The sequence below is a fragment of the Xyrauchen texanus genome, chromosome 29, assembly GCF_025860055.1.
Source record: "Xyrauchen texanus isolate HMW12.3.18 chromosome 29, RBS_HiC_50CHRs, whole genome shotgun sequence".
Taxonomy (NCBI): domain Eukaryota; kingdom Metazoa; phylum Chordata; class Actinopteri; order Cypriniformes; family Catostomidae; genus Xyrauchen; species Xyrauchen texanus.
The window spans coordinates 18706660-18995017 of NC_068304.1; the positions used below are offsets into that span (position 1 = coordinate 18706660).

Consider the following 288358-nt stretch of genomic DNA (forward strand, 5'->3'; position numbering starts at 1 on the left):
CTTGAGAGGAGCCCTGGGAGGCTTGGGAGGAGGAGCCTTGGGAGACTCGAGAGGCGGAGGCCACGAGGGCTCTGAGGGGCGAGCAGAGGCTGGCAGAGCCGTGGAAGACTCTGAGAGCGGAGCAGAGGCTGGCAGAGCCGTGGAAGACTCTGGGGGCGGAGCAGAACCCGGCAGAGCCGTGGAAGACTCTGGGGGCGGAGCAGAACCCGGCAGAGCCGTGGCTTCGGGGCTAGGGCCGTGTCAGGCTTCGGGGCTAGGGCCGTGTAAGGCTTCGGGGCTAGGGCCGTGTCAGGCTTCGGGACTAGGGCCGCGACAGGCTTCGGGACTAGGGCCGTGACAGGCTTCGAGACGGGGGCCGTGGTAGGCTTCAAGACGGGGGCCGTGGTAGGCTTCAAGACGGGGGCCATGGTAGGCTTCAAGACGGGGGCCGTGGTAGGCTTCAAGACGGGGGCCGTGGTATGGAACGCTGGTTCAGTTTCTGCCTCCCCCACAGTAAACGAGGAACCAGCGTACAGTAGGGTGAGGTCAATAAACTGAGCCAGGTTGAGAGAGCAGCGACCACCAGGCATGAATGATGAGGCTGGCTCATTCAGTCCAAATTGAAAAATGTCTTTCAGAGCCACCTCATCAAAATTCACCTGGTACGCCAGGGCACAAAAATCCATAATATAAGCCTCCAAGGGTTGGCTCCCCTGGCGCAAACCCAAGAGTCGGGCCGCTGGCTCCATAATGTCAAGGACGGGGTTATGAGTTACATAACCACTGCCTTGCACGGAAAAACCTTGGTTCGCGTCCGATGAGCCATAAAACCTCTCCGGGATGGAGAGCTTACGGCGCTCGCGGATGCGTGGAAAGCATCAATGGGCTCAGGGGCAGACACAGGTGAAACAGGGTGAAAAATTTCAGACATAGAACATACCTGCTGCCCCTGGGCCACGAGCGCTTGGTCAAGTTTCCACACCATAGCTCCTCGCGCTGAATGTGACGTGTTCCTCCGCTCTAGTGAGCTGCACGAATCCTCAGCGCGACGCATCGTGACTGTCTTTGGTGAGGTTGGTTATTCTGTAACCCGCACAAGAAGAGACAGTCACAATGTAAGTCAAACTGCATTTTATTGCAGGCAGGCAAAAGTACAATCAAGGGGCAAATCCAGTGAAGAATGGTCAGGGTGAGCGTTAAATCGAAGCCGGGGAATCAAGATAGGGTAAAGGGGCAAATCCAGGAGAGAGTGGTCAACGAGAGCGTAGGGGGTCAAAGCCGGGGTAATCAGAATCAGCGAGACGGGACTAGAGGGAGCAAAAGACAGGGGAACAAGGGGACCTCGAAAGCCGGGGAATCAAGAGGAAAATGACGAGACTAGTGGGAGCAAAAGACAGGGGAACAAGGGGAGCTGGCAAGCTAAGAGGTGAACGAGAGGAGGTCAAAACTAGACGAGACTAGCGGGGGCAAAGATACGGAAACTAAATACAATAACCAACAACCGTGAGACGAAAGGGTAGTGATATATATAGGGGCGAGTGCAGGTGTAAACCATGACAGGTGATGAGACGAGTGCAGGTGAAACTAATGTGCAGGAGTGCAGATGACGTGAGTGCAGGTGGTCATAATGTTCTGGGGGATTGGAAACGCGTGAGAAACTTCGAGGAAGGGAGATTGCCTACGAGCATGTGAGCGAGTAGGAGCAAAGTGGGCGTGAGGGCTCGAGCGAGCAAAAAGAGCGTCTGCGAGCTCGAGGGCGGAACGAGCGTGGAAGCTCGAGGGGCGGAGCGAGGAGCGGGTTCGTGACAGTACTCCCCTCTAAAACGGACGGCTCCTGACGGCCGCACTCGGTTGCGAGGAAGTGGTGCTGGACGAACCCAACAAACAAAAACCCTGAACAGACAACCCACAAAACACACAAACAAAATTGAGGGCAGTCCAAGGGGCACAGAGGGAAATGAGACAGTCCATGGGGTCAATGGGCAGTATCAAGGCAAGGTCTGGGGAACATAGCGGACAGGCGGGTGGTCGGGAGATCTAGGGGGCAGCCGTAGGGGCAGAGACAGGGTCAGGGGGTCTGGAAGGCTGACTGGAGGACAGGGACTGGGTCCGGGGTCTGGAAGGTGACCAGCGGACAGGAATAGGGTCCAGAGGCCAGGGAAGAGGCCACAGGACAGGGAGAGGGTCAGGAAGTCCCGAGGCTGACGACCTGGCAGGCTCTGTAGTCTCAGGGGGTAGAGCCGTAGGAGGCCCGAGAGGCGGAGCCATAGAAAGCTCTGGAGTCTTTGGGAGCAGAGCCGTGAGGGGCTCGGGAGGTGGAGCCGTGGGAGGCTCGGGAGGCGGAGCCATAGGAGGCTCGAGAGGCGGAGCCCTAGGAAGCTCTGGAGTCTCTGGGAGTAGAGCCGTGAGAGGCTCGGGGAAAAAGGTTGTGGAAGACTCGAGAGGCTCTAGAGGTGGGGCCCTGGAAGACTTGAGAGATGAAGCCCTGAGAGGCTTGGAAGGGGGTGGAGCCCTGAAAGACTCGAGAGGAGGAGCCCTGAAAGACTCGAGAGGGGAAGCCCTGAGAGGCTTGAGGGGGGGGAGGAGCCCTGAGAGACTCGAGAGGAGAAGCCCTGAGAGGCTTGGGAGGGGGAGCCCTGAAAGACTCGAGAGGAGAAGCCCTGAGAGGCTCAAGAGGAGGAGCCCTGGGAGGCTTGGGAGGAGGAGCCTTGGAAGGCTCGAGAAGAGGAGCCCTGGGAGGCTTGGGAGGAGGAGCCTTGAAAGACTCGGGAGGAGAAGCCCTGAGAGGCGGGCTCTGGGAGGCTCGAGAGACTTGAAAGGCAGAACCCTGGGGGGCTTGGGAGGTAGAGCTCTGGGAGGCTCGAGAGGAGGAGCCTTAGGAGGCTCGAGAGGAAGAGCCCTGGGAGGCTTGAGAGGAGCCCTGGGAGGCTTGGGAGGAGGAGCCTTGGGAGACTCGAGAGGCGGAGGCCACGAGGGCTCTGAGGGGCGAGCAGAGGCTGGCAGAGCCGTGGAAGACTCTGAGAGCGGAGCAGAGGCTGGCAGAGCCGTGGAAGACTCTGGGGGCGGAGCAGAACCCGGCAGAGCCGTGGAAGACTCTGGGGCGGAGCAGAACCCGGCAGAGCCGTGGCTCGGGGCTAGGGCCGTGTCAGGCTTCGGGGCTAGGGCCGTGTAAGGCTCGGGGCTAGGGCCGTGTCAGGCTCGGGACTAGGGCCGCGACAGGCTTCGGGACTAGGGCCGTGACAGGCTTCGAGACGGGGGCCGTGGTAGGCTTCAAGACGGGGGCCGTGGTAGGCTTCAAGACGGGGGCCATGGTAGGCTTCAAGACGGGGGCCGTGGTAGGCTTCAAGACGGGGGCCGTGGTATGGAACGCTGGTTCAGTTTCTGCCTCCCCCACAGTAAACGAGGAACCAGCGTACAGTAGGGTGAGGTCAATAAACTGAGCCAGGTTGAGAGAGCAGCGACCACCAGGCATGAATGATGAGGCTGGCTCATTCAGTCCAAATTGAAAAATGTCTTTCAGAGCCACCTCATCAAAATTCACCTGGTACGCCAGGGCACAAAAATCCATAATATAAGCCTCCAAGGGTTGGCTCCCCTGGCGCAAACCCAAGAGTCGGGCCGCTGGCTCCATAATGTCAAGGACGGGGTTATGAGTTACATAACCACTGCCTTGCACGGAAAAACCTTGGTTCGCGTCCGATGAGCCATAAAACCTCTCCGGGGATGGAGAGCTTACGGCGCTCGCGGATGCGTGGAAAGCATCAATGGGCTCAGGGGCAGACACAGGTGAAACAGGGTGAAAAATTTCAGACATAGAACATACCTGCTGCCCCTGGGCCACGAGCGCTTGGTCAAGTTTCCACACCATAGCTCCTCGCGCTGAATGTGACGTGTTCCTCCGCTCTAGTGAGCTGCACGAATCCTCAGCGCGACGCATCGTGACTGTCTTTGGTGAGGTTGGTTATTCTGTAACCCGCACAAGAAGAGACAGTCACAATGTAAGTCAAACTGCATTTTATTGCAGGCAGGCAAAAGTACAATCAAGGGGCAAATCCAGTGAAGAATGGTCAGGGTGAGCGTTAAATCGAAGCCGGGAATCAAGATAGGGTAAAGGGGCAAATCCAGGAGAGAGTGGTCAACGAGAGCGTAGGGGGTCAAAGCCGGGGTAATCAGAATCAGCGAGACGGGACTAGAGGGAGCAAAAGACAGGGGAACAAGGGGACCTCGAAAGCCGGGGAATCAAGAGGAAAATGACGAGACTAGTGGGAGCAAAAGACAGGGGAACAAGGGGAGCTGGCAAGCTAAGAGGTGAACGAGAGGAGGTCAAAACTAGACGAGACTAGCGGGGGGCAAAGATACGGGAAACTAAATACAATAACCAACAACCGTGAGACGAAAGGGTAGTGATATATATAGGGGCGAGTGCAGGTGTAAACCATGACAGGTGATGAGACGAGTGCAGGTGAAACTAATGTGCAGGAGTGCAGATGACGCGAGTGCAGGTGGTCATAATGTTCTGGGGGATTGGAAACGCGTGAGAAACTCGAGGAAGGGAGATTGCCTACGAGCATGTGAGCGAGTAGGAGCAAAGTGGGCGTGAGGGCTCGAGCGAGCAAAAAGAGCGTGCGAGCTCGAGGGGGCGGAACGAGCGTGGGAGCTCGAGGGGGCGGAACGAGCGTGGAAGCTCGAGGGGGCGGAGCGAGGGAGCGGGGTTCGTGACAATTCCCACCAATGTTTTGCCCTTTTCTTTGAGTGTCTCATACCTTCCGAAATGTTTTATTCTTCTTAACAAGAAAAGGAGAGTGGTTTATTTGGTCTGTGTGTGTTACAATAGATTAGATGCATTTGTTGTTCCACGTTATGTTATTACCTTTATTAGCAGCTTTCAAAATGATTAACTGATATTAAACTTCAAATACACTCTGATGTAAACTGTTTGCTCCAGTTGACTTAATACAACATGGATTTGTCATCACTGATTTGGTCACTAGAACTCTAGAGAAATGTGCTTTAAGATTGTTTGTGTAAGTAGACACAGATTTTTCTGTTATTTGTAACCATGAGTAACATACCTTAACATTCCTTACTCTTTGACTTATCCATCATGTTCCTATATGAAGGATAAAAACAAACAAAAAACCCCTGTGAAACAGACTGGCAATGTTTGGTACCAAACACAATAAATAAAATCAAGTCCAACAATGTTTCCACAAACAATGTAATTGGAGTTTTGATCGGGGCTCTTGATGCAAAGAAAGTAAAATCATTCACAGAGCTTCGCAAATCATGCACTGGGCTTTGCTCTGTTTGCTATTGACTTATCAATTTATGTCAAAAGCGAATATATATTAATAAGAAGAAGATGTTTGTAGAATAATTAATTTTGGTCATTCTATTTGGACATTTGCTGTTTGCCAGGTATTTTTAATCTGAAGGACCATTAATTCATAAGAAAGTCCCGAGCAACATGGGTAAAATGTTTAGACAGCGTATTGCATATATTAAATGGAAAACAGTTTGTTACACAAATTCACAAAGAACATACTACTGTAATTATACAGCAGCCATGTGATCAACATTATCAAAATCCAGGAGGAGCTACTACCTTCAAGACAACTCTTCTAGATCTTCAATGTTGCCAAGGACCAGCAAAAGCATTACAAAAGCCTAGCTACTCAAAAATTTGGCTATTATCAGTGTATGGTTTTCTTACCCTACTTCCAATTATTTCACTTATCAACATACTGTTATATTAATATTATATGATGTATGATCTCTGTAACATTATATAAAGTTGTGTTGCAATAAATTCTGTTCTATTATAATCGCATGCATCTACCCAACATATATTTATCAAGAGATGCACTTTATGTTGAATATAAAACCACAGACGGTGTTCTTAATCCCTTTGCCATTTATTACACATTCCATCTGTTGTGACATCGCCACTCTTGATGAAAGTCCTCTAATAAATGCCGCCATCTGGTGGTTTTTCTTCAGTATTCTTATTCAACAGTCATTTCAAGTTGCTATGTTCACTGGTATGGCTCATCCTGTGTGAGACCACAAGCTGATTTCGTTCATTTTAGTTGTCACGTCTAGTCTCAGGCTGGACTGAACATATAAAGTAAAAAGCTCCATATCTTTCGAGTGCCCTTAACAGATCATCAACATTTTTTATGAACAGTCATCATGAGTACAATATACTGAGAGCGTAGTCCATAAACACCACATTTCAGCATCATGAAAACAGCTAAATAGGTAATATTCCAAAAGTTGCCATATAAATACATACCAGTGACATACCACTGACTATATATATATATATATATATATATATATATATATATATATATATATATATATATATATATATATATATATATATATATTTTAACTTGCCCCTCCTTTAAAAAATAAATACAATTAGGGCCAATTTTTGAACGTTAAAATACTCACTTTTTCAAAGGTAAAGCCACAAGACATATATGCAATATTCTTGTAAACATGATTTTAGTGTGATAAAATCACTTACTGACAATTTTTTGTGTGTAAAGTCAGAGAATATTTAGCAGAGGCGGGTCACTTCTATTAGAATGAATTAGAACCAAGAAGCTCGCGCACAACGGTCAACGCAGAGCCATATAAAGAGAGAGTTGCGACAACTCCATTGACTCCAATGGAACGTTTTTTTTACAGCAATGGCGGCTCGTGGAGCCTCTCAATAGTTCCCGGAAGTAGCAGCAAACACCGTAGAGATGCATCAGAACAAACCGTTTGCGACGCACTTTTAAAAGGTGAGACGTTTAAAGAATAATATTATCTTATTCTGTATATTATCAGTACATCTAAATAAAAATAACTTGTAAATTAAAACCTTATAGTTGAGTATTACTCATTAAATTAGGAGATAAGGGATGTTATCGGATAACTAACAGATTAGGCAAGGATTGGAGCTGGATAAAGTTAGTAACTGAACACCCTATTAATTGTAAAATCTTTGCAAATACCTCACACATTTTTTTGTTGTTGTAATTTTTATGTATATTTAGATTGCTCCTGCTGACTTGAGCCAACCATTTTTTTCTCCTCTCCATGTCAGTGGGGAAGCCATACATTCGCACACCTTTCTCTGAGCGATTGGAGCATCCCCATGCAGCACAGCAAACCATGGTGAAGACTATGCAACGACAACATGAAAGAAAGGACACATACAAAATGCTTGGCTTGCTATTTAATTTATTAGAAATGTATTCATGAATTGCTGTAAATAGTTATTGCATTTATTTGAATAAAAATACAAAAAAGTAATATCGTAATATATTATTACAATTTAAAATAACTGTTTTCTATTTTAATGTATTTTAAAATATAATTTACTCCTGTGATGCCAAGCTGAATTTTCAGCCTCATTACTTTTGAACGGCAGTTTATATACGAGTATGCTTAAGTTGTTTTAAAGCTGAATATATTGTGTATATGAATAAGTATTGTAAGAATTATACATTAGATATATAATATTTATAATACATAAATAATTATATTACTATATATAGAATTGTAAGAATTGTAAACAATAAGCTTCATTTCACTAAATTTTACATTTACGTAACTGCTGCTAATAGTTAATAGTTCATTGACCCATTGTGCGGTCGCGAGCTGGAAATCACCTGTCACCAGCCTGTCTCTGTACTATCTGAAAAGTCATAAATATGACATTAGTTACCATGAGATTAGTGAAAACAATGAACATGAGGTAACATAAAAAGGCAACAGAAACCCTAGCCTGAAATAAGTTTAGGCAAGTAACGGTAAGCGAACACTAATCCTCAAATATTAGCTGATTTGATCTTTAAAAAACAACATCGCTGTAACAACATACTCATGCTACATACATATGTCGGTGTGTTACATAAATATATAAAATAAATGCATTTATTGACTACTATTTACCAGAAATTGCAGTTCTGTCACACTACTCTAACAGTTTGGAATGACCGCAAAAGCACTTCCTGGAACTATCTGAAGTCTACGTGAATCACGTGACGATCAAGCATTTAGAACTTCTGTTGTCGCAACTCTCTCTTTATATGGCTCTGGGTCAACGGATGTAAAAGTCCCGCCTCGCAGGTAAAAGAGCCAATCACCTTTTAGATACAGACATTGCATGTCAATCAACTCTAGAAGGAGCATGCGCATTAGCTATACATGCCGAGAAAGGTTTGTTTAAATATTTTTTTTAAATATAAAATTAGGTAAAGAAGCACAATTTATTATACCAGTGTTGTCAGATTTTACTTTTGAATTAAAATAAGTTATTTTATCGTAATTCTGATTTATTCTTTTTATTTTTTTTTTTTGATTTTGGTCTTTCTCCATTCCAGTAGATAAGTGCCTCACGGTCATGACTGGAAATAGCCTCCCGAAAGTGTTCCAAAGATGGCGGACAGTGGACTGACCAGCTAGAAAGAAAGTTATTGAAAATTTTTTACAACGTCGTTGCCATGACGATGTAATGTAAACAAACTCTAAAATGACTGTACATGATTTTACAGCTCAAATAACATGCTTTTTAACAGAAGGATTAATGGAAGTGCGATTATAACATTATAAGCTTCACATTTCTGAGTTTAAACCCTCCAAACTTGTCCCCATTCACTTCCATTGTAAGTGCCTCACTGTAACCTCAATTTTCACATTGGGGATGAGGAGGAATGAGTTAAAATTTAATTTGTATTGAACCCAGAATATTCCTTTAAGACTCATATATTTATGGATATAAATAAATAAAAATATAAAAATAGATATATACAATAAATATGTACATATACAACACACACACATAGCATTTTCTGTTCAAGATTTGAGTCTTTTATTTTGAAAGTAGCATTCAGGAAGTGCTGTTCGATCACAGAGGAAGTTGAATTATCAGCTGATTGTGGTGTTTTGGATGGAAGTTGCTTTTGGCACGGAGGGTGCTCTTTCTTTATCATCTTAAGCAAGCGTATCATTAGAAAGACACCAGAAAACAAGGCTTCATGAAACCGAGCGTCATCCCCGACCAACGAAACGGTGGAACCCGGAGAAATCCGCGCGATTAGGAATAGAAAAGGATCATAATTTGTGATCTGTTTGGCTGCAGTTGAATCATCGCAAAGAAAGAAAACAGCGTCAGGCGAGGCTCGTACGAGTCGGCGATAGTCTGATATGTGTGAATTGACTCACCTCGCCTTGACTGTGGCAAAAATCGATATTTAATGATGCATTAAATGTAACTGGCAGGACAAGAAATAATCTTCGTTAGTTGTAATAAACGGTAGTTTATGTGTCTTATGCCATTCAGGAGTAAGTTAAATGTCTGACCAAGTGTTAGGTTTTTATTTTTTTTAAGTTAGCAGTAGAAAAATAGTTTCTTGGCTGGACATCTGCTTATGAATTGCATGATATTTAAATATCTTTAATTAGTCATGTTTATTTAAGTATGTGAAAGAGCAGCAACCTGTAACCTGACATTCGTGTGCTGTGACTGACATAGTTTACTTGTAATTTATTTGAGCTTTGTCAAGCTTATATAAGCTTTGTGATTTGTATGTTTGTGTGTAAATCGTTAACATAAATCGTTTTATGTTATTATTTATAAGCATGGTGACAGTGGAATGCATAGATAGCTGTATTGCAACACTTGTGTTTTTACATATCTGACGTAACGAGCGTCGCGTGTCACTCAAACTGTGAAGAACTTTAAGCGTGTGGGCTTTGTTAGCGTAGTACTTTGTTGAAGTCGGACTACATTGAGGAAGGTTTGTTGATTTAACGGTGGATTGTTCAAGATTCTTCGAGAGGGACGATCCCGATCTGGCGCGGTCAGAGATCCTCGTTGATATTCCCAATTTCTCCCCGCCAATGCTGGATCTGGAGGTCGTTCCTGAGCGATCTTTGGGAAATGAACAATGGGAATTCGCATTAGGTGAGTGTTTGTGTGAGAGAAGGTCAGGGGCGAAAGTAACCTGTACATACAGGGCAAGGGTTGAATTAGCTAATGTCACTCTATTTGTACTTTGATGACAGGATGAATCCTGACCTTCTGAATTGGAGCAACAAATTTGCTATAATAGTCAGTTACCATGCGGATTTCACAATTTCATCACATGTTGTTTGACTTGTTCAAGTCTGAGGTCTCTGTTACACTCTTATGATTTGCCACTCCAGCTACTGCTAGTGGAATAATCTACATAAACATGCTATTATTTTAATTTGTAGACACCATCAGTCTACAAATATTTACAATGACAAGTCATTCTTTATTGCAAAATTGACACTAAAAGTGTTTTTGTTGGTTTTTTGCTCTGTAATTATCATGTTAATGTGTTATTACTGCAGCAGTCACTGCAAAACTACAGATGGCCTACGAATTAACCCTTGTGTTGTTGTTTGTACACCACTTTGTATTTGTCATCATGTAAATGTGATCTTAACACAGGACTAACTGGCTATTTGTTTAACCTGATTTGATTTCAGGGATGCCATTGGCCCAGGCCATTTCCATATTGCAGAAACATTGCCGAATCATAAAAAATGTCCAGGTGCTCTACAGCGAACAAGTAAGGATCTGCCATATGTGTAAATGTTTGTGTATACAACTCTGACTATAGAATAGCCTAATCAGCAGTCAGAAAGAAGTGGACCGATATATCAGTTTTACCAATTAATCAGTGCCAATAGTTGAATTTTAAAACTCTTTATTGAGAAGTCGCTGTTGCATCACTGTAGTCATCCAAGTCTGTCTCTATAACTCAGTACGATAGGGTTTTATATCTTTCAAGGGTGAGGGGACTTGATTATACATAGAGGTGGAGACACTCTGAAACAAAGCATGTAAATGAGGTACAGGAGTCAACTCGTTACAGGAAATTCTCCAGCCCTGATCTCATCAGCATAACAGTGTGATTCGAATGCACAGAAATTAATCTAATCAGCCGGACTATTCAACGACTGGGTCAGGGGCTCCAAGAGTCATGTAAAGACAAAAGGTGATAATCTCAGCAATCCGACTAATTTAACTTACAATAGAGAGATCAGGACAGGCAGGAATCTCCTGCTGGAAACCCTGACTATACCTCAAATACTAAATTCAATCTACTAAACTTTCTCAGTTTATAAACTAATGTAATGGAACCTAAATTAAACATTTAATAAATTTGTAATACAACTAATATATATATATATATATATATATATATATATATATATATATATATATATATACACACACTGGCGCCAAAAGTTCACATATTTTGCTGTTTCGGAAGGAAATTGGTACTTCAGTTAACCAAAGTGGCATCAGTTCAACTGATCACAAAGTATAGTCAGGACATTACTGATGTAAAAAAACATCACTATTTGAAAAAAGTAATTTTTGACCGAATCTACACAGGTCCCATTTCCATCAGCCATCACTCCAATATCTTATCCTTGAGTTATCATGCTAAATTGCTAATTTGGTACTAGAAAATCACTTGCCATTTTATCAAACACAGTTGAAAGCTATTTGGTTTGCTAAATGAAGCCTAACATTGTGTTTGTTTTTGAGTTGTCACAATATGCAATAGACTGGCATGTCTTACGGTCAATATTAGGTCAAAAATGGCAAAAAGAAAGCTTCTCTAGAAACTCGTCTGTCAGTCATTGTTTTGAAGAATGAAGGCTATACAATGCTTGAAATTGACAAAAAACTGAAGATTTCATACAAAGGTGTAACTACAGTCTTCAAAGACAAAGGACAACTGTCTCTAACAAGGACAGCAAGGGATATGGAAGGCCAGATGTACATGTAAGGCGGGCGCCAGTGAGTCTGGGCTACTCCTCGAGAAAACAAAAGGCTCTCATGAGAATTAACATCTGAACTCTCTCTTGCATATGCAACAGCAACATCCGAGATGCAACAAACTGTGCAGCTAACACCTCCCTTCTAAAGTCTCTTCATCTCACTCCTCCTCCTCACTTAAAGCTCACTAAAAACCTATGCAATGTGAAGTGTGTACAAAAAAGTAACTAAAACATGTTTGGTATCATTTAAAGTCTGTCAGTGTGCCTGGTAAACTGGTCTCATCCTCCCAGCCATAATGAAAAGCAAGAAGTAGTAATAAAATATGAGAACTGTGGTGTGCCCCTTAAAGGTGTGCCCTCCCCCAGATCCTCCATACCTCCTGTGTGTAAATCTACAGGAACCCCCTCAATAGGGGACCACAATCTAATTATAATGACAGACACCACCATTTGGTAAGCCTATTGAATTATCTGGGTATTTAAGGAGATGTGACACATTGTTCATGGTTCTCTGTAGTCAGACGATCCCACACAGTTTACTGTGTGTAATTTATATCAGGTGATTGCAATTCGAATTTCTTAGGTTTTGATAAAATGTCTAAATTTGACTTATCACTGTCTAATTGGAATTGATGAATTTATTATGTTCCTGATCAATAAATTGTCAACATTTGATTTTATTCTGACTGACTCTGACATAGTGTTTGCCTAAACAGATTAAACGATTCGTATGTTACCGCAAGTCTGCATCAGATTAGTGATGACTAATATTTGGCATCAATTCAAGTGTACTGGTTTGCAAAGACAAAAAGGGAATTTCTGTTTAGAACAGCAAATGCTGCTTGACCAATCTAAATTCGGATGTGTCTTACCTCTGTTTTAATTTGATGTTTTTCCAGATAAGTGTACGTGGGAAACCACGCATGGCCAATCCAAAGCTATTACAAGAGAAGTTATGTTGGTCAATTTACATCTGTAATAGTGGCCGTGACCTCTACTGAAGAAAACGTTAAGTTAAATTCAAGTGTATGCAATTCCATGGGGCTATACTGAAGTATCTTTGATTGTGTGAATGTGACCGATCTCAGGTATATAGCAATTACCTCTGTTTGATGATCCAATACTGGCCGCTTGTGATCGTGAGACTGGCAGTGTAGAGAAAACACGCAAGGACCTCAAAGGGACATAGTTTCCTAATCTGAACGGGTAAAATATAATTAAAGGAGTTAAAAAGAATAATCAAACATTCGCTCACTTTTAATGATGCTCAGATATCATTAAAACCCTTTGCATTCATGGAGTCAGATGAAATAACGAGGTAATACATAAGAGAAAATGTATTTCATTTAATCTTGTTGTGTTGCGTAACAAGAAAGACCTTCACCCGTATTATTGGAGACCGCCATTGGACCGATAGACGGGCTTACATACAACTAAACAAGAGGATAAGTACATCAGAGTCTCTAGTTTGAGAAATAGACGCCTCACATGTCCTCAGCTGACAGCTTCATTGAATTCTACCTGCTCAACGTCAGTTTCATGTACAACAGTAAAGAGAAGACTTAGGTGTGCAGGCCTTATGAGAAGAATTGCAAAGAAAAAGCCACTTTTGAAACAGAAAAACAAAAAGTAAATGTTAGAGTGGGCAAAGAATCACAGACATTAGACAACAGATAATTGTAAAAGAGTGTTATGGATCTTAAACCCATTGAGCTTGTGTGGGATCAGCTAGACCAGCGTTTCTCAACGTGGGCGGTACCGCCCCCTAGGGGGCGTTTGGACAGTGTTGGGGGGCGGTGTGAATGAGGCAGCAGAGAGGGGGGTGCTCAGGCACAAATGGGGGGCGTTGAGGTACTCAACAGGCGGCCTGCGCAAAAATCTTTTCAGCTCTTCTCCTTAGCCTATGTCTTCGTCTTGCTCGGATTACTGCTGCCACTTCACCAGGAGGATATGCCAGGAGAGCCGCTTCCTAAGTTACACATGCTTTTAAGAGGCGAAGAATTTTCAGCGCAAAATAGAGGCGCGCTTTCACCGGCTTTTTCTGTACATAACGTGGAATACATAATTAGGCGCATAATTAGTGCTCAGGGCTCACACTAATGACCGTAATTAATAAAAAAAAAGTGGCTGTTTTTGACGTCGTTTTTTCTTCGGTTCAGTTCAGGTGGCCGAGCTGTTGTCGTCTTTGTTCGTCATTTGAAATCAAATGACCGTTTGTAGGCTATTCAAATTTGAAGCCTAGTATATATTGCCTAGGCCTAATTGAGTGCGCAAACGACCGCTGCTTTTTCATTGGCCATTTAGGTTAGTTACGTTATTGTTCACGTGATTGGTTCATCTTAAAAAAAATTGTGTGTGAGCCTGAATTTGTTTGAATTTCTAAATACATTTGCAATACCTTTCAAACAATCCATGTGTTTTTGCATTTTTTTCAAAACACAATATTACTCAACTTGAGGCTTTTACATGTAGTTTAAATACAATAAGAAACTTCTGTTTCAGTTTTTTTTTTTTTACCAAAAACTCAGGCTTCAGGGCGTTAAGAGGATCATGAAGAGGTCAGGGGGGCGTTTGTTCAAAAAAGGTTGAGAACCACTGAGCTAGACTGTAAGGTGTGTGAGAAGTGCCCGACAGGACAGCCACATCTATGGCAAGTGCTACAGGAAACGTGGGATGAAATGTCATCTGAGGATCTGGACAAACTGACAGCTAGAATGCCAAGGATCTGCAAAGCTGTCATTACTGCATGTGGAGGATTTTTTAATGAGAACTCTTTGACGTAGTTTATGAAGTTCTAAAAAACATTTGTGAAAAATTGTTATTAATGTCCTGACTATACATTTTGATCAGTTGAATGCCATTTTGGTGAATAAAAGTTCCAATTTCTTTCCATAAGAGCAAAATCTGTACAATATTACAATCTTTTGGCCGCCAATGAGTGTGTGTGTGTATACATATATATATATATATATATATATATATATATATATATATATATATAGAGAGAGAGAGAGATTGAAATCACCTTTATTTACAACATTTAGGTAACACCAAGTCTGTTACCACTAACAATCTGCGTTACAAAGTCTCAATTACAAATGATGCATCCAAAAATATATATATTTTAAAAACAACACGATGACTTAAAAACTCAGCAGTAAATCATCATTTTCATTAACTGTGCATAACACTCCATTTATGGCCCAAGTATTCACAAACACTGGTAAGCACCCAACCAATTTATAGTATGCATATTCTATCCTGAGTCTTGATGCTACCAGACCCTTGAACATCGGCAAAGGATCTAATGTGTCTTTACCAAGCATCTTATTTTTTCTTGTTTTCCAAATAGTGAGTTTGGCAGTTCCAAACACCAAATTTAGTAAAACCAAAACATGTTTATGACTTGCGAAATACTTCGGCCCAAAGATAAACAATTGAGGAGATAAATCTTCACCTAAAGATGATAACCATTGAGATAAAAAGGAGAACAAATTACCCAACCGTACACATTGCACGAAGAGATGAAAAATATTTTCGTTTTCAGAACAAAATAAACAACCCACTTCTACATTTGGATTGAGGTGCACCACATGTCTGGTCGTAGCTATTGCACTGTGTACTATCCTCCACTGTAAATCACCAGTCCGTTTATCAATGGGGCGTTTGTACAGTGACCGCCAGCTACCTTTGGGGGAGATGTTCACTCCAAAAAAATCAGTCCATTTAGACGACTTTACTCCGGAGAGAAGATGTGCATTGGTCACTTTCACACAAGTCACATACAGAGATTTTTTCCCAACAGACTCAAAAGTATCCAGCTGGGGAGTTTTGAAAGACAATATAAGATTTTCCTCCTCATGCCATTCCCTTACACCAGCAGCTATCACCAAGGATGGAAAATCATAATCACGTCCAGCCATCCACTCTTTAATATGACTGGAGTTATTGATAAAAAGTGTCTGATCGTAATTCAGCTCTCCAAGCACCTCATCAGTAAGTTGTTTCAAAAGTCTATAAGATTTTATCCCAGTTCTCTTACTCAGGGTCTCCGTACTGATGCTTAGAATATGTCCCAGTTTTACACATCCAGCAGCTATCAGCCGTGATGACAAATTGACAGAAACCAAGTGTCTGGAAGGCAAAAAGGGGTTCTGGAACAATGGCTCTTCCATCAGCCAAAAACCTGCATGTATTCCAGCAGGTCTTGAGACAGAGAAAACTTTCCAGGCTTCCATCACAGATCTGTAGGAAGGAGTCAAATCTTTTAAAGTTGTTTCATTCAGATTCAAAAAAAAGAGATGTTTGTCAAGTCCCATGTTGCCTGTTTTCCTCAAGAGTGCGCCTGCAGTGTTGGACCAAGCAATATCACCATAATACAGCAGTCTCTGAGCAGCTTGCAGACGAAAGGCCATAAGTCTTGATCTGATGTCCACAAGACCTTGCCCCCCTTCTTGCACTGGCAAAAAAAGGACAGCTGCTCGAACCCAATGCTGTCCTGACCACAAAAAATTCACCAGCATCCTTTGAATATCTTGAACTAGTCCATTGGGAGGCTGTAACACAATAAATGTATGCCACAACGCAGAAGCGGCCAAGTTATTGGCAACTAACACTCTCCCCCTATAGGATAACTGGGGTAGCAACCAGTTCCATCTAGACAATCGGGTGCACACTCGCTCCAAAACTCCCTCCCAATTTTTCTTCTGAAACTCTTCTGATCCCAAAAACACACCAAGTAATTTCAGCCCCTTTCTATTCCAGTTTAAAGTACCTGGTAGTTGTGGGAGATTTCCTAAATTTCTTTGACCTGACCAAAAAGCTTCAGTCTTATCCCAGTTTACTTTAGCTTCATACAACTCAAGTGATCTAGACAAAGCTTTTATATCATTATTGTCACTGACAAAGACCGTTACATCATCAGCATAAGCAGCAATTATAGTTCTTGAATGTTGAGGCATTGTGGGTATTGATAAACCATTTAGAGTATTTCTTATATTAAAAAGTAAGGGCTCAATAGCAATACTATACAATTGCCCTGATAGAGGGCAACCTTGTCTGATGCCCCTTGAAACCACAATAGGCCGACTTAGGCCACCCCCCCACCTTAACCATGCAAGAAGCTCCAGTGTACAACAAACGTATCCATTTGATAAAATCCTGACCAAACCCGAATGCAGCAAGTAAATTAAAAAGATAGCTATGATCAACACGATCAAACGCCTTTTCTTGGTCTAAAGCAATCAATCCAACCTCTGCATTAAACATTTTACAAATATCTAAGGTATCTCTCACTAAAAAAAGATTATCCATTATAGATCTTTTTGGAATGCAATAGGTTTGGTCTTGATGAATTATCAAATGTAAAAACTCCTTAAGCCTATTAGACAGACATTTGGACAAGATTTTATACTCTGTTGTTAATAAAGCAACAGGTCTCCAGTTCTTTAACAGAGTCAAGTCTCCCTTTTTAGGTAATAGGGACAATACAGCACATTGACATGTAGCAGGTAGAATGCCATCTTTATAACTTTCACAGAAAACTTCATAAAGGTCCATTCCAATATATTTCCAAAAATGTTTATAAAATTCAGAAGTCAACCCATCAATTCCAGGAGAGCGTCCGGATTTCAACTGTCCAACAGCAATAGTGAGTTCTTTAAAAGTAATTTGTGTGTCCAAAGCAGTCTTAGAACCAGAGTCTATTTGAGGAAGTTCATGCAAAAGTTGCGCTGCACAACTAGAGTTGCAATGATCAGCTTTGTAGAGAGAAGAATAAAAACCAACAGCATGACGACGCATTTCTATAATGTCAGTTGTAATCTTCCCATCTGGAAGACGTAAACATGTCATCTGCTTAAATTGTGCCACTGAACGTTCCAAGTTAAAAAAATAGGCACTTGGGGCATCCATCTCAGTAACTGATGTAAAACGTGACCTCACCAAAGCAGCCTTCACCCTCTCATTCAAATGACAACTTAGCTGTTTCTTCTTCTGTTGCAAGTTGTTGATAAAAACTGTGTCATGTGTTCTTATCATTTCTGTCTCTATAGACTCTATTTCTCTTTCCAGGGCTTGAAGTGTTTCTCTTTGAGTAGTCGTACAATATGCAGTATACTGTTGACAGTAAAGTTTTATTTGAGTTTTTCCAACCTCCCACCATTGTTTTAGATTTTCAAAATCATTTTTCTTCCCCTTCCAATGATTCCAAAATACCACAAAATGTTCGGAAAATAAAGCATCCTGTAACAGTTTAGCGTTAAAGTGCCAATAAGAAGATTTTCTTGGAAATTGTGCCATATTTACTGAAATAAAAACCAGATGGTGATCAGAGAAACCTACAGGAGAAATAAAACAATCAATAATCCTGTTATTAACATTTTTTTAAACATAAATTCTGTCTAAGCGAGCAGCGCTTACTCTATTGTCAGAAATTTGAACCCATGTATATTGTTTGTCTACCGGATGCTTGATTCTCCACATATCTAAAAGTTCGGCCTCTTTCATCAATCTTGACAAATAGTTGGATGAAAGCATATGAGGCTCTTCATTATTGCGATCAATATTGAAACATTCTGTGCAATTCTAATCTCCACCAATAATGATTTCTCCATCACTAAAATACTGTTTTAAGACATTATTTAGCATTCTAAAAAACTGTAATCGCTCATTTCCCACGTTTGGTGCATAAACATTTATAAAATAAATTGTCATCCCTTCAATAATAGTTTTGACAAGAACCAAACGACCTTTTACAAATTCTTCACTTTTTTCTATGCTAACTTTTATTCCTGGAGAAAAAAGGAGAGCAATTCCAGCACTCAGATTTGTACCATGGCTAAGCACATGTTGACCTTTCCACCACATTCCCCACTCTACTTCATTATCAATATCACTGTGTGTTTCTTGCAATAAAATGACATGTAACTTTTTATTTTGCATGATTTCAGACACCAAAACTCGTTTATGACTATCCCTCCCTCCATTAATATTTAATGAGCCCACCCTCAAAAGATCCATATAAATTTAGGGAGAAGAGAAAAAAGACAAAGGCAGAACAAACCAGAAGAAATAAAGAGAAGAACACCGCGTGATGCATGGCTAAACATTTATAAAAATGCTTTTAGCCTCTTTTTTTATCCAACATTCTACATTTTCTGATAACTGTAACATGTTTTTTTAAACGAAAACGTTTCTTTTCACTCAGCTGATCAAGATTTACAGTCTTTTGAAGAACCGCCACTGACCTCTCAAATTTTCCTATATCAGGAAAAAATTCTTTAATGTTGACTTGTTTTCCAAATGTCTCATCAAGAAAACCATTAATTTCCTCTAATGTATACAAAGAGGGATCTTTAATGGACATATCTTGAGAATCACCCTCAAGTCCACATACAGACCCTCCTTGGGAGTCACATTCGTGATCGAGAAGAGAAACATTTTCGATCAGATGCATCATCATCTACTGCACTGCCATCATTACTGAAACACAACTCTCTCTTTCTTGTAGCCAACCAACCAGACTCACACCTGCTTGGCCCTGCAATTTCCACACCATCATCTTGCTGCTCATCAGTATTGATATTTTGAACAGTATTTGCAGTATTTTCATTTTGCTGACGCTCATAAACATTAGTATTAGTCACAGCATTCTCACGTACTTCACTAGCGGATCGGCGCCGCACCAGATTCAGCTCACCTCTTCTGGGCCTGTGTGTTCCTCTGGAGCAGCGCTCCTGCACCACCGCATCTCCCTCTCCTGAGACAGGAGGCCTGTGCCTATCCTCTGGTGCTGGCTCTCTGTGTGGGCATGCAAACTTTTTATGCCCTAAATCGCCGCAATCGAAGCACCTTAAGCTACCAGTGCTTGCGTACACCATATCCGTTTTTCCTTCGTGTCGTACTCGGAATGAAACATCCAGCGTGTTGTCTAGAAACATAAACACCTGTCTTCTAAAAGATTTGACGTGTTTCAGAGACGGGTGTTTACAGCCTAACGTAATTGGTTTAAAGACACTGGCAAATTTGCCAAAACGTACTAATTCCCGTTCCAACGCTTCATCCGGAATGAAAGGTGGAACATTCGATACCGTAATTTTCACTGTCGGAGCGTATAACGGGGTAACCTGAACAAAGTTGTCATTTATACCCGTGCTTTCCACCAAATAATACAAAATAAAAACAATTCTGGTCATTATTGGTATTTTGGTCACACAATAAACTGCTTTTGGGATTTTATTCATTTGTACTCGTTTAGCCTCTATGTCTTTGCCAGATATAGTAAGGAAAGAATAAGATCATTTTTACCATGCTATAATTCGATTTTAAAAACTATCCACAGATTAATCGGTTATCTGCCTTTTCCAATACCTAAATTATCAGTATCAGCAAAATCCACTGTCGGTCGACCTTTACTGCATATGGATTTATTTGTGTCTGCCCATCTGTTTCTCTACCCTAAATAGATGCCACTCTGCCATGACCTCATTCTCAATTTGACTCAGGATGGAATTAAACTGCTGTTTGATGCTTGCAATCAGAGACTGAAGGTAAGAGGTGACACTGGTTTTTGTAGGTTTGGACTAATTTGTTTAGATTTCTTGTTAAACTTGATACCTTCTTGTTACATCACAATGCAAAGATATCTCTATTGAGTCAGTTTTGTTTTTGCAGGTAATTGAAGTGTACGATTTGATCAAAGTGAAACTGAAATACTGGTAAGTGATCTTATGGTTTACCACAATAGGTGTAGAAGTGTCTGTGGATGATACTTCGATAAAGCCTGTTATAGATTTTGTAGATATTAACATTATAAATATAAAAATACCTTTATTTATTTATTTTTGGTATTACCGTGGTGTTATTTAAAACACCTTGGCGTACCATGTAAAATATCTGCTGGTATATGTTAAAGAGATAGTTGAAATTAAATTCTCTCATCATTTACCCACCCTCATGCAATCTCAGATGAGTATGACTTTCTTTCTTCAAAACAACACAAATGAAGATTTTTAGAAGAATATTTTAGCTTTGTTGGTCCATACAATGCTAGTGAATGGTGATCAGACCTTTGAAACTCAAAAAAGATCACATTAAGGAAACGTAAAAGTAATCCATAAGACTCCAGTGGTTAAATCCATATCTTCAGAAGCGATATAATAAGTGAGGGTGAGAAACGGAACAATATTTAAATCATTTTTTATTTTAAATCTCCACTTTACCTCTTTTAAAATCTGAAAGTCACATGTGGTGCCTGTTTAGTTTACCTTTCACATCTGAGGTGATTTAGAGTAAAAAAAAAAGGACTTACATTTTGATCTGTTTCTCACCCACACCTATTGCATCGCTTCTAAAGAAATTCATTTAACTACTGGGGTCTTATGGATTACTTTTACTTATCCTTAATGTGATTTTTGGAGCTACAAAGGTCTGTTCACCATTCACTTGCATTGTATGGACCTACAGAACTTAAATATTCTTCTAATATTTGTTCTGTTGAAAAAAGAAAGTCATACGCTTCAGGGATGGCATGAGGATGAGTAAATGATGAGAGAAATTTCATTTTTGTTTGAATTATCCCTTTAATCACTTAGTACCATTGTATCAAAACACCATGTTATTACTTTCTGATACCACCACTATACCATGGTGCCATTCTTTGTAAGAAACCCACAGGGGGTGCCTAATAATTCTTAATAATAATAATTAACCATGATCAATGATTTCACTTAATAAATAATAATTACTTAATAAAAAGCTACTCCTACTGACAGGTATTTAAAAAAAAGAGGATGAAAAGCTCTGTTGCTTTGTGTTGAGCAATGTTTATTAATTGTTTGTGTGCTAAATATTTCAATGTTAACAGTATGCCTCAGAAATACAAAATAACACATTGTCTCTGTGCATTGCAGTGGAGTACATTTTAACTCTCAGGCAATAGCACCTACTATTGAACAGATTGATCAGTCTTTTGGCGCTACTCATCCGGGAGGTAAGATGCATTGTCAGGGAGTGTCAGTTATATGTAAAAATATATGTAGACTTTGTAGTATGTGTGTATTTAATGTGGTTTCATGCTCTCTCTGTGTCCAGTCTACAATGCTGCCGAGCAGCTTTTTCACCTGAACTTTCGTGGGCTTTCCTTCTCCTTCCAGCTGGACTCTTGGAGTGAAGCTCCTAAGTATGAGGTGAGACTTTGCCTGCTTCACATGCTCATGGACTCTTTCTTTTGCATAGTGTGTGAGTAAGATCCAAAGAAGTGATCGAAATAGTTGAAAATGAATGTGTGTTTTGCATCATTAGATCTGATTGCTTTTAAACAAAAAAGATTTAAAGGTGCCCTCAGTAATTTTAAGTTTCACTGTCATCTTGGATTCACAGTACAGTGGATTTATATCATTTTAGAAATGCCCTTTACAGGCATATATTTCACCTATTATTAATTTATTCTGCAAGTGAAAGAGTCTGATTAAAGGTGGGTAAAAGAGATTGAGAAATTGAGTAGTATTTGGCATGTCATATAATCTCATATTCCGAGTGAGATAATGTAGATTAAAAATGTTTTTTGTTTTTTCAGCCTTTGAAATTAATTAATTTTATGTGAGAGTACATTATTTTAAACTCGTTTTCCTAAAGGACTGTTCATTTCCTTAGGTTTCAAACTTTTTAATGTGGAAAAAAATAACTGAATACACCTTTAAAGCCTCGTGGGCTTGTTAAAACATCCAAAATTAGGAATTACTGCATGTAAAAAAAAAATCTGTGGTTTTGTTCCTAGATTGATTTTGTAAGTTTATAGAGCCAGTACTGCTTTGAAAAGAAGTTATTGTTAAATCTATAGCAGCAATGCATCCTTTTATACATAAATCTGCTGCAGTTGGAAGCGACACCTGCACAGACACCTCATTCTACTCCTAGTTATTTTGCTTTGACAGCCTAACTTTGCCCATGGCTTGGCCTCCCTGCAGATTCCCCATGGGGCCACTGTCAAACGGATGTACATTTACTCTGGAAACAACCTTCAAGAAACCAAGTAAGTGCTGGGCATGTGTTCGGACTGGTGCGTGTGGGTGTTTGTAACTGCTAAAATGCTGTGTCATGAATGTAAGCTTACAACTGCAAATTAATATTAAGCACAGATTTGATTATTTACAAGGCCTAAAATTTAAAGTTATTGTCTCATTATGTCCATTTGTAATTCTTGTGTTCCAGCTTAATCTGCCTTAGTCTGAAACTTTGGGCATCTTTGATTGTTTAGGGTTGCATGTGATGCATTCCTTCTGACAGCAATCATTGTAAATTAAACATTTCTCCTCAGGGCTCCGGTGATGCCTCTGGCCTGTTTCCTTGGTAATGTTTATGCAGAGTGTGTGGAAGTTTTGAGGGATGGGGCAGGACCACTGGGTCTTAAAATCCGTCTCCTAACTGCAGGTATTACTGGCAGAACACATCCATGATGTTTCTTTTAAAAATGCATGTAACTAATAATTCTTTTTAACCATGCACACCTTCTAATACTCTAAAATGTTCGCTCCAAAGCATAAATAAATTGCTCAAAATGTGGTCATCTCAAGTGACAGAGAGTGACTGCTCAATACACAGAATGGAGAGTGTGAAGTATTCCTAGAATGCACAGTATACTGATGTATGGGATTTTTTACATGCCTGTATGGAATAGCTGTGTGCTTTTGAGAGTAAACATGAAGCAGTTTTACACCTCTGATTTTGCTGTCACCATACAGCATATCACCCCTCACCCTGTTCTCTGTAACCCTCACAAAAATAAACATAAACAGACTTCCTGTATAATGTACATATTGTTTATTCAGTTCTAATTCCTTCCATGCCCAGACTAGGGACATCGCTAGACTTCAGTGTCATCCGGGGCTTAGCCTACAGACCATATTATAATATAAACTTAAGAAGAATCCTTCCTTCCATGACTTAACAAATGACCACCCTACCTGTCAAATAATAATTATATTAAGCGTCCGGTGCATTGTAAACGGATCAAACACGTTTTAATTTAAATTTCGGAGGATCAAAGCGATAATTACTACTTGTCAGCTCATTGTGCAGAAATAAATGAAAAGAAAGCCTAAGCATTATGAGATTAAAGTTGTAATATTTTGAGAATAAATCAAAAGGAAATTAACATCAAAGTGATGTGGTGGACAACAGCAAATTGGAGCATCTGTGTCGTTACATATAACACCACTAACCAGGGAGATAACAGCTATGCAGCAGAGCTGAATTTGTGTGAAGTTATTGCAAGCTGTCTGTTCTTGAATGAGGTTTGCATTAGTACATTCATTTTCAAAATGTGGGCACCTGTCAAGGGAGGAACGAGTTTATGCTAATAACTCTGTGCTGATGAACCAAAAGACCAAGGATTTCTTTATTGAAAAATCATATCCTCAAGTATGATTCATCTACATCCTCCACATCCATCACTTGCATTAACGAAGCTGCTGGCTCGTCGTCCATACTATCATTTTATTCTAATGTTCTCATAATGCTACTTTATTCTCGTAATTTGTACTTTTTGCAAAATATTACAACTTTATTATCGGAATCTTAATTATTTAATTTGTTTTATGTAATCGTGCAATAAAACGCCATAGTGGGATATCCAAGTAAAGTTAAAAATAAAAATTGTTTTTATAAACGCGTCTCAAAACACCTGGCTTGCGTTTCATCCTCCCCAATTTGGAATGCCCAATTCCCAATGCGCTCTAGGTGCTCGTGGTGGTGTAGTGACTCTCAGTCACACCACACTGTAGTGACCTCAATCCAGGTGGGTGAGGATGAATATCAGTTGCCTCCGTGTCTGAGACCATCAATCCGTGCATCTTATCACATGGTTTGTTGAGTGCGTTACCGCGGAGAAATAGCGCATGTGGAGGCTTCATGCTATTCTTCATGGCATCCACGCATAACTCACCACTTTCAACGTTTGATAAACGGTAAGAGAGTGTTTTTCTTTATTCCTGCGTCCCGACAATCCTGAATAACTTAACAAGATGACTGGTGCATGCATTAAAATCTACTTGGTGTATGGATTGATTAAAAACAAATAAAGATTACAAATGAGGCGTATAGATTAAATATTTAGGAATAAGGCTTGCATAATAAAACTTCAGTGCCTCTGATACAGAAAAGCTGCACACCCGTGAGAGAAAACAGAAAGCTACCACTCTAGGCATTCATAACATGTCTGATGAACTTGAGTACGAACAGCAGGTAAAAGTCAAAGTGCGAACTGAACGGAATTCATTTACATTTGAAGCCAGAATTGAAGCCTGTCTTGTTGCTTTTGTACCCTGATATATTTAACATTAAGCCGTACCTTTTTTTTTTTTATCTCATCCAAAAAAACAAACAAAAAAAAAACACATCAGGGGCTATTAACAAAAGATCCAGGGCTAAAGCCCTATCAGCCAGGGTCTAACTACGTCGCTGGTCCAGACTAAATAAGTATCTTTATAACACTGCTCTCTGGGATGTTTGTGTATTTGTGTAATTACATTGGTATTGCCTTTACTCACTCCTCACAATAGGGATCAAGTGTGGTTTTCACAGTAACAAAATTCATAATTTTGATCACTTTTTCACAGTGTGTTTTTGTACTTTCTCAGGATGTGGCCCGGGTGTTCTGGCTGATGCTAAATTACGGGCACTTGAGAGGAATATTTACTTTGGAGACTCTTGTCAAGATGTATTGAGTGCTCTTGGCTCTCCACATAAGGTTTTCTACAAGTCAGAGGACAAGGTAATAAGAACCTCTCATCATTCAATCACCTTCATGTAATCCCAGATGTGCGTGTTTTAAGGGCATTTAACACTGCACTTAACCCTGGGTTACCTTCATTCTAAATCCCACTTTTAATCCCGGGTAAAGCGATGTTTCACACTTGTAATTTCGAAAGGGGGTTGGCACGGCTTTTTACTCGGGTGTTATGAAACCCTGCTCCAGAGCAGGATTAGCACCACATTGGCGGGGTTAACCCAGTATTGCGGTGCCAAATGTATGCAGTGTGAAACAATGCAGTGTTAGAATGTTTTAGAAAGTTGCTTAGCAACTGACAACCAATCATATAATGCCTCAGTGCTTACCTCATGAAATATTATTGCACTTTGTACAGTCATTGAAACTTTCATGCACTGTTTACGTTCTCTGTCTCGGGAAAAACTAGCCAGTGTCAAACAGTGGTAGCAAATGCAATAACAGGCGTCATGAAAACACAGTTTTCCGTGTTTTTGTGGCATATTTCCAAAGATGAAAGACAAACAGAGCTGATTTTCTTGGTGACTTTCCACGAAAGAGCAGCTCCATTTACAGGTTACGTGTCCATCGCGAGCTGTATTTGTCCATTCATTGTTATTTACATCGAAAATAAGAACGTTTAACCGGGGTTTGCGAATCTACTGTGTGAAATTTCGGAACATGTAAACCCAGGATTAATTATTAACCCAGTGTAAAATATGAACTGTGTGAAACATCAAACAGGACAGGAAACCCCAGGATTCCATTTACCCAGGGTTAAGAAAAACCCAGGGTTAACTATTTCGAGTGTGAAAAGCCCTTTTCTTTCATCTGCAGAACACTAATGAAGATTTTTAGAAGAATATTTCAGCATTGTAGGTCCATACGATGCAAGTGAATAGTGGCCAGAACTTTGAAGCTCTGACTGGATTGCTTCAGAAGACATGGATTAAACCACTGGAGTCTTATGGATTGCCTTTATGCTGACTTTATCTCCTTTATGGAGCTTTAACTTGCATTGTATGGACCTACAGAGCTGAAATATTCTTCTAAAAATCTTTGTTGTGTTCTACAGAAGATAGAAAGTCATACACATCTGGGATTAAAGCTTTGAAGGCGGAGCCAGGTTTGCATGGTAATTGGGGATAATTAGCAGGCTTATGGCTGCTTCCGTGCTCTTGTTAAAAAGTAAATGATGAAAGAATTTGTATTTTTGGTTGAACTATCCCTTTAAGTTACATTTATTCTCAAGAGAAAATTCTCAATGAAAATCAACACATTCCCTTAGTCTCCACATTTACTCAGTCAGATGTTTTCTTTTGTTTTGTCTCAGATGAAGATCCATTCGCCCTCCCCTCACAAGCAAGTCCCATCCAAATGTAATGACTACTTCTTTAACTACTATACTCTGGGAGTGGTGAGTATCAACCTTACTTGCTGCATTATTGACATTATTTGTCATTTTGACTTTTCTGTTAGTTTGTATTTTTACTATGTAACCATGACAAATCGGCAATATCAATAAATCCAATAAACTGTAAATATTTCTTTATTTCAGTTCTGTTTTTCCTCTCATGCTCTTTTTCAGGATATGCTGTTTGACTCTACAACCCACCTGGTGAAAAAATTTGTCCTTCACACCAATTTTCCAGGCCATTACAACTTCAACATGTGAGTCTCTTTTCTACCGGCTCCCCTCTGCTGTTTTATGTATGGTAGATATGTGGTTTTATAACTCTTTCCAATAGTCATTGCTGTTGGGAAGGTTATTCTTGATGGTGTTGCACAGCTGCCTGGGCATATTGATTTAAAATTGATTTTCACTGACATAAACGAACAGCAGAATAACTGACACTCTCCTATCTTAGATATCACCGATGTGATTTCAAGATTCCACTTACCATTAAAAAAGGTCAGCATTGTTCATATAAATTGTTACTCTTCTATCCTTGTGGTCATTTTATTTTCTGTTTGCATTAGCAGTTATAACTGAAGAATGTTTTTGTTATGTTTTCTAATTTTGTATTATGTTTCAGATGGAGCAGATGCTCAGAGTGAGGACTGCATCCTTACCACCTACAGCAAAGTGAGTACATGGGCTGTGCTGTAACAAACTTGTTATAGCCTACACATGCTTAATGGAAAAAAGTTTCATTAGATTAGATTAGTGATTCTGTATAAATATGTAGTCATGACTGTCCCATGTCTTTTAAGTGTTGCAAACTACTGGCTATTGTATGCTTTAATACTCAGTGGGAACAGATTCAAGACTTACTTGGACACCCCATGGAAAAACCAGTTGTGCTTCACAGGTAAGATCCATAAAGGTAGAAAATGTTTCACATGACCATGGAGAGAGATTGAATGGCAGATAAAGAAATAATGAGAGGTAATTGAATAATAAAAGAAAGTTAAAAAAAAAAACCCTGTTCTTTTAATTTTGGATTGCTTGGTTCAAAGATAAAAAAAGAAAGGTTTAAAGAAGGTTTAGTTTACTCAAAATTTGTAATTCTGATGAACACAAACAAAAATATTTAGAAGAATATTTGTGTTCTGCATAAGAAAGAAAGTCATACACATCTGGGATGGCATGAGGGTGAGTAAATGATGTGAGCATTTTCATTTTTGGGTGAACTATCCCTTCAGTGTCATTGCACAGAATCTAGTATGAGTGTGTAATAACTGTACTCACTAACATGCATTTGGCAAACCAAATAAGAGCATAACACTTAGTGATGCTTAGATCAAGAGAGCAATATTAAAGTAAAGAGTTCAGCTAGACACCCCTGTTTATTCCAGCCTAATATTGTTTTTTGGTCTTAGCTGGTCTCCCAACGTGTTTTGGCAAGTCTATTTGATGTTTTAGAGGAGTTTTGGTCATTTTTCAGCTGGCCAGGCTCGAAGACCATCTAGACCAAAAGCTTGGATAGGCCGTGAGACCAGTTTAAAACATATTAAGACCAGCAAACCAGCTTAAGCTGGTTTAAGGTGTTTATTTCAACAGGAACGAAACCGTGTTTTAATCAATTTGATTAAGTGATTAATTGTGTTCTGCACTCCAGGTCATCATCTGCGAACAACACCAACCCCTTTGGTTCCACGTTTTGTTTTGGACTGCAGAAGATGATATTTGAGGTATGTGACAGCCCAGCATCCATCTGTGTAAATTTTTACTTGGCCAACATGTAAAAAGAGTTACTATTTTACTAAATTGTAAATGAATAAATATCTCCAAAGGCAAAATTTGGTATTTACAAGGCAGTTGCAGCTGTGCCATGTCCACACTCGAGTGAGAACCTAATTTGCAATACACAACAAAGGACTGTTTACTACTGGATGCATCTCACTACCTCATTGTTGCTATGGTTTCAGGTCATGCAGAATAACCACATAGCTTCTGTGACTCTGTACGGAGCACCTCGTCCCGGTAGCCATGCCCGTGCCGAGCCAAGTGCCCACTGAGGAAGACACCCATGGCCACGTTGCCTGTCCAGCCTGGCAGAGCCTCTGAACTGACCAATAGAGTGTGTCTTCACTCACTGCTGCATCACACAAGCTAAAGCAAAAAGCATGCTGGGAGTTTCTCTGGAGTTTCCTCAACTCATCCCCCCACACCATGTTAGAGGCCCCAGTTCTGTCTTTTTAACAAGAGCACGGAAGCAGCCCTAAGCCTGCTAATTATCCCCAATTACCATGCAAACCTGGCTCCGCCTTCAAAGCTTTAATTCAGACATTCATCAGTGTCCGCATCGATCGTACTTGTGGATACACTGTGATCCATTTCCACTCACACACTTATGCATACACATGCACATTTGTTTATTCATGCATTGTCAAATGTTGCCGGTGCATTCATTTTTATTATCAAAGAAGCCATTTTTTGCCTAACCTTCCAAATGTTCCATACCAGATGCACCAAATGGCATACATTTGACCTCTGCACATTAAACACTTAAACAAAACACACATCCATTCAACTTAATTTGTTTTCCAACAGATGCAGAGGATGCATTCAGAACAAAGTCAAACATGGACATTGATTGCACAAGTTAGAGTGACGAGTGTGTTTTGTATGCAGTTGATCTATGTAAGATTACAAGCACAAGCTAACACAGTGTGAAAGCGCACTGGTGGATTCAGTGCTATGAGCATGTTCTCTTGGCACATGAGCAGGCTTGCACATACACACAGACTTACACTCATAAACATACATAAACTCATGCCATTTCATACCAAGTCAGTAGTACAGATTACCTCCCATTTCAATGCCGTACAGTGCAACCATCCGCTTGTCTTTGAGTTGGTATTGTAGTTTTTTGAAATAGGCTTTTCTTTCAAAGAGACATGTGCGCATTAGTTTTTAACATTTGCACTAAAATGCACCTACTTTACTTGATAATTGTCTCCTGTCCACTGAGGAATGTTTTAATTGTTGAGTCTCCGAGAGACAGAGGAAAGAGCGGGGGAGTGCATGACGACGTGCAACCTGGATTTCAGAGCTCTGAAAGTAGCACTCCTAACCGGAGAGAAAAGCCATCCATCCTTTTATTTATCCATCCTGCTGGATCACATGGCATCACATCCATTAGCATCCTCCTTTGCACTTTCTTTTGTCCATGGTAGACAGACGTGAAGTTTATCTCTTACCTTATTCAGTATCTTAATGTCTTAACGTCAGAATTTGGTTTCTGTCATTTGATTGCCAAAATGCAGCCAAAGAAGAAGCAACAGTCAGTTCTCTTGTCATTTTAAATATTTCATCATACCACAGCATAAGAACATTCCCTCTTAAATTGGATTCAGACAGTCCCTAATTAGTTTTAGCATTCAATTTATTGATTGATTCTTGCATTTTGAATTGTCTCACTTTCTACTCTACGGAGTTTGATGGCGGTGTTTCTGTAGCAAGTAGGTGTGGTGCTTTCTGCAACACTCTCCGCTGGTGTGTTCATGTCTGTACAGATCTGTAAATAGTGTGCAGTTTCTTTTGTCTCATTGGTTTAAGCTAATGGTACAATAGTGGATCAGCTAAAGTCTGGAACTCTCCTACACTGCAAACATGGTCATGATTATCTTAACTGACATTGGTGGGGGACTGATTTAAATGGTAACTCCTCCACAACTGAGAGTTTCTGGACTTTCTTCTGAGTGCCCTTGAGGGACACCATAGTAGCATCCCTCCACTGTTGAGCTGGATGGAGCTGCCTATGTTTGACCACTATTAGGAGAGGATCAGGACTTGTGATTTTAACTGAGATAAAAACAGTGTTTAAGTTCACTAGATGGTTTATAGAGTTCACCTCAAATAGCTACTGTTCATTGCTATACTGCCCTTCTTTTGTGTTTTAAACATATTTCAGAGGGACTTGTAATGTGTGCAGTGGCAGCATTGCCACCCATAGATGTCAACCTACTCTCACTCCTTTGGTGACATTCCCAACTACTTTCAGGCTTCTGCAGTGTGCAGTGCAGATTTATTTGTGCATTTAGATCTCTTTTACATGTACTTTTCTCATAAACTGTGCTGGGAAGGTGTTAAAGATGTTTTGTTATATTTTACCCTTGGCTGTGGGTGATTTAAAAAAAGGAAAATATGAATAACATTGTGCCTCATCTCCCACCGAGCCTATCTTGACTTTTCTCTGTAAATGAAATCATTTTAACTGCTTTGTTTTTGTCTGAGCATGTAAAGCTAAACTGATAGATAGTCATTGTCCTTTTGTTCCAAAAAATTTACCTAAACAATTTAAGAAATTATCAAGAAAAAACAGACTCAAGGTTGGGTCTAGAACTCTTGTCATTAAGGGCTTGTTTACTGGATGTTCAAAATGTTATTGATCATCATTAAATCATCATTTAATTGATGATTTAACTCTGCCTTTTATGTACAAAAATAAAGTTATGCTGTTTTATAATGGCAGTCAATAAAGTCATGCATAGTGACTGTTTTTTTTTATTGATCCTTACATGAAATTTGGGTTTTACTAATTCAAATCTATTGTGTCGAACATGCAGGTTGCCCTCCATGATTTGAGCTTCACATTGTTTTTGTGATGTTTCTAGAGAAATACAGCTAGTACTTTGTTGAATCTCTATGAAGTTCGATTTTAATTACTTTAGGGTCAAGTATATAAGGTTAGATCTTTGAGAAAACAAAAAAAACAGAAACAAACATTTTAACTGTTCTGGGCTAAAGATCTAGTCTAGATGCACAATGGGAACCACAATTAAGAATTTGTCCGTTGTTAATGAAGAGCAACGCAACCACTGTTTTAGTGTCATTTAGGGAATGTTACTGTGGGGGAGTTTGGTCTGATGGGCTGATTGCCTGCCCAATCTCAGGTGGTTCTTTTTAATTGCAGGAGCAAGTGAATGCTTTCATCAAATGGGTTTTGGCCGTATTGTTCCATCTTCAAACTTTCTCATATATTTGCATCGTAATGAATGAATGATTGATTGTCATGGGGATTGTATTTAGAAATGAGCAACCCCCATTCAGTGTAATGCGCATATTGTTGCTATGTATTGTATTCCTCTATATTGTATGTTTTTCCCCCATCCTCCAAAGTAAATATTTTTTGTGGATTTATTACATTTCTGGAAATGGGACTTGTTCTCAATTAAAAAAAGTGTATATCTAAATTTATTGCAACGTGGTGTTTTGTATCTCAGATATTTTTACTTCTGTAGATTAAGGAACATGCACACAGAAGATTGACATTATCAGGCAATTATTTTTGTTTGTTTCTATCTTTTGTTTTTAAACAATAACCATAGCACCGATGGACTGTAGATTGGAATGGTCTGATATGCAGTATGTTCGTAAAAAGCTCAGAAATGGTGCAAAAATGCTGTGACAATTGGATTTTTAAGTTTTCCTCATTGCATCTACTGAAAGCAATTTAACAAAATTTGCCAAATCTGCATTTTGTGCATTAAAACTGTTACAGTGTGTTCAACATACAAATAATCAAAGAATGGATGTAATAAATATTGAGGAAAAGAAGTTGTCTTTAATATTGTCTTTTTTTTATTATTCTATTTTCAAGACCAGCTCAAAGCATAGTAGTACGTTCATATTCACAGCAGTCTACATTCAGAAGTGAAGCATAGTTTTCTGAAATTCAGTTCAATATTAATAAAAAAGACAGCAGATGATCCAAAACAATGTAGCACATTAATAACCCAAAAGAGAGAACAAAATAGTACTCTGTGTGATGAATAGTGACACTTATCTAACTCTGTAGAAAAGGACATGTAGTTGTATTTAGGTCTTTTTCATTTTATTTTCACCTACAATCATTTTGATTTGGAGTCAATGTTCCACAAACACTTTCATTTCATAATCGTTGTTACTAAGCTCCCCTTTTGCCTGGTTCTTTGTATTCTTGGGGACGTTGTTTCTCCACTTAAAGGGAAAACTTGTGTGACCCTGACTGCTATGACAGTGAAGGTTAGGGTCGTGCAGGAGGTTCCACATGAGCCAGATCTGTGGGACTGTCAAACTGTGAACCACCATCAGTTCTCTGTAGAAGCAGGGGTCAAAGACCTGCAGGTGGGGTGCTGCAGACGGTTTCACAATCCCAAAGGTTCGGAAGCCCTCATGGCGAGTTGGCTGAAGGCCAATCCTCAGGAGACACATTCCCAGAAAGACATCATCAATGGGAAACAGTTCCACTTCTTTGCAGGCAAGGTGCAGCCTCAATGCAGTATGTCCCGACATGACAAAGCCCCCTCCACCTGCATATGAAGGGTAGATTCCTTGGCCATAAATAAACTCAGGAACAAAGTATTTACTGTTGCGTCTGTGAATTGGTTTTGCATGGACAATGATGTCTCCTACAAAAAGATCCTTATCAATGTCTTTACCATCAAGCATCTCCAGAATGTTGTCAACGTTCACGTACACATCTGCGTCACCCTTAAAAATGAACTTTGCTTTGGAGCAGCTCACATTGACCCACTGCAGGAAGTGGATTTCTTTTAGTGTCAAGTTAAAAAAAGTGTCTTCAAAGTCCCACAGGAGGATGTCATGATAAGTTTGGCTCTCATAAGCCAACAGCTTGTCCCATAGAGGGAGCGCTGTTTGATTTTGGGGCACGCCAAGAAGAAAAACTCTCCTGACATTCACTCCTTTCTGGAACACACCTTCTTGTCCCCAGGTGCGTCGAACCACTTGTCGTTTATCAAAGTCCATTGCAACTGATTTAATGGCAATAAGCATGTAGGGTGCATTTTCTGGTCCAGAACATTTCTCTGGTTGATCAATAAATAGTTTGAAGTGTCGCTGGTCTTTCTTTCGAAGGTAATCCTCAAAGTCAAATGGTGTATGTGTAAGTAGGAGACTGGATGTTGTTGAGGCCTGGTGAGATTCATCCTTTTGCTTTAATTTAGGCTTTGCTTTAGTCCTTGTTTTAAATTTACTCTGAGATTTTGACTTTGATTGTCCTTGGGCCTTAGTATTAATCTGAACCTCAGACTTGCATGGTGGTATATCTTGAGGTTTAGAAGGTACTGGATTTGTTTGTTGTCCCATTGATACTCCTCCAAGGAGGGTTCTGGAGCTGGTGGACCCCTGTTCAATGTGCAAAGTCGCGCATACAGGCGTCAGTCTTTGGTGGGCATAGAACAGCAGACAGAGCAGTATCAACAGAATCAAGGAGCAAAGTACATCTCCCTTTATATAGATCCTCCTCATGCTGTCACAGGTTTCACTAGTTTGTCTTTTGCTTCCAACCCAGCAGTTATTTGGATTTCTTCACAGCCATTAGGGTTTCTTCTAAGTGAAAGTACAAAATAAATTAAATAAACAGCACTTGCTTAAACTAAAGACATTTTCAAGATGCCATCATTCATTTTTGCATGATCAGTTGTGCACATTTTTTTTGGTAAATTTGCTCCTAAGAATAAAATAAGACATTTCACACCATGCTTAACGCGGGATCAGGCATTTTCACACTTATAATTTTAAAAAGACATTAGCACCAATTCAAACCCTGATTTATGAAGTCTTGCTCCAGAGCAGGGTTAGAACTGCTTGAACTGCATGGCCAAAGGTATACAGTGTTAAAAACTAATTCAGGGTTAGGGGCAGTGCTAGAGAACTTTGGTTTTTAGTGCTATGGGGATGCCAGATCATTGACAGAGGGAGCAGAGTTATGATCACTAAATATGCACAAATTAAACTAGGCACGGACATGCAATTTTTATATCTGTTTGCACAATGTGACTAGAAATCACTACTCCACTACCTGTCTGTCACTCAGTATAACAGCCAACACATTTCCAGAGGAAAATGTCCCGCATAAAGAAAATAGTGAACTATTATTGTCTAGGGGGTCCACGGGCATGCTCCATAAAGATAATTGTTATTTTTTTTTTTTTTTGTAAAAACAGAACTAAGGTGTTTAATTCTAGAGAATTTGGGAGCAGCATTTATACATATTCTTAAGTACCATTGTGTAGCATTAATGTATGGGTTAAGCAACTGCAGTACAACGGTACAGTGATGGAATCAGATGGCAATCATGGTATTTATAGTAACCCAAATGTAGCCTACATGTTCAAAAACCATGCCAAGATACTTTTTGGTACTTTAAGTGCTTTCATGCACTGTAATGTTTTGATCCTCTTTTGTTTGGAAAATGTTTACCTTGTGTTTTACAAAAGCTGCACAAGTAGGCCTTAATTAATAACTGGACGCATTCGCAGGTCAAGTTTCAATTTATTGTATGTATATATCCAATTCATCCCACACTCTATTTGCTGTTTCCGTTATTCCCTTGTATAAGTGAGCAAAAACCAAACCACTCCTAATGTTTCCACGCATGAGGTGTCCAAGGTATTCACAGACTGAATTTGATTCTAAACAGCTGACAGAAATACAGTAGCCTACACAGGACATGATTGTTGAAAAACAATCATGGAAAATGTTTCTCATCTTTATGGATAAACTAACAAAAATGTGTTGGGTGTGCTATGGACTTTCTTTGGTAGGCTGAAGCACCTGTAAGTCCCTCCCCAGCACCAACCCATGTTCAGGGTAAAGTATAAACAGTGTAAAACATGGACAAGTACTTCTTTAACACAGGATTAAATTAAACCAGGGATAAAAATTAGCATGGGTCTAAATTGTGAACAAGTTTGAAAAGCCCAAAAATCAACTGACTAGACTTTACCTTTTAAAACAACTATATTTGTAGTTATAGTTGTAACGGAACCTTAAAATGTACACTCACCTAAAGGATTAGTCCCTGTTCTCCCTAAGGCCAGTCCGCCCCTGCTTCAAATTGAAAAACTGAAAGAAAAAAATAAGAAAAATCTCCACCTGTTGAGACTTACTATATTGCATTATCCATTGAAATAAACCACATTTAAGTGATGACAACATTTGCTTATCCAACTCCTCTTCCATTACAGATTTTTATAGGAGACAACAAAAATGCTGTCTAACAATGCTACATGCGGTTCCTGCTGGACATCCATCTTCCATTAGGCAAACTTAAGTAATGTAGACTCGAGTCTACATTAATTACGTTTATCTAAAGGAAGTTGCAGCACATTAGACATATACATTTACCTTTTGAAATGTCACTAGACCCTGCCCTGTGCAGACATGCCCATATGCAAACTATACCTGAAACACTGGAGCCAACAGTAGCATATGTAAGTTAAAAAGTTGTTGGATTTTCTTTTCGATTGCATTCTCGAGTTTGTCAGGGCTAATGTACATTTTGGTGTCCAACCAACCTCATATAGGTGGTCTTTTAATAATTTTACTGATTACATTATGTCTTTAAATAATTTCTAACTGTCTCAATTAAAGCAAAACTACAAGACTTACCCAGTTGAAAGCCTACCCCGATAGCATGACACCGCTAAAGCCAGTTCCAAACATCTGCTTCCACTATTAAAGTTGCTGCACGCTCAGAGTTCTGCGTGCATGGAAAAACTTGTCCAGCCCTTGCAGACTCGTTCAAGCAATAAGCCACCGAATTAATTGCGATTCCGTTAAATATGAGCCATTTTGCGTTTAAATGAACAGCAGTTACAATTAACAAGCACAAGAGATTGTTTTTAGACGCAATTGTTAAAGAATATTTTTTCTTCTGTCACGTGACAGCACGGAGATCTGTGGATGCGTCGCGCGCCAGATGCCAGCGCAGCAACTGAGACTCACGAGCGCCGGGAGCGAGAACGCGCAAGTCAATTACGAATTCAACGGACTCATATCCCGTGTACTAATGCATCACATGTGCTCAATAGCCATTGCTATTCTTGTATATGGAAGCTCATAGTGGAAGAAAGAGATGCAGTAATATGCTGTTTACCGTTAAAGGGAAGCATGAAAACAGACACATATCGTCACCTTCCTAAAATAATTGCCTAAGTCATTTTTTGACAAAAATGATTTTTTTGCATAAGTCATCTGCTCATGATGCTGGCCACCTTTGGTAAAATCGCCCACATCCTCAGTTGAACAGATCACGCAATTCTACCTTTTTGAGTGACATTATCAATAAATATCATATATTCAATTATTGGTTCAGTGTTTTGTGTTTTCTGAGAAAAGTGAAAAAATGACTTAGGCAATTATTTTAGGAAGGTGACGATATTATATAATAATTTAATTTAATCCAAGATCTTGCTCATATACAGTTCATTTCAGTCAATTTACACACATTTCCTTTGTAGAAAAAAAATAAAAGTCTATTTTTTGGCTATCACTTAAGGCATACCATTGTCGAGAGGCCCACTTAGTTTTTCTCTATGCAAAACTTCTGCCAATATGAGGTAGGGATTAAAAACATATCTTCATGCACACTTTTCCATTTCCCAACAGATTACTGGACTCTGTCTCTTTCTCTGCCTGTTTTTTGGAGTCTCCCCCAGGGGCATTGTCTCATCTGATCTTGCATACTTCTCTGCTTAAAGGTAATTTAGGCTCAGAACATAGCTTCCTCAGGATGATGCAGTCCCAGCTTTCATGATCTTGAAAAGAGCATTTATGTTGTTGTTCTTGATGGCATCTCGACAGGCAGTGATGACCTGATTTTTTGGCTTTCCCACTGAGAGACAAGAAAATATTGCAAATTAAATATGACTCATTATAACAATTAAATGCAAAAAAAAAAAAGAAAAAAGAAGAAGACCATGTAAAACACTAATACATCTATTCCATTGATGGCCATGGATGGAGCACTAGATTCACTCTCATTATAATTCACCCACCTCTTAATCTCCCTGCTCTTTGGATGGCCTGGTTAACTGATTTTAGGCATGCAAGGAGGGCATTGTGATTATTGGACCTGATTTTATATTCGTTTATCAAATCTCTGTTGAGGTCGTACAGCTCAATGTAACGCTTCTTCATGGTTCTCCTAGAAAATACAATATAATACAAGAATGAGAGAGGTCTGGACTGATTAATCATAATAAGATACTAACCAATCACCCATGAGTCTGGCATCTTCTGCCTGCACAAGCATATTTCTTATGTAGTTGGAATTATCTGCCATTGCTGCTGTAAGCTTTTGATGCACGGAATGAAACTCATCCACCTAACACAAACATAGAAGGTTATGTACAACGAATAGGTGTGCTATAAAAGATAATAATGTGACCATTTTCAAAGTTTATAATGAATCTATTGGTGATGCTTTTATTGCTAACCTCAGTGAGAGTGGCTCGCAGCTCTTTGAAGTAGGCGGGAAAATCTGCGTCAGCTTGTAAATCTTCTATGGCCAGAAAAGAGGCAAGCGACTGGACCAGATCTCCAGCTAGATCGATGTCATTTGTGCTCAGTGTGATCTAATAAGACAGAACAAAGTAAGAGTTAGAGATTTTTTTTATTAATGTAAGAATGTTAATTCTTGAAAAAAAAAGAAAAGAGCAACCGGTAGCTCTAAAATGACATAATATTGTCTCTGAAAATAAACACACAGGTGCAAATAATGGCAGTACCTCTCCACTGGGTTGCATGTTGATCCTTAAGAGACCTCCACTACGCAGTGCAGTGAAAGTGATGTCTGGACTATCAATGCCCTCGGGTAGCAGAAAGGTTTGGTTTAGCCACATGACCACCTGCAGACAGACCGCACTGCTTTATGCATGTCTTTTTGCTTATGTACTGTACTGTGAAAAGAGGGTGAATCATTTGCACCATGTGGTAGTAATTACATACGTAATTGTGTATGTATTTGTGTTGTTTTACCCTCTGAGTCCTGTCATTGATGCTGAATGTGACTCTTCCAGTGGGTTGAGAGGCCGAGGGGTCAACATTAATGTCATACATGGAGAAGCGAGGCACTTGACGTGTAATCTCAAACACATGAAACTGTGTACTGTGGAAAAAGGGGAAGAAGAGAGAAAATACTCATGACCATTGATTTGAAATGCTTCCACTCTACTGGTTGTCCATGACAACTTATGTGCTTTTTGGAGCTTCAAAAATGTGGTCACCATTCACTTGCATTGTGTAGATCTACAGCTCTGAGATATTCTTCTTTGTTTGTGTTTTGCTGAAGTTATACACATCTGGGATGGCAAGAGTAAATGATGAGAAAATGTTCATTTTTGTGTGAACTATTCCTTTAAAGGAAGGTTCCGGGTTCAATACAAGTTAAGCATAATCAACATAATTTTTGGCATAATGTTGATTACCACAAAAATGTATTTAGAGTCGTTCCAACTTTTCTTAAAAAAAAAAAAGAAGAATCAAAAATCAAGGTTACAGTGAGGCACTTGCAATGAAAGTGAATGACATTTTTGGAGCGTTTAAACAGAAATTTGAAGCTTATAATCTTATAAAAGCACTTACATTAATTCTTCTGTTAAAACGTGTAGATTATTTGAGCTGTAAAGTTGTTTAATTTGTCATTCTTAGTCAGTTTTGGGTTTGTTGACATTACATCGTCATGCAACGAAGTTGTAAAATTGGCTTTAACTTTACACAGAAAAGGTCAGTAAGTGATTTTATCACACTAAAATCATTTTTGTCTTGTGGCTAAACTTTTGAACAGTATTTTAACCTAAAAGAATTGGCCTCCATTTACTTCCATTGTAAGTGCCTCACTGTAACCCAGAATTTAGCTTTTTTAAAGAAAAAGGAGGAACGAGTCAAAATAATTTTTTGTGGCAATCAACATTATGCCACAACTGCTTTTGATTGATCTTAACTTGTATTGAACCCAGAACATTCTTTTAATAACCATAATTTTTCAAAGTCTTTCTCCAGAGAGATTTTGTCAAATGAATCCTCAAAAAACAAAACAAATATATTTTTTTTGCAATAGTTATGATGCTATTCTGCAGATGTGTACCTTGTCTTCCCTCCCACAAAAGCTTTGATGTGAAGGTCCACTGGAATGTCTTTTGGAGGATTGATGGGGACACGGACACAGCCAGAGAGATTTTGAGCACTAGGGTGAACCACGTGACTCTCGCCTTCATAAATTCCTTCAGCAAATATCAGCACGACTCTAATGATTGTTTCTGAGGGAAGACAGCACAAATAATGTGATGATACTACAGTGTGAGACAGCCAGTCTGAAGACTTTGTCAAGACTATTTTTAACAACTTTATTAAATGCTCCGTAAACAGTGGCAACAGTAATGCATGTGCTTATCCCAGAGTATAATTTTTTCATTTTTAAGAAATGGACTGAGAAAGCCTGTACTACTGAATAAGTTGTAATTTTCTAAGGTTTATACCATTTGGGGTGGAGATGTTAAGCTCTATATGTGCTCTCTGGCTCTCTGTGGCTCTTCGCACAGACAAGGCTGTCTGGAGCTGTGTGTTGGCTGGAATTACACCCATCTTAGCCTCCCGCTCCGAGACACTAGGAGCAGCCTGTGTCAAACAAATATTGACTGTTATTCAACGACATCCAAAAGCATCAACAGCTGCAAAAGTGTGGCACTGTGTTACATCTCCATATACAACCTTGGTGTTTTCCTCATAGTTTCATAATTCCAACAACAGGTTTTGTTTTCGTTGGCTCAGCTCCCTGACCAGGTCTTGTGGTCAGGGAGCTTGCATCCATCAAGTTTCCCTTCATCTCCTTGCTGGCAGGCAGGTAGCCACGCACTGCGAGATGATACACATAATAATTATGAGCCAATTATGAAAGACAACAGTCATGAATTTACACCAAAAAAAACTCTTCATATCACCTTCTCCTTCCACAGAGGTGCAAATTAACTGTATATGTCCATCCATGCGATAGTCTCCCTCCACCACACCAGCCACAGAGGAGGAGAAGTTATCCTTGAAGATCACCTCACCTGTGCGATCACTGCGAGCATCAATCTAGACATGGAATCACAGGGAATGTGCTTATAGAAATTTTACCATTAAGCTTTGATTGGCATTGCTACAACATCCAGTTTTGAACACCTGATTTCACACTTAAAAATGTCTAAACATTAGTCATTACATTAGATACAAAATATCAAACCAATTGGGTACGCCACGCAAGGAGCAGACGTGTGAGCGATGAGCTCTGTGCACTTTGCTAGTTTTTAATTATGTTCATGTTATAATACAGTGAGATTCGATACACCCAGTTACATATTAGTTCTTTGAGGTAAACATGGCTCTTGAGATATAAAAAGACACTTAAGAGCTCAAGATGAAACCTCTGATGGGCCTGCAGACTGGGGACTCAATTTGGATGGCGCAGCCAGGGAAATTCAGTGTCAACAGTCCAACATGTCGGTGATGCTGACGAAGTTTGTTGCTGACTTGGAGGATCTTTCTGTAATATGTCAATAGATTACGGCAATGGAAACAAAATTCTCTGAGTTGGTTACAAGAGTGGCAGATGACTTCAGATTATCTGGAGTCATCAGAAAGTGAATAATCCGCTAGTCAGCTCGCGACCAAAACAGACAAGGAAAAATCTTTTGAAAACTGGAAGATCTCGAAAATAGGATCCGAAGAAACAACGTACGGATTGTTGGAATTCCTGAGCATGAAGAAGGCAGAGATATGGGGAAATTCCTAGACAAGCTCTTTCCGAGTCTGCTCAACATAACAGGCCATAAAATGGAAATCGAGTGAGCTCACAGAGTCCCGTCTCGCAGATTTGCTAAGGGAAACAGGCCCGATCAATTCTGGCCACATTTTTGAGATCATCCAATAAAGATCTCGTGTTGCGCGAGGCGAGGAGCAAAGATCTAGGAGCGAGAATCACCATATTTTATTGTTCCTGGACTTTGCGAATTCGACAAGAGAGAAACGTGATAGATTCAAGGAGATTAAGAAACTCTTGCATCAAAGGAAGATTGCTTTTGCACTCTGGGGCCAGATGGCTTTGCCACTGAATTTTATTGATCTTATGCTACAGAATTGGCTCCACTTTTGTCAGAAGTTTATACGGAATCATTAAAGAATGGAAAGCTTCCCCCAACCATGACACAAGCCCGGATCAGTCTGATTCTCAAAAAAGGACAAAGATCCAAGTGAGTGTAAAAGTTACCATCCAATTTCACTGATCCAGCTAGATGTAAACATTTTGGCTAACCGATTAAGTTATGATATCTCTTATACATTTAGATCAGGTGGGATTTATTCGGGGCCGTAGCTCTTCTGATAACATTAGGCGTTTCATCAATATCATGTGGTCAGTAGCGAATGATCAGTCTCCGATCGCTGCCATCTCACTTGACGCCGAAAAGGCATTTGATGTGGTAGAATGGGATTATCTTTTTAAGATTTTGGAAATGTATGGGTTCGGGAGTACATTTATTGGTTAGATTAAGTTACTTTATAGACACCCTGTAGCAGTGGTACAAACAAATAGATTCATTTAAGATTGTTTTACTCTGAATAGGGGCACTCGGCAGGGTTGCCCTCTTTCCCCATTATTGTTCTGTCTTGCCCTGGAACCATTAGCAGCCGCGGATGATTATCCAGGGGTCATGGCGGGAGGTGTGGTGCATAAGCTTTTGCTTTACGCAGATTATATTTTATTATTTGTCTCTGACCCTACTAGATCTATGCCTTGCCTCCACAGAATTATTCATTCCTTTTCCAAGTTCTCAGGATACAAAGTCAATTGGTCTAATTCCAAAGCTTACTCTGACAGCGTACTGTCCAGTAACAGCCTTCCAGCCGGGCGCCTTCCAGTGGCCCAATCAGGGCATTAAGTATTTGGGCATTTTATTCCCAGCAAATTTTTTTTTTTAGTTAATTTTGAACACTTAATAAAAAGATTTTTGAACAATGTGGGCAGGTGGGCTTCATTACATTTATCTATGATTGGGACAGTTAATGTAATTAAAATTAATTGTATTCCAAAATTCAACTACCCGTTACAATCTCTCCCTGTAGATGTCCCCCTCTCTTATTTCAAGCAATTTGATAGCACAGCGAAGTCCTTCATTTGGAATGGTAAGCGTCCCAAGTTAAATTTCAAAAGGTTTTGTAGGGGGAGGGGTTATAGTAGGGGTTTAATGTTAAAAGTGATTGATTCATTATATATGTTGCTTTTTCTTTGATTTAACTTATGAATTAATAAAAATGTTAATTTCAAATATAAAAAATATATCAAACCAATTGGGATCTGCAAATAAATGATGCTAGACCTTTTCTCAGAAATAACTTCACCTTTATAAGCCCCTTTTCAAGTACTTATACCTAACTGCCCTCAAGGTCATTTTTAGTGGATGTATGAAATCAGTTCAGCTCAAGATCACACAGACTAACCACAGGTGCAATTCATCACATCAACTATGAACATGTTCCAAAACATTTGACAACCAGAAAGTGTGCAATGCAAGTACTTTTTGTCTTAATTTTGAACAACATATCTATTGACTTCTTTTTATTAAATGTTTTGATGGAAAAGTGTGTTTGTGCTACATTTCTTTAAAATAAATGACACTTGCTTTGATTTTCTGTTACATATTGTAAATACATTCATACATTTCTATATGTGTCTAAAGTGTCGAATTCGCAAGGGGCACTGTACACTCACCTTTCCATTGGACCACCCAGTTATTAGCTCAACAACACCATCAGCATTAAGATCAAAGGCATGGATGCTCATGGCGTGGTTTTTAGAATGTGAGAAAAAGAGAACAAAGTAAGAAGAGAGGAACATGAATAGCCCTGTTTTAGACTTATTAATAGTTATGAGTAATCATGTTCTCAGAGGATGAATTGATTCATTTTCGATTGTACTACCTTGATCCTCCAGTAGCGTGCAGTGCGGTCATATACTCCAACTGTTCCATTAGCCAATGCATAACCAAATCTGCTGCCATGCATGTGACAAAGTGATGTGACTGTCTGAGAGGAATAGAAACTGCATAGATAAGAAGAATTTGGCCCCCCAAAACATTACCTGCCTTACTATTAAACAGTTCTGTTATTGTCATACCTCATTTTCTGCAATCTCAGTAACTAGTTCATCTTCTCTGAACACCCTGATATCAAAGTCCTCTGACCCAACAAGAAGCTGCATCGGAAGGATAGAATATGAGGAGAATAAAAAATATATATATTATTATAATAACTGACAAATTAATTTTATAATTTTGGTTATTATGAAGTGGACATGAAAATTATAATTCTTCACCAAACCTCATTTTTGCCATCTCCAGTAAAGTCGCAGAGCACAAGTGATCGTACATTATCTCCTGTGACCTTTAAAAAAAGAATTCATACATAAAAACCTTTTTGTCTTATCTTTAATACATTTGAATGCAGCAAACCAATAGAACGAAATGATCTTACCGTCCAGAACTGGTCATTTCCCTCATAGTCAAAGCCTTGCAGAGCACAGTTTCCTCCAATGATGTGAGGGGGGACTGGTTATCTCCTAGTTTTCCGAGGACAATTGCATTGGCCCCGTCGGTCACCTGTTATGTAAAAAAGCATTAGTCAAACATTTTAGTCTCATCTGAAGGAGACCCATTCATAAATAATATTTCCATTGATCTCTGATGTCCATGACATACTAAACCTTGTACCCTTTAAAATGTTTATATGAATAAAAAAAAAACATAACAGAGCTTTCATTCATATACTGTAAGACAACCCAGACTTACCTCCTTGTAGAAAATATCAGCGTTGTCATGCACATCATATGCCAGCAGGTTAGTTTGAGAGCCCACGAGCAGTGTATGACCTGTGGTTTTGGGTCCCAGAGTACCAGCCATAAGGCAACTGACTGCCTGGTTGATATTGAGAAGTGATATATCAGAATCCTGGGTACTTTGACTCAGCCGGTGGGCTGCTGGCCTCTGACCTCGAGCGTGAGGGTTATGGATAAACACCTGGATGGATTTAGAAGTGGATATTATTATGTGAAAAAACACAATGGATAAATAGGCCTTCTTATGTGGAAGATACTTCATTAGATCACTAGATGTGTTTAATATATTATTTAAAAAATGTATTGACAAAATTACCCCTTTGTTGTTTAAAAATAGAGAGGTTTTTTTTATTATCAAAAATTATTTAATCATCTAAAAGGCCATGCTAAATATGTCAACAAGATACATCATGGGTTCATTTTGAATCATTTTGAGTTCAATTGCTATATTGCACAAAAAATATCAACAACTTATTAACAAAAACGACACATCAAATCAATCCTGCTCTCATGAACACACTATCTGTCGTTGAGATAAAATTGTTTTGGGGGGGGGCAGAGGCACTGCTTACCATTTCTAGGAACACTATAAAGCAGGGATAGAAAAAACAGTTCATGGAAGGAAAAACAAAAATATTATTATTTTTTTTGGCAGAAAGAAACCGAAAGCAAGAACGAAATCCCTTTTAATTGTTCCGGAAAGAAACCTGTATTTTTAAATGCTGGTAACCTGTTAATAACCAGTTAATCTTGTTCTGATACATTTTTCATGAAACCAAAGAGGCTTCTAATTTTAGTAGAACATAAGCAGGAAACCCTTATAAAATCAAATCATGCCGCCCACATAAGGTGACGTTTATTCCAAACGCACCCATGTAGCGTTTGCGTGCAAGCAGGAGAGAATTAGACTATTAATTGATTTTAGGTGGCCAAATAAATATTTGAAATATTTTTGAGGATATCCATATTTAATATGAAAAATATGTTTATTTAAAATACATTATTTTATATAGGCAACTGTATACTATCATTGCCAGCTGAAAAAATAAATGACAAAAACTTAGTGACGAAGAATGCAACTTCAACAATAGCCTAGTTTCCATCCACTTTTCGCACTATTTTGTTATCGACAAAGTGAAAATGCGTAAAACAAATTTTGCTGTCTTGCCTCTTTCCATTCAAATTGCCTTTTATTGATAAAAATGGTGTGCGTGATGACGTCACGCCTAAATAACACTTAAGCTGTGTCTCGTTTTAAAGGCTGCGTACTATCTAGGAAACACGTCCTTCGAAGGCCGTGGTATACCGATCGCCCTCCTTCAAACAAGCATCATTTAAACGAGACGGCCTTCGTAGGACAAACGGAAACAGAACTTATCATTGCTATGACAGCACGCCACTCTTTAACAAGCGCGAGTGCTTTGAGTGAGAAGGGAACAAAGTCCCTTTAGAAGAGAATGCATGAGGTACATTTTAGGAGAGTTATAATGATGTTATATGTGATTTTACAAGTGTACTTTTAGTCTAATACTTTATTTTAATTATATATTAATACAATTATACATATTATATACTCTGCACTCATCTTCAACTTGGGAATTATAATTCCTTTTTACAGGCAAATTGGTGTCATTTATTGTTTTGTTTTTAAAATTTCTGTTCAAGCAAAGAATTGTAGGTTGTGAAAACCCACGATGAATATACCTCATGCATCCTCCGAATTCCCGTGAAAGAAGGTCGCATTCGAAGTGTCCTACTCGCTTTTCTGAAATGAGGCAGCCTCGATCACATATGCAGCCGACAAATGCGACCTCAGGAGGATGCATCCTTCCAAATAAGACACAGCCTTTGTTGCATACGTTTTTGTTTATCGCAAAAGACATATGCCCTTAAGCTGTTTTCTTACAGAAATGTGTGTTTATCGCTAGTTCGCCTCCCAGATTTTTTCCTCCGAAGTTTTGGTAAAACTGGGAGAGTTTTGAGACAATTCATTGAAATTAGACAGTTTCCTTTCAAAAATAAAAGCAATCAGAAGAAGAGGAATTGCAATCAAAAGGGAACAGCTGCCCTTCTGATAGGACTGCAATATTGGTCCTGATGTTGCACCTATCACAGGTTGCCACCTGTTCGGGGTTTACATATATGATACATTCCTGATATTCAATAGACTATTTTGAACAATCATCTAAAGCATCGCCATCACAAATGCATTATGTCCAGCATATTTGTCCAGCAACTTTTAACGACCAACTGAACTTGTTTGTCATCACAAATTAATTTAAGCATCATAATGCAATTTACATTTTCTGAAGATGCTCAGCAAATGCGATCCGAGGTAACGAGGATTAGATTTTAAATGTTTTTTTTAAATGTTCAAAAGCTTGTTTTCTGAAAGTGAACTCATTGTACAAATAGTTCTGATAGTTTATAGTTTTGAAAAAAGTGTAGAACATTCTGAGAATGTCATTCAGCCGACATTTTTTATCTACAGAACAGGGTAAGGCTAATTTGTATGTCGTCATGATTAACATAGGCTAACGATTGGGGGTAAACTCTGTCATGTGACACAACATTTTTGCGTTAATGCCAATTTTCTTGACAAAAAGTGTTTCCAACATTTGAAGCATCGACATAGAGTTTATACAGATCTATTAAATGGAAAAATATTATGTTGACACTTTTTTAATGATAATTTGCTTTATTTTGATGCATTCAAACTTATTTAGCAAAAAATCCTTGGATGGAAACATAATTAATGACACTGTTTTGAATGAATATACCTTCCCTGCTTGTGTGGCTGCAGTGAGGCATGGATGAATCCCATCATATTTTCCGACAGCAACCATTCGAGGATTAATCTTATGGTTCAGTTTAAGGGTGAAGATCGGCACTAACATAGTGACACAGCTCAACAGCAAGGGCTAGTCTGTTATGTTTCTGAATGACAACCTGTGAAAACACCACAAACATAAATGTTACAGGAATTACTTGGTGAGCATTCACTAAACATACCAGAGATCCTTCCACACTTTTAAGAGGCTATTAGAAAAACACAAGGCAGTTATCAACAACAAATCAATAGATCAATTGATTTAGACCAGCTGACTGTATGTAGGGGTTAGCAGTGCACCCCTTCTGTCTGCGTACTAGAATAAACAGTTACTGTGCTTCTCGCCCGCTAGTGCTTCGTTGCCTAGCAACAGTGGGCAGCTTGTTACGGCATTATCAAGCCACTTTTGCTGGCATGCTAGTCTGCTAATCCTTTCAGTTTACACTTCTGCTCGTCTCGTTTTTAACCAAATAATGATTTACGGTGTATTTCTGATTTTACAGAGTGTCTTTTCGATTCCAAATGAAGCAATGTATACTTAGTGCTATCGAGGAAATGTGCTAGCCTGAGATGCTACAGAAAACTAAATGTATTCTCTATGAGCTGGCAGGGTGTGCTAACTCTGCTTAGCTGAATGGAAAAGTGCAGAACCACTTTATACAGTATTAGCAGATGCTTAAAAAAATAAATCACTTTCTGTAATAAAGTCTATTAAAAAAATGCAGTGTCTTACCGCAATCGCTGGTTTGTTCCCTGCCAGATGGTGCGTTCAGGCTATTACCTAACTGGAAAGACTGATGCCCATAACTGGAAGAGGATTGTTTTGTATTTGAGCAATGAGTATGCACAGAAGTCCTGATTACTGAAGAACATCAATGAAGTGAACGGGTGATGGTAAAATGATATAATTTTATAATAAATACAAATAAAAAGTCGTGGTTATTGTACAATGGAAGGAAACTCAAAGTATTGCCACAATATGTAAACATTATGTGTGTTAATGTGATTTTAGTGTGAAAAATATTGTCTAATAACCTTATCTGTGTATTACTTTATATCCAACATTACAACTTTGTCGTAATAGAAATATGGTGGTAAACCCTGTTCTCTTATGACTCAGTACACTTGACATTGTGTTTATTAATGCAGATGGGGAGTGCCTTCTTACACTACCTAGTTGAAACCTCTACAAAAATGCCAATATTCTAATATTGGCTATGGTGTTTGAGCCCTGCCTGTTTTGGTGTGAAACTGAAGATGTCATTCTGTAAGTGTTTCTTGTGCCAGAGGCACATCCTGCTGTCAGATCAGCATGAGAGACAGCTTTCATGGAGACAGACTGTCCTAACTGTGAGTCTCAAGATGTTTCGCTTGCGAATCTCCCTCGTTCTGAGGGACGATTCAGCCTCATGCGCCCTCCCACCCACCCCTTCTGTGATACCCGAGGATTCACACGAGGAGGCACGTCAGGGCTGTGAGGTTGAGCAGGATCACTTTGAGTTGATCCTCGTGGGCACACGCTCCACAAGTCTATCAATCTCTACGAAGTGCATGTTTCCAGATACACTATGTGTGAGACGATCGAGGGCCTTCTGAAAGAGCGAGCAGCCTTGTCTCGTTCAGCGGTTCTGACGCTGGGGATAATAATGATGATGTAATTTTTCTCGCTGCATCATGTGATGCTTCCTTTCTGGGAGGTTATGTTGTGTAGTGCAGTGTGCAGGGATTCTGTTCACCGTATGCATTAATAAACACAATTTCAAGTGTGCTGAGTCATAAGGGAACATCTCGGTTACATATGTAATCTCGGTTCCCTAAGACAAAGGGAATGAGACATTGCGAATGCTAGGTGCACTACAAGACTCAGAACTCTTGAGGCACAAGTGATGCGCTCCTTGTTCTCAGTCAGAATTTCTGAGGAAATGGTGTTTGTGCACAAATTTTTATTGTGGACAGTTTCACGCCAAAACAGGTGGGACTGAAAAACCATAGCCAATATTAGAATATTTGCGCTATCGTAGAGAGGTTCAACTAGATTGTGTAAGAAGGCACTCCCCATAAGCGCTAATAAAAGCAATGTCTCGTTCCCTTAATTTCAGGGAACCGAGGTTACGTATGTAACCAAGACGTTCTCTGGTAATCACAGTAACACCGGTAAATCCCTAATTTTATCACAATAAAATCATGTTAACGTGCATAATGTTTACTTTTTTAGGCTATCATTTTCAAATAGTATTTTAACGTTTATAGACGTTTTATTTATTATAAAGTTTTTTAAATAAACATAGGAGGATGTAAAATAATACAAGGAAACCAGCGTCAACTTAAAGGGTAAGTCTTTTTTAATCTTTTCTTTAAAGGGGTATGCAGAGACAGTCTTGCTTCTCTTTTTTTTTCGTGCTCCGTCGCTCCTGCCCTTTTTATGCCGATCTCCTCATGTTACTGCAATCAGACACAGGTGTTAGTCATCATTTAGCTCAGGTGTGAGCGCCGCTTTTCTCTCCCGGACGGGCGCTTGACCACGCCTCCGCTGCCACATACCCCCACCGCCCGACTCAGGCCGGGGCGTCATCCGGCCTGCCTACCACTCCCCCCCCATTTCTGGAGAGGAAGTCAGCGGCAGCCATCTGCACCCCGGTCTGTGGACCACCTTGAACTTAAAAGGCTGGAGGGCCAGATACCAACGGGTGATCCGGGCGTTCGTATCTTTCATGCGGTGGAGCCACTGCAGTGGGGCGTGATCCGAGCAGAGGGTGAAGGCTCGCCCCAGCAGGTAGTATCGGAGGGTGAGGACCGCCCACTTGATGGCCAAACACTCCTTCTCTACGGTGCTGTACTTAGTCTCCCTCAAGGAGAGCTTCCGGCTAATGTACAGCACCGGGTGTTCCTCTCCATCCACCAACTGCGAGAGCACGGCGCCCAACCCTCTGTCTGAAGCGTCCGTCTGCAAAACAAAAGGGAGAGAGAAGTCAGGTGCATGCAAAAGCGGCCCCCCACAAAGTGCAGCTTTAATCTCTGTAAACGCCTGTTGGCACTGCTCTGACCACTGGACCGGATCTGGAGCCCCCTTTTTAGTAAGGTCAGTCAGCGGGCTGGTGACATCCGAATAATTAGGTACAAACCGTCTGTAATAGCCAGCCAGCCCCAGGAACTGCCTCACCCCCTTTTTGGTCTTGGGTCTAGGGCAAGTCGCAATCGCCGCGGTCTTGTCAATTTGGGGTCGCACCTGGCCATGACCCAAGTGGAACCCCAGATACCGTACCTCCACACGCCCAACCGCGCACTTTTTCGGGTTTGCCGTGAGCCCCGCCCGCCGCAGCGATCTCAGGACGGCCCTCAGATGTTGCAAGTGCCGCTGCCAATCATTGCTATAAATGATGATATCATCTAGATAAGCAGCGGCGTAAGCAGTATGCGGTCTGAGGATCCTATCCATGAGGCGCTGAAACGTGGCTGGTGCCCCGAACAAACCGAAAGGAAGCGTCACGAATTGGTGTAATCCGAACGGCGTGGCGAAGGCCGTTTTTCACGGGATATTGGTGTCAAGGGGATCTGCCAATAACCCTTCGTTAGATCCAAGGTCGAATAAAACCGAGCAGAACCTAACCGATCGAGCAGTTCATCAACACGGGGCATTGGGTGCAGCGTCAAATTTAGACACCGCATTGACTTTTCTATAATCCACACAGAAACGTACAGACCCGTCGCTCTTGGGAACAAGGACGACCGGGCTGGACCAATCGCTGTGAGATTCTTCTATTACTCCCATGTCCAGCATCGCGTCCAATTCTTCCCGAACTATTTTCTTTTTATGCTCGGGCAAGCGATAAGGGCGACAACGTACCACTACGCCCGGCTCGGTCTCGATGTGGTGTTGTATGATGTCTGTACGGCCCGGTAGAGGAGAGAACACGTCTGCAAACTCCTTTTGTAGTTCGGAAACCTCTGCGAGTTGGCGTGGTGAGAGGTGGTCTCCACAAGGAACCGGGGTGTTAGGATCGCAGGCTTTGTTTACCTCCGGTCCGAGCTCCGCCCTCTCCGGAACTACCGTTGCCAACGTCACAGAGGCCGCCTCTTCCCTCCACAATTTCAGGAGGTTGAGGTGATATATTTGACGCGCGCCCCTCTATCGGTACGTTTAACTTCATAATCGAGGTCCCCTACTCGTCGTGTGACCTCAAAGGGTCCTTGCCACTTGGCGAGTAAGTTTGAGCTTCGATGTTGGGAGTAATACAAGCACTTTATCTCCCGGTGCAAATTCCGTAGCTGAGCACCCCTGTCATACAGCCGGCGTTGGCGTTCTTGAGCCTGGAGCAAATTCTCCTGTGTTAATTGCCCCAGTGTGTGGAGTTTTGCTCGAAGATCAAGAACGTATTGAATTTCATTTTTGGCACTAGAAGGTCCCTCCTCCCAAGTTTCACGGATGACGTCGAGGACCCAGCGTGGGCATCGTCCGTACAGCAGCTCAAATGGGGAAAATCCCGTGGAGGCTTGCGGGACCTCTCGTACTCGCGAATAACAGGGGGTCCAGCCACTTATCCCAATTCCTAGCATCTTCGTGCACGAATTTACGAATCATATTTTTGAGTGTTTTATTAAATCGTTCCACCAGCCCATCCGTCTGCGGATGGTACACGCTAGTGCGAATCGACTTAACGCCCAATAATTCGTAAAGTTCGCGAAGTGTTCGTGACATAAACGTAGTGCCTTGGTCGGTGAGGATTTCTTTCGGAACCCCCACCCGGGAGATTATCTTGAAGAGTGCCCCGGCAACACTGCGTGCTGAGATGTTGCTCAGAGGCACTGCTTCCGGATATCGCGTTGCGTAATCCACCAGGACTAACACAAAGCGATGTCCGCGTGACGTCCGTTCTAATGGCCCGACGAGGTCCATTCCAATTCTTTCGAAGGGAACCTCGATCAATGGAAGGGGTGCAAAGGCGCTTTTGGGGTGGCCGGTGGGTTTACCAGCTGACATTCGCGGCACGCCGCACACCACCCGCGGACGTCGCCGCCAATGCCCGGCCAATAGAAACGGGCTATTAGACGGAAAAGTGTTTTCCGTTCCCCTAGGTGACCGGCCATAGGATTATAGTGAGCCGCCTGGAAAACCATTTCCGGCGGCTCCGTGGGATCAACAATTGTGTCACCTCCTCCTTTGTTTGAGCGTCCTGCGTCACTCTATATAACCGATCTTTAATAAGCGAAAAATACGGATATGAAATGGCGACACCCGGCCGGAGTTGTTGACCATCGATTACTCTCACTTGGTCAAAGGCGTGCTTAAGGGTTTCATCCCGCGACTGCTCCAAGGGAAGTCCCCCTCAGGGAACTCCCTGAGAGGAGGGGTGACCCCTCGCCCCTTCCCTCGTCACTCGGAGCAGCCGAGGGCGGTCCCGGCTCCGCCTCCCCTGCCAAAACATCGCACATCACACACCTCTTCACTTTCATGCAGGACCCATCCGCACAAACTCCCTCTAATACATTTCTAAAATTCGGCCAATCAGTACCCAAGATTAGCGGATGGGTGAGGCGGGAACTAACCGCTGCCTCCACACTATGTTTTTCTCCCGAATTTGATTGCTAAAGTCACCATGGGGTACTTGTGAATATCCCCATGCACACACCTCACCCTCACCCGTTTAGCTGTGCCCAAAGCCCCGGGTTGAACCAAGCGTTGGTGGATGGTGGTCTGATTACAGCCGGTATCCATCAATGCTTGGTATGTACCCCCCTGGATCCTTACCGGGACGCGGTACGCTCCAGCCCGACCGGGGGCAGCCTGCGGGACATCGGAGACCCGCACCACCGTCCCCACCTCCATCAGCGGACACTGATCCCGGAAGTGGTCCGGGTCTCCGCACCTCCAACAGACCGGCCCAGGCGCCACGGCCGCACCCGTGCTGGCGGGCGCCACCACCTGAGGAGGAGAGGGGCTGAAGGACGGGGAAGGGTTAGGCGGGTTCTCCCACGGCCGGGAAGTTGGCCTGATGTATCCTCCACGCCTGCGGGGGGCAGGAACGGGCCCTGGGGAGAGAGCAGAGCGAGAGGGAACAGGGGGGTGGGGAACAGGGGAAGACACAGGGGAAGGGGAGAGAGGGGGGGAGGGCTCATCTGCCCTCGGCATCGCCGCCAGGTGGTCCTCCGCGAGCTGAACAGCTGCCTCCAGCGACGCCGGGCGGTGGCACTGGACCCATTCCGCCGTTCTCCTGGGCAGTCTTTGCGTAAATTGCTCCAGTACCACCTGATCGATGACTCCCTCGACATCGCGGTCCCCCGCGAGCAGCCACCGCCGACAAGCGTCCCGGAGCCGTTGAACAAACGCAAACGGGCGGTCGGACTTCTCCAGCTTCATGCTCCGGAAGAGCTGGCGATTCTCTTCCGGGCTCCGACCAACCCGCTGCAGAATGGCCCTCTTCAGGTCAGAGTAAGCCGGGAGGTTCGTCGCTGGCAGTTGTTGTGCCGCGAGCTGTGCTTCCCCGGACAGGAGAGGAATTAGACGGGCTGCCCACTGTTCAGGCGGCCAGCCCCAGATTTCAGCCGTCCTCTCAAACAGGTCGAGGAAGGCCCCAGGATCATCTGCCACCCCCATCTTCTGTAACATGGGCGGGGGCAGCGTAGCGTGGGTGTCCGGGGTCGCGGCTGGGGCTGACGCAGCCTCCTGGCTGAGGAGGCTCCGGATAGCGAGTCGGTCCTCTGCCTGAGCCCGCATGATCTCGAAGAACCGCCGATCTTGATCCTGCCGGAGCTCAAGCAGGGATTGTTGGTGGCCTTGATGGAGATTAGCGAGGGACTGGAGGATTTCCGCCAGCTGGGAGGACTCTATGGGGCGACCTTGTTCCATCACAAAAAAAATGGTCCCGGGTTTCGGCACCAATGTAAAATAATACAAGGAAACCAGCGTCAACTTAAAGGGTAAGTCTTTTTTAATCTTTTCTTTAAAGGGGTATGCAGAGACAGTCTTGCTTCTCTTTTTTTTTTCGTGCTCCGTCGCTCCTGCCCTTTTTATGCCGCTCTCCTCATGTTACTGCAATCAGACACAGGTGTTAGTCATCATTTAGCTCAGGTGTGAGCGCCCTTACCGCTTTTCTCTCCCGGACGGGCGCTTGACCACGCCCCCGCTGCCACAGAGGCATATAAATTATTTATTTAATTAATGATTGTGATATTCAAAAATATGCCACAATTGCTGTCAATTATATTTAAAGGAACAGTTCACCAAAAAATTCATGTGTATGAATTTCTTCTGCAGAACACAAAGATTTTTAGAAGAATATCTCAGCTCTGTAAGTCCATACAATGCAAGTGAATGATTGTAAGAAATTTGAAGCTCCAAAAAGCAAATAAAGGAAATATAAAGGTAATCTATAAGACTCCAGTGGTTTAATCCATGTCTTTTAAAGCAATCTCATTAGTTCGGGGTGAGAACAGACCAAAATGTAACTCCTTTTATCACTCTACATCTTATCATTGTAGTCTCTAGGCACAATAATGATTTCAAGCTCGATTACACTTCCTAGTGCTTGACCCATGCAAAGAGCGCTAGATGGCGCTAGGAAGTGTCATCGAGCTTGAAATCATGATAACCAAGCAGACGGCTGATGTCAAGATCTATAGTGAAAATGGAGCTATAATTTGGTCTGTTCACTGACATGGATTAAACCACTGAAGTATTATGGGTTACTTTTATGCTGCCTTTATGTACTTTTTGGAGTTTCAAAGTTTTGGTCACCATTGACTTGCTTTGTGTGGATCTACAGAGCTGGGATATTCTTTAAAAAAATATGTTTGTGTTCTGCAGAAGATAAACATTAGTACACCTTGGATGGCATGAGGGTGAGTAAATGAGACAATTTTCTTTTTGGGGTGAATTATCCCTTTTATTATAAATTAATTTGCATCCTTTTTGTTTCCTTTTGTTCTCTTTGAATTTGAGATTCTAACAAAAGCTGGGAAATATAGGTTACTAATAAGGAAAAGAAAAAAGTTTTTAACGTTTAACCTGGTCAAGAAGTCCACTTGTTGAGTAGACATATACTCAAATGTTCAAATTAATGCCAATTAATAATTTATTAGAATTTGTCTTTAACCCACTCTGCACTCATCACACCAGTTGGGTTTCATAGTGTATTCACCAGGGTGACGCATAGTGGAAAATTACCCCGTGTCAACAGTGAGGGATGTACTGGACGGGTGCAAAACAAGTCTTTTATTTACTCTGGTCTCGCGCTCATCTTCGCCGAGTGCAGACAGGGGGAGCAAACAGAGCACAGTAGTTTAGTGCCGTGTGCAAAAGAGTTTCAAACTGGTGGCAAACAATTGAAGGGGGATAGAATTGAAAGACAGGAAAAAAAGAGCTTTTATTAAATCAAAGTGCTTCAGATTCTTGGGGATGTCCACCATATCTGCGGAATAATAAAACCTATTTATTCTCAAAACCGTGTTATTTCTTCAATATTTAATATGGTTGTTCTACATTCCTCACGTCGATCTAAAACACGAATGAAGCTTAGACACTGCTAAGACAAGCGAAATGTTTTAACAAGCTTCATTATATAAACACGTAAACAAACTAATCATTATTGAGCCTGTGAAGTGAATATGTTAGTTATATAATCTTGTAAACAAAACATTCATCTAACAGTGTGGGAGGGGTAATTTCTGATTGTTTGAAGGTTTGCACCCAGTTGCATTAATGAGTCACACCGCGCGCAGGCTGAGGCGGGCTTTGCACTTTGCACTCCCCCGAGCTATATAAAACCAGTGCGCGCGGAGTCTCCAGTAGGCTACATACCTTCCACATCAAGTGAAGATATTCCAAAGGAACTTTCGTGAAGCTAAAGGATATTTTAGGCAAAATGGATCCTTGTGACTGCTCAAAGAGTAAGAATGTTCGGCTATTTTTAAATTATATTTGGGGGAATTTTGGCTGCTCGGAATCGAGTAACCACAAACTTGCTGAAAGTGTTTTTTTTCTACTATAAATTTCTCATTTGCTCTCTTGTAGCTGGAACTTGCAACTGCGGTGCCACCTGCAATTGCACTAATTGTGCGTGTACAACCTGCAAGAAGAGTACGTGGACTCGTTTGGCTTTTTGCGTCATTTGTTTTGTATGTCAGGCTGAGATCCTGTCTATGATCATTATTTCATTAATTGTTTTACTTCCCTGCCGTAGGTTGCTGCTCCTGCTGCCCATCCGGTTGCAGCAAGTGTGCTTCTGGCTGTGTATGTAAGGGCAATTCCTGCGACGCCAGCTGCTGCAAATGAGGTTAACTCGTTTTCTACAATGTGAATTAAAAATGGTCTTCGCTATGCATAGCATTAATGTTGTCTTTACGAGATACGAAGTCTTGACTCATGTTGCATATGTATTTGTGACCAGGCTAAACCGGAAAAATGCACTGATTTGTATTGTTGCAAAAGATTATAACATGTTTGTTCTATATAATTGACACTTGCTGTCCTTTTGTAATTATTTTTTTGTATTTTTTTTTTCTCTCCACAATCTGTAATGTAATCTGTCCACAATACAAAAGTGTTAGCAGTTCTTGTGGTGTCTCTTCATTTCAACTTTGTCTGCTTTTGTTCCTGTGGTGTAGAGCAATTAATACCTACACAATGAAGTCTAGTTTGTCTAAATTACCCTTTTTATCCATGAAATAAACCTAATATTAATCATGATACTGCAGTACTGTTTTTGGCATTGCCACATGGTACTTACCCCCTCAATGGGGCTAAAGGCACAATAAATCCTGATCACAGAGTATTGGGGGGGAGGGCATTACAAGCAACATTTGTGAAAAATGGTTTTGATTGAAATTCAGTATTTCTAAAGTAGAGTAAACTGATATGGTTCTTAGATATCAGGCAGCAAGATGCTTGTTCTGAGTAACGATGATACTTCACAATAACTATTAACCCCAAATACTATCATTTTGCTTATTGGGCAGTTGATTTTATTAACTTAAGGTGCAATATATATGTAACATTTTTCATGTTATTTTTGCCAATGTGAGCGGCTTGTAATGCAACTTAAGCTGGGAAAAGCCAAAGGGAGTGTGTTTATGTGCACCCCCGAGAGCTTTGCCTCTGTGCTTGTCTTCAAACGCATCAATAGACCATCTACAACACTAGGTAACATTATCTTAGAGATGGAATCCAGCACAACATGGACTACTACACAAACTCCTGAGTAAGCAATCCCATCTGGCTTAGCGGAAACTTGATCTTGGTCTAGCAAAAACTAAAGTGAACACATCAGCAGGGCATTGGATTCCTGGAGGGACCTTAGTTTGGTTTTGGGGAACAAAACTGACCCTGAATTGGCATTCTTATTGGACAGGTAAGCTAGCATGTGAAATATAGTGCCATAAGGATTGTGTAATTTTAGCTAAATTGATCTTGCTAATGCTGACGAATTGCAAGCTACCTTCATGTCTTTCAAAATAGTTTAAACAATCTTCTCTTTATACTAAAAGTCAGGTTAATGTCAATATTAATCTGTAATTATTCAGCGAGGTAAACTACAATAATACATGAAATGAATGCTAGACAATGTTCAAGATAAGGCAAAAATACCTATTCATTAGTGTAATGTAACTTGGTTATACAGAAAATATATACAATCTATTATTATAAAACAATAGTGCATCGATGTATAAAAATTTAATTTATGATGGAGTCAAATCAATACTGAATTGTGTCAACATATTTATAATGTAGGCTACAGTCTATTTTATAAACAGCTACTGTCATAATCCACCAAATTTAGCTAACAGCTATTAATAACACAAACATAGGCAATCAAAATTCAGTCAATGTGTCATGCAAAGAAAAGTGTTTACTTCAAACTACAGTCTCACATAGTCAGAACTATACCCACACTTTGTTTTAGCCCTGTCCCAGCAATGGAGAGTCAAATATAATATGCAGTCTCAAAGTTTGTAGTACAACAATCATAACTGTGTAATTTTAATTATGTTATCTCATCTGTCAGCATGATGCCAGTGCATCATGTTCAGCCTCTTTGTACGTTACATAATTGTTTTGGTCGATGCTGTGTCCCTGGAGTGTGCACGCGATCACGAGCAACAGGTAGCTGGCTGCAGTTCACTTAACGGTCACAGGTGTCATTGATAGCAAGGGTTTCTGAATCTAATACATACTGCACTTTTAAGCAAAACTAAAAAAAAAATTTTTTATATAGATTTAGGGATTTTATTAAACTATAATTAAATAGATCAAATCGCCTTCAAATCAACTTTTAGACATTACACGCGATAATGTCGTTGGCTAGATCAGGAATATTTTGCAGTGCATAGTGACGAACAGTTGTTTAGAAAAGTGCTGTGGTAGTTTTTGTTGCTATTTAGTGTTTTGAGAGAAAGAAAGTCTAATTTGACTTTTACCCCCAGGGCCTTTAGGCCCTTTGTACCCTACTTTAAATGTATTTTACACATACATTGGACATGACCACTATGGTAGCCTTCGTATTTGTTAAAACTGAGTCAATGTTTAAGATGGCATACTATCATATTAACTATTTCTGCAGTGCAGTGGTTCGCAACCTTTTTGACCCCAAGGCCATTGTCAAAGAAAATATAATACCCTCATCCTATGGAAACTAGTAGATGAATATAATATAATATAATTAATTTTGTGATCTTGAAATTTCAGGAACTATCCGTTTATAATTTGTAGGCTTCTATCTTAAAATTTTTTAGCACTTCAATTATGTTAATTTTATTAAGTGCATGCAAATGATCTGTGGCATGGAATACCCAGATGAACTGCTACAATTGTCAAAACATGCAGTTTGCAACAGAGCACACTGCAATATAACTTTACTGATTTGAACGTTTATCATTGGACAATGCGTTCTGTTTAAAAAAAGCATGCCGTGTACATACTGCGCAATATTCGGCTAATTAGTATTCCATTACTAACTAATGTGTTCTTGTAGCTAATGTATTTTTCCAGTATCTTACGGAAATTCTGTCTGACCTGATGTGCTCAGTAGTGACCTCTCTATGATCTTTGAACTCATATACTAACAAACGTTTGAATTCTCTGGACGCCCGAGCGCCTCTGGGAAGACCGCTTTGAACCAATGAGCGCCCGCTCTAAGTGGAACCCGGGAGTTCACGAGGAGGATGTGTTTAGCATAGCGGCTAACTGGAACCCATCATCTCACAGCTGTTATAAGGACTCCCATTCAGCTGTAAGGTTGTCACATGTGCGCTTACTAATAACTAGTTTATAGATACTTAATTGTTGCAACATTTGACAAGTGTCTGTTCGGGACTTGTTAGCATGTCACATTCAATTCTATGGACTCACAAGCAAAACAATATTGATATTCTTCACATGTATTACTATAATCGTCACCGTATTCAATATTATATGCATGAAAATGTCGATAATGATTTAAGTTTTTATACAGCGCATAAATACGTTTTCATGGGCTTTCTCCATTTCGTAATTTTCTGTCATACCAATTATATCGTGATAATTGTATTTTGCTGCCAAATACCATATCCATTACAGTTATTGTTACTATTGCCAAATAATATTAACTTAATTACTTAACCGCTTTTGTAATCCTGTCATTTTAGTTTATTTTAGTTTTGTTGAAAACAGTGGTGAGTTTATTGCACTTACAAGACCAATAGTCATTATGGAAGTCTGGAAACTATGGTGACTGTGTTAGGGAAAGACATTCTGAATACAAATTATGTGCATTGCACCATGTAAAATAACACGCCACTCCTGTGTTGCTGTCAGGTGGAACAGGTTGCTGGACATGGATGCTGAGGGCTTTGGAGAACTCCTGCAGCAAGCCGAACAGCTTGCAGCAGAGACAGAGGCAGTATCTGAGTTGCCCCACGTCGAGCGAAACTTACAGGAGATCCAGCAGGCAGGAGAGCGACTACGTTCCCGCACTCTCACAAGAACCTCTCAAGACACAGCTGACGTAAAAGCGTACGTTTTTATATTTCAACCCCTTGTGTCTCCATGTCACAGTGTGTTGCAGTGGAGACTTCTTTTTTTCTGACCATGCAGTTGAGCATTCAAGGTGCACTCAGTAATTTTCAGTTAGTGGTCTTGTGGTGCATTCAAGTCCTACTGGGAAGATCGGACTTACGAGGTCAGAAATCGTAAGTATGATGTGCTGTGCTTTCAAATGATTTTAGTTGGAAAGAATGGACCCATTTTGCAATTTTATATTTCTATTCCTCTTTTTCCTCTTACAAGCAAAGTCAAGAAACATTTTCAGCACCAATGCAACAAAATGAAGAGCGAAGCAATGCATTATGTGTGTAATTAATGTTTTATCTATCTATTTTATCAAACTATTGCAGCCACATATGATGATGGGAAATGTAGTTTTCTTACAAACACTTATGGCTGCATAAACCAGTAAATTTTTTTATCATGATCCTTCCATAACAGTATGAAAACTGCATACAAACTAAGCTTCACAGTAAAAATACTAAATTAAAACAAATGTATTACCAATCATAATTAGCTTCCGCCATGATTCTTAAATTGACACTCCCCAACTCAAAGGCTGGGCTCAAACAATATCCAGAGTTTCCCCCTCTTATGGTGCCATTCATGTGCGCTCAACTTGTAAATACAATACTTTCAACATGACTTGAATGCACCATTGGACACTGACACCTAGCATCATTCAAACACAATAGTTTTCAGTTACTGATGCCATTGTATAAATTTAGTTAGCCACCCTTGATTCATTTTATATAACACGAGTTTGCAATAACACAGCAGTTACAGAGAGCAAGTAGTATTCGGCTGGTCACGTGATCCTAGCATGGCATTCCCCAATCAGGTCACCCTCTCCATATAGATTTCAACAGTTTTATAAGATGATATTTTTATAAGATTACTAATATGACTGGAGTCCTCATCTCATGTGAGTGGTCTTTTTGGTTTACACATGTTTTAGAATAACTTTTTCTTGCTTTAGAAGTAAAACTTTAATGAAGAAAAATTACTGAGTGCACCTTCAATTCTCCCTTAATTTGAAGGTATTTGAGTCAGCATGCTGTTTACTGCTTGTATTGTCCTCTTCAGCTCCATCCTCTTGGGCTCTCGGGGTCTGGACATCTTCCATATCTCCCAACGTCTGGAGAGCCTCAGTGCAGCTACTACATTTGAGCCTCTAGAGCCAGTCAAAGACACTGATATTCAGGTTAGTACATGCTTTGTTTGTGTGGGATGTGGAAAGCATGGCATTCTGGTTGCTCTTGATTTGCCTCCCACCTTCATACCTCAACCTGGCGCCTCACACTTTTTTTTTTTAGCGTTTTGTACTTTGATTTTTGGGGAAAACTTGCAGAAATGTTGTCTTGCTTTTACACCGAGCATAGTTAGAACTGGTTGAAATTAATGGCAAAGAAGCTATATCATTATTATTGCATTTCATTGGACTGTTTACATGTTTACAATTTTGGGATTGGATTGGATTGGAGTGAAGTGGTTATTTGGTTCAAAGAGCAGTAAGAGCTGTTATAGTGTTTAGCTTACATAGAACACCAGGTTATATCATTAGTTTTCATTAGCATTCAGCTATTTTTTTTTGACTGCTTCTGTTCTACTTTGTCTTTCTCTTTTTGCATTTTATTGGCCATTTATTGGGTAAGGCTGTATGGTATAATATAATATAGGCAAGCTTTACAACACATTAACAAGTGTGGTTGTCAAACAAGTCTAAGCTTATATTGCAAGCTTGCTTTTAATATAAAGCACCTTGATGTGTTCATTTGTTCTGGATTTCAGAATGCTTTAATGATTATTTGCCATGGACTTTAGAGAAAACCTAGAAGCTGAAGTGTGTATATTCTACACCAATAGCCTCATAAAAAGGAACTACAAAAATTAGACTAACAGTGTTTTAAAACAGCTTTACCTGAATACTCAGAAAATACCAAAAATATAATCCTGCCCCAAACCTACGTCATTGGTTAAATCAATGCTGCTGGTCTGAAACACTCTAAACACTCACAGAGCAAGCATTTAATTAGGAACACTATGGTCCTAATAAAGTGCCCGACGTGGTCTTTTGCTGTTGTAGCCCATCCGCTCAAGGTTAGACATGTTTGTTTTGAGATCCTATTCTTTCTGCTCACTACAATAGGTACAATTGGTTATCCGAGTTGCCGTGGCCTTTCTGTCAGTTTGAACCAGTCTGGCCATTCTCTGTTGATCTCTTTTGGTGGAAATTCACCTGTAAAATGAATCGGACCACTACAGTGGTAAAGCTTAAACAAAGTAAATCTTTATTTACGAGCCCGGGCAGCCTCTGCTACTACCAAGTGTACCACAGAGAGCTACAAAGATTAGTACCAAAATACAGAATATTTATCTAACACAATCATACATATTAATTTTTCCAGAAGACAAAGAATCAACTTGGGTTGGCTAAATATAAAAAGTAATTACCATAGAACCTCCTATCTTTCTTCACCTTACAAGGACAGGTTCCTGTCCTTAAATGCTCTTTTCTTCATCCACACTAGTCTTCCTCAGCACATTTCATAATAATAATATGTTTTTCACTCTTTGGCTGTGTCATCTGATAAGACATGCATCCCTTTTGCTATCTGACCTTGCCAGAGATGGCTGTACAAAGAAACTCATTTACATGATTCATTTACAGAAAGCAATTTACAATTAATGAGAAATCATAGAAAAGAAACAGCATAATGAGGATTAATACAAATGTAATTTCCACTCTCTCATCAACAAGGTGTTTCCATCTGCAGAACTGCCTCTCACTGGATGTTTTTTGTTTTTGGCACCATTCTGAGTAAATTCTTGAGACTGTAGTGTGTGAAAATCCCAGGAGATCAGCATTTACATAAATACTCAAACCAGCCCAACTCTGGCACCAACAATCATGCCACAGTCCAAATCACTGAGAAAACATTTTTTCCCTCACACAAATGGGTGATGTGAACATTAACTGAAGCTCCTGACACATATCTGCTTGATTTTATGCATTCCACTGCTGCAATACGATTGGCTGATTAGAGATAATCGCATGAAAAAGTAGGTGTAGAGGTGTTATTAATAAAGTGCTCGGTAAGCGTGGGCTGCAAATGGTAATGGCAATTTTTATTACAATGAGTGATTTTACATAAAGCTGTTGTCAATGCATATTTAATTTGAGCAAAAGCATTTGTGGATGCGAGTGAGCCAGGCAAAGATTTGTATGATACATGACTCGGGTTGTTTGTTTCTAAAGCTGCAGATTTAAAAACAAGCATTGCAATCACCTAGTTAACAGCATTAAAAGTTCAGTGATCTTACAGAAAGCTGCCACAATAAATTTAACCAGTTAAAATCCACGATCCCGGATCCGGGATTTAAAATTACGTCAGTAATAATGTACTTCAAATTTTAAATGTATGCGGAGGAGTTATGAGCTCATATCTGGTACCATTTGAAAGCTTAGAATGTCTACTTTCTTGAGATATGCATCACTTTGGCATTTGTTTTACACTAAGTAACTTATTTACAATAAATTACATAGTTCCACCCATCAAAAGTTGTGTCATAATTATGTGCGTTTTTGAATACATATATGTCTCATATCGCTCAAATATGACGCACATGTACAAACCATGTATCAAATGAAAGCTCTCATTGCCAGTAAGAAGTTCCAATAAGTCTTTTTATTGAGGTATAATCACATATCTAATACACTTCGAATGAATCATGAGGTATACAATCATACAAGTGAAATTATTGAATATTTGCCGTGGTACTCGCACTAGACAGCACAGTTAGCCACAAATGCTACATAATCCTTTACCTTAGGTTATTCTCTGCAAAATGAGCCGTTTTTCAGTGTTTTCTGTGGTTGTGTGCCCAAGTAATTCCTCGATATGTCACGCGAGTGCAGAAACACCACAAAGTAATGTTATATGATATTCAACAATCCAGGAAAATATGTAAACATCCGATCCGGATAAAGCATATATTGCCGTAAAGCTTAGACCCTCCTCTTTCCGGCAATGTCTCTCAAGATCAAATAGACCAATCAGGGGCTGTGATATTGCATCCTGACTGTGAAGTGATCACTAGGTAGGTTACGTGCACAAAACACACAGACGCCGTCTCACCAGACACCTGAGCGCATATTTACCACTTTCAACAGTGTTTTATGTAATGACAAAGGGTTTTCTGTAAAATTACACTGGGATTTTGCATTTATAGCACTGTATATGGGTATGGGGAGACTTTAGATTTGGGTAGGCGGAAAGTACACCAAAAAAAGGTAATATTCCTCCCTTCAGATACATTTAAATAGATATTAAATAAAACATGATACAGACAAAATTCCTTTTTCATGTATTTGCTGACATCTAGTGGAAACAGCCAAAACTGTCTGCATGCTGCTATGGCAAACAGGGCTTGAGTTATACACTTTCAAAAATGAATTTATATAAAAAAAATCAAAAAGCGGCTCTTTTTTTAGGAGGGTTATTACTGTTCAGACAACATATATTTAATTTTTTTTTAATTTTTAGCAGTGTTTTATGCAACTTCAAAGGGTTTCCTGTAAAATGACACCAAAACTGTGTATTTAGGCCAAAGTATGTGGGAATGGGAAGCTTTTTAATTTGGGTAGGCCAAATCCAGGCGGAAATCCCCAAAAATGGCAAGGATCTTATAAGTAAATGAGCAAAATGAACAAGTGGAAATCTGCATTCAAAATGCATTGTTTATGACAAATTAAAGGAAGTAGTAACTACACCCCCCCTGTGGTTGCTTTTGACTAAGGGCACAGATTGTTAAATAGGCTAAATAAATCTGCATTCATAAATTGCTAATGGCTGCTTTCAAATGTTCTTTTACACATTGTTGTGCCATGCCAACTTTTCTGAGGCTTCAAGCAGTGGACATGGTTCAAAAGCACCAAAAGGGACTTAATTGTCCAGCATGTTAGTGATGATACCTCAGAGAGTGACAGAAGGGTGATACTGCGATGATGGCATTATGACGCAATAAAGTTAGTGAGTTAAAGTGAGCTCACCACAGACGGGAATCAACAATGATTATAGCTGTTAACCCTGAATCTCACCAATCATCGGATGTCTCGTGATCATGTATAACATTCTTAAATGATTTATACATGGCCTTTATCTATCTAAACAATGCTGCACTTCCAGTTTTAGAGATTACCAAGATTTATTGTACAAATTATTTTAAGCCACTAACTGGAATTGTGTTGCTAACTTGCTACTAATACCATTACCAACTATTAAATGGAAACATTTAGCCATAGTGCTTGCATGTGAGTAGAGAGGGTAGATGGAACACCTCTGACTATACATTTGGACCAAAATATATGCAGAGTGTCTTTACATTTTACAGATCTACCATGATTAAATATATCTTTATTTAATCATGGTAACCATCAGTTTGTTCATTAAAGTTTCTTTTCCACACCATTCAAAATAATAGATGGCAGTCATGGAATTAGCCCACAATACAAAAAACATAATTTCTGTGCACAAAAATGTTTTAAATTAAAAATAAAAACAATACTAGGAGAAAACCTTCGATGTGCTTCTTCGGAACACTAACATATAGCCCAATTCTATAAAATTAGCTTACTTTTGAAACAGTTTATTAAATTAAATAAATTACCAAATGAAACAATTATATTGTTTGGTCTATATAGTTGCCTTTTCTTTACATAAATATAAATTAGCCTTACCCTGTTTTGTAGATAATGAAGTCGGCTGAATGACATTCTCAGAATGTTCTGAGAGTTTTTGAACATTTTATGTAAATATTATGTAAATATTTTAAATCATACCTCGGATCGCATTTGCTGAGCATCTTCAGAAAATGTGAATTTCATTATGATGCTAAAATTAATTTTAGATGACAAACAAGTTCAGTTGGTTGTTAAAAGTTGCTGGACAAATATGCTGGACATAATGCATTTGTGATGGTGATGCTTTAGATGATTGTTCAAAATAGCCTATTGAATATCAGGAATGTATCATATATGTAAACCCCGAACAGGTGGCAACCTGTGATAGGTGCAACATCAGGACCAATATTGCAGTCCTATCAGAAGGGCAATTGCTCCCTTTTGATTCCAATTCCTCTTCTGATTTAATTTATTTATGATTTTTTTTTAATATATATATATATATATATAGTTTTTGTTATTTTCTCCCCAATTTGGCAATTCCTAATGCGCTCTAAGTACTCGTGGTGGCGTAGTGACTCGCCTCAGTCCGTGTGGCGGAGGACAAATCCCAGTTGCCTCCATGTCTGAGACAGTCAACCCTTGCATCTTATCACATGGCTTGTTGAGCGTGTTACCGTGGAGACATAGCACCTGTGGAGGCTTCGTGCTATTCTACACAGCATCCAGGCACAACTCAACATGCGCCCCACCAAGAGCGAACCACATTATAGCGACCACGAGGAGGTTACCCCATGTGGCTCTACCCTCCCTAGCAACCGGGCCAATTTGGTTTATTAGGAGACCTGGCTGGAGTCCCTGGATTCTAACTCGCAACTCCAGGGGTGGTAGCCAGCGTTAATACTCGCTAGGATTGCAGCGGTATACCGATTTCATAGTATACCACAGGATGAAAATGTATGGTTTTAATACCATGTACATTTGCTTATCTGCAATATGGAACCAGCTCACGATAATGAGCTATGCTTCTCTCTGGCATGCGCGTGCAACAACCGGGCTTCCCTCGATATTGCGGAGCGCAGACCTCAAAACTGATGTGACCAATTAAAATTTTAGTGAGACTTTTCTTGTTTAAAGCGTTACGGAGATAGCTTTAAACAAGTAGGCAGTCTTGACATGCCAAACAGCACTGAGGAGGAAAAAAGCAACACTTTGCTATGCACTAATGTTTTTTTTTTTTTCATTACATATCATCACCTTTACAAAATTGTTTCACGATTTTACATGAGTAACTGTTATATTTTGACAAAATGTTATAGTTTCATATGAAATAAAGGTAGAATCTATTAGACCTCATTTTATATCAACAGTGGCAGTTGTAGTAAAAGTTTCAAGATGTGTTTCAGCTAGTATTTATTTTTCATAAATACATTATTATTATTATTATTACTATTATTTAAGACTAGCACACTGACCTAACCATGGTAATGAGGAGCCTTTCTTCCTGTGTAATATGTATATTCTGTTTGAATTATGTTTGAAATTAGGAAACAAACGGGAAAATAATGGGCTCATATAAGTAAATATGCTATTCAGTTTTTAAAAGGGGGAGAGACAACTTCCTGTTGCTTTTGTTGTTGACATCAACAACAAAAATAATGTCACTTGATGCATGTCCTTGTACTTTAAAACCATGAACAAAACATGCAACATAAAAGGAAATACGACCCAGGATACGTTAAATACAGGTTACGTGTTTACTATGGCGGGTCGCCACTTGATTTCCAAAGTAAAATATGGGTCCTTAAGCAAAACCAGTTGAGAACCACTGAGTTAAAGGTACAGACAGGACCAGTCTGGCTGTGCTGTTGTACACCTACAGTATGTTAATTGTTAATAATCATAGAACATTACTTTAAAAGCTCACACAGCTGATTTTATTTTAGTTAATTTAACATGCTATGCTAACATGTAAACTAACATGCTTTAGTTATATAGCGTAGTAGAGTTACATGCTATTTTTGTTTTATGTTTTTAATTTGGTTAATTGTTATGATTCTGTTAGCTTTCTTATTTATTCCATTTATTTTCAATAAATAGATAATTGTTTTATTTTATTGTCACTGCCCTATTGTTACTACTACTTTTTCAGTTCTAGCCATTCTGGCCATTCTCTGTTGACCTCTCGCATCAACAAGGTTCATTTCTGTCCACAGAACTGCCCCCACTGGATGTATTTTGTTTTTGTTTTTCTAGAGACTGTTGTGTGTGAAAATCCCAGGAGACCAGCAGTTACAGAAATACTCAAACCTGCCAGTCTGGCACCAACAAACATCCATGCGATTATCTAATCAGCCAATAGTGTGGCAGCAGTGCAGTGCATAAAAATATGCAGATACGGGTAAGGAGCTTCAGTTAATGTCCAAATCAGAATAGCGGGAAAAAAATTATCTCAGTGATTTGGAGCATGGCATGATTGTTGGTGCCAGATGGGCTGGTTTGAGTATTTCTGTCTATGTTAACTCAGATAACCGCTCTGTACAATTGTTGCAGGTTGGTGCTGTTTTGGCAGCATGAGGGGGACCTACACAATATTATGCAGGTGGTTTTAATGTTGTGGCTGATCGGTGTATAATAGAAAGATTAAATTGTTTGACATCATAAATGTTTGATTTGAAAACCATAATTCACTTATGTTCTACTGAATTTATCCAATATATTACCATTTTTTTTCCAGTATTAAATGTACTGTCCCTCTGGTGACTTTCAATGCATAAGAAGTGCATAATAAACTAAATAATAAATAATAAAACACTACACACTTTTAATGATGGCCTCGGTCTATGACAAAGACATCAAATATATCTTTAAAAGAGATTGAACTAAGTTTCAAATATTAAAACAATTATTAAGCTTTCCATTAAGAAAATGAAATTTAACTTCATTCTGTGAGGAAGTTGATGTAAAGACCATTAAGTAAATAAGCCATTGTTATTTTTAAAATAAGGATTATTTGTACCTGTTCATCATCAAAAACACAGATCCTTAGGTTCCATCTGTTCTTCAGTTCTGGTGCAGTATTGTGATATATTTAGTTAGAAATTCTGTCATTCTGTGTGATGTAACAGCACCAGATGTGAGGTCATGCTGCATTAAAAAAATAAAAATAAAAGCAGTAATTTTATCCCAACATATACAATTATAACTTTTGCTTGTATTGATATCTATTTAAAAGAAAAAGGATTATTGTGATTCATTCTTAAATGTTTCATACATTTAATAAACATGTTTAGTTGATATTTAATTTAAAAGTTATAAATAAAAGCTTACTGTAATTTCTTGATCCTTCATCAATTTGTCAACCAAAAGTCCTTATTTCCAATCTATGAGTGCGATGTAAAATAGACATTTACATCACTTAGTAGTTCCACATGTTCATATATGTGATCATATATTTGTGTCATGGCTATGTTTCATACGTTTCATAAGAATTCTCTTCTGTTAGATTGTATACAAAGCAGAAGTGTGTCACTTCAAATTTTTGTCCATAAGTCATGGAGACACCAAACGTGGCAGGATGATCCCAAATCTGACCCAAGGAGGCGCTATGATAATTATGTTATGTTTTGGCTCTTATCTGTGCAACCGTAAGGCTAAAATCTCAGATTTTATTTCCGTCTATAATCTGATTGCCATGCAATTTGATATACATCATCTACAGACCCCCCTGACAAAAGGTTATCAAAATAATTTTGATGCTAGGGGGTGCTATAAATTAAGACAATCCTATTTTTGTTACTGTCCTCAAAGCAGGTGAAATGTCACACCAAAATAGCTGCCCACACCATCCACAGGATCTTTTCTGTCAAATTTGTTTGTTTTGGTCATCACACCATATGTACTTGGCCCCCGACAATAGTCACTTTTGTAATATTTGTAATTGGAATAGCAAAATAAACTGCATCTGGGATTTCACTCAATTTGCACTCTTGTAGTCTTTGTGTCTGGGCCATCTAGTCACAGTAAAGAAAGACTACGATTTTTTTAAAGGAGTGTGAAACATACGAGATAAAAGGGGAATGCAAATTTGTGCAACTATACAGTATATGTATATTAAACACCTGATTAATGAGTTATCAGCTGTCTATTTAGTCTCAAGCCCTGGTGAACATGCAGCAATGAGTGAAAGATGTGCATGTTTCATATGTTTAACATACTGTTCCTAAAAAACTAAATTTATTGTTGAGTTTATATTATTTACTGGAGAGGAAATCCACGATAGCCAGATGCACCCCTGACCTGTGGACCACCTCCACTTAAAAGGCTGTATCACGTTAGTATCCTTAATGCGGTGGAGATATCGGAGCGGGACATGATCTGAACAGAGGGTGAAGGCTTTCCCCAACATGTAGAAATTAAATGTGAGGACGGCCCTCTTGATGGCCAAGCATTCCTTCTCTACTCTGCTGTACTTAGTTTCTCTCAAAGAGTGATTCCAGCTAATGTACAGCACTGGCCGTTCCTCCCCCTACAGCATCTGCAAGACCCCTGCCCCCAACCCTGTCTGAAGCGTCCTTATGTAAAATAAAAGGGAGCGAGAGAGAGAGAGAGAGAGAGAGAGAGAGAAGTCAGGTGTATGTAAAAGCAGCCTGCCACAATTTACAGCTTTCAAGTGCATAAATGCATGTTGACACAGCTCTGTCCACTGAACCAGATCTGGTGCTGCCTTTTTAGTAAGATCAGTCAGCAAGCTGGTGACTGCCAAATAATTAGGTACAAACCTACGATAGTAGCCAGACAACCCCAGAATCTGTCTTACCTCCATTTTGGTCTTGGGTAAGCTGCAGTCACTGCGGTTTTATCAATTTTGAGCCACACCTGCCCGTGGCCGATGTGGAAGCCCAGATACTGTACCTCAACCCACCCAATTGTGCATTTGTTTGGGTTTGTCATGAGTCCCGCTCGCTTCAATGACCTCAGGACAGCCCTCAGATGAGCATAAGCAATGTGCAGTCTGAGGACTCAGTCCGTGAGCTGCTTTAACATAGCTGGAGCCCAAACAAACTGAATGGAAGCATCACAAATTAGTGTAAACCGAATGGTGTGGAGAAGGCCGTTTTCTCAAGGGATAGTGGGGTTAAGAGGATCTGCCGACCTTTGTAAAATCCAGTGTCGAATAAAAACGAGCTGTGCCTAACCGATCGAGCAGTTCATCAATACGAGGCATTGAGTATGCATCAAATTTAGACACTGCGTTTACAGCACCACCGAGCTGGACTATTCATTGTGGGATTCCTCTATTACTCCCATCTCGAGCATAGCATCCAATTCTTCTCGTACCACTTTTTTCTTGAGCTCAGGAAGATAGTAGGGACGAGTACGTACCAATACCAAGGGCATAGTCTCAATGTGGTGCTGTATGAGGCTTGTACGTCCAGGCAGAGGAGAGAACACGTCTGCAAATTCTTCTTGCAACTTGGCAACCTCTGTGAGTTGAGACGGCAATAGGTGGTCCCCACAAGTGACCGGGGTGAGATGACTTGCTTTTAAGTTCACCTCCGTCCCGAGCTCCGCCCTCTCCGGAACCACCGTTGCCAACGTCACAAGAACCGCCTCCCCCCATAATTTCAGGATGTTGAGGTGGTATATTTGACCAACGTCACCTTTATCTGTTAGTTTTACCTAATAATCGATATCTCTCACTCATCGTGTGACCTCAAAGGGCCCTGGGCACTTGCCGAGTAATTTGGAGCTCGATGTTTGGGGTAATACAACACTTTGTCTCCTGGTGCAAATTCCTGTAGCCGAATGATCCTGTCATACAGTTGTCGTAAAGCGTGGGGTTTTGCTCAAAGATGAAGAACTTACTGAATTTTGTTTTTACTGTTTGAAGGTCCGTCCTCCCAATCTTCCCCCATGACATCAAGGACGGCGTGCGGCCGATGCCCATACAACAGCTCGAATGGGGAAAACCCTGTGGAGGCTTGGGGGACCTGTCGAACTGCGAATAATAGGGGTTCGAGCCACTTATTCCAAATACCAGCATCCTCATGCACGAACTTACGAATCATATTTTTCAAGGTTTTATCGTTCCACCAACCCATCTGTTTGCAGGTGATAAACACTGGTGATAAACACTGGTGTGATAAACAAAAGTGCTGTCATTGATTTCTTTCAGAATCCCCACTCGGGATTCACAGCATGCCGCATGCCGCACACTACCTGCCGACATCCCCACGAATGCCCGGCCATTAGATTACGATGAGCCTTCTGGAATAGCATAGAGATCTAGAGAGAGAGAGAGAGAGAGAGAAAACGAGGGCTCCTCCGCCCTGGGTACGCCTCATATGGTGCTTAGCCAGATGGATGGCCTCTTCTAGCACTGGACCTATTCCGCTGTTCCTGTCGGAAGACAAAGGACGAACCACTCCAGCACCACAAGATCAATGACTTCCTCTGCATCGCGATCCTCCGCCAGCAGCAACTTCTGACAGAGCCGTTGGGTGATGCAAACGGGCGCTCGCTCAGCATTAGCGAGTGGAAGTCATTGTTGCTCTTGGCTGCCACCAACCCATTGCAAGATGGCTTTCTTTAAGCCCTCATACACCAGGAGGTTCGTAGCAGGCAGATGTTGGGTCATAAGCTAGGTTTCCCTGGACAACAACAGAAGAAGGCAGGCCTCCCACTTTGACTTCAGCCATCCCCACAGTTCTGCTGTTTGGAAATACTCTATGAATGCCTCTGGTTCCTCTTGCGGGCCCATTTGGGGTGAGTGGGGGCATGGAAGCTGTTGGGTCCAGGGTCACTGCTGAGCCTTGCTCCTGGTGTATGAACCTCCAGAGCACCTGCTGGTCCTCCGCTTGAGCCCGGAGAATTGCCTGGAAACACTGGTCTTGGTCTCAACATAGCTCAAGCAGGGCCTTGTGTTGAGCCTGGTGCATGCTGGCAAGGGATTTGATGACTTCGGACAGCGGCGAGAACTCCATGACAGCGTATTGTCTTCCTCAAGATCCTGGGCTTTGGCACCACTGTAACAGGACTGGTCGGTATGGGAATGAGGAAGTCATTAAAACATATTTTTTAACCACTTCACAGATTTAATATTAGCAAACTAGGTTTAGCAAGTTGTTTAGGACATCTACTTTGTGCATGACATGAGTAATTTTTCCAGTGATTGTTTACAGACAGATTGTTTCACTTTTAATTGACCATCACAATTCCGTCACAAGTTTACATACACCAAGTTAACTGTGCCTTTAAGCAGCTTGGAAAATTCCTGAAAATTATGTCAAGCCTTTAGACTATTATCTTCTGATAGGAGGTGTACTGATTTGGAGGTGTACCTGTGTATGTATTTAACCTGTTGATACGCAATATCCCCAATATTGTACGATTAAATGTCAGGAATTGTCTGTGTTTAAATGTATTTGGCTAAGGTGTATGTAAATGTGTGACTTCGACTGTATCTTCAAACACTTTATTCACAAAATAAACACTCTAACGTATGGGTAAACACTCTAACTCGTCGCACTCCTGTGCATCACTCTCTCCCTGGACCATAGCGTGAGCTCCTTATAGCTCTCCATGGATTACTGTTACAAGAGACAGCAGTTAGACCTAATTATCACCCAGGGATGAATCCTTACCGCTTCCCCTCTCCCCTGGCGGATGCTCAAACATGCCCGAGCCACAATGACAAAATTAAATCTTGCATAATATTGGCTTCAATCTTGAGATATTAATTGCTTTAGCAATGTGTTGGCTATAACCCATAGGTCTAATGGTATTTGAACATACTGTTACTGAAAATGAGTAACTATGTTCTGATTAAAATTATTTTTATTAAAAAACAAAATTACATTACAGTAACTAATTTGGCTACTTTGTAAAAGCATTACACCCAACACTGCTCATAATATATGAACAAGTTATAATAATAATTCATATAATTTATCACTAACCTATGACAGTGAAGATCTGGATCGGGATGAAGAGGTTTGGTAACAAAAGTATGAAGAAATTCATTACGGACAAAGATGAAATCATTTGCGGGGTAGTACAGTAAAATACTTCACATTGCAAGGCATCAGGTGTATACAGATCCAGGCAATAGTTTAAATTTACCTCCCACATTTTTAATCATGTTTTGAAAGGCACCACTTTAAGGGGGTGGAGTGACACACTGTTGCTGTGGTCACTATTTTCTGCCAGTTGGGATCAGGTAGGCTATTCCACTGTTTTAATGACAAGATAATTCCATTAATGTCTTTAATGCATAAGAATAGATGTAGAAGAAATTATTTTGCTCCTTGTGAGGGATAGTGGAAGGAAGCGCATAAAAATCTGTTGTTGTATTAAAAGCAATAGCGGTGGGATGAACTGTGACTAATCAGCACAAGCAGAAAATGTATGCCAGTTGGGATCACTGTCATTAGACAGCTTTAATGGCAAATAAATCCAGACAGGATGGCTTTAATTCATAAGAGTATCTCTATACGAACAAATGTATATTATTCTTTGGGAGTTATAATGGAAGGAATACGGCAAAAAAACAGGCTGAACTGACTGACCAGTGCGAGTGGCTGTTTCCTACCAGCTGCGATCATGTACATTAGACAGCTCATATAGCATATACATTCCTTAAAGATGCTTTAATGTATAAGAATGTATCCATATGAATACATTTATGTAATTCCTTTTAAAATCCTCATATATCCGACAAAGGTTCCAGCCATTTGCCGAAGTGGCTGGTCACCTGACCTGCCAGCCATTGAACAATTGAACCCCTACTGTACAAGGTACTGTACCGAGGAGCAAATATTCATTGATATGAGTCAACTTATCTACGTTCACATGCAACCAAATAATTTGTTTATATTCCGACTGATAGCTCAATCAGATTGAAAAGCCTTCATGTAAACACCTCAGTCTGGAAAAAAATATCAGGTTGAGCTGGATCTGAAGTAAATTTCCATATGATTGAAAGGGGTGGTGTAGATAAAAAATATTAATTTAAAAGAAAAATTTGCATCCGACTACTTTCTCAACCCAATCCTAAAATACCTTGCGCAGAGCAGTAGTGCTTATGTTTATACATTCGTCACAGGAATCTAATTTATACAGTGACAACACGCATTATTAAGGGTAGGGGTCTCACACTGAATATTCTCCAGAGCACATTCTATAATGGCTGGTCACTTAAACTGCCACTAGGTGGCTGCCAGCTGGTCACCTGACAAATAGCAAAAAATAACTTTGTTGTCTGATCCCATTATTGCATTTCTCTATCGTTTGTTTATTATATAAATTATAACCCAATTTGTTGTATATTTTCCCTTTATTTAGAAATGTATTTGTAGCTGTAATAATTACTTATTGATCAGGGAGACAAATAGCTTCTTCTGGTCAATGACCACGAATAAACATGAAAGTAAACCCTATTCAAGGGAAATCTCTATATGCAGAATGAGGTCCTTTGTGGAAAAAAAAAAACTGAATGTGTGGTGTTGGGATTTCACGGTGTGAATTTTTGATGGTCCGATTTAAAAAAAAATCACGATTTTCACGATTATCTAAAAACTTGCCTATTATGCAACAATAAAACCCTCTACAAACATATCACAACTTACGTTTTATTGCAGCATTCATTAGGTTAGGACATGCACTTAACATATTCCTACTTCGAAGTTGAAAACAAAAAGTAGGTGCAATTTTCTGCCCTTTCTCTATTTGTGAATAAAAGTTAGTAAATAGGGTCTTGGTTAGCGAATATCCAGCTTAGTTAGCCAAAGGTCGGCTGCAGTCAAGTAATGTGCAGTCAAGTAAGGAGGTTTTATGTACACGAGCAAATGAATGGGCTAATTAAGTTATGTGAGGTGCTCAAATAACACGCGTTAACTTAACGCGTGGCAGCGTTTCAAAAGCTTATTACGGCTATACAAAACAATAGAATTTTGACTCCTATGGCTTTCCATAGAAAGTTCACGTTCTGCACGCGCCCCTCCTTACCTAGACAATCGCCTTGTGAACTATGTTACCATAGTAGCAGCCTGACAGACCAGCCAGGCAGAGTGCAGGGCACACGCAAATTTTCTTTTTTTTTTAAATAGACAACATGGTTGTTTTTTTTCCGGTTTTTAACTGCAGAGACTTCTTTATTGAAAATAATCCAGAGCAAGAGGAACCACAAAAGAAACAAGACTAAGACTCATACAATAAGAATACAATTAACAATGCAAGACAAAAGACAGGGAGAACACAAGGTCTATATATACACCAAACTAAATGATACAAATTAGAAACACCTGTAAAAATTAGGAAGGGAAAATGAACAAAGACAAAGCAATAACATGAAAATAAAATTTCAAAATAGAAGTCCAGCCCTCTAGCCACCCCTACTGGCCACTAGGTAAAGTTATACGTGACAGAGTCCCCCCTTTAATGTGCAGCTCATGACACCCAACACAAAAAAAAAACAAACAAGAAAGAATGGGTAACTGTGGTTTGGGTGGTGGCTCCAGAAAGGGGGCAGGGTCCAGAGGCCAGGGAGGTGGTGAGGCGCACTGGTTAGACGGAGACTAGCACCAACTGTGAAATTTGGTGGAGGATCGGTGATGAGCTGGGGGTACTTCAGCAAGGCTGGAATCAGGCAGATTCGTCTTTGTGAAGGAAGCATGAATCAAGCCACATACAAGGTTATCCAAGAAGAAAACTTGCTTCCATGCTCTGACACTTTTCCCCAACTCTGAGGATTGGTTTTTCCAGTGGGAAAATGCTCCATTCTACACAGCCAGGTCAATCAAAGTGTGGATGGTGAACAACTGGATCAAGACCCTGTCATGGCCAGCCCAATCTCCAGACCTGAACCCCATTGAAAACCTCTGGAATGTGATCAAGAGGAAGATGGATGGCCACAAGCCATCAAACAAAGATGAGCTGCTTTGAATTTTGCTCCCCAACAGCAATGTGAAAGACTGGTAGAGAGCATGCCAAGATGCATGAAAGCCGTGATTTGAAAATTATGGTTATTCCACCAAATATTGTTTTCTGAACTCTTCCTAAGTTAAATAATTAGTATAGTGTTGTTTAAAAATTAATATGAACATGTTTTCTTTGCATTATTCAAGCACTGCACTGCACATCTTTTTTTGTTATTTTGACCAGTTGTCATTTTCTGCAAATAAATGCTCTAAATGACAATATTTTTATTGGGAATTTGGGAGAACTGTTTTCAGTACTTTATAGAATATTTTTTCATTTTACTCAAACACATACCTATAAATAGAAAATCCAGAGAAATTGATAATTTTGCAGTGGTCGATTATTTTTTCCAGAGCTCTATGTATGTGTATGTATATGTGTATATATATATATATATATATATATATATATATATATATATATCATACATACATACATACATACATACATACAATTGAAGTCAGAAGTTTACATACACCTTAGCCAAATACATTCAAATTCAGTTTTTCAGTTTTCAGTATTTAATCATAGAAAATATTCCCTGTCTTAGGACAGTTAGGATCACTACTTTATTTTAAGAATGTGAAATGTCAGAATAATAGTAGAGAGAAATATGTTTTTATTTCTTTCATCACATTCCCAGTGGGTCAGATGTTTACATACACTCAGTATTTGGTAGCATTGCCTTTAAATTGTTTAACTCGGTCAAACATTTTGGGTTGCCTTCCACAAGCTTTGCAAGCAAGTTGCATTCCACAATTGTTGGAGTTTTGGCCCTTTCCTCCAGACAGAACTGGTGTAACGGAGTCAGATTTGTAGGCCTTCTTGCTCGCACATGCTTTTTCAGTTCTGCCCACTAATTTTTTATCTGACTGAGGGTCAGGGCTTTGTTATGGTCACTCCATTACCTTGACTTTGTTGTCCTTAAGCCATTTTGCCACAACTTTGGTGGTAAGCTTGGGGTCATTGTCCATTTGGAAGACCATTTGTGACGAGCTTTAACTTCACACATTGTGCACCGGTGTGTCCCATTAAGCTGTTGCTTCAATATATCCACATCATTTTCCTTCCTTGTGATGCCATACATTTTGCACCAATCCCTCCTGCAGCAAAGCATCCACACAACATGATACTGCCACCCCCATGCTTCACAGTTGGGATGGTGTTCTTTGGCTTGCAAGCCTCACTCTTTTTCCTCCAAACATAATGATGGTCATTATGGGCAAACAGTTAAATTTTTGTTTCATTAGACCAGAGGATATTTCTCCAAAAATTAAGATCATTGTTCCCAAGTGCACTGGCAAACTGTAGTGTGGCTTTTTTATGGCAGTATTGGAACAGTGGCTTCTTCCTTGCTGATTTTACTTTGGATGTAGGTACTTGTCTCCCTGTTTCCTCCAGCATCTTTACAAGGTCCTTTGCTGTTGTTCTGGGATTGATTTGCTCTTTTCACACCAAACTACATTCATATCTAGGAGACAGAATGTGTCTCCTTCCTGAGCGATATGATGGCTGCATGGTCCCATGGTGTTTATACTTGCATACTAGTGTTAATACAGATTAACGTGGTACCTTAAGGTGTTTGGAAATTGCTGCCAAGCAAGAACCAGACTTGTGGATCTACACAATTTCTTTTCTGAGGTCTTGGCTGATTTCTTTTGATTTTACCATGATGGGGAAAATAACACCTTTCACAACACGCATTGTTTCAAAGCAGGTTTACAGAAGATCAGGCATTAACAGAAGATAAAAATGTAATATCTATAATGTCTTAGTCATCATTGTGTAGTTTGATAAAATACGATTGCGAATTGTGTTTAAAAATAAGTAATTCAATAATAATTGTATTTATAACCCCAGTGAGCAAACCGAAGGTGATTTTGGCAAGAAACACAAAACTCCATAAGATGTTGGTTAATGGGAAAAAATAACCTAGGGAGAAACCAGACTCACTGTGGGGGCCAGTTCCCCTCTGGATAACATCATGAATATAATGGCAATATTACTTCTGTATAGTGCAATTCTTAGTTTAAAATTATTATACTAAGTAAGTGTTAAGGGTCAGTGTTTAAACAAAGATTTTATATGAACTGTAAGATTAATGACTAATGTCTTTGAAGTCCATCCTAGAATAACTGCAGAAGTTCACATAGATGTAATTGTCCTTGTTGGTTGGCTGATGAAGGGATTTGTTGGCAATTAAATTATAGTCTATGTATTCCATTTCAAGAGTGTAGTCCATCAATAGACCGAGGTGATGCAGGCAGAGATCAGTGAGGTGCATCGCAGTTCAACCTGGATGGTATTTGTGGTGGGGCCTGTCCTAAGTCCAAGGTTCAGGCAGGGGCATATGAAGTATCCCATGTCTTATGGTTGGATTTGGCAGCAGACTGAAGTGATGTTTGGCTGGCATCAGCTGTTATTAGTCATCATCACACAGCAACACGTAGCAGTGGAGTCCAACATGAAGCAGGAATGGAGCTGGATCCAGCCGGTTCTGGTGACCTCAGGATAGGAGTCCCGATGTTGAGACAGGAAATTTAAAGGTGCTGAGTTTGAAGGTAGGCCTTAAAAATGCATCCACTGGTACACCTTCAGTTCAGTACACCTCATATCAGAAGCTAATTTTCCAATTGTCTAAAGGCTTGACATAATTTTCTGGATTTTCCAAGCTTAATTCCCAAGTTGAAGCACCTCATTAGATGGGTGCAGAGTACATAATATGTATTATTATAGTAATATATAATTAAAATAAAGCATTAGACTAAAAGTACACCTGTAAAATATATTTTCTTTTCTCTTTACATCATTATAACTCTCCTGCTTGGGCAGAGTAAAGTTTACATGTGCATCTTCACTACAGATCCATTTTCACTTGACCGAGTTATGAATGGAATGCGTCTCAAACCACCTCATGAAGTGGTTTGAGCGATCTGATTTTGTTCCGTAGAAAAAAGTCAGTCATGCATGTTTGGAACAACATGAAGATGAGTAAAAAAAAAAATTATTTTTAGGGGGAACTATTTTCTGAGACTACACTACCCAAAAAACACATCCTCACTTACTTCTAGCCATACTTTTAGCCTATGTGTTTTCCTTGCTTGACTGCTATGGATGTAGATTGCGTTTTGACTCATCAAATTGTGTAATGATCCACTTGGTTTTCGTTTTCTGAAGGTTTGAAGAAGCCTACCCCCACCCATCTTTTCCTCTGCTTATTGCTTTTTTTCTCCTTCGCCCTCCTCTCCTTCATTCTGTTTTTTTTTTTTTTATCAGACATATTTTTGTGGTGGGCCTGCCAGAGTGCATCTCTCCTCTTACTGGAAGTGCATTTATGTACACTATCCTCACCTCCCTCCCTGTCTGGGTGTGTGCATGTGTATGCATATCTTTTTAACTATGATTGACTCTATGGGTTCTGAGTTTTAATATGTTCCTTTCATCATTTAACTTGTGTAGATGCTCTTTCATTCAGCATCATCTTCATTCTCGTTATGTATCACCTGTGTCTGCGTCACACCTCGCACAGATTGGTCTTCCATTGATAAGACGTTCAGATTTATATTAAACGTGCTGTTGAATTAAACAAAGATGCTGCAGGTGCCTTGCTCACAAATGCACTATTGCAACTATTGCTTGTATGTGTACACATCCATATGTGCCTAAACCCTGTGAGGCAGCTGTAGCATGTGTGTATATTGGATATTGTGCGTGCTCCATAAGGCTGCTGAGCTGCCTGACTGAAGACAAAGGAAATACACGCTGCTGATGAGGCGTAGTCTCTCCTGCTTTTCTTTCACTGTTTGAGTGTGTGGACAAGCGTGCAGCTTCATGCATTTTCAAACTTGCATGTATTTTACCTAAATAAAGCATGTATGTTTTTATTTTATCATCAATATATTGAGACAAACAAAAACAGGAACGCTTTCTTTTCTTTTCTCTTTTCTGGAGCTCAGAGAGACTGCAGACGAAAAGGCGAAATGCCTGAAATTATCGATGGACAGAAGAAGATGCACATGGGATCGGCAGGGATCAAGCTGCCCTTTTTGTTTTGTAGGAAAATGTAGGAAAATTGAGCATTGCATATTGTTTTACTGTTTTTTTTTTTTTACTCCCACTTCTGCTTACTTCCATCAATTTTGATTTCCTGTTTTGCAACGTCCCTACTTTGCTCTTTCTCTATTTCATTACAGTTGTTTCTGTTTTAACAATGTGTTCTCAAAGCACACGCGATGGTAGGTGCACGATAATTGTAAATAGCTCTACATGTGGAGTCTGTTCTCTGGTCAGTGCAATCGCCTCATTAACTAAACATGACTCTTAAGAGGATTATTAGCCCAGTTTCTGGACAGGATGTCGAAAGCCATCAGGGGAGTGGGGAAAAAATCCATTACCATAATTGCATTGCGCCAGATGAAGGAGGAAGCAAAAAGGAAGGATGCAGAGATGTTTAAAAAAAAAATGAAGAAATGAGTGAGAGTGAAAGAGGAGGCTGCCAGGGATGCTGGAGGAGAGACAGTGGAGGAGGGGTGGATGCCTGATAGTGCCCAGCGCACAGCTGAGGTTGAATAATGACTTCTCCTCAGATTCCCCCCGTGTCTGTGTGCTGACTTGGTATGCTCCTCCGATAATAAAGCAGCCCACCGTAACCCTGCTCGTGGCTCATATCTAGGTTCAGACAACTGGGCCACCATGAGGTAAAGAGTGCATGTGGCTGACACGGTGTGGGCCTCTGGTAAGGGAGGTCAGAATCGCCCCAGAAATGAACTGGCCCACTTCTGCAGAAGAAGATGATGAAGGCGGCACAAGCAGGGGACAGGCACACTGTTCCCAGATACTTTCACCTCCTGGCAGCACTTTGCCAGCAGGTTAAGTAACAGCATGAGTGAGTATCACCTACACACACTGGCACACATACGCATTTGCACATGCATTCGACACGCTCTCATCTATACATGTGAAATGTACGAACACGCTTTGCCAATTAGTTTATCTCAGAAGATGAGACCGTCCTCTTCGCCAAGGGGATGATGAAGATGGCGAGGATGAGGAGGAAGGCTTGTCTGTCACACAGGAAGTGGTGGGGTTAGGGTGGGGTTCCTTCACTCCTTCTCATTGTTCACAAGTAAAGGGAATGAAAAAGAAAATTATGTCTATAGAATTTAATCACTGTATTGTTGTGTCAGATCTGGAAAGACGTATTTTATTACAAATCGAATGGCATTTATTCAGTTAGTGCATGTATGTCTTTTGTCCAGCTTGTGCATTCAATGCCAATCTGTGTCATATTTCTAGCTTTATATTGTATTACATTCACCTTATGTTACATGTACTGTGACTGCCATTATGTGTGCATTGCATTGTACTTAAAACAATTGCTAAGAGGAGTTTAAATGTGAGTATATACCCAAGAAAGTGTATGCATTATAAACGTAAACGTATGAAAGGTACTCTTTTGTTAAATATTTCATATATATATGCACTACACTATAAGATCTATATGTAGAATTCTAGAAGTTTTATTGTAATGATTTATGTCTTTTGTTCACCTTTCTGTGGTTTGCACACAATTTAATCTAATTCAAACTCAATATTGGCTATGCATTGAATCTTCCAGAAATCCATGGCGCTTATGTCTATGTGTTACAGTAACCCCCCTTTCAACCTATGTGATCTGCTCTTTGTCTAGCTGCTTTCATGACAGTCTAGGCTTTTTTTCCTTCTTTCTTCCTTCAGTCACGCATTTGTATTTCAGCATGGTCAGATTTGAATGGTTTGATGTAGACATAGAGATTCAGATCTGCATGGTTCTTGGTACAGATGACACGTATCATCTTTTTGGACATTGTATTCTCCCGATGTAAATTATAATGTGTGAAAATGGCACATGTGGTGGTAATACAGTTCACGGTGTGTTGTAAGCATGTACCCACCTAAGGCATGACCCAAATCCCTCCATGTAAAATGTGTCCCTTTTCTCAGATGGGTAGAAGTGTCTGAAGGGGGCACTGTTCTCTTCTGTAACTGTGGGTTGGAGAATAGAGGCACAGTGACTGTGCAAGAAATATGATGGGCAAAAATTCAGCTAGAGATTGTTTTAATTCGTTTAGTATTTGCTAAGTATGAAACATTGGCAAAATCATCAGCAGTTGGTTGTGCAAAGCTCCATTGCTCCCACAGCCCAACCCCCTCAATGCCGCCTCCAGTTTTCATCTCTGTATACATCAGTACCACTTGTTCATTTAGATGTGTTATTTTTACTTTTGTTTCTCAAATCAGAATAAATTAATCCTGATTTACAACTGTCAGTCAGTGTGGATGGTGATGGGGGTTGTACGGAGGAAGATCTCAGGAAGATCACTGGTGAGAGGGGTGGACAGACTTTAACTCAGTCCTAAACACTTAGAAAAGAGAAGGGTGTGAATGGAGATAGGTGGCTGTATTGCTAAAACTGAATGATTTAAAGATTTTGTCAAGGAAACATCTCGAAAGAAAATCTTGAGACATCTGTGGTTTAAAATGAGGATGACAGACATTGTGGCGGAGTTATTTTTATTTTTTTACAGGGGCGTGGTGTTTGAATATGTGATGTGTTTTGTAGAAATCTAACGAGAGATGGGAGAAATATAAGGAATAGACTCAGTCACTGATGTTGAACGTTCCAACAGATCTTCCATACTTTGACATTGGGTTTATAGTGGTTTGATGATCCTCCAAACCTACTAGAACCAGCTTCCCCTATTCTTCTGTCATGAACCACTCCCTCTCCCAACCCCCATTCGGAGTGTGTGTGTGCTGCGTATCATTCCAGTGGCTTCTCTGTCCTCAGGATCAGCTGCTGGAATTTTTCTGCTCTGTTTGATCAAAATAAATACTAGTGTGTCGTTTACTCTGTACATCAAGTACAAGTGTTCGTTGCACATCTATACAGGATGCCATAGCTGCATAGCTGCACACTCTAAATGTAGTCAGATATTACTAAACGTAGCTTCTCGATCAGTGGAGGCTGCTGATGTTTCCATTTTCCATCTGTGATGAACAAAGATGACGTTCTAGGCAAAACCGCGCCGATATTTTACTGAGATGTGGACACTGATGGCCCGTAATTAGATTACCATTTGTAATGGATAACATTCTATCCAGGTTTTAGGCTGGTTTGATGTTTAAACTGGGTTTGTCAGTGTAATATGAGGTCATAGCAGGTATTCAAAATAGTCGGATAGTGTCTCGCAGATTTTCTTCTCTGCACATGTAATTGAGATTTACACATGTTTTCCAAATCCACCATGAGCCCTATGTAAACTACTTTGTATATTTGCATCAAGCTGGGTTGTCTCACATGCGCAGCACTTTTAGAACTTTCCAGAACATAGTGTAGCTCCACAGCTTTGTTGAATCAGCTCTGACCAGTCGAGAGCCGCCATTTTGGGCAAGCGATCTGACAGTGTTGCACAGGGTTGATTCAAAGCTCATTTTTAGCAGTGATTGTGATAATGATGGCAATTCTACATCTTCTGGCCTGTGGCACTTTCGTCTTGGAAGAAGTATGGAGGGAAAGAGAGCGAGAAAGGGAGAGAGGGTGTGTGCTCTGAATGCAGAAAAAGGGAAAGTAGGTTGCAGTACGTTTAACCTCCATGTCTTGTCTTTTGTTCCAGGGCTTTCTGAAGAACGAGAGAGACAATGCACTGCTGTCTGCCATCGAGGAGTCACGCCGCAGAGTGAGTGACTTTCCTCAACACATCTATCTATATCCATCTATATCCATTTATTCATGTACCACTTAATTTATAAAAAAACATCTCTCTCTCTATCCAGTGTATTTCTCCATGCACAAACCCAGCCCAGAACCTACAGACACCTTCTTTTAGTAATCAGGTTTCCCGTGGTCATGGAAAACCTTGAAACACTGGGAATTAAAATAAATTGATTTCCAGGCCAGGAAAAGTCACGGAAATTGATACAATCATAAAAAGCCATGGAAATGTCTGTAGATACCATCCATTTTTCTAGTTATGCTTAGATTTCAAATGTTATTTTAAATATGTCAGCTAGCGTTAGCTCCTGTGAGTGCAATCTCTATCAAATTATTTGTAAAAGTATTTATCAAGTAATCCCAAACCAGCTAAATTAAGCTAATTGGTAGCAAGACTTTGGAAAAATATTAAGTGCACTACATCCTATATTGCCCAGACATTTCTGTTCTTCCCAATTCTGTCTGCTCCCATAAAAGCTGACTTCTTTTTCTTCGTAGACAGGCTAAGGGTTTCCAGAGGTTGTAGTTCTCTCTGTTTCAGGTCAATGCCTCTTCAGCCACTGTCAGAGAGGTAAAAACAGGCCCTTTCACCTGTTATTATCCCACTCTCAGCAAAAGAGAGCTGCCCTCTGCCAGGTCAATATCCCCTCTATCTGTCCTCTCAGTCTAGTCATCAAACCTCTTACTGAGGAGGGATGTCAGTGTACAGATGAACCGAGGACAATTTCCCCACAGAGGAAAGAGGTGTTAACCTAAAGACACAGATGGCTGCTGTATGACAAAATGTCTGTGGTGAATTTTTTTGATTCATGAAGAGTTTCCAAGCACTTCAGCAAGATTAATTTATATTGCAGACATGGTCCAAAATTAACTGTTTGCCACACCTGTTTATTGTGTGTGAATTGAGAAAATTTGCCAAACACAAATCTTTTCCTATTGGCCATATTTGTTTTTATAAAAACAAAATAATAATTTCATGATGACTGAACTATTTAGCTGTTTTCCTTGCATATTTGTGATAAATGGCTCAGGTTGTTGTGTCACTTGCAGAGTTGCAACATACAATACACAAGATATACAAAATGAACCGGTCTTCAACTCCCTGTAAAATGGCAACTGTCACGTGAACGTGAAGACTCAATGTGATTTTATTCCTCTGTTTTAGTTTTGTTGGATTAATGTGAGGAATATTCCATCACAACAAAACAAAGAAACCTTCGGGTGTCCTCAAAATAATATCTGATGGTATATTTTCCACTGAGGAAAAAATTGTTAGATGTGTGAGTTGCAACAGAATGTTCTTATGAGTTATGTTTCTTTGAATATGTCCCTTACATAAGCGAGAATCAGATAATAATTCTAACCGTTCAACTTAAATTATTAATAGCAGTTCCTAATACCGGCGATTAATGTATTTACTAGCCAAATGTTTATTGCATTTGGCACTTGGTGAGTGTTCATTTTAAACTCTGATAAAGAATTAAGTAAACTGCTGGATGATTAAATAGCTTCTTTTTTCTTTTTTTTTGTTGTTGACCCAGCAAAATAATTCAGGGTAAAGTTCTTAAGTAATTGATAATGCTGTGCAATACAGTTTTTTTTTTTTTTAAACAAGAAACCTCTGCAGTCTTTTCCTCTAATTTTTTTTTACCTGATTCACATTAACTTCAGCATATCCTGCTGATATTATCTCACTCCATTACATTTTGTTCCAAAGTTTCTTCCTCCAGAGTTCATAAGCCTTTTTAATTATAGCACTTGCAATTATCACACGTTGATCCATCGGGACATTGTAAAATAGTCTAAAGGTCTTTAGATTCAATCAGGGTATGGGCTAAATCGGTGGTAAGCGTAAAGTCAGACCCAGATAACGGCATAGTTCCATTAGCACAGCCTTCATGCAGCCAGGCTTTAGAGGCCCAGACCCAGTTTGTGCTCCCTAGACCCAGCTTTTTTTCCGTTCCCCTCGGAGCGATGGCTGGCCTGGGATTGGGGGGGTAGGGTGGAAATTGTAGTGCCCGTTAGCTCTTATTTTGCACAGCCTGCTCCCAGATCCAGCATGCACTCTTCTTACTCCACCAGCTATTTTTAATGCGTCACATGTTGTGTAACCTATATATTCACTTATAGGTTTGTAGTTTCTTTCTTTTACATACAGTATTTACTCTTTATTCTATGGGTGGATATATATTGATATCTGGGTCACAATGCGATTAGATTTTCTTGTTTAGTTGGCATGTGCCAGTATCAGATTTTCAAATGGTGACTATTGCTGAAGCATTTATGTGGTGTTATCGTGATGTACTCTATTACCGAATACCGGCATATGTGTATTTATTTAGTGTATAGTTATTAAAAAATTTGATTATGTGATCATTCACTTTCAGTGCTTTGCACAGTTACGTTCTTTGCATGTTCTGCGTATGGATTTTGGTGAATATCAATTAATTGTGTGTTGACCTAATGCTACAGTACATTTCGCTTCTCATAAACTTACTCTAAATAATTGCTTCTTCCCTAAAACATTTGAAAAATATGATGTGAAAAATGTAACTAAAAAATTGATTCTTGGCATGATACTATTACTACATTATGGTATTCCAAACCCTGTTCTCTGTCATTCCGTCACACTGTCTCGTTCGGTTTCTATCACAGACATTTCTGTTGGCGGAGGAGTACCACAGAGACTCCATGTTGGTGCAGTGGGAGCAGGTGAAACAGAGAGTGTTGCACACCCTACTGGGAGCTGGAGAGGATGCATTGGACTTCAGCCAGGATGTGGAGGTCTGAGGAGCAACACACCATATAAAACACAACATACACACAGGGCAGAAATGATATGCATCTTGTATGATAGACAATATGATAGCAAACAATTACCTCATACATGTAATGTTGTGCAGTGAAGTACAAATGTTCTCATTTAGCATATGAGCAGCTTGTGTTCAGATCTCTTGGCGTGTTGTAAGCAGCCTGTGGCTACGTGTGGCCTGGATCTTGGCGTCAGTGAAATCTTACCTGGCAACAGCTTTACTTTTTTTTTTTTTTTTTTCAAACCTCAGACCAGTGTGTATGTGCAAAATGATTCACACGAGAGGCCGAATAGGACATTTACTCATTTGTAAATGCATACTTACCAACAAAGCCAAAACACAGTAACTACGCTATTGCTAAAACTGATCAAATGTTTATTTTTTATGTCTAGTCAAATATGGATTATAAAATCCACGTTTTTTCTTAATTTGAGCATAGTTGAGTCAAACCTGTCTGTCACAGGACAGATCATAGTCTGAAACCTGATTTCGGTTCTCAGATTATTATAGCTACTGCATTCAATTATGTTGGTAGTTGCATTTTATTGATTGCATTTACACATTATATTTAGTAGTTCTAATAGATGGCAAACAATTAGATATAGAAGTTTTCAAAGGACCTCAAAGAGAAACAGACAGAATGCTACGGACGTAGCATGCAGAAAAGAAAAAGTCAGTCAGTCCTGCAACAGTAGGATGAGATGACATTGGCTGCTTTTAGAGGGTATTATTCATAAAAAAAAGCTTCTTGTGGCAGCTTTGCTCTGATCTTCGCTGTCAAAAATGGAGAGGTGAGCAAAAGAGAAGGATGAAGAAAACATCAAACACTGAAGATGACAAGCACTCCTCCTCTGAATAATATATACATATGTTTCTCTTTTGTGTCCTCAAGTGGATCAATAGTGTGTCTATGCCAAAAAAATTACAATCTTTTTGAAAATGGAAAAAAATAAGAAGAATATATTTGAGTCTTTCTGCCTGACATGTCTTTTGTTTGTCTTAGAACAAGACTAAGGTTGGTGTGTGTATTTGGGCACACATGCATTCGTGTTTGCATTCTCTAGGAGAATTTTGTCTGCTGTCCTGCTGCTTTAATTATTAAACGGTGGTTAAATTTTCCATGTGTGACCTGCTGCTCACTTTCTATGCCAGAAGCTCTCTCTTCACTGTACCACCAGCCTGAGTCGCCCCTCCCCGTCACATAGTCACAAAAACTACACTGCCTCAATGGCTTTCTTGCCAGGCTATTCATGGAATTTGCCTACCTGGGAGTGCGTGCGTGTGTGTGCGTGCATGCGTGTGTCAGAGTGTGTGTCTAGTGTGCATGAGTGGGTGTATGCGCATTAGGTTTTACCTACATCGTGGGGACCAAGGTTCCTGTGGTGTTTAGGTGTAGGGGTAGGTTTGGGGATACAAAATAAATTCAGAATTTCAATTAAAGAACCAAAGGCTTTATTTTGTTTTTAATAATTTTCAGTAAATATGTTTCCATTAGAAAGTCTAAGTTCATTTTCATATACAAGAGTTTAGGTGTGTACAGAGTTAGGTTGCTCTCAAGCGCAAGTTATGTTCTCGACAATAGCTTCACGCTACATTGGTCACTGTGTTGGATTAAAAACAACACTCGGAGATAAACGCAGGCTTGTGCACTTGTCAAACCCACGCTTTTAAAGGCGCACATATGCACACCTACACTCAGAGAATATTAATACTGTCTTGTTGTGTAGACATCCTTGTTTGCGTGTTAGCAGAACTGTTGCTCTGTGTTCTCCCAACAGCCCAGTTTTGTAAGTGAGGTCGGAGTTCCTGGACGCAGTGCGCTGGACAGTGTGGAAGTTGCCTATAGCAGACAGGTTTGTAGATAGCCATAAGTAAACAACATATATATACACACACATATTAAAGACTGTATATGTCTTTGTATAAAAGCATTTCCACTGAAAATGTAGCTTAATTCAAAATATCTGTACAACATTAAGTATAAATCAGTATAGTAATTCTGGCTATTACAGCCTGTAAATACTTTTATGCTATGGCCAGTAACAAAAGATTGGACGATATTATGTATCTAATTTTTAATAATAAATCAAGATAATTTCGAATAAATCGAAATTTGATTATAAATAAATCGTAAAATGAATTTGAAATAAATTTATATTTAAAATAAAAAAGCTGTTCTGTAAAATTATGCATGCTATGGCATGAGAACAATATATTGTACAGTAGAAAAGATGTATCACTGTTCAGTACTTTTAAACATGACATTGAGAAATATAAATAGTTAAAATGGAAAGAAATATGACCTGATATCATCTGCTTCCAGTATCAACCTCATGCCAACAAAAAGAAGAAACTTTATCAATATGGTGACAATATATATTGCATCCCTTCTTTTAAGATATGTTTTATAAACACAGATTTTACAGTTTCTTTATTTAAGTTTTGCTTGGCTCTCGGCTTTAGTTACTCTCGCTCAGTTAGCTAGGCACAAGAATAAATAGGTCATGTTTTGCGAGCCAAGCACGATCGATCCAAAAGATTGATTGGCTGGAAAGAAGCATGATGGGTGCATGATGACTCAATCTATCCACAAAGGGAAGGGCCATTTCTCCCTCTCTCATCCTTTGTTCTTCTTTTTTGTCACATTTCTCTTCTATTGCCTTGATTTCTTCCTTTAATCATGTGTCGTCACATCGCCTGCGGAGTCATCCTCCTTGTCTTTGTGCTGTTTTTCGAAGACCTTCTGAACATTTTCATCCTGTTTGTTTTGTTTTTCGTCATCCATCACTTCACCACCAGATCCTAGCACATCCTGCTGACTAGAGCTTGTTCTTAGACACCAGTTATTCAGTGACATTCTCCATTTGCATTTCCCCTCCTTCCTTTAGATCTATGTCTTCAATGAGAAGATAGTAAATGGTCATCTTCAGCCCAATCTGGGAGATCTTTGTGCCTCAGTGGCTAACAGTCTGGATGATAAGGTACGTCACATTATTATTATTATGTCTATCTGAATGGCTTTAGCATTCTGTCTTTGTGTTCTTATTGGACTGGACGGTATATCGAATATTCACAATATGCTTGTGATGGTGGCAATAAAAAAAGTATTTTTATGTGCTTTTTATTTGGTGATTAGATTTTTTTGAAGATTGATATTTTCACAGTCCTTATATCATATTAAAGGGTCAGAAAAATATGTTTTAATAGCAACTCCGATTTTAACAACAGGACAACGGCTTTGGAGTATGCAAATGAATCCATTCAAACTGTCAAAGTGAAAAGTTTAAAAACGAATTTAACCAATTGTTTGCATCATCACTCAAAAATATTCACGAAAGTCTCCCTTTGTGCTTGGCTACATTATCCAAGTTTCCAGCTAAAAAAAGATCAAAAATCTACATCTAAACATCTCTCTGTGCTATATTTCCCCGAGAGCCCTCCAAAAACGGCAACCTCTTGCCACACTTCCCAACAAACAAATCCAAATTACCCATTCTACTAAATATAATTTCCTCATATGCCGCCACCCTCCACATCTCCGTGCTCCACTCCTGAAATGGGGCACTCCAGCCGACTTCCATTCCCTCAAAACAATCTATCTGGTAACCATCACACTGGTCAGAACCCAGTTCTTTATGTTTTTATTCCCCACATCGATGATCTCTCCATCGCCCAAAACACAGAGTCTGGGGCAAAACAAAATCAGAGTGCCCAACACGTCACACAAAACACTCTGAACCTTCATCCAAAACCCCTGGATCTCAGCACACCAGCAAAAAATATGGACCATGTCTCCATCCTCCGATTGGCATCACCAGCAGGTGGGTGTGTCTTTAAGACGAGCCTATAAAATCTAGAGGGGGTCCAATAGAATTGATGTATATTCTTGAATTGCATAAGGTGCACCCTTGCATCTATAGATGCAGAATTGACATTATTAAAATTCCTAACCCACACTCCTTCCTCCAATACCAAGTTTAAATCTTCCATAATCTCTTGATAGAAGTTAAAGCTCCGTCTCCCAGACTCTGAATTAGCAGGGGCCAATTCCTTTTCTTAACTTTGTTTTCCCTCCTATACTTTTTTTTTTTTCTTTTTTCCCCGAGTTGATAAACTAGCTAGTGATGCTTTAAAGTCATTTATGCATGTGTTTGTAGAATGTGTCAGACATGTGGCTCATGGTGAAGCAGATGACAGATGTTCTCTTGGTTCCTGCAAAAGACACACTGAAGAGTCGAGTGTCTGTTGACATGCAGATGGCCTTCGTCAGACAAGCCCTGCAGTTCCTGGAGAATAGGTTAGAGAAAGGGCAGAAACTAATGAAGAAATGCAATGTAGTCTTTGTTGAGAGCAGGGGAATAAATGCGTTAAAATAAAATATGATATTAAGTTATTAGTACCTAGTTCAAATGTTTTATTGTCCCAGTTATATTCAAATCTATTAATTTGTAATAAACAAATATATCTATATATACAAAGCCTTTTTACATCAATTAAGTTTTTTTATGGCTTTAAAATATAAGCATCATAACAATGTATGTAAATACATTTAAATGGTGCTATACACATCTTTTTTACCATGTTCTTTCTTTGTTTCTCTGTCTACCAAGGCCCACCATTATGGAATTTGACTGTAATTTTTTTTTATCCCATGAATTCCCTTGTGTCTAATCTGACTGTTTGTGTCCCTTTTTTGCAGCTATAAAAATTACACTATGGTGACTGTATTTGGGAACCTGCACCAAGCTCAGTTGGGTGGCATACCTGGCACTTATCAGCTGGTATGCAGCTTCCTGAATATCAAGCTGCCGACCCAATTACCTGGCATGCAGGTACTGCAGCAAAATTCCTCCACACCACACAGCTCATGCAGCACTGCGTCAATCTAGACATCATTGTTGCAGATACTTTAGAGTGAACTACTCTGAGTGTGGCACAGTGTAGTTTAGATAACAGCACTGGATTCTCCCTGCATGGAACAATACACTGCTTATTTCAAGCTTGGAAGTAAAAAGGGGATAAATGAAGGTGTGACCTGATAAACACTGCTGTATGTGTGTAACAGGACGGCGAGGTGGAGGGACATCCGGTGTGGGCTCTGATCTATTTCTGCCTGCGTTGCGGAGACCTTCCTGCCACCATGCAGGTGGTGAACAGGGCTCAGCATCAGCTGGGTGACTTCAAGATCTGGTTTCAGGAATACATGAACAGCCCTGACCGACGGTGAAAACACTCATACACACACACATCTCATAAAATCTAGATTACACCATGAGAGGACTATTGCTCCTCTGTTTTTGGTAACTCCCTCTCTTTCTTGTGCACTTGACTCAGCTTGTTCTGGCTTCCTCTGTCACACGTACCCCATAGGTTGTTAAATGAATCTTTCTCTACAGTTTGCACTGAATGGCTCTACAAAAACCTAGTGAGCTGCTTCCATAGGCAGCATTTTAAGGTATCATTGGAGCGCTCTCAATGCTAAGGCTGTTTCAAAGGCAAGAATTATTCTGGTATCAATATATTCTGCTATCAATTATTTCAAATATTTCACTTACGAGGTTCCATCCGAGTATGTATGCTGCCATAGAAGGCAGCTGCTTATGTAGACATTAGGCAACGAGGCAACTTGCTAGGGTTTGGAACAGAGCTATTAATTTAGTTGAGTACGTCTGTTATATACTTAGGTAGTGTGCCATTTTCTTCAGTCTGGCTCCAGCTACAGAGAATAAGCTGCGGCTTCATTACCGCCGTGTGCTGAGAAACAGCGCCGACCCTTACAAGCGCGCAGTCTACTGCCTCATCGGCAAATGCGACATCGCTGACAACCATGGAGAGGTAGCTGATAAGACGGAAGACTACTTGTGGCTCAAGGTGAGAGGTCCTCTGGTCACAGATATAGACTTTGTGGTACATCTGAGCCTTCACACACAAAAAATACAAAGACAACCATCCTGTGGATGTATATTTTCTTTTCTACAGCAGATATTGTTGTTGCTGAGTTTTCAATTAGTTTTTCCCGGTTTGACAAATAACTGAGCTCTTAAGAGATGCTAATAGGTTTAGCATTGATTCCACAACTGATTGTTTTGAACTGACCTGTTTAACTTCCAGCTGAATCAAGTGTGTTTTGATGAGGACGGCAGCAGTTCACCTCAGGACAGAATGACTGTGGCTCAGTTTCAAAAGCAACTACTGGAGGACTACGGTGAGATGCAGTCATTATTTTTACAGTAAATAATAGTAGAAAATGGGGTTTTGTTAATGTTAATATCTAGTAGCGATGGGTGAAGTAATGCCTATGAACAGTGAAGTTCAATGAGTCCACATTGAAAACCTGGGATACAAAATCTAAATGATAAGCAAAATTATAGAATTTTGAAAAATTCAAAAAGAAACGTAATGACGAAATAACTACAAAATATTTAAGAAATGTTCAGATCACTAATCAAATTTCACTAAGCTAATTTTTGAAATTTTGTCTTTATTGAAATAGTTTACTCAAAAGTATTTTAAAATAATTTACTATTTCTACTCTACAAAAATAATTGAACTCAAACAGTGTGATCTATCCATTGACATTGCTGTCAGTAGATTTCTTCACTGACACAAGTGGAATTAAAAACTTTATTGTGAACCAGGCACAGTTATCAAATACACAGCCAGGCCATAGAGTATATAGTAGATACTAGTGTTGTCACGGTACCAAACTTTCAGTAGTCGGTACCCAATACCATTTTCGGTACCAAAGCAAAAACAGGTTACTGAACAACATTCTTTTCTTAACAAAGTTAACAAAACATTAGCAGCAAAACTAAGAACAGAAATATGCCATTGAGCAACACTTTAATTTAAATATATTATTTTGAATTATAACTGTACAATGTATGCTTGAAGTATTTTTGAACACTTATATAACATTTGCTTCAACCTTTGCAAATTTTAATTTAAGTTTTTACCAAGTACGAAAAAAAAAGTAAATAAACAAGCATACAATAGAATGAATAAAAAACAATTTCCAAACTAATGTGCAAAGTGCTCTCATATTAATAAAGCTGCATATTGCCATTTTTCTTCACGATAAGAAATGCATAGTGACATATATTATGATCTAGCTGCATTAAGCGTGCAGGCTCGAGGGATGAGCTTCCCCGAGGCAGAGTCTCTCTCAGCCAGGTGCAGTTTCAATCTCTCCCCCTTAGATAGAACTCATTGAATTCAGAGCAACTCACTTACCACACAGAGAAATGCCAGTTTCTGAGTTTAAAGTTATTAACATGACCTGCTTCTGTATTATTTGAACTTTAATAAAGCTATAACTGCATTTGTAACGCCGGGATGTTTCCTTTAAAGAGCTCCGGCTCCACTTATTCCACAACTAGACTGCTTCTGAATTAACTTTTATTTTTAGTTTTTATAATTCCCTAATATTTTGGGATCTACATAAGAAGCTGTGAAAGTTTAGAGTGCATCTGGACTGTGATCTGTGTAATTCCTCTCCTCTGTCAGGCGTGAACAGTATAGTTTAATGTGATTTCATGTTACGTTAAATGAGATCAAACGACTATTCGACAATGAAAATTTTTCTCGGATTTTTTTTTATTTTCGACGTTGTCGATAATGTCGACTAATCGTTTCAGCCCTAATGCAAAGGATAATATGCTTTTAAACTAACCTGCTTTGGTTGCTTGAATTAATCCGGGTGTCTTGTCTTTCAGGTGCTTTATGAAGTTTGATGTGTTTCCTCCGTTCGTCAGAAAATTGCGAAAGCAGCGTTTACAAATAGGTTTTTGCTGATCTATGATGTTTCCCTTTTCATCAGCCTCAAATACAAAGAATTTCCAAACCTGGCCTTTTCCACTTTTCTTTTCGACAAGATTCAGTTGAGACTCCGCAGCAGCTTTGCTTGTCGCCATCTTTTGCTTGTTGTGAGTGTTCAAAAGTTCCCGACTCTGCATGGTACTCCGGTACCTTCAGAATTTCTGGTATCGTAAACATTTTTTGTTTCAATACCGACTTGGTACCGGTATTTTTGACAACACTAGTAGATGCAGGTCAATTAAATTAAAATTAAAGGGAGAAATTGGAATGCCCATAAAAGGAGCTCTCGTGCCCAACAGTCAACGGATGTAGAAAGTAAGTCCTGCTGTACAGATGAAAGAGCCAATCACCTTTTCATCTCGAGAACTTGCATACACATTAGCCATACAAGCCGGTAAAACTGATTTTTAGCATAATCTGAGGTAAAGAAACTCAGTTTATGAAACCAATTTTGTCAGATTTTACTGCTGATTTAAAATGTGTTCTTTGACCGTAATCTTGACCAACTGGAGATTTCAGTCTTTCCCCATTCAAGTAGATAGGAGCTGCACTGTCATGACTGGAATTAGCTTCCAAGGAGCGTTCCAAAGATGGCAGCCAGTGGACTGACTTGCTAGAAAAACTTTGGCCCAGCAGATCTATTAGTCAAACACTTGTAACAAATATTGCAGTTACAAAATTCATTACAGTATGTTGACAGTATGGCAGTGTCCTAACAACATCTCAGCTCTGTTAAACAAGTGGCCTCTCAATGTGCCAAACTCTGGTCAAATCATTAAATAAAGCCAATAAACATCTCACTTATATTTAGATTCTCTTCAGTCTTAAAGGAAGATATTTAAATAGGTATATTTGAAGAGCAGGAAGTTAGTATGCAAAACCCCCTATTCAGTCTCTGCCAGTATGCCTAGCCCAGATAAAAGTGCATGTCATTGTACTGTTTTCTCACAGCTTAAAATTCTCGCCCAATTTTAAAAAGGCATCCGCTTAGTTTCTTCCACCTGCCTGATGAGTCAGTCTTATCTCTCCAGCGCTCCTGCAGTACACCACATTAAAGACTTCTCTCTCTCTCTCTCTCTCTCTCTCTCTCTCTCTCTCTCTCTCTCTCGCTGATAAGACTCCTTCACTGCCAGCTGCGCTGCCATTGCGCTCCATGCAAAGTCGCAGCAGGTCTTTTCAATGCTGTTTTAAGACGTCGGTTTTAACTGCAGTTTAAATGAGAAGGGATTATATCAACACATGCAAATGGAAATTAAACAGCCTATTTAAATGCTCCACAGCTGAGGAAGATTAATGCGGAACCCATTACTTGCTTAAAGAAGCATTTCAATTCCTTAAGTTACAAATCCTTACAGGCTACATTTGCATGTGCACGATGTTCATGTCCCACTTTGTGGTTTAGATTATTCTGTAAGTGGTTTAGGATTATTCCAAAGACTCATAAATGTGTTTGTAAAGATGCTATGGCATTAGTAGGACACTGTTTTAATTGTTTTCTGCAGGTGAATCTCATTTCTCGGCCAGCCACCAGCCCTTCCTATACTTCCAGTTGCTTTTCCTGACTGCACAGTTCGAGGCTGCCATTGCGTTCCTCTTCCGAGTGGAGCGTCTGCGCAGCCACGCTGTCCATGTAGCTTTGGTCCTGTACGAACTCAAACTGCTACTCAAATCATCGGGCCAGAGCGCACAACTTTGTAAGCCCATAGTCAATTGTTTGTGTTCTCTGAAGTATAATGCAAACTACCAGTATTAACATTACAGTTATTGAGATTCACTTTTAAGTTATCTAACTAAATAAATTTCTTGCTGTCAGTGAGTCAGGAGGCAGGAGATCCTCCAATGGTGCGACGGCTAAACTTCATCAGATTGCTTATGCTCTACACCCGCAAGTTTGAATCCACGGATCCTCGAGAGGCCCTGCAGTACTTCTACTTCCTGCGGTATGCTCGCTCAGTCAATAATCCTGCGAGCTGTTCCACAGCATGTTTTCATTTCTGTATTTTTGTATTTTGTATTTTTTTTAAATATTACAAGTTAAATACAAGTAATTTTTTCACACTGTAACCTCGATTTTTGCTTCTTTTTTTAAGAAAAGGAGGGACATTCCTAAATGCTGACGATTGAGTTTAACTTGTATTGATCCCGGAATATTCCTTTAAAAATAATAATAATAATAATAATAACTGTAATAAATTAACAGTAAATTAAAGTCTTATAACATAGCCTAAATGTATTAAAATGCAGTGGATTGGAAGTTTATTAATTTGAAAATAATGTGGATAAATAAATACTTGAATTTCTTATGTATATTTATAAAAATTATTATTGAAATGTACGCTGTTAATGGGCACATAGTGAATATTAACATTAACAATTAATCGATTAATTGATTTTTTTCATTTTAATTTCGATTATGAAAAAATCCTGATAATAAAAATCTCTTGTTCACCCACACATCAGCTGACTCTCTGGGTCCATCTGGGGTAACATACTAGAAGATCTGATCTCAAATCAGTCGCCTTTCTCTGCTGTTAAACAAATCTATATTTAAGATACACATATCCTGTTCTTAGGTCAGATTCCTTCTTTGTTTGATTCAGCTGAACTGAAAGTCATTTCAATTTCTCTGAAAATACTGAGCAGAAATCTCTCTCCGAGAAGAGATTAATATGTCATGAATAACTCAGAACCTTCCATGAATGATTCATGAATAATTCAACCTGTTTAATGCACACTGAGAATTCAGTGGTAACTCGCCATTGACCTCACAGCCATTGTTTAAAAGGAAACGGTTGATCTTCTAAAGGTCTTTTATCTTGGGGTTTGTATGCGTATCACAAAGTGAACATGTTCCTTCACAGGCCAAAGTGCTTTCTTGCTACAAATTGTGTAATTACTGTACTACACTGAGTGAGAACTCACAATAATTGATCTCTGTTCTCTGATTGGTCACAGGAATGAGAAGGACAGCCAAGGAGAAAACATGTTCATGCGCTGTGTCAGCGAGCTTGTCATCGAGAGTCGGGAGGTAAGAAACACGTGAATGTCCATTGAAGGAAGAGAGATGATGATTATTATTATTATTGCATAATATCTGTCAATGCTTAACTGTCTTTTTGTAGTTTGATATGCTTCTTGGAAGACTCGAAAAAGATGGCAGTAGAAAGGTACGTAGGGAAGCTTCTGTTTTTCTCTAATTAAATGTCATTCATTATTTTCCTCATTCAGCATAACAGGATTCTGTAGAATGCTCTATTGTCTTATAGGCCTTCTTAACACAGTCCATTTGACTACACAATTATGCATAAAGTCTTGCTCAGCTCTAAGTAGTTTTTATATGAAACCCTTCAGCCCGGCGTGATTGACAAGTTTGCTGGAGACACGCGGGTCATCATCACTAAAGTAGCCTCGGAGGCTGAGAACAAGGGGTTGTTTGAGGATGCTGTTAAACTGTATGAGTTAGCCAAGGTAAGCTTAGTTGTAACATGCTGTTGGGTTTATTAGTCTGGGATCTGTGAGTAGATGTCTATAACATCTGGAATCTGTGATTAAAACCTCTTTTCTTTCTGCATCAGAACCCTGATAAGGTTCTAGAACTGATGAACAGATTGTTGAGTCCAGTTATTGCTCAAGGCAACGAACCCCAATCTAACAAAGAGCGACTCAAGAACATGGCAATAGCTATTGCTGAACGGTGAGGACTTGCCTCTTATACTTGAAGGGACATACATTGGCCCCTTTGTAGGTACTCTATTTCAGTGGTTCTCAACTGGTGGGGCACGTTCTAAATATGTGTCGCAGGTCTGTTCTGATAGTGTCATGGTCACCAAGGGAAAAACAATGCTGGGTGCAAATAATCGTGCATTGTTAGGCAAAATAAATCAGAACGGAGAAGCACTGGATGTAAAATGTTGTCATTTGTCCCAAATTCATCTGTCACTTGGTTGAAGCTAGCCTAATTAGGCAGATGCCAACATGGATCCTTGAAATTGGTAATAAAGGGTGGCCCAAAAAAATGGGGCCAATATGTTTGATTGCTCAAATGTTAAAAATGCATGAAGACTGCAGTATTTTTGGTGTACTTCTGCAACTTTTGTAAGAAAAAACAAATTGATGTCGCTGTGCCATCATTGTGAGCAAAAACTTGTATAAATATTTAAGTAAATCGTTTAGCTAAGTTTTCAATGGCAGCAAATTAGGTGATTCTCTTTCACCATGAGGCACTGTTTTTATTTTTTATTAAAAAAATATTTTTTGGTCAGATGATTTACTTATTTGTAGCAAGTTGTTGTTCACGATGAAGTCACAGTAACGTAATTATTTTTTTTAAATCATAGAAGTACGGCAAAAATCATGCAATTTCCTTTATGCATTTTTAAGATATGAGCAATCAAACATAGTGGCCCGGCTTTTTACCCTGTAAATTTCCATGATTGATTTTAAGGAAAGAGTATTGTTTAATTTTGTACGATAAACAATTTTGGCACGGAGTTGTGTTGCTACTTAATGCCCAGTTTAAAATCTGGGTCCTGAAGAAAAGCATTGTAGAACCATTGCGCTATACCAATTTTAAGCATTGTTTATGTCCATCATAAACCTTCTTTGCAGTATTCGTGTTGAATCGTAGTATTTTGGTCCTGTAGATTTCATCAATGACCACCAAATGGTATCTTGTATTTCTGTGGGCACAGGTACCGTGCTAATGGGATAGCTGGGGAAAAGTCTGTGGATAGCACCTTCTACCTGCTTCTAGATCTTATGACATTCTTCGATGAGTACCACGCTGGCCACATTGATCGAGCCTACAATGTAAGTTCCTGTAGGAGTAAGACCCCTACTGATCTTTGCTTAATCCTGCTGTGTTTAAACAATTACAGCATTTCTGTTACTCTTGTCAGGTGATTGAGAGACTGAAGCTTGTTCCTCTAAGTCAGGAGAGTGTTGAGGAGCGGGTTGCAGCCTTTAGAAACTTCAGCGATGAGGTAAGAGATCTGTGCTTCTACTGACCCCTTTTTCTTGTTTTTTGGGTTGACTGAACCTAATGTGGGATTTGTGATGCTTGGAATTGCAGCCTTTCACATGACATTCTGTTTAACCTTTCTGCAGGTCAGACATAATTTGTCCGAGGTTCTTCTCGCCACAATGAATATCCTGTTCACGCAGTACAAGCGTCTAAAGGGGGCTGCCGCAGGCACACCAGGAAGACCACAGCGTACCCTAGAGGACCGAGACACAGTAAGAAGACTGGATTCTCTATGTTAAGATCACGTGATCATTGCTTATTCAAATGTGAAGCCAATTCGGGGTCCAATAATATGTGAATTTATACTTTGTGAACATGTTTTCCAAAACACTGAAGCTTTTGAATATAGCAGCAATGTCCATTGTTGACTGGACATTGGACATGACTATCTATGACTGTCATTGGATGTGACTCTTATGACTTACCTGCTTTTCTCTCTATTTGTTCTGTTAGAAAAGCTTGCAGCTTTACGTCATGTATTTGTCTTCTTTTCTCTGCAGCTGCTGCGTAGTCAAGCCCGGGCACTGATCACGTTTGCCGGGATGATTCCGTATCGAATGGCTGGAGATACCAATGCCAGACTGGTTCAGATGGAGGTTCTAATGAACTGAGACACACACCCCACCCTTCTCCTGTCTTCTCCAGCAGCTGTCTTTCATTGTCCTCATTCCATCATTATTTGGTTTTGATTTATGTTTGTAGTTTTCATAATTTTAAATAAAAATAAAAAAAAAACATTTGAAATTCAGTTCGGTTTGTTTCTGTTCCCTGTCTATTACCAAAACCTAATTTTTTCAAAAGTTATTTTTTTATTTGAAGTGTCTTGATTGTTTTATCCTGCCAGTATGTTTATTTTATTTCCTTTTAATTCCATCCCAGTTGCATGCATGAATTTTTTTCAAAGCCATATTCATATATTAACTGTTATTTAACGCTAGTTAAATACATGATTACCATTTTGTACCTCATGATATCCAATCTCAAACAATCAACTTATTTATATAATTTGCCTATATAATGTATTTTTATGGTATTGAAAACAGTGAGATTAGCAGGGCTGGATTATGGGCCATTAGTGTCTGGGGGCCTCCAAAGCCTCAGGCTACATGAGCTGACCATTGGTGCATGGTACAAAGGGAGTTCAAACTTTGTTATTCAGTTACTGTTTGCAGAATCCACGTTTATGTTTCATATAGACTACTATTTTAAGTCCAATGTTAGCTCACCAAAACGTATTTCCAAAAATGTTGTAACCAAATTGCCTTTGACACTGAATGTAGGACAAGAAGTCTGCCACTAGGGGTGGTGGCAGGTGGGCCTAGAAAGGGTCTGGAGCCTTGCGGGACTATGATCCGGCCCTGGAGATTAGTCTACAAACAGATTTGCTGGCTAGCAAGAGTATGCACTGTACTTAACACCCCTATTTTTCACTCACATCAAAATCTAGTTGGTGAAGCACAAACCTACTGAACAAATAAGTAGCTTGTGGGGTGGATTTGATGCCCTTTTCAGCGAGAATTGAGTTTAGAGAGCAGTAGCATGTCTGTGTGACATTGATTCTCTCAGCAGATGGTGGCTTATGGAGGAAATGCCTGTAGAGCACACAGATGGACGTGTTGGCTTCGTCACGCCCAGCTGCCGTGTCTGCTTCAGCTCCCTCTAAGCTCTGATTTGCATTTTTTTACTGTTAGCATCTGGAGCTGCAACAGTATTTATTGTAAATTCATATATGCAATGGGGAATAATGATAAATTGTATAAACTGCAGTTCAGCTTTTCAACAAAATGTCTTCTGCAAAGAAGAATGTAATCCTTATTTAATTTACTGTATATTCCACAGTTCCCATGGTAATGGGAAACTTGGAGATATCAGGGAATTAAAAAATTGCATTTCCATGTCTGGAAAGGTCATGGAAACTAAAAATCTTTAAAGACATGACTCATGGAAATTGCTATAATGAATAAATTTTTTATAGTTGTGCTCTGTTTATTGCTCTGTATAACCTGCTGGCATACTTAAGTGATAACCAATTTGTGAATCATGCTTTTGAGTTGGGTTTTTGCAATGTATCGGTCAAATTGTTTCACAGATTGTTTCAATAGCCAAATGGTCTGATATTGAATGATTTTTCAAGTCCTCATGTCCATGGGATTGATAGGTCATGGACATCTTCCAATGTTGTAATAGTATGTCAGACATGCTGGATAGGAACTCCATTTGAATCATGGAGACGAAGAAGACCTGGAAACAAAGATTCTCCTTCACACCACTCAAGACTGGTGTCTGAGGTGTGTGTGCTGCAGCTGGTGTTGTGAATCAGGCCGATGTCACACATCCGCGATAACCCGGCTATTTCACAACACCAGGGTGGCACCACACCGCTCCCAACAGCAGTAAAAAGAGGAGCTCTACCTCAGATGACTCATTCATTCATATGGATCAACTCATCCATCCCTTTTAAAGACTGTATATCTACACTTATCAGTCACAACATTAAAACCACCTGCCTAATATTGTGTAGGTCCCCCTCGTATAGCCAAACAGAGTTATCTGAGTTGCCATAGATATTGTGCCAGATGGACTGGTTTGGGTATTTCTAACTGCTGATGATCTGGGAATTTCAAGCACAACAGTCTCTAGAATTTGCTCAGAATGGTGCCAAAATACATCCAGTGAGCCGCAGTTCTGTGGATGGAAATGCCTGGTTGATGAGAGAGGTCAGCAGAGAATGGGCAGACTGGTTCGAACTGACAAAGTCTACGGTTACTCAGATAACCACTCTGTACAACTGTGGTGAGAAGAATAGCAGCACAGAATGGTTCATTTTTGGTAGCATGATTGGGACCTACACAATATTAGGCAGGGGGGTTTAATGTTGTAGCTGATACTGTATATGTTTACAGCATATATAAAAGTACTTTAATATCATGGCAATGGTTCTTTGAAATAAGACATTTGCACCACCAAAATGAAGCTTCTTATGATAATATCTTTGTGAGGCAGAAAATTGTACAGTATATTCTAGTATGTATAGGTCTACAGTGGGGTCCAAGACTCAGACTATTAGTGAAAATGTTTCTATTTGTAATTTTTCAAATTTAATGCATTATTTCCTTACAAATTATATTATCAGCACAAGTTCAATTAAAAATTCTAATTAATTCCTAAAGCTACGTTCGCACTAAGTTTTCATTTGAAAACGCATTGATTTTGTTACGTTTACACCTCTCATCCTTCCACACAAGAGAGGTGATCCCCACCACTGATAACAGCACGTTTCAAAAACACTCTCCAATGCTGCATACTTGGAAAACGATGACCTCAGAAAATGAAAAAACAAAACCGATTAGTTTGGGTGTTGCCTTAGGATTTGGTTTGTTCACAAATGCTATCAAGGTGCTTTAGTGGAAATTTGGCAAAGTGAAGTTTTAAGGGACACTTAACATGTCACAATTGTGCTTACATAGTGGCCTGGAAATAGTACCGAATCTCAAATATGTCTTCTTAATGTTATGTCAACGTTTCTTGTTTAAAAGTTTCGAAATCCTACAACTTTGCTTATTTGTAAATTAAATTAGATTTTGGTCTTAGACTTTGGAATAATATATATATTTTTTTAATCGGCAGTGTAACATACAGTAGATTAATTTACATTTCAGTTTAAAACGCTTCATACATTGTTATGACAGATCGCCTCCAACATTTCAAGATGACTACTTAGCAATTGGTTTTCTGCTTAAACTCTGTCTCTAATAATAGAACATTTATAAAAAAAATGTACTTCAAATGAGAGCACTTGTGGGTACATTTACAGGATTTGCACTAATTACACTGAAAATTATTTCTGCAGAAACAATTACTTTACCCGATGTTGCTCCCTGGGTCACATGCATTGGCGGACATTAGTCTTTCAGTTAATGAGGAACTTCTACAGCAATGATCAGTCATTGCTCAAGGCCAAAGTCTTTCAGTTGGAACCACCGTGAGCTTGTCATTGTGGTTTGAAGCAGCAAAAATTAAGGTCACGGCTTGGAAAATTCTCTGATCAAGACGAATATACTATCTTGGTCAACCTATTTCTCCATTGACCATTTGTCCATGTATTGTTTATTTAACTTTAGCTTGTATCTCAACCAAATAATTAAATTTCATTGTTCAGAAAGTTTTAGCTCTCATGCGTAAACCTGATCACTATCTGGCCATAAAAGCAATTACCTAAGTTATAGTATTTCAATTCGATCAATCATACAAGCTGACTATATGATTTCCATAGTATATTAAATAAAGTGCTCATTGTCAGTCTCTTGAGATACACATAAATGACACATGCAGGACTCACTCTTAAAAAATGCAGCTGTCCTTGAGAACCTCTTTCAAGGATATATTACCAAAGATCTTAGTCATTACAGGATGATGATGTTTACAAGCCCCAGTACAAGCTACAAGCCCTACAGCAACACTTAAGAATTAATGACCGTTAAAAAAAAGGTCCTGAATATGTTCTCACACTAATTAAACAGTCAAATGAGGTTCCTTCTGGCTCAGGTATAATATAACCCTTCGGATCAACCCCTAGCTATACTCAGATGTCTGTTAATTCACTATGGTAAAGATCGTCCACAGGCCAATGAAGGAATGAACCTCACAAACAACAGAAGCCAGTTCTCGGTCTCTTCGGGACCTGGCAATGGAGACTACCGTAAATTCAGTTTGGGGGGATGTAGTAGTCATGATACTGAAAGTGTGGCCTCACGCAGCTCTGGGGTCTTTTCTGGATATGACACGATGGATACCCCACCAAGTTATGACTTCTATACTAACACAGAGGTTTTTGGGAGAGCAAGGAAATCAAGACCTTCTCTCTTTCAGCTTCACTCCAACCCTCAGGTAGGAACCACAGCAGTGAGACTCATGAAACACTTTTACAGTATAAAATTAGAAATTGCACGTGATAAATGAACTGATACATATTAAAGCAATGCTGTAATGCCAAAGTATTTCAGTGATAGGCCTTCCTAATACAAAGAAAATAAACGTTGAATTGCTAATAATATGAACCAATTTACTATTTTGAATTCATTCAAACTATTAGAACACACAAATATGGTATCAATAACAGTATAAATAAATCATGCTTTTCCATGAGCTTATTTACATTTTCTTCCAGGATGACCCATCTCCACCTCCTCTGTATGAGGAGACAAATGTGGACAAACAGAGCCCAGAGGAAGATGAATCTGCAGAACCTCCTCCAGAACCAGCTCGCTTTGGATGGGCTCAGGGAGTCATGGTAAGATGGATGATTTTTAAGGTTATCAGTAACATGCTTCATGATGTCTGAATTACATTGCAGTGGGGTTCAAATGTCTGAGTACAAAATTGATAATCTGGGATTTAAATCTGATTTAAACTAGGAGATAAACAGTTTCAGGATTATGAATAAATTAAAAGGAATAAACATTATGATATAAAATGAAGAAGAAATATTTCAGATTCTGCACTAGTCCTAGGTCACAAATCGAATGTAAGAAAATGTGTCACGTTGACCATATTTCCTCGCCTCCACTGATGAACACAAAATGCTCTTTGAAAAATTCTCAAATTATGCTGGATAATATGGATCAGATTTTGCACAAATTTGTGGAGCTTGAGCCAAGTACTTGCTGTCTTTAAAGCAAAAGGAGGACATGCCAAATGTGAAGAAATCCTGAAATTCATGTCAACTATTCAATCCACCTTTTGCTCAAATTGTATTGCTGATCATTTGTAAAGCACATTTTCGTATTCATTTAGAAAAATGCAAAATAGAAGCATTTTCACCAGTGGTCTCAGTTTTTAAAACTCACTGCATATGGGTAAAACTATACCCCAAGCCAAACACAAAGCATTGATTGATCTTCTGCTACTCCAACACATCTACTCTATTCATTTAATCCCTGTAGATCCGCTGTATGCTGAATATCTGGGGAGTTATTCTGTACTTGAGGCTTCCCTGGATAACAGCTCAGGCTGGGATTGGTATGTCAGTCTCTGTTGTTATCTTGTTTGATCTTACCTCTGTTAGTGTGGTGTTGTTTTTTTATGTACATGTTTTGCAAGATTTTTGTGAAAAACCCTTAGGGCTGTTGTAAAGCGGTATATTGCTGTGATATACTGGTAAGTCAATGTTTCAGCATGTGTCCTTATTAAAGTGAACGTGTTTCTTCCCCTAAATTCAAAGGTCTTACTTGGATTATAATCTTGCTGTCCTCCTCTATAACGGGCATCACTGGCCTGTCCACATCAGCAATTGCCACTAATGGAAAGGTTAAAGGAGGTAAAGACATGACAATATATGTACACTACCAGTCAAAAGTTTATTATTATTTCTGTTTTCTACATTTATAAATAATAAAAGTACAGTCATCAAAACTAGATGTAAACGGTCCTGCTCAACCCGCTCCGAGCGGGATCCGAACCGGTGTAGCCGGCACGGGAGGCAGGTGCGCTAACAAGGAGTGTAAAGGCTACAGTCTCTAGCGTCAGTCGCTAGTGTGCCTCTTGAGGACACGGGCATGAGGTTTACACGTACCACACAGCTTTGTACCAGCTGCCTGCCCTTACATATATAATACCACAAATGGAAGTGTTGGTATCATGTAATTACCAAAAACATGTTACACCTTGTATCTTAGCTTCTTCTTCAAAGCTGACACCTTTTGCCTTGATTACAGCTGTGCTGTAGGCAGAGTTTAAATTTCAACCTTTTAGATCAAAAGATTTAAGATCATAGGAAACAAATTCTGTCAAGTGTCCACATTTTTGACAGGTTCTGTATGTGCTGAGTGGGCTTGACTAACATACTGTAGTTCAGTAGTTCTCAACCTTTTTTTGGTGAACCCCTGCAGTAGTTAATTACTAATTTGTGTTTAAAGGTGCACTCAGTAATGTTTTACTTTTTCACAGGGTGGTTACTGGGATTAAACGAGTAGTATTCGGCAGGTAATGCGATCCTTACATGGCTGCCCCCATGAGGGGACCCTCTACATGTAGAATAAAGCAGCTTTTTTAAGGTTACTGATAGGACTGGAGTTTTGATCTCACATTAGTGGTCATAATCTTATACACATGTTTCAAAATTACAAATAATTTCTTCAGGAGGTAAACCTTTTTAATGAGGAATAAAATTACTGAGTACACCTTTAAGCCCTTATCAGACTTCTCTTCATGATACAATATTGCCCAGTCAAATATCCAATTTAATAGCCACCTCTAATCTGCAATCAGTTCACATCCTTTTTATTTCTTCCCCCAGGTGGAACATATTTCTTGATCTCTCGCAGCTTGGGCCCAGAGCTCGGAGGTTCAATTGGGCTTATATTTGCTTTTGCAAATGCAGTGGCTGTGGCCATGCATACTGTGGGCTTTGCAGAAACAGTGCAGGCTCTCATGCAGGTGGGTGATATGGACCAGCAAACAGCCCAGATGAATATTTTATTGCTCAGAGGTTCCTCTTTCTTAACTCACTTACTGGAGCTATCAGTAATGTTTCATTTAATATCTATGCCTTTAGATGGCAGGTGTTGGCATCATAGCACAGTTTCTGACATTGTTGAGATCTCTTCTGAAACTCTAGAGGAGAGGTGTGACATTTCTAAGGTCTTTTTCTCAATAAACAAATAAATAAATAAAATACAATTCTAAGAAGCAGAGGACTCCATTTGATCTCCATTTAATGTCATCTGATTAAAATGATCTCATTAGCGATCTTGCCATTATGTGAGAGTACACAGAATGTTGACTGACCACCGCTCATTTCTGCACTGAAACTGAATTATTTTTGACACAATGAAATTGAATTAATCTCTAACCCCAAAACAGGAGAGTGAGGTTAGTATGGTAGACCCACTTAATGATATCCGTATCATTGGAGTGATCACTGTCACCTGCCTGTTGGCTATCTCAATGGCTGGAATGGAATGGGAGTCCAAGGTTTGTTTCTCAAATTAAGCGATTTTCGCCTTCTTATTACATGAATAATTCCAGCTTTTGATCAATTCAAGCAAAGTCACATAGCTTGCTCCTGGTTCTGTTCCACTCCCAGGCCCAGGTCTTGTTCTTCTTTGTCATAATGGTCTCCTTTGCCAGTTACATTGTGGGTACCATCATTCCAGCATCTCCACAGAAGCAAGCCAAAGGTTTTTACAGCTACAGAGGTCAGAAAGCAATGCAGTCGATGTTTTCCACAAATATGCTACTAAATACAGTACTGTGCAAAAGTCTTAGCCACATAATATGTTTCATAAAAACATTTGTCCTAATATGGTTATTTATATTTTCAGTTTTAGTGTGTCAATGGGAAATATACATTTTAGACAAACATTCTTTTTGCAAATAAATTAGAATAGAATAGAAGAACAGGGAGCCCTGCAACAGATGTCATGAACACCACAGTGCCAACCACTGAGTCAGTCTGAGATTACATAAAGAGACAGAAGCATTTGAAGAACTGTGGTGAATTCTCCTAGAAGCTTGGAACATCCTATCTCCCCAAAAACAAGAAAAACTGTGTCCAGGTATACGTAGGAAAATTGGTGATGTTTGAAGGCAAATGTTGTCTAAATATTGATTTAGGATTTTTAAGTTTACTGGACTTAGTATGACATTAATTGATCAATGAAAACTATTATGCCATTATTTTTGAAGAAATCCTCACTCTGCAGCATTTTTCACAACTCCCTAAAACCTTTGCACAGTGCTGTACACTTCGTCCTAATTTTCTCAGTGCTTGTCATATTACACAGCCAAGTGTCTCTGTTTGTGTGCGATAGCCGATATTTTTGCGGAAAACTTTGTGCCCGGCTGGCGTGGACCGGAGGGCAGTTTCTTTGGCATGTTTTCCATCTTCTTCCCCTCAGCTACAGGCATCCTTGCGGGGGCTAATATCTCTGGAGATCTGAAGGCAAGTTTAGCTTCCAGTCTCAAAATAAAACATGTTATTAAGCATATTTATTTGTAGAAAATCAAGCCTCAAAAAGTTGTAATCACACAAACTACTTCCCACAGGACCCCAATATTGCTATACCCCGTGGTACAATGCTGGCTATTTTTTGGACCACTTTGTCTTACCTCATAATCTCAGCTACCATTGGTGAGTATCGGAAGTGTCTACCAAAACAATTATCCCATTATTTCCCATTAACACTAACAACTGTTCTTTCCCCATTGCTGTGCTATTGAATTGTATTTCAGGCTCCTGTGTAGTGCGTGATGCTTCTGGTTGTTTGAATGACACCGTGTCGTCTCTGTCTGGGGACTGCTTGGGTGTGAGCTGCAACTATGGCTGGAACTTCAGTGAATGTATTACCAACAAGACCTGCACTTTTGGAATGAGCAATAATTATCAGGTATCCGGCATGTCTAAATGGTCAATGAGTAGTGCTTTCGCAACAATGTGTTATTACAATTTAATGGGGCATGATCAAATGTCACAGAAGCTAAGCACACATGCAATGATACTTTGCTTGTGCTCATGTGGGCAACACAGTTTGGAATCTGTCTTGCACCATTCCCAGACCACATTCCCCACTTCTAACTCAACTATTTTGTCAATTAAAAGTTGGAAAAAGGTCAAAACCCCCCATTTCAACAGCCTCATTCAAACAGGAACATATACAGTATGTTCTTCTGTCTTATATCACTTCAGAGTTTAAGTATGGTGTCGGCTTTTGCTCCTTTGATCACGGCTGGCATTTTTGGAGCCACTCTTTCCTCAGCCCTGGCATGTCTGGTGTCCGCCCCTAAAGTGTTTCAGGTAATAAATGAGCCCCTGAACATTTTCATTCAACACAAAACCCCTTATTTCTTACAGCAAACTGTGTGTTTGTGATGTAAACATTAGAATAATTAAATTAAACATTCTTCTCACATATCTTTCATCCTTTATTTCTTCAATGCCTCGTCTCCCTACAGTGCCTTTGCAAAGACAACCTGTATCCAGGCATTGGATTTTTCGGGAAGGGTTATGGGAAGAATAATGAGCCATTGAGAAGCTACCTGCTAACCTACATCATCGCTGTATGCTTCGTTCTTATTGGTAAGCCATAATACATAAATCCTTAACCATGCAAGTTTTTAATGGGCCTCAAAATCAAATGTTTATTGTGTATTAAAGAAATGTCCCTACATACAATTGTTCTAATATGTATTTCAGCTGAGCTGAACACCATTGCTCCCATCATTTCCAACTTCTTCCTCTGCTCCTATGCCCTCATCAACTTCAGTTGCTTTCATGCCTCCATCACTAACTCACCAGGTTAGCTCAAATATCGAACAAAAATGGGTTAAGCTAATAGTTTACGATTTAATAGCCTATTTACAACTCTTAATGTCTTTGTGGTTAATAAAGCTCTTTAACCACTTTTTTAACCGTGCATAGCCACCGCAGGTTTGTTATCTTGAGATTACAAGATGAATGCAAACAAGGTGTGCTTTGCGGCAAGAATGCAACATTTTGTTGCAGCCATTAGCATCGTTAAAACTCACATACCAATCTACATGCTATCGGCAATTCACAAGTCTCAAAATAGCTGTAATCTTATTGACACACTCTAAATTTTTTCTCCTTTTCCTTGTATGTGGGCAGGTTGGCGTCCAACTTTTCGATTCTACAGCAAGTGGCTGTCTTTGCTTGGAGCTGTAGTGTCTGTAATCATCATGTTTCTCCTAACCTGGTGGGCTGCTCTCATAGCCATTGGCATAATCATCTTCCTGCTGGGATATGTGCTGTATAAGAAACCTGGTAAGACATCAACAAGCTCTTTATAGCTTGTGGACACTAGTTTTTCACAGAAAGAATGATCATATGAAGCATACTTCAGTCATAATTTCAAGCAGACATCATAACCTTAATGTGTATAAAAAGCCAGGCTTTCAACCCGTACTCAGAGCAAAACTTTTTAGCAAGAACATTATGGCTTTATTGTGTTTATGCATTGCAGATGTCAACTGGGGCTCGTCAATGCAAGCCAGCTCATACAACATGGCACTATCTCACTGTGTAGGTCTCAACCAAGTTGAAGAGCATATAAAGAATTATAGGTAAATTACTGTATTTGTTATTCTTTCCATGTTGTTGTTTGTTTTTCCTTTGGGCTTCGCTTATGTGTTCCATGTGTTTATCCTATTCTCTCTTTTGCTACTCTCGATCATTCATTCTCATCATTTCATCATGTGCCCTAATTTTTCCATCTGCTCTTTCTCTCAGACCACAGTGTCTTGTTCTCACTGGACCACCCTCTATGCGTCCTTCCCTGGTGGATCTGATCAGCACCTTCACCAAGAACCAGAGCCTGATGATATGTGCAAATGTCATTACAGTGAGTCTACCAACAGAAACATTTCATGCAGCCATTAGAACAGTCACACAGTCATTGAAATCCTGAAAATATGAGGGAATTTAAAAATTATAATGTTCTTCAGGCCTGGAAAGGTAATGGAAAATTCTAATGTTTTCTAGTTATGCTCAGCTTTTAAATATTGTTCTTTGCTAGAGCTAGTGCTAGTATTCAGTAATCCCGAACAACTGGAAAATTCGATTTTGTTTTGACAAAAGGTGTAGGAAACTAGCATTAAAGGGATTGTTCACCCCCAAAAAGCACAAAGTCAACATAAAAGTAATCCATACAACTCCAAAGGTTAAATCCATGTCTTCAGAAGCAATACGATAGGTGTGGGTAAGAAACAGATAAATATTTAAGTCCTTTTTTACTATAAATTCTCCTCCCTGCCCAGTAAGTGTTGATATGAACAAAAAATACAATTGAATAAGAATGTGAATGTGAAAATGGAGATTTATAGTAAAAAATGACTTAAATATTGATTGATTGATTGATTGATTGAAAAAAGTGTATTCTGCAGAAGAGAGAAAGTCATATACATCTAGGATGGCATAGGGATGAGTAAATGATAAGAGAATCTTCCTTTTTGGTGAACTATCCCTTTAAATTTGGGAAAACAAATTATGTAAAAAAGGTTTCTCGGGCACACCAAGGATATATTTATCTCTTTTCCCAGCTTTTCAGCGAATAAAGGAATACTTAAAAAAATTATGTGTGAAAACTTGTACTTTTTACCTTTTCTCCTGAACTGTCTCTTTAAATTACTGTGTCTTCTTAACAGAAGGGACCCTCGCCTGGTGCTGTGGACTCGGCCAATAGCAGTATTCATTTAAATTGGCTAAACAAGCGCCGCATTAAGTCCTTCTACCACACTGTAGTGGCTGATGACATTCGCTCTGGTGTACAGATGCTGCTGCAGGTCACCCACGTCACATAATGCATCATGCCTGACATTCTACCACATTATTAGTTCAAAAGAAATATTGTTAATGTTACTTTTCTGGTCTAGTAATGTCCATTTGTGGTGGTGTTTCTCTTCCAGAGTACGGGATTGGGTCGGATGAAACCTAATATCTTAGTGATGGGATTTAAGAAGAACTGGCGTAAAGGACAATGGAGCAACCTTGAAAACTATATTGGAATTTTGCAGTATGTATATTTTTTGCATTGTTCTGTCAATGTTTAATTATTTTAGAAAATCTCTAAAGGCATATGACAGTTTAATTAATTCCATAAATTTTTTAATGGAAGAGACTTAAACTTTTACATTTGGTCTCTATTAATCTTGTGCATTTGGACATCTTTATTGGTTTAATCCATATGTTTTCAGCGATGCATTTGACCTGCAATATGGTGTTTGTGTCCTTCGGATGAAGGAGGGTCTTGATATATGTCGAGCAATGCAGGCACATGGTTAGGACTGTTTCAAAACTCTGCTTTTCTTGCTTACACTATTTATGTGCAATGCCCTGATTTATGACCCTCTAAAAGCAACAACTGTAGACTAAATTCTCCCTTCACTGTAGTGAATCTAGGGTTTGAGACATCTACTGAACAGGTACTTGACACCAGGACCTCCTCTTCTACTACCAAACCAACAATTGACACATCATGTATGTATCCAAACCTTCAAATTGCGTGACTTTATATCAGGTTAGGTACAATGTTAAGACTCCTTCCAAAACATTTCCCCTCTTTTATCACCTGTGGCAGTGGATACTGAGACACTGATGGCCATGTCCCAGCCTGCCACTGTGTTTCAATCTAAACAGGACAAGAAGACCATCGATGTGTATTGGCTCTCTGATGATGGGGGTGAGATTTATTGATTTCCTATGGATCCAGATTGAAATACTGCCTTTGTAACTTATGTGAGAATTTATAGTGGAAAAACATGCCTTAGAGGTATTGTTTAGCCAAAACTCACCCTCATATTGTTTTGTGGCACAGAAAAGTAGATGTTAGGCAGAATGTTAGTCTGAGTCAGTCCCCAAACATTCTGCCTAACATCTAGTTTTGTGTTCCACGGGAGAAAGAAAGCCATACAGGTTTGAAACGACATGAGGGAAAGTAACATGATGACAGAATTTGTATTTTTGGATGACCTAGCCCTTAATAATTGAGTGTATTGTCAGGTCTGACACTATTGGTGCCTTACCTCCTGACCCGTAAGAAGCGATGGGCCAGATGCAAAGTGAGGGTGTTTGTCGGAGGTGAAGTTCAGCAGATTGAGGAACAGAAAGAAGAGTATGCATTGTCTTGAGTTTACATCATATTGTCCATTTTACACACATTGCATGTACAGTATATATCAGTAATTAATATATAATGTAGATACTGTACATTAGATATGCTATAATATGGTTTATTTAATGCATATTGTTACATATTTTGTCATTTATAAATTAATAATCAATGATTTAGCATAGAAACAACTGTTGTTTTTCACGTTTCCAAGTCTCTTCCACAGAAAATACATTAAATAGAGTTTGTGTCTTTGTCAATTACAGGCTTAAAGCTCTGATTGCCAGGTTCCGTCTGGGTTTCCAAGATATTCAAGTCCTTCCTGACATCAATGAAAAACCACAGTCTGAGCAGTACGGTCTCTCTTGACCTCTTTTAAACTCTATTCATGATACAGTTTTCTGTACTGACCTACTAGTCTTATGATATTTTCTCGAACTGTATTGCTTGTATTTGTTGTGGAATCAGTTTCTGTTCCTAAACATTAATTTATTTCTGCCCTCCCAATTATTGAAAAAGCATAAAGAGATTTGAAGATCTCATAGCTCCATATAGAGTAAGTGCAGTCCAAAAGAATGATGAAGAAGCTGACGAGACAATGAAGGAATGTCCCTGGATGGTGTCTGATGAGGAGGTGGAAACGTTCAAAGCAAAGGTAATTTAAAGTTAGAATGATTTTTCAATGATCTAGTGGTTTACTTTCTTCATAGACTATGAATTCTGATTATCTCTTTTTTGAACTTTTAATATTTTGTGTCCTGTTTGTGCAGTCCCTTCGGCAGATCCGTCTGAATGAAGTTATTCAAGATTACTCAAGAGATGCTGCATTGATTGTTGTGTAAGTGTTATTCATATATACGATGTGTTGTCACAACATCATTCAGATTACATGACAAATTAAGCAGTGATCAAACATTGTTTAACTAATAGCAGTGTAAATATCTGACATCACCTGTCATCTGTGACTTGGCAGCACCATGCCTGTTGGACGAAGAGGGGCATGTCCAAGTGCCCTCTACATGGCTTGGTTAGAAATTGTGTCCCGTGACCTTCGACCTCCAGTTCTTCTTGTCAGAGGAAATCAGGAGAATGTGCTGACGCAGTACTGCCAGTGAACAGCAGCTTTTTCTGACAATACTGTTCACATGCCTACATCCAAAGAAATAAACTTAGCTTGTCATTGTTAAACTGTTAAAATCGACTTATTAAAATGTTAAATTATGACCAATGTACTTAATTTCATGCTGTGTTTAATACTTGTTGTGTTGTTCAAAGGGTGTTTGTCCTCTTTGGTTTAACTTTAATTCTTAATCTATAATGTTATAGGAATAGTTATTCCAAAAATGAAAATTCTTGTATCATTCACTTACCGTCACGCCATCCCAGATGTGTATGACTTTCTATCTTCAGCAGAACACAAGCATAGATTTGTAGAAGAATATTTCAGCTCTGTAGTTCCTCACAATGCAAGTGAATGGTGACCAAAACTTTCAAGCTCAAAAAGCACATAAAGGCAGCATAAAAGTAATACATTCGACTCAAGAGGCTAAATTCATGTCTTTTGACGTGATATGATATGTGTGAGTTAAAAACAAATAAATATTTAATACATTTTTTATATGAAATTCTCCCTGCCTAGTAAGTGACAATATGCATGAAGAATCGCCAAAGTCGCCAAAGAAAAAAGAATAATTTGAACATGAAAGTGGAGATTGATAGTAAAAAAAAAGGACTTAAACATTGACCTGTTTCTCACCCACACATATCACATCTCTTCTGATGACATGGATTAAACCACTGGAGTTGTATGGAATACTTTTATGCTGCCTTTAGGCAATGGGTCCACCAAAGCATTTTTTGCCAGATGAAAATGCCAGGAATTCAACTGAAAACGCCCAGCTGGGAGTGCTTGAGAGCGCTTTGGTGGCACAGCGTTTTTTCAGCTGAGACACATTGGTTGCTATGATATGGAATAGACATGGAAGTATTGTGTTGCAAGTACCTAATTTCACAGAGAGTTTTTGTTATCAATAAGTACTGAATGTAAAAATGTCGGCACAAGGTAGAGTACTTGCTCTGGCTAAAGGGAAGGCTGAACCATGTAATGTTCCTCCAAGCATTATTTTTCATATTTATATTGTGATAGTCTGGGAATGTCTTCTGGTACAGACATGAATACTCAGAGACCAGCTACCTTCTCCTCCACTAGTTGTTCAGTCATTGTACAAGTAGGATGTGACGGTTGGTCAGTGTGGTATTTGTCCCGCACCTCCTCCAGTGTGATTGGACAGCTGGGTTAAAAAGTGATGCGTTTTACCCAATGTTGAACATTTTTCAACTCTCGGCGACCAGAAAAAACCGCCAATGCGCAGCGCTCAGTGTGGAATAGCCACTCAGTGCCTCATCACCTGCTGTTTTTTTTAATATTTTTTAATTTTTGGTCACCATTCACTTACACTGTGAGGACCTACAGAGCTTAAATATTCTTCTAAAAAGCTTTGTGTTCAGCAGAAGAAAGAAAATCATACAGAACTGGGATGGCATGAGTGTGAGTAAACGATGAGAGAATTAAAATTTTTGGGTGAACTATCACTTTAATGGCTTGTATTAGTGTTTGCTGCTTTAGTAATATGAACTTTCTTCAAAAAATAAAAGCAAAATACTAGTCAATTTTCTCTAAAACTAGAACTGTAGTTTAATTACAAGCCTACTAATTAAGTTACAAGCCTCTCTGTTGATTCTGATTATCTTAATTCAACAATTGAACAATTTGATTATAGAGCAATATATTTTACAATACAATTATAATTTGTATAGACTTGTTCTCTTTTTGATGAAAAATGTTACTTAATATATTTAATAAAGTACTACTTATGTATTGACTTGTTCTCTTGTTAATAACATTTTTAAAGTTACTATTATTTAACAAAGTACAACTTATATTAAGAATACGTCTGTTACTATATCTAGACAATTATTTTATTCTTTATAGCACAAATTAAAACATGGAAATACCCTCACTTTACTGAAAGCTGTACAAAGAGAGTGACATAATCGCCATCTGACGCAATCACGCCACAGCACAAAGCGAAAACATTTCCGAGGACTCGGTCTCACCGCGCATGTGCAGTGCGTAGGGCTTAAGGACAGGCTCCACGTCTGAACACAAGAGCGGCCCAGCCAATCACAAGCGGACACAGTGGAAACAACAAACGCAAATACTTCATGGCTTATGAGCAGCTCGAAACTTCTTGAATCAGGACCTCTTTCTCTGAAATCGAGTGTTGTCTTTAAACCGATCTAGTCTTTCCTAGCGTTGTTTTAAAGGGTTTTAATATAGCACGGGTTGGTTTGGGTACAAAGATGGAAAATCCTAAGGTCTCGGATAAAGAGACGATCTCGCTGGTCGTTAAAACGCCTAATCAGTTTCACGGTGATCAGTTGATTGAAGGAGTGCGCATGGACTGGACAGTGAAGGATCTCAAATGTCACCTCTCTAAGGTCTATCCCAAAAACCCGGTAGGTTTGGATTTGGTTTCTTATCCTATAAATATGGTTTACAGTAGCGGGTCGTCTACATTCCTCAACACACAACACAGAGCCCGCATCGCTGAACACTGCAGGAAATAACTGTTTGTCACCGTCATTACACTTTAACAGTATTCTAGATTCAAAATAAGCTCACATTTCCAGCTATTTACACTGTGTCCTGACTACTTTAATACAGTTATCATGTGATCTAGATCTAGTATGTCGTTTTTTGCATTACACTGAAGCAAATCAATAAAACGTTTGCTGAAAGCTAGCCAAACTTTGATACAGAGTATCTCCCCTCGCAATGTATTTGATGTAGTGTATCTACTCCAAAAGTGAATCAGAATAAGTTTTACTGCCAGGTATGCTTACACATACAAGGAATTGGTCTTGGTGTCAGGAGCTTCCAGTGCACAACAATAAAAACAGCAACAAGACATAGACCATAATAAAAAATTAAACATTTTATAAAAATAAATAAAAATTTAATAGAAGATTATATATATATATATATATATATATATATATATATATATATATATATATAGAATACACAAGGCAGTTTATATATGTATATGGGTGTGTGTATGTATATATATATATATATATATATATATATATATATATATATATATATACGTATACATATATACATATATAAACTGCCATGTGTATTCTATATATATATATGTGTGTGTGTGTGTGTGTATATATGTGTATATACACTCACCTAAAGGATTATTAGGAACACCTGTTCAATTTCTCATTAATGCAATTATCTAATCAACCAATCACATGGCAGTTGCTTCAATGGATTTAGGGGTGTGGTCCTGGTCAAGACAATCTCCTGAACTCCAAACTGAATGTCAGAATGGGAAAGAAAGGTGATTTAAGCAATTTTGAGCGTGGCGTGGTTGTTGGTGCCAGACGGGCCGGTCTGAGTATTTCACAATCTGCTCAGTTACTGGGATTTTCACGCACAACCATTTCTAGGGTTTACAAAGAATGGTGTGAAAAGGGAAAAACATCCAGTATGCGGCAGTCCTGTGGGCGAAAATGCCTTGTTGATGATAGAGGTCAGAGGAGAATGGGCCGACTGATTCAAGCTGATAGAAGAGCAACTTTGCCTGAAATAACCACTCGTTACAACCGAGGTATGCAGCAAAACATTTGTGAAGCCACAGCACGCACAACCTTGAGGCGGATGGGCTACAACAGCAGAAGACCCCACCGGGAATCACTCATCTCCACTACAAATAGGAAAAAGAGGCTACAATTTGCAAGAGCTCACCAAAATTGGACAGTTGAAGACTGGAAAAATGTTGCCTGGTCTGATGAGTCTCGATTTCTGTTGAAATCAGAATTTGAGAGTCAGAATTTGGCGTAAACAGAATGAGAACATGGAGCCATCATGCCTTGTTACCACTGTGCAGGCTGGTGGTGGTGGTGTAATGGTGTGGGGGATGTTTTCTTGGCACACTTTAGGCCCCTTAGTGCCAATTGGGCATCGTTTAAATGCCACGGCCTACCTGAGCATTGTTTCTGACCATGTCCATCCCTTTATGGCCACCATGTACCCATCCTCTGATGGCTACTTCCAGCAGGATAATGCACCATGTCACAAAGCTCGAATCATTTCAAATTGGTTTCTTGAACATGACAATGAGTTCACTGTACTAAAATGGCCCCCACAGTCACCAGATCTCAACCCAATAGAGCATCTTTGGGATGTGGTGGAACGGGAGCTTCGTGCCCTGGATGTGCATCCCACAAATCTCCATCAACTGCAAGATGCTATCCTATCAATATGGGCCAACATTTCTAAAGAATGCTTTCAGCACCTTGAATCAATGCCACGTAGAATTAAGGCAGTTATTTATATATATATATATATATATATATGTATACTAAATACAAATCTGTTATATACAGTGCAAGGGAATGTAATGGCAGAAGAAGTTGGATGTTTTGGATAAATATAAAAAGACTAGACTGTGAATTGTACATAATTATTGCTCAATGGGGCAGGCTTTCAACAATTCATACCTGTCACCTCAGTGATAAAACATGCATAATGTTTCATATAACAGACTTCACAGTCTGTGTTATATGTGTCACACATATAACAGTCTGGCTTTATAAAAGGACTCTCAACAGAGACTGCCCTCATGTCAGTAGTTGAAACCCTGCGACTGGTGAGAGCTAACTCCAAATCAACTGTCCTCATCCTCCTTGATTTGCCTGCTGCCTTCGACACCTTGAACCACAAGATCCTCCTGGCCACCCTCTCTGACATGGGCATCACAGGAACTGAGATATGTCTCGAATGGTTTGAGACATATCTCACTGGAAGATTGTTCATGGTCTCCAGGAGAAGTGTCCAAGACATGGAGTGGTGGTGGTGTAGTGGGCTAAATCACATAACTGTTAATAAGAAGGTCACTGGTTCGATCCCCACAGCCACCACCATTGTGTCCTTGAGCAAGGCACTTAACTCCAGGTTGCTCTGGGGGGATTGTCCCTGTAAAAAGTGCACTGTAAGTCGCTTTGGATAAAAGCATCTGCCAAATGCATAAATGTAAATGTAAGACATACCAGCTGACCACTGGGGTTCTTCAAGGATCAGTGCTTGGACCCCTCCTCTACTTGATGTACACATCACTGGGACCGGGCATTGAGACATTGCTATGCAGATGATGCACAGCTGTAACTGTTGTTCCAACCTGATGACCCTACTGTTGGACATTTTGGACTGGATGAAGGAATGACACCTTCAGCTCAACCTTGCCAAGACAGAACTCCCCTTGATCCCAGCCAACCCATCCACAGCTTCATTTTTCATCTTGGTTCAACACTAACCAGAACAGCCCAGAACCTGGGAGTACTTGTAGATGACCAGCTTAATTTCACTGCACATATCTCATCATCAGCCCCGTCTTGCAGATTTGGGCTTTACAACATCAGGAAAATCAGACCTTTCCTGTCTGAATATATATATATATATATATATATATATATATATATATATATATATATATATATATATACCACAGTTCCTGGTCCAAGCTCTGGTCATTTCAGGACTGGACTACTGCAATGCTCTGTTGGCTGGCCTTCCAGCTAACACTATTAAGCCACTGCATATGGTCCAGAATGCAACAGTGCGTCTGGTCTTCGTCTGATCAGCCAAAAAGGGCTCATGTCACCCCAGTCTTTATTTCAATCCACTGGCTACCTAGCTGCCCGCATCAAATTCAAGGCTTTGACTCTGGCTTTCAGGACAGCCAATTGAACCGAACCCTCTTACTTCAACTCACTTCTTCGGGTCTATGCTCCAACTCACTCTCTGCTGTCTATGAATGAGTGGCGCCTGGTGGTCCCATCACAAAGAGGCTCAAAGTCTATTTCACAATCGTTAACTTTTTCTGCTGCTCTGTGGTGGAATGAACTTCCAAACTCCACACGATCTGCTGTTACCTTCTCAACATTCAAAAACCAGCTGAAAACACATCTGTTACCACTGCACTTAACATGCACATTACATTACACAGTAAAAAAAAATCCTTGTCTGTTCCTTTCTTTTATGCTAGCATATTTACAATAGCTGCTGTGAGAACTTGGCAGTACTATACTATGTATGACAAATTGCTTGCTATGTGTCTCAATTGTAAGTCACTTTGGATAAAAGTGTCTGCTAAATGTAATTGTAAATATAACAGAATTTTTGAGTGTTGTCTGATGTGTAGACTCATTTTCTTACAGGCTGAGAAAGATCAAAGACTCATTTACTCGGGCAAGCTCCTTCTGGACAACCTGCATATAAGAGATGTTTTCTCTAAGGTGAGTAAACATAAACATTAAGATATGAACATTTTAGATTTGACAAGTGACTTCAAAAACTGAGCTCCATACTGGAGCTAGACCGATATATCAGTTTTACTGATTATTCTGTGCCAGTAGTTGCTTCTTGGAACTATCTGTTATTGGCAAAACTGTATGCCAATAGTTGGCAATAGAGAAGCCAAACTTAAACAAATACACTATGAATGATGGCAAAAGCTCTTTTTCTGTTGTACCAGTGAATAAACAAGTTAATAAACCTGCATCACTTATACACATCATAAGCGATTTATTAATACATGGTATCTAACAAATTATTAGTTTTTTTTTTTTTTTTTTTCAATAAAACACAAAGTGTGAGTCATTAGTTGACAAATATTAATAAAAAAATACAGATATAAATAGTTTTTTGCAAAAATCATTGATTTCCATCATCTTTCATGTTGACGCCCTCTGGTATCAAGAATTGTAAATATGACTTTGCTTGATTATTCATGTACTCTGAACTTGTAATTACGATATATTTCCGACTCTTGACGGGCACATTACATATAGAGCATTGCAACTTAGTCAAGTCTGTCATTTCAAAATAAAAGTCATCTGTGAATTTCGGACTTGTTCATAGTTAAAAGTCCAATGTTTTATACCAAATCTTAATTTTTCTCGCTATTATAATTACGATATTTCCAACTCCTTTTGAAGAGCACATTACATATAAAACATTGTAACATAGTGAAGTCGCTTTGATTTCAAAATAAGAGTTGCTGGTGTATTTCGGGCTTGTTTATAGTTTAAAGTCCTGTGTTATACACCACATCTTAATTTTTCTCGTTGTTATTATTGGGATTTTGATTGGTTGCACGATAAACTGCTTTTGGGATTTTATTCAGTTTGGGGCCTCGATGTCTGTGCCCTTCATAGTAAGGAATGACGAAGACATTTTACATCATTCTATAAATTGATTTAAGTTATCAGCCTTTTACACCACCTTAGTATTCCCAATCGTCAAAATTCACCATCGGATGACCTCTAGTCTTCACAGAGTGCCATTATCACATTACAGTATTATTATGAATATAGCTCTATTTATATTTGCATGAAGAAGATCTAGGCTGTATGACAGGGTTGATAAAATGCTGTTTGACATTCAACAAAACACTGTTGGATTTATTGCTACTTGTGAAGGGAAACAAAAAAACTAGTGTGAAGTAAAAGTTGCATGGTGGTAAACATCAGGGAGAATGTTACATATGACAAAAATGCTTTACAAAATAAAATAAAAAAATATCACTCACACGGGCATGAATTGGGCTTATCCATGTGTTTTGCTTGTCATATATTCACAAAGGTCAGATTACTGATCACAAAAACAGGGCTGTAAGCAGAGCAGGGTCCTATTAGAACCATAAGGGTGGGCCCACAGACACCGCTCAGAACAGTTGTTTTGTATCCTCAGCCTGACCCTTTTACCATGTGCTGCAGTCAGTCAAATTTCAAAGCTTCTCAAACTAGAGACAGTCAACAGCCCCCCAGGCGAGATGTGTTTTTGAAAATTTAACATCTGTCACCTGATAGACTTAAAGGATGACATAGATTTGGATAAAGATAAAATATTAAAACAATCATGTGGTTTAAACATTGTCACAGCTTTATGCAGAATGGTAGTTCATATTGTAAATGTCTTTGTTGCCTCAAAAACAAATGATCACACACTTTTTTTTTTCCCCAAAGGAAAAAGATTAACAACACAACAATATAGATTTAGTTTTGTAGTTTGTCCTTGTGCATTGCTTTTGTGTCCAGATACAACAAGCTTTACCTTTCCTCTTTTTCTTTTTTTTTCTTTTCTTTTACAGGTACCTCCAGAAACCAAAGCCACTCTTCACCTGGTGTGTGCTTTGAGTCCCCAGTCATCTGCCCAGCTAGGAGCAAGACCCAAAGTATGTTTTTTATTATTCACATCTGTTTGCATTTACCTCTGATAATGCGGTTTTCATGACTTATTTATCTGTGTTTTAGTAGGGAGATTTTCATTTTTTACTTCATTTAGTGATTTAGAAAACACAGTGAATAAGTCTTCATCTGTCTGTCCAAGTATACATTATAAAATGTAGGTCTGCCCTCAACCAAAGATTTTCCTAGTCGACTAGTCGCACGTTTATGATATTAATTTAATTACTTAAATATATATATTTTGGAGGGCATCAGAAAGAAATTTGAATTCCAGGACTGAGAAAGAATGTTATAAGTAACATTGCTAACACTGTTCAACATTACAGAGAAATACTAAACTGTAATAATGAGCCTTTAAAATATAAAGTTTACAAGCGCACGCATTAAACGAGCGACACCTGCAAAAGCAGTTATGTTTCTGAATGTGTTGGAAAAACCAGCAAGAGACTGTCTGAACGTTTAGTTAATTTTTAGAGAGAAGTGCACATTAGGGTAGCGCCGACAGACGATTATCTCGGGGATCGCCGATGGTCAGTGATCACCAATAGCTGATGCCTTTGACCATGTCAAGATGATATTTGGCTCGTTTTCCAATTAATTAATGAATTTAATTAATTATTATTATTATTAGGAGTCTATTATTATTATTATCAAATTAGACACACAGACACGTGCTTGAAGAAACACACTTATATTATTAAGAACAGATGACAGAAAAGCTGCCTGTGCGCTGTTTGTACGGTGGCGTGTAGTCTCTTGGAACACGTGCATATAAAAGTTTCTCACTCTTTATTTGTTTCTGTCTTCTGAATTTTTGTTGTTGTTGCAAGAATAGTATCATCTATGAGTGCTGCAAATTACCTCAGACCATCTCATCTCAGGAGGTGTTTTGAGTTCAGTTCACTTTATTTCCACAGAGCAGTTCCTTGTGATCACAACTCTGCTGGGCAACTTTATATATTTAGCCTATACATTTGTGATTAAAAAATAAAATGCTACAAAAACACATTCACTTCGAACCATGATTTATATTTCAGTGATCATTATCATCATTATACTTATTATTTTTACATTTAGAATTGTTTTTATGTCTTCATTTGTGTAAGTTATATTCCATCTGCATGTTTATATTCCATCTGCATGTTTAGACGGATACTTGTCTGATGGTAAATGGAACGTTACTTCTATATATATTGTATCCGGGAAAATATGTGTTAGGGTTGGGCGATGTCCGCTAAATTGGCAGTTGACGATGTTGACAGTAAAACATCGCGATGGACGATGATATCGTCGGTGGGGTGGGGCGGGGGATTATATAATTTCATATAATTTTCAAAAATTATATGAAAAATTATAATTTCGTTATTTTACTAACCCAACTAATGACTCGTCTGGCGCTTTATCAGTAGGTTGCACGACATGTGAAGCATTTTTAGCTTTCACTTAAGAAGAGTTGTGCACTTTTTATTTTAATATATCTCTTTACATAAATACTATTTTCCACTTAAAAACTATAATTTCGTTATTTTACTCACTGATGAGCAAAAGGTCGAGGCAGAAATGACCATGTACCTGCAGGAAATGGCCACTGATGGGGAAGAGGACCCGCTGACTTGGTGGAAAACGAACGACAAAAGGTTTCCGCTCATGGCAAGATTAGCACGGAAATATCTGTGCATATGTGCTACCAGTACTCCATCAGAGCGGGTCTTCAGCACAGCGGGTAGTGTAGTTACTCCAATCCGCAGCTTATTAAAACCAGATAAAGTGAATATGTTGGTATTTCTGGCCAGAAACATCGAAATTTAAACATGGTCTATGGTGAAAGATAGTAGAATTCTTTATGCATTTTTCGCCATCCGCTATGGAGCTATTCGATTTTGCATATTATTTTTAAACGCTCATTTGTGTAGTTCATATGACCACTTTACAATATTTCAGTAACATAATTTATTTTGTAGCCTGTGCTGAAGTTAATTGTGCTGCTAATTATAAGTGAAATGTTAATGCCGAAGTTTCGGGTCTGAGTGTTGTTCCGCTTTCTTGTTTTATTTGTTGTTCTTCTATGTTTTAATAAATGTGTGTTATTCATATTCACCTTGTTTCTTTCATTTGATTTGACATTATGGATTTATGGCCAAGGAAATTTTTCTTTAAAAGTATTAACCAGACAAAAGTTATTTGACGCTCGCTGGTCTGGGTTTATCTTAAACTGCCGCTTCAGTGTATACAAGAGCTATGTGACAATGAGCAAGATGTTCTGAGACACTACAACTACTAATAATTAATTAATAAAGGCTATTTTCTTGTAGCCTACAACATAAAATATTTTAATCTAAATGTACAGTGTAAGACATGTAAAAAAAAGACAAGAAGCAAACAATGTCAAGATCAATATTTGTGCAGCCTGCCTGACACGGTATTTTCACAGACTAACACGTCACGTCTCTGGCATAAACTACAGTATTTAAAATAGCATATATGCATTAGTTATATTCTCAATTTAATTTACAGAGCAATCCCTGCAAAGTTTTTAGGTTAACTATAGAAGAGACTAGTGAGTCACACTAGCAAGACTCGCAAAAGGGGCTTGGGATCACGATGGTGGCTCTACATCGTGATGTTGGTCGTCCATCGGCACAACCCTAATATGTGTGTGAAAACTTAATCAAATACATTTCTAAATTCAAACTGCACTCCAAACGAAACAAAAAAGCAATTTTTGTTTCGTTTGAGTGCAGTTTGAATTTAGAAATGTATTTGATTAAGTTTTCACACACACATTTTCCCGGATAACAATATTCCCGACCGGTAGAGAATGCACAGATGAAGTAGGTTCTTTGCCTGAGAGATGCTGACAACTGTTTTTAATTTTAATTGCACTTAATGTTTTTCCAGTTTCATTTGGTTATACTGGTGTTCGTCGTTTCCTGTGGAGGTTTTTTTGTTTCTCAAGGGAAGGTTTTGCTGTTTCATTTCAGTGGAAATATCAGCAGACAGTTGCTTTCTTCCATTTTCTCTCTGTGTCCTTGTTTGCATAAACCAAAACCTGTGTTTCAGATGAGTATGTGTAGTGTGTTATGCACATGCCCTGGTTTTCCTACTAATAATCACATTTCTTTCTTATCTGTGGTGCAGATTACCTCAGCTACACAGCAGCAGAGTTCCCAGCCCTCGCCAACTGCAGCTAGCCAAAGCACAGAGTCTGTTTCTGCAAGTCCATCTGTGACCTCTACAGATGGCCTTAGACAGCGAGGTCAAGCCACATCCACTGCTGCATGGCCTGGCACTAGTACCGGCACATCCATGTGTGTTTCTGTCTTAAATATTATTAGTGCTATAAATATGTTGGGTGTATTAATATTGTGTACTTGCAGAGTATAATGTTTTGTGCTAGAGTTAATGTATGTCCTTCATTGACAGGCCTGTTTCAGCTGCAATGGACCACCCAGCTTTCCCCACATACTCGCTGTACAGTCCACAACAGCTTCTGTGGTTGCAGCAGATGTACGCCCGCCAGTACTACATGCAATAGTAAGTACCCTCTATATAGGCTGGAAAGATATAATGACAATTATGCTTGATGCGCTAAATCTGTGAAGGCACTCCCACATGATATGTTGTCCATGTTTAATGGGTTTTAAATGCTGTTATCTATTTTTCAGTCATGCTGCTATGGCAGCTGCCACCTCAACTCCAATGGCCACCCCTCCAACTGCTTCCTCACTCCCTGTCGCCCCTCATCAAGCCGCTGTACCTGCAGCTTTACCCAATCAGGGCCCCATCAATGACCTGCCAGCCAATCAGAATGCTCCAGGTCCTGCATTCATCAACCCAGAGGGTGCCAATCAGAATCTGCGAATGAATGCCCAGGGTGGGCCAGTGATGGAAGATGAGGAGGACATGAACCGTGATTGGCTTGATTGGGTGTACACAGCAACGCGAATGGGTATCTTCCTGAGCATTGTGTACTTCTACTCCAGCGTGAGCCGCTTTATGCTGGTCATGAGCAGCCTGGTAATTATGTACCTGTAAGTCTTAAACAAAATTCCTGTTATTTTGTAAACCCAACATTCAGTAACTTGTCTTCTTGACTAGAGTGACATGCAATGGGCTGTTCACATGGGACACTCTTTTGTGTCTATGGGAGTACTTCCCATATTCATTTAGCAGATACTTCTATCCAAAGCGTCTAACAAAATGGTGAAGGATACAACAAAACCAATTAATCTTAAGGTGACAGGAAGACAAAGTGCTGCATTACAAAGTTTCAGTTGCATTAGAAAAGTACTAGTCAAGACATAATTTCAACAATATTTTTTATTTTTTTTACTTTATTGTCAATTGCTCTAGATGCACTAGATGGCCATTTTTGACCATTGCGAAGCACGTCATTGTTTTTTCAGTTACTTGCATCCATGAATAATGAAATGTAAAAAAAAATTAAACCCATTCCTCGAATCCCTTATGTTCTTTTTCATTTCTCTGCGCTGCATCTAGCTGTTTTGGAATGTCAGAACGCGTTGTGTGAATGGCCCCTAACTCTCTCTGAGAGTTTTGTTTGTTAAGATCTCAGATTTGGCTCGCTCTAGCAATTTGTGTGCGTATACGCATATATCACAAAGTACATTACTCATTGTTGACTTCAATTCTACATTTATTAACAGACAGGGAGGAAAATTAGGATTAGTTACACCCTCCGTTATGTAAATTCAGACTTTCGGCCAGTCGTCTCTGTTATGTGCACAAACTCTGACACTCGTGCATTCCTGAGCAATGAAAGTATGAAACTGGTTTATGCTGAGTTGAAATGGATAGATGGACTCAGGCTTCTCTTTGGTCATAACGAAAACATGACCGTATATGACTGTAATTACAGTGGTCTGTGTGTTTGCTTTCATGTGGTTGGGAGCAGTCTGGGACTTGGTTCTCTGATCTCCAGCTGTTATGACAGGGGCTCTATTTCAGTTAAAAGGCTGATAAAAACTTCGGAGTTCTGATAAACTCGCTGCAAACGTGGCAGTTTGTCTGCTCCGCAAACAAGCTCTTAGTACTTCAACAATTAATGGCTTGATCTGAGAGTGTTCAATGCGATCATTCATAAACCCTCTCTACTGGCAAAACTGCTCTTCCCTTTTCTCGTTGCGTGACCCAACCCCCCCCCCCCTTCATGTAAGCAGACAAGGGTTATTTTTAGGTGCTGCTGACTTAAGTTAATGAGTTAATAATGTGCATCTAAACAGTTGAGGTGGGCACGTTGATTGCTATTTAATGTAAATGGTGGTGTTGTAATTTAGATGGAAGTCAAGGAGGCCTGAACTTATTTAGTGGCTATGCTAACTGCCCCCCCTCCCCCCTTTCAGGCACACAGCAGGCTGGTTTCCCTTTAGACAGAGACCTCAAGCCAGGCCTCTTAATCAGCCAGCAGCAGAGGTCATTCAGAACCAACAAAACCAGAATGAGGACAGACATCAACTGGTGAGTGACTGTTTTTGTTAAATTCAGTAATGGCTGTACTAATATATGAGTTTTTAAGAAAGAAAAGGATAAATAGTGTTGTACATGTGTACTAGGGTTGAGTAAAAATATAGATTTTTACAATGCATGTGATGTTAATTTGAACATATCGATTATTAAATCCTAAAATGTATCTTTTACTTTATGCAGCAACCTTCTACAATGTGAGTAAATTACTCGCATATGCAACCAAATTTTGCGTGATGTGACTAAAAATGTCAATGATTTCACTGTTAACAGTAAAGGTTTGGTTTGACTTGTTCCGTGTAATGTGGGTCCAAAGATGAGACCACACAGTTAATTTGTCATTGAATAATGTCTTTTTGTCTTTACTGTCAGTTGTTGAAATAAATAAACATCTAATTCTAATCACACATAGCATGGATGGGATAAAGAAGCCATTCCACTTCACTCATTAATATACAGTACACTCGAATAAAACTTCTGTGAGATGAATGCTCTGCAAAACAATGTAAATATACTTGTAAATAGTAGAATTTAAGCATGTAAACAATGAACATGTAACATATATATATATATATATATATAATTATACACACACCGGCAGCCAAAATGCACTTACTCAGTGATGTCACTGAATATCACGTGTCAAACACGATACATTTCAAGTGGCATGGGAGCTCATTTCTGAAACGGAGGATAGCAGGGGATCGCAAGTTTCACTGAACAATCAGTTAGAGCTTTTCCTTCCCCTGCCATCTATATGTATTCGAGCGCATTTTGCTCACTTCAAAAGTGGAATTAAACGGTGCTACACGGGTCAATTATCAATACGGCTTAATCATAGCAGCACGAGGGCAGAGCAGGTTTGGTAATTCACTGACTGGTCTCAACCGAACAACAGACTATTTTAAACAGGGGTGTAAAAAGTACTAGAAATTTAAAGTGAAAGTATGGATTCTGAGTGAAAATTTTACACAAATATCCAAGTATCTAGCAAGAAACATACTTGAATGAAAGTAAAAAAAAGTAGCACATTAAATTGAACTTGAGTAAAAGTAACCGCAAGAATGAAAAACAGATTTGATGGTAGATTTTTTAACAATTCCTTAGTGAGTAGGAGAAAAAGGAGACATTTCATCCTGTATGAATCCTTACTAACTAAAAATATTTCACTAAGGTAGGACCTAGGGCTGGGTATTAATACAGGTTTCCTAATTTGATTCTGATTCACGAGCTCTTGATTCAGTATTGATGCATATGGGTGTATTTCAGTTTTAATGTTTCTTTTGCTTACATATGAACAAATGCTGTAAATTATACAGGGGACCTTCTAATTAGGTACATTACAAAAATATATATTTTTTTCTAATTATATTTTATTAGTTTTTCATAATTTTTAGCTTTTTAAAACTGAACAAATCAATGTATTTAATCATTCAATTTGATACTATTGCATACTGTATATTATATTTTTTTACATGTTTGTTTAATTGCATGGTTTGTTCTATTCTCAGGTATTTCCATTGAGTTGTTGAACACGTGCTAAAAAAACGGTACTGTCTCTTTAAGGAAACCCGACATTTCTTTAAAGAAAATGAGCAAAAGTTAACAAGAGATACAAACTGCTTGATCTCACCTGTGCTATGAGGGATTTTAATTAAATATAATTTTTTTTTGTTGTTTTTTGATCAACAACTGACTGCAAAGAACTGAAAGAGTATTAAAAGAGACATTAATTATGGGAAATATGGGTATTATGGGCATGGGATGTTCATCCATCTTCAGCCAGTGATTATAATTTGTGTCAAAATGAAGAAAATGGTTTAAAACAAACAACCCCCACTCTCTAAATGGCAATGACAAAGAAAACAGGAGAAAACATAAATTAGAAGGCTTTTAAATTTTCAGATCAAAATGCTTACAAAACTTTACCATGAATTTACTGCAGTAACATTTATTGTACTCTATTACCTATGGTAGTTGAGGCAGAAAAACTTTCTAAATGTATTTAGACTGCTATTTTTTCATTATAAAAATGCCATAGTTCTTTATATAGAGAACATAGTTAATAACAATGTTAGTGAGGAGCCATGCATGGCTTTACCTTAGGTGTCCATGAACTATTACAAAAATCATTGTATCAAAAATCAAGAACTATGGTGCATTTTCATAATTATGGACCAAGATATCAGTTTTCCATCCGTATAAAATCTGTACACTTGTAATGCTCTCTGATTGTAGAAAAACGAAAGTTGTTTTGTTTACCTTCAGAAATTCCAAGATATGACAGTAGTTTAATTAGTAGGAGCCTGATGAAAGTTATCTGTAAAGAAGACCCAACTTATTCACAGTCAGAATATTTCAATTTAGCCATATAAAAATTTTGTGTTTTTCCACAGATGTTACTGTTGATAATATCCTAATTTTCATCTGCATCCCAACATCAAATCAATGCTATTCTGTTAAATGTGCATTTCAATGCACATAACATGTAATATTATTGGTAATTGCATGGGTGCTACCAAAGCAGGTGCTGGTGCCACATTTTCAAAGGTCCCTTTGAGGACATAAATAAACCCTGATGACACCTCTGTTTTAATCTATTCTTTGACCAACACGCATTAATTGTGAACAATGAAAAGATCCTATGGGAAACACTGTACAAAATACCATATTTATTGATTGATTGAATACATGGATTTGTGATCAATGTACATTTTGTAAAATATTTTTTTTGTAATTTACCTAGTTAGGTCCCCTGTCTCGTTAAATTTCTTTGAATCGAATCTGGAAATCTGTATCAATACCCAGTCCTAGTGAGTACTGTATTTTGATGTGTGTAGGTATGTGTGGTAGAGAGCGAGTGCTTAATATTTCTTACTTCGTTTTGAAGGCACAGCCTCCTGCTGGAGAGGAGGGTGCAGTTGCAGCTCCAGAGGAAGTTGTTCAGTCCCCCATGGCAGCAGTGCCTGTTGCCCCAATCAGACCACCCATCCTCTGGACAGCCTGGGTCTTCTTCAAAGCCTTCTTTGCTTCCTTGATACCTGAGATTCCACAGGGTATAGGAAACTGATAAAGATCCAGATGGACAGAAACGATTAGAATCAAAACTGGATCCAATCCAATGGCCTGACCGGAAATTGACTGGAAATTAAACTTAAATAAAGGCAATCCTAGATTGTTTCACAGTAGCACTTTCTAGTCCTGTGGCTCAAAACATGTGAGCAAGATTTCTCTTTCTTCCTTATTCCCAAATGGTTACACAAGTAAACCTGTAAACAAGTGCTGGGACTTGGAGATGTAAATATTTCTGTACAGTTTTTGTACAGCACGTAAGATTTAACTACACTGGCTTGGATGAATGTTATTGGTCCCTTGGCCTGATCACTTGTGTCCTGTCACCAGGGCTTCATTTCTTTTGAAAGTGCTCTGCCATGAGAGGTCCAGGGATTAAACTCATGGACTAATCATATTATGGTCCTAGTAAGATGAACAGTGAATGTCATACATTAATTCTGTTCTAAGTATGTGAATGGATGATGGCTCCTTTTGCTTGGAGAATGTATTTATGGCACTTTTTGACTTGTAAAATGAGTATGGAAATTTTAATGTTCATGAAGAAGGTTTGGCATGTGTTTAAGTGTTGTGAGCAGGTACATTTTCAATTAAAAAAAGAGTTGGTTTTTGTCCTGGGACTAAAAAAAAACAGGTAAACCTTTCTGTATTTTCTTTACATGCATAAAGAAACTGCACTTTTGAAACATGACCGGAACCAAAAGAGGACTAGTTCTAAAAGAGATGAAAAAAAATATAGTTTTAGATCTGGAGGTTCTCAAAACTGTAGCATTGCTGGTATTTTATGTATAAAAATTAGCTGTGCTATTAACATTATTAAGATAAGCCTCTGTACAAGGAAATTAAATAAACATTTCTTTGTTTCACATTCCAGTTTCACTTTGAGAGTCTTTTATTGTAATGTAGTAATTATAGAAATGTAGTACAGTGAGTTGCGTTCTATTTAGGTGATGAGTAACATTTGTATTAGGCCTATTCTTTTTAATTTTGGTCATTTTTATCTTTTCAACCATAGGCTACTTTGCCCCAGCTTATAAAACTTCAGAACTTGTTTTGTATCATAAGACAACATGTTCTTTTCCACTTCCCATGCACTCTGCTGATGACATCCAGATTAATTTCTATTATTCTATCTATATATCTGTCCCTTTTCTGAGTTCACTGGCCAATTCCAGAACAGTAAGTTTAAGACAGGGTACATTCTTCAATACTTACCATAAGCCTGAACCAACTGGCACTGTCTCCTACATGGACTTTGGCATTGCCAAAGTCCCGTTATTCAAAAGAGAAACATGGCAAATCAGACATTACAGGCCCAGTCCACCCCCTCTTTCCTGGGGCTACCTCTTAATGTTCCTATGATATGATATGATATGGTGTGGTTAATTACAATAATGAGACTTCATTCATCAATTCCTCTGTGTTTAACCCCTACCAACTGGCCGAGAACCACATGCTTTATTTCTGGATCTCTGATGGGGTCCTCAACCCACTTATGAGTGCTGCATACCATGATGGACGATTTATTCGCAACATTTCTGGAACAGAACTCATGGTATGACATAACCTCTTACCAACCCTTGGGAAGTACAACATGGAAATAAACAATCTGTGGGTAGAACTCAATATCTATTGGTAGAATCTGTTTATAGCTGTGAGATAAACCACAATTTTACTATGTTTTACACTTTTGGAGGGAGACCCTATAAACGGCTTGTTGTCTGTGCATATTAAGCTGGGATAGGAGAATGTTTTTTACCTTTTAAATCTTTACTTCATTATAATAACATAATCTTGTGATTGGGAGACGAAAACCCTTTCATGTAATTTGTAATTATATGATTGCAGTTTACTTATTACTTATATATATGAACAACGCCATTGCTCAGTGTTATATAACTTACTGTAAGCTATGAAATGCTGTGAAGCTTTATCACTTGTGTACATGTGTTTTTTTATATTTTTTTTTTAGACAGCTATCCTCACCCAGACCTGAATTGTTGAGCTAGGTACTGAAATGCATTGTGCAAATATGAGTATTAGAACCATACACATGGGAGGAAAACACTCAAATGCAATTTACAGACTGCCTATAAGTCTGCTGTCGTAACATGCAAATACATGTTTTCCATTTGAAGCATAGCAGCTGTCACTTAAAACAAGGGCAGCGCCTGTATGTTTCTGTGACTGAGAACTAATTTTATATTCTCACTAGTGGCTGTCCTCTGAGGTTCCAGTGCTAAAGGCAAGATGTGTGTCAGTTCTGCACCTGTGGACCACCACGCAGGGCACATCTGTCAGAGCTGTGGCTGGAGTTGACCAATCGGGACAGACCAATATTTATTTTGAGACTGTAAGCCTCCATAGAGCCATTCAAATTAGGAAATTAATTATCTTTTTCATTATAAATAGATACATATATAAAATACCTTTATTTTGATAGCCACAGATAAGGATTTAAGTCCATTTTTTTATTTTATTTAATTTTTTTTTAAATACATTTGAGTATTTTGATACTTTATTACATGCATTTTTCAAGTAGGGATTAAGTGACAAAATGTAAACTATGTTTTTATGTATTTATAGTGTCTGAAAAAACATGAATTAAGTAGTCTTGATGGGATTTCTTCAGAAATCTATAATAACGTAGTTGTTATATTTCTTAATTTTGTATGTGATAGTGCAGCTGGATTTTGGCTTTCCTCAACATTTACTTGTGAAATTCTTCAGAAAAATACTGGATTGACCGTCCTTTGTTGTCTGTCCTTTTGTCTTCCTCACACAAACACAAACACATATAGAAAAGCACTATTCACATGTTTTCACACATTAATAAAACGACTTTGAAACTGGCCATTATTGCTTTTTTGATAAGTCTTTGTGTTTATCAAGTTTAATGTTAATCTTTTTGTTGTTGTTGTTGCAAATATTAAAGTGGTAATCACACTCATTGTGTTTTATTTAGATGTCCTTGTACTATGATCTCATAAACCCCATTATCAAATGTACAGGTTGTGTTACCTTAATTAAATATTTCCTTGTGTCAGGCAAATTATGTGTAGCAGGTTTCTCTGGTTACACCTGTATTTCTCCCAATGGAAACAATAGACATGTTCTGTGTGGCAGTGTTTAGTCTGTATTTTCTAAAGTTTATTTGGCCAAACCTTTAGCCAGGGTTAATGTCTAAACAAAATTTAAAACGAAAGTGGTGCCAAACCATATTTGTAGAGAAATTAAGGAAAGGTGATGCAGTGATTACATCCTGCCACTGTGTGGTGCTAGTGTGCAGTGTCAGACTGTATATTACTGACCTCGTGTCCCCATATGACCCTATCCTAAGAATCAAAAGATCTACTTATTAAAGTTGACGCAACTGAGATGTAAATCACACATATTTTGTGATATCGATGAACATACTCATTGAGGCAATATAATTTAGAGACTACAAATTAAAATGACTATGTTTAAATGTTGCTAAACATTGTGATGTTTACTTATTATTTGTGTGTGCCACCTGGCTAAGACTTTATTTTGTTCAATGAGTATTAAAGAGTAAGTCTTCGTATTTTTTTCAAAATTAAACAAATGAAACGACTACATCATAGCCTATCCCAACCGTAATCGATTACATTATAATTCCGTAATAAACTGAAAAGAAATGGCGGGTTATTTATTTTACGGCGTATCTCGTGAAGGGTTAGTCTGGATCGGATGCGAATAAATTACGCATATAAAATAAACCGAAACCAAACCGGAGTTCAGTTTCATTTTCTCCTAATAATACGGCACCGATGCGTTATGCTACCGGAGGTGAGTGCTTGCGACATAATTTATATTAAAAACATACTGCGAACTGCTTATTTTCATTTTTAGAAGACATTTATTAATATTGTGTTGTACACGAGCTCTATACTACACAGGTTGTTTCCTTGACTACAGTCAATGTCGTGTCCTGCAGGTCACTACTGGGCATGAGACGTTGTTAAAAATGGTTAGACAAATAACTGCAGAAAGTTACTTTGGAATATCAGAGATAATAGTAGTGTCATTCCCATAGGCTTAAACTCAAAACAGAACAGAACAATCATTTATCATGCCTACTAGGCTATGCATGGCATACAGCCCATTGCAACTCTTTAGCCATTCTTTTGACAAACTAGATAACTATGTAATGTTGACAATGTGAAACGTATTCAAATGATTTCAGTATTTAAAGGATTGAGATCATATTTGACCTATGATAGTATCAAAGTATTCAACTGTATTAAACTGTAGTAATGCACATGTACCAACATACCCCTCATAGCATTGCTAGACAAAGTCTTTGTTGTTAATGTACATGCACCAGTGTCCTTTTCACATGAACATATACAGTAGGACACCTATAAAACTATTGTAGTCAATACGTTTTGTGATGTAATAATTCAAGTTCCACAAATCCAAATAAAGCAGTTTCTTGTTTCTTGTCCCAACTGTTAAATGAAATTGATTTCCCCCAGCTTATGGATGAGGATGGAGAGGGTGGACTGGCAGGGGGACATCCAGACAGTGATGGCCCAGGAGGCCAGTGCACTTGTGGACCTGCTGTGCGAACAGAACAGCAATGTTCTGGATCATATTTTTCCCTTAATGGACCCTAGGATACAGAACCAACTACGGTCACTGACCAACATTAAAGACTGTGTCTCAGGCATTGTAAATTACTTCAAGAATTCAGATCGCACTATATGTGAAGAGTTTCTCCACAATGTATGTGTGTACTGTGAAAACATTCCCTTACTTCTGGAAACAACACTGGTGTCCATTTCAGGATATGCAACTGGTAAGTCGTGTTGTGCACTTTTTAGGTTACAGCCCCTTTATTACTCACACCTTTAATTTATAATATCAAAGCTATGATGAATTTATAGTGTAATATATAGTATACCTTTGCATATAAGTATATATTTGATAGTTTTCCATTTATTTTTATTTAAATTTAGCATTTGTGGCTAAATATTCTTTGAAGTGAAAGTATAATCTTGATGTTAAAAGAGAGAGACTGGAATTGTTACTGAATTCTGAGTTTTAACAATTCAAAATCTTTTCTTCTTCTATGCTTGAAGGCACAAGCTTTAATCATACAAGTGACACTGCTAATTCTTCACCAACACGTAATGTGAAACGTCCACGGCTAGGTATGTTTTTTATTCTCAAAGGGCACACCCAGCAGTTTAAAATTTTGACTCATTTTGAAAAAACCTTGAATTGCTCTAAGCAACCTAACAGTTAATTGTATGTCAACTTGAATATTAGAGTGCTGCTTCTCTCAACGATTTTGTTCTGTTTTGATAAAATAATGTTTTCTGTGTGGTTTGACTTAATTCTTTAAATATGCTAGATTGCAAAAAAAAAAAATTTATATCCAAATATATTTTATATAATGTATCTCTATTTATTGCAAATTCATATCTATTACAACAATCTGTTGTAAAGAATTGTCAGTGTTGCACCACAAGGAACTATGACAAATCAAAAGTGAAACTGAGAGTGTTGCGTAGATTCCTGGGGGATGGGAGAGAGGTAACCCCCCAATAATCAAAACAAGCAATCACAACCCCTTAGGTCTGACCCTGACCTGATATACTGTATATATATATATTTTGGTGGGCATCAAAAAAAATTTTGAGTTCCAGTGCTGAGAAAGAATGTTATAAGTAACATTGCTAACACTGTTCTACATTACAGAGAAATACTGTAAATAATCATTAATCTGTTGCAATTGGCAAAACATGCATTGCAAGTTGTTTTTTAGTGAATGGAATGACAGAAATCAAATGATGAATCAAATGATCAGATCTCTCATAAAAGAGGCCAAAGTCTTGAAATGCTCACTCTGTCCTAAAGTATATACAGTTGTAATGGACACATTTAATGACAAACTTACATATGTATAGTTTTTGTTCCCTTATATATGGTTCAAAGGTACAATAACAATGTTATTTTCTTTCCTAGATTATTTACAGAGTTACAAAGATGCTCTGAAATCCATGCTACTGCAAAAACATGAGACTGTGACACAGGGTGTGGTGAAGGACATTCGTCTTAATGAGACACGGGTATATTTAAAACACAGGAACCCTCCACGAGGAAAAGACAGAACCACCCAGCCTCAAGCCTCTCTAGACAACCAGGAAGGAGATGGTGGTTCATTAGAAAATAAAGTTTCAGTGGAGTCTCTTTTACAAACCACTGGCAAAGTTGTTGTGCTGCTGGGTCAGGCTGGGTCTGGTAAGACCCTTTTGGTGCACTGCATTGGTCATAGCTGGGCTGAAGGCTCCTTCTCATCCATTCACTTGCTGTTTCTGCTGGAGTTCCGGCAGCTCAACCTCATATCACGAAACCTGTCCTTGAAAGAACTGCTCTTTCTCTTCTATCCTCCATGTGAAGAAGCTGAGGAGCAGAGCGAAGCAGTGTTTGCTTTCATCCTGTCCAACCCTGAGAAGGTCTGCTTCATATTTGATGGGTATGATGAGTTTCGATCCAAGCTTACAAATCCAAAAAAGCTTGATGGTTATAATGACCTATATAAACCACTTCCAATGACAGATCTCCTCTCTGCACTGTGCAATCGCATAATCCTCCCAAATTGCACTGTGCTGGTCACCTGTAGACCACGGGATGTGACAGATATGTTTGGGAGTCATGGTTTCATAACTTGTGAGCTGATGGGGTTTGATCGCGTGGGTGTGAAGGAATACACTAAGCAGTACTTTCATGAAAAGGGGGATGAACTTAAAGAAAAGGCTGTAAACTTGCTGATGGACAACCGTCAACTCTTTTCCATGTCTCATGTACCTGGTCTCTGTCATATCTGCTGTGTATGTGTGGATCATCTGTTCTCCAGTGCTGGAATTAATGCTAGTCTACAGCTACCCAAATCCTTAACCCAAATCTATATTCAGATCCTGTTTGCATTTCTTAGCCGCTTCAATGGGGAGAGGATGTCTGTTGTACCTTTGATGCAGAGATACAGAACAAAAATTGCTGAGATGAGCCAGCTTGCCCTTAAAGGACTAGAGGGAAGCAGCATCGTTTTCACGGCCGCTGAATTTTCGACAGAACTCCAGGATTTTGGCATCAAAACTGGGATCCTGTCTTGTGTGAAGCTGACTTGTGAGGATGGATCTTCAGGAAATGGTTTCACCTTCATGCACCTCACTATGCAGGAATTCCTCGCTGCTCTCCATCTCATGACCAGTCAAAGCATTACAGAGAGTCAACTTAAGAAGAAGCTTAACTTGAAAACCCGCTGGACAACAAAAACAGATCCAAAATCTGTCTTTACAGACTCTCTCCATCTTTATGTGTGTGGGCTTGCGGCCGAGGCCTGCACCTCAAGTCTGGTCCAGCTAAAAGGAACTGAGGGAGCCACACCTTGGGTAAGAAAGCGCCAAGCTGCAGTCCGAGACATTTTGCTTGCTTTAGGAGGAAGTGCCAGTCAAACAGGCCCCAAAATAGTTGAGCTGTGCCGATGTGCCTATGAGACACAAGATGCTAAATTGGCAAGGGCTATTGGTTCTAGACATCGCTTTGAACTGCGCAATATCAGACTAAATGCTGTTGACATGGAGGCCTTGGCATTTGTAACAGCAGCTGTAGATCAAACAGTATGTCTGGACATTGGTGGCTGCTCCATTGAAGATGATTGTTTGGAAATCCTTCCTTGTTTCAAGAATCTGGATTACCTCATGTGAGTTTTCATAAAATATGACATTTAAAAAGTAGATATATTTTTCATGTACTGTATATGTATATTTCTTTCAAGTTTCCGTAGCCGGAAATATGATGACAAGTTTGCAGAGGCTTTGTGTCGCATCCTGTCCAAACTCACGGCTTTGCGGCGATTAGAGTGAGTTCTTTGTAGATTTACAGTATTTTATTCAAACAGTATCTAATATGTTCATTATGTATTCTGTCAACTGTGTTACTTTACAGTGTGTTTTTCTCTTAATGGATTGGTTAATATATGTCTCTTTATTACAGTTTTATCAGTGGGGGCCTCACTGATGTTGGAGCTGCTAAACTTGCCAGGGCTTTAGAGGACTGTACACGTATCACACATCTAAAGTAATACCAATTTTTACGCCATGTGCCCTGTCAGGCAATGCAGTGATTTGGCTTGACATGTTGTAGCTTTGAGTGTTCCAGTCTATTTGTGAAATATGGTCCAGCTTATTATTCAAATTCTGTTTTGAAAGGACACATTTTTCCCAGAACACTTTCAGTTTGGTCTAGATGGTCTGTCATACATATATGTCTTATGTCAATCAACTTGTGTTTTGTATATCTTACAGTGTCAGTGATAACTCCTTGAAAGACGAGGGTATAGGAGAGATTGTAAAAACACTATGCAAACTGCCCAACATCTGCTCTGTTTTGTAAGTAGTACGTTATCATTAAAAAAATATAATGGGGAATTTTTTTTTATTTATTTCTGTTCCAGTGTACTAAAGTCTGTATGTAAACTGATGCTGGCTCCCTTAACCTAATTGAAAATTTTAAATAGTTTATACTATGTTTGACTACTTAAATTAATACATGTGCTGCATGCTACACTTTGCTGTCAGGATGGGGAAAAACAGCATCTCTGTAGATGGAATCCTCATGCTCACTGAAAAGATGGCCACCTGCCCCTCCATTCAGGAAGTCTATGTTGAGTAGGTTGATTCTTTTACTCATCAAATCCATTTGAATGGAAATGGCAATTGAGAATTTTTTTTTAACAATTTAGTTGATAGAACAGACGGTATGATGGAATTCCCATTTATTGATTGAGTGGGTTAATTTCCTGTCACGTAATTTTTTGATTCTCTCTCTCTTGTATACAGGGGAAGTAAGGAAGTCAGAATTTCCTTCTCTCAAAGTTCTGCCTCAATCTGGTGAGTGCTGATTTTCAGTAAAATTGCAGGTGTAGCAACAGCACAGTAGATATTCTGATTCTGAAACCACAGTTTGATGGGCAAGTTTCTAATATGTGTTAGAGGTGTTATGCTCAAAGAGTGGGTAAAACCCCAGAAATCCATTGTCAAGTATCTAGTACTGTTTTTGCAGTGTGTGCACTGCCCTTGGCCAATTTCTGGAGTACAATTTGTCCTCAAAGTGATCAGTTACAAAGATTTAGAAACATTCTATGTGTCTATGAGGTGTTTTCATAAGTGGTGTAGCTCTTTATGTTTATGGTACAGGCCAGGGGACAGTGACTAGACAGTTTCATGGTAACTCCAGACAATCAATAAGATACTTTAAAAATGAAAAAGGCTTTAAAAAGTATTTGAATATGATTAAACTCGCCATACATTTCACTCCACCATAAGCTTCTGACTACCTCTGAAAATACTTTCCTTTAATTATGAATACTCTAAAATGGATATAACGGGATAATAATGATTTGTTTTACATTCCTTCTCTTTCTTAGTGAAAGCATGGACATAAATAACACAGAAGAGGCAAAGACTGTGACGTATGTGCTGCATCCTTCCATATTTAAAAAGGCTTTTTTTTTTCATATAAGGGAGAATTAATATATAATTAATTGCAAAGACTAGATTTTAGAATTTATAGTGAAAATTGACTTTATGATTTATGGTTAGACTTAAGATTTTATGGCTTCACAATTATCACATATAGGAGGAGCTGTGCTTTGACCCAGTTTTGTTTGTTAAGGTCGTTTAATGAGTTGAGAAAAGTGCAGGTGTTCACAACTGGGCTGCATTTCAGGGTACTAAGAGAAGCTAATTCTGGCACACAAGTTACTGAATCATTTGAATCAATTACTGAAAAAAAGAATAACAAATAAGACACAAAAAGGACTGACTTGAATAAGTAACATACTGTATTCATAGTTTTTTGCATTTTATTCATAAGAAATGTAAAGGGTCAGTCACAGAAATTCTTTCAGTGTTGGTGATCATTTCTTTATGTTGATCTGCAAGTACATTCTAGATTTTCCAACTCCCTCTTACAAAGTCACAGAGATTTTTGCCCTTGCTTATTTCAAGAATTTGACTGATCCTGCACCTTTACAGGAATCACACCTAAAAGGCAAATGTCTGCCACCAAGGGAACATTGCATGTTGTGACCCACAGATCTGCACTCTTCCAATTGCCATGGGCAATGCACGGGCAAATAAGATTTTTGTGCAATATCCATAATGGACTCGCTATCACTGAGATTCTAACTTCAGATGTCTGAGACTGGATGCAACATGTCTTGTTCTCAGGAGTCTGTGGTTTGATTGACATTAGGAGAGCTGAACTGCCATTCCTCCATGTCAGCCCAACACTTAGTGTACCTATGTGCACAGTTTCACTGTAGCAGCTGAATGATGCAACATCACGTTGTAAGCTTTTTACAACTGTCACCCATGTCACTCCCAACCACTGTTTTGAAGGATAATATTTTCCAAATGCCAGCTCATCTGACATGGTAGATTAAAAACAACTAAATGTACTGTACTGACAGCATGTTCATTTTTTTGTGTGAATTATCTGATTAATTGTCTCTTTTTAGGTTGAAGCAGTGTAACATCACATGTACTAATATAGATAGCCTGTGTGATAAACTCAAGGGCTACTCCTTCTTAACTGTTTTAGAGTAAGTATAAGCATGCTCCATTAGTCTCAGCCACAGTCAATATACCTTACAGCAGATTTATTTGATACACCCACAATTTTTCATGCAGGTACAGTGCCAATGTAACATCCTATTGTATTTTCCTTTTTCCCTCATCTCTCAGTTTGTCCAACAACTCGTTGGGTAACAAGGGCTTAAAGAAAATTGTACACCTTCTGCCTAAACTTGGAATGATTCAGGAGATCAAGTATGTTCCTATATTCCTCTGCAAATCAGTGTATAATGTATTTTTATTTGGTCTAGACAATTAACCATTAACACACTGAGGGGAATTCTCTAAAACTGAATTGCACCCACTGATAGCATCGTTTAGTTGCATGTGCTGTCTACATAGATTTAGCCTCATATTTAATAAAGAATTATGCAAATCAGGTACTAGTGCAAATACACCCCAAACAAAAAAAATCATTTCTGAACACAATATACAATGCACAATTGCCTGATTCCATTTGCTACTGTAGGTTGTGGATGCTGCAGCAGACTGTCGCTATCTGACACACTTTACTAGGACTGTACCATACCGCTCGATCTGTACTTTATATATGCCTATTTAAACACTTTTCCTTATTATTTAATGGATTACTGCTGCCATAATCACTAGAATGTGTGCACAAACATAGGTTTTAAATACATTTCTGTTTACTGCCTGCTTTCTGATGGCAGATATTGTGCAATGTCAAATGTGTCAGGCATGTTTGCACTGAAAAGAATAACCATTATTTTATTTAAATACAACACAGAACAATTCAAACACAAGATGCAGGGCGTTCTGCACTGAAATACTTTGTGCTAAAGTGGCACAACTGTTTAGTGAAGTTGCCTCACTGTTATCTTTGCATGTGGGACAATACTTCCCCATATACTGGCTTTATGAGCCCAATGTATTTCTGTTTCAAAAGGGTATGTATTTCTTTCTCAACACTCACAGTGTCAGTGAAAATGGAGTAGATATGGATGGGTTGGTGCTGCTTGCTTCTGCTCTCTGTACTCAGAAGGACCTGATGAAAGTGGATGCAAGGTAACTCCCCTGTTTTTGGCCATTTTGCATGTCCGAATTGCTTTTAAATATGCTAACACCATGCTTTTTTTTCACACCAGTGAAAATGGAAAGAAAACATTGGTTCTTTGGTTTGACACCAGCAAAAGGTACTAAAACAGTTGTGGTTGCTGACATTCTTGCTTAATCAGCTAAATGTCTATTGGTATAGAATGGGTTACCAATGTCCTTTATTAATGCAGACATTCAAAACAGCTGGCTTCAAAGGAAACTGAAATACATCTGCATAAAAAGCTCAGGTACAAAATCACAGATTTTTATTTCATAAACTGGTTGAGTGATGATAATTTTATAATTTGGTATCTACTTTTTGTATTTCCAGTTTAACACATAGTGATATTCAACCTACTGACATGACCAAACTGTGTAAACAACTGGTTAATTGTAAAAACCTTCTAGACATTGAGTAAGTAGCTCTTAATTTCTGCTAATCTCCAGGGTAGACAAGAGACATACCAGTTGCTGTTTGTATCATCTACATTCTGTTAGTCCTCACTGTTTGTTTGTGTTATAGGTTCTCCCATCTAAAATTGTCTAATATGTCGGTTGAAAAGTTGATGTTGATTCTTCCTGAAATGTCTTCTCTTCACGTTCTGAAGCAAGTGCCTATATCTCTTTTTCCTTCAGTACAGCTTTATCTTCATTTTATATTACATGATATGCCCTGCATTTGATATTAATCTAAGATTGCATTCACTTTCAGCTTAAGTCATGTTGACATGTCTACGAATGGGGCTCTGTTATTGGTCAGATCTCTTGCTGACTGTCAGCGTGTCACCGCGGTAGAACTCAGGTAACTTACATCATTTCATATCAGGCAGAAAACTGTGGGTTCCTTCCTTAAATATGGTCTGTTAAGGTCACTTGAGCACAATATTGATTGATTGCTTTTAACATAATTCTCCAGGCACCAAGCAGAAGCATTCATTAAGTTTGTCCCAGTCAAAGCAGAGACAGCAATTTGCAAGTGAGTAATAACAGGCCATCATGCCTTGGTACAGGTAATAGCATTGATATTGTGGTGCCTTTGGTTGATCATTCCTATGGTTCTTCTCTGTGTGATGTCTCCAGGCTCACAGAGTATAAGCTGAGCAGAACCAATGTTGAGAAGCTCTCAAGAATACTGGAGGGCTGTCCTCACCTTGCTGAACTGGAGTAAGCATTCCTTCTTCTTCAAATCAATCACATTGTTAATAGAAATCATACTCACTTTTTCTGACCTGTGATGACAAACAGTACGTTTTTATATTCCTTTCTCCTCTTTAGTTTGTCCCATAACCTTCTCAAAGATGATGGGGTGAAATGTTTTATTGATTTTTTGCCCAAACTAAAGATCTCCAGCTCAGTGAGGTAAGCTTTAATGCAGACTGGTTAGTGGAGCGTCTTTACTGATATTCATTTTGTTGGCTTGACGAAGCGAATATACTGTTATTCTACAAAATTGGCTTCAAGATTTTTTGGAAATCACTAAACCGAGACCAAAATTTTTAATAATATCACAAACTATATCATAAACTGGAAACGTAGAAGTGAACATTCTGAATGACGTGCAGGCTAACAAGCATGGACCAATAAGCTGTGAGCTCGATTAGACTTTAGCAAGTGCTAGACAGGGAAAGTAACCTTTATTTCCAGTGGAAATCGATTGGTATTATTACTGACATTTTATGTAATTATTATTGTAATGTTATTGTTCTAAATATGTGGTTAGATAAAATCATATTTAAATAAGGAGACCAGAAACATCACATGCTGGCTTTAATATAGAAGACATAAATCATTTAAATTTGTAACAAACAAAATTCATGGCAAAAAGTTTCAAGCATATGATATTCGTTCTTACTGTTATGTCTGTAAAACAATACATTTTCAATCTTTTGAAACTAGTTTAAAGGGTCCTATTATGCAAAATTGTATATAGTTATATAATTGTATATATATATATATATATAGTTTGTACATACTGAAAATGTGAGTCGGCAGTGTGTGTACACAACCACCCTACAATGTTAAAAGCCCACACACTCCTCTTTCTTATATTTCTATTAATCAAAAACAGTGTGTCAAAATTAATGCTTTTCGTTTCTGCTCTAACGTGATGTAACATTTGAGCAGGCCTCGCCCACGACTGGTGACTTACTCCACCCTATTATATATCATAGATCCTCCCCTGAGTGATCTTCACACAGTCTTAAATTGTTTTCCACGCTGGAGCAGATACAGTGAGAAGAATAATGTCTCAGCTTCGTAAGCGTCATAAGTGTTCTGTTGTTGGCTGTAAAAGTGAACATAAGAGTCTTTATGCACTCCTGGAATCAGAGCCACTGAAGATGCAGTGGACAAATTTTGTTTTTGAAGGAAATGTGCCCCAAAACATGCAAAAATGTATGTATGTTTGTGCAAATAATTTTCACCGGACTGCTTTGTGAATGAGTGTCAATATAAAGAGGGATTTTCAAAACATTTGATTCTCATGCATGGATCAGTACCAACTGACCAACTGTACGTGTTCCAGCTTTATATCCTGAAGATGTAAGTATCGCACTTTATATTTTGTGAATGTTTGCAAATCGCCTTTCCAAATGTGCTTGTTAGCTGATTCCATGGCTAATGCAGCTAAAGTTACCATTGTCTCTGATTGTATTTACAGAGACCAGATATACATATATATATATATATATATATATATATATATATATATATATATATATATATTCATACATACTGTATATGGTTGAACAACTCAAGTATTTATGCTGTCTTCCGGAAAGGGGGAAGGTAGTAGCAGCTCTTTGGCATTTAAAGAGACACACAAGAAATCAGCGTGTTTTTGATTCCACTCAAAAAGAGGCATTTATAACATGGTATAATAAATGATGCGTGGGGTATTTTGAGCTGAAACTTCTGGGGACACCTGAGACTTATATTACATCTTGTAAAAAGGGGCATAATAGGTCTCCTTTAAACTTACAGTCTTTGTCAAGCCAACATCAAAGTTTTTCTTCACAAACTTTACCTTTATTGTTGATGTTTGAGTTCTATAAACTTTGTAAAGTTTGCTTGTAATTTTCATTATTTGTTACATTTACCATAACGTTTACTTGTGGTGCTCTTTCACAGCCTCAATGGCAACAGAATGACCCAAGTGGGGGCTCTGCATCTGGTCAACTCAATGAACACCTGTGAGAAAGTTGTTGCTGTTGAAGTCAGGTAACGGCCAGTGCAGTGTTTCTCAACATATAATTTAATATCAGTAAAAATGACTATTTATATAAAATATACTTTAAAAACATTTATAAAAACTAACTGAATGTGCCAAATGGATAGATCACAAAAAAAAAAAAGAAAATCTGTCATTATTTACTCAACCTCATAATGTTCCAAACCCATATGACTTACTTTCTTACGTTCTTATTTTCTTAAGGAGATCTTAAGCAGAATGTTAGTCTCAGTCACCATTCATTTTATTTGCATGTTTTTTTCCATACAATGAAAGTGAATGATAACTAAAAGATGTTTTAATTGTTTATTTTTATAGTTTGTCTAGTGGTACTAAAAACAGTGTTATGTCCAAAAAAATTTTTTTTCTGACAATACTTTCATATGTCAGACTTTACAGGTCAAAATTACTTTATTTGGTTTAAAAAATTCATGTAAAATTATTAAGTATCCCATGTCAAGTACCCAAAGACATACAATAAAATCTCACCTATTTTGGATGAGATAACATTATTAACTATGTATTAGATGTGCATACTCTCGGTTTTTGACAGAGAAGTCTGATTTACAAGCACTGGGTGTATTCTTTTCTCATCTTTAGTCTTGGTGTGGAAGATCAGTCTCTTATTCAGTTTGTGCATAAACATGTCAGTGGTAAGACTCTCAGGTAATTTCCCAGAATGTCTGTGATGCATCACACACACAAACACACATACACACACGTTGTGTTTCCATGTTTTATGGGGACTTTCCATAGACATAATGTTTTGTTTCCTGTACAAACTATATATTCTATCCCCTAACCCTAAACCTACCCCTCACAGTAAACATTCTGCTTTTTTCCATTTTCAAAAAACATAATTTAGTATGATTTATAAGCTGGTTTCCTCATGGGGACCGACAAAATGTCCTCACAAGGTCAAAAATGTGGTGTTTTACTAACCTTATTTGGACATTTGGTCCCCCACAAAGTGATAAATACATGCTCTCACAAACACACACACACACACACACACACACACACACACACACAAAACACACAATAAAACAGCTATGTAAACAATATGATTTTTTTTCTCTCAAGACAAAAGTGAATGTGTTGTTTAGCTTCCTCTTACAATTGTCTTCACTGTAGACTGAGGGAGTGCAGTTTCGAGGCTAACCACTTACAGAAGCTTGTGGAAATACTGAACAGATGCCCAAGTCTACTTACATTAGAGTGAGTGTTTCATCCCAATTACAGAAATATTTACAAGATTGTTGAGCTGACACTTACAACGGATAGTTCACCTAAAAATGTATATTCTGTCATCATTTACTCTAATGCCTAATGTCATTCCAAACCCGTATGACTTTATTTGTTTATGTATGTGAAACACAAAAGGAGATGTTTTGATGAATATTACGATCATCTTTTTAATGAAATGGTTGTTAATTTCGACTCACTTTAAAGTTTAAAAAAGGACCTGAAAGTATCATGACTCCTGCATCATATTCCAAGACTTCTGAAGTATAGGATAGGTTTTAGTAAATCAACCCAAATGTAAGTAATTTTTTTATCAATGACAATCTTGTCATCTGTTGAACGAAGCTACAGTGCCAAGCATATACGCAAGCACTTGCTTTGTTTTTACCTCTCTAACTAAGATTTGGATAAGAGTCGTAGAGACTACTTTTATGTTACTTTAGGGTCCTTTTGTAAACTTTAAAATTAGTCACAATAATTTGCCTTTGTATTGAAAAGACAGACAGGGAAATTCATTACAATGTCACCTTTTATGTTCTGCAAGAGAACAAATCATACACATCTGGGATGGTAAGAGGGTGAGTAAATTATGATGGAATTAAAAAATTTGTGTGAACTATTCCTGTTATAACTTCTAACAATCAATTGCATGTATTACTGTTACAGACCAATACTGCACCTTGCAAAAACTATTCTCTAGACACATTCACTGGGTGTTTTAATGGTGCAAAATACAAGATGCTTATTGTCCCTCTCTTCTTTAGATTGTCATCTAATTCGCTGCAAAATCAAGGCCTGTTTCCTTTACTGAACAGCCTGGCCAAGCTTTCCTCAATTCAAACTGTAAAGTAAGAATGACTTTTGTCAATGATTTAATTTTTTTTATTTTGAATGTTCCTGATCTTACAGATCATGTATGTGTCCATTTCAACTATATATATTTCACACACATACATAACAATTGCTATTGCTTTTGCACATAGTCTCACAATAAATGTTTCTGTTCCTGTCAGGCTTAGAAATAATGGTCTGACTTCTGCACAGATTGGGTACTTTATGAAACAACTAAGTAGCTGTAGCCAACACAGAGACATCTGGTAAGTTCAATGCAGAAGATAGTACAAAAGTAATCCTGGTGTTCATTTCTGCTTTTAGATTATATAGGAAATACAGTGTGAGGATAATGATGTCTTTGGGATGTTTTCGTTAGGATTGAAGAGCAGTGGATGGCAGGAGATGCTGTGATCAGTCTTGTTTGTAACTGCCTGAATCTGGAGCCACACATCAGAGAGATGAGGTAAGGTTCTTACTGAATATGATAACTTGCCTTGTATGACAGCATGTCATCAACCATTGTGCATCTTAGTGTATCATCTATTAACTAGATTACTACATAAATGTGTTGCCATTGTGACAGGAATAGTTCCTTCACAGTATAAGCAATTTACCTGTTAAACTCTTCAATGTTATGTGGGTTAACTAAGAAGGAAATATTTTGTTAACTTGGGTTTTTGTACTACCCTATGGTTTCCTCTGTGGCTGTTTGAACCTATTTTCATCTCAAATTCTGTTCCCCCACTCAAATTCTGCACTCACTGGCTGTTATGTTCAATGGCACAACAAGCTTTAAATATTTACGCAGTAGAGATTTACATGTATCAATTTAGTCTGCTATTTAAACTTTCTTTTAAAACTATAATTTTATTTAAGGGGGTGAAATTATAACATCTTTAACTCAACATCTGCAGGGTCAGCCATTCATCCATAAATGTTATTATTGAGGCCGATTCCAGTTCCAGCTCTACTTCTATGTAAGTCACATGACTCTATATCATTTTATGGGTGTTTTCCAAACTTTTTTTTCACCCTTGAAGGGCACTTCAGGAAGGGGACGCCATTCAAAAGGTCGTTCCAAACAGAAGTAATAAAGTAAATGTTTTCACAAAGGACCCTTTCATAAGACTATTAGTGAAGGGTACATAAGAACTGTAATGCTATTATCTCATCAGCATGCCCAAATCAAGAGCTCTGTCCATTTTAGTGAGTAGGGCATAGGAATGATGACTTTCGATTGGAATTCACCCTATGTGTAGTGTGGAGTGCTATCAACATTTTGTCACTGTATCAATTTCATGTTTGAATTTTCAAAATTACATGCACAATGCTAATTTTCTTCTTTCTGACAGAGCTCATTCTGAAAACAGTGAGGTCTCACTATGTACCCTGCGATCCATCAGGTGTGTTTTTAGTTTTTTCTGGAAGGTTGTATGAATGTTTTTGAGCTTTTATTTGCTCTTTAATTACATTACAATTACATAAAATTACAACAGAAGTACTAATTCAATTTCTTTTCAAATTAAATTACTCTAGTAATAAGTTATAGTTCTTATGTTTTCATGTGATATTTGTACAGTATTTGATACACAATCCCACTTTTGTCATGCTACTTAGCTTTGGTGACTGTAACATAGAAGGACATCATCTCACTCCTCTGACACTGCCCATCCAAAAATGTCATGCCTTGCAGGATTTGAAGTAAGTCGCTGAATGTTTGTGCTGATATTTGGGTATCAGTATGTGTTTTGAATTTCTTGGAATGAATTTGATTCTCTTTGTTTTGTGTCCAGATTTTCTCAGCTTAAAATGGACAGAAAAGGCGCAGAATTTTTTTCTCTAGTCATTCCGTCCTTATTGAAACTTAGGAACCTCAAGTAAGTGTCTTATAATGAACACATAAAACAGTCAAAGTCATTTTTTATATGTATGTACTCTGTTTGCAAAACCTTTTAGTGTTACTGTAACAAATACTGTACATAGGCCTATGCATGATATACATGTGAAATCAATCTCTCTACAAATAAATCTTTACAGTCTTGATTTGAAAGGAGCAGCTGAAGATGATTTAGTAATCCTGATAGAAGCATTACCAAACAATCACACATTTGAGAATCTGAGGTGTGTTATTTTTTTGTTCTAATGTAAAGTTTATCTTTGGTCTTTATAGACAAATCTGTGTATAATTTCACTCTGTGAGCTTAATGTAAGAAAACCTTTTCCTTTCCACTATGTTTCCACAACATGTTTCTGGTCTTTTAGTTTGTCTCAGCTTGTTTTAGGTGACTGTGGAACCAAGGTACTTGGCAGGGTCCTTAAAAATATGCCAAATCTGAAGTCACTCATGTACGTAACACATATGTTGCCAAACTCTTTCACAAAAATGAAAGATGTGTCTTTAACTGGCACATCCTGGCTCATTAGAATGATTTCTTAAAGATCTACCAGGATGGTATTGAATTGAATCACTAAAGCAAGAGTGCTGTTGTACTGAAAGTCAGCATAGGAATTACTGATTTCCTTCATCCTATGTTATTAGAATATGGTGCATTGACTTTATTGCTGTTAATTGGCTGTTATCTTTTTGTCTAGTCTCTCGCAGTGCTCTGGTTGGACAGCAGCTCGAGGGAAGGACTTGATCAGAGGTCTGGTGCAGTGCTCATCGCTGGCAGAGATCCGGTAACACCTTGCCACCTTATGTTGCAGTGTTAACTTTAGAGTTAACTTATGCTTCCTTCACTTGCTATTGGAATTGTCCTACTTCCCAAGTTGTAATTACGAACACTTCAGGTTCAAGTGCTTTGTTGCTGGAAACATGGAGGATGCCAGTGTCATTCATGTATATTTCTTATTTTGACACCGTAATACATGCTAGCCAATTGGCTGAAGATAATGGAATTTTGATTAAAAACATGCTATTTTCTTTGTGTAAAAATGTACAATGCACATCAAATATTTCCTCTTATAGGTAAACTGAAATGGCAAGCGATAATATTGTAGCTGCATGTAAAAAAAAATAACAAATAAAACCATCATTCACTATTGAAAATGACACTCTTGTCCTCCATGTTGAATGTTTACATTGTATTCAAATGCAACTTTGAGCTAAAAAAATAATAATTATATATATATATATATATATATATATCCAACTCAGAACTTGTATGTTCCCAATCCGTAGGCTGGACTCTGTGATATTGGATGAAGAGGGTATAAACATCTTAACCCAAGGCTTCTGCGGTATGGGTTCACTCAGGAGGCTCAGGTAAATTAATCTTAATCCTAGAAATGCTCACTTAAGATTTAGCTAATATTGAATAAACAGGCAAAATTTGGAGGCTAATTTTAATTTAGTTGTTTGCTTTCCTCAGCTTAAACAACATTAGAATAGAGACATCTGAGACATTCATCAATGACACTGGTGTACTCTGGATACTGACTTCTTTTCAGGCTTTTAGACAGATGGAAGAGATTGAGTAAGTGTTACAGTCCCTGCTCAGAACTCTTTCTAACTTTGCACACACTCATACTGATACCATTTGGTGATAAGTCAATACTTTTGTCTATCTTCAGGTTGAAAGGCTGGCGAATGGGAGATAGTGGAACATATGAGCTCTTGAAGAAGATTCCCTCATGGACTGAACTAAAAAAAATAAGGTGTGTGAGCCTGAAGCTGAGTGGTACATGAGGACAACCTATAAGGCTAGCACCTTCTAGTGGAAACAATTAGACAAAATGTTTAAAACAATTATCTTAGACTTATCAATATTGTTTAGTGTGATGCTCTATATGTGTTGTTATTATAGCAGAATCATCTAAAACCTTTTCAATGAAAATGTTTTGAGCTTTTTCTTATATGACTGTGTAGATTTCTACTCATGGTTTATAATGTTCAGTCTGTCAGACAACAGTGTGAGTGACCAGGCTGGAGAGAAGCTAGTGGAGGCACTATCCCACTGCAGAGCTCTACAACAACTACAGTAAGAACATTTATTCAATCCCTGCACAACAGTACACATGTGATATTAGTTGTGAAATAAATAGCTTAGCGTTCGTCATGGTTCTTTTCTCACAGGCTCTCCAAAAACCAGCTTGGTGAAGCCAGCGCTGCTAAACTAGCTCAAGTCCTGCCATTACTGTCTCAGCTCTCAGAACTGGAGTAAGTCTCATGTTGTGATTGAGATGGGTTTAAGGAGGCACCATAGATATTGAATAGTACTTCTAAATACTGTTTTCTTTCTTTTTCTTTTTCTTTTCTAGTTTGTCAGAAAATCAGTTTGGTCCAAAAGGATCTTTGATACTTTGTAAAGGTCTGGTCGACAAGAAGGCACTGAAAAGACTGCAGTAAGACATTGAATCACATTCATATATCAAAATAATATTTGTATAGTATTATAGCTGTGATTTGGTTATTATATACTGCTGTAAACATGTGACTATTTGAATCTCAGCTTGACTTCGATTGGGAGTTCAGATCTGGTTGGTGTGGCCTCAACCCTCAGTTGCTGTCCATCCATAGAGGATGTCAGGTGGGATCAGACATTCAAAACAATTCATCATGATCTTGATGAATCTGCATGATCTTGTGATTTGACTCGTGGCCTCATAAATACTTAGTTAATGGCTTAACTATATATATTATTGATTCATTCCCTGTGGATTTTCCAAAGATGCCCTAAGGAAAAAAACAATCTGTTATCATTTATGCATCCTTTAAACCCATATTAAAGGGATAGTTTGCCCAAACATTTAAATTCTCTCATCATTTACTTGCTCTCATGCCATCCCAGATGTGTATGACTTTCTTCTGCTGAACACAAACAAAGATTTTCAGAAGAATTTTCAGCTCTGTAGGTCCACACAATGCAAGTGTGACCAAATGGTGAATGGTGACCAAAATTTTGAAGCTCAAAAAGCAAATAAAGGCAACATAAATGTAATCCACGTTACTCCAGTGGTCCATATCTTCAGAAGCGATGTAAGCCCTTTATTACCTTAAATATCCACTTTCACATTATTCCTCTTTTGTTTTTTGGTGATATTCATCATGCATATCGCCGCCTACTGGGCAGGAAGTACAATATCTAGATAGAAAAAATTACTTAAAGGGATAGGGCTGAAACGATTAGTCGACATTATCAACAAAGTCGACAATAAAAAATTGACTGTTGAATAGTCATTTGATCTAAATTAAAGTAACATGAGATGACATTAAACTCTAATGATGACTCGTTAGAGCAGCACTGCAGTTCGCACCTGACTGAGGAGAGGAATAATCACACAGCTCACAGTCCAGATGCACTCTAAACCTTCCAAACAGCTTCAGGTGATGTAGATCACAAAGTATGAGGGAATTATACAAAAAAATTACAAATAAGTAAATTCAGAAGCACTCTCTTTGTGGAATAAGCGGAGCCGGAGCTCTTTAAAGTAAAACACAGTGGTGTTACATCTTAAATGCAGTTTTAATGCGTTATAGCTTTATTAAAATTCAAATAATACGGAAGCAGATCATAAAATTAACTACAAACTCCGACTCTGGCATTTCTCTGTGCAGTCAGCACCTCTTCTATGAGCTGCGGGAATGTCCTGATCTAAGGGGGAGAGATTGAAACTGCATCCAGCTGATGCGCACTCTGTTGCGGGGACGCTCGTCCCTCAAGTTTGCACTTGCTGCAGCTAGATTAGAACATGATGGCTTGTGACTTATTGAATCATAATATATGTCACTGTGCATTTCTTATCGTGAAGATAATTGGCAATACGCATCTTTATTCAAAAGAGAGAGGAGTTTTTTGTGAGTTAAAGATGGATTGAAGTGAACAAAAAGGTGAGAGAGGGAGTCTTCACCCCCATTATACACTGCAACAAAATACATTTGTTTTAGCTTGTTTTCCAATAAAAATATCTAAATCTCATATAGAACAATGTACATTTCCTTTAGCAGCTATTTTGCAGAAGACAAAATTGTTATCTGAGAATGTTGAATATAAGTAAGTCTAAATATCTTATATGTTGCTTCTCAAGTAAATGTATCTTGTTTTAAGGATTTTTAGACAATTTTAAATGGATAACAAGACAAAAACACTTAAACAATAGTTTTTTTTTTACAGTGAATTTCTTTACTAAATTAAACTCCATCAAAAGTATTTTTCCCTTTAATTCAGTGAATGTCATTTAGAGATATTTTTAAAAGATGATTTTTTCCTCTTTATTGTTAGTAAGCACGTTTAATACAACATTTTATGTCGAGCTCAAGCTGAATAATTGGTTAAGAGCTAATGATTAATCGTTGCAACAATCGCCGAATGGTCGAATAAGCTTTCTAATAATCGTTAGATTAAATGATTATCAAAATAATTGTTAGTTGCAGCCCTATAAAGGAATAGTTCACCCAAAAATGAAAATTCTCTCATCATTTACTTACCCTCATGCCATCCCAGATGTATATGACTTTCTTCTGCTGAACACAAAAAAATATTTTTAGAAGAATATCTCAGCTCTGTAGGTCCTACTATGCAAGTGAATGGGTGCCAACATTTTGACGCTCCAAAAAGCATATAAAGGCATCATAAAAGTAAACCATACAACTCCAGTGTTTTAATCCATATCTTCAGTAATGATATGATCGGTGTGGGTGAGAAACAGATCAATATTTAAGTCCTTTTTTTTGCTTGAAATTCTTCTCTCTGCCCAGTAGGAGTCAATATGCATGAAAAATGTGAATCACCAAAAACACAAGAAGGAGAATGTGATATTGATCTTTTTCTCATCCACACCTCTCATATAACTTCTGAAGATATTTATTTAACCACTAGAGTCGTGTGGATTACTTTTATGCTGATTTATGTGATTTTTGGAGCATCAAAATGTTGGCACCCATTCACTTGCATTTTATGGACTAAAAGAGCTGAGGAATTCTTCTAAAAATCTTCATTTCAGTTCAGCAGATTAAAGTCATACACATCTGGGATTACATAAGGGTGAGTATTAGTCCTTTAAATATTGATCTGTTTCTCAACCATTTCTTATCTCCTTTTGTGTTCCACAGAAGAAATAAAGCCATTTGAGTTTGGAACAACATGAATGTTGACAGCATTTTATTATTAGGTGAACAATTGTTTTACATTTTGAAAATTCCTGTCTTTCTTAGCTTGTCGTGGAATGAATGTGGCGATAAACTGGCACAGAAACTGGCTGAGATTCTGCCCCTGTGTACAAAGTTGAAAAGACTTGAGTAAGTACCTGAATGCTTGCAGTCAAGGTGTAGCAATATGATTAGCCATATGTGTAATTATATGTTTTAGCTGCAGTATGCTGATGTTTTTCAAACTAATGCTTTGCAGCCTGGAGGCCAATAAAATAACCACAAAGGGAGCCATAGAGATTGCCAAATGCCTCCCCTCATGCCCTTCCATTGAATTAATAAGGTAATTATTTGTAACACGACCATACAGCTCTAGAAAAAAAGAGACCACTGCAAAATGATCAGTTTCTCTGGATTTACTATATATAGGAATGTGTTTGAGTAAAAATAACATTTTTGTTTTATTCTATAAAGTATTGACAACATTTCTCCCAAATATCAAATAATGTTTTTTTCATTTAGAGCATTTATTTGCAGAATCTAAGCTGCTTTAATTTTTGCTCCAGGAGTGGCATAAAGTCACCCAACAGCAAGGTGAATGACTGGTAGAGAGCATGCCAAGATGCATGAAAGCTGTGATTGAAAATCAGGGTTATTCCACCAAATATTGATTTCTGAACTCTACCTTAGTTAAAACATTAAACATTTAAAAATGAATATGAACTTGTTTTCTTTGGATTAATCGAGGTCTGAAAGCACTGCATCTTTTTGTTATTTTGACCAGTTGTCATTTTCTGCAAATAAATGCTCTAAATGACAAAATTTTTATTTGGAATTTGGAAGAAATGTTTTCAGTACTTTATAGAATAAAACAAAAAAAATTATTTTACTTAAAACACATACCTATAAATAGAAAATCAAGAGAAACTGATAATTTTGCAGTGGTCGCTTAATTTTTTTCCAGAGCTGGACTGTTGTCATGACGATTGTAGTTGCAATAAGATTCAAATAGTTTAATTGGTTAATGCACACACATGAAGCTGAGCTTCTTTGCACTTGATCAACACAGGCTCTGGAGGAACCCAATTGCCAAAGATGATGAGAATCTGAAAGATCAGAGACTGAACTTCTCATCAATTTAATCTCTTAAGTTTTCTGTTTTTAATTATTTTTTTCTTTCCATTCTAGTAAATTGTACATAATAATACAGTACTTCTATGAGTAGTTTTAGCATTGATATATTGTATTTTATTAATTGCTGTTAGTTTACATATAATCGAAGAACACATTACCTCATTAGAGTAACTCACCACACCAAACAACACAGTTTATCCAGCTGCTCAGGGACTGGAATATCCCCATCTAATGGAAACAACTTTGGTAATAGGCTCAGTTAAGCTATTAGAAATAACATAATTCTCTACCGTTTACAAGAGGTTTACATGTCTGTATTTATTTCAGTAGAGAAAGGAACAAATAATTGTCTAGATATAGCACCATGAAGCAGGCAGTTCTCTTGTAAAGTTCAGCACAGTCATGCTGAGAAGCACCTAGCCAAGCAATCCATTATGGGCATTCCTGCACTGATCCTCCCTGACACCACCATGTTGTGTTCTTCTTTAAATTGCATATTTATGTCTGTACTTTTATTTGATATCTTCAGCTTTCATCTCTAAAGACCTTTTTATTTGTAAAATGCTGTTAAATATTGCCACTGTTCAGCAAAATGTCTTTTTGATTGAGTCGAGGTGACAGCACCTATTGCACTGATCTATTTGCACTTGTTCAGCTGTTCACATTTTTTTCCTAACATGCACTTTAATTATAAATAAAAGTACATTTTAAAATATTTTATCCAATTGGGAAATTTATTTTTAATAGTCTGTCACTGTTGCTGTATATTTGTGTCCAGTAAATATAGATAAGTACTAAAGCAGTTATTTTTATTTGGTGTGTGCTCTTATTATGATATACAGTGTGTTAAAATTGATAATTTGTAATTAAAAACATGTAATATATCGGTATTGGTACTACTATTAATTTATTGCTATTCAACACCTTTCAGTTTTAACACATTTTTTTTTGTGTGTGTAAGAAACATTTCTTACACACACACAAACACACACAAAAAAATTGTGTTGAAACTGAAAGGTGTTGAAAATTTAAGGGCCAGCTATATTTTTTTTTCAAGTTAGCGTACAATAACATAAGTGTGTTTTCTTTTATTAGAGTTCTTCTTTATAACCGCTAGATGGCAGCAAAGCAATAAATACGTAATTTAGAAAAGCTTCGTGGACTGTTGTTAGTTCGAACAACGACCAGAAAATAATGTTCAACCGCACAAATCACGCATGGCAGTCACTATAATTACGTCACGTGTCATGACGAATGCAAAGAGGAATGTGTCTGCAACATAAACATCAATAAAGCCATTTTACGACGTCCAGTTTTTGGTGAATTCATTAATGTGATGAACTCATTAAAGCCAACTCACCAATTTCAAAGAGTCAAGTCAAATATCCTCCATGTATTCAGCCTCGCTCCTACAATAGTCTTTATTTATGTATTTATTATTTTTCACAACAAATGTGATTAAATGCTTGGAAAGTGTCACTAGAAAATAAATGGACCTCCATTTGATTCTTCTCTTCCATTTATAGCCTATACTCTTCATTTCCCATCATAAGTCCCTCAGAACAATGCGCGCGTTTCCATGCTCGTGAGCAGACAAATGCATCAATGACGGAAATAAAATTGTAAAACAAACAAACAAACAAACAAACAAACAAACAACCAAGGCCAGAGCATGTTATTTTTTTTCTTCAGCTTTTTAAAAGCTATTTCCGAGAGTAGCAACACGCTCAAAAGAGACTAGCTCGTGGAAAAGACAGAATCACAGATGTGGACACGGGTGGAGTTGACAGAGCTGTGAGAACTGCACAACTGTTGGGTTCATTGAGCGCGCGACTCTCGAGTTTCAACTCGATTCAAACGAAGCGAAGCGCGTTCTTCTTCGGGTTTTACCGTTTCTCACACCAGATATTGGTGTCGTTTTCTGGCAGGATAATGCAATTCATCCAGTATCATTTTAAAACGCAGAGTTGGTGCCACCAATAAGACATAACGACAGAGAAGACGTTCTAGAAAAGTAGGCTGCGGATTCCGAGAAAGCTTCGAGAGGTGAGTTATTATTTAGATATATCTTGACTTCATGAAGTAATCATTCATTCCCATTCATAAGCAAGTCGGGTTTGTGAAATTTTAACGTTTGAAAGGAAGCCACAGAAGCATAAAGAGTTCCGGTTTGCACGAATAAGTCAACAATAATAAATTGTCAACCCAAAACAATTATGCATTAACAAAAGCCTCACATCCAACAAAAACTATGAACATATTAAAATACCAATTTCCAATGGCAATTACATTCCAAAACATATCAGCTCTTTGGCTCGTTTGAAAGTTTTTTTTTTTTTTTTTTTTAAGTCATTTTACATTATTTTAAATATTTAACTATTTTGTGGCAGCAGAACTTACCTTTTATCCGTTTACGTTCAGACAATCTCCATTCATGTTGTTCTCAGTTAGCCTTTACAGACTTTCAAGGTGTTGCATTGCTCAAGATCTTATTATACAGTAAGCAGGATGTCGCGCCTTGTTATTCGTTAGCCTACTGAAGTAGAGTTTTGACAGCTGAGCAGAAAGGAAGTGTGATGCCTAAACTGTAGATATAAGATGCTTGAAAAATATATGTGCATTGTCGTGGGACATTATTACTCATTTCAATAGTTTCAGATTTGTATATTTGACTTATGCAAATGAACATATAGTAATTTGCTTATTGGTCAAGAAAATGCCCATGGACTTCTTATTGCATTGATAATACATTTTTGTGCTGTTACCCAGAGTATCCAGAGGCCTTTCAGTAGTCTAATTGAATTTGATAGAAAGAAAGCAAACTTACAATCAATAGTCATAAGGGAATTTCTGCACATTTTCTCATCAAAAAAGTTCTTGGAAGTGTGACTTGACAGCTCAGATACTTTAGATCTTCCTCTATGCTTCTAGTTTGCACACTTTTAATCCATTTGTACCATGCATGTAATGTTCTTCTTTATTCAGATAAACTGGAAAGTCTGATATCCATGGTATTGTAATTATAACAGGTTAATAACCTAATTATGTTGTGCTTCTCTTTGGAAAGACCTTTAAGTGCAAAATGTTCAGATGCATGCTTGATTTAGGTTACATGTTTGTAGGGTTGGTACACAAATATGGCCAGGTTGAAGTTATATTAAATCACTATAAACGTTACAGACCCAATTTAAACTAAAAACATGATCTTTCCAGTGCAAAACTCAAGTAAAGCTCTTAATTACCATAGAACATAATTTTTACTCAGTTTTAAAAAAGAAAGAAACAAACAAACATAAATTGCATTTACAGTAATGCACTTACAATATAGAAGTCTATGGGGCAAGGCATTCTGGAGGGTTAAAAAGCAGAAATGTGGACATTGTATTTTTGTTAAAGAAGTTATATTAAATCTTCCTTACAAAATTTGTCATTTGAGCTTTAAAGCTGTCTAAATCGTCATTTTAACATTGGGTCTACTGCTCTAACTTATGGTTATGCATTTACTATGCAATTTATGTAGATGGAGTTGCTCAATGTAAACATTGCTTAGCAGATAGTTAGATCTCTTTCAGGTATTCTTGTGTGTTTTGTGTGAAAGTTGCTGCATTTACTGGCTTTACATGATCATGACAGGAGGTGAAACATTGGATGTAACTTTGCAAGGTTGGTAAGCGATTCAGTTGTCTCGTGTTGTATTTGTTAAAGTCTTGTGGCTATGCTGCCTAAACTGTATTTTTATGTGTCTTGCAATTCCAGTGCAATGCCTTGTCCCATAGACTTTACCATTGTAAGTGTATTCCTATACACATGATATTTGTTTCTTCCTACAAATTCAGGTATGAGTCTAAATTAATTTCTGTTGTCATCAACAGCATGCAACAGATGTTATTTCTCTCTTTCATGACAACTCTGGTAAATTCAAGGGGGCTGACAGAGCACTTTGTAGTTTGTTCTTATCTATGTAACATACAGTGTATGTGCTGTATGTGTTCTTCACATTTTAGCACATATTGAACTTATGAGCATCTGACATAATTGAATTCCTTTGATTGTGCATGAAGGCAATTTCTCCAATAGAATCAATTCATCTGTATGAATTATCTTACAGAAACATTTATTACAGAAACATTAATCATGTGATTTTCTTTGCAAAATGTTGGTCGTTATGAAGCATTCTGGCATCTTTGATGACCGAGCAATGACATATCCCTGCAGATTTCAGACATTTTAATTGTATAAGGAATATCACTTTTTTAATGGTTTTACAATGAGCAACACAATTGTTTAAATGGGTAATAAAAGACATAACAACATACTCCATGATTGAATATACTGTAAACTTACATGTGTTTCCACACTTCAATTTCTGGACATCTGCTATCTGGTACTGCAATTTAGAGATAAGTTAAGAAGTTCAGAGTTGACGGTCACATCGGTTAAGTCATGTTTATGGTGTCATCTCAGAATGCATTGGCATTTTGACCTCAAACTCATGTCAGGATAAGACACTGAATGATTTTATGGACATTAAGACAGCAATGATAGAACTGGGCTACAGGGCTAGACAGCTGGTTACTAATTTGTGCAGTGTTTCTGACGTTGACCTGCCTCAGGACCTGTTGTCCTGTTTTGTTCAAGGTTTCTTAAGAGAGTTTTAGTATTCTGGCAGCTCACACTGTAGGACTGTATATGACATTTTCCATGACATCACAGTCATGTGGAATGTGTAATTATTCTAAGAAAGTTTGCCAACACCGCTGCGCTATATAATGGTTATTTGATTGCACAGTTCATTTAAAATCTGAACCACGAATAAGATGCCATTTTGGGATGGAAACTCAGGTATGTAATTGAAAGCAAAAGTTTTTGATATTATTTATATTATTAGTTATCATATATACTGTATATGTGTGCTGGGTAGGTTACTTTTTAATTGTTATCTGGTATCTTAGTCAGAAACATAATCTCTTGGATTACGGTTTTAACATAATCAAATCTGATTGCAGTTGGATGACTTTTGGATGACTTTTGACCTAATTCTTGATTATTTGATGCCACATGCATTTAAGTATGAGCTTGTACCATTTTGACATAATGTCTCTTTTACTCGCTATTTGCCTGTTTTTGAACAAAATAAAAAAGGCAAATAAATGTTTTTACCACAGCAATTTTTGCATTATAGACACCATCCATGTGTGATAACAGAGAAGACCAGCACTATTTTTTAATCTGCATCACAATCTTGGCAAATGTGTGTGGATAACTTCTCAATTTCTAATGGAATTATAACAACCTTCTTCTATTTTAAAAGAAGAAGAATTAGAGAGATCAATGAATTATGAACAATTTACTGCAGTTGCCAGATTAATATGTAATCATTTATTCCATAAAAAGTACATGTAATCTTATTACAAATGGCCTATTTAACATTTTAATTGAATCTAATTACAAGTACTTAATTTTTGTATTGTAATTTCATAATACAGATTACATGTAATCTGTTACTACCAACAAGGTATAAAATGTATATTTGTATTTTATTGTATTGTGCAATACGATGCCCATGATACAATACTGTATGTATCCTACGATCCATAAACACATTATAGTGTAATTAAAACCAAGCAGCACAACATTGAGAGCTGCAGTAACAGTCTCCTCCAGTAGAGGCTGCGCTGAACGCTCACAAGACAACAGATAAACAGATCTACAGTACATAGGCGAGAAGATCGATGGCAAATGCCAAGTACATTGTAGCATTATAGCTTTTCTAATTTACCAAAAAACATTGTCATGTCCCGGTGCTACAGCCGACATCACCCTGCAAATCGGTGGATTTGAGATGCAGAAACACAGTAGCAGCACAGTTGCACCTCTCTCAGCTGACACAGCATGACACTGAGCAAGTCGCTCATAAGTAACAAAAACAAGCATATTCAAAAATCTGATAACGTAAGAAACCCACGATTACGCAAGACTTATTATTCTCTGGTTTTGTCGTCGAAATGTAATCAGGTATGAGTACAACACTTGCACACATGTTATAAGTCTGTAATAATGGCAGTAAATTTTACATGTGACGTGAAACCGGGGGAAGAGGGTAAAGAGCGAAACATTTGTGTCTGCTGTTTTAAACTGTATTATGTTGTGTAGTGAGGCTTTGCATCGTATAGTGAAATTTGTGTATCGTTACATGCCTAATATATATATAAATATAGTCTTATGGAAGTATGTTGGTATAGACATGTAAATCTAAATATAAGTCTAGTTGGCCTTTAACATGCATTTTGAAGATTACTTCAGTAGATAATAACTAGAGTAATCTTTCTGCACTACTTCATCTCCATTTCATCTGTAATTGCTCTCTATTCTTTATGTTTGCTTATTGTGACCTCCTTTCTAAATTAGTTCAAATGGGTCTATAGGCCGACTAACCCAAGCTATTCTATAACCACAAGTTGATGTTTAACATCTTTTGTGTACTTTTCGTTTTCCATATGATTACCACTGCCAAACTATGTACAATAAGTAATCAGATTAACTAACCTGAGTTCCGGTTGTCAACATGATAATTTGTAATGTGGAATAGGTGATCTGAAGTAATTCTGTGTAACATGATTTTGGCCAGAGTCATTTTCACTCACATGCTTTGGTCATAGCCTAATTGTGGTTTTTGACATTAACACAGAATGAGATGGTGGCACATCAGTATCTAAGCAACAAGAGCCCTCTCTGTATTCCTCATGTCCTGGTTTGACGCTCTTGTTCTGTGTGTGCGTGCGTTTGCATGTCTGCATGCATTGATGCGTGTGGAAATCATAGAGTTTTTTCTTGTTTTGAATTTGAGGAGCTGTTTGTCTTTTGACCATGAACCATGCATCCCCGTTTCACAGAGATGCAATAAAGTATTTTCTATGATAAAAGGTCAATCAAGTCTGGGTATTTTAAACGTTTTTTCAGTGTTTCACATTACAATCACATGAATTGCATTTTTTTACGCAAATTATTAATATACAGATAGCTATGAAAGGCTATTCTTTATTCAAATTGATCTTTTCAAATTGTCTCTCTAAGTATTTTGGGTAATGCGGTCCTGGGATTTTTGAAGAAAACCATACATTTGAAGACACATACAGGGACCAAAAGTCTGAGACCATTTGTTAAAATGCCTTATTTTCAGCAGACAATATAGTGGAAAGTTGAATTGAAATTTTTACATGAATTTCAGAAATTCTTAGTATTTAGTATGTCCACCTATTGCTTTAAAGGCAGCGTAAATCTGATGATCTGAAATCCAGCATGATTTGAGAATGTTTGTATGCTTCAAGGGCATCTGACCTTTTGTTCAAAGGAATTAACATGGTCAATGTCACAAATTTGGTTGATCTAGAAGTAGTCTTAAATATGAATCTTAAATATTTTATACCATATCATTTCTTTGTTTACATTTTTTCAAAATCCAAAAATGTTTATTTTTTTCCTGGTTGAAATTAGATTTTAAATTTTACATTTTCAATGTGGACTTTTAAACCCCACTGTGTACAGTATATTCATTTTGTATGTATTAAATTTGTATTTGGTCATTTGCCACTTGTATGATAAACTAAAAATTAATTTGGATGAATGTACAGTATTTTAAGGCAAATACACTTTTGTTGCCCTCAGGGTGTGGAAGAGGAGGTACTCCCCTCTATATGGCCTATACTATGGGCTCGGGCCCTGACGCGGTCCCTGCCATTGGGGCTCAACACTGTGTCACAAAGGTAGAACTTTCTGTCTGTGGCTCCAATCTGTTGGACCGTGATGTGGCATCGAAGTCCGACCCCTTCTGTGTTCTTTTCCATGAGGTGAATGGCAACTGGGTGGAGGTAAGGAGCAATAAAAAGCTGTTCACTTTCCATCTTACCTTGTGAGTTATTGTGATGTCAGGGGATGAGCGGTTTGATAACACATGTTAATGTTTGATAACAGCTGGTGAAAAGTAGAGAGAGTATAATGTATAATATAGAGAAAACATGGAAAAGAAGATGGTATGGGGAATATTAATAAAGGGGTACGTGGGAAAAGTATATATACGTACAGAGACAGTGGCACCAAATAAATTATTTGGACACTTTTGGTCACTCAAGTAACACTTAAAAAAATGTCAGAATGTCATTGCATTAAACTACAAGATATGAAACAAAGTGGCATCTGCACTTTTAGCCAGTTGCCCTCGGGTTCACACAAGTGCCCTTGCAGCTGTAGATAATCAGTACATTAATTATGTTCCACAAAATTTTGACAATCAGAAAGTGTCCAAATACTTTTTGTCTTATTTTTTAACAATAAATCTGTTGTTTTGTAATTTGTTTATATATTTTAACTTTTAAATAAATGCAACTTGGTTTGATCTTCTCTTATATAATGAAAAGACTTCAAAGTATGGCTCAAGTGTCTAGACTTAATGTTTTTTGGGGCCACTGTATGTTTGTGCAAAAAATTGCTCAAGTTGGGAGCATGGAGAGTTAAAATAAATTGCAAATATGAGGACCAAAGATCTTTGTTCACTGAATAAAAATAAGCTTAGGAGCAAAACAAGTTTGCAGTGTGAGAGCATGGATGTGTTAGCTGTGGATGAGAAACAGATAAATATTTAAGTTCTTTTTCACAATATCTTCTCCCTGCCCAGTAGTTGGACGAAGAATGCAAATCACCAAAAACACGTGAAAAACACTGAGATTTTTTCCAAATTTTCACCCACACTTATCATATCGCTTATAAGGATATGGATTTAACCACCTGAGTCTTATGGTTTAATTTTATGCTGACTTTATGTGCATTTTGGATGCACTTAAAGAATGCACTTAAAAATTAGATTTTTATATATATATAATTTTCACTGCTGTTCTTCGATTTTATAATGTGTTGCTCATAATATCACACTCTTGAGCTTCAATGGTAATTAAAAATGACTTTATTTAAAATTACTTTATCCATATGGTCTTCCATCACTTGTGGATATTTTATAAGATAGTCATTAAGTGTACTATTCTGGTTAAAAAAACTATAAAAACAACATGCTAATAGACCTTTCCACTGATTGTGCACTACACTGCGGAGACTCAGCATGTGGAGGCTCATGCGACTTTCCGCGATCCACGCACAACTCACCACACGCCCCATTGAGAGTGAGAACCACCAATCGCGACCACGAGGTGGTTACCCCATGTGACTCTACCCTCCCTAGCAACCGGGCCAATTTGGGCAAAACTGCTTAGGAGACCTGGCTGGAGTCACTCAGCACACCCTGGACTAATAACAATTTTAATAAATGAATACATATTAAAATAATGAACATATCTGGGTTTGCTATATGCTCAGGGAGTGTTATACGCATGCAGGTCAACTAACGAGTGTCTGCTTTTCAGTGTAGTGTCTGATATGGGCTACATTTAAAATGTTGTGTGAACCACCTTGCAAAAAATCCGATTTGCGCAGAAATTCAGATTTTGGCCATATTCAGCTGCATGAAATGGGACCTAGTCGTAATTTTGTCAAATTACAAATTCACATGGCTTGTGCTTGTGTTTCGAATCCAGCTGGCTCGAACAGAGACTGCCATCAACAACCTGAATCCTGTGTTTGGTGTGAAATTCCAAGTGGACTACCACTTCGAGGAGGTCCAAAAGCTCAAGTTTGCCATGTTTGATGAGGACAAGTGCAGCACCCAGCTTTATGAGCATGATTTTCTGGGCGAGTTCACCTGCACCCTAGGATTGGTACAGTGGCATGTTCTTATTCCACCTGCTTCCAGATCTCACTGTTATATGCTGTTTTCTCATTCCTTTAACTGGATTACCCCAAATATATTTTTATTATTATCAATTACTCACCGTCATGTTGTGCCAAACCTTTATGTTGTTAGGTTGAATGTCTCAGTCACCATTCATTTCTATTGCATCTTTTTTTATACAATGAATGTGAATGGTGACTGAGACAAAAATTCTGCCTAACATCTCCTTTTGTGTTCCACTGAGGAAAAAAGTAATATGGATTTGGAGCAACATGAGGGTGAGCAAATAATGACTTAATGTGAATTTAAATTTCTGGGTGAACTATTCCTTTAAGAAATTAACTTATTGTGCATTTATGAAATTGGCCTCTACTTATCTGTTTATCTATTGTGTTGTGTTTAGATTGTATCAAATAAGAAGCTACATCGACCACTGATTTTAGCTAATGGCAAGCCAGCTGGGAAGGGAGCCATCACAGTAAGGCACCAAACAATACACTAAGACATATGCATTGATAGAGTATGTACTAGAGCATCACAATATGCTGTGCTTGGTCTAGATAACAGCGCAGGAGCTATCAGACAACAGAATAATCACCCTGGCCATGTGTGGGAGGAAGCTAGATAAAAAGGTGAGTGAAGAGGTTGTGATAACCAATTCAATCACTCTGAAACGCTCTCAACTTATAAAATAACAGATATGATAATGGTAGTGATGATGTTTTTGTTTTTTACTGTATTTCAGGACTTTTTCGGTAAATCAGACCCCTATTTGGAATTCCACAAACAAGGGGATGATGGGAAATGGATGATGGTTCACAGAACAGAGGTAAAACACTGAGTAAACTCTGTCTTGTTGATATGATAACTTTTATCTCTTAATTTAATGAAGCACCCCCAAAAAAAATCTATTATGTCTGCATTACAAAGCAATACAATACAGTGAATAAACTAGAAGAGGCTGAAACAGGCCACATAATGGATATGGAATTACTGATGGAAAGAGTAGAGGGTGTGTTGTGTTAATGAAGGGAAAATCTCTACTTTCATTTATCCTTGGATATGGATTTTAGGTCATCAAGAACACTTTGGATCCTGTATGGAAGTCCTTCACTGTGCCTCTAATCTCACTTTGTAATGGAGATGTGGACAGAAACATCAAGGTGTGTTAAGGGACTAATGTACAGTCATTACTGCAAAATAAATCTCCTGACAGGGTGATCGGATCTTGTATCACCCTGAAGGAGTTTATTTTGGGATAATGACTGCATAACTGTACATTTTCCCAGTTATTACACAGCTGCTTACCAAATGAACAAATAAATGTACATGAAATATTGATTTGAGATTAAATGTTTTTTTTTATCACGTGAGAAGCAAGAGACTGCAGAGTGATATAAGATTAATGGAGCTAGCACAGTTTGGGAGACTGATTGCCAGGGACAGTGATAAATATACAGTTTAATCACAAACAATATATATTCCCATCTATTATTCCTTTTGTCATGTTCGTATGGGTCACGTATTGTGATGTCATAGGTGCTGTGCTACGATTACAATAACGATGGGGGCCATGACTTTATCGGTGAGTTTCAGACAACCGTCAACAAGATGCGTGAAGCACAGAACTCAGTGGAGGTGAGCTTGGCTTAAATGAACCAATAAAATGATACTTAGTAGATTATTAATTAATTTAATGATTATTATTAATGTAAGTTCAAGGAAATAGTCATTTGTTCTGCCTTAAAATTTTGCTGATTTAAATAAAAAGTTAGTGTTTTTATTGTAATACATTAATGAGAATTTAATGAGAAAGATCACTGAGAATCATATGAATTACAAAAACAATGACCTGGACATAGTGTTGTGAGGCCAGACTGATATATTGGTCTATCTTAGCATTATATTCTCTTTTCATTGCATTCGCAAAACTCAAAGTATGCTAAATACTGTATGCGTACTTGTCTGACATCTATGAAAGACAAGATGAGTGCATTAACATTATACTTGTGCATTAAAGTGCACTAAGAAGATGAGTTAAGCTCAGAATTCAGTGGAGGAGAGCTTGCCTTAAATTAAAAAATAAAAGGATGTTAAAAGACAATGTATAGTCTCTTAATGCTCTAGAATGTAGGAAATGTAAAACTTGGCTCACATTAATGCCTGCCACTCTCTTGCCAGAATACTATGTGAGTACTAGCTATGCCTCATTATCTGGCATAATGAAGCTAAGAATTAGTGAGTGAGTGAGACAGACAGACAGAGGTAGAAGGAGAGAGGAGGTGGGAGGGAGAAACAGAGAGAGTAACTGGCTCTTTTGAGATGCAAATCCTTATTTCACCTCTGTAGCACTGTGTGTCACCAGTCACACTTAGGCAGAAAATGGGTATATTATCCTGGAGAAAGAGTTAGTGCACTAATAAATGTGCTTTCACTCATTTTTGGTTGTGACATCCTGTTGCAGAATGTTAGCTTACATTTATATTTTATAGATGTATATGTATGGTAGCTTCTATTTCGAAAAAGCTGTCTTACTGATATTTAGACGTAAGTGATCATGTAAATATGGGAAACCTTAAAATGATACAGTGCCATAGCTTCAATATTAACTAAAGAAAGGTTATTTAAAGACAAGGATGGCCGATAGCCCATTTACTTAAAATACAATATTATGACAGCGAAGGAGATGTAGGCCTACACAAAATTGCTGAAATGCAACAAACTGTTATGTTTCACAATATTTACTCTACATTCACTATAAAAGAAAAGTGAGCATTGTTAACGGCAAATACAGGATATCTCAAAATTAAAGGCTATTATTTTTTATTATTAACTGGCGATTATTATTAATATTGGCCTGTAAAATAACCTGACCAATATACCAGTCTATCACAATTGTTTCTTTTAATGACCTTTAATGAAAGGTGGAAAATAACACAGTGCTCTCTCTTCACAGGTTGAGTTTGAATGCATTAATACCAAAAAACAGAAGAAAAAGAACTACAAGAACTCTGGAATCATAATTGTGAAGTCATGCAAGGTAACGGAATAGAAAGGCTATTGATCTTTCTCGTTTAATTACTAGTATGTTGGTTTAGAATGAAGAATTATTCCAAATAGCAGCAATAAAAAGCAGCATTAATACATTCTGTCTGTACATTAAAGCACATTCCAGACTTCTAATGTGCTGTCTTATTTAATTAAATTTTTATTGCAAATAAAAGGTCTTTAATTTTGGCTTTGCTTTAAGGAATGATTAATTTAATAGTTCTAAAGCCCCATTAAATAACATGTATTAATATCAGCACAAAACACCTGTCAGTCCTGCACCATCACCATAGCTTTAATCTCCTGAACTGATGGAATGAGTCATTATACCAGGAAACGATTCAGTTATTCTTCATAAATCACATTATATGCACACATACAAACCCATACAAGAGTTAAGTAAATGGTCATGTGATCTGTTTATGGAAATAAAATGTAGTCACATCTATATTTATTATTTTATAGATTACAAGGGACTACTCTTTCCTGGACTATATTCTGGGTGGCTGCCAGCTCATGTTTACTGTGAGTATGATAGCATCACCTCTTGAGTGTCTCTTTTGAAAAGGGATGGGGGGCGTGGGTCATGCATGCAAAATGCTAAAACATAATTTGTATGCAAATGATTTTGTAAATATATTCTTTTACTCACTAAATTTCAGCTGAAAATCAAGATGGCATAATATGGTTTCAACACAGCACAATTGAAGTGTGTGATATTTGTATGGTGGGTCAATTTGAATCACAATAGTCAAAAAATGGTGAATAAGGCACATCAAATGTGTTTTATTTTCATACATTGTCCAGTTGAACAGGCTTTAAAAATGGTTCCTTTATGTGACTGAATTGCTTTAACCAGTGTGATTGGTAAAAAATGATACAGAAAGTTTGAAAAATTCACAGGTTGCTATAGTTACTGTGCTACTGCAGTGTAGATAGAGGTCCATGTCTCTCATTTGAAACTAAAGACAGAGAGAGACGGGGGGTGTAAAAAAGAGAGAGGGAGAGATGGGGAGTGGAAAGCAGAGAGATGGAGAAAGTGAGAAAAGCTGCATAAGCCTCAGAACAAAGAAAACGATTTGGGCAAAATAATTTCGATCTCTTGCTTGCATGATGCCGCCTCACAATTCTTATTCCAGTATGTTGCCCTGCAGATTATTATAAACCCTCATAAAATAGATTTCCTCTGTATAGTTTGTCATTTCTTAAAAGATGTTGAAAAACCAGTTTCTTTTACCGATAAGCTCTAAATAAGAGCACTATTTGTGGAGGCATTGGAAAATACTACATCTAACTTCGGCACTTAGAGACAATGCATGCTTTAGAGCACTTCTTGAATAACATATATACAACACTCAATCAGTCTTATGTGAAGTGTGTTTGTAGGTGAAATCTTCTCCAGAATTGAAGCGGTGGGCTTAAGCCTTGTACAGATTCAGAGTGGAGCTGATTGGAGTGGTGTAGAAAACAGCTGTACACTAACATGCTTACAACACCTTTATGGAGGAGTGCAGAACCCTGAGTGCAGAGCTCAGGGTTCTGCAGGGTTCAAAGAAACAGACCTGTGAATGCAGCATTCAAAAGATAATGAGAATGTTTTCTCTTTATATTAAAGTATAAGGCATTTAGGATTCCCCCCCTTTAGATCAGAACAGATTTGCTTCAGAACATTGAAAAGTTCTGGAGAAGACCTGCAATTTATTTAGCTTTAAAGGGATAGTTCACCCAAAAATGAAACTTCTTTCATTATTTACTCACCCTCATGCCATCCCAGATGTGTATGACTTTCTTTCTTCAGCAGAACACAAACAAAGTTTTTTAGAAGAAAATTTAAGCTCTGAAGGTCCAAACAATGTAAGTGAATAGTGACCAGACATTTGTAGCTCCAAAAAAACACATAAAGGAAACATAAAAGTAATCCATAAATCTCCAGTTGTTAAATCTATATATGGCGTGAGAAACAGATCAAAGTGTAAGTCGAGAACCATATGTGACAGGGCGGAGGGCGGGGCAGGGTCGTCTAATTAAGCCTCCGAGAGGGATAAAGGCCGATTGCGGATGGTGGTGCGACGAGAGAGAGATCGTTTATGGACATGTCCGTCGTGTGTGTGTGTTTGTCTTTTGTTGAAGTTATTCATTAAAATATTATTTATATTGACAAGCTGGTTCTCGCCTCTACACTGGTGCCGAAATCCGGGAAGGATAAGGGATACGCCGTAGTAGAGTTCTCGCCACTACCATCCACCCCAAAGGAGCAGCCGCGGTCATCTGCAGGGGGACGGAGGAGCCCGGCCGTCTGGAAGTGGAGGAATGGCAGCTGACCGCGAGGGGAGAAGGGGCTCCTAACCGACCACCTGGAGCGGTCAGGGCCGCTGGAGTCCCCTACCGGCCGCTGGAACGCGGGGAGGGGCTCGCTGCCGACCGCCTGGAGCGGGAGAACCGCTGCCAGGGGCGGGGGAGACCCCTTCTATTCCCCGAGAACGCGGCGGGGCGTTCCGTCCGCCTGGGGCTGGAGGACTGCCTCCGATCCCCCGGAGAGGCGTGGCTGTTGTCCGTTATAGGGTGGAGGAGTGGCCGAGGAACAAGCTACGGCGTATCGGAGAACTGGCAAGTAAGTGTTTTTTTTCATCTCTCACTCCTCTCTCTCTCACTGCCGATCCGAGTTGGCCTTTTCCCTCTCGTTTAAATTTTACAGTGTTTTTTTGGAGGTACTCCACTGTTACAAGAAGTACCCCCCCATTTTTTATATTTCTGTTTCCCTCCCCCCCTCATCCAGGTAGACGGGGGATGACCTGCCGGCAGACGGGGCTTAGGGCACGCCCTCCCCCAGGGAAAGAGGGAGGGGGGGTGTACGTCATGCTGGGGGCTCCCCTGCCTGAGAGAACGAGGGAGGAATGTGACAGGGCGGAGGGGCGGGGCCGGGTCGTGATTATACACACCTGGTCCCTTATCAGGCTAATTAAGCCTCAGAGAGGGATAAAGGCCAATAGCGGACGGTGGTGCGACGAGAGAGAGATCGTTTACGGACATGGCCGTCATATGTGTGTTTTGTCTTTTGTTTAAGTTTTGCATTAAAATTGCTTTACACCATATTATAGCGACCATGAGGAGGTTACCCCATGTGACTCTACCCTCCCTAGCAACCGGGCCAATTTTTTTGCTAAGGAGACCTGGCTGGAGTCTCTCAGCACACCCTGGATTCAAACTCGTGACTCCAGGGGTGGTAGTCAGTATCTTTACTCACTGAGCTACCCAGGCCCCAGTGCGTGTTTAGTTTAAATTTCACATCTGAAAGTTAAAGTGGAGATTTAGAGTAAAAATTTACTCACCCACACCTATTATATCGCTTCTAAAGATATGGATTTAACCACTGCATTCTTATGGATCACTTTTATGTTTCCTTTGTGTGATTTTTGGAGCTACAAAGGTCTGATCACCATTCACTTGCATTTGTATGGACCTACAAAGCTTAAATATTCTTTTAAAAATCTTCATTTGTGTTGTTTTGAAGAAAGAAAGTCATACACATCAAGGATGGCATGAGGGTTAGTAAATGATGAGAGAAATTTCATTTTTGAGTGAACTATCCCTTTAAAGGGGTCATTGTGCAAATACATTTTTATCTTTTGAAATAAAACTTAATTCATTGCACTACGAATATGTAACAACTTTTAGAATTGAAAAATTCCTCCAAGGCCAAAAAAACTATTCATTGAAAGTAAGCTACAGAATCAGCTCATTGTGAAATGCTTGGAACATGTGACCACATGTACATGTCCACAATGGGTAATGTTTTTTTGTGCACTGTGTGTGTCACATTTCAGTGTGGATTGTTTTTTGAAACCGTTACAATATAATGCATTCTTTTCAAGTGGCTGTTATTGGAGGATGAGGTAGTGCAACTATATTGGACATGACAACAAACCTACAACCTGTGTGGATGCACAGCAAAGTGCAGTATCTTATTTAATTTGACTTTCTTTCTTCCATGACACACAAGGAGATATTAGTCAGAATGTTAGCTTCAGTCACTGTTCACTGTCATTGCATCTTTTTGCAATACAAAGAAAGTGAACTGTAACTTAGGCTGTCAGTCCTAAACATTCTGCCTGACATCTCCTTTTGTGTCCCTCTGAATAAAGAATGGAAAATGGATTTAATAAAAAAAAATTCTACATATACATTCACAGTACTTGCTTGAAAAAGCATTACTCTGTATTCCATGACTCTACATTTAGTCCTTGCAAGTCAGACACTCCCCCAAGGAAAAGGATAAGGAAATTGTTGTTTCATCAACACTGGAGAGAATATAGAAGACATCGCTATGGTTTATTCTCATGTGCTTAACATCACAGCTTGGTCAGCCGGAGGCCCTGACAGGCAATGTGAGGCTGGTCGTATTAAAGGGCATCCTCATTCTGTCACCTCTTGTTCCTCTCGTCCGCTCATTTCCTCCCTCCTGCCTTCCCTTTTCCCTTCATTAGTCTGTTATCAGCCTCAGGAGGGGTGTTCATACAGTGGATAGGTGTGCTCTTTATGAATTATGATGTGTGGAGATTAGACACAGGGTCTTTCTGCACTTTTTTAATATGTGTCTTGTTGTAGGCATGTAGCCTGAGAAACAGGTTTTATGGTTCATGACTGCCGTGGGACTGAGCTATCAGATCACAGCTTGAGCTGATCTGATGGTTAAACCTCCCTGGGTGAAGGGAACATTGCCTTGAGCTATGAGCTTTGATGCACCACTAACTAAGAAAAGCTTCTCAAATGCTACATTGTACTAACAGCTGTCTGTATTTTTAATACAACACCTCAAAAGAGCTGTTCAATTTGTAGTTCTAATACCCAGAAGAAGAGAAATTTCTAATGGGTTTTAAGAATTGCGTGTAATTCCATCCTTCTGTTTAACAGTACTTAAGGGACATTCATATTTTGCTCTACAACATTAATTACAGTCATAAAATGTTAGATTTTAAGTACATTTTTTAAATAAAAGTTATTTTAAAGTGAGTTTACAAGACAACTTAAAGGGATAGTTCACCCAAAAATTAAAATTCTCTCATGATTTACTCACCCTTCTGGCATCCCAGACTTTTAGAAGAATATTCCAGCTCTGTAGGTCTTCACAATGCAAGTGAATAAGTTCCAAAATTTGAAGCTCACATAAAAATCCACATAAAGGGAGCATAAAAGTAATCCAAATGACTCCAGTGGTTAAACCCATGGGTTCAGACCTTCAGAACACTTGGAATATGACACACAAATCATATTCAATCATTTTATGATACTTTTTATTCTTTAAAGCAAGTTACTATCCACTGCCATTATTTTTAAAAGACAGACTGAGATATTAATTGAAACATTGTTCATTATTGGCATGAATTCGTGCATCACTATATATCTGCATTTCTCCAGGTTGGCATTGACTTCACAGCATCCAATGGAAACCCAAGGGAACCGTCCTCTCTGCATTATATCAATCCAATGGGCAGCAATGAATATCTGTCTGCCATCTGGGCTGTAGGCCAGATCATCCAAGACTATGACACGTACGTATCGGTATTAGTAATAAATACACATTAAAGGTCTCCATATGGCCACAAAAGCAGTGTCTGGTACAATCACAGACCTCCTAATTCACACTTTATGTCCACAGGGACAAAATGTTTCCTGCACTTGGATTTGGGGCTCAACTTCCACCAGACTGGAAGGTGAGAAAGTGTCCATAACTGTGTGTACATTTATGTGGTTGTGTCCATGTATGATTGTTTGTTTTTGAGTGAGTGTAAATGTAAAGGCTGTTATGGCTGTGGACATGTGAAATGGAACCAAGAATTTAAATTGCAAGACAAAGAAGAGAGAGATAAAGGAAATTAATAATACTTACATATCCCAGTGATTATGAAACTGTCATTTGCGTTTCCATGACACCGGAGTGAATACAAGGAAGTCTGATAGAGTGAATAGAGACAGAAGGATAGATAGATAGATGGTATTGCTTGCTGTAAAGAGACCAACTGTTGTGATTAGAATTACAATGTTTCCCATGAGAAGTTGAGAGCTGAATTTTATTAACTCAGTCAACGTCTCATCCTCTAGAGTGCCGTTTTTCTCCACTGAAAACAGTGTGTTTAAAAAATGCTTTGCATTACCACATACTTTGGAAAAATTGAAAATGCAGTATTCAAACGAAAAGGCCATGTCCACACAATTTTGTTTTCTGTTTCCATTTGTCTTTGTTTTCCAAAGTATGCGGCACAAGAGAGCGATTTTGAAATTGCCGTTCCAGTGTGGATGCGCAGTATAAATGTTGGAAAGTCTGTACGTTATCAACCAAAGCATATTAGTGTGGGCAGTCTTCAAATTAGAATGCTTAATGAATTTTAGAATTAGAATTTATCGAATATTGTTTCTTACTATACGGAAGACAAATTTGTGGAAATATTTGTCAGTCCTATTCTGTTTATTTGTCATTTACTGTTTTATTTTCAGCTACCAATGTGTTTTCCTCATTATTATTGTTCTTTTTCCCATTATATTGCAGGTATCCCATGAATTTGCAATCAACTTTAATCCCACCAACCCTTTTTGTTCAGGTGAGAATCATATACATCATATTTTCAAGTCAAGTCAATTCAAGTGGTTTTTTATTGTCGTTCAACCATATACAGTTAGTACAGTACACAGTGAAACGAGACAATGTTCCTCCAGGACCATGGTGCATTTTACATTTATACATTCATCAGATGCTTTTATCCAAAGCAAATAACAAATGTGTAAAGGGCGTTCACACTGAAGGTGTTTTCAATTCAGATGCACCGTTTTTCTGTGTAAACATGCTCTAGATGGACGTTTCAAACCATTGCGCTGCGTTTTGCTGTTTTTTCAGTGTCACATTTTTAAGACACCATGTCAAGTTAACAATAACTTAAAGGAGACCTATTATGCCCTGTTTTACAAGATAAGACTCAAGTGTCCCCAGAATGTGTCTGTTAGGTTTCAGCTCGAATTACCCCAAGGATCATTTATTATACCATGTTGTAAATGCCTCTTTTTGGGTGGAATCAAAAACATGCTGTTTTCATGTGTCTCTTTAAATGCAAATGAGCTGCTGCTCCCCACCCCCGACATAGCTCTGGTCTCCGTAAATACAATCACAGACAATGGTAACTTTAGCATTGGTACTGATCCATGCTTGAGAATCAAATATTTTGAAAATCCCTCTTTATATTGACACTCATTCACAAAGCAGTCTGGATATAAGATGATTTGCACAAACATACACACATTTTTGCATGTTTTGGGGCACATTTCCTTGTACATGAAGACTCTTATGAAGAATCTTAATAATGCTGAGACATTATTCTTTTCACTGTATCTGCTCCAGCGTAGAAAAAAATGGCTGACCGTGTGTAGCTCACTCAGGGAAGGATCTATGATAATAGGGTGGAGTCCATCACCAGTCGTGGGCGAGACCTTCTCAAACGTGAAGTCACTTTAGAGCAGAAACGAAAAACTTTTTAGACACACTTTGACACACTGTTTTTGATTAATAAAAATATAAGAAAGAGGAGTGGGTGGACTTTTAACATTGTAGGGTGGTTGTGTACACACACACTGCCGACTCACATTTATGTACAAACACCATGTAAAAGTGAATTTTACATAATAGGTCCCCTTTAAAATAAAAAATGACACCTGGTGAGACACGCGTTCTGTTTCATTCGTTGCACTTTCTGTAGATTTTTTTGTACAAAAACGAATTCTTTCTAAGGACCCCTAATGCAACAATATAAGTTATTCGTCCTATGGAGACACGACTGTCTCCTTTTTCATTACAGTTTTATGTCTGTAGTATCCACTGAACAAGCTGATGTGTATGTTAATCAGCAGGTGTTTTGTGTGTGTAGGTGTGGAGGGGATCATTCAGGCTTACTCCAACTGCCTACCTCACATCCGCTTCTATGGACCCACCAATTTTTCCCCCATCATCAACCACGTGGCCCGTTTTGCCACTCAGGCCCTCCAGCAGGACACTGCCGCAGTAAGTGCTACACTTTTAAAGTAATACTAAAATGACTATAACCACACACCTCAACTACTCTCCCATTACATTCAAGTGCATTCTGTTTGATTAATTTTATTTGATGCTAGTTTTGTTTTGCCGTACTAGCTCCATTAACTTGTTGGGTTTGTATGATAAGTTGAATTGGTGTATTTAGCTGGTTACTCTCTGAATTGCATGATTGCCATCTCTTGACTAGGCAGTCTCACATGTGAAGCTGAAGCACTGTTTGAAAGTCACTCTTGATTAGAGCATCTGCTTAATGCCCTAAATATAAATTAAAGTCTCTTGGGTTTTGCATGTCTGAAATACCTCCTGGTGCTATTTAACAATTAGTGACTACTCATTATATAAACAGAGTGGCTGTGTTCTCGAGTCACAATGTCAGACAAGTGCTGGCCACAAGTCTCCTTATAAAAGCCTCATTAGACTTACTGGAGTCCATTACTTTCCTCTGCTCAGCTGCAAAAAGCACTCTCTAGGTCTATAATACTATGAGTAAAAGCCACAATGGATCTACATCTACTTTATGCAAATCCCTCCAGGACACTGTACTTCCACTGCTGAGAGAGGAACAATATTCCTCTGTGTTCTCTGAACAACGAGTGGAAAACTGTGAAAGCCCCACTGCCAAAAAACATTGTCTTAATCTTAATCTAACTTCTTGTCTTGTTTTACTGTAAAATATTGAAACATCCTTGAAACAAGATACATTTACTTAAGAAAGCAAATGTACTTCACTTTATAAAATAACAAGACTTGTTTTCAGAGAGGTTATTCGGATTAATTAAGCAAATTGCATTATGATGTGATTGTGATCTCTAGATATGGTTAGATTTATCCTTAAAACCAATAAAACATTTTGCCAATGGGGTGAATTTTTTTTTTAATTCAAGATATATTTTCTGAAAACAGTTCTTCTTGAGAACATTTATCTTGTTTTAAGGACATTTGATATTTTTACTTGAAAACAAGACTTGCAGTGTCCTCAGTTTCTGTTGCTAACTTTAAAACTAGCGGGTTGATGTCCCGTGTCCGCTGGTAGTGAAGATCCTCTCTGACCAATCAGTGATCTGCAGGGTTTTGACGTCACATTTAGTATCGGCTCGCTTGGAACCTTGACCGAGGTGGTATTAAAAAAGTACCAGGTACCAGGTACTATCCACAGTGGAAAACCCCCAAAAAGCCAGCAGAGTCGAGTCAAATCGAGCTGTACCATGCAGTGGAAAAGCCCCTTAATAGACACCAGGAGGACTGACCCTGGATCAGCAGAGCCTAATTGCTCCATAAGATGCTCAAAATGTGCCTCTGGTTGTTAGTTCAAAGCTTGCTGAGGGGCTTTGAACAGCCAGTGCAGCACTCACCATTTCTCCAGATCTTATTATCAGCCCAGTGGAAAACAGCTATTAAAATCTCTTTTCAATTATAGCTATTTATAGAGGCTGAATCAGCGAACAAATGTTCTCTCTTTTCCCTAGTTGTTCATGGCGTTTAATGACTAATGAGGCCGAGCCCTAAGCTCTGTTCTGTGTACAGGCCAAAAGCAAAGCCAGCTTCAGAGGAGAAGGAGAATGAAGGGACGTTTTGTGTTGTTGTAAGGGGCATACAGAATGCCAGTGCAGACACCATGCTGTTAAATATCAAGATAGTTATTATTACAGACACAGACACACACAGAGTTGTGATCCTGTAAAGAAACTAGAGCTGCAAAGGATGTGATCATATCATTGTTGTATACTGTACATATTTAAATACAGTTTAAATAATGCCTTTGTATATGGCATATTGGATTTTATGAAAACTAAAATTATGAATCTTACAAAGAATGTTGTAAACGTGTCATGTAATATTTTGCCCCAAATCCAAAAGAAGGAAAAAACGAAAACATATTTTGTATTTTTTGTACCATCTGTGCATTGTACATTATTTTCATGACAATTAACCACATCCCCCCTTCAAATTATCATTATGGTAATGTGGAAAAAACTTTACAAGATCATTTATCATTTAAATTGTAAAAAAGTATTCATACATCATGATGGTATTCATTCCGTTTAATTGATGTTGATTATAATACAAAAATACTATAAACAATTATAGTTTTATTATTTAGTATTATAGTAATGAGAATAGTATGAGAATAATCATTTACAATAATAAGTAATTATAGTAATAATAACACAAAAAAATAGAACACATTATGGTAATTTGAATTTTGGGAGGAAATAAGTTTTAATGTCATGCCAATAATGTCATAATGCTAAAGATCTAAATGGTCCTATAAATACGCTTCATTCTCTTCAGGTAAAATACAGATTTTATATTTTCTTTCAAATATATGGTGAATAATTACCTGGACATTTTTACATAAATGTTTAAATGAATGAAAACTAAAACAGCCGATGACATTTGTCATTCATTAAGCGCAATCCTAATGCTCTAAAATCATCATGCCAAATCAGAACTAGGCATAACCTGCATGAGTGTAGGCTGTTTATTAGCTTAATGCAGAGCTAAACTCACTTCATGACAAACACACTCTGTCTGGTAGGAAAACTTAATTGTTATTATTTAACCTCCTTCAGGAGAGCCTAGAGCGCATTTTATCCCTAATTGCACCCTGTCATCTCCAAAAGATAAAAATGGGTAGGAAAGAATGCGAGAGCAAGAGAAGAATAGAGCCTTAATTCAATATGAGGAAAGTAGTGCTGTGTAGTCTTGGGGCTTGGTGAATCCAGATGGGTTTGTTAGCCGTGGTTTTTGAACTCGCAATTGTTTCAAGCCATAGTCATTAGTTCCACTAAAATGGTAAAATGGTGGAAATGGTTTCTACACATTTATACAGATCATATGTAGCTAGGAGAGGAATTGGAAACTCCCAAGTTAAGATTTTCATATGGAAAACTCTCCTAAAAAAATGCTCCATTATGTGTGTGTAAACTTTGAGCTGTGTAGAACATTCAACGAGGTAATCAATCAATTCTGTGTGTCTGTAAATATTCTGTTTATGTGTCTCTGCTCTGAGTTATGAAACGCTAATGAGCCTGTCTGTTAGCACATCAAAAGTCCAGACTTCACAGTCACAGCATGAGAGAAGGGGTTGCTGTAGTCCACTGCTGGTGACCCTGTACTGGTACCAGAAGGAGTCCAGCAGCTAGCAGATTATATGTTTAAGCCTGTACAAACAATGTCTTTCTAAAGGTTAAGGAATCCAAATGAATTAATATTGCATGCCTGCATGTTTCATTAAATTTTTTTCCCCTCACCTTTTTCTCCCCAATTTGGAATGCCCAATTCCCAATGCACTCTAAGTCCTCGTGGTGGTGTAATGACTGGCCTCAATCTGGGTGGCGGAGGATGAATCTCAGTTGCCTCCGCATCTGAGACCGTCAATCTGCACATCTTGTGCGTATGTGGAGGCTTCACGCTGTTCTCCACGCGCAACTCACTGCGCACCCCACCGAGCGCGAACCACATTATAGAGACCACAAGGAGGTTACCCCATGTGACTCTTCCCTCCCTAGCAACTGGGACAATTTGGTTGCTTAGGAGACCTGGCTGGAGTCACTCAGCACACCATGGATTTGAACTCACGACACCAGGGGTGGTAGTCAGTTTCTTTACTTGCTGATCTACTCAGGCCCTCGAGTCCATAAATATTTTGATGGTTTGTGGTAAGACAGCATGTGTGACTTTATGTTGTGCTTTGAGTGTGTATATATAAGAAGGTTAACACAGTGTTTACAGGAAGTGCTGCCCACAGTGTCTCAGAGATACAGTATGGCGACAAGGGCAGGGGGCATAGCCTTGTCCCTCCTCTGATTCCATTCTGCATGACTGTACAGCTCATTTTGTTCATAATGGACCTAATGAAACAGGGCATGGCATTGGCCCTATTTCAGTTCCACATGAGTGTCCTTGCTTATTTTGTCATCTTCCTAATAAAGTTCAGTGGCCTCTCACATAAAAGAAAATATTGATACATTGTCTGAAGAAAATGTGAGCGGTGCTTGCCTGTGCAAAATGTATCACCATGATGCTAAGGTGTTGCAATATGGTTGTTTCTTGCTTGGGTGTTGTTGGTAGCTGCTTATTGGTTCAAGTCCCCAAGTCTCAATGATGTTCTGATCCCCAGATATGGCTCAGGGCAGCGTTTCCCAAAAGCATCGTAAGCCTAAGTATATTGTAGAATTCATCTTAGTTTTGCGGCCTGTAACTTAAAGGTGCACTCAGCGATTCCTGAGAAACACTGTTGATATTCATACTCAACTACCAAAACAAACACACCCCTCCATTCAGTGCTCTTTTGGAAGCTCTGCCCCCATTCACAACTCTCCTGCTTCTAAATCTAACATCACAGCAACAGCATATATGGGTTCTGTGAAACATAGCGAAATTTATGTTACCCACCTATCGAGAAGAAAAAGTGCAACTTCTGCATCTATCTTCGAGCCTTTTTCCTCTCGAATGTCTCTCAACCGCTGAAAAGCAACGCCGATGTTGACACGGCTCCTAGCCTTCGACTTATCATAATCCTTCAATTTTAGTTTATATTTGTCTGATCTTTTTCTCATGGTCTGTTTCTCTGCCATTTGTCCTCCTTGGAGTTTTTAAAGTTTGCATCAGCCAGATTTGTCGTCGCTCTTCTCCTCTGCTGATTGGCTGGAGTAGTGTTGTGTGGACCGGTCTGTCCAACTTTGTTTTTGTCCCATTTACAGAGCCAGGTTTGTGTACAAATACTAGATTTTTTTTTTTCAGCCCACCCACAGAATGGACAGCTTGCAGACATTTATATATTTGCAGAATTTGACAAAAAGTGTATTGATTAGAATTACTGAGTGCACCTTTAACTAGTACTTGAAAATGCTTGTAGATTTAGGAGTACTCTGGAGTAGTCGTACAGAGCTAAGAACATCGTAAGGACACAGACTTATGCAGACACCTGCAGGGCAATCTCAAAATTTTCTACAATTTAAATACCTATAGCTACACTTTATGCTCATTTAATATCAGTATACATACGTTTTTATTTTATTATTACTATTAACAGACAAGGCTAATTATAATAATAATAACAACAACAATAATAATAACTTGCTGCCATGCATGGAAAATAAATAAGTATAATACATATATATGCACAGTATAATATTTTTTTTGTTGTATATTTCCAACTAGCTAAATTACAAAGTTTTTTAAAGTTATGCACAATTATAATGAAGTTGCAATGACAAGCAGCACTATATTGTCACATTTCAGCACTTCACGTTAACGGACAGCATCTCTCTTAAGTAGCACTTAAAGCATGTCCTCGTACATTCATGTTAAGTGCATGTAAAATATTTGTTTTTATTGTAGAGTGAGCTAGAGAAACCCATTTATAGGGGTGGGTTATTATGCAATGCCGTTTGGAGGCACTTGACTCAAAGATTAGTTGTCCACAAGAGTGTGTATCATGGTAAATACTTGCTTTCCATCTCATCCCACCACCAAAATATATTTAGGTCACATCACTAGCTTTATTCAAGGCTGTTTTAGGACAAGGAGCTAAAAGACCAATCCCAAATGCTCTCGTGTGCCCATTTGTCTTTTCGTTTTTTCTACTGTGATAGCTCTAGGAAAACCCGATTAAAACACATCCGGTTTTCCTCTTTCCATATGTGCAGCAGGGCTGAACTCCAGGATGAAGTATTGCATCTTGTCTTTACAGCAATAGCTAAATTATAGCTGGAAAGAAAGGCACAGCTCCATGCTATCTGTTGCTGTCAGAAGAGCTGCCATGAAGAGCAGGAGGGGGGGAAAGTGACAATGTAAATCCCCTCTACACATTTACTCTCCGTCTGTCTTCATGTGCAGTGTGGGGGTAGGGTGGTGTGACTGTTTTAACATGAATCTCAGCAAATCAACATGCTTTCCCCTTCACTCTGCCTTTGTATCAAAGTAAACCATCATAATTGGGCTTGATTAACAATACCTTTTTTCTCCCCAATTTGGAATGCCAAATTCCCAATGCACTCTAAAGCCTTGTGTTGGCATTGGGAGTCGCCTCAATCCGGGTGGTAGAGGATGAATCTCAGTTGCTTCCACGTCTGAGATTGTCAATCCACGCATCTTATCACATGGCTTGTTGAGCACATTACTGCAGAGACATAGTGCTTGTGGAGACTTCACGCTATTCTCTGCTGCATCCACGCACAATTCACAGTGCGCCCAATCGAGAGTGAGGAACACATTATAGTTACCACGAGGAGGTTACCCCATGTGACTTTACCCTTCCAAGCAACCAGGCCAATTTGGTTGCTTAGGAGACCTGGCTGGAGTCACTCAGCATGCCCTTGATTTGAACTTGCGACTCCAGGGGTGGTAGTCAGTTTCTTTACTCGCTGAACTACCCAGGTCCCCAAGAATACTTTATTAATGTTGCTGGCTAAGGCAAGCATCAATATTACTATTGCTAAAACTTAAAGGGATAGTTCACCCTAAATTCTCATCATTTACTCACCCTCATTACATCTCAGATGTGTATGATTTTCTTTCTTCAGCAGAACACAAACATAGATTTTTAGAAGAATTTCTCAGCTCTGTAGGTCCATGCAAAATGTTTAAACTCTAAAAATCACACAAGTCAGCATAAAAATAATCCATAAGACTTCAGTGGTTCAATCAAATTCTTCAGAAGGGATATGATAGGTGTGGGTAAGATCAATATTTAAGTCTTTTCTTTACTATAAATTCTCCTCCCTGCTCAGTCAATCTCCACTTTAACTTTCACTTTCTCTTTCTTGATCTTGTGTTTTTGGTGATTCACATATCCACAACGATCCCTTTAAGTAATGGTGATTTTTAAAACCTCAAATCTTGTGGCTTGATGTTATTATTTTTCTAAGCAATATAACAGAAAAATTTAACAATGATACAATACAATACAAAGGGCAAAAATTCCATAGACTTAAATTGAAGGAGGGACCAGAGTCAAATCTAGGGAACAGAATATCTTGAGGGGATGGATCTTTTGACTTGGGCCAGTAAGAAACCACACACAACACTAACAACTGTCACAATGCAGTAAAATCCACTAAAAGAATCTTAGCAACAGCATGGCTATGTCTTGGCAACCAACAATAATTTGCTATCATTCTTGCATGAGCGTACATCATTCACATATTCTTCAAAAACTTTAAAAACAGTCAGGTTGCATTTATAGTAGCTGAGCCTCTACTTTTGAAGTGTATGACTTAAAAAGCAGTTTCAAGGAAGTGCACAAAATGTGCATGTGATATTTGAGTAAACTGTATGACATTGTGATGCACGTCACCTCCTGACCTTACACAGAGTCCTCTTGTAACCTCTCTGCATTGTCTCTCTCTCTCTCACTGCAGCAATACTTCACACTATTGATCATTACTGATGGCGTGATCAGTGACATGGATGAGACACGTCACGCTGTAGTTCAAGCTGCCAAGCTGCCCATGTCCATTATCATCATTGGGGTGGGCAATGCTGACTTTACTGCCATGGAGTTTCTGGATGGAGACAGCAGTGTGCTGCGATCCTACACAGGAGAGGAGGCAGTACGAGACATTGTGCAGTTTGTTCCATTCAGGGACTTTCGCAATGTGAGTATTTCTCGAATTCACTCCATGATTACCCTTGTTCAGTTATGTATGGGTATAGTCATAGGGGAACATGATGTAATGCTTTTAAAATACAGATGTACATGGTGATTACAGAGCCAGGTCAAAAATGATTTTCTGCACAGTTGGAGATAAACTTACCCATAGACTCTTAGACACATAATCAATATTTCTGTTGCCGCAGACCTCTGGATAGTTTCTTGTTCTGAACAGAATCCAATCTTGGAGCACGTATGTAAACAGAACCTTCAGTAGGAGTGAGAGTGGGCGGTCTGTGGGCCATGTGATTTCCTCAACAGCAGGAGGGAGCGGGCAGTGCTCGCTCATTTGGGTTCCATTAAGAGGAAATTGAAAATCATTTAGCTTAAAGAGAATATGGAGGGACATGGTGCCAACATTCAGCACCATACAACCAAATGTCCCATTTCTTCGTTTTCATTTAATGGAAGTGGATTAACAAGTCCCTACTGCCAGCGTGTACTCAAATATGCGTATTCAATGAAGTTGTTGTGTGTTTTTGTTGTAGGCTCCGAAGGAAACTTTAGCCAAATCTGTATTGGCAGAGCTGCCGCAACAGGTCACACAGTATTTCAAACAGAGGAACCTGTCGCCTAGCAACACGATGCCGGAATAAGAGCTCCAGGCCTGGAGTTCACACTGCATGTTTTCAAAACCCGCTAACTGTTTACACCCCCCTTGACCGATTAAATGGGCAAAGTGCATGTTTTATTCTGTAAATAAGTGTTTTTAATAAATGTTTTTATTTATTTGTTTATATATGATGACTTATCAATCGAGATGCAATGGCCATTTATGTCTATGACAAAATACGTGAATAATGGTATTTGGCTGAATGTAACTTTATACTGCCGTTTTCTGTGTTTTAAAAGAAGTGAAAGGGGTAAAAAAAAAAAAAAGTACCTTTTACTGTAGTGAGTTGTATTTAGTGATAATCGTGTGGTGCCATGGACAAGGTGGTGTTGTTGATTTTGTACAGTTTCAATGGTCGTTTATGTTCCACTCAGGTCAATAAATTTTATTTGAGAAAGTCATGACCCTGTGAACTATGAGCACACATCACTGCCACACAAACACTTCCATTGATTTGGGAACTGAGGCTTTGGATCTGATTACCTTTAGCTGTTAAAATTGGTTCTGTAATTGTGGCAACTAGGTTTTAAGAGAATCCACAAAACACCTTTTAAATACTGCCAGCCATCCTTTTAGAAAGTTTTACATAGATTAACAATTTGCATCATGATTTTGATTTAAAGTCAAAATAAAACCAAGATTGACCCGGTTTAATTTATTAATACACATTTCAGTTTTTATTTGCACAATTCAACACACGTTTTTTCTAAATTAAAACAGGTTTTGTAATCTTTCATCAAAATGTAACAATTTGTGCCACCTCTAAAACGGCTTTCCTTTACGGCTGATATAACCAAGGATGGGTGACCAGGGAAAATATTGAACCTCAAGCCAAATAGCTGTTTAAACTAGGGACCAAAAACGAAATGTTTTCTTTTGGGTTCGTTCGGAGCAAAAACTCTTTTATTTTTGTTCCAGTTCAGAAGTTCCGCAGCCTCCTTTCCAAATGGTAACCAGTTAGAACAAAATAAAAGAACGGTTAATTATGTTCTTTTTAAAGTGACAGTACTCTGCTAAGGGGTGGGTGAAAAAAAAATTGTAGAGCAAAATAAGCAAGCCACTTGCTTCACCAAAATATGCAAAAATAAGCAATTAAGTTTTTTTCTGTGCGGTGGATTCATAAGCATAGAAATCATATTTTCCAGTTAATTTTAATTACAGATCTTCTTCTCAGTCAAAACCTGGCAGCATCAAATCTGTATTAATGCATCATAACTAACAATAATTCAGTGAAGACTTGGAAACTGAGAAATGTGCTTTTTACCTCTAATAATGTTCCCTATCGAGAGGTCTCTCCTATTGCGTAAGTAGCTTACGCTATGGGAAAACTCAGTTTCTCGAGAAATATTGCAGTCTTTATGTAAAACGCATTGCAGCTGCACAGCAGACAGCGATGAGCGAGGCAGCTCGGTCATTGGCTATGCTGCGGCAACTGCTCGAACCAATGACGGGGCGACTCTGAACGCGCGACCAATGGGCGCGCGCCTCGCGTTCGCGTGCTCAAAGCCTGCCGAAATTAGCATGGGCAGGCTATATAATGGGCACCCCGTCATGCGAGTTCCTTTAGATTTAATCTCCTTCAGCGAAGACTCTTCGCTGGATCCTCCGGATTGTTGGAGTCTTTCGCCGCCGTTGACAAGCTTACAGCGGGACTGCTAAGAGGACGGCGGCGCCTTCAGCCGCCTTCGAAGCCTTCTGCTACGCCATCCGGCGCGCATCGCATATCCTTTACTGCAAGCGCTCGCCCCCGCGACGCTTTTAAAAGTAAAAGAGTGATTTTCCAAGGCGTTGTTTCAAATGCCTTCAGCCTGCGCCTCGTGCAGAGGCCCTCTTCACGACGGAGATCGGCACATCATCTGCACTCGCTGCCTGGGTCTGGACCACGCAGAAGCTGCACTCATTCAGGGCGGATGCCCGAATGCGACTCCTTGGGCCTCGCCGAGCTGCGCGCTCGCTTTGCCGTTTTCACGCAAGCGAGCCGGCTTCCACCGTGCTGCCACCTCCGTTCGAGCCACGCAAGAAAAGCGCCGCTCACAGAGGCTGCCAGAGCACGCCGACTCGGTGACGTCATGCCGGCTCAGTCCCGCGTACATCACCGCTACCAGAAATCTCCCGCCGCCAGTCCACTTCACGAGGCGGACCTGCACCCCTCCAACAAAGCGGTGGGTCTCGTCTCGTTCGGCACATCAGGGGCGGCGATGGAAAGGATGACAGCCTCTCTCTTGACGCTGCATCCGACGACTGGCCGGGCTTGTTCGACCCAGCGCCATCGACATCAGCGGACACGAGCGCGGGCACCAGCATGGACTCGGAAATCGTCCGTATCCTGTCAAAAGCCGTGGAAGACCTCGGGCTCGACTGGTCTTCCCGGAAGAACCCGCCCGCAGCCCGGCTGGACGAGTGGTTCCTGCAGGACGCCGGCAGGCCCCGACAGAGACCCTCTCCTTTCTTCCCTGAGGTCCACGACGAGCTCACAAAGTCGTGGAAAGCCCCGCACTCTGCTCGCCTAAAGCCTTCTTTTTCTTCCTCGCTCTCCTCAGTGGACGGCGCGAGAGAAAGAGGCTATGAGGCAACTCCGCCCCTCGAGGAGACCGTGGCCAACCATCTATGCCTACCCTCCACCGCTGGATGGAAGGCCAGAGCTTCTCACCCCTCGAAGCCCTGCAGAACCACCTCAGCTCTCGCCGGTCGCGCATACGCCGCCGCCGGCCAAGCTGCGTCAGCGCTGCATTCGATGGCGGTCCTACAAGTTTTTCAGGCCAAACTTCTCCGCACCATGGACGAGTCTGGACCTGAACCCGAGGCTTTCAAGGACCTGCGCAGCGCTACGGACGTAGCCCTGCGAGCCACAAAGGCCACCGCCCAATCCATCGGCCGGGCCATGGCTAATTTGACCGTCCTTGAGCGCCATCTGTGGCTAACGCTAACGGAGATGAAGGACGCGGATAAGGCACCATTTCTTGACGCGCCTGTCACTCCAAGCGGCCTGTTCGGACCGGCGGTGAGAGAATTCACTGAACGCTTGACTGAGGCTCGGAAGGATTAGCAAACTATGCATCACTTCCTGCCCAAGCGCTCCAGCTCGTCTCAGAAACCGCCCCAGCAGCAGCAGCGAGCCAGGGCAGAGCTGCCCGTCTCCCAGCCTAAGAGCAGACCTGAAAAGGACGCTCGACGGCGCTCGCGTTCCGCTGGCCGAAGAAAGCCGCACGAGCAACGAGGTCCTCGGCCCAGAATCACTCTGAACACGGAGCCTCGTAAGTCTTCCTAGCAACAGGAAGAAAAAGAGAGAGTACATGTCTCGCGAAAGCCGGACCGCTCTCTCTCAAACATCTAAAACATTACCCAGTCCCCTTACAGGCGGCTGGAAATGTCTATACAGCAGTCAATGGGCCAGTCATAAAACTCGCTCACCTGCAATCAAACGCCGTTTTTACGGCGACACACAGAAATCACGAAAAGAGTCATTTTCTGCCTGTGTCACTAAGGGTTCACATGTCCACACTAAAGTGCGCATTCCCACATATCAATACTGTCCAAACAGTGCCAAATACCTCCCCAGTTCAGGCTGGATGTCCCAAAAATGTAGATCGTGTGCCTATTGTCATGTATGCACCACTACACACAAGCACTGTTCCCACAGTTATAAACACTTCCCCAGTAAAAACGGGAAATACTATAAGTGTAGCATGCGTGCCTGCTGTACTGCACGCACCCCTACACACAGCTACCCATACAGTTTCAAACAGCTCTCTATTTCATGCCGCAAGCATCACAGATGCAATGCGTGAGCAAAGAAACTCCCCGCTAAATGCGGAAAGCTTTATGAATGTGGCGCGCGTGCCTATTATGATGTATGCACCCCCACCCCAAAACACTGTTCATACAGTTGCAAGCATCTCTCCGACTCATGCTGTGAGCATCTCGGAGATAGCGCACGTGCCTGTACTCTCACACGCACCCCTGCACTCGGCACTCAATACGGCTGCTCAGCGCGCACCTGCGCCTCTGAGAGCCGTAGACTCTGTGTTAGCACAAAGCGATTTGCCGGTGGGGCCCATACGTCACTGCGACACGCCCCCAGCCAGCATTCAGCCCATATCTGTGCGAGCAGAAGCCTGAGAAAAAATCCCCGACATGCCGAAATGGGTTTTGAACATAATAAAACACGGATACTCACTTCAGTTCGCTCGCAGACCACCCCGCTTTTCATCGGTGGTCGAGACGAAAGTGAGAAAAGATGTGTCACATGTTCTACGCACCGAGGTGCTCAAACTGAGAGAGAAGGGCGCTATAGAAACGGTTCCTCCCTCTTTGAGCGAGGCGGGTTTTTACAGCCGCTATTTTCTCGTCCCGAAAAAGGACGGTGGCCTTCGCCCCATCCTGGATCTCAGACATCTGAACAAAGCTTTAATGATTCGCTTGTTCAGAATGTTAACAACCAAACATATCCTCGCGCAAGTTCGCCCCGGGGATTGGTTTCTATCAGTGGATTTGAAAGACGCTTACTTTCACATTCCGATAGCGCCTCATCACAGGCCCTTTCTGAGATTCAGCTTCGAGGGACAGTCATACCAGTACACAGTACTACCATTCGACCTATCATTGGCCCCCGTACATTCACGAAATGTATGGACGCGGCACTTTCCCCTGAGACAGCGGGAGTGCGAATACTGAATTACCTCGACGATTGGCTAATCATAGCACAATCAGAGGACCAGTTAATGACGCACAGATCTTGGATTATCAGCCATCTAGAATGCCTGGGTCTGAGAATCAATTTTGCAAAGAGCGTGCTATCCCCCAGCCAGAATATCTCTTTTCTGGGAATAGTGCTAGACTCACAGTGCAGATGACAGCGTGCCTCTCATCAGAGCGCGCGCTCTCTATTCGACGCCTTGCAACATCGTTCAGAACGGGCGCGCAAGCCCCCGTCAAACGATTTCAAAGAATGCTCGGTCTCATGGCCTCGGCATCAACTGTACTCCAGCTAGGATTGTTGCACATGCGTCCTCTCCAGCGCTGGCTCAAGAGCCGTGTCCCCACTCACGCGTGGCACTCGGGCCACTTTTTGATCAGAGCGAATCACGGCTGTATAAAAGCCCTGACGCCCTGGAAAGCCATCAACTGGTATCAAACCGGCGTGAGTCTGGGCGTGAGTATGCGGAGAAAAATGATCATGACAGATGCCTCCAAAATAGGATGGGGGGCCCTTTACGAGGGCAGGCCTCTCTCCGGGTTTCGGTCAAACCCGGAAAAGCGCCTACACATAAACTGTCTGGAAATGAAAGCGGTCGCCTTGGCTCTCAGAGCCCTGCTTCCGTACCTAAAAAACGAACACGTCCTGGTCCGAACGGACAACATGACGGTAGTTTCGTATATAAATCGCCAAGGTGGACTCAGGTCGAGCTCCCTGCACTCTATGGCCAGGGAGCTCATTCTATGGTCACAACACCACCTGCGCTCACTAAGGGCAGTGCACGTGCCAGGTGTCCTGAACCAAGGAGCGGACATGCTATCCAGAGACAAGGTTCTCCCAGGAGAATGGTCTCTCCACCCTCTGACGGTTCAGTGGTTATGGCAAACCTTTGGCGAGGCAGAGGTCGACCTCTTCGCCTCCAAGGAAAACGCGCACTGCCCTCTCTTCTTCTCAAAAAGCACGGACGCGCTCGCCCAAGATTGGCCGAGCCGCCCCTTGTATGCTTTTCCCCCGATCGTGATGCTACCTCAGATCATCAGTCGGATCAGGGAGGTGAAATGTGCAGTGCTCCTGGTAGCCCCACTCTGGAAAAACCAGACGTGGTTTCCAGAACTGATACAGATGATCAATGACGCCCCGTCATTGGTTCGAGCAGTTGCTGCGGCACAGCCAATGACCGAGCTGCCTCGCTCATTACTGTCTGCTGTGCAGCTGCAATGCGTTTTACATAAAGACTTCAATATTTCTCGAGAAACAGAGTTTTCCCATAGCGTAAGCTACTTACGCAACACTCGTTCCCTCCTCTCAGGGAACCGAGGTTACGTTAGTAACCGAGTCGTTTTCTTTGTATCTGGATAAGCTGTGCATGTACAGTACATGTAGTAATTATACATAGTTGTGAAAAAGGTCTTCAGCCACAGAATACGACATCCACAGTGTGCAATTAGGCAAAGAAATCTGGGATTTCCTTCAGGATCATAGCACACGTTTCATTTGAAGTGTAGTTTCAAAAATGTATTGTTATAAACTCTTTGGCCTTTGGTGTCATGACATTTTTTTTTTTAGTCCCTGGTTTAAACATTGTTGAAGGCTATTGTTAAACAGGTTATGAATACCATTTCACATTGACTGTGATAAGAAACAGAAAATGATAAGGAAAAAAGCATAACTACATGAGAAACATCTTTATTTTCATCCTCATTTTCATTCCAATGAATGTCACACGCACATTTCATGTCCTTATAGGGCACGGTTAATGAAAATTCCAGCATTTAGCATTGCAGCATTCAGTTTTTTAAAAGTCAAAGAAACTTAAAACTTAATCAAGACATTTAATCATCTTCAAACAGGCACTGCCCAAAATATGTCTGATTTGTCTTGTGATGATGTCAGAGATCTGGACTTAAAGTTTGATTTAGCAGTCTTCTTGATCCTTGGAAGTCAGTCAGTCAGTCAGTGTCCCCTTGGCCACTAGCTCAGCAGAAGCCGCAGGGGCAGGTGGGTAGGTGTGTCACCAGGTTAAGCTGCCAGGGGTTTAAACTGTATGAAACGTAATATGGAGGAGGATGGGGGAATTGTCATGTTTTGAGAGTACAACACATCAACAACAACCAAAATCAAAATTAACATTACATTGCCATTAATAAACATTAAGCAAAAAATTAAACAGACCTATCCAAACTTTAAACACAAAGTATTCAGCTGAAATAAGAGACACCCAAGGAGCTAAATCATTTTAGGTACTGATTTTTGCTCCACACCGCTGAGTAGGCAAGGGGTTGGAGCCCGAGCCTTGGGCAATACAGCACAGGTGTACAGGGAGAGTGTGAGACTTAGGAGTGTGATCTGTAAATGTGTCTATCTGAAGAGCCTGTGGCGCTTTATGGGAAAGCCAATCTCGTCCACGCTACCTTCACTGTCGCTGCTGGACTCAGAATCGCTGCTGCCCGAGTAAGCTCCAAGCCCTGGCAGAATGCCCACGCATACAGCGGCGGAGGGCAGGTGGAGAACGCCCGAGTGAGTCACACCCATGCCAAGGGATTTAGGCTCACCCGCCTCCTGCTCTGAGGACACAATACACACATACACACAAACATAGAGCAGGCGCAGTCTCGAACAACTAAGTTGTCTAAAACAAGTTATTACTTAAAAGCCTTACAGTAAAAATTACACTGATCATTGATGATAACTGGATAAGTACAGCATACACTGAAGAGCCAAAACATTATGATGCTAAAATGCTGATGGTCCTGCTAAAAGAGGCCACTGTCATCAGGGAATTCCATTGCTATGAAGGGGTGTACCTGGTCTGCAATGATGTTTAGGTAGGTGGCAAATTGACATCCAAATGAATTGCCGGAAACCAGGGTTTCCCAGCAGAACATTGCCCAGAGCATCACACTCCCTCCCTGTCTTGTCGTCTTCCCACAGTGCATCCTGGTGCCATCACTTCCCCAGGTAAATGGCACACACGTACACAGCTGTCCACGTGATGTAAAAAAAAAAAAAAAAACAGGACTCATCGGATATTTCCACTGCTCCAAGGTCTAGTTCCGATGGTCGTGTGCCCATTACAGGTGCTTTTGATGGTGGACAGGGGTCATCATGGGCACTCTGAACGGTCTACGTCTACGCAGCCCCATACGCAGAAGGGTTCGATGCACTGCGTGTTATGTCTCATTCCTCCCGTAACCATCATTAAAAAAAATTGTTACTTGTGCTGCAGTAGACCTTCTGTCGGTTTGGACATCCTTCGTTGCCCTTGCGAATTGATGAGCCTTGGGCGCCCGTCAGCCTGTCACCAGTTTGCCCATCCTTGGACCACTGTCGGTAGGTACTCACCATTGCTGACCGGGAGCACCCCACATGCCTCGCCATTTCAGAGATGCTGTGACCCAGACGTCTGGCCATAACAATTTGGCCCTTGTCAAATTTGCTCAGGTCTGTAGTCAGCACGATGACTATGAGAATTGATTGTTTGCTTACCAACTAATCTACCCAGAGCTTGACTTATGCCCTTGTTAGGAGATGATCAATGTTATTCACTTCATATGTAAGTGGTCAAAATGTTTCGACTCATCAGTATATCTAATCATTTTATAGAGATTGCATTCAAAACAACCAATTTCTTGCCATGGAAATTTTCAAAGCTGAGCATAACTAGGAGAAATTATATTCACAAGAGAAATTCCCATGACTATGTTAGTACTTTTCCAGGGCTGGAATTCACAAATTTCAAATTACCTGATTCTTCCAGGATTTCAAGACCGTGGGAACCCTGGCCTGTACATTAGGTTAATGTGTATTATTTAAGGTAAATTCTGGGTAAACAGAATATTACAGTTACAACTTGTTACAACAGAAACAATTTGGTCTGTTGATAGTATTGCACTTACAATAGAAGTCAATGGGACACTAGAAATGATTATTTGTGGTATCAGCATAATTTCACAGACATTGGGAATAAAGCTGAACTTTTAACTCAGAATGTACATTAAAGTTCTCTATAAAGACATGAAATTGTGCAATGCTTTATTAACTGATATCTTACCTGGTACATGTTGAAAGCATTTAGATCTCTAACGTGTAATTACAGATCTCTAATAATTACATGAAAATCACTAGATTACATAATGTGTGTCTAGTATACAGTATACTAATAGACTTCTCTTGCACCTTGCTCACCTGTCTGACTGCCATTGCCAGCAGCTGTCTCTTCTACTTTCTGCTTTTTACTTCCTTCTGAAGACAGAGATGAGCTGTACAAAGACAAAAAGTAAACCACAAATAACTAAGCCAACAAATAAAGGAACTGCATCATTTTCTACAGGTATTACTCTACACAGGGCCATAATAACCACCTTAAAGATTGAGGGCAATATGACCTTTCCAATATTTAGAATAATAGTCAATCAACATGGGGATAGAGTTGGAGTGAATCACTGTATGTGAATGCCCCATTTTTTATTTTAAATACTTTTACTTTTCCTTGAATCATATGCTGAATCAACTAACAGTCATTTGTAGGTTGATTTCCCTAAAAAGTGTAAACACTGTGGTGCTATACAAACATTGTTCTGTTAGGTTACCAGCCCATTACAGGAACAACTGGCTCAACCAATGGCGTGAAAACAATAACTATTTTTGCAGTTCCATTTGGTGCTGCAGGAATTGCACACTTCATCTTTGAGATGTATGGTATGTACCATTGGAGGAGAGCAAGACTTTTAAGTCCAATTTCAACATTAAACCATTATTTTATACACGTCAGGGTAAGTTATTCTAAAAAACAAACTGTTTTGAGTAACTAACTGCTCTCATTTCATACCTGCGCCGTTTGACTGCCCCAGCCAACAGATGGGCCTGAGAAAGGTGACTGGTCTTTTGTTCTGATGGTTTAGGTCCTGCTTTTTTCTCTGGCTCCTTCTTTTGGCTCTCGCTGATAGCCCGCTTCTGAAGAGCACTGTAAAGATCAACAGTTAAGGAAACAACCATGTACACACTTTGGTACAACCAAACCGTGTGAAAAATTCACAGTAACCTAACCTACTTTCAGACACTGGAAAGGGTAATCACAGTTACACCACTACAGTTGTGGTAAGCCATTTGAAAAACACAGTTTTTCCTTTTCATATCACAAGAACTTTAGCGAGGCCAACTAAGCTGGAACAGATGATTACCACAAAAGCAGAACAAACCATCCTTTAAATATCCACTGACAGGTAAGGAAGCAACATAAAGAGGGCAACTGCTCGTAAACCCATTTTTTTCAACAGAAATCAAACCTACTTCCTTTTGGACTCAGCACAACCAAATGACCTAAAAAGGTGACACTTTACATTTAGCAGAATTAGGGCACATTACTGTATTATGCTGCAGATCATAGCTCTCAGCGGTGCTTTTAGATGCAGTTATCAAGCCCTAGGAAAGGTTTCAGTTGCCACGACAACACATCCTCCAACCTTCTATCTACAGGCATACCTGATTGGCAGATGAGAAAGGGCACTGCTGATCGAGTCACTTGCTTCAATGTGAAAATCAATTGTATGGTTCAAAGCATAGCATTAGCATGACTTAGTGTGGTTAAATGCAACAAATTGGGATAATATGGAACAATCTGTTAGTATTCAATGTTGTCCGTCCAAATGCAAGGCATATTAGCGAACAGAAAGGGGCATTTTACACATTTGATGGCAACGCTTTAACCAACTGGTCTTCTCAAATAATTTTCTCACCCTCATACCATTGCAGATGTGTATGACTTTCTTTTATCTGCTGAAAACAAATGAAGATTTTTAGAAGAATATTTAAGCTCTGTAGGTCCATATAGTGTAAGTGAATGGGTGCCAAAATTTTGAAGCAACAAAAGTCACATAAGGGCAACATAAAAGTACTCCAGATGACTCAGGTTGTTAAATCCATATATTCTGAAGTGATTTGATAGGTGTGGGTGAGAAACAATCAATATTTATGTCCTTTTTTTATTTTTACAATAAATTCTCCTCCCTGCTCAGTCAATTTCTACTCTCACATTCTTCTTCTTCTGTTCATATCGCCCCCTAATGTGCAAGGCAAATTTATGACAAAAATTGGACTTAAATTTATTGATCTGTTTCTCACCACACCTATCATACAGTGTCTGAACACATGGACTTATCCACTGGAGTCATTTTGATTAATTTTTTGCTCCCTTTAAGTGGATTTTGGAGTTTCAAAATATTGGAACCCATTCACTTGCATTGTGTGGACCTACAGAGCACAGTAATTATTCTAAATATCTTAACTCACCCTCATGGGATGGTATGAGGGTGAGTAAATTAGAGAATTTGTGAGTAAATGAGATAAAGTGATATGATGATAGGTGTGGGTGAGACACAGATCAATATTTAAATATAAATTTTCACTTTCTTCTTTTGTTTTTTGGCTATTTGCATTCTTCATGCATATTGCCACCTACTGGTCAAAGGTGGCGATTTATAGTAAAAAAGGACTTAAATATTGATTTGTTTCTCACCCACACCTTTCATGATATCACTCTGAAGACAAGATTTAAACACTAAGTCATATGAATTACTTTTATGCTGCCTATATGTTCTCTTTGGAGCTTCAAAGGTCTGATCACCATTCACTTGCATTTGCAAATATTTGTGTGTTACAGAAGACAAAAGGTCATACACATGGGTGAACTATTCCTTTAAGACATCCTAAAATTTCCCCAAAATTACATCTAGAAGAAAATGTTAAACCCCAAAATGGTAATAAACAAGTTCTCTGCTTCTTATTGTAATATAACCAAATTATGTTATTGTTAATTGTTTCCAGTGGCAAAAAGTAAATTGCTGAATCTGAACACAAGGAGACTGACTGAAAATTTTGCCTGTTTTCCCATTTCATTTTACACTCATTTGCCAAGCATGCAAGACTTTTCCACAGCAGCAGAGCTGGATCGACAGTGTGTCAGGTTTCTCTTGCTGCAGTCTTTTTTGAGAGCATGTACACTAACAAGGTACAAGAACTCTGCTTTTCACTAGCTATAACCGCAATTGACAGCTGAGGCTTCCATCGCTGGCTTAACTAAGGTGAACGTGAAGACAGACTCAGGTGGAGAGCAAAACTCACTGTCAATTGCGTGAAAGTAATAATGTGTGCACATCGAGGTGCAAAAGGATATCCTGTATTCTTTTATCTCCTTAGCTTCCTCATCATGCCTGCGTTTCTCTATTAGACACTGCTGCTGTGACACCTCCTCAAGAAAGCTTGTCTCCTCTTCATCCAGTCCTTTAACCATGTTCTCTGTGGAGGAACAACAACACAAATGGTTCTGCTGAAATCAAATGTGTATTTGGTTCCTTATAGGAAAAGGCCACTCAAAAATGTAAATTCAGTCATGAATATGATTCAAAAGTCATACTTTACTTAACTTCATGTCAGATGTCAAGATTGTCAGTGACTAACAACTTAAATTTTGGACTTTGGCCTTAAATTTTTATAATACAATTATGGTGCTGCTTTAATCTCATTTTGGAGCTTGACAGTCCTAGTCCTCATACGCTTTCAATATATGTAATGGAGTGGCCAAGATATTCTTCAAACTTTTAACATTTATGTTACAAAGAAGAAAGTTATAGAAGTTTAGAAAGACAAATGGGTGAGAAAAGGACCATGTTTTCATTTTGGGCAGAACCATGCTTTTAAGGACTCTTATTTTTGAAGTAAACGTACCTCAAAACAGGAAATCAAGACTTTTAAAAACTGTTAAGCAACAAAAATTCATAAAATTTCAGTTTTAATATATAGATTTTTTTAAACGGAACCCAGTTCTGAATAAGCACCCATTCTCGATTCCCAACTACTATTTTACTTCAATAGCCTCTAGATCAAGAGATTCAGCCCTTGGAACCAACAGGAATAGGAGCAGCAATGGTCGTCAGGGAGACCGAGAGTGGGTTTGTCACCAGGGATACAGATACGAAGCAGAGATGCTAAGATCATGCCAGTCTCCCATTAGCACATGCAAGAACAGACCTGCTCTTGATCTCCTCCACTCCCATCTGTTCACACTCATAGACACCCACCAAATGCCCAAATACACACCAGCGTTTGTATACGCATGTAGGCACACGCTTATGCACATGCAGAGACAGATAAACCCAAAAATAAGGTTACGTACAGACGAGAGAGGCAAGACTCCCCGAGACGTGCAATATGTGTCATCATCGTGGATATCAATGTTTGATAAAAAAAAAAAAAAAAAAGGGCTGAATATGGGAGGGGAGCAGCATGAACTCTTACTGAATTTGAACTGCTCCTCGTAATCCTCCTGTTTCTTGTCTTTCTGCTCTTGTAGCCTCTCGAATAGAGATCGGGGGTCGTACTCTTCTTCTGGGACCTCTGTGGTAGAACCAGAATGCACATAATCAGAAGTAGGCAGATGCAACAGAAAACAACTAATGTCTGAAAAGTTCAACTGAAAAATGAAAATTGTGTCATCAGTCACCATTCACTTTCATCGTCTGAGAAATATTAATTTTGTTTAATGAAAATGAATGGTGACATTCTGCCTAACATCTCCTTTGTGTTCCATGAGCAAAGAAAGTCACACACATTTGAGAGGGTGAATAAATTACTGAATTTTCATTTTTGGGTGAATTATCCCTTTAAATTGTCTGACTGGTGTAGGACAGGGAGAAAAGTGTCTTACCCTCTGGATCATCAGACTTGCGGATCTTCTCCCATTCTTCCTGTCTTTTCTTTCTTTTGTCTTCTAGTTCAGACTCAGACACAAACTTTCGGGTGAGGTCCACACCATCTGCCATGGTAGCACCTACAAGCACACTCATCAGTGCTCTATATAGCATAACCAGACATGTATTGTATGTTATCAATCACGATGCTGCTACACTGAAGTGGTATTACTTATATTATCTTTCTCACCTAAATGGTGTCAATTTGATCAGTATAAACAAGGCAAGCAGTTCATGAAGTCATCTGCAGGAGATTCTGTTCAGAGATAGAGGACAATAAAAATGTGACTTAATCCAAAAATCCTTACATCAATCCATGCACTTTTTTTTATGCACAATTACATAGACTTATCAAAAACCTGAAGATCAAAAAAGACCTTGATAGTTTTATATGTGAAACAACACAATGTGTGACCTGCTTAATCATTTTGAGTCACTTTGATCCTGAAAAACATATTGCATATTCTGCACTAAAATAATAAGTAAAACAACTGAAACTGATCATATCAGCCAACATTTACATGATTATCTCTGCCACTGCTTGGAGTTTTTTTACTTTCGTACATCAAACTCAAGATGTGTTTCTGGCCGAAGTGATGCAAAATGATGGAGCAAGTCACATATATTCTGTACCCCAGGTCCTTGGATATGTGATGGGACCAACAGTGATTCATAGATGCAATTTTTGTCTGAGCAATATAAAAAAAAATATATACAAATAAACTAAGCAAATATCATCAGAGCCAATGACAGCTTCTATAAAGAAAGGTAAATACTACCCCCTTGTGGTGGATTTGAACATTGCACACGATAACTCCCGAATAAAGAATACAGACGGACCTCTTTAACTCATTTACTACTATTACAGCTTCAAACATTTTGTAAAAGTAAACAATCAATTCAATCAAAGGTGTTTCGCCAAAATAGTACCTCAACTCCAATTTAAAGGTTAAAATATCCAGCTATAGTACATTATAAATGAAAATTATAATTATAATAATCTAGCTCAAAGCATGGTTTATCAAAACTTTCACTGCCAGTTTGAAATATGCATGATAAATATATAGCCCATCCACATATTGAAAAGTAGTGGCATAATTTTGCAAAATTCTATCAAAGGAATATTCCCGGTTCAATACAAGTTAAGCACAATCTTTTTTTATCCCCTTTTCTCCCAATTTGGAATGCCCAATTAACAATAATGGTGGTGCAGTTACTCACCTCAGTCCGGGTGGTGGCGGTGAAGTCTCAGTTGCGTCAGATTCTGAGACAGTCAATCCGCGCATTTTATCACATGGCTCACTGTGCATGACACCACGGAGACTAACAGCATGTGGAGGCTCATGCTACTCTCCGCAATCCACACACAATTTACCACAATGAGAGCCAGAACCACCTAAACACGACCATGAGGAGGTTACCCCATGTTACTCTACCCTCCCAAGCAACCGGGCCAATTTGGTTGCTTGGGAGACCTGGCTGGAATCAATCAGCAGGCCCAGTCAGCATCAATACTTGCTGAGCAACCCAGGCCACTGTAGCGCCTTTTCTTAAAAAAAAAAAAAAAAAAAAAGAAAAAAAAGAAGATAATTCTGGGTTACACTTCGAGCCACTTTCAATGGAAGTGAATGGGGCCGATCTGTAAACATTAAAATCCATTTCAAAAGTATACGCAGTAAACTCTTTCAACGACCATAACATTACAAATGAGAAGATTTAAACAACTTTGCAGCTCAAATAATAATAATATTAAAATAAGAATATTTAATGTAAGTGCATTTTTATAAATATAAGAGTCACATATCTACCTTTAAACCCTCCATTTTAAGAAAAAAAGGGACGAGTCGAAATTATTATTAGTATTATTATTATTTTTTGTGGTGATCAACATTATGCCACAAATGCTGTCGATTGAGCTTAACTTGTATTGAACACGGAATATTCTTCAAAACAACACACACACAATGCAGCCTTGCCGAGCAAGGCTTATGACAACATTTAAAAAGGAACACTTCAATACGCAGCACATACAATACAACACCACACATACACAACTTTAGTATTTCCATGCAGAACAGCTGCAGGGCCTGATATTGATCTGAAGCTCGAACGTGCGTGGCTAAAATCGCACTCTCTGGGATCAGTCAGAAGCGCTATTTATACAACGCTGCATTAGTACACATTATCCATCCCTAGTTATTGTTTTGCAAATCAAGACTAATAATTTCCCGAGATGAAGAATAAATAATTCTCTCAAGATGGAAATTCGATCAGATATTTACCTAGTCCGGTTTTGTGTCCCTGTAAAATAATCCCGTGCGCAACATCTGCTTAGAGCACATAGATCCTGTGCTTGGATCGAATTGGCTCATGGGAAATGTAGTTTTCACAGAATGATGAATTCAAAAGAATTTCGCTTTCCGTTTATTTTTTTATTTAATTCTTTATTTTTACAATATTATAATGTTAGTAATACATTATACATAATTAATAATTGTATTACTATTTTAATAGTTTCCAATAAACATACAGCATTTATTCTGTCTTTCACCGTACGTTCACACCAGAGGCGGCGAGAGCGTCAAATTGACCGGAAGTCATTCATTTTCAATGACAGCCAGCGTCTCTCGGCGGCGAGAAGCGGCGCGGCGAGTCTTGGGCGGTTTGGGCGTCAGATGGAAGTTCAAGTGCAGTCAACATTATGGTAATGAGCTGTGACGCGGTTCGGCGGCAACCTATTGGAATATAGAAGTGCTCCGCTGTAGCGAAGTCTAGAGAACATAACCGTGTAAACTTTGGTTCCCACCAAACATTCGTTCCGAAGATAAAATGGAGAAACGAATTATTGCCGTGACGGGTTTCCCTGTAATATATTACCAAGACCACATTTATTATTACAAATGTATTTTATTTTGATAACAAACAACTGTAATTTTAATTACTTTCTGCCATCGATCGATTTCTTATTTTCACATTTTAAAGAGTTCATGAGGATATCCGCTACTTGTGATCGGTCGGCAAAAAGTAAATGGTCGACATGTCTGGATGTTTAAATTGCGGCCCCCTTTAAATATAGTTCACAAAACAAAGCATTCTGAACAAACGTTGCCGCCTTTTTCAACTACGTCAGAGCGTCCACGAGCGTCCTTGAGCGTCGAAGGCAGGGCAGCCAGAGCGAATTTGGACGCTCTCGCCGCTTCTGGTGTGAACGTACAGTCAGGTGTCTACTCTTGCTCACAGTACATTTTTGAGCATATATCTATCGATTAGCTAAATGTCTTAATTTTACACAATTCATCATAATGCAGGAAGGATAAAACATGATTCCCAGTTCTCATTCTCCCACCTAAAACGAAAGAAAAAAAAAATGTGACAAAAACAATGGTGACAACGCTTTTATAACGATTTATAATTTGTTTACCACAACGTTAGAAGTTGGTGTTTTACTGGTTGATCACGTGCTGAAGAGAAATATGCGGCACACACACACACACTCACTCTCTCACTCTCACTCTATGTCTCTCTCTGATTGAACCTTGGCTTGTACTGACTTCAGCAAGTCCTCATGCTTTCACTCCTCTGACAGCCATTAAGTAATCAAACACTGACCGGGGCTGTCTTAACCTGTGGATCGACACAATGTTGATTTTTAAAGAGGGACTGTGACTGTGAATCATATCGCTGAGAAGTAAAGCTCACTTCCCGTATAGTGTTTGTCTTCGGCCTACATACCAGTGCTGCTGAATTTAACGGAGCTCCGCTTTACCGGGTGAGTAAACACACGTCTGTGGTATACTTATGTGATTTAACGACAAATAGACTTGTATATTTATGTGTCAGTTCAGGGAAACGATTTAAGCTGATGTTTTTTTCATTTGTTTGGAGGTGTTGCTAGTTAAATTGCCGCTAACGTTCATTTCTGACATGACGAAAGATGCTTTGTTTCAAACGCTAGTGAGCTGCACACCTTGACAACATTTGTCCGCATCACACGCGTGTTCTGCGTCCGCGTCATTTTTGAGTATCACAAGCGTTTGAAATAGTTTTGGGTATCAAACATTAGTGTGTTTTAGCTGACGCGGAACGCGCCTGTTATTCCTTTAAATGCTGCCTACTTGGCTGCTCATTAGGATTTGAGGCGCAGCCAAAGAGACTAAAGTTTAGTAAAACGACAGCGTGTTATTTGTAAACTTTCTGTGTATTTGTTGAGGGATTGTGAATGTCAGTGACTGTGCTAAGTGTTAGCTTGTAAGTGTTCATTTATAAGTGAGTGTATTTTATCATTTAAATGTTGTTTTTAAAGTTGTTTGGGGTGCTAGCTGTGTGAGGTTAGCCGCTGCTAACACTTGACAACTGATATAATCGCAGAGAGAGAGAGATATCCTAATAAGACTGTGTCTGTTAGTTTAAGTATACGAACTGTTAGCTAGTTCTGATAAGTGATGACTTTACGTAATCATTAAGTGAATTTTAATGTTGGTTAATAGCATTTCTAAGAAATTTACAAGGAGATTAGTTTTAGATGTAACAACATCATGCATAAAGCAAAACGTTGTTTACAAAGCAAGCTCTGGAGATTTGGCCTAAAGCATTTATTCTACTTGAACGACTGGATACTGCTCACTCTTTGTCTGCTAATGCAATCTTGTGATTATCAGATCAGAGGCTATTATCATGGAAACACACTAATGTTGAGTGTTTTACTTCATCTAGCTATATAAAACAATGTTTGCGAGTCCTTTGAGCATCTTCTGTATGTTTTTCCATGCCGTGGTTGATAATAATTTGATGAGTATTCTTAATAAAATCTCACTGATTTTCCTCACAGGAGTGAAAACCTCATAGGCTTTAGGATGTGCGTTGACTGCACCATAATCTTTGCTCATCTGCGCCTGGCTGCTGATCGTCTGCAGTAGCACAATGATCGACACGTCTACCCGACCCATACCGAGACACCCTTTAAAGTCCTTCCAATGATATGATAGTTGCCACCTGGATTGCATTCTGTGCCAGCAGGAGCATCGCACGGGTTCTACGACTGACCGTAGAACAGCTGCAGTCAGTGCAGTTTTGTCCCTACCTCTCAACCGGTGGTGCCATGGGGAACAGCTGCGTGTGCAGAGAGGACAGTGATGTTGAGGAGGGATCAGCCCCTCACAGGCAGCTCAGGCGAGTGGATAACTCTGTCTCTGATCCCCCAGAGGCCAGAGGCAGCCGGCCCAGGGACCTGGTTCGACCGCCCAGGCGAGGTCGAGGACCACACGAGCCACGCCGGAAAAAACAAAACGTGGACGGTTTGGTACTGGACACGCTGGCTGTCATCAGGACCCTTGTTGACAAGTGAGTGTAACTATAATGATTACAGGAAGTGGAAGGGACATCTCATTGTCATAGTTTGTCATTAATTCTGTCTACGAATGAATAATCATATCAATTTCAGATTCACATTTAGTAGTGCATCAGCAATAACATATTTACATATATGGCTAAAAGCATGAGGCACGTTTTAAGTCATAGCTTTTAACATCCATTCACATGGTGTTTTTTTTGTGTGTGTTTGTTGAAGGTATAGTCCACAGAATCAAAATAATGTAATCGTTTAATTACTATCATGTTGTTTCAAACCAGTATGATTTTTTTAGTCATGTTAGGGGAATTTTAGTCTCTGTCATCATCAATGAAATGTTATGGTGACTGAGACCAACATACTACCTAACGTCTTCTGTTTTGATCCATGCAAGAAAAAAGTCATGTGGTTTTGGAACAACATTATAGTTAAATATCTCTTTAAAAATATCATTGTCCACCGAAAGGAGGACCTTTACTTTGAAATGAACCTGGCTTCAAATCTGCAGCTTGGAGAGCTGAGCAAGAATCCTGCCAGAGTTTTTTAATGAGCATTGCCATTTATTTATTCATTCATTCACACAGCACCACATTTAGTCTTAATGTATTGCCCAAGACAGCAGCTTGAGATAACAGAGGAGCTCTTCATGTTTCTTTTAACATTTTGTCTTGATATCAGAGCCGCTAGTCACTCTTCCTCTTTGTCACATGTTCTTGCACCTTCCCACAAAGCCGGCCTACAGCTATCAAACAGTGGATCTTCACTTTAGACAAGAGGTGCTTTTATCTGACCATCAGATTCGCAGTAATAGAGAACCCATGCGTGACCTTTATTTAACAGGTTGTTGTTACATTCTGAAGAGAAACTTATATTACAGTAAACCACAATTTTACAGGAAAGGAAATATTATGTTCTAGTCCGAATTAAACTTTCTCTCTTTTTTTTGTCACAAGGGGGAGAGCCAGCTATTTTTCTTTCTTTTGCTTAAAGCTGCAATATACAGTAAGATTGCTTAACCACATCCTTTGACAGCCGTTGTTTCATACACGTACACCTGCAACTAGGGCTGAGAGATGTAGCTGGGAATATTTTTAGCCTTTTGATAGTATTTGATAAATATCTCAATATTTATGTATTTGCTCTGAAATGGCTTAAAACAATTGCCCCCCATATTATTTCCAAGTAGATTTAAACTGTTTAATTGAATTAAAACACATTAAAAATCTAAGTACTTCCACATGATTTTTCCACAAAATAAACGCGAGGAATGAACTTGAAAACATAGTTCATTCAAAAATAATAATTCTCTCATCATTTACTTACACTTATGCTATCTCAAATGACTCTTTCTTCTATCGAAATATTTTTTTTTATGGAGATGTGATGTCTGTTTGTCTGTACAATGCAAATACATTTTCAAGATCCACAAAGGGCATAAAGGCATAATGACTCCAGTTGTTTAACTCTAGTTTAATGTCTTCTGAACCTTTACATCTTTACATTTTGCCATTACAGTCTCCAGGCATTAGTTATGATCATGCGCTTGATGCATAAGTATAGTGCTAGATGGCGCTAGGGAGTGTAATCAAGCTTGAAATCACGATCCCCAAGGAGACAGGATTTATCAAAATTTATAGTGAAAAAAAGTTATATTTATTTATTTTTCTCACCCAAAGCTGATTGGATTGCTTGGATCATGAAAGGAAGAGTCATATGTGTTTAAGATGACATATGAATAAATTATATGAGAATTATCATTTTTGGTTGAGCTGTTGCTTCATTTTCATTTACAGTATATAAATCAATAAAATAGTTAAGTTCCATGTGTTTTCACTCAAATATTTTAATATGAATAAATGCCACTCTCAGACTTGAAAGAATATTTTAGAGTGATAATGCACATGAATTGTTTGATCAGAGTTTTGAATTGATTTTTAATCAGTGATTTGAAACGGTTTGTACTGGTTCAGGAAAATGAAATGAACTTCCCAACTCTAACACCATTATTTCTAGATGGCGTTCAAATCTGAAATGTTATTAGTATGTTTTTCTTTGTTCTCATATTCGTAGGACTTGGGAGAAAAAATGGATTGCGAAACAATTATAATGACACCGTGCTTGGGAAACTCCATGGCCAAATAAAAGGGGCATTAGCATCATTGTAAAATTCACAATGGTGCTTAATTTTTATCAGTGGCAAAACCATTGAGAATATTCAATATATACCCCAGCCCTACCTGAAACCCATACACACACCTACAGTTGAAGTCAGAAGTTTACATACACTTTGGTTGAAGTCATTAAAACTAAATGTTTAACCACTCCGATTTAATATTAGAAACTGTTTTTTTGGCAAGTTGTTTTGGACATCATCTTTGTGCATGTAATGAGTAATTTTCACAACAAGTGTTTACAGACAGATTGTTTAACGTTTAATTGACTATATCACAATTCCAGTGGGTCAGAATGCACTAAGTTAACTGTGCCTTTAAAATTCCACTAGAGATCAACGTAGTTTCGTGCGAAAATTTAAAATCAATCCCAGAACAACAGCAAAGGACCTTGTGAAGATGCTGGAGGAAACAGGTTGACAAGTATCTATATCCACAGTAAAACAAGTCCTATATCGACATAACCTGAAAGGCTGCGCAGCAAGGAAGAAACCACTGCTCCAAAACTACCAATAAAAAAAGCAAAACTACAGTTTGCAAGAGCACACTGAAAAATATTGACATATCGCCCAGCCCTACATGGGAACAAAGATCTTTCTTTTTGGAGAAATGTCCTCTGGTCTAATGAAACAAAAATGTAATTGTTTGGCCATAATGACCATCATTTTGTTTGGAGGAAAAAGGGTGTAGCTTGCAAGCCAAAGAACACCATCCCAACCGTGAATCATGGGGGGTGGCAGCATCATATTTTGGGGGTGCTTTGCTGCAGGAGGGACTGGTGCACTTCACAAAATACATGGCATCATGAGGAAGGAAAATTATGTGGATATTTAAAGCAACATCTTAAGACATAAGCCAGGAAGTTGAAGCTTGGGCGCAAATGGGTCTTCTAAATGGACAATTACCCCAAGCATACCTCCAAAGTTGTGCCAAAGTTGTGGCAAAATGGCTTAAGGACAACAAAGTCAAGGTATTTGAGTGGCCATCACAAAGCCCTGATGTCAATATGATAGAAAATGTATGGGCAACCTTAAGCGTGTGCGAGCAAGGAGGCTTACAAACCTGACTCAGTTACACCATTTCTGTCTGGAGAAATGGGCCAAAATTCCAGCAACTTCATGTGAGAAGCTTGTGGAAGGCTACCCAAAATGTTTTACCCAAGTTAAACAATTTAAAGGCAATGCTACCAAATACTAACAACGTGTATGTAAACTTCTGACCCACTGGGAATGTGATGAAATATAAGCTGAAATAAATCATTCTCTCTACTATTATTCTGACATTTCACATTCTTAAAATAAAGTAGTGATCCTAACTAAACTAAGAGAGAATTTCTCGACGATTAAATGTCAGGAGCAATCGCATGAATTTTCGTGCTATTTATCATTATAAGACATAAGGCAAGAGGACATTGCTTTAATTCCTCATAGCTTGCAATTTAGAAATAAAATAGAAGGCTGGCATGGGGGCTGCATTAGTTGAAAACTCATCTACCGATTAAAAAATAAAAAAAGATACTTATTAAAAATGCTGTCTAATATTTAAAAAGATTAAGTTTTCGAAGGGAGGCTAATTTTATGACCGCATCAATCATAACGTCAGTGTGTTGTTGACAGTTAATGCATGATAAAAAAGTGCTCAAAATGTACAAGAAAATTGTGGAAATAAAAAAAAAAAAAAAGTTTCTGTCAGTTAAACTTTGATTTAATTTAAGCGCAAACATGACGTTAAGTGCAGAATTCAGAGTTATTTTAGTGGAGTATTGGCTACCTGTATTATTCAGCTTTATGTGTAGGCAAATTTCCACACAATGTCTTCAGACTGGAAAAAAATCTGCCAGGAGCTCGCACGACTGCCGAAAATCACACCGTGTAAGCCCGCCTTGAGGTGTATGTAAACTTCTGACTTCAACTTTGTCTTTGAGTGTGCTTATTAAGCCGCTCTCTCACTACATGGCTGTCAGACTACCCGAAACAATGTACTGCTCACATTACACAACAAAGTTTCTTGTCATCTGTCATTTTTTTGTATTAGTAGTGTTCATACTACACAACATAATGCAGATGATGTGCTCAAACTACAAGATGTTTGGCAAAGATGCATCAATGGCCAACAGAGGAAAAATTGTTTTTTCAAATCACGTGAGAAATGAGTGAACATGAGATTTTACCAGAAATAAATGGTTATATCCGCTCGCTGTCCAAAAATTGAATATTTTGTCTGAAAAGCAAGACTAAAATATAAAATATGTCAGCATAATGTTTGGTAAGACACTTGCATGCTCTGTGTCTGTTTTGGAAAAAAAGTTGGAATGTTAATAAAACGGCACTATATCAAGTAGTGGGGAGACCATATATTCATTTGTTAAAAAGCCATACTTGTTATAACAGTAAAACATAATTATGATCAAATTGTGGATCTCCTTTCTTTTACATAAAGATGTGATTGGCTGGAGCAATTTGCCCACGTGGAAATAATATCAAGCATGGTGTGAAAATATCCCAGCATCTGTGGCTGATCAAGACTGCTCAGATCACATTTATGAACTGCTCATACTTTATGAACATTGCTGACGTAGGGCGCACCGATTTGGTTGCGATCTGTCATTTTCATGTAGTTGCGATCTGTCAAAAATCATGTAGTGAGAGCGTGGCTTTAGAGCAGACCTGGGCAACTTGCGCGTTGGATCTGTCCCTCCACATGGTTTAATGTGGCCTGCGCTACATGCACTCATGGTGAAATTGTAAGGAATCATACAAACTTTTCTAAATTTGGCAAATTCGTATGCTGTCGTATGACTGCACTCGTTTGAATTTGTACGACTTTCACTACAACCAATGAAATCGCTGGTTATTGTTTCAATCTAATACGCAACAATTACTTGCTTCTGTTACATACAACAGCTTCCTATCACATTTACACACCCTACTGATCAGTTAGGCTTAGGTAACAACATAATATATTAATAAGCACGTCCTTAATTCCTCGTGCTCGTAACTTCCGCACTAGACATCTGGGCATTTGCACGTGATGAAATCATACGAAATAGCCAACTTGTAAATTATTTTGACTGGGTTGGGCACTTGGCTCATTTAACCTAAAAGCGTTTTTAAGTTATCTTGCATTGGGACCTAACACGCCTCCACAAGCATTTAGCATTTATACTTGCACAAATTGGAAATATTCTGCCTAATATTAGACTTATTTTGTGCAATCTGGTAATCATGCATGCGAATCATGCACTTTCTAGCTCTCGATTTCCACTTTGAACAAACTTACCCATCTCTAGTGCAGTGTTCTGCTCAAGGAAAAATGTTATACAGCCACTCTGTTCCCATTCTTGTGGCTTCTTGTGATGTTTGGTGCTACCAAGTTTGCAGGTAAACATTCTCAGTGATGAAATTAAATCTAAAAGTAGATCTCTGCTTCATTGACGTGCAGAGGGAGCATCATTGACACGTGAACAAAAGCAAGTGAGAGAAGAATATGTATAAGTGAAAATATGAATAAGTCCCCTCATACCTGTATGTTAATCCAACTCTTGCAGTAATCATTTATCATAGTCATGCTGCCTGTTTTATTCAGTTGTGTGCTGAATGGAAAGTCTATCTATTGAAGAGACCTGCATCATGACCCTTTTAGCGTGTAGACGGTAATGTTTTGAGAACAAGTAAACTCACTTGCTCCGCGACAAACATATATATTCTATAATTTAAGTTACATTTGAATAATAATTTAACAAGGAAGTAGTAAATAATTTATTTTAAGCTCAACCATTATTCAGTCATGTAATGCCTGATAGAAAAGTATCTACATTCGTGGAGCAATACAATACTTTAGGCAATTGCAGAATAGTCACATATGCACTTCAGAAAATTGAGTACATAACTATTTCATAGCTTAAAAGATACAAAAACCAAATCAATGTGGTACATTGTATCTCAAAAGGAATACAATGTGGCCACTATGCACTACTTAAAGCCCACCCCTGCTTTAGAGGGATCAATTCTGTGTAGACAGCACAGTGATAAACAGAAAAACAGTGGAGTTTCTAAGTAGGAAATATCCCTATGTGACCATTACAGCACAATCACACTCAGACACAAGCTTGGGGCTTTAGACCTCTGTCTCACTCTCTCTCTCTCTCTCTCTCTCTCTCCAACCACCTAAATAGCTATCTGTTCCTTCCCCTCATCTGCGGTTTAGAAAAATCACCTACAAACCACTCATTTTAGACTGACAAATGAACCACAGCAGTGACACTCCGCAGAGTACAGGATAATTTATTGTACTGGTCTAAATGTCTCTGGTGGTGTTTTGATCATGCCAGATTACCTCCAGGAGCAGCCATTGGGAGGTTGCTATCTCTGCATAGATTTACCGTTGCAGACCCAGACTGCAAAATGGATCTTTAGACCCCGCAGCCCAAAAAACCCCAGTAGCGGCAGTCTGCTCTGCCTCCAATAGCAATCTGTTATGTGCTGTACAATCACCCATTATACCATTAGGCTTTCATAACTAATGTCTAGAGCTAAGGACTAAATAAGATGCTTACAAACACGCACATACACGCTCATGGACCCAGGGTATGAGGCGCAGAGGAAAACATTTTGTTTATTGGGTTGCTCTACTTTTTGGCATTAGCAAGGCTCAAGAATAAAGATTGCTTTTCTCTCATAATCAGGTTGGGCCACAAGTTCATATTTTACTTGCCCTGGCATTTTTAACCTCATCTAACCTTATCAACTTTACCTTGGTGAAATTTTTACATCTGCAAAAACAACAATGTTCAAAACATCACAAATGTTAAAAGGAATATTCACTTCCCTGTGGGAGTCAAGGCAAGTTAAGCTTAATTGACAGAATTTGTGGCATAATGTTTATTACCACACAAATTTACTTTTCACCTTTCTTTAAAAAAACAAAGCTAAAATTTGGGTTACCGTGAGGCACATTATATGTTAATGTAATGTTATATTACATTTTTGCTACTTCGTTGCCATGATAACATAACCACATAATGTTGGTTTAAACAACATTACAGCTCAAATAATACTGAATTAATACAGAATTGCTTTTATAAAACTTTATGCTTCACATTTCAATTTCACATTTTCTCCAAAAATTGGCCCCATTCATTCCCACTGTATGTGCCTCACTACCTATGTTTCCATCCAAGTTTTGAATTTAATTTATGCAAAAACATAATATCACAAAAACAATGTGCGGACTAAAACATGTTTGCATACCATGTGTTCAAAAGAACAAAATTGTCACATCCGGGGAAATTGTAGACACTGTGACTCATTTATTAATAAAATACTCATGGTTTAGAGCACACAGACAAAACACTATAAATAACTTTTCTCATGTCTGGGAGTGACAGCATGTCAAACAGATCTGGGAGCACCATGTGTGTTCATTCCTCCATCCTTCTGACTTTACCTTGCGGATATATATTTTTAAAAGTGTCAGTAAACCTGCTTTTTGGCACAGTTCAAGTTTTAATTAAACTTATTTGCTCTATAAACTCTATGTAGGCTTTGGAATTTCTAGACACTAGCATAATTTCAGATGTGATGATTGATTTGCTGGTTAGTCCAGTTAAGAATTAATTATTCAGTCACATGACTTTTTGATGTGCATCTTGTATTCCTAATATATTCAACACATTTAGCTAATAAACTCTATGTCCATATTGGAGATTTTACTCGCATGTTGGTGTGTCTAGCTGGTGGTTTATATGCAGGGTTGGGAGGGTTACGTATAGGGTTAGTACTCCACTACAGATTACAGAATACATGCTGTAAAATGTAATTTGTAACGTATTCCATTAGATTACTCAAGGTCAATAACGTGTTCTAAATACTTTGTATTACTTCATCACTGGTAGATTTTTTTTCACTTGTTTTAACTATAAAAGCCAGTACAGTAAGACAAAAATGCATTCTCTGAAAAACCTAATCCAGCCCATGCTTATTGTTAAGCCTTGATTATTATTAATACTATTTATTATTTTGTGTTTCAGTGACCAAGAGCCACCATACTCCATGATCACGCTGCATGAAATGGCAGAGACAGGTGAGTGAAATACGGTCGAAGTGCTGCAATATTGCATGTGGGTTAAAATAAACCAGTTGTGTATTTTTCCATAAGAGGAACAAGAGCAGATTGTTGACAGAATATAAATATTTGGGTTAATTAATACATATAGTCATAAGGAGACTCTTGGCTCGATGAAAAACACTGTGTGTAGGTGTCTGAATTTGTTTTGTGAGTGTGTACTGTAAATAAATGTAAGCTATGATGATGCTTTTGGTTATTTACTAGGGTAGTGCACTGCAGTGTGTGTACATACTCTCTTTGCATACTAATTTACCCTGTAATCTTTTTAATTACACTTTGAAGTAGTCCACGTTACCTGTAATGCACCCAAGTGCACTACCATAAGGAAGGGGGTTGTTTTGATCTGGAAACCTTCCAGACTCCGATCAGGGGTAAAAAAAAATTAAGCAAGGTAATTTGTGGGTCACCTCTCCTAGTGCTAATGCCAAAGCCTCTATGGCTGTTGATTTTATTTATTTGTGCATCTGTTGCTCTGAGCCGAGCCTGCATATTTTGGTTTGAGACTCTGGCATCAGGTGGCTTCTAAGAACTTCATGCTGGAGTAAACAGGTGGAAACACTGCTCTGAGATTCAAGACTGAGATCAGAACCCCCTGAAGAGTATGCCAAACCTTTCTTTGTTATAGTTGACTTTTTAATGAGTGATTAACAAAAAGGAATTGTTTTTTTTTCCCAAGTTGGTGCTTATTTATGTTAATGTATACAACTGTGTAACAATTTTTTTTATATATATATATATTTTGTTCCTGGGTATTAAGTGTTATTTCCTAATTCCTTATGCCTCAAAAGTAGAAAATGGCTATTATGGTAAATGGTAAATTATATTATATTATTCCCCACACACTTGACTTTTGTGACCAGAACAGTGATATTTTTAAATGTACCTATTTCCAATGATAAAATGGGCAAATTTTGTCATTTCGTACACACAGTCAAAACAAAATATGAATCCAAATGAACATGTATTTATATTTAAGTAATACAAAAATGACTACAAAAGACTTAGGATTAGGTTTTCGAGATTTACGAATATATTGTAAATCACTTTTGCGGATCAGCCCCCAAATGTATTCTCCCATCATGTTCTCATTATACTGTCCATGGTTGCATTGTTCAAAGTCCAGTATATCCAGATGGATGCGCTTTTTAAAATTTATAGTGTCATTTGGGACACAGCTGAAGTCTCAACTCAAGCCCTTTCAGCCCTCAACTGAAGCATCCACTAGCTCAGCGGACAGTGATTTTCCATGTTATCATAGAATGTAAACAAAAGTTAGCCTTGGGGTGTGTGGTCTTACATTTTGGTCTTAAGTTTGACAGATCTAAGTTTATATGCAAAGTTCAGTCCAAATATTAGACAACTAGTAAGTCTAGTCTAAAACAGTTTTATGCAATCGGCCCAATAAGTGTTAGCTTGCCCGTGTTTCGGTTTTAAAATATATTGAATACATTGTCAGTGTATAATGCATATTTTCTGTTGAAGTGTTTTTGAGTGAATTTTGAGTTAATATTGTCAAATAGGCCTATATGTTACCAATATCTACGTTAAAAAAATAGGTCGACCAGTTATTTTCAATGCCAAATAAAATTAACTTGTATAATAATGGATCAGTATGCTTATGCTATAGGGCCTAATAAAATTCAAAAAACAAAGCACATCCCATAGTTGAAAACTAAACATCTGTTTGTGCTTTCCTGATCTTCTCTTGTCTCTCTGTCTTTCTTACCCTAGATGATGGCTGGTTGGAAGTGGTGCAGTCTTTAATTAGGGTAATTCCTCTAGATGACCCACTGGGACCAGCTGTAATAACCCTACTGCTGGATGAATGCCCTTTGCCCACCAAAGTGAGGTCACATATGCATTGGCACCCACATTGACTGCCATATTATGTTCCAATATTATGCCATATTATGTTTTCCATAATGCATGCTAATGCACTCAAACTTGTCCCCAAAATGTGATGTTATGTTGAATTTAAAGTCATTCTCTTTCTCCTCATTGTGGCTGACATCAGCAGACGCACCAGTTAGTCTAAGAATAGCGTAAACCAGCCACTGGCTATTCATTTAGAAGATGACCTAGTTCTCAGCTGGTTTTGCTTAAGACATCAAGTGATGACCCAGCACAATACTAAAAGTAAACAAAAATGTCCTTAAAAATTATACTACCATAAACGTCATAGACCCACACCTCATTTAATATTGTCTGGGTCATATTTTGTATTTCCTTACATAATGTATAGAAAACTTAGTTGCATTTTACAGTACTGTGTACTTTCAGTATACTTGGTGTACTTACCAAGAAAGTACTGAGTAATATCAGGTAACTACATGTACTTAATATGGGTTAGGTTTAACAATTGTTGAACAGTACTGTAAAGTGCTACCAAAAACTGTTTCACTGTTTTCTTGGATTAGGTTATGTCAAGCAACATGTCCATGTTGAATATCAACTTTGGCTAGCTTCTACCAAGTTTGTGGCACAATACAGTTGTGCAAATTTGATTTGACAAATTACTTTTAATGAAAACAGAAGATATTGAAAGTGTTTTCTGCTCCCTTTTAAAATTTGAAAATTGTTATATGTATGATTATACAGTTGAATTTAGTGTTTTTTTCCCCCATGCTGTCCATGACCCTATCAGAACCATTTTTGGGTCCCACTAGTTGAGCACCACTGTTTCAATTCTGATTTTATGTTGGAAGTTAAGGAACACTAAACACAATTCCTAAACTGAAATGAGCTCTTTCGATTATTATTAACATCAGCAACATGTAATTTTGTCTGATGTTTGTGAGAACATGTTAACGGTTAAAGGTGTGAATAATGTCTAGGTGAGGAAGTTTAGACAGGGTCCCCTTGGGGACTTAAAGTCTTAAACCTCGCTTTTTAAACTTTAAGGCCATAATAAGACTTAAATACATTACAAGAAGTCTTAAATTTAATTTGCTGAGGTCTTAAATTTTGGGGTGTGAATAGAGGAGATGCTTAAAACAGCAGAATCTGCACATGGTATTTTATTTGCCATTAAAAAGTCTTACATTTCATTCCTTCGAACCTGCAGATACCCAGTTTGAGCTCTTGTGCATTCAAGTGTAGACACCATTTGGTTTGTAGAATTGATGAAAGAGTTTGGTGCTTTGTTTCCCCTCTCAGGATGCTCTGCAGAAGTTGTCGGACATGTTGAATCTGAGTGTTGCTGTTGCCTGTCAGGACGCCCTCATCCCAGCCAAACACCGCAACACCACAGCGGTACTGGGCTGCCTTGCTGAGAAACTGGCTGGTGAGGGACATACACTCATACTCTTACACAAACTCAGATACGACAAAGAAATGTCAAAGCGACATCAGTCTGGAAGTTTTGTGAAAGGAATCTGAGATATCTTGCATCTTAATTTACCTCTTTTTTTGTGCTAGCATGTTCTTATGATGCTAAAGAGCTGAGTTAGCAGTGTAAGAGCTGTAGACCTGTTAGGATCTGACAGCTCTGCTGAGCTTGCAACACACACGCACACAGTTCACCCAGGCCAGGGCCGTATAGAGTCACTCAATGTCCAGGTCTCTCATTATGGAGAGATATTCCTTTTTTGAGGTCAACGCAATGTCCAAACTAATCATTGGCTAAATATTGGAGTAGTTAATTTGAGTTCTTATTCTTGCTACAGGTCCAACAAGCATTGCGCTCCTCAGCCCTGGAACTCTGGAGTACTTGCTCGAGAGTTTGGTGAGAGCTTTGCACACTACTCATTTGAGTTTTTTTATTCTACACACCAGCTTTTAGGGTAATGTAGTTCTTTTAATGGGGCCATATCATGGAATACAGTTTTTTCCTTCCTTTTTTGTCTAGACATACATTCACATCTCAAAGGTTCCTCCCCAGTCCACCAAAAATATTTATTTAGGAACTAAACTGCGAAAATGGGTCATTCGGAAATGGTTCTGTTGTCAACCATGAGAACAGCACATTAACATATGATAGCATAAATTATGTTTGTGGTGCAAGAAACCTTGACTAACATCATTGGTAGACTTCAGAGGAAAAAACATTAAATGCTGCGAAGTGTTGAAACATGGCCCTTTTAACACAGGCACATCATGCTGAAGCAACATATGATAAAAGCAATATCTTCCTTGTAAATCAGTTTTTGTTCTGTCCAGCCACAACTCAAGTATCGGCGAGTGTCAGGACATTTTGTCGATTTGCATTATCAGCGTCATGCTAGATAGCCATGCCCATAGTGAAATCTCACTCTTCCAAAGTCATATTTTTTTTTTAATCACATTCTTTCTGGTTATATCAGAAATTCCATCTATCCTTCATGCCAATAGTGTTTAACACTGCTTAACACGTGGTCAATTATTGCATTAAGGTTCATTTAATAGGTGAAACATACTGTTTATTAAGCATTAAATACCTCCCAATTGTCTGAGATTGTGGTTCGTCGCAAAACAGTTTTGCATTCAGTATGGGCAAATTGCTTGTTGCTGGAAACTTCACAGTTTAACTGAACCCCTTCCACTTTTGCTGTAGTTTTGCATGATAAATTGTTTTAATTCTGACATTATAACCATTAATGTGTTCTGATTGCTCCTTTAGAGCTCTGAGGCCCACCCAACTGTCATGCTATTTGCTCTCATTGCTTTAGAGAAATTCTCTCAAACCAGTAAGTTGGACTGTTTGCTTTTTGTTTGTTTATCTGGAAGCAGCTCCAAATTTTGGAAAAAAAATCTTGAAACGGGTCACTGATGAGAGCTTGTCTTCGTTTCAGGTGAGAACAAGCTAACAGTATCAGAATCGTGTATCAGTGACCGTCTCTCTGTTCTGGAGTGCTGGGCTGATCACCCAGACTACCTAAAGCGTCAGGTCGGCTTCTGCGCCCAGTGGAGTCTTGATAACCTCTGTGAGTAATCTTGAATGCAATAGTGTGCATTGTTCATTAGAAAAAAAACTTTTTAATGGCATTCAGGACATTTTCAGGTGTTTTTATTTATTTTTTATCCCCAATTTGGAATGCCCAATTCCCAATGTGCTCTAAATCCTCGTGGTGGCGTAGTGACTCGCCTCAATCTGGATGGCAGAGGATGAATCTCAGTTGCCTCTGCCTCTGAGACCGTCAATTCGCGCATCTTATCACGTGGCTTGTTGAGCACGTTACCACAGAGACATAGCGCATGTGGAAGCTTCACGCTATTCTCCGCGTCATCCATGCACAACTCTCCACGCGCCCACCTAGAGCAAACCACATTATAGTGACCATGAGGAGATTACCCCATGTTACTCTACCCTCCCTACCAACTGGGCCAATTTGGTTGATTAGAAAATCTGGCTGGAGTCACTCAGCACGAACTCATGACTCCAGGGGTGGTAGTCAGTGCTGAGTACTTGTTGAGCTACCCAGACTAAGTACTTCGTAAATAAATATTTTACTTAGTTTTCTATTTTGTATTTAACTATATGTACTTTTTTTCAGATATCCTTTTGTTTTTACTTGCTTTGGTGTAGTGAATGAAATGATAATTAGCCTGGCAAATGTTAGATTTTGATTGTGTCAGATATTATACTTGCATGGTGTGTCTCATTGAAAATGTTATCTTTGGTCACCCTGTGGCCCATAGTCATTAAAGTGGGTCGTCAGTTCACCTACGAGAAAGTCAACTTGAGCAACATCAACGCCATGCTGAATAGTAATGACGTCAGCGAGTATCTCAAGATCTCCCCTTCTGGACTGGAGGTGAGTGACAGCTCATTATTTTTAGAATTCTGCTAAATGTATTTAAATCTGGTAAAACGGGAATCACCGGTACATTCTTATTTGTAGCTGAAAGATATTTAATTAAAACTCTGTCAAAATGCAAATAAGTAAAGGACAAACAAATAAATGTAAACACACTGGGTGTCAGGGTCTTATGAATGACGATCCCTCAAATTCTGTTGAAATCTGAAGAGCTTTCTGCAGAATTCTGTAGTTGCAGATTTTGTGCAGGTTCACTTCCGTTTAGGACACCATCAAGTACATCTTTACAACAAAACATAAACAAAACATTTTTTCACACTTCAGTAAATGGTTCACATAACACTGCTATTCTCAGAATAGTGGTTGTGGTGGTGGTGGATGGATGCCTATAACTCAAGCATATTCTTAAGTCACACATCTTGTAGAGAATAGCTAGTTATGAGAAATGGATGTTGTGTGTCAATTATACATAACTTATAAGCATCATTTTAGGCTTATTTATCAGTCAACCTTTTGAATTTGAGAATTTATGTGGAATGTGATTTTTCTCCCTAGGCACGGTGCGATGCGTCATCATTTGAGAGTGTCCGCTGCACATTCTGCGTTTATTCTGGGATTTGGTATTATGAAGTCAGAGTCATCACGTCCGGAGTCATGCAGATTGGCTGGGCAACTAAAGACAGCAAGTTTCTCAACCATGTGTGTTTCTAGTCATGTCTTTACGGTTATATTTTACCATATTTACATGAAGAACACATGTATGCTCTGGTTTATATGAAGCCACATTCAGCATGCTGAAAACTAAAAGCTAAATTTTTAGGTATTTATTTAGAGGTATTATTTTGAGAAATGAAATATTTTGGAAACTAATATTTAAATTAATTTGGAAAATGGTTTAACAACTTTATTTTTGCTTATAAATTGAGCTCTTTTGATTGGAACAAACAATAAAATCAAATACATTAAGGTCTAAATATTTTTTTGGATCAGTGTATTTTTGTTAGGTTTGGTTGAGGTATTTTGAAGTCATATTTTTCAGCAGAATATTATATATTGTATTCTTTTTTTTTTGGGTAAGAAAAACAAACAAGTAATGTCTGTCTGACGAAGTTCTTTAATGAGAAGAATACTTTTTGTGTGTTTGTACAGGAGGGTTATGGGATTGGAGATGATGAGTACTCATGTGCATATGATGGCTGCAGGCAGCTGATCTGGTACAATGCTCGCAGTAAACCTCACTCCCACCCCTGCTGGAAAGAAGGTTTGCAGAGCTTCCTGTTCTGCAGTCATGCTCTTATAATGACTACCTACAGTAATCAGTGTTTTATAATTTTGGAAATACATTTTGGCAAAGTATTATGAGCATTGTTCTCTGGGCTTTGTAGGTGATGCCATAGGCTTCCTGCTGGACCTCAGTAAGAAGCAGATGATCTTCTATCTAAATGGACACCAGCTGCCTCCTGAGAAACAGGTGTTCTCTTCTGCCACGTAAGCAAACGCTCACTTCCTCCACCACCGGTATAAAGATTCAAAGTGTTTATGGAGCTCTTTGAACATTTTCTTTTCTCTCTGTCTCTGTCAGGTCTGGCTTCTTTGCTGCAGCCAGTTTCATGTCCTACCAACAGTGTGAGTTCAACTTTGGAGCCAAGCCCTTCCGCCATCCCCCCTCCATCAAATTCAACACATTTAATGAGTTTGCCTCGCTTGCCTCAGATGAGAAAATCATTCTGCCCAGGTTTGCTTCAAAATCATCAATGACAAATAAGGCTGCACAATTAATAATTGTGATAACTATGACGGCTGCTGCAGTTAACTAATCATGAAAAGTCTCAATTACAGCATACCATTTGGAGCCACTTCCATTGAACCAAAGTGTCTCGTCTATAAGTTTTGCTGCAGCACTTGAGTAATGTGACCAATCACAGTTATGTTTGTTGTGTGCATGAATGCAGTGGCATTTAATATGTCAATATGTCTAATTAATGACGTCTTGTCTTAATGAGCACTTTTTGATCCACTCATCTGTTCGCAGTGGCACGTGAAAATTAGTGCTGAATAAATTATATAAGCTTTCGAACCCAAGCTAATTATTTTATATTCGATATATGTTGCATGACTTTAAATTTTGTTAATCAAAATTAATAATCACAATTACAATATCAAGGGAAATAATCAGCTACTGTGATTTGGTAACACTTTACAATAAGGTTCCATTGGTAACTACATTAGTTAACATGAACAAACAATGAACAATATTTTACAGCATTTATTAATCTTACCTATGATTTATTTTGTCATTATCGTGGAGCTCAAGACTTATGTGAATATGAATAGTGCATTAGTTATCACACATAAAGCAGGTGACTGATACCTTTCATGGCAGACAGCATGTAAGAAATGTCTCTCTCTTTTCATAAGTATTTTTTATTTTTTTTTTATCTCAGACACAGGCGTCTGGCCTTGCTCAAGCAAGTTAGCATCAGAGATAACTGCTGCACCCTCTGCTGTGACCAGATGGCAGACACTGAACTGAGACCCTGTTTGCACAGGTACAAAGATCAGCATAGAGAAGCAGTGTTTACACCTCTGGGTTAGGGGTGAAGGGACATGATTGAGGTTCAGAGTATGCTCAAGAAAATTGGCTGGGAATGCTTGGTTAAAATGGAATAATCAATAGCACAAATCAAGGTCTCCGAATATGACACAAAAAAAGGATAGTTCCGACTTTACATTCCGATTGGATGAGACGCATTCGAAAAATACAGACACACACACAGTTTGATTTTTTTTTGTATCAATTTTATTTAACTTTCAAAAGGACAAGTAACATCCTTTGTACTATATAGTACTATATATACTGTATATAAATAAACAAATAAAATACAAATATTTAAAAACCGGTTAAACCATGGAAAGCACATTTTATGTAAATGCGCCAAGTTGCTGCGTTGTTCGGAAAACATTTCAAGCCTTTTTTTTTTTTGTCATTATGCTATTTCTATTGTTGTAATTAAACCTGTTGTAATTACTGTCACAACACAAGCATTTGTATGTTTTCTGTGCTTCACGTCTGCAGTGGCATCTGTATGGAGTGTGCCTTACTGCTGGAAACGTGCCCACTGTGTCGTCAAGACATCCAGACACGAGTCAGACTCATTTCCCATGTGTCCTGACATCAGCCTATCAACCCAAGAAATGGACTTTCCCCCTCAAGCTTCCTTTCAGTCCAATCCCCTCTGTCTGAGAGATTGACCTGATCAATTAAATCGTGATGCTGTCTCAGGATTGGACACTGCAACGTGGACCTTTGACCATTTGTGAGGACGGCTGGATTAGACCCTCTATGAAGATGGAGATAAAATATAAAGAGAAACCTCTACCCTGTTGCACTCCAAGGATGCCCCTATCAGAGCAGCTATGAGGCTGTTGAGGAAATTGGGAGGTTTTAAGATTTCTGGGAATTTGTAATCTTTATTTCCAGAAACGGATAAAATATTAAACAAATATATGCATTACATGCTGATCTGTCTTTCAGTCTCTCCCCTCGAACTCTGGTCAGGGTCTGCTGTGTGTCTCTGTTCAGTTTTATTGAATATATATGCGAGTTCTCTCATTTTTATTCTCTGGAGGAAACAACAGCAGTGTCTGAACCACTTTGTTTCCTCTTAATGTTCATGCCTGCCTCCGAAACCCATTAATGGTCGCCCAAAAACTTGATTGTACTTGAAACTGTTCTGGGTTGATTGCCACAACATTCTGATTATGACTGCAATAAGTCATGATGAATCAAGACACTGTACATTTTTTTCTTTTAATGATAGTATTTTATATTAGTGTATGATGAAAAGCCCATTTAGAAACAAATTAAGCCAAATTAGATTGCTAAAATGGCAGAATTGGACAAGAATTGATGCAATTGACTGACATTTTCTCATTTATATGACACTAATGTGAAGGGCACTCTTATGTCAACCCATAAGTGAGATTTGGGGGAAATTTAATGTGTTTCCTATCATGGTTAACACATATCCGTGTCCTAATGCTGCTGAGGCCTAAATGTGAACTTGAGAGACGGAAGTCTCCAGAGCTCCCAAAGATCAGAGAGATCTTTTGTTTTCTGAATTGTGATGTTTGTAATAAATGTCTGTTTTATGTGTTGCACAGGTGTTGTTAAAGCTGTCAATATTTACTATTTTCAATTGTGATTTTTAGAATTGATATAAATTACATAAGTCCAAGGGCTAAATCAAACTATTATGTTTTAGACTATCCATGTCAAGCCATTTTTATTTGTATAACGCCTTTCACAACACACATCATTTCAAAGCAGCTTTACGGAAGATCAGGCATTAACAGAAGATAAAACTGTAATGTCTATAATGTCTATGAGTCATCATTGTGTAATTAGATAAAATACAACTGTGAATGTGTTTAAAAATAAGTAATTTAATAATAATTGTATTTATAACCCCAGTGAGCAAGCTGAAAGCGACTGTGGCAAGGAACACAAAACTCCATAAGATGTTGATTAATGGAGGAAAAATAACCTTGGGAGAAACCAGACTCACTGTGGGGGCCAATTCCCCTCTGGTTAACGTCATGAATATAATGCCAATATTAGTTATGTATAGTTAAAGTCATGGTTTAAAATTATTAAACTAAGTAAGTGTTAAGGGTCAGTGTTTAAACAAAGATTATATATGAACTGTAAGATTAATGACTAATGTCTTTGAAGTCCATCCTAGAATAACTGCAGACGTTCACATAGATGTAATTGTCCTTGTTAATTGGCTGATGAAGGCATTTGTTGGCAATTAATTGATAGTCTATGTATTCCATTTCAAGAGTGTAGTCCATCAATAGACCGAGGTGATTCAGGCAGAGATCAGGGATGTGAAACGCAGTTCAAACTGGCCGGTGATTTCGGTGAGGTTTTCGGGTGCATCCTAAATCCAAGGTTCAGACAATGGCATATGAAGTATCCCATGTCTTATGGTTGGAGTTGGCATCAGTTCATCCTCTGAAGTCCATCATAATAGACTGACGTGATGGGAGAATTACTTTACAGCCAAGAAGGTAGTTAATATCACTTAGATCTTAGCAATTATAGTATATTAGACAATAATAGAGAAGAAGTCTACACAAAAACTGAAGACGTAAATATGTGACTAGCTTTACCTAAGTGAGCTCATTTGATTAGGCTGTTTTCAGATCCAGTGGCCTGTACCATGAAGAATGTTTCGGTGGCTAGCCAGGTAAGTTTTTGTTTAGTTTGCCTCAAACACCATGTTTTAGGTAGCATGAAAGTTGGTCGGCTTTTAGCCGTGTTCATCAACAGTAACTTACACTAAACGGCTAATCTGCTCCTTAGAATGCAGATCGCCTAAACGATGCTGAACCAATCAGCTGTGAGTCAAATTACATCTCTGACGCAATCAAGTCACGCCCCCGTGTCTTAAAGTGTACTTTAAATATAAATTCTGAGAAATCCACAAAATCGGCTCTTCAATCATGATATTAATTATTGGAGAATCTAAATGTAGATATTCAGCAGAGAGTGTTGTATTTCATTTAAAATGTAATTGCTTTTCATGTACAGTCTTTAGTCATCGAAAACAATTTCTTTGAAAACATAAATATAATATATTAGCAATGTTGGTTAAGTTACTCTAAAAAAACAACTGCTAATTATATATTCTACAGTGTAATTAAATTAGGCTACTAATTGTCTGAAAAACACCTTTATTACTAATTATATTCTAAAACCCCGATCAACCTCGATCAGATGAAAAATACAAATATAGACATGAAACATTTATTTAAATTCTTTCAAATATATCATATAAAATCAAATAAATTATTAACGAACTGGCCAAAGAATTTAAGGGAGCTGCATTCATTTAGAAAACATTTTAACATTAGATGTTACATTTATATTTTAAATAAACTATTGTTTTATATATTGTTCTGGTCTGGTAATTGTGTTCAATACAGTATTGAACACAATTACATCAGAAGTAACTAATTAAATTACTGAAACATTAAGAGTAATCCTTTATAATTTTTTCAATGAAAAAGTAATAAAAAAGAAACCGTAAAATAACTTAGTAATACATTACACGCAATACTGCATAGGCTATCTGTAAAACAGCCAGTCAATGGATTAATATGATACCTGCAAAAAAATATTGTTTTTAAAGTATTAAAAACTCAAGATTGCTATAGAAAGGGGTGAATGCCACCCAACCCCTTCTTTCTTTCATGGGCTAGAGATTAACATACAGTATAATCTAATCTAATTTTTATCTTCCAAGCATATTCCCTCCAAACACTGGATTGCGTAGTAATGTATATGATATTTCTTACCAGTCTTGCTGATTAATTGTTATTTTTAATTCATCCTCCACCTACATAATTTTATACAGAGTGTGCTGCATATCTCTTTCAAGTGCACTCTTTAAAATTCCTAAATATTTTATTGGATTAGTTGTTTTGTATGTATCAATTATATAATTTATTAATGGATGCATTTCCTTTTTTTATTTCACTTTATCTTATGTTAATAAATATCTTCTTACCTGTAAATAATTACAAAATTGTGATTTTGGAAGCTCATACTTTTTTGCTAGGTTCGGAAAGGTATCATTCCTTTATCAGTGAACATTTGGTGATTTTTCAGACATCCATCTGCCCAAAACTTTAATGTATTATCTAATCTATTTGGCTTGAAATCAGGATCTTTAGCAATTTCTTGTAAGTGAACTATATCTTTCTTCATTTTAATATTTTTCTTTTTTTTCTAACCAACTTCTAAAAGTATTACTTCAAATATTATCTATATATCATTATCTATAATAATATATTGTCATTCCTCACCGGAGCTTACGCTACACCTACATCATAGACCGGAACACGACTCTCTTGTGATGGACGGCCATTGCCGGAAGCCAGTGATTATAGTTTATAAAGTTAGATATATGTCTATTTTTCTTACAAAAATTAATCACTTCGCTACAGAAGGCCTTTATTAACCCCCTGGAGCCGTATGGATTACTTTTTTGATGGATGGATGTGCTTTTTTGAGCTTCAAAATCTAAGGTACCATTCACTCCCATTATAAAGCTTGAAAGAGCCAGGATATTTTTTTAATATAACTCTGATTGTGTTTTGCTGAAAGAAGAAAGTCATTACCTAAAGGATGGCTTGAGGATGAGTAAATTATGGGATAATGTTCATTTTTGGGTTAAATTAACCCTTTATAAGCAGACCTATTTGCATTGTACTAAAACCTGGGGTTGAGGCAAACTAAAACTTAACCTTGCTAACCACCAAAACAGTCTTCATGGTACAGGCCACAGGATTGAGCGCCCTGTGTCGTGACGTCATGCCTCACTGATCTCGTCGTTTGTCTGCCTATCCAGTAGAGGGCGCTCCAGCCACTTGTGGTCTTTATTCGTAAGGAAAAAGTCCCTTAGAACGGGATTGTAGCAGGTTCTCAAACAGAAATCGTGAGCGAGAACGTGTATTTACCAATATTACCCTCAACTTTACCATGCATGAAATTACAAAATAATGATGATATAATAGTAAGTCATTATATCTAAAAATTTAATCTATTATTAAAGCATCAGTAAATAACTGAAGATCTTCGTAGGTAAGATGGGGTCCACAAAGCTCCCATTTTTATTTCTTTCCTCATAACAATAGCTTAACAAGTATTGCATACTTAATATATTTTTAACCCTGGCCTCTAAATATATATCGGGTTGCTTTAAAAATTAAAGGCAAATCGCCTTTAGTTATACGGGATTTTGGTTGGCCACCAAACTCAACTGGCTGTTGTGTTGTGCACGGTAATGTTGATTTTAATATGACTTTGGTATGTTTATTATTATTTTGCATAACCTTCTGTTTATTTTGAAGAAATCAAATGTCGTCGTGGGTAAAGAAGGCTGGGGTCCGACGACCACCGCCAAAAAGTGCAGGAGGGTAAATATTACCTATAAATGTATTTATTCAGACATCGTGGTTGTGTCTCAACCTAGACAGTTTTGTTTGGGCATCATAGACGTGCTTTGGACATTATACATTGGCAGCTCGCTAGATTTTGAGACACATCTCGTAACCTGTTTCATTTTGACCATATGCGATCCAGCTGAGGTTTATTACATTTGTGTTGATTTTTGTTACTCCTTGCAGTGGGCCAAAACCTCTCAGGTCTTTCAGAAGACCCCCATATCCTATGAAAGAGGAGAGGAAAGAGGATCACCAGGGATTTGAGAGGTACCTGAGACAGAATAAATAAATAAATAAAAAATGGCTAGTCTACAAGGTCTTAAAGTGCTGAGATCTTCTCTGGCTTTAAATCTCTTACATGGGGCATTTGTTTTTTCAAAAGATGTGGCTTAGATTAGATCACTTTTTTAAAAACTTGGTACAGATTCTTCTTTAAAAGTGATAAATGATTGATCTAAAAATACGTGTAGGGGGATAGTTCACCCATAAATTAAAATTCTGCATATTTGAGTGATTTTTGGCAGACTATTCACTTTTCCTTTCACTTTCATTGCAATTTTAATTTTCCTTTCCCCCCAACATTTTTAGTTTTGAAAGCTTGGAAGAAGTGAGTGACTACTCTGGCGCACAAGAATATGAGCATTCACCACATCAGTCAAATGGTAATCTACTTTAATGGCTTTTTTTCTCTCTCTCTCTCTCGATAAACAACCTTTCTCACTGCTACTGTTGTGTCTTTTTGGCAGAAAAACATTGTGTTCCTTAAATCTATAAAACTGTCTTATTTCCTTTAAACATTCTTATAAATCTCAGTAAACATGTAGATGTGTCTCCACTCGCCACACATAGAAAAAGTCACATTTAAAAAATATCCTGAGATATGTTTTAAACTACCTACATCCCTAAATCAAATGTGAGCACTTATCAGAGTATCACTTTAATGTAAATGTGTTTTTTTTATCAGCGATTTCTTCTGAAGATTATGATCTATCAGATCAACGCTCTGCTGTTTACGAGTGGTTCTATCAACAGCTACATGGTGATGGTGCGAGACGGCCTACAGACTGTGTCGTCCTGTCTGTGAACAACCAGAATTTGTGAGTATGCAGCACAAGTAGCTGTAAAATTCTGCAACATTTATTATTTTTATAGCAGGTAACTTATGTTTTCTGTTTGTGTGATTTGGTTTTATCTTCAGACATTTCTGGATCATAGTACATTTACATGGTAAAAATCTGGAACATGCATATTTGCTTTAGACTAGTGGTGCACCGATCAGGAAATTTGAGGTCAATACCAATTTTTTTTTCTTAAAGTGCCCTTTGTCAAACTTTTGCAAGTTATATTGTGCAGTTATACATTTATGCCCCACACAGTAACATTATGTTAACACTTACAAAAAGGTTCCAGTTGTTAACATTATTTAACAACATTACTGCAGTTAACATGAACTAATTAACTTAATTTTAGTTACAACATATACAATAACATTTTTAAAATTAAAAGTTTTATTAGTTAACATTATTTAATGACTATGAACAATTGTATTTTATTAACTAACATTAACAAAGATGAATAAATGCTGTAAAAATATAGTGTTCATTGTTTGTTCATGATATAATGCATTAACTAATGTTAACGAATGGAACCTTTTTATAAAGTTACCAAAATGACATTTAATTTGATTGACACAGAGCGCTCATGTGAAGAGTAAAGCTTAAGGCATTCATGATGGCTCAAATAGTCTCTATCGCTCAACATAGCATCTGATTGTCATGACACTGGTTACATCACGTGTACTCAGATTTGTATTTGCATGTTTATTTGTTGTTTAATTAGTTTTTGTACCTGTTAACAGCCTCTATCCTCTTCCATGCTCACTGTGCAATGAGTCAGAATTACTACCGTAATGACTCTAGAAAATGGGCAACTTAAGAATTGCATATGTATGAATATTACACATAAAAAAGGCATATTCATTTGAATTACATCATGTCTGAAAGATTACATTCGGGAATGCTTAGAATTGCCAACAGTTCACCCTCTAAAGGCCACTCTGTCATGCATCATGGGCTGAAAAAGCACTCAAAAATCGGCCCTGATTGTAGGCACGATCGGCTGATCACCGGTCACGGATTTAATACAAATATTGGCCAATCGATGGTACCCCTTTTTTAGACATTTCGTTTTTCTGTGAAAAGTTGCGTGAATGCTCCCTGTTAAATGTTTGTTTGATTACGTTTAGTCAAGTTTTAGATGTGCATCAGATATCTTCCATGATCTTAACTGGCAAGTATAGTTCTGTTGTAATTGAATGATTCAAATAGGGATTTCAATATGCATTGACGAGTTTGAAGAGAACAAGAAATTCTCCAACGTTCTAAATGTTCACAATTTCACACCGATTAATATTTCCAAAGCTTAAAAATATTCCCTGGAATGTATTTCATGGAATCTGTGATTGATGTCATGGAATTCAGAATTTGTTACTTGCCTGTCCAAGATGGGCCACAGTTATAAATTATTTTGAAATACATTTTGTAAATAAAGACTAGAATTCTACAGGCTCCCACCTTCACTGAAACAACTGCATGAGATTGCTTAAAATTCACTCCACATCTCTATAAACATCAATAAATCCAATTCACTTATATTAATTTACACTTATGTCAAGCATACCAACACTAAAGATGATACATCCGTTGGTGACAATAAAAAAAAAAAACATTTGAAATGGATGAAAACAAATTCTCCTTAAAGGGATAGTTCACCCAAAAATGAAAATGCTGTCATCATTTACTCACCCGCATGCCATCCCAGATGTGTATGACTGACTGTCTTCTGCAGAACACAATATTTTTGGAAGAATATTTCAGCTCAGTAGGTCCATACAATGCAAGTGTATGGGTGCCAACTTTTTGAAGCTACAAAAAGCACATAAAGCCTTCAAACAGCAATACTGTTTGAACAGAAAAGCAGTTTATGCAGATGTCTGATCAAGGAGATCACGGTCAGAGGCATCTCATCAGTTCACTCAATTGCATTCAAACTGATTCAAACAGCTCTCTTTGCTCACAAGATGGTGCCACAGTTGATGTATCCAAACAAGCCGATTGAGGCATCTATGTTTGATATCTCTGCTCCTCTGTTGTAAACAACACTTCTGTATTTTTTTTTTGTATTTCATGTGTCAGTTTTCACATAAACTTGCCAAGGTGTTTGACATTGACACTTGTAAATGTTTAGTAAAAAATTTATAAATATTGATATTTCTTTCGCCTCAGAAGACATTAATTAATCCACTGGATTATGTTTAGCTGAAATGTTCTTCGAAAAATCTTTGTGTTCTGCAGAAGAACGAAAGTCATACACATCTGGGATGGCATGAGGGTGAGTAAACGATGAGTGAAATTTCAGTTTTGAGTGAACATCCTTTAAAGGTGTGTTAGTCGGTTTATAAAAAAACTAGTTCATTTGTAATTGGTGTCAAATTAAGATATATCTTAACCCCCCAAAAAATTTTGTGGCCCAAGATCTTTCCAAAATGAAAAATGTGTAAAGAAAATAAACCAAACAAAATTACAATTATCTTTACTACTAATTCCATAGTCTATCATTCAAAATGTAATGATAGACATTTTTAATTAACTTTTCTTATATATATATAAAAAATGTAACCACTCAACACTCAAAAGTGAAGAAAATAAAAGACATTGCATTATCAGAATTGTATAATATACATTTTCAGCTCTATCTCATTAGTTAAATCTCACTAAAGTGTAAAAGAATGTGTAGTTTAGGAATAGGGTTAATTCAGTTTTATTCACTGACACTACTGTGTCTTTAAGTCAACCTTCATTTTTATGTTATTCACCCTCCCACACAAACTTTCACACTTGTTCCAAAGGAATAGATGCATCCAGGAAGCTGTATCATTGACAAACCTTTATTTATTACCACAGTCCCTACAAAATAATGTAATTATTGATATTCAAAATGCTCAATCAAAGCCTAAAAAAAAATCTGTATTTACTAAAAAACAATGAATTGCAAAATATAAAAAGACAATTCAAAAAAATGTACACTGATACTACTTTTCTAATTCTAAAATGAAATTGATTTGTTTTGATATTTACAAATGCAATGAATTTGAGACTGAAAATTATTATTTTTGAATCCTAAAGCTTTATAATTAATAAATCTTGTTGGTAGATGGCTCTTTTTTTTTTTTTTATTTTTTTTTTATAATGTGCTGATAGAAATGAAATGTAGTATTCCCCAATGTTTTCAATTGAATACTCTATTTACTATGTTTTTGTAGTTTTTGCACACTTAGTTTTGGTTTTATAGTTTAGTTTAAAATTGTTTAAATCACTGTAAAATGTGTGGAATTATAATTGCAATTCTGCAAATTATAAAGTTATAGTAAATTTAAATGTAATTATCATTACATAATATTTACACACGTCATTTTACGCTTATTGCATCCTATGACAATTCTTTTTATTGCAATAAACAACTTTGATGTCAAGCAAAAGCATTTGTTCAGCAAAAAACCTAAAGAAACCCACATATAGTCTTTTTATATTGTTAAAATGCTCACCAGATTTTTGTTGGATTATTCATTACTGTGGCTAACTGTAACTGTACCCCTTTATTACTGCTGATATAAACCAGGCCACACCATGATCCCCCACATTTGCTCACAAGCCCTCAAGTATGGTGCTGAATAACCAGATCTCTTCTTTTTCTTTCAAAGGGATTACCCCAAATCGATAGGCCAGTGTTTGCAGGAACGTGGCCTCTCAGTGGAAATGCTTTACCTGCAGGCGGAATCAGGCCTGACCCGGGCCCTACAAGATGTCCGCTCCGACGGTTCCCCCTTATGTATTCTCGTCGAGCAGACTAATGTAACACTCTCCTCATGCACAGTAATCATATTTTCAGAGTTCCTCAAAAGTAAGTCCAGACCAGAGTTTATCTCCCAAAAAAAACTGTTTAAATCTACTTTATTTTGAAGTTAAATAATCTTAGTTAGATTAAAATCACCCTAGTGGTTGGCATTTTTACACTTTATTAGGGAAAGAACATTGTGAAAAGCAAAATATTAACTCTTAGCATAGTAAACTCTTATCACTATGCCTTCAAAAACATTCACCTCATACATTTCTTTTGTCTCGAGTTCTTGTTTTTATTCTTATGGGTAGATCTCATATTACAATATTTATAAAATATTATTTCTCGTATACATAAAAGTTCGACCCTATTTTTACCTCATTTATACCCCCAAAATAATTTTTTTGTAGCTTGCAATAAGTTTGTCTGCCTGTTTTAGTCTTAATTAGCATTTTCAGAAGCATGCATAATATTCATGAGTTATTCAAAGAATTCCAATACACGTTATTACACGTAAAAACCTATGACATTTTTAGACAGGAGTATCATTTGTTTGTACATACCAATCGACAAGATTCAAATGGAATGTTGCAGTATTTTACAAGTGAAGTGTGAGATACTACAAAAAGACTGCTGATTGAGGTTAATATTAGAAGTGCTTGTTCAATGTCCCCAATGTTCAATGATCAATGATCCCCAACACACAAAAAAAGAAACACCTTGAAGCAACAGACCTGTTCTAATTTCTATTTTTAAATCCTATATTATATGTAATGCCCACCGCTTTAAAACACACACTGGTAATATTAAAGCAGCATTTCAAAAGTTTTTATACCCTTTTCACCATGTTGATAAGTTCTATTACTGTAATTCTATTATCAATTATATGTTAACTTTAGCGGGGGGTGGCGGTGGAGGGATTCTTTCAAACATGTTAACTTGCTTGCTAAATTAGCTGCATATGCCAAGAATGTCCACGCATGTTTGGATAAAAAAAAAAAAAAAATGGAACTGCTACGATATCGATGAGCAAAAATACAAAAAATGTATCTCATGCACGTTGCCTTCCTCATGTTACACACAGTCAAATAGTTTGTCTTAAAACATTTTAAAATCAATCCTACATAAGCTCTCCAAAACTTGTCCCTTCATCCAACTTTGAATTTGTCTACAGAGGGGTATAATCTATTGAATGCATCCTCTTAACAACATTGTTAATTCTAATGCTGTAATTGGTTAAGCAGTGGTTGATGGAGCAGTGTGTTGCTGATGAGGTAGAACTCTGGTGCACACTGCTTAGACTGCAGCAGCTCACACTGAGCACCATATGTAACCCCCCTCCATCCGCTGGCTGACCCTTCTGTTGCTTCTCTGCAGTTCATCGAAACATGCCCAAAGAACAGGCTATGGAGTTTGTGATGGCGGAGTTTGGGCGCGTGAGTGGCTCACCCCGGGAGACTGACCCAACGGAGGCAGCGGCACGGGCGGCTGAGCTCACAGAGGACTACCTGGTGCGCACCAAGCTGGAGCGCCACACTGTTCCCTCTGCCACACGCCACCTGCTCTTTCTCCTGGCCGAAGGTTTGCACCTGTACCCAGAGGAGTTCAGCACACTGGCAGAGTACCTTCAAAACCGGCAGGACCATCTGCAAGGTCAAGATTCAAACCTGTACTCCAGTTTTAGTTTAGTTAGTTTCTTATTGTGTTGTCTCCATGAAAACTCTACATTCTTTATTTTAGTGGTAATGCTTATTTATAATGCTTCTCGTTCTATATGATAAACAAAATATTGTTTAAGTTAAGGATACATTGTGTGCTATATTGAAAGTTTATTCAAAAATATTTTTAAATGTACTTAAAATAGGTGCAAATATGATATGTGCTGCTACCATCCCTAGAGTCGCAAGTTCGAATACAGGGTGTGCTGAGTGACTCCAGACAGGTCTCCTAAGCAACCAAATTGGCCTGGTTGCTAGGGAAGGTAGTCACATGGAGTAATCTCCTCATCATCACTATAATGTGTTTCACTCTCGGTGGGGTGTGTGGTGAGTTGTACGTGGATGCAGCAGAGAATAGCGTGAAGTCTCCACACGCGCTATGTGTCCGTGGTAACGCGCTCAATGAGCCATGTGATAAGATGCGTGGATTGACGGTCTCAGATGCGGAGGCAACTAACTGCCAGCAAAGATAAAGAAACTCTTTCCCTAACTATGCGTGGAATTTGGCGCAACCCCCTTTTGGAATAACCCCACCCTCTTTTGGAGAATTTGCCCCCATTTGGAGGTCTCTTGCCTGCAGCTATTCCTACTTACAATTATTGGCCGATGCCGATCATTTCAAAATGCAATGCACTGCTGATAAATTGCCCGTCTATCACGAGATAAAACTCTTTAGAATAGGGATGCCGTGGCTAGTTGACACATAGGGGGATTTGATGAGGTTTTGAGGTAAAGATCCAAATACACAAATGGTTGTTTTCAATTGCAGGGATTTTGTTTGTTGGTTCAGAACATCTAATTTAATCTGTTTTAAGTTAAAATAATTTTGTTAATTTGGTCCTCCAAACTAAAATTCCAGCAACAATTTGTATACAATTTTTATAATAGCTCTTGGATGAATACACAATAAAACCATACCAGGTTGCATTAAAGCAAGTGTCAACTATATGATGCAGGTACATTTTTATTAAAAGGGTTTTTGTCTATGCTGAAATTGTCTTTCAGAAATGAATCTACTCTGAGATATTATGTAAAAAGTGTAACAACTAGTGCCACTCTCCCCTTTTCATTCTTTATTCACAACATTGTTCTTTTCTTCCTCAGCAACTTCCACTGAAGTGGACAGTGAGGTGACCCCTGTGATAAACAGTCTTCCTCCAGGTTTAGGAAAGCCCCCACCACTGCTACCTGCTGGCTTTGGACCACCACCAAGAGAGCGGACAAAACCAACCTCAGCCTCAGGAGATGTACCTCCTGGCCATCACATGGGATCACAAGGTTTGTTTGTGGGGCACAGAATAACAAAAATCAATAAATGCAAAATCTAAACTGTAGAAATGAAAGATTCCCTGGAACACACAATACACTCACCTAAAGGATTATTAGGAACACCTGTTCAATTTCTCATTAATGCAATTATCTAATTAACCAATCACATGGCAGTTGCTTCAATGCATTTAGGGGTGTGGTCCTGGACAAGACAATCTCCTGAACTCCAAACTGAATGTCAGAATGGGAAAGAAAGGTGATTTAAGCAATTTTGAGTGTGGCATGGTTGTTGGTGCCAGACGGGCCGGTCTGAGTATTTCACAATCTGCTCAGTTACTGGGGTTTACAAAGAATGGTGTAAAAAGGGAAAAACATCCAGTATGCGGCAGTCCTGTGGGCGAAAATGCCTTGTTGATGCTAGAGGTCAGAGGAGAATGGGCTGACTGATTCAAGCTGATAGAAGAGCAACTTTGCCTGACATAACCACTCGTTACAACCGAGGTATGCAGCAAAGCATTTGTGAAGCCACAACACGCACAACCTTGAGGCGGATGGGCTACAACAGCAGAAGACCCCACCGGGTACCACTCATCTCCACTACAAATAGGAAAAAGAGGCTACAATTTAAAGAGCTCACCAAAATTGGACAGTTGAAGACTGGAAAAATGTAGCCTGGTCTGATGAGTCTCGATTTCTGTTGAGACATTCAGATGGTAGAGTCAGAATTTGGCGTAAACAGAATGAGAACATGGAGCCATCATGCCTTGTTACCACTGTGCAGGCTGGTGGTGGTGGTGTAATGGTGTGGGGATGTTTTCTTGGCACACTTTAGGCCCCTTAGTGCCAATTGGGCATCGTTTAAATGCCACGGCCTACCTGAGCATTGTTTCTGACCATGTCCATCCCTTTATGGCCACCATGTACCCATCCTCTGATGGCTACTTCCAGCAGGATAATGCACCATGTCACAAAGCTCGAATCATTTCAAATTGGTTTCTTGAACATGACAATGAGTTCACTGTACTAAAATGGCCCCCACAGTCACCAGATCTCAACCCAATAGAGCATCTTTGGGATGTGGTGGAACGGGAGCTTCGTGCCCTGGATGTGCATCCCACAAATCTCCATCAACTGCAAGATCCTATCCTATCAATATGGGCCAACATTTCTAAAGAATGCTTCCAGCACCTTGTTGAATCAATGCCACATAGAATTAAGGCAGTTCTGAAGGCAAAAGGGGGTCAAACACAGTATTAGTATGGTGTTCCTAATAATCCTTTAGGTGAGTGTATAATTTACATTGATTGGGAAAAAAAAAAGATGCAACAAAAAGTGAATGGTAACTGAGACTGGCATTCTGCCTAACATCTCATTTTGTGTTCCATGGAAAAAAAAGGTTAGACATGTTTGGAACGTCTTAAGGGTTGATTAAAAATGATTGAATCCATTCAGTTGTTTAAGCTGACTTTAAAGCCGCTTAATATCTTTGGAAAATACAGTGTTCCCTGTGTTTCCAGGCTCATATCCCAAGACAAAACCACCACCTCTGCTTTCCTTGCACACTCTTAAGCCATCTTCTCACAGATCAACTGCCCCCCAAGGTCCTTCGCCCACACGTGCACCCGCAGTTTCTCATGGACCTTCATTTGTTTCCCAACCATCTAGAGGGCTATCTGCCCCTCATGCTCTTGACAAACCACAACCACTTCTAGGCCCAGCATCTCCACGCGGTTCAGCCCCGACTCGTAGCCCTCTTCTTGACCATGTACCTCGTGGTTTCCACTCCCCTCAAGGGCTGTTGCCGCATCCGGGGTCTCATTCAGTGCAAAGACCAATGCTCTGTACAACCCCACTGCAGAATGGCCCCCGTGGTCCAAGGGCACCACCGCCTTCACTTAAGAGCCTTCATATGGGAGCCCCAACAGGTCAGTTTTTTGCATTATGACTAATGGTATTTAGAGAAAAGAATTTGGTCTGGACATTTTTAATGCTCTTGTTAACTCTTGTTTGGCTAGGTTCAAGTCCACGTCCCCTGCGACGCTTGCTCCCTTGATTCTCTCAGGACATCTGATTGCAAATGTAGGATACATTTTGACTTAAACTGTCTTAAGTTTTGTAATCTTTTTTTTTTTTTGGCAATACTATCTGGTTCTCATGAGGTGTTTAAAATTTGTGGTGTTATCTTTGTCTTTTCTCCCTTGTGCAGCTGTAAATGAATTTTAGAATAAATGTCAAACATTTCAGTGGTATGCATTGATCTTACCAAATTGTGTTTTAGCAGAAGTGGCCTCAGTGCAATGGTTGAATACATTTCAATGAATTAAAGAAGTTAAGCCGAAAATGAGAATTTTCTCATGTTCTCAACCTCAGCCTAAATGACTTTCTTTCCTCCACAAAAGATGCTAAACCGAATGTTAGCTCCAGTCACTTTCATCGTACCAATTTATGTTCATACAATGAAAGTGAATAGTGACTGAGGCTAACATTCCACCTAACATGTCTTATTGTGTTCCACTAAAAAAAGAAAGTCACACAGCTTAAGAAGGTGAGTATTCTTTTCAGAATATCCACACCAGACACAATCAAACAAGGGGCAGTAGATTATCCTCACCCTAAAGAGACTTCAGAAAAGTTTTCACCCTACTAGCATTTTCTTTTACACCTGTTATTTTACAAATGTTAATACATACATTTCCATCAATAAGCTGAATAAAATGAATGGAATCGAATGTTATTCAAGAACATTAATTTATCCAGAAATCCATCAATACCTTAGTTCAGGGGTACTATGGCATTTTTCCACTGCACGTTACGGTTCGTCTCTGCTCACTTTATTTTTCTGGGTGGGATTATAGGCTGATCGTCATAGTTGCATCCCTCCATCCAGCTCTCGTTGGATTCTCTCCTCTGCTACTAACGAGTGGACCGTCTGCACCTCGCTTATTGACCACGGTGTGGTTTTGCGCTCAGCCATTTCTTTTTACAATTAGAAAGTCGCATGAACAAATGATACTGGTATTGCTGTTGCTAATTTTGAAACTGGTGGATTGATGTCCCGTGTCACAAATCCAGTGATGCTGGTAGTGGCGATTCTCTCTGAACAATCATTGATCTGCAGGGTTTTGACATCACATTTAGCATTGGCTCTGCTCGCTTGGAACCTCAACCGAGGTGGTACTAAAAAAAAGTACCAGGTACTGTCCACAGTGGAAAACCCCCAAAAAGCCACCAGAGTCAAGTTGTACCATGCAGTGGAAAAGCCCCACAAGTTCCAAGAGGTTTGGTCTCTACATTTCCTTCCCAGCAAAGGTCCTGATAATAATACGTAGTGTACATGATGTCAGTAGTCATATGGCTAGGAAATTATGTATCTTTTTATTATGTATCACCCGGTTATATACAGTGCATATGTAAAAAAAATTGTCTATAGTCCCACATGAATTTACAAAATGTATTTCAGGGTAAGTTTATTGCTGGCATGGTTTGGTAACTATGTTAAATATGTTTTTAAATGTATAGGTCTTGTTAATGTTCCTTTCATTAGGCTACTATGAAAATTACTCTAATTAATAAACTAATACTTACATAATAAACTGTTAAGCACTGTATAACGAATATGAGTGTAGTAATGTTCACGTTAACACGTTATCCTTAATTACCATATAGCCTACGTAATGTGTTTTTTTTTTTATTAATTTGTGTACTATAATGTGCTTTTCTGTGTATAGTGAAATTGTTTTCATAAGAAATATACATTTAAATTATTTGATATCATGAGAAAAAGGAACCACAAACTGCAGTAAATTATGTAATTACAGGGCACAGTTGTCCAGCATCCGCAAAGTGCATCAAAAGCTAGCACGGGTGCCATAACATGCAGCATTTTCACAAAGTGTAATTGCATAGGTTACATTTAAATATATACACTGGCAGCCAAAAGTTTGGAATAATGGACAGATTTTGCTGTTTCAGAAGGAAATTGTTACATGAATTCACCAAAGTGCCATTCAACTGATCACAACGTATAGTCCGCACATTACTGTAAAAAACAGCACCATCACAATTAAAAAAAAGAAAAAGTCATTTTTGATCAAATCTACACAGGTCCCATTTCCATCAGCCATCACTCTAACACCTTATCCTTGAGTAATCATGCTAAATTGCTAATTTAGTACTAGAAAATCACTTGCCATTATGTCAAACACAGTTGAAAGCTATTTAGTGTATTAAATGAAGCTTTGATTTGTTTTTTAATTGTCTTTATGTTTGTATTTGAGTTGCCACAGTATGCAATAGATTCATTGGCATGTCTTAAGGTTGATATTAAAAGAAACCGCTTTCTCTAGAAACTCATCAGTCAATCATTGCTTTGAGAAATGAAGGCTATATAATGCTTGAAATTGCCAAAAAACTGAAGATTTCACACAAAGGTGTACACTAAAGTCTTCAAAGACAAAGCTGGTTCTAACAAGGACAGAAAGAGATGTGGAAGGCCAGATGTACAACTAAACAAGAGGATAAGTACATCAGAGTCTCTAGTTTGAGAAATAGATGCCTCACATTTCCTCAGCTGACAGCTTCATTGAATTCTACCCGCTCAACACCAGTTTCATGTACAACAGTAAAGAGAAGACTCAGGTGTGCAGGCCTTATGGGAAGAACTGCAAAGAAAAAGCCACTTTAAAAAAATGTTAGAGTGGGCGAAGAAACAGACTTTGGACAACAGATAATTGGAAAAGAGTGTTATGGATCTTAACTCCTTTGAGCTTTTTTGGGATCAGCTAGACTGTAAGGTGTGTGAGAAGTGCCCGACAAGACAGCCACATCTATGGCAAGTGCTACAGGAAGTGTTGGGTGAAATGTCACCTGAGTATCTGGACAAATTGACAGAATGTCAAGGATCTGCAAAGCTGTCATTACTGCATGTGGAGGATTTTTTTGATGAAAACACTTTGAAGTAGTTTAAAAAGTTTGGAAATGTTATAATAGTAAAAGTAATTTTTCATCTTATTAATGTCCTGACTATACTTTGTGATCCGTTGAATGCCACTTTGGTGAATTTAAGTACCAATTTCCTTATGAAACAGCAAAATATGTCCATTATTCCAAACTTTTGGCTGCGCGTGTGTTTGTGTGTGTCTTTGCCAAGATTTAGCAGAAATCTAGACATTTTCTCAACCAGCTTCTTGAGGTATCACCCTGAGATGCTTTTTAAACAGTATTGAAGGAGTTCCCATGTATGTTGGGCACTTATTGGCTGCTTTTCTTAATTATTAGGTAATCCAGGATATTAGGAATCCAATATACACTCACCTAAAGGATTATTAGGAACACCATACTAATACTGTGTTTGACCCCCTTTCGCCTTCAGAACTGCCTTAATTCTACGTGGCATTAGTTCAACAATGTGCTGAAAGCATTCTTTAGAAATGTTGGCCCATATTGATAGGATAGCATCTTGCAGTTGATGGAGATTTGTGGGATGCACATCCAGGGCACGAAGCTCCCATTCCACCACATCCCAAAGATGCTCTATTGGGTTGAGATCTGGTGACTGTGGGGGCCATTTTAGTACAGTGAACTCATTGTCATGTTCAAGAAACCAATTTGAAATGATTCGAGCTTTGTGACATGGTGCATTATCCTGCTGGAAGTAGCCATCAGAGGATGGGTACATGGTGGCCATAGAGGGATGGACATGGTCAGAAACAATGCTCAGGTAGGCCGTGGCATTTAAACGATGCCCAATTGGCACTAAGGGGCCTAAAGTGTGCCAAGAAAACATCCCCCACACCATTACACCACCACCACCAGCCTGCACAGTGGTAACAAGGCATGATGGATCCATGTTCTCATTCTGTTTACGCCAAATTCTGACTCTACCATCTGAATGTCTCAACAGAAATCGAGACTCATCAGACCAGGCAACATTTTTCCAGTCTTCAACTGTCCAATTTTGGTGAGCTCTTGCAAATTGTAGCCTCTTTTTCCTATTTGTAGTGGAGATGAGTGGTACCCAGTGGGGTCTTCTGCTGTTGTAGCCCATCCGCCTCAAGGTTGTGAGTGTTGTGGCTTCACAAATGCTTTGCTGCATACCTCGGTTGTAACCAGTGGTTATTTCAGGCAAAGTTGCTCTTCTATCAGCTTGAATCAGTCGGCCCATTCTCCTCTGACCTAGCATCAACAAGGCATTTTCGCCCACAGGACTGCCACATACTGGATGTTTTTCCCTTTTCACACCATTCTTTGTAAACCCTAGAAATGGTTGTGTGTGAAAATCCCAGTAACTGAGCAGATTGTGAAATACTCAGACCGGCCCGTCTGGCACCAACAACCATGCCACGCTCAAAATTGCTTAAATCACCTTTCTTTCCCATTCTGACATTCAGTTTGGAGTTCAGGAGATTGTCTTGACCAGGACCACACCCCTAAATGCATTGAAGCAACTGCCATGTGATTGGTTGATTAGATAATTGCATTAATGAGAAATTGAACAGGTGTTCCTAATAATCCTTTAGGTGAGTGTGTATATATATATATATATGTAGAGCATGGAAATACATTTACAGCGCAAATTATGTTTACTCCAGGGTTGCTTGTGCATCAGTATTAGACTCTGGAAATGTCCCGCTAACCAATCGAGGGGACAGTAAATTTACACTGTTATACAAGCTGTACACTCACTACTTTACATTGCAGCAAAGTGTCATTTCTTCAGTGTTGTCACATGAAAAGATATAATCAAATATTTACAAAAATGTGAGGGGTGTACTCACTTTTGTGAGATACTGTGTGTGTGTGTGTGTGTGTGTGTGTGTGTATGTATGTATGTATGTATGTATATGTATATATATATATATATATATATATATATATATATATATATATATATATATATATATATATATATATATTTTTATTATTATTTTTTTTTTTTGGTGGGAGGGGAAGTTATTTTTAATAAATGTAATAAATATTTGTAACGATCAACAGAAAATTTTCCCCCGTCAAAAAACAAATATGGCGCTACTCTGAATAAGGTCTTTTCAACAAGTCTCGATTAGAGTTTCTTGATAATTTCTTTCATTGAAACTTTTAAATACTGTGAATCAGCACTCAGCAGAGGGGAAAGCCAATCATAATACTATTTACAGTCTAATATAAATGTTTAATGTCTCAAGTATTATGTGTTTTTGCGAGAACTGCTTAATCACCACAGAGAGGGCAAAATAGAGTAGTAAAAATCCACAAAGCATGTAATCCTTGATGCGAATCTGCATGTAAAATGATTTTAACCACTAGATAGAGCTATAGACTTATGAAACTTACATTTAACGTAGCTGTTAAATGTTCAATGTATTGCGCTTATGCTCATCAAACTTCGTAATTTCATTACATTGTATCTGAATGTTCCAATAGACACACCAAATGCAACATTTGTTGCAATTTGATAAAAGTTTAATACAGAAGCGTAACATGGGGTTCGTTCTCTGGAAAACATAGCTAGCGTAAATGTATTTCCTCAATAACAGTAAACAACATTTTATCATGTAAAATAAATTGATAAAAAAATATGAATCAAAGGCTCAGCGAAACTGCTGTTCCTTGCGCAATTTAATAATGAGATGAAATTCTATTTATGAAGTGTTAGTTTCTACTCATGCCTAGAATCGAGCAAGATAATAATGCTTACTCCACATTTCATAATGTTTGTGTGTGTGGACAAATACATAGATTCACGAATATTAAAAAACAAATATTGAAATAAGACACTAGATAATTCAAATAAATAAATGCTTCTCAAATGAAGATTTTTATATCAAGATAATTCATGCCTTTTGATTTGATTTTATGCAACATATTTTAATAAAAGAGTTTAAAAGAGTTCTTCAGAGCTAGTCCTTTTGAACAGTAAATACAGGCATGGTTTCAGGAATGTTTCATGGAAGACTCCTTCAAATATATAAATGCTTGGTTTTGTAGGCAGAACATGAGATGGCAAATGTTGGGGATAAATCTGCATAGTCATATGCTGATGGCACACACTGAGTGTGTGGGTGTATGTCTTTAGTGGGGCATGTTTTACAGCTGTTTGTCTCTCCAAGCTCTGATCACAGACACTCGACCGCAGCTGTGAAGTATCCAACAAGTCTCAAAGTAATGGAAGACTGGTTCTGCTTCATTTCACCAGCTGGGAGGTGTTGATTGGCCCTTTTTATGGAAGCGAGCAAAAACAAGCTCTTCTAAAGCTGATAAATGCATTAGAAGATGGACGGATTACCAGGCAAACAGAGTGAAACCTACTTTCACCATGCATTTCTGTCCCACAACGTGCAATTCAGTTACTTTTACAATTCCATGATAGCACATAATCACTTTAATCCTGTAGAGACACACTTGCCATTGCTGCACAACTGGATATCAATCAAAATGTATCACTATGAATATTCTTGGCATTATTGTGTTAGAATTCACAGAAACCCAGGTCGGCTCTAAACACAATGTGCTTCTTTGTTAAGACAGCACCACACTGTGCTCCTGTATGCTGCTGTGAGTGAGATCTTCATTAGGAACCTTGAGCCGTTTACCAGGATCTGTGCCAGGTACTCGGTTTAACAGCCCAACATGTTGATAATTAAACCCCTGTAATCGAGAGGTGTTATCACAACAATTAACAGCAAAAATGTGAGGGTATGAGAGAGAGTGTCTCAGAATGTGTGGCTTTGTATTTCTTTGTCAAGTTCGAATCTGAATATTATACATTGATGCCAATGACTTTGTTATTTATTCAAGAGTAATTCTGATAAACACTCTGCACATTTTTGTTTGTCTCTTTTGTGGATAATTCCTCAATGAAACCATCTTGGGAGGATTGTGATGTGGGAGAAAAAAGCAAGAAAACATAATTTCTCTTCCGCTCTTTTACCTGAAAGCACATTTGTCTCCCTCCTACTTTCCCTAATTCTCCAGACGTGTTCCAGTCTTTCTCGTTTTCCCCTCTCCCTCCTCTTTTCCTCCCAAAGTTGGCTGCCTCTGCCCTCGTTCTTAGGCATCAGCTGAAGACCCAGCAAGGCCCTCATACACAATGAGCTTTAATTGGGTTAAGTTTGTCCGCCACAGATAGCATTTCTCTTTCTGTGGAGAATAAAACAAATTGCTGGCTCTAATGGCACTGTTAATGTAGCTCTTTTTATTATGGATGGAAGAAATTAGGAGGAGACTCCCAGCAGAGATCTGATGTCGTGGGAGTGAGTGCATTGTTGCAGCTCATCAGAAAAGTGTTTTTGCTGAAGCTCAGCCTCCTTTCCTCCATTGCTCATCTCTCTCTTTCTCTCTCCCCTTTTACAACTACAGCCATGAAAACGTTAAACCTAAACCTTTACCATGCAGTCTGACAATCTTTACACATTATGCCATGTGTTCTGAACCTGTTCTCTGTCCGCTGTTTTTTATGCTTTAATGCCCTAAGTCCACAAAGCTGGTGTTTCTTTGTGTAAGTCTGGGGCAGGAGCCAGGGAAAAGAGGGTCGGTGGGGGGCTTGTTATTGAGGATTTGGCACAAGACATGCTAAGTCTAAAAGCCTGAAATTTGTTCTGCATTGCTTTTGTTCTGAAGAGGGTCCCCTTTTAGAGTCAGACATCTCACTGCAGCGAACTAATGGGATGTGAGGACAGATGCGCATCCTGGCATTAAACACGCCAACACCTGAGAGGGTTTGAAAACAATCAGCAGCAAAAATGTAATGTTCAATCAAGATTTTTATGGTGGCTAATCAGGACTGATGAAGTAGTGGGAACATTAAAGTGCAGCCGAGCGGTCAACCTCAATCTGCGTTCCCGCTCTCCAACTCTCTCTTGTGTGGCCATGTGCACTCAGAATCAGCACCACCGTACAGTGGCTGTCTGGGTCACTGTAACAAACAAACATGCTGTTTTAAGCTCAATGCCGTCTTTATATGGAACTCCACAATGGAGCAAGGAGAATTAATGCTGTGTGATGGCATATTTGAGCAATCTTAGATTATGCTGCTATACACGTTGAATGCAATCAATCTATCTATCTATCTGTCACTATTTTCTATCTATCTATCTGTCTGTCTGTCTGTCTGTCTGTCACTCTTATCTATCTATCTGTCTTTCTGTCACTCTGTCTATCTATCTATCTATCTATCTGTCTGTCTGTCTGTCTGTCACTCTTATCTGTCTTTCTGTCACTCTGTCTATCTATCTATCTATCTGTCTGTCTGTCTGTCTCTCTTATCTATCTATCTGTCTTTCTGTCACTCTTCTGTCTATCTATCTATCTATCTATCTATCTATCTATCTATCTATCTATCTATCTATCTATCTACTCTATCTATCTATCTATCTATCTATCTATCTATCTATCTATCTATCTATCTATCTATCTATCTATCTATCTATCTATCTATCTGTCTGTCTGTCTGTCTGTCTGTCTGTCTTTCTGTCACTCTTCTATCTATCTATCTGTCTGTCTGTCACTCTTCTATCTATCTATCTGTCTGTCTGTCTTTCTGTCACTCTTCTATCTATCTGTCTGTCTGTCACTCTTCTATCTATATGTCTGTCTGTCTGTCTGTCTGTCTGTCACTCTTTTCTATCTATCTATCTATCTGTCTGCCTGTCTGTCATCTTTTCTATCTATCTATCTGTCTGTCTGTCTGTCTGTCTGTCTGTCACTCTTTTATTTCTATCTATCTATCTATCTATCTATCTATCTATCTGTCTATCTGTCTATCTGTCTATCTATCTATCGATCTGACTAAATTAAAATGATTGAATTGCAAATTGATAGTTGCTTAAACAAGAAATGAGTAGGTCACGCACATTTTTGGGGGGGATTTAGTGAACAAACAAATTCACACTGACAAAACAAAGCAATGTTACTAAGGACAATTATTAAGACAGTTCTTGAGAAGTGACTCTAAACTCTAAAGTTTGCTCAACAAATCTTTTTTTTGCAGTGGACTCTATCAGGGCAGGAAACGTCACTTTATCTCTTAAAACGACACATAACAGTGTCCCGAAAGTAACAAAATAGTTCATTTTTGGGATCTGCTTCAGATCCATTACTTTTAAATGGATGTCTTGTAAATCTCGCCTGTTTGACAAAAATGCAACAAGAAGTGTTTGCTTCCTGTGTCCCATACCCTTTTAAGCATGATGCTCATACACTTTGCCAACGGGACAAAGAGTGTTGGCTTTGCAGTATTTAAATCAGTTATGTCTAATTATTTCAAACAAAAATAGCCTATCTAGGGCAAAGCCAATGAGATGTAACATTGTCTGTGGAGGGGGGACCTGGCGGAGTTGGCGTGAGTTCAGCTGAACAGAACAGAGAGAATACGCTGTAAGCAACATAAATATAACATGAACTCTCCAGGCTTGTGACAGTACAATGGGGGAGTGTTTAAGAGTGCTTTCTGGGACTGTACAGTCCAATGGATGATAGTCACACAAGAATAGCATACCTATGTACAGAGGGAGAGGGAAGGAAGGGACAAAGGACAAAACGATACTGAGCTATTGCTAAATTTTAAATAATTGGTGCATGAATAAATGCAAGGGCGCCAACTGACAACCATCCCTGCTGTGATGAGAACTATCCTAGCCAATATCAAGGCCATTTGAATTAAGTAAACAAATGTTGAATTATAATGGCAATAAACTGTACACATCTGAGATGCAACAGCATGCATTACACGTTTCATTTAAGATTTTTTTCTTCTTCTAGAAAATCTTTACAATGGCATAAAATCATCCAAGCTAAAAAAAAAAATTGCCACTCATTAAAATCTTCCTAAAATAGCAACAGTGTCTATTCCAATCAGGACCACCACATTTGCAGTTCACACCTCTTTTTCTCCAGCGTCTTAATTAATTCCATCCACATGTCTTGTAAGTTTTATTCTAAACTGTTCGTTGTTGCAAAAGAAAAATGCAAATCCGTGAAGAGATGACAGTGGGTGTAATCGCTTGCATGTGATCTCACAATGCCACTCTTTCAAGACATTCAAGTCTCGGCTGTCCTTGACCCTGAAGGAGCTTGTTATGTGGGGTATTTTCCTCTGAATTTATCCAAGAAAAAGTGGACCGCTGCCGTGAGCTTTCGCCCCTTCGTGCCAGCGGCCTCTCTCTCTCTCTCTCTCTCTCTCTCTCTCTCTCTCTGGACGTCAGAAGCGCTTTTAAGGGCTCGTTTCAGGGGGAGTTCAGACGACACAAGAGGGGCCCTGGTCCTCCGCAGGGGGGGGGTTACATTTTTAAGGCCGCTCAGTGGCTCGACGGGGTGACAGGCTCAATCTGCGGGACATCCCGCTGAAGCAAGCCCCACCATGTTATCCATGACAACAGCCGAGCAGCTCCGTCAAAACGCACGTGATTTCTTAGGTCGATTTTTGCCTAAATTATTCTGTTTCTATAACTGGGCAGACGGTGTGGACACTGAAAAGTCCTAACCCAGCCAATAAACATGTAGGCTCTACACATGTTTTTTTTTTTTAAGTTGATAAAAAACTGCACTTCTCGTCATAGGCTATATAAAAAAAATAAAAAAAAAATCATGTAAAACACATCTTTACATCATTTATTAGCTGAAAAACTTCAAATAATGTAACTAATAGAAGACGTAACAAAAAGATCAACGTAAAGGTTAAAAGGCGAATACCCCAAAACACTCATAATGGCATAATATCCACTGGACAGTTAAACGCTGGAGTGAACCCAAAACGATGGCACGAGCACACGACGTAAAGAGGGCAAGGACCGCAACAAAAATGAATCCAGTCCGTCTTTTTTCTTGCAGCTGTAGAGTTTCCTCGAAGCTCCGTGTTTTGGCCCCGATCCGTGCTCCAAGTTAAGCTGTAGTTTCCATGGCTGACCATGGTTTGGTGCTGTTGGCTCTCTCTGTCTGCTCAGCCCAGGCTGTGCAGAGCTCCCTGCGGGATCAGAGCGCTCCCCCGCCGGGACCCTACTCTCACATCCTCCTGCTGGGACACGGCTACATTTCCAGCCAAGCCTGGCTTTATTATGTGTATCTGCGCTGCAGCCCCGCCAGCAGTCGGATCGGGAGGCGGAGGGAAGACCAGAGTCAGGACAAAGAAAAAGGGAGAGAGAAGATAGCAACTAGAAATATTTACGGCTTTTAGGATATAGGGGGGATAAACAAGAAGGAAAAAAATCCCCGCAGGTAAAAATGGCATTGAGAGTGGCACCTTCCGAGAAATAACAGCGCAAAGAGGGCGTTTCGGCGTTCGCGGGATCACGCCGAAAAAAGACAGTTCCGACAACTGCAAAAACAGAATCTCGAGAGGAGCACGCTGGAGGTATATATTAAAAACCAACACCTAAACATTGTTTAAGTGGTTTTGCCACATTATCGGGAAGTATTGGCACCTCTCGTCACTGATCAGGTGTGATCGCAATGCTGTAATTTGGGCTCGAAACTCTGCGCGTGTGTGCCCGCACCGCCGTCAGCGTCTGCCGTTACGGAGGAACAAAAGAGCGTTCGCGTTTCGATCTGGCGAAAACGCGCAAGTTATTTCTTAAATCTACAGGTTGAGTCGAGCGTCTGGAGAAGTTCGATCATTGGAATATCCGGGCGCTGCTGCGCCTCTCTATTGCTCCATTACTCTCTCTTCCTTTGAATGCTTCTGGACTATCGAGACTGAAGTTGCCGCATTGCAACAGGCAACGTGAAGAATTCTCAGAAGTATTTGTGTGTAACCTTTCGTCACTTAACCGAAAGGACAAAATACGCACTAAAAGAAGAAAAAAAAAGACGGAGATGTCTAGACGCAAGCAGGCCAAACCGCGCTCCGTTAAAGGTAAGCTTTCAGGGTTTTTTTATGGAGACAAGAGGGAACAACTCACATGACCAATCAGAAACTGGCGGGGATTGTGACATTCGTCGATTTAATACATTTGCTTTGAATAGTGACACTTTTGAGAGTTATGGCTTCATGCATGGGAAGATAATAAAAAAGAAACTCTTTAATTATGATGTTCCAGCAGTTCTGTGGTTGGCAATGTAAGTTCCCAATGTAAGAAAAGTTGCTGTGTTTACCTGTAAAACTGAAATAGTGCTTGAGTTTACTTTAAAGTTAATTTGTATTATTTATTTGTTAAAATATATATATTTAAATAATGTCAATATGTTTATGTGTTACCAAGTGATTATAATTTGCATAATGTCACACATAGATTTAACCAATGTGCGACCTTCGGGACATTTTGGTCTTTTTCATTTTTATTTTCTCAATCATTTTGGCTTTGTTAATGCCAACAGCATAAATTTAGACAAAGATGTGTATTTTTGGGGGAATTATCATATTTCAACCATAGTTCCTATAATGCATCTATAATACACTGTGTACAAAAAATAGTTACACTCAGGATCTTCAGGACAAAAATGTCCCCATTGAAACCAATTAAAACTGCAATATTTGATTCCATTTCTATTAAAGCATAAAATCCTGAATTCTATGATACTATGCTTTCATTCCAGAGCCCTGGCTTTAAAATTTAATGTTTTATATTTTCCACCAGGTGGTGCCAGTTTTCTCATTTTTAGCCTATGGAGCAAAAACATGCTTTTTTCCTATTTTCTGTTAGCTGTATTATAGAGCACTGCAGGCCAATTGAATACATTATGCAGTTAAAATTTTGTGGGTGTGTTTGTATGAATGTCAGAGTGGGTTTATATGTGTGTATTGAGAAATGTGTGTGTGTGTGTGTAAAAACAACAACAGTATCATTATGTAAACAAACTGGCATTTAAAGGGTTAAAATCCTGAAAATTAATGAATATTTGGTAATTATGTATATATCAGGACTGAAAAAGTCAGTGAAATTGGAAAATAATATTAATATATAAAATTTTTATGGCAATGATTTGACATTGACTTTTATGTCCTCTGTTGCTAATCATTGACTGATAATACAAAAATAATAATAAATTCCCCTTAGTATTTAGTATATGGAAAATAACTCAATTTTGTTCTTTTCTTTCATAAAAGAACAACAATGGCATTATGTAAGCAAACTGGCATTTAAAAGATTAAAATCCTGAAAATGAATGACAGTAGTTAAGATAAGGACTTATGTTGGTTAAAAAAATTATCTAATTGAAAGTGGGAAATAATATTATTACATAATATTATTATGGCAGTTTTTTGACGTGGACATTTTTGTCCTCAACCGTAACCTCTGAGCAACTTTTTTTAATAGATGCACATTAGTTAAATAAGTATGTTACTTCTCTTATAGCCTAATACTGCATAATTTGAAATGTTTATTTAACACACATTTTGGAGCCCCACCACCACCAAATTTTAAGTTTGGTGTTTCCCCCCTCTTTACTGATTATTCCTGGTCGTGACTGCCATGACAGATTCAGTCACACACACAGACCCATCTCATTCACACCCCTCCTACAAGACTCGACACACAGGCAGGTGAATTTAGGACCAATAAAGGCCTGCTGTTATTTTGTCATGCCCATCAGTAATGTGCAGCAAATATTGTGCTGCCGGTCGAGATATCACTTGGCACCCTCACCCCAATAGAAACCAGATGGGCTTTCGGGTGGCCATGTGGCCCATATTAGTACCCCCTCCCCCAAATAATAACCCGTTTTTTGTTTTAATTAATGGCCACAATCTGCAGAGGTTCCTCATAAGCGGTGGGGAATGGTCATAGGTTTGCATGGATAGAAGTGGGTAATAAATAATTTTAACAATCATTCTTCAGTCATTTTTAATAAAGATATTTAATATTGACAGAAACCTGCTGATTACAGATCGATCCTAAACATTGTTGTTGAGTTATTTATGAGAGAGTAAGAGAGCAGTCTATATACAAGCCAGTAACCAATAAGTTGATGATTTTGACAGGGTTTTAATATTCACATTCACAAGTAATGGGGAAATTATATTTAAATATGAATCATATTACAGTTTTTTTCCAAACATTAAATATGTTTTTTTCTTTTCAATATCAATATCTAAAAAGGCAATTTCAAAGCAAATATTTTGTTGTCAAGAATTACACGGTTAGATTGCACTATTGCAGTTTTTTCATTCGCCTGCTGCAGCAAAGGGGTTTGGGGGTAAACAGTGATTGTATTGACTCAGCGATGCACGTCAATCAGAGGCCAATTAAATATTGAACGGAGGCTCACACTGTCCCTATCTCAGCCCAGCACCTTTAGCTTTCATTGGTATGCATTAGAGGAGCACCGGCAAGATGTTAGAGTATGGTTAGCACAAAATGATTTGTGTTTTTTAATGCCACGGTGTCTGGTGTATTAGCTTGCTCATCTGGAGGTTAAGCTTGTTTGTCATTATTTTCTGCTTGTATGTTCAAATCTGCAGGTGTTTATGACTGTAGAAAGCATGTGCAGTGAACTAACACATGCCCATCACATCAGACCAGGGATTCTTTTCCAGAGAAGGAAGTCATGCTCTCACATCACATTACATTAGAAACTGTGAGAGAGGGAGATTATTTAGAGAGGAAAAAGACAGCGAGTGTTCATCAGAGGGGAAGAGAGAGCTGCGCTTATCAAAATATTATTTCTCTCAATTAATCCCTTTTTAATGTTTGTCTATGCACCGAGTGCTCGGCCGTGGCATTCCTGTTTCATATCTCCACCGTCCCCATGAGTGTTTCATACATTATGTAGTGATAATTATTACTTAATTACACATTAATAAATCCCCTTCATTTGCAGGACATTAAGAGGGGGATGAATGCACACAACAGAAAGGGAGACAGCGAGGGCACGTATTTCCATATTTGTAGCATTGTTTACAGTCAGTCAAATCAAATTGGACTTTTAATTCTTCTAAAGGGAGAAACATTTGAGTAATGCTTGTATGGAGCTTGCTGAAAAAGAAATCAAGAGCTAATGACATTATTCCTGCCTACCCATCGCCACCAGTGTCTTTCTGTGTATGTTGGAATATGGATGTGTGTGTATGCTGCTGTTTCACTCAATGTTGAAATGTCTTTTAAGAATGCAGTTAGCTTTTGTTGTTCCTTTCTGCCGAGTGTATCCTTTAGCAAGGGCTTGGATTGGGAATTGGGTAATTACTTACTGTTTTGAATGTAAATTTGAAAACATGCATTTGAACTACTGAGGGACTGTGAAGAAAACGAGACTTCCTTATTAAGATTTGCAAAACAACAGCATTATATTTTGTTTGTTGCTGGGACAATTGGATATGAGCAAATAAGCCATTTTGAAAATATTTGTAATTCAAATGAGATCTTCTATAATGTGTCAGGTGTGTTTAAGTAATCTCGTTGATCTGATTTTCTTGTGTGAGACTTCAAGGTGCGCATTTCTTCAACTTTAAAGAAATCTGACGCCGATCTGATCTACCACTGAACAGAGGTTTTCTGTTCTGTGATTTCAAGAGTATTGTTTGAAACACTGGGCTTACGTTGTGGTTTGTAGTAGAACTGCGTTAGACATCAGAGGTTAAGAAAGAGGAAATGAAGCTATAATGTGTGGTTGTGTTGATCTTTTTTTATCACTTTGCTTTCCTCCCTTTCTGGCAACATCTGGTTTTAACATGAAATGGCTTTTTTTTTATTGTCATCTAGGTTTTTGGCAATGGCACAGAAGTTTCATTGGTCAGTGGGTTGCTGTAAAATGTTGAATTGAGTTACCATAGGGCTGCAGAACCCCCCAGCATTCTTACGCATTCCCATTTGTATTTCTCATTTCATGTTTTGATTTGTGTTATGCTTCCATTTGTGTGCAGTTAATCACCCTGTCGCATCTGTTACGCATTTATAAACGATGGATTGTTGAGAATAATTTGTAGTCAATATTGGGTTAACATTTCTGTTGTATTGACTTTGCTTTTTGGTAGACTTTCCTAATCCTGCATCAGTTTTTGCTTAGTGAAAATAAAGTGAAGCTGAAGATGTGGAATCCTAATAAGGATTTTATTGTCCGTTCCAGATGGTTTATGTGAGGATAGAGAGTGAGATAAGTGTTCTAGTCACTTTGGTGCTTGCGTCTCTATGTGTTGACTGTTAGAGGGTGTGAATTTGAGGTAATGGGAGATGAACCACAAAATTGATTTTTACGCTCTTTCTTTTTTGGTTTCCATTGACTTCACAGCATGAACAATTATTTAAACAACTCAAAGTATTTCATCAGGAACAGAAAAAAGTAATTGTGCACAGTTTGACAGCAGCTGGGGTCTTTTTATAATGACTGCCTTTGGTTGTTGATGTAGCTGATATTGTGATGTTAAAAGACAAACTTGTTTTTAAATGTTTTTTAAAACAATTATCTGTGTCCATTGTCCTCTCTCTGCAGTGACCCCTGTTGGTGAGGAGATTGTAGCATAATTTGTCTGTGATGGGGTGTAGGGTGGGAGGAAAATGGGACTGGTTTGGATGGTTGTTTTTCCCTGGTGGGCAGTTCGTGTCTGCCAGTGACAACTCCTTATCAGCAGCCTGCCTGCTAGTTTTGTGGGGAAGAATCTGTCTTAATGTAAGAGCTCAGTCATTGGCTCTGCTATTGTACCGGCTTAGCCGCATGCTTTATCAGAAGGCCTGGGTTCAGTGGCCCGGAACCGGCGCTCACTGCGGACCCGCTCCATGCCACGCTTCACTTCTAAAGAGAAAGCGTCGCTTTGACGACTGCTGTTATTAATTCTGTTTGTGCATTTGACATTCCCATCGCCCCCCTTCCCTTCCCCACTAAGCCTGCCAGCAAAGGCTCCCCTGTCAGGCCTTCCCGGAGGATTGCAGCCGTTCTAAGATGCTTCGCTCTGGAACCCGGACTGGGCTGCTGCAGAGGGCAGATTAAAACGTGCTGGAACAATGTGAAGAAAAAGAGTCTCTCAAAGCTGCTCATACCCATGTAGATAAAACATGGCAGCTATTTTCACCTAGTCTGCAGAGGGTTGCGAGGACTTTTGTCTGTACTATTTAGAAAGCATATTTTGGGATGTTTATAACGTTTGAGCATGTCTTGAAAGCTTTCTTTTACAGTAAGAACATTGTTTGATGACCTAAAATAGGGGTAGTTTTAGAATTTAGGCCTGTGACACTGTTGATCAGCAGTTCTTATGAGGTTGGAGTGGATCAGATCAAACATTTTCCCAAAAACTGATATACAGTAAATCTGACAACCTCATTTTGGTGATATTCAGGTATGTCCTCAATTGGAAAATTGATTTATAAATAAAGCAAATAACTGTTGTAATTGTTTTCATTTTAGATATTCCAAAAATATTTAAAAAGTTTTCTTTTAGTTTTTGGGCTAGTGTATAGAGATGCACTGACATATCGGCCAAACATTGGACATTGTCCAGATTCTTTTTTATATATTTACTCTCAGCCACTTTATTAGATACACATGTACATCTACTTATTCATGCGATTATCTAATCAGCTAATCATGTGGCAGCAGTGTAATGTATAAAATCAGGCAGATATTTGTCAGGAATGGGAGAAAGATGTTGTCTCAGTTATTTAGACTGTGGCATGATTGTTGGTGCCAGACGAGCTGGTTTGAATATTTCTGTAACTGCTGATCTCCTGGGATTTTCATGCAAAACAGTCTCTAGAGTGTAAAGAGAATGGTGCGAAAAACAAAAAAACATCCAGCGAGCGGCAGTTCTGTGGGTGAAAACGGCTTGTTAATGTAGAGGTCAGAGAATGGCCAGACTGGTCCAAGCTGACAGGAAGGTGACAGTAACCCAAATAACCATGCATTACAACAGTTCTATGCAGAAAAACATTTCTGAATGTACAACACATCGAATATTGAGGTGGCTGGGCTACAGAAGCAGAAGATCCTGCCGGGTACCACTACTGTCAGCTTAGAAAAGGAAGTTGAGGCTACAGTGGGTACAGGCGCACCAAAACTGGACAGTAGATGATTGGAAAATCATTGCCTGGTCTGACTAATCTTGATATCTGCTGAGGTACACAAATTGTAGACCCACTGCAGCCTCAGCTTTCTGTAACTTGGCTAACATGGTCTTCTGCTTTTGTAGTCCATCCGCCTCAAGGTTTAACATGTTGTGCATTCTGAGATGCTATTCTGCTCATTACAATCGTACAGAGGGATTATCTGAGTTACTGCAGCCTTTCTGTCAGCACAAACCAGTCTGGCCATTCTCCGTTGACCTCTCTCATCAACAAGGCGTTTCCGTACCTAGAATTGCCACTCACTGGATGTTTTTTTGTTTTTGGCACCATTTTTCACAATTCAAGTTTGCTAAAGCTAAAATGGATGCTGCTAAAAGGAATAAGCATCATCATTTGTAATTCAGTTAAAGGGATATTTCACCCAAAAATGAAAATTCTCTCATCATTTACTCAACCTCATGCCATCCCAGATGTGCATTACTTTTGCGGAACACAAACGAAGAATTTATAGAATAATATCTCAGCTCTGTTGGTCCAAAAATCACATTAAGGAAATGTAAAAGTAATCCAAAAGAATCCAGTGTTTAAATCCATATCTTCAGAAGAGATATAACAGGTGTGGGTGAGAAACAGACCGATATTTGAGTCCTTTTTGGAACTTTCACTTTCAGATGTGAAAGTGAAACTAAACAGGCACCACATGTGATATTCAGATGTAAAAGTGAAGATTTAGAGTAAAAAAGGACTTTTGATCTATTTCTCACCCACACCCACATTGTATTGCTTCTGAAGAAATGGATTGAACCATTTTCCTTTGTGATATTTGGAGCTACAAAGGTCTAATCACATTCACTTGCATTGTATGGACCTTCAGAGCTGAAATATTCTTCTAAAAATCTTAATTTGTGTTCTGTTGAAAAAAGAAAATCATACACATCTGGGATGGCATGAGGGTGAGTAAATGATGATTAGAGAATTTTCATTTTTGGGTGAACGATCCCTTTAATATGCGTTAATAATGTGCTTTTTGATTCATTGTTTTGTTTACAACTGTCTGGAACACATTTAGAGATATTGAGAATAAAGGTAATATTTAAATTTATTTTGTTTTATTAAGTTGTATAATTAATTAATTGATTTAAAACAAGATAGCATAAAAAAGCAGAACCACCAAACAATCCGTATTGGTAGATGTTGTTTCATACATGGGTATCATTGCCCAAATTTTGTAGGGGTGCAACCCATTTAGATAGCGAAGAAAACGTGTGTTTTCAACTTTTGCTGTAATTGTAAGAAGTATAGGTGTCTATCAGGCCTCAGTCTCTTTATGGACAAGAGTCTGATAATCAGAGATTTATCCTCTCCTCTCCTTGCTGTGTACAACCCTGCCCTGTCTCGTTGGGCTGTACATTAAACATAAGGAAAGGGGGCAATTAAGTCCACTCTCCACACCTGTCTGATGCATATATTTATTGGGCTCTCTCCCTGCTGGACAGGCTTTGGGCCCTCCTCGCCTGTGCTTTTTGGAGGTGGTGATGAAGGCCTGCAGAGGTCATTAATGAGGAGTGCTGGTGCTGATTTGACTCCTGCTGAACCCCACAGAGTCCCCTCTGACCCCTCACCAGTTCATTTGCCCTCATATGGCCAAGTGACCAGGGAGCCTCACAAGACCAGTGAAGGACTGGTGTAGCCGGAGGTGGAATACTTCCACTAAAGCTCTACGGAATGTGTGTGTTTGTATGTGCCTGCCTATGTGCATGTGCCCACGCACATAGGAATCGCCTGAGCGCTTGTGGCTCCCATTCTCTCTAGAGCTGAACCTATCGATTTCACAAGGCCTAAAAAAGTTTTCCACCAGCAAGAACAAAACTGTTAAAACAAAGATACACTTAGAGAGATGAGCAGCCTTGCCCTTTTGAACACAGAGGTTGACTCTGCAAAATGAAACTTTTGGAGTAATATACTGAGTTCATCAAATGTCACAACGTCTGGCTTTACCTTGTTTTAGATCTTCCAGACAGTTATGTTGAAGAATAAGGAGGTGTAATTGATTTGCCAAAGTAATACAAAAATGACTGCGACCCTTCACTTATCAATTAAAGTAACGAGTTCTAAGGATACCAACATGAGTAATGATAGCGAAGGTCCACCAGCCATGTTTAAGTCTGCTGTTTCATCATGGACAGATTATGTGTGCTCGGAGAAACCAGCGCTTGCTGTCTTGGGTTAGTAATGCCTTGATAAATTGATTTTGAGGCGTGAAGCTTCCTCGCTTTATCCCGAGGCTAGTCTTTAACCTGGCATAGAAGCCTTTTCGGGCTTAGACAGAATTAGCCCCTCATTGTAAAAGACCCTCCATTATGCTAGCCCACCTGACCTCCAAAAAAGACAAGTCCTTGTTCCCGGTGTCAGCCCTGTTTTCCTTATTTTTCTTCATTTAATTCCCTGTCAAACAGCAAGTTGCCCCCTCCCGCAAAGCTGAGGATAATAACCCGTGCAAACAGCAGGGCTATACTGAAGAAACAATTAAAGTCACTCTTCGTTTCAGAGCGCTCGAACACACACATATACGCTCACAAAGGGAAAAAAAAGGGGAGGGAAAAAGAAAAGGAGCGTAATAATGTCATTTACAAAACAGGCATTTGTCTACGATGTGTTCATTTGTTGGTTAAAAGTCAGGTTTTCCATTGTGTGCAGTTCATTTAGCATGTGTTTTTTTGGAGGGCTGCTCCTGTATTCAAGAATCTCCCATAGGAACTGAATGAGGCAAAGAGTGATTATTACTCTCCGGCTTCTCTCCGTTCACCTCACATCACTTCTCACCCTCCTGTCTGACTGTATAAGCTCAAGTTTATAAAACCCATATGTTGAAATGTATACTGAAATTGTGAAAATATGTGTAGGAAAACACAGATATTCTGATTTACATTTGTAAGCCTGTTCTTTCTAAAAGCCAATTCTGCCAGTTGTGCATATTTTAGACTTTGAGTGTCTTTGAGAGAGTCTGTGACTCAGAGGTAGAAGATCTTTGTGTGTACGTTAGTGTGTGAATGTTCTAGTGCTTGGCTGAGTGTTTTGTTGTGTCGTGTCAGGAGAGACGACTCAGGCCACATGTATGGAAGTGTGTCTGTGTGGGGGTGGGGGGGAACCCTACTAAGCTATACATTTGAGACTCGGTTAGCTAAATTTGGGGATGTCTTCAAAGAAAAAAAATATTCCTAAATTAAAAATGTGTTGAAAGAAGGAAAAAGTATTACATAACCTTTCAAACATGTGACTTTGCAAGAAATCCTATATTTATTGAAACTACAACATTTTTGTCATGCGCTACAAATGTGACAGAAACATTATTGTTTTAATAAATATTATCTCTAGTGCAAGCAATGGCAGCATGTGTTTTTTTCTTCTTCGTAATGTTTGAAGCACCTGCCTGCTACCATTCACGTATGTGAGGGTATTTATGTATTCATATCTAAATGTACAAAGTATGTAGGCATAGGAATAAATGTCAAGAACCTGCTGAAAACAAATCTAATCCCTGAGCACTTAACCACTCCACACTAATTGCACTTACTATTTAATAATAATAATAAAAAGCTCTCCTCATCTGTCTCTTTCTTCTGCGCAAGCTCCTATACTTCAGCTACTCTGAGAACTTGGCAGTGCAATACTGCAGATATTGTTGTCATTTGTATGACAAATTGCTGCTATGTTCCTCATTTGTGAGTCGCTTTGGATAAAAGCTTCTACTAAATTACTAAATATAAATTTATATTAAGGTTAGTCTGTATTTATAGTTATCTTAATATAAAAACAATAGGAGTCCATAATAAATAGCCCTATTTTGATAGCTAGATTAACATGTGTATATGTGTGCATGTGTGTTAGAGCACTGGCAGAGAGACAGAAGTTACTCCCAAACTGTGTCTAAACACTTGCCATATCCAAACTATATCAGTTAACCTTATGTTATATCTCGTCGGCTCAGTCCCCAGGTAAAGTTCTCCACGCTACAGCCACAGCGTGTATTTAATCATCCATCTGCCCGTCCTCAAATATGTGTGTGCTGCTCTGATAGGTGTGCATCTTTGTTGTTGTGGTGTAGCTTGGTTGGAGTTGAAGGGGAAGAGGTCTCTCTCAGCACCAGCAAAAAAAGAAAAGAAAATCCAGGGCCAAGAGTGGTGCACAGAAATTATTAACCATCCACACACACACACACATACTCTCTCCCAATTCTTCTTTATTCTCTCTTTCCTGCTCTGCTTCTCTCGCCTTATAAATGCTTCATGTCACCTTCAAACAGGGTCCGACTTGCTCCAGGAGAGGCATAGAGTGGGAGCGGAAAGAAAGAGAATTGGAGATGGCGGGGCATGGGGTTTGTGTACTGTGGGGCCATGGTGTTCATGGGATGGCTAGGTGGATGGATGGACAGATGTTAAAAATTTAGTTTTTGGCCTGTGCTGTAGTGACGGACAGGGACCGGGTTATCTGATTCTTTTTCTAACTGGATCTAGCTCCATCATTATACTCATAAAATACATAAAATCTGATATAAGAACTCCACCCAATACGTTCTGTCTGTTCACTCACACACACACACACACACACACACACACACACACACACACACACACACACACACACACACACACACACACACACACACACACACACACACAAGCTCAGGTGCAATCCCATCTTCAGGCAATACAAGTGTAAACATTTACATTTACGCATAACGCTTTTATCCAAAGCGACTTACAGTGCACTTATTACAGGGACAATCCCCCTGGAGCAACCTGGAGTTAAGTGCCTTGCTCAAGGACACAATGGTGGTGGCTGTGGGGCTCGAACCAGTGACCTTCAGATTAACAGATACGTGCTTTAGACCACTCAACACTTTTCTGATTGGTACTGAAATAATCAGGCAGTAATCATCTGGTAGAGCCCAAGTGTTGCACACAGTCAGTGCTATTTTATGGCTGGTTTTTACAGTTGCTCATGTGCAATTTAGACTGCAACACAGTACAAGTAATGTTCATTACACATAGACGCATTGAATTTACACCAAGTTTACGCCATTTTCTATTAATTTATTAGCTAACAAATGCAATTGAAAAGTCACCCCTTGCCCCAGAACATAGTCACATAGTTGATGGTTAGAAAAAATAAAGATGTAACGTATTTAGTCACTTTTATGAGAAACACTACTGTAATCAAATTGTTTTTTTAAAGTAACACAAAAAAAATTCAAAATATGTAACACCTTTACTCTTACGAAAGAAAATTACTTTTGCATTACTGTCAGCTAAATGTGTAACGTATCTAGTCATTCTTAGGAGACAATAATGTAAAACATTAGCACATCTTAAGTAATCAGATTAGTTTTTCAAAGTAGGCTAACATGTAACATGTTACTTTTTAAATTTAGGTTACACTAAATTCACACCTTGCAAAATATGTAATGTTAAGTACCATTTTTTTATACAGAAAATTCACCAACACTGCTTGTAAAGTATGTATTTCTGTTACAGTCTGCATGTTTTGAGGAGTGAACATAGTTTTTTTAAATTCTCATATCCTTTTGATATCTTGTGGTCATATCCTTTAATAAGGGCCGCTAAAAGTGTCTGTAGAGCTCATTTAATAAGAACCCCTCCCACAAAATCCCCATACACAAACAAACATGCGCTGACATTGTCTCCGGCGGGTGAAACAAACAGTTGAAGGGTCTCAGAAGGAGCGTGATTGCAAAGTTAATCTGTCCTCTAGTGATGCAGGCCAGCCGCAAAGCTCCTTCAGAGAGGGACACATTGTAATGCCTAATCAAGTCTGTATCAAACTAAATAATGCTGCAGCTTGAAATTGGAAGCCGAAGTCAAAAAGCACTCCCCAGCCTGTACTACAGGATAAGGCAATTAAGACTCTCTGTCTCCCAAGAAGTCAGGCTCTACTCTTATGTCTATGTATGTGCAACTGCCCTGCTCTCTTTCTCCCTCATGTTCTGTTGATGATATTGTTGGTGGTGTGCTGGGAACATCTATTTCCGGAGGGTCCCAGAAGCCACTGGAATCCAAGGAGGCCGTCCTCCTCCTAGGTCAGGGGCTTTCGGCACTGTGCCCTCCATCTGCCAGGGGGTGTACACTTGGTTTTTGGAGAAGGTGGGGCATGCGTGTGGTATTAATGGATCATGATGAGTTTTTCCTCATTCCTTTTTTTATTTTTAAGTTCAATATTTTCAATAGTTTGTGATGGTATTTTAATTATTGTGCTGAAAGTGTATTGTGCTTTACCTATTAGATTAGTTAGCACAGTAAAATACTTTCCAAGAAGTTGTCCTTAAATTCATCCCATTTAAAGCAAAGACACTACAGTCATTCATATGCAGACAGACATCTTTGGTGTTGCATTCCTAAGACAGCTTGTGAAATTTAAAGCAGTTTAGTTAAAATCTTGTGTCGAGACCCTGACATTATGTTCCATTCTGTTGCGCTCCATCCAGCTGTTTTTGTACGCAAGTACATATCCTTTTTGAACGCTCACTAAAAAATGCATCTAATGAGGGTCAGCTGAACCAGAAACAGCGTAATAGTACAGCACTTCTTAAAAGGGATGGTTCACACAGAAATGAAAATTGTGCCATTATTTACTCATCCTCATGTTATTCTAAACTTGTTTGATTAGTTTTTGTAGAACGCACAAGGAATTGATTGGCAGAATGGAACTTGCAGCCTCAGTCACCATTGACTTTCATTGTATGGAAAACAAGACAATAAAAGCGAATGGTGACTGAGGCTAACATTCTGCCTATCATCTCCTTTCGTGTTCCACAGAAGATATAAAGTCATATGGGTTTGAAACAACAAGAGGATGAGTAAATGATGATTGACTAATCTTTCAGGCAAGCAACAGACTAGTCGATTTTGAAAAGATGTAGTTTTGCATCCCTAGCATATAGCAGTTTTGGGCTCATGCCCCCACCTCTCTAGTCGCTCCCCTCTGTACCGTCCCCATTTGATAGCATCATGGCGGAGAGAACGTGATTATAGTGTTCTCCCTAGCGAGCAGCGATCTGAACCTCGTGTCACAATCGCTGACAGCCACACACAGCAGACAGGATTTAATCACGTCTACTCTCCCTCCATGTTCCCTCTTTTCCTCTTTTGCTTTCAATTGGGCTCATTCTCTCTCTCTCTCTCTCTCTCTCTCTCTCTCTCCCTTCTTCAATCCTTCTCTCTCTCTCTCTCTCTCTGCAGGTATATTGGAAACATTTTTCCTCTTGTCTTTGACAGGCGAGACAGATGAAAAACAAATTTCACATTTGATCTGAGCGCCCCTTTAATCTTTGACTATGTTTTCTTCTAGTGAACACAGTAGCTCTGCCGTGTGCATACGAGAACACGCGTTTTGTGATGTGAGTGTGTGTGTGCGTGTGTGTATGTGTTCGGATGCCATTGTGGTTTATGCTTTTCTTGAATCTTTGCATTGAAGAATGTGCTTGTGTGCGTTTCTAAGCACATTTGTGCCGCTGAGTGAGTAGTGTGAATAGTGAGTGTGTTTGAGAAGGAAAGAGTCAAAGAGTGTCGAGATAAATATATAAACCTTAATGTTCTGCATTGTGTTTCAAGGTGGGATTGTGCTAAGCTGATAAGAGGTCCTGACTGCTTCTTTCAATGTGTGTGTGTGTGGTTGAGAGGGGAATGCAGAGGAAGAAGGAGAGTTGACACTGCACCCAGGGCTTTCCTGAGGAAATGGCAGCTGACTGCCTTTAGCCAGACTTTCGCATCATTCGGCCAGGAATGTGCCATGTGTGCACTGGAGGAGTGTGAGAGACAGAGAATGTGTTTTCGTGTGTCACTTTGTGCTTAAAGGAATATTCCGGGTTCAATACAAGTTAAGCTCAGTCGACGGCAATTGTGACTTAATGATGATTACCACAAACGTTTATTTTGACTTGACCTTTCTTTTCTTTAAAAAAAGCAAAAATCTGGGTTACAGTGAGGCTCTTACTATGGAAGTGAATGGGGGCCAATTCTTTTTTCCTTAAAAAACTCTTTGAAAAATAAACTTTTTCAAAAGTATAGCCAAAAGACACAAAGAATATTCATATAAACAAGATTTTAGTGTGATAAAATGATGTTCAAATCTTTTCTAAGTTTTACAACTTCATTGCCGTGGCGATATAATGTCAACAAACCCTAAACCAACTAAAAATGACAATTTAAACAACTTTACAGCTCAAATAATATACAACTTTTAACAGAAGAATTAATGCAAGTGCTTTTATAACATTTAAGCTTCACATTTCTGCGTTTAAACCCTCCAAAAATGGTTTCCATTCACTTCCATTGTAAGTGCCTCACTGTAACCTCGATATTTTCTTTTGTTTTTAAGTCAAAATTGAGTTTTTTTGGTAATCAGCATTAAAACACAAATGCTGTCGATTGAGCTTAACTTAAATTGAACCCGGAATATTCCTTAAGTGTGTGCGCCATCTTCATGCTGGTTTAGGCTAAGGTTTAGACTTGCATAAATGTGTCGAGTTAAAGCAGCAATTTTTTGAGCTGTTTAAATAATTTCCCATATCCTAGTTTAATATGCCATTCAGATGTCAGTAACACTATGGCTTTGTGGTGCTATCAAGACATCGCTCTGTTGATTTGGCATCCTGACCAACCAGACACAGCAACATTTGCTAAACCAGTGGCATAAGTTTGTGGCGGGGCTATGATTATTGTTTAGCTTACCAATGGAAAAAGATGGTTGTGTTTGGGGAAACCTTTTTGAAAAAGGGGATTATTTTCGCATAAAATATGAGGGCTGACACAGTTTAATTCACATCATGCTTTTCTCCAGATTTATTTAAAGATTGTTTTGAAAAAAGAAAGAAAAACACAGTAGGTATCCTCTCTGGGTAACCCGTGTCACTATTAAAGATGACCCGGCAACAGTGTGTTTGAAATTTCTTTTGATTATTTGGATAAAATCTTGCTTAAAATACTCAAACACATTACTTCCATAGGCTGTCATTGTAAAAAAGCTATCGTGTGTCAAAGTAATGGCAGCAGGTCAACAGTTGCTAAAATAGGATTGGTCAGAAGAGCTATTAAGTCAGGGCTTAGCGAATGGTCAATTCCATTTGGTGATGGTAATGCCGCAAACATTACACACTTCACCAAGCTAAATAGACTATATAATATGTTGCTACTTTTGAGGCCTTCACTGAATAGAGATTGTCAGATTACAATAGAAAATGTTGTTTTTGTGCTTTTGTGTATATGCGTGTTTGTTTCTTTCCGTGTCTCATCTCTGTCTTCCGTCACATCAGATGGGTTTTTGGATCTCTAGTTGATTCTTGTAAAACATCAAAGTTACTCTTACTTCAAGCATCCTCACAAACACGCAATACACCTAAATCTTTCTCGAAAGAGAGCGAGAGAGTATAGAAGGAGCCCTGGACTGGGTGCAGCATACATGCCTTTAGTGAAAATGAAGTAGAAAAACAAAGAAAGAGAGAGATACTGTGTAAGACCCTCTTTTGACTTGAGCTGTCCAAATTCTCCCAAAAGCACGAAGCTGCCGGAAGACACCACAAGTACTCTCGCCATCCTCCCACTCCTGTATGTGCTGGCTCTCTTTCTCTACACCATTTCTTTCTTTGACACTGCTTACTTGTCCCTCATTCCTGTTAGGGATGGGTCATGATGGTTGACTAGTCATCCAAAAGCCGAATAGTGAACTAGTGAGGTTGACGAGTTTAGTTTAAAGGGATAGTTCACCCAAAAATTAAAATTCTCATTGACTCACCCACATGATCAGCATTAACACCATCGTTATAGCTCCAGCGGTTAAATTAATGTCTTCTAAAGCAATACTATTGCGAAAAATGATTATTATTTAAGTACTTTTATCTCTAAATCATTGCTTCCGGTAAGCTTCACGAGAGAGTTTCACTCGGTCTGTCGTGAGACTTATTTGTGTTGCCATTTTACAGACGTAATCTCCCATTCTCCTCTCGGTTTAGACATCCAGGATAAGCACATAAATGCACCATTGTGAGTAAACATACAGATACAAATACAGATCTGAACCAGAACCAACCAAGCTTCTGTACAGCATTCCTCCTACTCTGTCTTAAACAGTGCTGCTCTTCCGGGTGTGTTGCACGTGTGTCAGTTCTCGCGTGTCTCTATTTACATTTAAAAATTACTTAAATATTCATAATTTTCACACCAAAAGCAATCGTGTCACTTTAGAATACCTAATTTTAACAGCTGGATTTGTATGGATGAATTTTATGCTCTGACTGTCAGTTCTTTTTGGAGCTTCATAAGTCGGATCACCATCCCCTTGCATTTTAAGGACCTACTGAGCTAAGAAATGTTTGTTTTTCTTCAAATGTGTTCTGGTGAAGAAAGAAAGTCATAGGCAGCTGGGATATCATGAGGGTGAGTAAATTATGAGAGATTTAAATTTTTTGGGTGAACTAACCCTTTAATTAGCTTCTTTAACTTAATTCCCTTTAATGAACCACTGCTAGAACCATAACATTTCAGAAATAAATTTTTGGTCATCATGCTGCATCTCGCTTGGTTTAAGTGTCAAGTGTTGCGTTTTTAAGATGCAGTGTCTGTTCCATTTCGCTGCGCTCTATCCAACTGTACATCCGCAAAAGTAAGAACACTTTTTATGTGAACGCCTTTTAAAAGGCTGTTCAGACATGAAATGTTCCTGCACAAACAATTTGTACAAAGCACAACAAAAGGAACAGTACGCAAGTATCTCAATGTGTTTTTACAAGTTCAAGTTCTTTTAACTTGGTTCTCAATACTGGTGCTGAAGTAGCACAGCACTAGACATTTTGAATGTCTCCCTAATTTAACACACCTGATTCAATGCATCAGCTCACAAGAAGAGGCTCCAAGGCCTGAACTGGGTGTGTCGGATAATGGAGACTTCCAAAATGTGCAATGCTTGTGTACTCAAGCACCAGAATTGAGAACCACTGGACTAGTCCATTTTGAAATTGCCGTAGTTTTGCACATCCTTAATTCCTTTAGCTCAGATCCATTGGCCAGGGCTGTTGTGTGTGTTTTTTAGATGAAGCTGCTGAACAGTTCTGCATGTTTGTAGTGGTGTTGTTTTCTGAACGTGAGGGAGCGGTGCGCTTATGGTCTGGGCCCAGTTGGTCTTCCATGTGTCCCTGTGCCATGTAAGCCTTCAGCCCCCCTCCTCCCTGCTTTACTGCGTTTCTGGCCAATGTTGCTGTTTTGTGTTTTTAAGGCTGTTTTGTGCAGCAGAGCAGTTTCGCTGCTGATAAACGTATTTGGTTAATCAGCTTCCCTCTCCATCCCTCGGTCTAGATTTGGAGGACAGGCTATTGAAGTTGAAGCTCTTATGGGAAAACCCCAGGCTGTCAGATTGGCACCACCCTCTACCAATGCAAGTGTGCCACAGACCTGTGAGATGTAGCTGGCAGCCAATGCATTTAGATTACGAGGATCTGAGGGCGCTACTGTCAGCTGTGGCCCATTCTGCAGGAAATGCCTGTACCACCCTTACGGGCCAGCCTCCAAAGCCTGATTGGACACAGTGACCCAGTTGAGTGATAAGGGCCACAGCGGAGTTCCTGCTGTTCCCGCTTCTGTACTGTGCTTGGGGAATACTCATCCCTGTCACTCCATCTCTGCTGTCATTCCACTGCAACTGTGTGTGTGTTCGCTTTCTGGGGTGGAGCTGTCACAGAATTCGCCTTGCATTCAAAACAGCTTTGGCTGCTGGGAAGGAGTGAATGAGAGACGTAGACATTGAGGAAGCAATCTCCTCCTGCTCCCGTCAGTGGTGTGGTGGTGACAAATAGCTGCTTGAGTGTAAATATTAGTTTTTGTTTATGCCACACTCTCGCTGTCAACATGGCAGCGATTGTTTGAATGGTGATATTCTTTAGCGGTGGGAATCTGCAGGGACCTGTCTATGCAATATTGTGTAGAAATCTGGGTTGCGATCTTTTTTTTTTTCTTTTGTCATTTTAATCCCCTTTTCTCTCAATTTGGAATGCCCAATTCCCACTATTTAGTAGGTGCTAGTGGTGGCGTGGTAACTCACCTCAATCTGGGTGGCAGAGGACAAGTCTCAGTTGCCTCCGTTTCTGAGACAGTCAATCGACACCTCTTATCACGTTATGCATGACACCGCAGAGACTCACAGTACGGGAGGCTCATGCTACTCTCTGCGGTCCACGCACAACTTACCACATGCCCCATTGAGAGCGAAAACCCCTAATAGCGACCACAAGGAGGTTACCCCATATGACTACCCTCCCTAGCAACTGGGCCAATTTGGTTGCTTAGGAGACCTGGCTGGAGTCACTCAGCATGCCCTGGAATCGAACTCGCGACTCCAGGGGTGGTAGTCAGTGTCAATACTCGCTGAGCTACCCAGGCCCCGATAATAATGATTTTTTTATGATTTCTTAGTTTTGTGTATTGTAATTCGAAACTATGATATTGTGATATAGTTTCACATTCATCTTTATTGGACATCTGCGGATCCTCCTAATTCATTGTAGAGCCATGAATGTATCAGATCATATCACATGTAGACTTGTCAGCATCATTGAAAAATAAAATGTTTTGAAAGGGAAAAACGTACCTTGGTACCAGCGTGTTTATCATTACCTGAAAGCCCTAGCAGTCCAGCTGTACGGAGGATCCGCGTGGACATCTTTACAAATGAAATAAATCATAGACTTATATCCTGAGCTCGTTTTGAGTTTGCATTTTGGTCTAAATTATTTGAGTGTTCATTTAGGTAATGCTGTAGTACGTTTCATCTTCTCTCACACTTGCTCTGAGTGGTCGATCTCTACGTTCCCCAAAAAAGATAAAAATGTTTCTGAAAATATCTGGTTTTCATGTTAGAATATTGTTATAGTGTATCACAATACCTTGAAATAAAGTCCCCCCTCCCCCCACTACTAATCAGGTGAAAAGATGAAAAGTGGTGGGGGACACAATGTAAACATAATTCAGCCTGGCTCATGAATATTAATTAGGTGACGTAACGTTCATCCTAACGGATTTGCTGAAAATGGTCCAAACCATTTACCCTCTTTTATGTTTGGGGTCAAATTGACCCTACAGCAACTTTGCCATCTCTTATGCTACATTTTTAGAAAAAAATAAACATAAAAGTTGTCAACCAAATGTAAACACAACAAGAGGGCTATTTTTACACTGCAGAAGCACAGAAGCTGCATCTGAGGTGGCATTTATGTGTATAGACTATTTAGTGCTGCTCTGAGCATGCATAATTGCATTTACACAGCAAACATTGCATAAAAAATGCTATAAGATTCATGTTTAAAATAAAAGATTATGAATATAGGTATATGAAATGAATTAAATATGAAGCTGTACTTTTAAATATGAAACCAAATTATGAAATGTATGCTCTGTCATGACAAAAACAAAGTTTAAGGCTGCTCTGATGAAGCTTTTAATTTACACCGAACCAAAGCAGCATCAGAACTGCCTTAGATTGTAGAGGCTGAGGTGGGTCAGAAATTAGGCTTAATTTCATCTGGCTTTTATGCTGCATTGCAGGTTTACGTAGAACTTTGAGCAGGCACAGAGCAAAATAAAGCACAATAGCCAAATAAAACTCCTTAAATGTAATGATTATTTTCCAACAAGTTGGAGGAATAAATGGCTGCTCCACCCCTACTTCTAACATTCTGTGACCCTCGACCGGATGCAGCAGGAATGGTGCAGTAATTCTGCTGCAGTGATGGTCACTATCTGGAGCCATTGCCGAGGTCTAGTGTGCTTTCATTTTAAAACCATATACGTTCTCTTAGTAGAGCTGTTTTGCTGCTGTATCTTGCCTTTATCGGTGTAGTAAACACACACAAATATTGTATACAATACCGGATGAGCCATACATTTTATCTAAAGATATTTGTGTGTACATTTGTGTTGTGTTCATGTGCTGTGTCTGGGTATTAATCTTTGGTGGTTGCCTTGTTATGTGTAGTGCTTACGGGAAAGAGCGTATGTATTTTTATATGCGTGTTGGCAGGAGTGAATTGCACCATTCAGAGAGCAGGCCCACGAACAGCGCTCTCTTGGGTGTGTTTGTGCCCGCTTGTGTGTTTGAGTAAGTGCATGGGCTTCTTTTTACCATGCGTGCGAGCGAGCGTGGGTCTGTTCTGGCTCAGGTACGCCTCCCCCCTCTTGTGCTGCAGCAAGATGACTGTGTCTCTGGAGGTCTGCAGGTCAGCGTCTGGAGACACAGCCGTGCGTGTTCCCGTCATTCTCCCTGCTATTAAAAGCTATTAAGCCATGCAGAACAAGTCAGGCTTTTATCTATTATTAATTATCTGGAAATGAAAGAGTCTCCCTCTCCTTGTCCGGCTCTCGCTCTCTCATTCATGGCGAGACCGTGTATTATAGGATGACCGTTATGGCATCATTAACCCAGAAAGATGGTAGTGATGGACAGTGGTCTGGATCTCTTCATTTATTTAATGTTTTTCTCTGTCCTGGGGAACATGGGTGACGTGAAGCCACACATAGCGGTCCTTAAATCAGCTCTACCCCAGGACTTATGAGTTTGCTTCTGATTGCCTTTATTAAATGTTGATTGCCTCACCGTATGCTTTTAACACCAGGTGCGATGGTCAAAGGGGCCCTATTGACTCCATGAGTTGTCAGGCATCACGTATTTAGATGTATGAGGAATGCATTACAAAGCTGTGCATTACAATGGTTTTACCACAGTAAATGGGTGCTTTTGCGTACACCATAAAACAGAGTTTAAAAAAATCCCTTATCTGGTAAAATTATCAAGGATGCCCTTATTAGATGCCTTATTAGATTTTCCATTGAGTAAGTTAATAATTTTTAAGACTTAGTCCACATACACACTAATAAGTTTTCATTTGAATATGGATTGATTTTGTTGCGTTTACACTTCTAATCCACACTAGAATATATATTATTTTTCACCAAAAATTTAGCATTTTGAAAATTCTTTTCATGACACCTCAAATATACGGTTACGGAGAGCGTTTTTTTTTTTTTTTTTTTTTTTATGTCTCCAGTGTAGAAGAGAGCCATAAACGTAGCAAAATCTGAGTTTTCAAATGAAAATGGACTAGTGTGGATGTGGCCTAACACCCTGTCTACACCGAATGCAAAAGTTGCGTCAAGTCAAATAGATCCAATAATAATCAATGAAGCTCTCTACAATGTAAGCGTCTATTTCTGAGACGCTGCAGAGCTACTCCAGCCATTTTGTCATCCGGTCCATCTGATATAAAATTTCCTTTCCAAATATCATATGCGTGAATGTTTATTGCATATTTAAATCGCTTCTGACTGTTATTTTAAAGCCAGCTTGTGATGTTTCAGGTCTGGTCTACTCATTTAAATGATCTTTCTTAGCAACAATATCATTAAAGCAATCATTATAAAATAAATGTTTATACCAGTGGATTTCCTTTGAAAATAAAGTAGGATACAGTTTATTCACCCATTTAACTGACGTTGAAGTCTACTTTAGCTCATAGCTGATTGGGCTGTGCTTTTTGAATGTCATTTATAATGTTCACTTTTACGCTTGTTCATGTTCACTTGAACTTATTGCAGCATGTCGTGTCAACTAGTGATGCACTGAAATGAAAATTCTTGTCCGGAACTGAAAATTATGGACGCTGAGCCAAAAAACAATTTTATTTTAAATTAGACTTTGTCTATAATTGGAATGTTGGAATAATAGAACAATTCTAAATGTTCTTATTAGAGGTACACCGAAACCACTTTTGTTCTGTACCTCCATAATAATAATAATACATAATAATGCATAATAATAATAGTAAAGTGAATCTATACAATAATAACGTTTCAGTCGCAAATTCTCAAATAGAAAAACCCTCTGGCATTTATTTTGGTGGAACATTCCAGGAAGAACTTTGAGCTGCGCTTAAAACAGTAGTGCTAAACTAACTTATGGCTTTGATTGTATTCAATATAATGCACAAGTCATATGGACTACTTTAATGGTGCCTTTATGCTTCTTTAATGCCATATTGGAGCTTGACAGTTACGGCTACATAACACAATAATGGAGAACTGGAAAACACTCTTCATTAATGACCAAGAGAGCGAACACTTCACTTTGGGGATGTGGATTTTAATGAGCAACATAAACAATGCTTTTCCAGGATTTTAAAATAACCATTTCTGTTCACATTTTCTGCCAAGATTTTGGCCTTTTTGTCTTGGTGGCCGAAATTTTGGGTCATCCATAGCATCAACAGATGTGCCCTGTGTAGACAGTGTGTAACTGTAGGCTCTTTACTGTTGCCAAGCAACTTGACATTAATACAGATTTGAATTGACAAAAATGGATCAACAAATTTTAAATTTTAACATTTTAAAGCTGAATTGTATTATTTCTCTGCCACTAGCAGCACCAATATGTTTACAAATATAATGATTGTTTTCATACAGTCTGCTATTGTTCAGCCAGTCAGGTAGTTCTGCCCCAAAGTAAGGGCAATGCCAATGTTGCTATGTCTGTCCGGTCAGACAGAGTGCAGTTCTGTTTGATGCCGCTAAATTATACCACCGTTAACAGAACGCCAGCATTCATTTTCCAATGATGTTTTCTTTTCTTTATGCAAAGTTGAACCCCCAAATTATCTGCTACTCTATATGTGTGTTACACATATTTATTGTGATAATGTCTGTGCCACATGTTACACAGGAAGAGATCAAATGCCCCTCCCTCAGAGCCTTGGACATGACATGATTAATCCTGTGTGTGTGTGTGTGTGTGTGTGTGTGTGTGTGTGTGTGTGTGTGTGTGTGTGTGTGTGTGTGTGTGTGTGCGTGCGCATGCAGTGTAAGCGACAGTCTGGGGTCTGGGCTCCTAGATCTTTTAGGAATTACTTTTAGGGACATTCAGTGGGCCCCTGATTGTGATGTGTGATGATGCGGAGGCAGTCATTGGCCCTGCATGGGCCCATTCTAATGAGAGGGTCAGACCGCAGTGCACTCTGTGCCCAAACACCTCGCAGCTGGACACTAATCCCAGGGTGCCGGAGAGCTGTTTTGTACTGACAAAATCACATACACTTTGCTCAGACAGGAGCATGCACACACACACACACATACACTCAACACGCATACAAACAAGGCAGGAACACAAAGACATAAGGGTATGAACCCATTCAAATGCATGGGCTCATGTACGCACAGGGCACACACACAGACACACATGCCGAGCTGCAAATAGGGGGCTGCTAATGGCTTCCAGTGGGAGAGAAGGAGAGCAAGGCTTTATCCCTTAAGTGTCGAAGACTTAATCATACAGAATGGCCCGGGGCCAGTAACAGGGCTGTATGGCACGCCCCTCCACACATGCATTAGGTATTCTGGGGCGGAATCGCATGCAGACGGTTGCTGCAGAGCCGGGCCCAGGTGAGGCTTCCTCTGAGCGCTCGCGCGCCCTCACCCTTCCATCTCTCTCTCTTTCTCTCTCTATGTCAAACACACATACCAACACAGTGGTTCACAAGAGCTTTCATTGTAATGTCATCCGAGATGCATCTGCATAATAATCTTACCATATCTGTCTTTTCTCTCCCTCCACCCGTCAAGTAGTCTTTTTTTTTTGTCTTTCTCAAAATGTATTTTCATACAAGCCCTACTAGCATGACTGTTTAAATAACAGTCTCTTTTTTTTTTCTTTTTCTTTTTTCCCTGATTCTTCCCACCCCACTCTTTCCTGCATAGCTCTGCAGTACAAAACCGTTCTTTGAAGCTTTACCTGCAGTGTGTGTGAGTGTGTGTGGCCCTTACTGAGAGAAGCATGCCCGTGTGTGTGTGTCTGTGTGAGAGAGAGAGTCTGCATATGCATGTGTGCTCGTTAAAGGCCCTCACAGCATCAGGTCCAAGCGTGAGTGCGTTTCTTCTTGCTGGGTTAAGAGATGAGATCTTGTTCTTTGTGCACACAGCGGCTTCTCGTTGTCGGGATCTCTCGCGGTGCAATGCATCCCTGATTTGATAGCAGAGGCGATCCTAACGGAGTTCCTTGCTGAAGTTTAGGAGAACAATGGACATTATCCTGCCAGTCACAATGACGAGGATAAAAACAGATGAAAACCTGCTTCACCCCCCGGGTTCATGACTTTTCTCACCGAGTTATGTCCAGAGGGGAATTTTATGCAAGTCTCATGCTTGTTGAGCCCCTAAATTACGGACCGAGATCCACACCTGCTTTCCTTTCGTACAGTCCAACGTTATACACTGTAATCCTAACCAGTGCAGCAACAGTTGATTTTTTTTTTTTTGTGTTTTATTTGTTAAAGCTGCACTACTATTTCATAGCACTGTAATATTCATTTGTTTAGCGTGTAACCATCTTTCTATTATAATTTTACTGCTAAATAAACAGTTATAGAAATGTAATATTTTAATTGTTATGTTGCATATTTCTGCATATTATTTTCATGTTTAATAAAGTATTTTTCATCCCCATCATTATTGAATCCTTTTTTTATGTTTTTAGTTAGCAGTGTCTTTGTAAGCTGTGTATAGACGTACTATTGTAGTATTTTGGTTTAGTTGCATTTTCAACTGAGGCTGTGTAATATAATATAACAATAATAAAGTCTTCCATTTAACTCATATGAGCCATATCACGAGTTTCACCTCTTAAATTGATAAATATAGTACCATTCAAACATAATAGTAGATAAAGCACTTGAATACTTGACATATTAAAATATGGCAGCAACTGGTGGTAGTTTGTTATCAATGTAAATTCGTGCTTAGTGTGTCAGAAAAGCACCGTAACTGTAAAATGTATTCATTCATTCATTCAAAATATGTAAATATGAGTGTTGTTTATCTTTATCAAATCAAGTAATATATCCATTTTAAATGTTTAATAGAATTTCACACTCCGGGTTTTGGAAGTCTCTACATAATATTTCAGTTTAACTCTAGCACATAAACTTGATGTCAATACTTCAAATGTATGGAAACATGTTTTGTTCAGAAAATTGGCATTAACGCAAAAATATAGTGTCACATAATAGAATTTACCCCAATCGTTAATCATGACGACAGTATACATCCTTGAAAGACAATTTATTGTACGTGAAGCATTACTCGCACTGTTATGGATTGGTCTTAATGGCATACCTGCACAGATCCGATGTTGCAAACACGTCTGCGTCATGACACTTCCAGGAGTGTCAACACAATATCTTGTATCATGCACCGGTCATTGACAAGTGTACAGAGAACAAATTAATGGCCACTTTTTGTGATGAATATAATCATGGTAGCCATCCGTTTATTCATTAAAGTTCCTTTTACACACCATTCAAAATAATAGATGGCAGTCATGGAATTATCCCCCAATACAAAAAACCATATAATTTCTGTGCACAAAAATGTTTAAAATTAAAAATAAAAACAATACTAGGAGAAAATCTTCAGTGTGCTTGTTCGGAACACTAACATATAGCCCAATTCTATAAAATTATTGTTTAGCTTACTTTTTAAAAAAATGATGGCAAAATTCCCTGTATTAAATTAAATTAAATAATTTACCAAACAAAAATAATATTGTAAACCAAAACGTATTTGACAGTGTTATTTTTAAGCATGGCGTCATCACACACACACCATTTTTATCAATAAAAGGCCATTTGAATGGAAACAAGCAGTGACTTCAAATTTACGCATTTTAACTTTGTCGATAACAAAACGAAAAGTGGATGGAATCTAGATTAATGACTGATTCATTACAGAATTTTTTTATTTTTGTGTGAACTATCCCTTTAAGTGTTATGTTCAGAAAGAAATAAAAATATGTACTTGATATAATCAGACCTGTTACATATTCAGATAAACATATCACGTGTTTATCTGTGCATTCTTAGTGTGATTTCCCCATACCCTTGTTATTTTGGTAGAGAAGTGTTCACAAGATGGGCAAGGAGGAAGCTGGGACCAGCTTGACAAACTCGTAAGACACTTTAATGTGGCACTTTACAGTGTACATTAAACACTACAACACTGCTGCTTTTCAGCAGCTCCAACACATAATGCTTTTCAGCATTACACCATCGACACACAGACAGACAGCTTTGTGCATCTCTCTCTCTCGTATGCCGCTGTCTCCTCTTTTTAAATACTCCCGCTGCCCCTCACTGGAACGCAAGACCGGTGTGGCACACAGGTGGACCTCAATCACCACTTATCTTCCCGGCCCCAGACGCCCTCGGCCTGCTCTGCTCGCCACAGTAAGCATCGGCAGTTGTTAATTTATAGCACTCATTTTGAAAACAATTAAAGGCTATATCATTCTCTCACCGGCTGGCAAGTGTTTTGGCGGCTTAATGCGAGCGATGTATTTGCCATGTTGTCGTGACATGCTTGTTTGATCTCTACCCTCGTCCCATTCTCCACTTTGCTATGCTCATTGCTGTGTTGCCGTCAGCTACACTCGTGTATATTAGTCTGTGCGTGTGAGTGTGGTGACTGCTGTTTAACACTGCTTAACAGGACCCAGAAATGCAAATAACGCTGCACGCTCACTCCAACACAGCAGTAATTAACTGAGAAGGAATTTCAATAATATAGAAATAAATTGTGTCAAGGATTGTGTGTGTGTGTGTGTGTGTGAGTGAGATGTAGGGAGGGAGTTTGAAGATGGCCCTTGGGGGAAGAGTGTTTTTTCTCTCATTCTTTCCCTTAAATAATAGTTTAAATGAAAGAGAAACAGCAGTCCACCCCTGTAGCAGTGATAAAAAGGGGGAGATTTCTCTGGGTGCTGATTATTTATTAGCCCCTTCCTGCCTGAACGATTCATACATAAACAAGCGCAATCAAATAAAACAATAAAAAATTAGTAGTTGTAGCATATTTGAAGTTACTTAGCATGTTATAGGTATAGTTCCATAATCTGGAGTTACAAATTGTGAGTGTCATAGTCGTATTTACGACTGTACATAAAAGCATGCAATCACACTGGTCAGCCTGGTCAGTGGTGTCCATTTTGGATCTTGAAATGGAGTCATGGTGTAAATCTCTCCTACTTCCTCTGGCTCTGGAGCAATTGGCACTGGCGGGCAAGCATGTTAAGGAAATGGAGAGTATCCAAGGTAACATTTTAAACATGCTGTTATCATTAGACTGCACCCCACTGTATAAAGCTTTTACAAGCCTGAGCTTTTCAGGAGGAAGGAAGCAGGGCCAGTGTGTGCAATGTGGACCTTTTGTGTCTCTATTCTGAAATGCCTACCATGGATGAGTATACAGTATTTATACACCCCTTATCCTAAAGGCTAGGGTTTTGTTTGTTTCTCCGCATGCCGTTGCATCAGGTGCACTCTGTTCTGCACAGAAAACTAAAGGATCTTTGGCCTTAAGTATTAAACTTTGGTTTGCTGCACCATTTGTGCTATGGACATGAATGATACATCAAATCATGCTGGTCATTGTGAAAAGGTGTGCTATTACTTTTAAAAGCAATCAGGCAATTTTCACAGACATTTTAAAAAACCCATAGACATAAATTGACTTAAATTTAGGGACCAGAATATCATAGAGACTTGAGCTTTTTTCTCCCTCTCTTTTTTTTTACTACCAATAAGAATTGCAACCACTCAAAACAACCTAGCAACCAATAGAAACCACCCACAACATCCTAGCCACTCGCATTTTCTTCAGAAAATCTAAAAATCTAGTAGAGATAGTTTATAGACTACTTTGAAAATGTGGAAGTTGTTGATTGGTGAATGTGGATCCAGTGGACACATCACAGTTCACAACAACAATGCTTTCCTCATCCACGGTGCCAGGGGATGAAGACAAGATACACAGAAATAAATATGCTCAGCTAATGAGGGAGAGCAGGAAGAGACTTTTAATAGAATGCTGCTTTTATAAACTCCTAATGACTTTTTTCCCTATCACTTTCATCTTTTCTTTCTTTCCATGCTAGGTTTCGTTTGGCTGTGTGGATCCTAATGTGTGAGGTCTTTATATCCTCTTGGGTTGTTTAATTCTTGTTTTTGGGAGGCTTGGAGAGTCTGAGTAACTCAGGACTTTGTATGTGCTAGGAGCCATCTGTAGTCCAGTGGTCTACAGCTGTACGGCCCATCCCTATAGAAGAGTGTCCAGCCACTCCTTTATGTGTTTGGGTTCAGATTTTTATAACTGTGATTATTTATATTCTATAGCACCTGCAGTCACTTTTATATACTGTACAGTGGCTCCAAAAATATTTGTACACTTCACTCTTAAAAATGTCTAAATGTAATTTAAAGGAAAATAAAAATTCAGGTGAGTAAAGAACGACAGAATTGGGTGAACTTTCCATTTAAGTGTTTAAATATTTCTTGGAGCACTGTATGTCTTCTCATTCACTGATAGTGCTCTGACCTTTGACTTCACTCTGGATGTGGAGTTGTAGCTACTTGTGTGTGTGTGTGTGTGTGTGTATGTGTGTGTGTGTGTGTGATGTGTGTGTGTGTGTGAGAGAGAGAGAAAGATAGTGATGCAGAGTGAAAGTATGTCTTACTTGGCTGGAGCCTAGTGCAGTGCAATAGTGTGTAGGAGGCAGAGGTCTGCCAGTGCTGCTGGCAGCTTTGTTTTTAGACAGCGATCTGGGCTCAACTGTGTGTGGTGCTGTTGTGCTGAAGCCTGAGGCTGACAGAGCTGTCTGTGTGTGTGTGTGTGTGTGTGTGTTTGAGAGACGTAGGGCATTTGTCTAGCATAACCCTCTTCCTCCTCCGCACTCCTGCGCTCTTTTTTTCTCTGCCTGACTACACTCCAATATCCTTCCTCTAATGAAGCGGGAAATGGGGGATGAGTGGCGCTCTGATTGGGAGTAATTTAGCGCTTTTTTCCTTCTCCATTGGGAAGATGTGTCTTCAGGAATGTGACGTCCCTCATTTGGACGAGGAGTATTGAGCACTCGGAGTGGAGTGGATGAGATTCGGGTCGCTGGTTCACTATACATTCTTGGATTGCAACATCTTATGCTAGTAACCAAACTTTTACATTTCTGTGGTGCTTGCTTGATAGTTGGTTGCTAAGGTGATATGATCTAGTTGTCTGGTGGTTCCAATTGGCCAAATTCAAAAGAGCCCAACCGAACTCTGTGTCCACATGTCCAAATCTGTTTTCATTTGAAAACACACTAATTTCGCTACATTTACACCTCTCATCCACACTAGAATGGCATTAGCCTCTACCGAAAATAGAGACCTTTAAAAACACTCTCCTTTACTACTTTTGGAAAACGGTGTAGTTTTACGGATTTTTATCATCCGGCTGGTGAAAATCAGTTTGATCACTTAGAAAAGAAAAAACAGATCTCCCCAACAAACTGCCTGCTTTGTGGTATAATTTATGTCTTTAGTGTTCTGTACAAGTTATATGCCAAATACTTTTTAATACATTGGTTTAGGGGTTCTGAAGACCTATGTATGAGTAATACTGATGCTTGCCTCAGCAATCACCACCAATTATCTCATCTTAAGGAAGGTAGAAGCTTTTTGTGAGTGTGGGTGTCTTAGTGTATTTAGCACCTGCAGTGTAGGCTGGGTTTCTGGAGAGACCCATTGCTTTCTGTGTATTTGTATGTGTTTGCAAGTATTTATGTTTTTGTATGAGTTTGCAGCACTCTTTTCAGACTACTGGGTGCATACCATAAAGCCATGGGGAGAGCAGCCCAACCCAGCATAGTGGAGAACAAGACAGCAGATCTGACTAGAAAAAGCAGCATGATATCTCCCCTGATAAACAGTGCAGTATGGAGTCGGAACGGCTCAGGCCAGGAGAGAAACATGGGCTGGAAGCATTCTTTGAATAGAGAAGGAACAGTACACACAAACATTAGGAATGTGCAAAATCACATATTTTCAAAGTTGATTCGCTGGTGGGTTGCCTAAAGGACTAGTTGACTAATCGGTATTAAGGCTGGTTCACCTGACCCCGATCGGACACATTTATTTAGGAGCATTGGATGCATTCTGGAATCCAAAAATGGCAAGATTGGGCGTAACACAATGGAACATAATGCAGGGGTCTCAAGACATTTTTGAGAAACAAGTTGAACTATTTTAAAATTTACTTGGTGTCTTAATGCAACACTTGTGGTTAGATGTTCAAAAAAGCATGCAAGATGCAACGCAACCACTAGTGACATCTGTCTGAATGTGTATAACTGAAAACTACAAACTAGCTGCAAACTAACAACTAAAGCACATCGCCTTTAGCTTAAGCACAAATTAAGCACATCACCATTAGCGTCACCTCTAAAAATAAAAAAAAAAACAAAGAAATATGCAAGTAAAAATCTTGATAAAATAGTTGACCTCATTAATCAACCAGTCAGGTGTTGGATGACTAGTTGACCATCTTAACCCAATCCTAACAAACTCTCTCAAAAACATAGAGCCACAGAGGAAAGCAAGAGCACCTCCATGTCTGGAACAAGGATAAACAAAACCAAACACCCAGCCAAGCATCATTTTGGAATGGGAATTTGAGTAACAGAGAGGAAAAACTTGATAGACTCTGAAACAAAGGACAAGAGAAAAGGAAAGGGAATGAGAGGTGAGACGTAACCCTTGACTTTGAAAGGAGTGGAAGAGAGGAATTCAGTGTCCTGTTAGCAAAGGCCTTCTGTTATTTCTGGGCTCCAGAGCTTGGCATCTGGTAACAGGCTAGTCATTCTGACCTGGCACGGCTCTTTGGGCCTTGATGGCAGGCTTTGCGCTGGAACTCCTGAGCTCCTCGCCGGAGTGTCTGCGGTCATCATTTTCCTCACATCATTTTCCTCAGCTCTGAGAGGGAAATGGGTCTGTTGGCCTTGGCATCAGAGTAGAATATGGAATAAGGGGGGTGGTAGTGGAGTTAAGTTCACACTGACCACCCTGCTGGGAGCAGCCATGGTGTGAGTGGCGTACGGTGGCCCGGACAGCACATTCTCCTTTGGTTTGTGTGTTTGAAGGAAAAAGAGAGTCTGTGTGTAATCAAGGAACTGATAATGTGGAAGGAATGCAGTATGGCTGTCAGGGACAGTGCAGTTCTTGCCTTTTGCAAACCCTCGCTCTCTATCTTTCTCTTCTTTTGTCTCTCTCTTTTTCCGTCTTTCTCTGAGAGTCTTTTCCTGTGAGGAAATGGGTTTAGTGAGACTGCAGTGATGCCCAATGCCAGCGAGAGCATATCTAACCACAATTTCCTTTACACAGAGCAGATTTGGTCTCCCTCATTGCTCTCTCTGTCTTTTATTTTCAAACTTTCTTTCTCTTATAAAAGTCTCTTGAAAGGAACATTGCTCAAAAATGAAAATTCTGGAATTATTTACTCACCCTCATGAAGTTCCAAACTCATTTGAGTACTTTCATCCATGTAAGACAGAAAGGCAGAATATACTGGCTGCTCTTTGCAACACTATGAAAGAGAATGGGGACCGTGGCTGTTGAGCTCCAAAAATGACAAAAAGACATCATAAACGTAGTCCATAAATTCCAAGTCTTCTGAAGCCATATAAGCTACAAATAGCTTTGTGTGAGGATTGTCCGCCACAGCTCTCAGATCTCATTCGTGCTTTCGCATATTAAAATGTGACGCATGAAGACGCATGAAGACGCAGTCTGCCTGGTTTGATGTTAGTGACCTTTCTGCATATATCTACACTTCAAGGAATATTCTATGTTCAATACAATTGAAGCTCAATCGACAGCTTTTGTTTCAAAATGTTGATTACCAAAAATTAACTTGCACTCGTCCCTCTTTTTTTTCTTATTTATATTTTTATATATATATATATATATATAAAAAGCAAAGATGGAGGTTACAGCGAGGTATGTACAATTGAAGTGAATGAGGCCAGTTTTTCATGGGTTTAAAGGCAGAAAATTATAAATAATATAAAAAATATTTTGGTCATCATGGCAACGAATTTGTAAAATTGGATATAACTTTGGCACAGAAAACATTCTTGATTTTCTCACTCTATAAAGAATGTTAACATGCATAGTGTTAATATGTTGTGGCTATACTTTTGAAACTGAGAGTATTTACCATTTATGAATTGGCCCTATTCACTTCCATTGCAAGTGCCTCAATGTGACCAAGATTTTAGCTTTTTTAAAGAAAAGGAGTTATGAATTGAGATACATTTTTGTTTTATTCAGCATTATGCCACAAATGCTGTTGATTGAGCTTAACTTCTATTGAGTCCAGAATATTCCTTCAAAAGTCCTTACCAGTTCTTTCATGCTGAAAATCAATGTTCATGCACTAATGCCTCTGTCGTCTAATGTGGAGGGGTTGTGCAAACTACCAACCTTGTTTGTTGTTGGATTTTTAAAAATGTCCTCACAAATATAGTAAAATGTGTAAAAAATATCAACAGGTTTCTGTGTGTTAGGGGTAGAGTACAGTAAATATAATTACCGTAATATGAATACTAATATAGCTTCTAAGTTCTGTGTGCGTGTTTCCATTTTAGACTGTAGAAAGCTGTGTGCCAAAGTGCTTGGAGGCTACGGGGTGGGGGTCAAGTTCTCATTGTGTCCTGAACACTGTTTCCTGTTTGTGTGCCAGTGGGGCTTCCTTCCTTGACTATGCCCAGGAAAACCTTCATCACACATACGTCCTCTCATCTCAATACCTCCCGTTACCTGTTTTTTCACCTCCAAAATTAGCAGATAGACAAACAAACAATGACCACACACACAATAAAGCCCTTTGATGTACATCCAGCAATCAGATCGAACACATCATAGACACATAGGCTGCCATTTAGATAGCGCACTTCTGAAAATAATACCATAAATGTTTGCATGCTCAAAATGTGTGGTTTGGCTTCACAAGCATTCTAATGTCTCTCTCTCTCTCTCTCTCTCTCTCTCTCTCTCTCTCTCTCACTCTTTCTATATTTATATATATATATAGCGGTAGAAGAGGCCGAATCTACAGACTGCGCCAGTGGCTGGGACTCCTCTGTTCAGACAGGTATGATTTCAGCCGTTAGTGGGGCGTCCAGCACATCCTTCAATGATACGTCCAAAACCCCCGCACAGAGCCAACCCCCTGCATCACAATCTATAATATCAATTCCACATGGCCTTCAGTCCTGTGTGCGGGGCGGGGGGGTTAATAAGGCACAAGAGGATGGCGCCCAGGTGCATACTGGACTGGAGGCTTAGTTGTGCTTCCTGTCTGAGTGTTTGTCGGTTGTAAAAGCTGAATGTAATGCTGCACTCAGTGTAATATTGCATGATTTGACGAGTTTGATTACATGTCCTCTCAGGAGAGGAACATTCTATTTAGCAAAATCCAAGCAGGCTGATTTAGATATTGTTTTTCTACGTGTTACCACAGAAGGCCCCGTTCTCTTCTCGTAGTTTAGGGTCAAGTGTTTCTGAATGTTGAGCCATATCTAGATGTATTTAAATTGTAAGGTGAAAACATTACCGTTTCATCAGCCGTGCTGTGGTTTTTGACTGGACCTTTTCCAACAAAGGAGATACAGCTATGAATTTCTGGATTATTTGTGAATGAGATTGAAAATGTAGTGCGGACTTGATTTTATCTATTGGAATTGATAGGATCTTGAAAAGTAATCTTCATATGACAGGTGTTTGGAAGATAGGGGTTGGAAAAAAAGAACTGTTTTTGTCAACGTCAGCAACAAAGGAAAAACTTTTCAGAAGCCGACCTATTTTTAATAAAAGTTACAAAGCCAATTTTTATTTTCTGTTGAATCCTTTGTATACGTCATTATAGTAATCATTCACAATAAGACTAGGAATGTGTATTTTAGTTTATTTATAAAAAAAATTCCCCTTCTTATCACGTGGCATGTTGAGTGTGTTATCGCGGAGACCTAGCGCACGTGGATGCTCATGCTATTCTCCGCGGCATCTGCTCACAACTCGCCATGTGCCCCACCGAGAGCAAACCACTTTATGGCAACCGCGAGTAGGAAACCCCAACATGACTCTACCCACCCTAGCAACCGGGGCAATTTTTTTGCTTAGGAAGCCTGACTGAAGTCACTCAGCATGCCCTGATTTCGAACTTACGACTCCAGGTGTGGTAGAGGAATGTGCATTAAGAAAATTAAAAGGGTCGATTTTGATTTCATGCTGACTTTAAAGGGATAGTTATCCCAATAATGAAATTCTGTCATCATTTCTTCATGTTGTTCCAAACCTATCTAACTCGCTTTCTTGAACTCAAAAGGGGATGTTAAGGCATAATGTTAGGGACTTGAATCTTCTTTTTTATTAAATAACATCTAATTTTGTGTTCCATGGAAGAAAGTTAGTTTTACAGGTTTCACAGTATTAAAGGGATAGTTCACCCCAAAATTTTAATGTTCTCATCATTTACTGAACCTCATGCCATCCCAGATGTGGATGACTTTCACTTGATCTGCTGACCGTAAATGAAGACTTTTAGAAGAATATCTCAGCTCTGTAGGTCCATACAGTGTAAGTGAATGTTTTCCAAAAAATGTAAGCTCCAAAAATCACATAAGTCAGTATAAAAGTAATCCATTAGATTCCAGTGGTTAAATCAATGTCGGCAGAAGTGATATGATAGGTGTGGGTGAGAAACAAATCAATATGAAAGTCCTTTTTTACTATAATTTTTTTAACTTTTACATTCTTCTTCTTTTGTTTTTGGTGATTCACATTCTTCATGCATATCACCCCCCCACTGTGCAGGGAGAAGAATTATAGCAAAAAAGGTCTTAAATATTGATTTGTTTCTCACCCACACCTATCATATCACTTCTGAAGACATGGATTTAAGCACTGGAGTCATATGAATTACTTATATGATGCCTTTTTGTGGTTTTTGGAGCATTCGAATTTTGGCACCCATTCACTTGCATTATATAGAACTACAGAGCTGAAATATTCTTCTAAATATTATAATTTGTGTTCTGCACAAGAAAAAAAACCAAGAGGAAATTATGAGAGAATTTGAATTTTGGGTGAACTGTCACTTTAAGACCAAAACTGAGCAAATGCAGCATGGATGCTACTCGCCAAGTTGAAAATGTGAAGATTTCCTTTTTGGAAATCTTTTTGGAACCATGGCACAGAGTATACAGTAAGTTTCAAGATGTCACAGAGTTGTGCTAATATGTCTGATGTGAGTTAGATAATGGCTTCTTTCCTTTCCCAATCCCTTTCCCCCGTTCTTAGTTAGTGCGAGTTTGTTTGTGTTCTCATTTATATGCATTTCTAAGTGTATGTATCCGTATATACATGCTGTTACATCCTTGTGCTTGGCAGAGGTGGTGAGCTCAGCAAAGAGAAGATAGTAAGAGAGAAGGGCCCTGGGGGCCTGAGAGGATGATGTGAGCCTCTCCTAACCGGCCCTGAGGGAGTGCTGCAGGGGTGCTGACTGAGGTCCTGGGTGGCTGCAAAGTGCTGTGTGTGTGAGATACAGCAGGATGGGGAGTCCCTGGGCTCCTGCTAACCCTGTGCTCTTCCTCCCTTCCTTGACTCCTCCCTCCATCCCTCTCTTCTTCATTTCTCTCTTCCATGCTGTAACCCCATTTGCTTGTGCTAATCAACCTTTTTTCCCTCTGCTTGCCAAAACCACCTCCGTTCCAGGTGGACTTGGTCGCTTTCTGCATTCCAAGTCACCTTGTCTTTCTTTTCTTTTCTCTTTGTCTCCCTTATTCTTTTACTTATTCTTTTACTTATTCTTTTACCCCTTCCCCCTATCCATACTCTCTCCTGTGTTTGTTTGTGCTGCTGTGTTTGGGGCTCAAGGGGCCACTCGCCATCTCTTTTTTAAAAAAAAAACCTTCCCTTTATTCCCTGGGAGATGATGTCGACAAGGACACTGGCAGGCTTTTTCTGGTATTAAATTTACTTTTGTTTATTTTGTATTATTATTTCTCTGTGGAAAATGTGTGCTGAGTTTAGAGAGTGCAGTGGTGTGGTGGGAGGGTGGTTGGAGTTAAGGGGTGGAGAGGTTAAAAGAAAAAGTTAGAGCCCCGCCTCCCCACCCGCAGGCCCCTGAGGACCTGATTGGAGGCCCCTTCAGTCTGTCCCGCTGGGGGAGCGGGCCTGAGGGACACCCCCCATTTCCCTCTCTATCTCCGACTCTTTCTCTCTCTCCACCCCATGCTCCCTGAGATAGCAAAACAACCCATCCCTCCCTGGCCTAGAGGGGAAGAAGAGATGGAAAGGAGAAAAGAGAGAAAATGAGCCAGGTCTGACACTGAAGTCTCAGAGAGTGAGGGAGGGAGGGGTGGGGGTCGGTTGGTCGGTCGTTCGGTTGAAGGAAGAGGAGGGAGAGTTTATAGAGACAGATGCAGACGCTTGTCATTTTTGAAAGAGGGAGCAGGGAGGGGGAATTGTTTTTTATAAGTGTCATCAGAGCTGTGAAGTTGAGCATTGTTTTTCCTGCTTCCTGTCAGAGAGCTGTGCTTTTTGGATGTGTACACACACACACACACACACACACACACACACACACACACACACACACACACACGGACACATTTTGAAACAATAGCTCTAGAGACTTTGCTTTGTCAACATATAGGACATGGTCTGACGCACATTTGTAGGGATCAAGTATGTTTTTACTTGTGTACACTACACACACACACACACACACACACACACACAAGCATACAAGCACCCAATCTGTGTGTGTGTCCCCGACTATGATTCATTGTGGAAAAAGGCTGCTCATATCCCCTCATGCTGGCCAATAGGGGCTGTAATAGTCTTGAATTTAATTATTTTATTCGTTTTCTCCCTCAGCTATTGGTGGGCTGACAAGACCTCTTAAGAAAACCAATTTAGAGAGCACTGTTCAGTCACCCTCAGTCTCACCCACACTGGGCGTGTCATTGTGACTTCACCCATTATGTGAGCTTTTGGTCACCTGTGTATTCCATGCGCAGAAAGGGAGCTGTTGTGTTCTGGTTTTATTTGGCAGCACGACACCAAACTGGGCCTATTTATTACCCTCTTAATGGCCTATGCTGTCGAACTCTGCACGCGTTAAACTTTTGTCAAGGCCAAAGAGAGAGGGAGAACGAAGTGTATGTGCAGTAGTCGGTACCAAGCAAGACTCAACAATGAGGATTTTTTCTGCTGTCCCGATTGGAGTTAAGATTTTTACTTGCCCCGCATACATTTTCACTGATCCATCACAGATATTTTTTTTTCCTAAAAAAGTAACATTTTTATTAGTAATTTAAAATGTATTAATTAAATCTATATTAATATATACAGTATCTCACAAGTGAGTATTACCCTCACATTTTTGTCAAAATTTGAATATGTCTTTTCATGTGACAACACTGAAGAAATGACACTATGCTGCAATGTAAAGTAGTGAGTGTACAGTCCCCTCAAAATAACTCAACACACAACCATTAATGTCTAAACCGCTGGCAACAAAAGTGAGTACACCCCTAAGTGAAAATGTCCAAATTGGGCCCAATTAGCCATTTCCCCTCTCCGGTGTCATGTGACTCGTTAGTGTTACAAGGTCTCAGGTGTGAATGGGGAGCAGGTGTGTTAAATTTGGTGTTATCGCTCTCATACTCCCTCATACTGGTCACTGGACGTTCAACATGGCACCTCATGGCAAAGAACTCTCTCAGGATCTGAAAAAAAGAATTGTTGCTCTACATAAATATTTTCTAGGCTATAAGAAGATTGCCAAGACCCTGACACTGATCTGCAGCACAGTGCCCAAGACCATACAGCGGTTAAACAGGACAGGTTCCACTCAGAACTCTTTATGGTCGATCAAAGAAGTTGAGTTCACATGCTCAGCGTCATAACCAGAGGTTGTCTTTGGGAAATAGATGTATGAGTGCTGCCATTGCTGCAGAGGTTGAAGGGGTGGGGGGTCAGCCTGTCAGTGCTCAGACTATACGCCGCACACTGCATCAAATTGGTCTGCATGGCTGTCGTCCCAGTAGGAAGCCTCTTCTAAAGATGATGCACAAGAAAGCAGCGGAAACCAGGTGAGGAGTACAAAGACAAGTGTGTCTTGCCTACAGTCAAGCATGGTGGTGGGAGTGTCATGGTCTGGGGCTGCATGAGTGCTGCCGGCACTGGGGAGCTACAGTTCATTGAGGGAACCATGAATGCCAACATGTACTGTGACATACTGAAGCAGAGCATGATCCTAAAGAAGCTGAGGGTAAAGGTGATGGACTGGCCAAGCATGTCTCCAGGCCTAAACCCTATTGAGCATCTGTGGGGCATCCTCAAATGGAAGTTGGAGGAGAACAAGGTCTCTAACATCCACCAGCTCCATGATGTCGTCTTGGAGGAGTGGAAGAGGACTCCAGTGGCAACCTGTGAAGCTCTGGTGAACTCCATGCCCAAGAGGGTTAAAGTAGTGCTGGAAAATAATGGTGGCCACACAAAACTTTGACACTTTGGGCCCAATTTGGACATTTTCACTTAGTGGTGTACTCACTTTTGTTGCCAGCGGTTTAGACATTAATGGCTGTGTTGAGTTTATTTTGAGGGGACAGCAAATTTACATTGTAGCAAAGTGTCATTTCTTCAGTATTGTCACATGAAAAGATATAATCAAATATTTACAAAAATGTGAGGGTTGTACTCACTTTTTTGAGATACTGTGTGTGTGTATGTGTGTGTATATATATATATATATATATATATATATATATATATATATATATATAATAAAAAATATTAATTTTTATTTATTTACAAAATATATTTCTTAAAAATTATATATTTTTTTATTTAATGTTCATATTTAAAATAAATTTTAATAATTTGGTATCTAATTTGTAGTAATAGCTGGAAATTATGCTGAAGCTGTAATGTAACCATTACATCATAGCTATTTTATGCACAATTTTGCCGGAAAACATTGGCATATGGTGCAAAACATGATTTTATTTTATTTTTTAAAAACTATTACAATTTATTCGCTCCTCGTAATTTCCATAGAACCAGCTGGATGACTTTACCTTGGTGACATACTTAAATCCACAGAATAAACTTGAAGAATATTCAAAATTTCACAAGAATGTACAAACCAAATATTGGCAAGCCATTAAAACACATGTACATGATCAAAAAATGTGAGATGTATAGACTATGCAGCAGTGGCCCGATAGTGCAG

The 288358-nt window shown here is 38.9% G+C and overlaps 12 protein-coding genes and 1 pseudogene across 26 annotated transcripts in view; 10 read left to right on the top strand and 3 right to left on the bottom strand.

Annotated features, from left to right (window-relative positions):
* Positions 1-8926: 8926 nt before the first annotated feature.
* On the top strand, positions 8927-32564 carry LOC127622950 (phagosome assembly factor 1). Of its 2 annotated transcripts, none has more exons than XM_052097149.1 (16): positions 8927-9946; positions 10498-10580; positions 20271-20354; positions 20479-20522; positions 21717-21796; positions 21898-21992; positions 22740-22837; positions 23123-23235; positions 25443-25576; positions 26904-26987; positions 27159-27241; positions 27439-27482; positions 27607-27656; positions 27824-27882; positions 28633-28705; positions 28943-32564. In XM_052097149.1, the coding sequence occupies exons 1-16, from the start codon at positions 9883-9885 to the stop codon at positions 29030-29032; spliced, it is 1278 nt and encodes a 425-aa protein (XP_051953109.1). In that variant the 5' UTR covers positions 8927-9882; the 3' UTR covers positions 29033-32564. The 2 variants fall into 2 exon arrangements, with proteins under 2 accessions (XP_051953109.1, XP_051953110.1); XM_052097150.1 differs by having other exon boundaries at positions 22773-22837.
* Positions 32565-32584: 20 nt separating this feature from the next.
* Positions 32585-37473, bottom strand: LOC127622951 (UDP-GlcNAc:betaGal beta-1,3-N-acetylglucosaminyltransferase 9-like). 2 transcript variants are annotated; one of them, XM_052097152.1, is made up of 2 exons: positions 35809-37473; positions 32585-34346 (listed from the first exon to the last, which is right to left on the bottom strand). In XM_052097152.1, the coding sequence occupies exon 2, from the start codon at positions 34266-34268 to the stop codon at positions 32886-32888; it is 1383 nt and encodes a 460-aa protein (XP_051953112.1). In that variant the 5' UTR covers positions 34269-34346; positions 35809-37473; the 3' UTR covers positions 32585-32885. The 2 variants fall into 2 exon arrangements, with proteins under 2 accessions (XP_051953112.1, XP_051953111.1); XM_052097151.1 differs by having other exon boundaries at positions 32585-34349.
* A 37-nt stretch (positions 37474-37510) lies between these two features.
* LOC127622952 (Bardet-Biedl syndrome 2 protein homolog) lies at positions 37511-48327 on the bottom strand (annotated as a pseudogene).
* A 7905-nt stretch (positions 48328-56232) lies between these two features.
* Positions 56233-57185, top strand: mt2 (metallothionein 2). The gene is made up of 3 exons (XM_052097281.1): positions 56233-56386; positions 56511-56576; positions 56680-57185. Exons 1-3 carry the CDS (start codon positions 56362-56364, stop codon positions 56769-56771), a joined length of 183 nt encoding a protein of 60 aa, XP_051953241.1. The 5' UTR covers positions 56233-56361; the 3' UTR covers positions 56772-57185.
* Positions 57186-59614: 2429 nt separating this feature from the next.
* On the top strand, positions 59615-102524 carry LOC127623402 (nuclear pore complex protein Nup93). 3 transcript variants are annotated; one of them, XM_052097860.1, is made up of 22 exons: positions 59615-59724; positions 60288-60485; positions 61602-61719; positions 84834-84896; positions 87587-87715; positions 89523-89597; positions 90633-90725; positions 91902-92041; positions 92444-92576; positions 92810-92967; positions 93450-93615; positions 93856-93949; positions 97065-97256; positions 97376-97502; positions 98518-98590; positions 98685-98729; positions 98914-99030; positions 99138-99256; positions 100254-100371; positions 100461-100544; positions 100669-100797; positions 101086-102524. In XM_052097860.1, the coding sequence occupies exons 2-22, from the start codon at positions 60307-60309 to the stop codon at positions 101194-101196; spliced, it is 2463 nt and encodes an 820-aa protein (XP_051953820.1). In that variant the 5' UTR covers positions 59615-59724; positions 60288-60306; the 3' UTR covers positions 101197-102524. The 3 variants fall into 3 exon arrangements, with proteins under 3 accessions (XP_051953820.1, XP_051953821.1, XP_051953822.1); XM_052097861.1 differs by having other exon boundaries at positions 59644-59729; XM_052097862.1 differs by lacking the exons at positions 59615-59724; positions 60288-60485; positions 61602-61719 and adding an exon at positions 81864-82063.
* A 2548-nt stretch (positions 102525-105072) lies between these two features.
* LOC127622953 (solute carrier family 12 member 3-like) lies at positions 105073-117058 on the top strand. Its single transcript, XM_052097153.1, has 26 exons — positions 105073-105472; positions 105753-105875; positions 106528-106603; positions 106806-106901; positions 107880-108019; positions 108446-108556; positions 108669-108780; positions 109396-109526; positions 109631-109715; positions 109817-109971; positions 110271-110378; positions 110537-110660; positions 110778-110879; positions 111210-111365; positions 111565-111664; positions 111831-111942; positions 112745-112882; positions 113006-113112; positions 113294-113376; positions 113490-113576; positions 113677-113778; positions 114099-114210; positions 114474-114560; positions 114727-114862; positions 114978-115045; positions 115181-117058. Exons 1-26 carry the CDS (start codon positions 105221-105223, stop codon positions 115320-115322), a joined length of 3045 nt encoding a protein of 1014 aa, XP_051953113.1. The 5' UTR covers positions 105073-105220; the 3' UTR covers positions 115323-117058.
* A 313-nt stretch (positions 117059-117371) lies between these two features.
* On the top strand, positions 117372-132969 carry LOC127623387 (homocysteine-responsive endoplasmic reticulum-resident ubiquitin-like domain member 1 protein). Its single transcript, XM_052097836.1, has 8 exons — positions 117372-117726; positions 121504-121581; positions 123438-123521; positions 126673-126842; positions 126958-127068; positions 127200-127565; positions 128898-129012; positions 131909-132969. The coding sequence occupies exons 1-8, from the start codon at positions 117571-117573 to the stop codon at positions 132086-132088; spliced, it is 1260 nt and encodes a 419-aa protein (XP_051953796.1). The 5' UTR covers positions 117372-117570; the 3' UTR covers positions 132089-132969.
* A 2814-nt stretch (positions 132970-135783) lies between these two features.
* Positions 135784-158037, top strand: LOC127623382 (protein NLRC5-like). Its single transcript, XM_052097823.1, has 44 exons — positions 135784-135900; positions 136590-136912; positions 137196-137267; positions 138085-139822; positions 139898-139981; positions 140116-140199; positions 140427-140510; positions 140700-140789; positions 140961-141011; positions 141548-141592; positions 142643-142726; positions 142869-142952; positions 143694-143783; positions 143864-143911; positions 144005-144061; positions 144145-144228; positions 144337-144420; positions 144526-144615; positions 144730-144789; positions 144894-144977; positions 145089-145172; positions 146943-147032; positions 147643-147708; positions 148177-148260; positions 149052-149135; positions 149301-149384; positions 149498-149584; positions 150036-150098; positions 150474-150524; positions 150739-150822; positions 150915-150998; positions 151159-151242; positions 151384-151467; positions 151714-151800; positions 152303-152386; positions 152493-152597; positions 152695-152778; positions 153018-153101; positions 153197-153280; positions 153382-153465; positions 153573-153650; positions 156275-156358; positions 156468-156551; positions 157278-158037. Exons 2-44 carry the CDS (start codon positions 136597-136599, stop codon positions 157348-157350), a joined length of 5289 nt encoding a protein of 1762 aa, XP_051953783.1. The 5' UTR covers positions 135784-135900; positions 136590-136596; the 3' UTR covers positions 157351-158037.
* Positions 158038-159144: 1107 nt separating this feature from the next.
* LOC127623385 (copine-2-like) lies at positions 159145-186912 on the top strand. 3 transcript variants are annotated; one of them, XM_052097831.1, is made up of 16 exons: positions 159145-159388; positions 165008-165210; positions 166924-167103; positions 167521-167595; positions 167678-167749; positions 167863-167946; positions 168191-168280; positions 168657-168755; positions 170074-170157; positions 170631-170690; positions 175581-175714; positions 175822-175876; positions 176710-176761; positions 178076-178209; positions 185610-185846; positions 186391-186912. In XM_052097831.1, the coding sequence occupies exons 2-16, from the start codon at positions 165037-165039 to the stop codon at positions 186496-186498; spliced, it is 1638 nt and encodes a 545-aa protein (XP_051953791.1). In that variant the 5' UTR covers positions 159145-159388; positions 165008-165036; the 3' UTR covers positions 186499-186912. The 3 variants fall into 3 exon arrangements, with proteins under 3 accessions (XP_051953791.1, XP_051953789.1, XP_051953790.1); XM_052097829.1 differs by lacking the exon at positions 159145-159388 and adding an exon at positions 160942-161005; XM_052097830.1 differs by lacking the exon at positions 159145-159388 and adding an exon at positions 162036-162184.
* Positions 186913-192552: 5640 nt separating this feature from the next.
* Positions 192553-202506, bottom strand: LOC127623388 (PSME3-interacting protein-like). Of its 5 annotated transcripts, XM_052097841.1 has the most exons (9): positions 202238-202273; positions 200146-200211; positions 199913-200035; positions 199504-199602; positions 198382-198504; positions 196040-196175; positions 195397-195470; positions 193623-193775; positions 192553-193251 (listed from the first exon to the last, which is right to left on the bottom strand). In XM_052097841.1, exons 3-9 carry the CDS (start codon positions 200025-200027, stop codon positions 193247-193249), a joined length of 705 nt encoding a protein of 234 aa, XP_051953801.1. In that variant the 5' UTR covers positions 200028-200035; positions 200146-200211; positions 202238-202273; the 3' UTR covers positions 192553-193246. The 5 variants fall into 5 exon arrangements, with proteins under 5 accessions (XP_051953801.1, XP_051953800.1, XP_051953797.1 ...); XM_052097840.1 differs by lacking the exon at positions 202238-202273 and adding an exon at positions 202486-202506 and having other exon boundaries at positions 192553-193775; XM_052097837.1 differs by having other exon boundaries at positions 192553-193775.
* A 762-nt stretch (positions 202507-203268) lies between these two features.
* On the top strand, positions 203269-223674 carry LOC127623384 (RING finger and SPRY domain-containing protein 1-like). The gene is made up of 15 exons (XM_052097828.1): positions 203269-203724; positions 204784-205295; positions 213502-213554; positions 215331-215443; positions 216756-216882; positions 217265-217323; positions 218197-218263; positions 218369-218500; positions 219216-219331; positions 219890-220033; positions 220484-220595; positions 220720-220822; positions 220917-221069; positions 221779-221883; positions 222411-223674. The coding sequence occupies exons 2-15, from the start codon at positions 204934-204936 to the stop codon at positions 222505-222507; spliced, it is 1743 nt and encodes a 580-aa protein (XP_051953788.1). The 5' UTR covers positions 203269-203724; positions 204784-204933; the 3' UTR covers positions 222508-223674.
* Positions 223675-226803: 3129 nt separating this feature from the next.
* On the top strand, positions 226804-238863 carry LOC127623386 (nuclear receptor coactivator 5-like). 3 transcript variants are annotated; one of them, XM_052097832.1, is made up of 10 exons: positions 226804-226988; positions 227258-227323; positions 227534-227617; positions 227939-228012; positions 228315-228447; positions 232110-232309; positions 233624-233899; positions 235069-235242; positions 236751-237158; positions 237249-238863. In XM_052097832.1, the coding sequence occupies exons 2-10, from the start codon at positions 227265-227267 to the stop codon at positions 237284-237286; spliced, it is 1446 nt and encodes a 481-aa protein (XP_051953792.1). In that variant the 5' UTR covers positions 226804-226988; positions 227258-227264; the 3' UTR covers positions 237287-238863. The 3 variants fall into 3 exon arrangements, with proteins under 3 accessions (XP_051953792.1, XP_051953793.1, XP_051953795.1); XM_052097833.1 differs by having other exon boundaries at positions 226805-226920; XM_052097835.1 differs by lacking the exons at positions 226804-226988; positions 227258-227323; positions 227534-227617; positions 227939-228012; positions 228315-228447 and adding an exon at positions 228500-228639.
* Positions 238864-247865: 9002 nt separating this feature from the next.
* LOC127623383 (zinc finger protein 423-like) overlaps positions 247866-288358 on the top strand; it is a 195218-nt gene continuing 154725 nt past the window's right edge. The window contains exons 1-2 of one of the 3 annotated variants that reach the window (XM_052097824.1): positions 247866-249076; positions 282149-282208. In XM_052097824.1, coding sequence (XP_051953784.1) covers positions 249037-249076; positions 282149-282208 — 100 coding nt within the window. In that variant the 5' untranslated portion in view covers positions 247866-249036. Of the gene's footprint in view, positions 249077-249232; positions 249280-282148; positions 282209-288358 lie in introns of those variants that run through there. The other 2 variants (XM_052097826.1, XM_052097827.1) reach the window with 2 other exon arrangements.

Coding starts and splice junctions, on each gene's coding strand:
- LOC127622950 (XM_052097149.1), top strand. CDS start 9,883: ATGCTGGATCTGGAGGTCGTTCCTGAGCGATCTTTGGGAAATGAACAA. Junction 23,236..25,442: donor AATCCGTCTCCTAACTGCAG/GTATTACTGGCA, acceptor GTACTTTCTCAG/GATGTGGCCCGGGTGTTCTG. Junction 27,883..28,632: donor AAACCAGTTGTGCTTCACAG/GTAAGATCCATA, acceptor TCTGCACTCCAG/GTCATCATCTGCGAACAACA.
- LOC127622951 (XM_052097152.1), bottom strand. CDS start 34,268: ATGAGGAGGATCTATATAAAGGGAGATGTACTTTGCTCCTTGATTCTG.
- mt2 (XM_052097281.1), top strand. CDS start 56,362: ATGGATCCTTGTGACTGCTCAAAGA. Junction 56,387..56,510: donor TCCTTGTGACTGCTCAAAGA/GTAAGAATGTTC, acceptor GCTCTCTTGTAG/CTGGAACTTGCAACTGCGGT. Junction 56,577..56,679: donor GTGTACAACCTGCAAGAAGA/GTACGTGGACTC, acceptor TCCCTGCCGTAG/GTTGCTGCTCCTGCTGCCCA.
- LOC127623402 (XM_052097860.1), top strand. CDS start 60,307: ATGGATGCTGAGGGCTTTGGAGAACTCCTGCAGCAAGCCGAACAGCTT. Junction 84,897..87,586: donor TCGAGGAGTCACGCCGCAGA/GTGAGTGACTTT, acceptor TTTCTATCACAG/ACATTTCTGTTGGCGGAGGA. Junction 92,042..92,443: donor CTGCAGTTCCTGGAGAATAG/GTTAGAGAAAGG, acceptor CCTTTTTTGCAG/CTATAAAAATTACACTATGG.
- LOC127622953 (XM_052097153.1), top strand. CDS start 105,221: ATGAACCTCACAAACAACAGAAGCCAGTTCTCGGTCTCTTCGGGACCT. Junction 108,781..109,395: donor AGGTTTTTACAGCTACAGAG/GTCAGAAAGCAA, acceptor TGTGTGCGATAG/CCGATATTTTTGCGGAAAAC. Junction 110,379..110,536: donor CCGCCCCTAAAGTGTTTCAG/GTAATAAATGAG, acceptor GTCTCCCTACAG/TGCCTTTGCAAAGACAACCT.
- LOC127623387 (XM_052097836.1), top strand. CDS start 117,571: ATGGAAAATCCTAAGGTCTCGGATAAAGAGACGATCTCGCTGGTCGTT. Junction 117,727..121,503: donor AGGTCTATCCCAAAAACCCG/GTAGGTTTGGAT, acceptor ATTTTCTTACAG/GCTGAGAAAGATCAAAGACT. Junction 127,069..127,199: donor CGCCAGTACTACATGCAATA/GTAAGTACCCTC, acceptor TCTATTTTTCAG/TCATGCTGCTATGGCAGCTG.
- LOC127623382 (XM_052097823.1), top strand. CDS start 136,597: ATGAGGATGGAGAGGGTGGACTGGCAGGGGGACATCCAGACAGTGATG. Junction 141,593..142,642: donor GAAGAGGCAAAGACTGTGAC/GTATGTGCTGCA, acceptor GTCTCTTTTTAG/GTTGAAGCAGTGTAACATCA. Junction 148,261..149,051: donor CCAAGTCTACTTACATTAGA/GTGAGTGTTTCA, acceptor TCTCTTCTTTAG/ATTGTCATCTAATTCGCTGC.
- LOC127623385 (XM_052097829.1), top strand. CDS start 160,963: ATGATCATGACAGGAGGTGAAACATTGGATGTAACTTTGCAAG. Junction 167,750..167,862: donor GGAGGAAGCTAGATAAAAAG/GTGAGTGAAGAG, acceptor ACTGTATTTCAG/GACTTTTTCGGTAAATCAGA. Junction 176,762..178,075: donor CACCAACCCTTTTTGTTCAG/GTGAGAATCATA, acceptor TTGTGTGTGTAG/GTGTGGAGGGGATCATTCAG.
- LOC127623388 (XM_052097840.1), bottom strand. CDS start 200,027: ATGGCAGATGGTGTGGACCTCACCCGAAAGTTTGTGTCTGAGTCTGAA. Junction 199,603..199,912: donor CAAGTCTGATGATCCAGAGG/GTAAGACACTTT, acceptor GTTCTACCACAG/AGGTCCCAGAAGAAGAGTAC. Junction 198,505..199,503: donor CGAGGAGCAGTTCAAATTCA/GTAAGAGTTCAT, acceptor GTTCCTCCACAG/AGAACATGGTTAAAGGACTG.
- LOC127623384 (XM_052097828.1), top strand. CDS start 204,934: ATGATAGTTGCCACCTGGATTGCATTCTGTGCCAGCAGGAGCATCGCA. Junction 217,324..218,196: donor AGTACTTGCTCGAGAGTTTG/GTGAGAGCTTTG, acceptor TTGCTCCTTTAG/AGCTCTGAGGCCCACCCAAC. Junction 220,596..220,719: donor CCACCCCTGCTGGAAAGAAG/GTTTGCAGAGCT, acceptor TGGGCTTTGTAG/GTGATGCCATAGGCTTCCTG.
- LOC127623386 (XM_052097832.1), top strand. CDS start 227,265: ATGTCGTCGTGGGTAAAGAAGGCTGGGGTCCGACGACCACCGCCAAAA. Junction 235,243..236,750: donor CCATCACATGGGATCACAAG/GTTTGTTTGTGG, acceptor CTGTGTTTCCAG/GCTCATATCCCAAGACAAAA. Junction 237,159..237,248: donor TCATATGGGAGCCCCAACAG/GTCAGTTTTTTG, acceptor TTGTTTGGCTAG/GTTCAAGTCCACGTCCCCTG.